This window comes from Macrobrachium rosenbergii, chromosome 6, assembly GCF_040412425.1.
Source record: "Macrobrachium rosenbergii isolate ZJJX-2024 chromosome 6, ASM4041242v1, whole genome shotgun sequence".
NCBI lineage: Eukaryota > Metazoa > Arthropoda > Malacostraca > Decapoda > Palaemonidae > Macrobrachium > Macrobrachium rosenbergii.
Window position 1 is genome coordinate 58,126,512 of NC_089746.1, and position 220,000 is coordinate 58,346,511.

At 35.9% G+C, this 220,000-nt stretch overlaps 3 protein-coding genes across 42 annotated transcripts in view; all 3 read right to left on the reverse strand.

Annotated features, from left to right (window-relative positions):
- Positions 1 to 44,027, reverse strand: part of PMCA (plasma membrane calcium-transporting ATPase 3) — a 476,515-nt gene extending 432,488 nt beyond the window's left edge. For 14 of the 38 annotated variants that reach the window (XR_010853416.1, XR_010853400.1, XR_010853408.1 and 11 more), the window contains exon 1: positions 43,497 to 43,648. The gene's annotated coding sequence lies outside the window, so the exon portion shown is untranslated. Of the gene's footprint in view, positions 1 to 6,734; positions 6,945 to 8,140; positions 8,347 to 9,014; positions 9,131 to 12,223; positions 12,273 to 43,313 lie in introns of those variants that run through there. The other 24 variants (XR_010853405.1, XR_010853403.1, XM_067105918.1 and 21 more) reach the window with 10 other exon arrangements.
- Positions 44,028 to 67,777: 23,750 nt separating this feature from the next.
- Positions 67,778 to 102,325, reverse strand: LOC136839623 (sorting nexin-17-like). 3 transcript variants are annotated; one of them, XM_067105935.1, is made up of 12 exons: positions 101,481 to 102,325; positions 97,240 to 97,432; positions 96,461 to 96,642; positions 91,410 to 91,497; positions 91,060 to 91,144; positions 89,964 to 90,126; positions 86,945 to 87,069; positions 85,516 to 85,597; positions 82,693 to 82,980; positions 81,352 to 81,450; positions 76,845 to 77,043; positions 67,778 to 68,932 (listed from the first exon to the last, which is right to left on the reverse strand). In XM_067105935.1, the coding sequence occupies exons 1-12, from the start codon at positions 101,538 to 101,540 to the stop codon at positions 68,907 to 68,909; spliced, it is 1,590 nt and encodes a 529-aa protein (XP_066962036.1). In that variant the 5' UTR covers positions 101,541 to 102,325; the 3' UTR covers positions 67,778 to 68,906. The 3 variants fall into 3 exon arrangements, with proteins under 3 accessions (XP_066962036.1, XP_066962039.1, XP_066962037.1); XM_067105938.1 differs by having other exon boundaries at positions 76,932 to 77,043; positions 101,481 to 101,704; XM_067105936.1 differs by having other exon boundaries at positions 76,816 to 77,043; positions 101,481 to 101,704.
- A 6,682-nt stretch (positions 102,326 to 109,007) lies between these two features.
- Positions 109,008 to 215,573, reverse strand: Rbcn-3A (Rabconnectin-3A). The gene is given in 62 exon segments (XM_067105939.1): positions 109,008 to 111,916; positions 114,944 to 115,027; positions 115,312 to 115,445; positions 116,107 to 116,251; positions 117,136 to 117,344; positions 118,003 to 118,063; positions 126,267 to 126,359; positions 130,598 to 130,689; positions 132,015 to 132,097; positions 133,078 to 133,202; positions 133,404 to 133,600; positions 133,919 to 134,058; positions 135,344 to 135,542; positions 138,816 to 138,945; positions 140,432 to 140,542; positions 141,639 to 141,863; positions 142,057 to 142,298; positions 144,353 to 144,492; positions 146,048 to 146,220; positions 146,758 to 146,990; positions 148,900 to 149,067; positions 155,810 to 155,842; positions 166,970 to 167,185; positions 168,250 to 168,408; positions 168,634 to 168,786; positions 169,370 to 169,557; positions 170,035 to 170,143; positions 170,411 to 170,612; positions 170,724 to 170,831; positions 171,078 to 171,341; positions 171,488 to 171,574; positions 171,857 to 172,044; positions 172,633 to 172,831; positions 174,536 to 174,682; positions 175,118 to 175,279; positions 175,579 to 175,711; positions 177,139 to 177,322; positions 177,805 to 177,990; positions 180,042 to 180,184; positions 181,087 to 181,226; positions 183,331 to 183,488; positions 186,123 to 186,335; positions 186,769 to 186,921; positions 188,227 to 188,476; positions 190,194 to 190,358; positions 190,678 to 190,796; positions 191,130 to 191,295; positions 191,745 to 191,946; positions 192,552 to 192,712; positions 194,035 to 194,211; positions 194,488 to 194,662; positions 195,913 to 196,478; positions 197,169 to 197,338; positions 199,536 to 199,693; positions 201,711 to 201,896; positions 202,858 to 203,002; positions 204,870 to 204,918; positions 204,920 to 205,059; positions 208,066 to 208,219; positions 210,030 to 210,227; positions 211,154 to 211,270; positions 215,473 to 215,573. Coding segments are annotated over 61 exon segments (9,975 nt in total). The 5' UTR covers positions 211,241 to 211,270; positions 215,473 to 215,573; the 3' UTR covers positions 109,008 to 111,718.
- Between the last annotated feature and the right edge of the window lie 4,427 nt (positions 215,574 to 220,000).

A 220,000-nucleotide genomic window follows, 5' to 3' on the forward strand; every position in this document is an offset into this window, starting at 1 on the left:
AGAGGATGTTCCGTGGAGCCCAGAGATTTCAAAAGGACAAAAATAAAAATAGAAATGGGAAAAAAAAAGCGCAAAATAGCAGGCGAGAGACATTTTTAAACCCGAAAACATCCCAGGGTTCAAAGACTTTTCCAAAAAGGGATGAGAGAGAGAGAGAGAGAGAGAGAGAGAGAGAGAGAGAGAGAGAGAGAGAGAAGAATTCTACTTAGGGCATCCGGTGACCTACATCAGGCACTAACCAACGACCGAATCCCCAATTCCCACCCACGCCCATTCTCTCTCTCTCTCTCTCTCTCTCTCTCTCTCTCTCTCTCTCTCTCTCTCTCTCTCTTCCGCCACCTATTCATAAGTCCTCCTCCTACTCCTCCTCCACCTATTCATAACCACCTCCTCCTCCTCCTCCCAAACATTTCCCTCAAGATCTAACCGTGCCTCCCCCTGACAAAAGCAATAAGGCTCTTAGTGCTTCGGACAACCCTTTAAGATGAAACAATCCCGTTTTTCCCACACTCGCCGAAGAGGAAGAGAGAGAGAGAGAGAGAGAGAGAGAGAGAGAGAGAGAGAGAGAGAGAGAGAGAGAGAGAGAGAGAGAGAGAGAGAGAGAGAGAGAGAGAGAGAGAGAAAGCAAAACGTATATTCTCATTGTGAATTATTATGGATGTACATTTCACATTTATTAAAAATAATAAATTCATTATTACTCCTGATATAACTACTGAAACGGAAGTATACGCGGTGTCAATTTTCAATACTTTCCACACCAGGGGTGCACGTTTTAGGACTTCTATGGAGTGGCAAAGGGGGTGAGGGAAGACCTGAATCCTAGGTCGTACTCACCGAATTATTTACTTTTTTAGCTTCAGGGCAAACGTCATCTGAAATGTGGCTCGAACCCAGAAAATAAGCTGGAGATTTTATGCAAAAAGACACAACTACCTAATGAAAGACGTTCGTGGTATATGCCCACGATTCTCGGACGACAGATATTAAACACAAGAAGTAAATGATGCGATCTTTCATGACGACTGTTGTCGCCACTTTAGTCAAGTGAGCCATGGAGCAGTTTAACTTTTAAGAAATAAAATTTCTAGTTTTAAGAAATAAAATTTCGAGTTTTAAGAAATAAAATGACTTCGATAACATCATCACCAAGAAGAAACAAGTAATGATGCGCCGACGTTTCTTCGGCACAATCGAGTTTTCTGTACAGCGTACAGAAAAGGCCACCGAAAATAGATCTGTCTTTCGGCGGTCTCGGTATAATGCTGTATGAGCCGAGGTCCATGAATCTTTAACCACGGCCTTGTGGTGGCCTGTCCTATATCGTTGCTAGATGCACGATTAGGGCTAACTTGAACCTTAAAATAAAAACTGCTGAAGCTAGAGGGCTGCTATTTGGTAAGTTTGATGATTGGAGGGTGGATGATAAACATACCAACTTGCAGCCCTCTGGCCTCAATACTTTTTAAGATCTGAGGGCGGACGGACAGACAAAGCCGGCAAAATAGTTTTCGTTTACAGAACACTAAAAAAAAATCGGGGGAATTTTACAGAAGAAAGCTACAGGAATGATAAACTGTTTACATCTTATATTAACAGCTTAATCACGGCCGAAGCCAAAATGATAAAGAGGCTTCGAGGGCACGAACAAATAGTTAAAGGATGCACATTCACGAAATAAACCTTAACTCATTTATTCTCAACCGGCCAAGACATCATCGCTCCAAATAAGGAAATAATAAAGGCGCCAATAGGAAGCCAATGGGAGCAACGGCGTATTCGACCAATCCAACTAAGTACAGAGAGAACTGCGGATCCCTCACGACAGAAGGGAGTCGGGTTAACCCACACCCAAAACTACAAGTCTAAACCGTAACACACAACCAAACCACCAGGCAAAGAATTCATATATAAAAAAAAAAGAATTAATACAAAGAAAATTATTGCCAAAGCTAAAAGCTGCAGGAACCACATTTCCGGACGCCATGAACCCTTCATTAGGCATTCAGCAACAGCACATGATGCCGTTCTCCGAAGAGAAGAGGAGAACTCTTTAATCAAGACTAATCAACCGTTACTTAATCTCAATTGCCATTTCTCTTGGTCTGCATATTAACCTGATCCTCTTGCCGTTCAGCAGAGGGTTAAGATCGCGGTATATAAAATAAATATTTTACGCATTGGCCTAATCTCCCGTCAGATATATAATATATACGTAACAAACTTACATATACATACACACACATTTTACATACTCATATATATATGTATATACATTAGTATACATTTATATATATATATATATATATATATATATATATATATATATATATATATATATATATATATACACATATCAAAAATATATGTATAATAACCTGATCTCCCATCAGATATATACTATATACATAACATACTTACACATACATACACACACATTATATATATACATATATATATACATTTGTATACACTTATATATAAATGTACACATACATAAACATATAAAAAAATATATGTATACAGTATACAAAAACACACGCTTATATATATCCTTCAACATACATTAACATCAGTCATTAAAAGGAAATTGTTTAAAAACGAACAAAAGGTCGAATGCAGAAAAAAAAAAAAAAAACATGAAACATTTGACCTTTGTCAATGAACAATAAGGCCGAAAGTTAAAAACAAACACTTCAACCGTACCGGCCTATATCACCGTGACAAGGGAATTGAAATAAAATAGAAAAATTGGTCCAAATCGAGGAACACAGTCCATCACAAAAAAAAATAATAATAAAACATTATTGTTATTATTATTATTATTATTATTATTATTATTATTATTATTATTAAGTCACAAAATAGAAAAACTGGTTCAATTCGAGGATCACAGTCCATCACAAAAGACTAGGAATACATGGCATTATTATTATTATTATTATTATTATTATTATTATTATTATTATTATTATTATTATTATTATTATTACAAAGTTACAAAATACAAAAACTGGTTCAATTCGAGGATCACAGTCCATCACAAAAGACTAGGAATACATGGCATCATTATTATTATTATTATTATTATTATTATTATTATTATTATTATTATTATTATTATTATTATTATGAACTTACACAAAATGAAGAAATTCGTTCAAACCGACGAACGCAGTCCATCACAATGAAAAAATATTAAAACATGACATTACCATCATCATCATCATTATTATTATTATTATTATTATTATTATTATTATTATTATTATTATTATTACACAGTGGCACAAAATAGACAATCTGGTTCAAATCGAGGAACAAAGTCCACCACAACATAAAAATAATATTAAAAGCCCATCACACATAAAAATATTAAAACATGGCGTTGTTATTATTATTATTATATAAAATTATTACTACTAGTAGTAGTAGTAGTAGTAGTAGTAGTAGTAGTAGTAGTAGTAGTATTCAAAAGGCGAAAACATTTATATGAGACATACAGCAAAAGAATACAACGCTTGCAAAGCATGCTTCCACAAAATCCGATGGCCCATGCAGAGACAGGGTGAAGAAGAAGCATATGAATAAACAATTATAGGTAAACTTTTTGCATAAATAACACATCCAAACCCTAAGAGCCATCAACAGTGTCCAGTAATGTGACATTAAAACGAACGAAAAACCCTACATGAAAAAGAGGCCGATCTGAAGAAAAAATACTCTGACGACAGGGTTAAAAAAAAAAAGCCTGTTTATAGTGGCGAAGTGAACGTAAGAAAAAAAGAAAAACGTACGTATAAAGTCAATGCGTACCATATCAGAAACCCCTTAAAAATAAAAAAAAAAAAGCCTAACCACTACAGTCACCCGTTTAACACCATTATTACTACTAATACTATTATTATTATTATTATTATTATTATTATTATTATTATTACGACTTCGTCAAGGATAACTGCTACTGTTACTGATACCACTACTACTAAAGTTAAGGGCATTAAAATCACCCATATATATATATATACACACACATACATACATACATGCATACATACATATATGTATGTAAGAGAAACATACATATAAGTCATCCTAGATGAGGAGTCATAACATCATTTCCTCACGGTGTTGGTCTTTATCATGAATTCTTCTATTTTCTTGATCATCGACATCATTATAATTATTATTTCATATTATCAAGACCAAGCGTACGAGATGGGGGAAAACATGGAGGAGGAGGAGGAGGAGGAGGAGCCCCATGAATCATTATTAAAACAAATATTAAAATTTTCAATATATTTAGAGAACAGACACAACAGTTATTTTGCCTTTCATGACTATTATCATTACAGAGTGGGCGATGAAGAGGGGGAGAGGGAGAGGGAGGGGAGGGGGGGGGGGAGAGAGATCTCCCGGAGGTTGGGGGGGGAGGAGGAGGGGAGGAGGGGGGGTATTGGTAGGTGCATGCGAGGAGGCAGGGCCTATGAGAAGCTATGCACTTTGATGGAGATAGAAAAGGCGCGAGAGAGGGAGAGGGGGAGGGATGGAGGGGGGGAGGGAGAGAGGGGGGGGAAGGAGGAATGGGAGGGCAGCCGGCCAGCCAATCAATATTTGTTTCGTTACTTTCCTCCAGTGTTCTGGATTGTTCACAGAATCAGGTGAAGGATACTTCTGAAATCAATATACACCCCCCCACCCCTCACCCACATCCAGCCACCCCAACCCCCCTCCCCCCTTGCCAAAGCTCCTTCTCCCCCCGCCCCCAACCTGTAAAATGAAGACGACACAAGACCGGCCAAGAATGACTTCTGACTTCTGGCCTCCACAAATAATTATTCTCAACCTTTTTCATTTTCCCTTCTCTCTTCCTTCCACTCGCTCTCTCGCTTTCGTTGCCAGGGGGAGCGAAAAATGAAATGAAGGCTCAACGAAGACGTGGAAAAACATGAACAATTAAAAAAAGAAGCGAGTGTTTACGGGAACAAACTACGAACGGGAAAGGGCCTACATTCGACATCACTTTCACAGAAAAAAAAAAACTAATTTCCCAGCGATGGATTTTCCCAATGTCCCCTTTCCCTTCGCCGAGATCACATACAGCGGATGAGCCTGAGCAAAAAAAAAAAAAAAAAAAAAAAAACTAATGGCGAGATGACTAAAAAAAAAAAAAAAAAAAGGCAAAACCTTCCCTCTTGCACTAAAATCCCCTTCCTTCAAGCAGATGGTACGGCGATATCGGGAAGTGCAGCCTTCGGATAATCCAAGCAATTTATCTGAAACAAGAACCCCTGGATTATCACCATCAACTTACCAAAAAATGTTTTCCATAGCCTATGTTACTCCTATTGTTCACAACCTGCAACGAAGCGATAACACTTCCCCAATGCCTTACTTCTTCATCTGTGAATGAACGGCGACCCTGAAACGGGAGAATAACACGGAACGGGAAAACGAATCCGGTAAATAATAAACAAGAAATATCCGCGTTCGATTTTCACGGTGACGTACAAGACGACGACGGGTGTACCCGACAGCGCTCATGCAGTTAGCAAAATATTATTAATATCGTATAAAATTCGCCAACATTCATACGAAACATTTCTAACGCGCCTGAGGAACTTCCAAAGCGGGCTTCCACGGAACGTAACGTCCAGATGGGGAAGAAGAGGAAGCAGAGGTGAATACAAAAAAAAAAAAAAGTAACAAAGAGTGAAGGAAAAGAGATTGGAGAAGAGTAGCAAATGAATACCGCTGAATATATACTAAGCAACTGTCTTCTTAAAGCTGTGTTGCCATTCATCCAGCACCACACGGCAAAATCTATACCAAAAGCTTCCCCTAACGCTTGAGAGAGAGAGAGAGAGAGAGAGAGAGAGAGAGAGAGAGAGAGAGAGAGAGAGAGAGAGAGAGAGAGCAGAGAGAAACTCAAGCATAAGACATATTTTACTGAGAGAGAGAGAGAGAGAGAGAGAGAGAGAGAGAGAGAGAGAGAGAGAGAGAGAGAGACTCATTACACACATATGGCGAGAAAGAGAGAGAGAGAAATGCTCGCAATACTAACATTTCTTAGAGAGAGAGAGAGAGAGAGAGAGAGAGAGAGAGAGAGAGAGAGAGAGAGAGAGAGAGAGAGAGACTCATTACACACACATAACGAGAGAGAGAGAGAGAGAGAGAGAGAGAGAGAGAGAGAGAGAGAGACTCATTACACACACATAACGAGAGAGAGAGAGAGAGAGAGAGAAAAGTTAAGTATATCTTAGTTTAACCAGACCACTGGAGAGAGAGAGAGAGAGAGAGAGAGAGAGAGAGAGAGAGAGAGAGAGAGAGAGAGAGAGAGAGAGAGAAAATGCTCGCAATACTAACATTTCTTAGAGAAAGACTCATTACACACACATAGAGAGAGAGAGAGAGAGAGAGAGAGAGAGAGAGAGAGAGAGAGAGAGAGAGAGAGAGAGACTCATTACACACACATAAGAGAGAGAGAGGAGAGGCTGATTAGAGAGAGAGAGAGAGAGAAAGAGAGAGAGAGAGAGAGAGTTAAGTATATATTAGTTTAACCAGACCACTGAGAGAGAGAGAGAGAGAGAGAGAGAGAGAGAGAGAGAGAGAGAGAGAGAGAGAGAGAGAGAGAGAGAGACTCATTACAGACACAGAGCGAGAGAGAGGCCACAATCCTCACATTTCATCGATGTGAGGAAGAGTGAAAAAAAACAGCGAGAAAGAATACTCACATTTTGCCGAGACAGAGAGCGGGGACCTACTCCAAATTTTCCCGAAGGCTGCTTTCGAACTTGGCAGGACTACCACTCAGCAATGATTTCTCATCAGTCTGGCGACGGTTGCAACATACAACAACAGTTCTGTTCCCAATAGGGTCTGATTTTCGATTTTTCTTTGGCAGTGAAAATGACTCACAGTTCAGTTAATATGAAAACCTGACACTGATTTTACATCAAATATAGTATATACATGTGTGTGTGTGTGTGTGTGTGTGTGTGTGTGTGTGTGTGTATATGTGTGTGCATGTCCGTGAGTGTGGGTATTACAATAATTGCATGCAGACATGTTCTTCATAAATGTACGACTGTTTCATACTATTAATTCGAAAGAATTTATTTACTGTTAACATTATATATATATATATATATATATATATATATATATATATATATATATATATATATATATATATATATATATATATATATATATATATATATATATATATATATATATACTGTATATATATATATATATATTCACATATATATGTGTTTGTGTATTTGTATATGTATATATATATATATATATATATATATATATATATATATATATATATATATATATATATATATATATATATATATATATATATATATATATATATATATATATATATATATATATATATATATATATATATTGGGACAACCAGGGCACCACTTATAAAACCCCAAATATCACAGATTCATAGACAAAAATTCATCAGATCATCATCTCCTGGTCTTCAAAACCACACTTCACAGCCCAAAGGTGAAACGTTTCTGGGGGGAAAAAAACATGTTTTCGGGGGCAAGTTAAATTCTGACTAGCCATCCGAACGAACAACGAATATGGGTCCATCAACACAGTCATGTACCTCAAATGGTGCCCTACTGGTCAATAACAACTGGGACACAAACTCGTTAAAGGCGCGTTTAACCTTATTGGTAATAAGATCAGTGAGCCGTCACTTCCTCATTTTAGTTCAGCCAAAACCCTTTTAGCAGTGTTCTTCGACGGATCATCTGGTTTCAGGAAGGCTTTCACTGTAATCTACAGAGCACGAATCATGCACGAGCCAGTATACACCTGGGATACAAACTTGGGGAGATCCCCCCCCCGGGATCCCTTTATGGTACATTTTAGAAAAAATTACTTCTGTCATAAGACCCCCCGAAACAAAATCCACTAGGGGGATGGTTACTGGCAGATATCCACTTGGAGATACACTGGAGGCAATCCACCGACGGATTCACACGCACATTCAAGAAATCCACCTGGGCGGGGGGGGGGGCTATGCACTAGGAAAAAAACCCACAGGGTATACACACAGTCGAAAAAATCCACCTGGGATTACACACACTTGGGATACTACCGTCCCGGAGAAAATCCCAAATCCCTGGCACTCGGGACGATCGGCGGTCGTTCGCTTTTCCCTTCCTTGCATATATGATCCACACTCGACTGACAGCCAGTCAATATCAAGCTGTTAGCTAAGGAGGGAGCAGCGTGCTCGCTCGCTAGCTCGCTCGCTCGCTTGCTCGCCCGCCTGCCTGCCTGCCTGCCTCGCCTGCTGCTGCTGCCGCTGCTGCCTGCCGCTGCTGCCTGCCGCTGCTGCTGCTGCTGCTGCTGCCCCTACCCCTAAGGGTCCCTTCCTGCTGCCGCTTCTTACGTATTCGGATCCTCAACACGAATGTATAGATGTGGAGTTAACACAACATCCTCATTAGCCACCGCTCAGGAGGAGGAGGAGGAGGAGGAGGAGGAGGAGGAGGAGGAGGAGGAGGAGGAGGAGGAGGAGGAGGAGGAGGAAGAGGAGGAGGAGGAGGAAGGAGAAAACTGTTTAAAAGAAAAAGGGGGGGAGGGAGGAGAGAGAGGATCTCGGCCGCCCCTTAAAACAGCCCATTATGATTCCGTTTCCCCAAGAGGGGCGTGGTTCGCTCAGCACACTACATTAACTACAACAGCACAGGAACATGAAAGAGAGAAGAGAGAGAGAGAGAGAGAGAGAGAGAGAGTGAGAGTGTGAGTGAAAGAGAAAGAGGAAGAGAGAGATACCGGCCGACTGCGATGATGATGATGATGATGATGATGATGATGATGATGATGATGATGATGACGGCGACCAAGATGAGGGACGATTTGTGAGAAAGTCAGTTCACCTCGCGAAACAGTATCGGTGTGTGTGTGTGTTTGTGTGTTTGTGTCTGCGCTTGTAGATGAAAGATGCGAAACAAAATAGCAGCTACTGCTTTTGATGCTGTTGCTGCTCCTACTGCTCCTACTGCTGCTGCTGACACAGTCAGAAGAAGGAGGAGGAGGAGGAGGAGGCGGTGGTTGATGATAACGTGTGCACACGGCTCTTGGTGACTTTACCTGCGGCCCGGCTGGCCGGCGAGCGGCCTTCGGAGACCCGCCCCCTCCGATGCCATCGTTTTCCCGTCCGGCGAATTTCTCGATCTTCCTCAGCCGAAAGTCTGCGCCCCTCGGAGAAATACTCAAACCCTGAGACTCTTCCACGATGGACCAGACTGTCGAGGATGTTAGATCTCGTTGCATTTGCTCAGCGAGGAAAAACGAAGGCCTGAGATGATCGAAAAGCATATTTTTCACTCTCGCGTTGGACCCAAGCGGCAACGACACACGGCAACCGGGAGTGACGTCATTACATGTCATCATTACGTCATCTCACCAACTCCCATTTCCACCAACCTCAAGAGATATCCATCCAATTGTTGTGTCATGTATCTTGGTGAAGAGTCGTCGCTTCGTGATGACACGACTTCACACGTACTGACAAACTCGAAACAATGAATAAGGGTTAGACCTTCAATAACGCAATTAGGTCAAAATTCCCAAAAATATATCAACACACTGATGACCTTGCACTGCCAAGGTTGGATGGAATGGGCAAGCATCTACAAGGATAAAGAACCCTCACATACGAGACTCATTTAGCAGAGGGCAAACTTAGGGTCACCCAATTGCAACGCCTAAATCACAACTCTCCTCAGAGCTCTCCAGAAGAAGGGACAAAGGGCTTTACGAAGAGCTCCTGCTGCCATAGAATTCATCATACGAGTGGCAGTCGGTTGTAAACACACCCGAGTGAAAAAAAAAAAAACAGGCACAATTAAATTCGTCACATTCATCCGAATAATTAGCCTTGCGGTTCTCTTCATTATTACTGAGGAAACAGGCAGGCGCGCGCGCGCACACACACACACACATACCAACCCTCTTTATCATCACTATAGATACATATAACTCTACTACAATCGTGTTTTGTTTTTTTATTATTATTAAGGCCTGCACGACTCCACGTATGAGACTCTGACATTCATATTCTACGTTACGATCAGAGACATGAATTTTCCATCGACTACTCTTGTTTTTTTTTATTTATTTGTATTTAAAAAGGTTTGTGACATCAGTATGCAGTCTGCAAACTCGAGGCCTCCCTAGAAGAATTGGTTTCCAAGATACTGATACATGAATCATTTATATTTATCCGTTACCTCAGACTTACACAATTCCTTTTATGTCAATCTAAAGACATTCAAGTATTGAGTTATGCCTTTATCATCATCACAGGCGTACGAATTCTCACTTAAAGGGATCTTCGACAATCGTGATTGTTCTTCTTTCAAAAAGTACTGTATTCTTTGAAAGCTTGATTTGTTTTTTAAATAAACGTACTTCTGGTTAGTTCCACTGAAGAACTACTACTACTACTACTACTACTACTACTACTACTACTACTAATAATAATAATAATAATAATAATAATAATAATAATAATAATGAACTATCAAAAAACCGCATCCTATCGAAATGTATATATATAAAAAAATTGTCCTAAATAAAACAATTAAAAATCAATTGCGATGCATCTCAAAAACCTAAAAAAATCGGTCCCTCTCACCATGAAAAAAAAAAAAAAGTTCAAGTTTCCTTCTCAGGCAAAACATGATTACCTCAAGGCCAGCAACAAGAATAGCCAAAATGAAAACAGCATGACACTGCTTCTTTCTATTAGGGGAAACCCAACAGGAAGCTTCTGACGAAAACTAATTACTGACTTTCAACTTCAAATATATTTACTAGACCCTCTGTTCAGACATCTAGATGATGTGACAAATCGCCTTCATTCAGCTCTTAGAAGAACGTCTAGGACAACTCCCCCTTAACAAGTGTCGACGACTATTATAAACAACACTGAGAATTCTTCATGGATGTGGTCTTCACATCTTAAAAGGACGAAGAAAAGACAAAACGTGGAAACTCTACGGAGAAATCTAGTCGGGTTTTGGTAGACTAAGTTTACTACTACTACTACTACTACTACTACTACTACTACTACTAACTACTACTAATAATAATAATAATAATAATAATAATAATAATAATAATAATAACGAGTAAAAAATGCGCCGAAGTTTCTTCAGCGCAATCGATTTTTCTGTACAGCGTACAGTCAAGGCCACCGAAAAAAGATCTATCTTTCGGTGGTCTCGGTATAATGCTGTTTGAGCCGCGGTCCATGAATCTTTAACCACGACCCGGTGGTGTCCTGTCCTATATCGTTGCCAGATGCACAATTATGGCTAACTTTAACCTTAAAAAAAAAAAAACTGCTGGGGCTAGAGGGCTGCAATTGGGTATGTTTGATGATTGGAGAGTGGATGGTCAGCATGCCAATTTGCAGCCCTCTAGCCTCAGTAGTTCCTAAGATCACAGGGTGGACGGACAGACAAAGCCGGCTCAACAGTTTTCTTTTACAGAAAACTAAAAAAATCGAAATAGTGGCCCAAGGGCACTAAGCTCAATTCAAGGCATACTAACAAAAGCATACACGCAAGATTATTAATATTATATTTCAGTAGACGAAACCTGCTCACATGGAACAAGAACACAGGGGCCACTGACATGAAATCCAAACTTCCAAAGAATGTTGGTTTCAACCTCCCACTGCAGACCCCACCCTGCATCAGTAACTGATCATGATACAGAGCAAGTGGTTTTTCATCGCCCTGGGGGAGACGCGAACCCGCGACATCTGAGCGGCATGCCACGACACTAACCACTATACCAGCGGACCAGGTTACTAGGTTACTTTTGCTCGAGCATATTGTTGAAACGCCATAACTACTGTTTTCGCTTCCCTTGCTGCCGTGGTAGCACCAGCAGCTTCAGAACTTCATTCCCCCATCACGGCGCTTTTGTGCTACGTATTTCGTTGCTCTTATCTTCGAAATGGTCGACGTAATTCAAGGTTTAATTCCGGAAAAGAACAAGAATGCGACAATTAACAACCTACAGAACAGAACTCTAACAAAAACAACAACTGTAAGAGCAGCCGTCGAGGACAGAAGAGCACCAATACACCATTAAAAAAAACCCATGTCCTAAATAAATTCCACTGCCAACGCGGCCCCCACCCACCCCCAAAACATACCTGCAGGCGCTAAGCGCACGTCATTCCACTCTTACAATAAATCTGTATCCGGATAAAAAAAAAATTTGTTTTGTTCTCCCTGCGTTCCTCCACGACAAAATACCAAGCACCCGAAGGCGACAAGACGCTCTCTCCAGAGCTCAACCGCGGCCACGGCTCAACTGTTCGTGAAAGGACGTTTGCTACTTCTGGGCTACAGGTTATTCGGCGTGATCGTCATAATCACTGCGGGTTTGGCAGACTCATTACACTTTGCGGTTTGACGACGGGGGATCGCGGAGATGAGCATACGCACAGGTACCCACACTGATAAGGAAAAGCCTGCCTAAAGGGGCCACTGGATATTCAAGCAGGCTCCCACAAAATTAAAGTGTGGAAAGGAAACACGAGCCAGTGAGGTATATATCAAGACTCACATGAAAATATACCAATAAATTAAGTTCAATAATAACGTAGCACGATAACAAAACCAATTTCTCAGAGTTACTGGATCTGAATTTCACATTTATCTCACACTGTATCGACAAAACATTTACCTTTTCGAATCATCAAAGAAACTTAAAAACTAAAATATATCACCCAACGAACATTTTCTGTGTGGAAATAATGTTATCATCATCATTATTATTACCCAGAAAGTGATAATTCATATGGTGAGTGAAATTAACCATCATTACCTATGTCATGGAGAACAGCATAGAATAGAATAGGAAATTTTGGTCAAAGGCCAAGTGCTGGGACCTAGGAGGTCATTCAGCGCTGAAACGGAAATTGACAGTAAAAATGTTTGAAAAGTATAACGGGAGTAAAACCTCGCAGCTGCACTATGAATCAATTGTTACGAACGGGTGGAGAGTAAGATGGAAGAAAGGGAATATGAACGGAGGTACACTAAAAGGAAAGAGGGGCGAGTTGTTTAGTTCTTCATTGAAGGGTGGGTAGAGCTTTCGGCTAGCACGCTGTTGGCCCAGCGTTCGACTCTCCGACCGGCCAATGAAGAATTAGAGGAATTTATTTCTGGTGATAGAAATTCATTTCTCGTCAGAATGTGGTTCGGATTCCACAATAAGCTGTAGGTTCCGTTGCTAGGTAACCAGTTGGTTCTTAGCCACGTAAAATAAATCTGATCCTTCGGGCCAGCCCTAGGAGAGCTGTTAACCAGCTCAGTGGTCTGGTTAAACTAAGATATACTTAACTTTTTTTTTTTGCAGCTAGGGGCCGAAGGGACGCTGCAACGAACCGTAAGTAACGCCTACAGTGCACCGCATGAGGTGCACTGACGGCACTAACCCCCAACGGGGTATGTCATGGAGAAGGTCATGTTATTGCTTCAATTCGCTTGGTTAGTTGTTTGTCAACCTGTAAGTTTGTCTGTTTATCATAAAAGCCTACGCCATGGTTTAAGAGTGGCTTTTTTCCTTCGAAAACTTTACCAAAAGGCGAGTCACATGTGAATTACTTGGCCCTGGCTGAGGTTTGTGGCCTCCGAATGTATCACTACTGTTACTGTAAATTACTTGAGATGAGATCTCAGTCACACTTCTCATTCTCGTCGGCCTCGCCCGAAGAATTCACTCGTAAATGAGAGCTGAAAATGAGCAATGACGTCAAGCAGCAGCAGATCAGCATCATTCAAGAAGCATTTAAAGAAGGTCAAGAGTGTGAACTGCAAAACGGTACGGATAGAAGTTCAAAGAGCAGACTCTCTTCAAAATAAGTGAGACCGAACTCGGGATTGTTTAGAGAGAGAGAGAGAGAGAGAGAGAGAGAGAGAGAGAGAGAGAGAGAGAGAGAGAGAGAGAGAGAGAGAGACTTACTAGGCAGCAGGAATAACCAGAGTTTCGCCATAACCATAAAAAAAACTCCTGCAGCCTCCCCGAAATACGCAACACAAACACCTAAATTTGCGAATCAAATTTCCACCTTGTAATTCCACGTACTTCTTGCACAATAATTATTGTTATTACTGTATTATTCATCAGATGAACACTATCCATATGGAACAAGCCCACCAAAGGGGCCACTGACTTGAAATTCAAGCTACCAAACCAGACTCTAACCTTCTATAACCGAAGTCCCTGGCAGTAAAACCAGTATACCGTCATCTAAATGTAAGATGAAATCAACACTCTAGCGACTGGCAGTGAAATAAAAAGAAGTTAAATACGGATTTGCTTATAAGAGAGTTCAAAAAACTTGAGCAAAACCAAACCGTCTTGGTCAATATTCTAAAGTTGGGCAGCAGGGTAGGAATAAAAAAAAAAAAAACATTTCAAGTTAAAAAGCTGAAACTAATAGCGTGTAAATAGAATGGGGTTAAAACATGGAAATAAAGCATGCTGTATAAGAATTAGCATCAGATTAGATAAACTGTTCCGCCCCAATTTGCGTCGACAGTTATATTGTTCGTTATCAGAAACTACGAGAGTAAAAATAAGAATGTTTCATTATGTAAGGCGATATCCCGCGTATTTATATCGACTGGCGATAAGAGTTTCAGTCAATGAACAAAGACTTGGTTAATAAAATCACTTACACAACAATGACATACAAGTGGCACAAAAGTTCACGAAAAACATCATGAACTGCTTATGCAAGTTTTTAAAGAACCATAAATTATTAAGTCTGAATAACATAGCGCGGATCGGCCTGTCGTTATTATTCTGATTCAAAATGAGTACTCGTTCAAATGAAGCATGCCTGAAAGGATATTAACTGGTAAATGAAGCTTACACAGAATAAAATATATATATAAATGTACATATAAATATATAAATATATATATATATATATATATATATATATATATATATATAGAGAGAGAGAGAGAGAGAGAGAGAGAGAGAGAGAGAGAGAGAGAGAGAGAGAGAGAGAGAGATGCTTTATCGAAAAAACAGGACAGCTCAAGTTTTAGCTGGAGAGCCCAACCACCCCCCACCCCCAACCTCCGGGCACCTCTACCTGAATCCTCTCTTTCTTCAAAAAAAAAAAAAAAAAAAAAAAAATATAGCATGTTCATTTTTGGACCTCCAAAAATTAACATGTACGATGATAATGCTGGCTAAAAAGACCATTTTCTTTTTCCTTTTAACATTTACAATGCTGAAAGGGGTTATTATCAATTTCCTTTTCCTTTAACACTTATATATGGTAAACGAATGTGGACAGATTCACATAAAATCACACACAAGAAGACTGCGCACATACCTCGCCGCGAGAGAGAGAGAGAGAGAGAGAGAGAGAGAGAGAGAGAGAGAGAGAGAGAGAGAGAGAATCACATATACTTTGGAAAGAATCAACGTCTTCACTAAACTCAATACCTCAGAAGGTTAGACTGAGGTAAACAATCAACAGAAAACACTGGGTACTGGACTTCCACCCAAGGACAAGAATTTACCACGAGGAAAACCGTGAAACAGCAAAGAAACGAATAAATATGTGGGCACTGGTTCTGAAATAAATAAATGGGCACTGGTTCTCAAATAAATAAATGGGCATTGCTTCTCAAATAAATAAATGGACACTGCTTCTCAAATATATAAATGGGCACTGCTTCTCAATTAAATAAATGGGCATTGCTTAAATCAAATAAATAAATGGGCACTGCTTCTCAAATAAATAAATTGTCACTGCTTCTCAAACAAATAGGCATTGCTTCTCACGTAAATAAATAGGCATTGCTTTTCAAATAAATAGGCATTGCTTCTCACGTAAATAAATAGGCATTGCTTCTCACGTAAATAAACAGGCATTGCTTCTCAAATAAGTAAATGGGCATTGTTCTCAAAAAACTAATTGGGCACTGCTTCTCACGTAAATAAATAGGCATTGCTTTTCAAATAAACAGGCATTGCTTCTCACGTAAATAAACAGGCATTGCTTCTCAAATAAATAAATGGGCATTGCTCTCAAAAAACTAATTGGGCACTGTTTCCAAATATATAAATGGACATTGCCTCTAAGCGCATCCTAATGCCATGTAACCTCTATACCAGCCAGGCTACACAATCCGCAATTCCAGAGGAAATCACCAACTCAAGGATCAGCTTCACCACTTAAGTGACGAAATCCATCATCACTTTCTTGCTGGACAGGACTTTTTCCGGTGGCCATGCTTATCCCGGTCTCTCCACCGAGAATAACTGAACGTGAACTGGCGTCGCGAGTACAGTGGTCACTGAAGCTATTCTCGTTGCATTTTAACACATTTTTATCTACTTTTTTATCTATTTATTAAGTTATTGATTTTGTTTAATAAGTGAGAGCTCTTCTTTCTATATTTCCCTCTGCCTTCTCTTATTTCCTAATGAGCACCACATTCTCTGGAAGCTTGAATTTCCAGTCAATGGCCCCTGTGGCCTTGTTCCATATGAATGGGGCTCATGTTCTGAATCTATACAATAAAATCCGAGCGGATCTTTCTTGTTTGTCCGCCCCGGGTGGGGGCGGGGCAGGTATGGGATCGGGAGGGTAGGGGAGACATGACACATCCACCCTCCTTCTGCAAACCTGTTTGTCAGCCCCGGGTAGGGGCGTAGGTAGGGAAGGTAGAGGAGACATGACACATCCACCCTCCTCCTGTAAACCTGTTTGTCAGCCCCGGGTAGGGGTGTGGTGCGTAGGGGAGACATGAGAGGCAGCACCGGGTTCCATCGCAGCGTAGCGCACGCCATCAAGCTCGCAATAATAATAACACCCCACATAAAATGCTTCTCCTATATACGCCAACTATTAAAAAGATGAAAAACTAATATTTCGAGAAGACGCACGAACAACACACGAACAAACAAACAGGACTGAACGAGGACCGTCAGGGAAGGCCTTCAAATATAAAAACGGACGCGATGATGATGATGATGAAAATCGTATACTTTATTACTCTCCTTCCCTCTTATCGGTGAATGAGATCGTGGCTCCAGTCCCTGGCATTTTCGCACTTTTTTTTCTTCTTTGAGGAGAGTACTTGAAAAAAAAATCTGAGTTTATTACCTCTCTTCTTTTGACCTCTCTCGTCTGCGGGCCTCTTCCTCTCTTTCCGTAATTATGTATATATTTATGTGCGAATTGCCATTTAAATGCTATTTGCTTCTCCGATTTTCCTTGTTCACATATGAGCCCTATATTGTCAAAATTTGCTTTCTTGGGGCGGACATTTGGCTTGCTCCAACAATGTCATTCAGGCTTGCTCCGACAGTGTCATTCAGGCTCGCTTCAACAATATCATTCAGGCTTGCTCCAACAATGTCATTCCGGCTTGCTCCAACAATGTCACAACATCATTCGGCTTGCTCCAACAATATCATTTTCCGCTTCTACAGTATCTTGCCGGCTTGCTCCAACAATATCATTTCGACTTGCTTACAATATCATTTCGGCTTGCTCCAACAATATCATTTGCTCCAACGTCACTTGCTTCTACAATATCATTTCGGCTTGCTCCAACAATATCATTTCGACTGGCTTCTACAATATCATTTCGGCTTGCTCCAACAATATCATTTCGGCTTGCTTTACAATACTTGCTCCAACAATATCATTCAGGCTTGCTCCAACAATGTCATTTCGGCTTGCTCCAACAATATCATTTCGACTTGCTTCTACAATATCAACTCCAACAATATCATTTCGACTTGCTTCTACAATATCATTTCGGCTCCAACAATATCATTTCGGCTTGCTCCAACAATGTCATTTCGACTGGCTCCAACAATGTCATTTCGACTTGCTTCTACAATATCATTTCGGCTTGCTCAACAATGTCATTTCGACTTGCTTCTACAATATCATTCCAACAATATCAGGGCTTGCAATGTTGCGGCTTGCTCCAACAATGTCATTTCGGCTTGCTTCTACAATATCATTTCGGCTTGCTCCAACAATATCATTTCGACTTGCTTCTACAATATCATTTCGGCTTGCTCCAACAATATCATTTCGACTTGCTTCTACAATATCATTTCGGCTTGCTCCAACAATATCATTTCGACTTGCTTCTACAATATCATTTCGGCTTGCTCCAACAATATCATTTCGACTTGCTTCTACAATATCATTTCAGGCTTGCTCCAACAATATCATTTCGCTTGCTCCAACAATGTCATTTCTGTTCGGCTTGCTCCAACAATGTCATTTCGACTTGCTTCTACAATATCATTTCGGCTTGCTCCAACAATATCATTTCGACTTGCTTCTACAATATCATTTCGGCTTGCTCCAACAATATCATTTCGGCTTGCTCCAACAATGTCATTTCGGCTTGCTCCAACAATGTCATTTCGGCTTGCTTCTACAATATCATTTCGGCTTGCTCCAACAATATCATTTCGGCTTGCTCCAACAATGTCATTTCGGCTTGCTTCTACAATATCATTTCGGCTTGCTCCAACAATATCATTTCGACTTGCTTCTACAATATCATTTCGGCTTGCTCCAACAATATCATTTCGACTGGCTTCTACAATATCATTTCGGCTTGCTCAACAATATCATTTCGACAATGTCCAACAATATCATTTCGGCTTGTTTCTACAATATCGGCTTGCTCCAACAATATCAATATCAATGTCAGGCTTGCTCCAACAATATCATTTGACTTGCTTCTACAATATCATTTCGGCTTGCTCCAACAATATCATTTCGACTTGCTTCTACAATATCATTTCGCTTGCTCCAACAATGTCATTTCGACTTGCTTCTACAATATCATTTCTCCAACAATGGCTTCTTCTACAATATCATTTCGCTTGCTCCAACAATAATGCTCCAACAATGTCATTTCGGCTTGCTTGCTACAATATCATTCAGGCTTGCTCCAACAATTTCGACTTGCTTCTACAATATCATTTCGGCTTGCTCCAACAATATCATTTCGACTTGCTTCTACAATATCATTTCGGCTTGCTCCAACAATATCATTTCGGCTTGCTTCTACAATCATTTCATTGCTCAACAATATCATTTGGCTTCTACAATATCATTTCGGCTTGCTCCAACAATGTCATTTCGGCTTGCTTCTACAATATCATTCAGGCTTGCTCCAACAATTTCGGCTTGCTTCTACAATATCATTTCGGCTTGCTCCAACAATATCATTTCGACATTTTGCTTCTACAGTACAATGTCATTTCGGCTTGCTTCTACAATATCATTTCGACTGGCTTCTACAATATCATTTCGGCTTGCTCCAACAATGTCATTTCGGCTTGCTTCTACAATATCATTCAGGCTTGCTCCAACAATTTCGGCTTGCTTCTACAATATCATTTCGGCTTGCTCCAACAATATCATTTCGACTTGCTTCTACAGTATCATTTCGGCTTGCTTCTACAATATCATTTCGACTGGCTTCTACAATATCATTTCGGCTTGCTCCAACAATGTCATTTCGGCTTGCTTCTACAATATCATTCAGGCTTGCTCCAACAATTTCGGCTTGCTTCTACAATATCATTTCGGCTTGCTCCAACAATATCATTTCGACTTGCTTCAACAATATCATTTCGGCTTGCTCCAACAATATCATTTCGACTTGCTTCTACAATATCATTTCGGCTTGCTCCAACAATATCATTTCGGCTTGCTCCAACAATATCATTTCGACTTGCTTCTACAATGTCATTCAGGCTTGCTCCAACAATGTCATTTCGGCTTGCTTCAACAAATATCATTTACAATATCATTTCGCTTGCTCCAACAATATCATTTACGATCATTTGCTTCTCCAACAATATCATTTCGACTTGCTTCTACAATATCATTTCGCTTGCTCCAACAATATCGACTGGCTTCTACAATGTCATTTCGGCTTGCTCCAACAATGTCATTTCGACTTGCTTCTACAATATCATTCAGGCTTGCTCCAACAATTTCGGCTTGCTTCTACAATATCATTTCAGCTTGCTCCAACAATATCATTTCGACTTGCTCCAACAATATCATTTCGGCTTGCTCCAACAATGTCATTTCGGCTTGCTCCAACAATATCATTCAGGCTTGCTCCAACAGTATCATTCAGGCTTGCTCCAACAATATCATTCAGGCTTGCTCCAACAATATCATTTCAGCTTGCTCCAACAATATCATTTCGCTTGCTCCAACAATGTCATTTCGGCTTGTTTTCTACAATATCATTTCGCTTGCTCCAACAATATCATTTTGACTTGCTTCAACAATATCATTCAGGCTTTCCAACAATTTGACGGCTTTCAACAATATCATTTCAGGTTTCGACTTGCTCCAACAATATCATTTCGACTTGCTCCAACAATATCAACGGCTTGCTCCAACAATATCATTTCGACTTGCTCCAACAATATCATTTCGGCTTGCTCCAACAATCATTTCGGCTTGCTCCAACAATATCATTTCAGGCTTGCTCCAACAGTATCATTCAGGCTTGCTTCAACAGTATCATTCAGGCTTGCTCCAACAATATCATTTCAGCTTGCTCCAACAATATCATTTCGGCTTGCTTCTACAATATCATTTCGGCTTGCTCCAACAAAATCATTTCGGCTTGCTCCAACAATATCATTCAGGCTTGCTCCAACAATATCATTCAGGTTTGCTTCTACAATATCATTTCGGCTTCCTCCAACAACGTAAACGGCTTACTCCAACAATATCATTTCGGCTCGCTCCAACCACATAATTTCGGCTTGCTCCAACATCATTTCGGCTTGCCAATATCCAACAACAATATCAAACGGCTTACTCCAACAATATTTCGGCTTGCTCCAACAATATAATGTCAACTTGCTCCAACAATATCATTTCGGCTTGCTCCAACAATATCATTTCGGCTTGCTCCAACAATATCATTTCGGCTTGCCCCAACAACAGCGGTCAAAAAAACTATCTTCAACAACGTAAACTCCATCTTCGCAATATCAGTTACTTTCCATTCAAGATCATTTCGACGGATGGACAGCGTAAAAAAAAAAAAAAAACTATCTTCACTGGACTCCATCTTCGCCCTTTCCAGTTACTTTCCATTCTAGATCGACTGACGGATGGATGAGGAAATTAAAATAATCAAAATTATATCAAATGTGAAGACGAAGGGGTGGGTGAGCGAAATAAGTGATTTTCAAACACTGAAAGGTTATATGGTGGGTAACATAAGATACAAACGCCTAACATTGGGGAAAATTAGATTTGGGGGAGTTTTCAATATCAAGATCATGACAGCATTAATCTCAACCTCAACCCCTAATTAATTTAGCCCTTACAAGACATTTCATTTCCCCAATCCAACTACTTCCACTGTTCCCCTCCATGAGAGCAAGGATAATTGTTTACTCATCTTTCAATATGATTAAAAACAGGACGTGATGTCACGCATTTTGGTAAAAAACATTACTGCATTCCAGATTACAGGACAATCACGAGAGAGAGAGAGAGAGAGAGAGAGAGAGAGAGAGAGAGAGAGAGAGAGAGAGAGAGAGAGAATAATGCATTAAATACCGCTCATGTGCAGCCATGGAGGCAAAAATTCCCTTAAACAAATTTCTGACCTGTCAAAAAATAAGTAAGACGACATTTTCCTCGTTAAACATTGATCTCAAAGCAATATTACAACACTTGTAGCCGTTTGGTCTCTGGACAAAATACAAATCATAAATGCAATTTCCAAATCATGCTTAGAGAGTATATATAGGAATAATTTCCGGAACAAAAATTCTTCTCGTGGACTGCTTAAATATTCAGAATACAGTGGAGGACATAGGCTCTCGGTAAGCATTCGGCTGGCAACGTCATCCCAAAGATCGTGCGTCAAAACTTGAAACAGACCTAATGAGTCTGGGGTCAACAGTAATGCAATAGAAACACTTCTGCAAAAGAAAAACTTCGAACAAAAACATACCCAAAGTATAACCAGCCGTACTCAGAGAAGAAGGAAGCATTAACAAAAACGAAAAAACCGCTAAGTTTGCCCACCGACACTCACAACGGAATGGCAGAGAAGCACAAAAATCTACTGACTTCTTAATTACTGACAAACCTCCCTCTACATTTGCGTCAGGAAAAAACGAAAGAAACAAAGAGCCCAAATTGCAGGACAGAAATGAGTTGCAATAAGATCCTCCCCGCCCTTAACATGTTACAATTTAGCTACTTCTCAGCCCAGACCGTTGAAGAGAGATTGTGTTTCCGAGAGAGAGAGAGAGAGAGAGAGAGAGAGAGAGAGAGAGAGAGAGAGAGAGAGAGAGAGAGAGAGAGAGAGAGTGCTTAAAAAACTTCTTGCAGCATCGCTTTGGCTCAAGAAATACTTTCTCTTTTATTTTTCTCCTGTTCTTCCCGGTTTCTTCGAACGCGGCTATCCAACCTCTTTAACAGCATTTGTTCTGATTTTTAATTCTCATTTAAACATCTTCCAACAACCCCATGTCAGGATATGCAAAGGATTACAATAAGTAAATAATTCAAAATTTTAAAATAAATAAAAGAATTTGTTACGCCCAAAACAAGACCAATGCAAAACTTTGCACGTCAGCATTGAAAACACACATTGCTTGGGAAGCTTAAAACGTGGCTAATTCTGAGGAACATGTCCTTATATAGCATCCTAAAAATATTTTGGCGAACAGATAGCTACTTTATAAATCAAAAGGGGTAAAAAAAAAAGTCTTCGCTAACCACTGAGAATGCTGTTTGACTTTGCTTAAACAGGTGTTTACCGTATTCAGCATGTACTGTTTACACCGAACACAAATAAGCCCAAGTTTTGTTTTAAACCCATTCCTTAACATCACACATAGAGAGAGAGAGAGAGAGAGAGAGAGAGAGAGAGAGAGAGAGAGAGAGAGAGAGAGAGAGAGATGGGTTTCGCTTGTTTATTAAAACGTTGTACAAACAGAGATCGTGCATACTGAACCCCTTCGATCTCTTCAGTATTTTGGCACCAGGAGTTAACAGCACTGTGTTTTAAAGGGTTAACATTCTGAAGAGTCAAGTGAGTCTGTGTTCCTTGCCTCTTCATAATAAAATAATACCCACCGTATACAGTTTAGCATGAGGAATATACCCGTTCAATTCTCTGCAATACAAAACATACAAAAACTCACCATAAAAAAATGTGCTGATCAAATTCAACATATAAGACATACACAAAATATATCAAATTCTAGGAAAATTTAATATGAAATAGGAGGAGAAAGGAAAAAGCACTGGGTAGTTGGCTGAAAAAAAGTGTTACCCCAAAAAGCCTTGATATCAAGGAAATTAGAAAAATGCGTGTGAGATAAGCATAATGGACACATTTTGTACTGGGAATGGTCGACAAGCTGTTGATAAGCATTCTGCTTGGGTATATAAACTGGACCTGCGGAAGTTTTGTGTGCAGGGTAACAACACTGGTGTACACGTTACGTGACAAATTATTTTTTTTTTTTCAACATTTAGTCTTCCCTCATAAAAGGACAGCTCCAGAACAATGTGATCACAACATTTCCTAAGCCATCCTCCTCATCCTTCTGGGAAAATTTCCCAATAATGCACTTTTCACAAACCTATCATCTCCGGTTCTTTCCGCATAAGTGAACCATCTAAACACATTTGCCACTGTTTCACCAAGGATAACTCTTTTTTATCGCTTCTACGCACATCCAAATTTCTCACATTTTCAATTTTGCTTCCGCCACATTAACTATACATTCTCAAGTCTCAATAATTATTGCCACTCAACATACAAACCTCACTTCGATAAAGACACACCTCACTTCGAGAAAGGAAGAGTTGGCTCAACAACATCTTCATATCTTGGCTTACAAACACACAAAAATTACTCTTACGCCCCATCCACTGTAAACACTTTACCTCAACAGCTGCAATTTTTTTTTTTTTACTTCATTGGCCTAAATAACCCCAAATCACATCCATAAGACAAAATTGGCCAAACAATCCCTTTATAAATTGAGGCTTGTTTTTCCTTGGTCATTCAATTTCTCCTCCCTCATGCACCGACACTTTTCTTGTAAAACCATGTCTTTCACTCGCCTCTTTTCTTGTCCAACAATTATCCGTTACATATCTTAAGCAATATCTTCACCGGTCACATCTGGTTTTCACTTCCAGTTTTTTATTTAAATTTGCATATTATATACTGTGTATATAATATATATATATATATATATATATATATATATATATATATATATATATATATATATATATATACATATATACAGTTCCATATATATATTTATTATACAGTATATATAACTGTATACATATATAATTATATAATATATATACACATATATATTGTATTTATTTATAATTATATAATGTATATATAAATATATTTTATTTATTTATATATATATATATATATATATATATATATATATATATATATATATATATATATATATATATATATATATATATATATATATATATATATAAACGAGAGAGAGAGAGAGAGAGAGAGAGAGAGAGAGAGAGAGAGAGAGAGAGAGAGAGAGAGAGAGAGAGAGAGGCGTCCGCTAGCATAATATATGTAGTCCACGTCAGTATCAACAATTAACACAACGAGCCATCAGCCGCACCCCAAAACCCATCAAATCTACGTAAATAATACCGAATACCATCAAGCTATCATTCCTACATAATTATAGAAAAATAAACTGATGCGCCTAAGCCGAATATAAAAAAAAAGGGGGCAGATCCCCCATTTTTTTTCCTTTCTAGCGCACGGGAAAAATCTTGCAGCGTGATCAACAAACGTTAATTAGATCCGTGTTGCTTAAAATGTCAAGAGCATCTGCCTGAGTACTTCTGACATTTGCCACATTTACCGTTTTCAAACAAATGCCACAAATGGGAACATTTTCATCACAAAATCCTTTAGCGCAACGTGAAATGCTCTCCGAACGCCAGGCCAAGGACGATCCCTAACCATCACACAATACCTAAATATATTTCTCTCTCTCTCTCTCTCTCTCTCTCTCTCTCTCTCTCTCTCTCTCTCTCTCTCTCTCTGCTTTTGAATACAAACACATTATATATATATATATATATATATATATATATATATATATATATATATATATATATATATATATATATATATATATATATATATATATATATATATATATATATATATATATATATATATATATGTAAAACTGCGTCCATGTGTATCTGTAACGATTTGGTTACGCTTATCACTAAAAATGAAAAACGAAGAAACAAATGAAAAAACTCCCGCTATCTCAGATTAAGGTTCCTCTTATCACTGAAAGCGTTTCTTCAATGGATCTAAGGCTTTGCAGTGACAAGAGTATTAAAAAAACAGTGAAGAAAAAACAGTAAAGTAAATTATAAATAATATATATATATATATATATATATATATATATATATATATATATATATATATATATAGTTAGCGTTTGTTTTGCATACTATTCCATAACACTCAAAAACCTGAATGTGACGAAAGCTATCAAACAATATGCAAATGCCTTTCTCTCCCCTCCCAGGAAAAATAGTTGATATTTTGTCCCAAGCATCCAACACATACGAACTACATCAGAATCGTAAGAGAATCTTTCTCGCTCTCTAAAATAACCCTGAAATTCCTCCAGAGATCCTGATGCTTATCTAAATTACAAGCGCAAATTGTACACTTTTGTTCATTCCGATTTGTCTCCCACCAGAAAAATTACTGGAGTTTAGGATAACTTCCTTCTGATTCATCGCGGATTCCGAATACGCAGGGATCCAAACGCCAAATCACAACCACGTTACACAGGGAAGAGCGAAAATTGTATATAAAAAACAAACAATGTTAGAGGTCTACTCAGGGCAGCCGATCGCGACTGCAGAAGTCTACCCCAAAGCCAAATCAAAGTCCTTCAAAAGAAGGCATCGTGTTTACCCCAATACAAATGGGGGAAAAAAAGCACGTTAAAAGAAGAAGTAACAACTTTTGAAATCACGGGAACAGTAGTGTATCATATATATAAAAAAATAAATAAATAAAACAGACCAAAATACAAATACTTGCTGGGAAATCTTCCACAGAAGAGAATCAGAGCTAAATCGTCTGACAAATTCGATACTGGCGGAGTGACTGACAAGGTCTTCAAATCCTGGATATTATTAATGTCCCTGCCTTATGGTCTCTGTCGCTTCCAAACCTATTTACTTCTCTCTCCGTGATATCATATATATACATATATGTATAATGTGTCAAAATATATATATACATATACATACATTTATATATGCATATGTAAATGTATATTATTTTACTTTATAAAGTCAGCTTGCAAACAAGGGTCCATACTCACATGGGTTTCTTCTTGATCAAAAACCAGTACTCCCCATGAATTCAAACAGCACATACAGTACCTGAAGGTAAAGAAAATAATAATAATAATAATAATAATAATAATAATAATAATAATAATAGCTACTGTTTTTCTAAACCATTACAACTACTATAACATTACATCAACAGCAATACGAATTATGGCAAGCCAATTGCAAATACCATTCACAACAAATGTACTTGACCATATTAAGAAAGTTAATGCATTTCTCAGATAAATGCTCAGGAAAAAAGTTATAAGAAAATGCTATCTACGAAAAAAAAAATAAACAAATAAATAAAAACGGCAGCACAACAGGAAGTCAGTTCCCACCGACCAATCACTGGAACGTCCACAGGCGGTTCCAAAAATATACTAAAGGGAGATAGAGGAGGGTAGCTTGGAACATTGAAAATACTGGAAGACATGATAACGAAGCCGGGAATAAGACAAAATGAATAGCACCACGATAGGACTCAGACTGTCCAATCACCAATCATAGGAATGTGCAGAGAGCTTCCACGAACACTGGGAATTATTGTACATCACACACATACACCATACATATTTATATATATATATATATATATATATATATATATATATATATATATATATATATATATATATAGAGAGAGAGAGAGAGAGAGAGAGAGAGAGAGAGAGAGAGAGAGAGAGAGAGAGAGAGAGAGAATTACTACACATAGAGAGAGAGAGAGAGAGAGAGAGAGAGAGAGAGAGAGAGAGGAAGCTAAAACTGGGAAGCAAACCAAATAGCAGGGCAACACAAAACACAAACACACACATACCACCAACCACAAAGACGCGACCGCGCGCACCTACGAAATAAACGCGTACGAATATACACAAGGAGGGGGGAAGAGAATGTGGGGAGGGGAGGGTTGAGGGGAAGAGGTGGCAATCGGGTGGGGACTTGTGGAAGAAAGGTGAGAAAGAGGCACTGGTAGGTGGTGAGGGGTATAGGGGAAGAGAGAGAGAGAGAGAGAGAGAGAGAGAGAGAGAGAGAGAGAGAGAGAGAGAGAGAGAGAGAGAGAGAGAGAGGGTAGGAGGTGGTGGTTATGGGAAGGCGGGCCCCAGTTCATCCCATGACCTCTGACCTTCGGCTTCACACACACACACATACACATACACACACACACACACATACACACAAACACACACGCATCCAACAACCCAACACTCTGGGAAACTCAACATCAATAACCCTTAAACAAATGGAGATGCGACTTCCAAATAATGCCACAAGGCAATTATCCACGTCCAAGGAAGAAGAGCAATTAGCAGAGAGAGAGAGAGAGAGAGAGAGAGAGAGAGAGAGAGAGAGAGAGAGAGAGAGAGAGAGAGAGAGAGAGAGAAATTACATCATTTACTTCGGAAATCAGCGTCTCTTTTCATTAAGCATATATTTTTAAATTATCAGGTTCTGCTAAAACACTTAACATACTAGTTACCCAAACGCACATACAAACATACATTTTACATATATTATATGTATGTATGTATATATATATATATAGTGTGTGTATATATATACTGTATTCAGAGAGAGAGAGAGAGAGAGAGAGAGAGAGAGAGAGAGAGAGAGAGAGAGAGAGAGAATCACCGAGACGTGCGCGCGTTGTGAGAGAGAGAAGAAAATGATGCCTTCTCGTATCGAGCTGGATTATGCTGAATAAAGTTGATACTCCATTAGGTGACCGCCTCAACGCTATCCTCCCTTCCCCCTCCCCCCCAAAGGGGTACAAACACCCCCCCCCCTCCACCACCCTCCCCCACGCCCCGTCACCTCAACCCAAAACAAAATTCTAAATCAGTCGGGCAAATCGTTTGGATTCGCTGTATGGCCTCTCCCAGTTTTTTGAGGATGGCTCATTTGTTGCAGGGCACAAACGAAAAAGAAGATTCGCAGATGTTACTCAGAGAAATGAGGTCTAAAGCAAACGGTTGTCGAGCTTTCAACTGAGGTACTTTTCAAAATAATAACAGTATTCTAAACGACACTCTTCCACGCTTGGCAGTATCCAACACTGATAAGGGACACAAGAATAAACGCTCCAGAGATGACTTTTTTTTTTTTTTTTTTTTTAGAAACTCTGAAAATTACTACAATTATTATTGCTCAAAATGAGCAACTGCTCATCTGCGGAAAGCCTAACTAGCCATATCTCGTAAGGCAATCTTCCAAATATTAGATTGCCGGCGCGCCTAATTGAAAATATAAAACAAAGGAGAAGAATAAAAATCAATTAATGAGCAAATATTCACCACTGGAACACAACTGTCCTTCCCGAATGAGCTCTTTTGCACGAAGCTTGCCAGTTGGCTTCCAACATCAAGAGGCGACAAAAAAATTAGGTATCGAATTGTTAAGCAATTATCTTCGTTCAACTCAAGACAAGTTTACATCTGAATGACCAGTAACTTGATACATACATGAGAGAGAGAGAGAGAGAGAGAGAGAGAGAGAGAGAGAGAGAGAGAGAGAGAGAGAGAGAGAGAGAGAGAGAGCTCGCGTTGCGTTTAAACACCGACAACGAGCAAAAACAAATCACAACAAAAAGTGTTGCGTTTATTCAAGAGTACAAGTGTTGCGTTCTCAACAATGCAAAGGAGATAAGGATAAAGTCCCAATTGAGAGAGAGAGAGAGAGAGAGAGAGAGAGAGAGAGAGAGAGAGAGAGAGAGAGCATGTTTAATCAACAACATCAATGTGAGAAAAGGAAAGAATTGCAATACTGTTGCAATCTTACTCAACATTACAAATGAGAGAGAGAGAGAGAGAGAGAGAGAGAGAGAGAGAGAGAGAGAGAGAGAGAGAGAATCATGTTTAATCAACAACATCAATGTGAGAAAAGGAAAGAATTGCAATACTGTTGCAATCTAACTCAACATTACAAATGAGAGAGAGAGAGAGAGAGAGAGAGAGAGAGAGAGAGAGAGAGAGAGAGAGAGAGAGAGAGAGAGAGAAGAGAATCATGTTTAATCAACAACATCAATGTGAGAAAAAGGAAAGAATTGCAATACTGTTGCAATCTAACTCAACATTACAAATGAGAGAGAGAGAGAGAGAGAGAGAGAGAGAGAGAGAGAGAGAGAGAGAGAGAGAGAGAGAGAGAAATATCTATTTGTACTTGGGGGTTGCAGTCGGCATCCTGGGAAGGTCAACAGTATACGGGACTGAAGGAAAATTAAAGTTCACAGTGTAATCATTAAATTCGTTCGCTCGAGCACAGCAAGTGGGTGTTACACTGACAACCACTCGAAATGTAAACGTGTAGGCTGAAATAATAAAAGACGATCCTAACATAGAAGGAAGAACCACAGCGTAGACTTTAAGCTATTGTATATACACACACTAGTAATATATATATATATATATATATATATATATATATATATATATATATATATATATATATATATATATATATATAGTTCAATATATTATTTGCATATATTAAAAGCTTAATAGACGAGAAATTCATTTCATTATGAAAACCACACCACTGCCGTAAATCATATCGTAGAAAAAATACGAAACTCTTGTATTCAGTCCTATTTCAGCAAACATGGGCACAAGTATATATGAAGTTATTATCGTTCTGCGTATTTTAAGCGGTGTATGAAAAATGGAAAAACATGGAATTACGGGGGAAGAGATCAGCTAGATGAAAGGAAGGTCCAGTGTGTTTCGAGATGATTTGATCATGTAAAACAGAGGACTGTAGTTGGTGAAAAGCGTAAGTGTTAGGTTCAGAAGACCTGGGACTGGGCAGAGAGGTGACAGAGGTACTGAAAAGGAGAGGCCTAAATATTTAGAAAGCTTGATTTTATGCACATACGAAGTGAATGACAATGTATGTGTATGGTACTTCAACATGTTGCTGGTGCGCCTTCTGTGTAGTTGTTTGTGTATACAGATACATATATACATGTGTTAATAAACATACATATTATATATTATATGCATACATATATATTTATACTGTATACACAAGTGTACATTTGTAATATATTTGACTTGAAAATCCTTCATATAGAAAAACCTGAGTCAAATACAGTTGCATGAGCTTTCACTGCAAAAACGAACAAACTGCACTGCGTTGCAAACTAGGTAAGAAAATTTGATCACTTCAATACCAAGCAGGCATCCTGCCACAATACGTCGTCACTGCAAGGTTGATAAACAGGCTGAACAGACCTGCATGTTAATCCTTAAAGGGAAAAACACAACATTTACAAGGCTGTACGACTCCTCCTTGATGGCAAAGGTAATTGCATGTTCCGTCCAGTAGACTAGGCTAGAAAATGTCATAACCCTATTATCATGTGATTAGGGAGTCCCAAAATGACGTCGTAAAGAGACTTTTAAGCAAGATAACGTAGCCCTTTAAACTGCTGCAGGTTCTAAAATTTAACAACACATCAAAATAGCAGAGGAACTTTAGGGAGTTCTTAACGACATTATTGTGACAGCCCATAAAAACCCATGCAAGATTGTAATCTTTTAAGTCAAAGGCCTACAAGCCATAGACGTTGCATAACACATCATAGAAAGATACAGAGTGCTGGATGATTCTACTGGCTCATTATTTTGGGATTAGGAAGTCAGTGTGACATCACTGCTGACAGAATCATACAAAACTGACCAACACTGTAACCCTTGGTTAAAACTGGTTGTATAACCCTTCATTATACAACCCAAAACATAAAATTACAGGTAACTTCATGCGTCTACGATACAAAGTAAGGAAACCTCACCAGCAAAGCCCTCCAACCTTCTCTTACGAAAACGATCAAACTCCTTCACCAGCCTCTGCAACTTCTCTTGAGAATCCTCAGCCAACAATGTATCATCAAACATCAGCAACTTCACATTCTATATCCACAATGTTTTCTTATCCCACTAACTTATACCTACAAACAAGTCTTTCTCTGACTTGAATTTTGACATAAACATTGAACAATCTCACGTTACATTGTCTTCTACACATTATCAGTCAACCTTGGGCTAAATTTTTCTTAAAACATCTTTCCTCTTGTCCCTTTATTGTACTGTAATATCCACTGCCTAACTCCCCTCTACACATTCACCTCAAAAGCAGCTACCACTAATCTATAAAGCACGAACTGCACTTGCCCAGACTCACTCCCGTATTTCAACTACCTATGAATCTTTTGTTGACTTTTACCTCTTGCATTTAGTGACAAGGTCATCTTTTATGACCTACAACTGCACTTCAAACGACATTCTTTTTTTCTTCACTAATCCTCTCATTTCATTATATAGTACCAGTACAGTGTTTAATTTCATCCCTTCCTTCGTGTGTACATGCGTGTGTGTAAGTGCCATCAGCTTACATATTGAGAGGAAAAAGTAAACCTTAGTTTAACCAGACCACTGAGCTGTACATATTGAGAGAACCAGTTCGATTCTCAAATTAGAAAGGGAGGAACAAACTGGACATGGTCTCCAAAATCCGCCATGCCTCTGTTGACCTAAGCAGTGAATCAGGCACCTAGCTGTTAGCTGACCATCATGCATCACAGCTTTGGTGGAGAGAAAGTGACGAGGAAGAAACACCTGATATGAGTACACTCAATGCTGTCATAACGCTTACCAAAACAGGAAACCATTTGTAAAATAAACTTAAAATGCAGGCGAGAACCAGTGTTTGAAATCTTGGAGAAGCATATATTTCAATCGTCATGTTAAACCTCACTGTTTACCTGTTGACTTAAGCCTTTAATTATGTCTCTGGTATTTAGATGATTTAGATCAGGGCATACTCCAGCAACATCATTATTCCAGTAAGGGGGAAAAGGATGTACAGTATAATATAGTGATGGCAAAAAATATCCTGAGCTTGGTTAAAATAGCATCCTTCCTTTATCCAGGTACAGTACTTCAATTTTTGCGAAATATGCTTCCTGATCTACTGTATATATAATTTGGCAATTTTAGAATTTCTTTAAATCCTATCTACACCCAAAGAGGATACTGGCATACAACCAAGGTCATATATATCCAATGTAAAATTCCAGTCAACTTCATTTCCATAGTATCTATGGCTATGCCAATAAAGATACAAATACTCTATTTCTCTTCCAATATATTTTCTTGTTATTAACTTCAGCACAATGGTATGTGTAATGGCCTTGTTCATAAACTGGTTAGAATGCTAACACTGGGCATGTGCATGATTGTCATTGCCATTGTCTACAATTCCTGCAGTTCAAGGGTTGCCCACAATCCAGTCAGTTCCATCAGTTGGCAGCTCACTGTGGCAGAGGAAGGATAAGCATTTGAGATTTGCACATGCGTTTAATGTGGGTCTTACTTCAGCTGTATGAAAACCTAGTAACAATGATGAAGAGTTGTGTACCACCCAATCTTAGTGTTTACATTACTCATATGGCACTAAAACTTGTGTGTTCCCAATGTTGTCTTTGCATGGTTCCTAGTCCATTGGCTGCCCTTGCTCCAGTAGCCTCAGTTTGCATTTAATCACAGTAGAGGAAAGATGTGCCGTCCCACTCTGCACATAGGTCTCTGCTACAGGCTTTGGGTTAGTGTAGTGATAATCATTCAGGTCAACACTGGTTATGTACCACCCAAGATTAGTGTTTGTGTGTTACTAAAAAATATTATTTCCTCTTAAAGACAGAGATTAATGTTGTCAACCATGGCTCATGGCAGGAAAAGTATTCTCAAAACAAAATTAATTACATTTTGTGATGTGACAGCATGGAAAGTGACAACTGAGGCTGAGTAGCTGAACTACTTGTGAAAGCAGTAAAGCATGACTGCTTTGACTGTCAACAGGGACAGTTAGCTGGCAAACAGTCAAATTGACCATATTTGTAGCTACAGAAGGCACAGACATTGCCTGTTGTTTTGATGTCAGATTTCACAGTGGATGCAAAAAAAGTTGAGTACAGTCTTTTTTTTATCATCTTTGCTGTTGGTGAAGGAAGATTGTTCTTTAAATTTCTGATGGCGTTTCATTTTTTAAGATGTCTTCAAAATTAATATATTTCTCAAAAACACTAATGCTTATTGTTATCATACTGCACTACCCCAGCTCCTTACTGCTAACTTGCTAACCACCTGCAGTTCTGCCATATGGACAACACCCCAGGCATGGTATGCAGAGTTTGCATAGCAAGGGCACAGCTCACAGACACAGCTCACAGACACAGCTCAACCGTGTACAGCAGATGCGACATGAGAGTAGTAACTGATATAAAATACATCCAAGGAAAGGCATAAGATAGAAAGTGAATGCTAGTCATTTCTCCCTAACTTTGTTGCTAACCTTGTTACTAGGTCTGATGCTGCCTCCAGTTACTGCTATATTTGTTGCTAGCCTTATTACTTTTCCATGTGCTAGACTGATGATGTCCCTGATGCTCAATATAGATGATACAGTAGTTTACCTGAGCAGAATGTTGAGAAGCTGATTGCAAGTTTAGCATCAGTAATGAACGTACATGAAGTGAGGCTTTTGATGCAACTTCTCCAAGTTCAGAAGAGCTCTAGAATGACCAATCAGAGGATGTGTCAACATCAATGAAGTTGTGCATGATGATCGACAACTGGTTCACCTATGCCCCTCAATTGTCAAGGATCTTCAACACAATGCTGCAAGACAAATGAAACAACAGCAGTCATGAAAGACAATTTCCTGTTCTCCAGGGAGATGATTTCCCATGTGCCAAACACCTTCACCTCTGAGACAATTGTCCTCCTCCCCTTGCCTAAAATGCATGAAGCCAATCCCTGGTCAGCAGCATGAAGCTGGCCATAACTGAAGACTACAAGATGAAAAGGGAAGTGGATACTTCCCATGATGTGTCTAGCCAATAAATGTACATCAAGATGACCAGTGTGTGTGTTTTTAGGTATACTGGACCCTTGGACCATAAATTCTTGTACAGTATTATAAACATAAAAACAAGTCAAAGAGTGGCGTAATACATCGCTGGGAAAAATTTGTAGAGTTGACAATTTATCTCATCAAGGCCTAGGAAGTGCACTGGCTTGCAGCTCATAGTCTGTAATGGCTGCTCAGGGATGTCACCTGTGGCATGTGTAACCTTCCTGCCCTCACTTAACTTCTGGGGCTAGACCACCTGTAGCAGAGATGTGGGAGTACCTGTTGTGCTGTTTTCAGTGCCTCTCAAGGGCAGAACATGCTTCCAGTGTGTTGCCTGTCAATGAACTGTGTCACAGCCACAACTTTACAGATGTGCATGTGAATGAGGCTGAGTCAAGTTTTAAGTTCCAGCTATTTACATAAAACATTAATTGTGAATATTGAGTACATCTACTTAGTACTTACTAATGTTTTGTTTTTAGTATTCTTTTGTTTGCCAGTTTAAGGTATGACATACCAATAATTACAGTGGCTGTTAATACAACAGATGGTTAGCAGTCTATGGCTGAAAAAAAAGTCTTAAGATATCTATGGAATCTCACCCTTCTTCCATGAATGATTATCTACATAATTAATCACTAAAGTAATTACCATTATGCATTGCAAACCATACCCAGTTATGAAACTTCAAGAAAATCCTTTCCACAATCAAAGGCCAAGATAAAAGAAAAAAAAGTTTACACCATACAAAGCCAAAAATAAAACAGAAGTTTACACTGTCAAAAGACCATCATGAAGAAATCTTAAATTTTCCTTCATTCCTTTACAATATCTACCTCCCCCTTTATCCTTATCAGCTAATGACAGGAGAATGCTAACCAAACTTAAGAACAAAGCAGAACTACAAAGATAAGGCAACTGTCTGATCCTCAAGACACCTGCTTTCCTGAACCACTGCGCCTGAAACATTTTTCATTCCAAGTCTTGCATAAACCAGACACCCAATGCAAAAGGACAAAAAATGAAAATTGGTGGGAAGACCAAGAAATCTTGAAAAAGGGCACAGGCGAACAACTGACGCTGATGGGAGTTTAGATAGAAAGTGCACAGGTCAGAGGAGAGAACAAGAGAGAGGAGAGAATGAAATGTATGTCCAACACCCACGGGGAAAAACCGATGCAAAAACGTGATAACATTTTACAAAAAAGATTATGATTTTTCCTCTGTTTTCCAAGATATGTGGACCCTTCCTCTAAATCTTTGTACATTTTACCATCTGATTCACTTTTCCAGATGAGTGGTTATTATGCAATATAGTTCCTCCTTCAAGCTTCTATATATACTAACTGGAAATATTACGCTGAATCTTAATTCTTCTATGACTTTCTAAGGTCTTTGAAAAGTTGGTCCTTCAGCAATTATATGAGCAGAGTACCGTTAATATGGCCATTTCCTGAAAAATACACTACCTATAAGTAGCAATTAATTGCTGAACTTCTGAAGACCTCTTGGCTCTTACTACTGTACTTATATTCAAGACAACTTTGATAAGTGATTTGAGCTCAGACCTGTTCAAACTGATTTAGGTGCTCCTTATCAATTAGGCATTTATATAACATTTTAACACAAGAGTCAGCATTTAGATAACTGACCTCGTTCACAAAAGACCAACAGATAGACAGAAAAAGTAATTATTAAAGGTACTTTCAGTGACAAAGAACCAATCCTGTCTGGTGTTTTCAAGGACAGTGTTCTAGGGATCCCAGCTATTTTTTAATTTTTACCAATGACATGACTGTTAGGCTAGAAAATATGAAAGCACATTTTGCAAACGGTACTGCAAATGATGCAACACTTTTTGCAGTTACCCAACAGCTCCAAAAGTGAAATGAAGTTGATGACAGCTTTAGTTAAGATCAGGAACAGAAGATTATAGCACTGGTAAAAGATACCATTGAAGTATGTAGCATAATCCAGCAAAGTTAAATCCAAACTGATATGCTGATGCATATGCTTATGTCAAACACCACTCCCATTCAATGGTTCACTTTGATTATTTCAGGTGTCAAATGTAACACTACCCAGTACCAGGGGCCGTTCAGGTATCACAGCACCACATAACCCTACCTGAACCCACAACACAATACCCAGTTCCAAGGCTGTTTGTGGTGTCACATCACACTACCCAGTTCTCGAGACTTGAGGTGTCATGTCACAGTGCCCAGCAGTTATCCATCATCTAGCCATCATCAAACTTTGTTAACTAAACAGGCCTCTGATACCTGACACCCCAGTGACCATCTCTCAGAATGTTATGTGCATCCTCAACCATATCTACTATGATTCTCAGCTAACAATCGCATTACCTCAAAACCTGCAAATGTTTAGGCTAACAGTTCTTGCTATGACGTTCAAAGTACTCAAGCATCCAACGTTGTCACTTGCAGGTTAGCATCAATTGCCCAAGTGCTACCTAACATCAACTGTACATTAAGCTTTGATGAGCAGTAATCATCGGTGGCTTAATGAACATAAGCCACTAATGACTACTGCTCATCATGCCTCTATCAGTCCTAATTAATTATCCGTTACCTAGAAATCTCAACCTGTAGGCCATCAGATCATGGCAATAACTTTGTTTTACACAAGAAATCATAACAGACACAAATTACAGCACTTAAAACAGCAAATAATACACAGATGACGTACAATGAATTGAAGGTAGAGTAGCATCTACTGACGAAAACTCCAAGCTAACACATGTCACTGGATATGGGATGTATTACATCATGCAAACTTGGGTGTGATACAGGATTTACCTGGATGAGAGCCAAAAATCATTGCTATTTATCAGTGCATGATAGATCAATCTTAGAGTGGAAGCCAGTCATATGTAAGAGGAGTTAATAGGGTTTAATTAGTATCAAATATGGAGTGAAGGTTATACAGTCACATAGAGGCATTAACTGACCAACGGTGACCTATTTAATAGTCTTCAGCTTACAACTTAGCATCATGGACTATCTGCAAAAATCTTTCTTGTGTGCCCTTTCTAATCATTTGTCTAAAGTGGTAACTGCAACACATGATGGAATATTTGACAACACTACAGGAAAAACATGGAAAAGTGGAAATGAAGGGGAAATGCTGATGGTCCAGGTCTCATGCCCCACTTAACAATCACTAAAAAAAATTATCTTGCAGATCTACCAGTTACCTTTGTAAATTGCATATTTGACTTTTCCTTTGTGCCAAAAGTACAAAACATCTACAGTAAAGTGTCTCATATCATTCTTAATGCTCCAAAAAATGACAAACTTTAAAATAGTCATTTGTATTTTTCCTAGGCAGATACAAACCGTAGCCCTTCATACCTCGAGTCCTAGTGAACATGCGCTGAGCAGTCATGCTGACTGAGAATGCAAATGAAAAATGTATGTGGGCCCCAGGTATGATGCCCTCGCTCTCTCTGTAAGTCACTTGCTCCATTGTTTTCCCAGCAACATTTGAGTGGGGTTGCACTGTTTCATGCATATTATGGCTATGTACTGGCAACCTTGTGCATTCAAATTGCCTTGGGCCACGTTAATCATTGGGTGCTTAATGGGGCGAGATTCAAGCACTTTGTACCTATGTGAGGTCTTTAGTGAGAAAACAAAGAGTGCTCTTCACTGTTCCTTAGTGTAAAACTTGCTTGCCTTTTGTTAGTGCAGCAGTATAGGGTTTGTAACAAGTTTCTGTTACCCATCAGCATCAACCCTCATACCTTTGAAAGTAGAAAGCTGGATGGGATGTTTAAAGAGATCGGGTGGGTAACAGCACATGAAACTTCACACGTCATTGCAAAATTTCTGCGTAGTGCCAGAATTATTTATACTGCTTGTACTTTGTTGAAACTGATGGCTTCCAAGTTCATCCAACCTTTTCATGATACTGATTCATGTACATCATCTGACTACGGATGTGGTGCCTAAAACAAAATAGTACTGCAGAAATGTACATGCTCCAGTTAGAACTGGTTGAACAATAAGCTTTTCTGTTGTTAACTTCATAAAATTATGGATAAGGGCTCGATGTGCAACATTTTTTAACACTGCTGCCCAAAAAACATACAGGGGACCAATGGTACAGCCAATCTATCCAACCTAGGCACAAAGGAACATGAAAAGGGCTAGAAAAGAAAATAAAATGTGAAATTAGCCCTGAGCCTCTTGGCAGCTAAACTATCACTACATGGAACAGGACAGCAGGAGAAAAATCCGAAGTTAGGCACCAAAGGGAAAGAAACTTCCATACAAAATGTGAGAATAAAGTGGCCTAATGGGTGTTAACAGGTTGCTGAGAGTAAAATGAAATACTTTGCTGAAAATCAACAACTTTCATAAGAAAGAAATAACAACTTGCTAAACATATATCAGACATAAATCATTTTGTATCAAGTGAAAAACTCTCAATTCCAAACTGCATAACTAACAAGTCTACGAGTGAAATGAAAATAATTTTAAGTTAAGGCTCAAAATCTTGTAGTTCCCCATAAAAAAAGCCTAACAAATAAGCCTAACAAATCTACCTACGCAGTTAACATTTTATGCAATTCAGGTTGCTAAAAAATTTTTCTGTAAGGTGCTCCCAATTTTTCACAATCAATAATGGACTACACACCCTTTCCAAGAGGTACAGCCACACAGACCATTAACAATGTTTTGCAATGTTTTAACTTCAAAAGAATCAATCAAGAATATGTAACCCACACAAATGATATAGTTTTCCCACAGCATAGAGCTGGAAAGTTGTACAGTGCTAATTATGCCACTAATGGATAATGTGAATAATGGTAAAATTACCAATTCCACTGACCTGCTGTATACTATTCGCTGCCTGTACAGCTCCCAACAATTGTATAAGAGACATCGTCTCACTGACAGGTACATTAGCAGATGGTGCGAATACCAATACCTGTTATTTAACTAAAAGCCCATCGGTGCAGACAGGATAGACAAGTTTAGTAAAAATGACAAACAAATTCTATTTGGTTTCAGGATAAATATGCACAATAAAATCTCCAAATGGGATTTCTACTGAAATTTTTACATGGCACAACTTTAAAATGCACGTCTGTTAGGGTTTAAACAGGGGCTTCCACCTGCAATGGCACTGAAGGCCCACCAAATTCCAACCAAACTCAAACTTCAAGTTCAGCAACAAGCTGTCTCTATGTTTTTTATTAATGGAGTAGATCCTGCTTCATTAATTACTGCTGCAGTGAACAATCTCTATTTTTGTGCATATATCCTTACAATTTACACTTTTCTATTACAGTATATCAGTGTAACCCATCCTTCATAATTCTTTTATACTGTTCAACTGGGAAGGTCCACCTATTCCGTTATCAGCTGCAAAGTTTAAGGTATGTTGTACAGGACTGTACTTGGTTCATTAAACAAAACTGTTACAAATGTTGACAAGAGGCATACAGAGCATGCAACAATTAGTTTGTTTTAAAAATATGCTTATCCTTGAAATTAAGGATTGCAAAGTAATGTACGTGGTAAACCTGCTTCCCTCAGCTTCAAAAAGCAAATGTGGTCTGCAATTTCAAATTCTAAATCAGTTTGTTTTCTTTTCTTTTTATAGGAGTAAAAAAGGAATGCTGAAAAACTCTTTGAGAGCAACTCTTCCTAATAAAATAAACTTATTCTAGACTCAAAGGAGTGAGCTATGTGCAGTAAGCAGCTTCCCTTAAGGTTAATTTTAACAATTGTAATAATGTTGAAATGAGGTTGTTTGCCCAAGTGGGAGGGTGGAAATAGTGTCATTGGAGCTAGTGTGTTTTTAGAAAAGCTTTGAGAAAGGCTATGAAATTTTTTAAAGTTTACTCAATTTTGTTCATGACTATTTGTACAAGAGCTTCTCATGTTTTTATTAAACTGAATTTGGCCCCCTAACCTCCCATTCTATTTGGGACTTGGCAGAGCAAGTTTTTGCAGGGAAATCATAATTAAACTGTGCCTAATAAAAAGGGCAAAACTGGTGGCCATTGTATGACTGTCAAAATTTGTCAATAAATTTGGAAAAAAAGAAATATTATATTGTGAGGTTTGTGGAATTTTGGTGATGTGCTGATAAACTCAATACTGTTTTAACTGAAAGTAGACAAAGAAAATTATTACAAATTGGATAGTCTCAGGTACTACTGTAATACCAGCCTACTGGTGGGGTACGTTTGTTTTCCAATTATCAGTTATATTAATCTTACTGTTAATCATTATAAAAGTTTTGTGGGCCCAAACACAAAAACCCTTCCAGATTCAGTACGGTACTTTGAAATGACTTTAGATGAAAGAAAGGGCAAAGTTTCTCTCTAAGGACAAAATAAAAAAAATTTTTGACCCAAATAAGAGACTGCACAACTTCCTGTTAGGGAACACTTCACTTATACAACCGAAATAAGTTAATTGTAGTTAACCTTCATCTGTGTCGCAGAATGAAATTCCCTAGAATAAGATGGACAAGGTAATGTTAGATTAGCCAGTGTCCAAGATTCCTGTATACATCACTACCGTACCTCCTTTTTTTATAAATTAGGATGGGGTCCAGGGGGCCTGCACAACAGGTAAAGTTACAAAGTATCCCTGTAACTACCACCATAAAATATTAATCTTTTATGTTTCGATTTTTTCTTTTAATAATTACAGTACACTTGATCCATTTAAATGATGTCTCATCTCTGGAGCTTATCTTGCAATTGCAGTTGGTTCCACACACAAAATTAATAGGGAGAGAATACAAGCCCCAAAAAACTGTGGCATATTAATTGTACCGCACATAAAAAAACACCAACCAAACTTTTAGATATAGGGTGAGGTTAGATTAAATTAAAGGGTATGTGATGTCTACAAATAATGTTTGCCAATAGGAATAACAAAGAAACATTACGTAAAGCATTAAAATACCTGAAAAATACGCAGTAAGCTTGGAGGCAATTCTCTACGTTTCTAACAATTTCAAGAATATGGCACTCCTTACATATACCAAGATTTAGGTATATGGTAGCCTAATCAAAACATTTGTCTATGTGCAAAATTTTTCATGCTTCAAACAATTATGATGGTTTTTTTAACACCTGTTAAAAGGCATCTGGCTTCCCTCTCATTTTTTTTTACCTAACATGGCCAAGGACATCTTCGGGGTACCAAATAATTTTACTGTTTCATCAAATTATAAAATATTAAACTAAGTTAGATGGTACATTATTATAAAGTCCAGAATTATGCTGTTTCCACAGTTATCTTATGTCATCCTGTCAGATTTGAACAAATTTCCTTCTACATCACATTCATCAGTAAAGCTGGTGTAAAGATACTACAACACTTTACTAGCCATTCATGCAATAATTGTACTTTGTTTACATATGGCATTGCATTTAGTCATTAATTAAAAATGGAGCCATCTTTGTAAGAACAATCAACTATGAGCAAATATCCATAAAATTATCATGTATGATAAATTACACTGGAAATATTTTGATAACTTTATAAAAAAAATAATGCATAACTTAAAATTTTATAGGTTAGGTTATCTGTAATCAATCAATATAATACACAAGGAATTTTGCAGGTGTTTCTATAGTTTTATGAACAATTTTGATATAGTTTTCAACTATATCAATGAACAGGAATTTTACAGGGACACATACCCACCTACCCTTCTTTGACCTAACCTAACGTAAGGACCCACGTAAGATACTACCTGACCAGGGGGTAAAGTTGCAGTTACACGATAGACAAATAAAAATAAACGACCAGCCAAAAATATAGGCCAGCTTTTATCAATAGATATAAAGGCATCAACAGGCAGGTCAAAATTTCTAAATTATATTTGAATCACTGCACCAAAGCCCAAAGGCCAATTCATTTCCAACAGACATGGTATACAAAAGTTATTCAGACAGCCAAAAAGACAAAACAACAGAGAAATAACAGGAATGATTATGGGCTTTTTGTAAAAGAAAACTGGTTAGGAATATGGAAAATAAACTAAATGCTAAAAAGCATCAACTGAAATTTACCCAAGTCAAACTGACCACTAAATTTTGCAACTGCACCTAGCCTATGTTTCCGGTGACCCTTTGCACTAACATGACAGCTGAGGCTGACCTAAGTGATATTATTATTACCAGGCCTATTTTTATTCAGATGAACCCTAATCATATGGAACTAGCCCACAGGGGCCACTGACTTGAAATTCAAGCTTCCCAAAAATATGGTCTTCATTTGAAAGAAGTAACAGAAGGTGATGAGAAATATAAAAAAGATGAGATCAGTTAGCACGAGTCGAAAAAATATTTTAATGAAAATTTAAGATGATGGCAATTTTTAATGTTGATGATAAATTCCAGGCTATTATGACCTAGGGCACATCTCTTTAAGGTATTAACTCGCCTACTTACGGAACCAAAACCACCATTCAGAAACTGGAATCTTCACTGGGTCAACCTCCCAGCACTGCCCTTGGTTGGCCCTTAAAAAAGCCTTGGGGGTCGGTACGCCTACTCGGTGACAGCCTTGACCACCACAGAATGGCAGCAGAGTTAAAACACGTCAATGCAAAATCCGCTCAGAAATGACGCAACTCCGGCGAAAAAAAACCAAGTCGCTCGCCCTGATCAGAGCGTAAATAGAGCAGAGCCGAGCTGGGGCGTCAAACTAAGCCTCCTAAGCTCAGCTGAAATTGATTTCGTGTGTACAACAGCCATCGCCCTAATAAAACCAGCGAAGCCGCTGGTTAACCAAGGCCCCCAAAGCACCGTGCAACAAGGAATAACAGACGCGATTCCGCCGACACATCCCTCCGGACATATTATTACCTCTGAAAGCGAGGCCTCCTCATCGAGGCTCGAACGAAACCTCCAAGAACGAAGTCTCGCCTGGCAGCAGCAGCATCAGCAGCAGTAGAAGACACACAGCAGCAGACGACTTCTTCTTCTCCTCCTCCTCCTGCACAGCTTTTCGGGGGAGATACACAATGAAACTCCGCACTACTAACTTACCTTCTAAGTCACAACCGATCAAAGAGTTCGATCTCTGATATCTAGTCGGGCGATATTTCAACCACTCGAGTTTATAGCGCTGAAATGTTACAAACGACGAGAGCGATCTTTAACCACAAGTGTCAATTTGAGGTCCGTTCCAGGACTCCTTCATCGAAGTCGCCCCCTGTTCACCGGCCTCGGGCTTTCATCTCACAAATAAAGCTGTTATGAGAAAATCGTACTGTTGTTTTCAATGGCATAATTTAGTACGTTAAAACTGTGTCATTTTCATTGTCTGCCAATATAAGGATCGAAAAAGGTATTTCATCATAGGAAGGAAAACCTTTTAGAAGACTTAAAATCAGTGGGAGTTTCTTATTTTAGATATTTGCTTAGAATTAGTTTTTCTCCATTAAAATATCTTTAAATTTCATGTAATATTATTAATAATATCAAAATATCCTAATACTTCAATCACTAATCAAATAGACGACAATCACAAAAAACAAAATTCCATTCGTTGCCATGACTACCATTGACGTCATGCCCGCTTAGCGGCTAGATCCATAGACTTGAGTGGTAAACTTTGTGACGAACAATACTCGTGTATGTCAACACTGCCGCCATGATGCAAAGAGACAAAGTTCGTTTTGGTTCATTAAAAATAACAAAATCTTAGTGAATAAAACTTTAACCAATGAAACATACGAAGCGTTTTAGATAAAAAAATTCTAATGGCTTCTGAGAGAACCAAAAAAACTAGCAGAAAGAAAAGAAAATTGTATTTTCACAAAAAATACAGATATTTGTGCAAGTGCACCCGCAGTCGATTACTCTTATTATTCAGCAAAAAGGAATCCAGGAGCACTCCAAACAGGCCACCACCTTGCAAAACAAGCCTCCTAAGAACTGAATACGTATTATAAATCGAAAAGAAAAGACATAACAAAGAGTAAAAGTAACATACAGAACATACAGATAAAGATAAATAAAAACAGACATAACAAAAGATATGCAGGCTTGAACTTGGTGATAGAAAAAAAAGTGACACCACTGCTTGTCACTCACAAAAAAAAAGACTTCCAGAGCTTTGCAGCTGTTAAATAAAACACACGTGCTGCTGGGTAGTACAGTAGTAATAAATATAACTTATGAAACATATAAAAAAGGATGCCACCTAACGATGGTCTATTGGTTAGTTGTTTTAGATCGAGCACTGGCCCTTGCTTAAAGGCGGCCCGTAAATGTTGCATTAAAGGGTATAATAGACCTGATGTGGACTTGCGGGCTCCGGGCAAGCAACGTCGTTGGGAAGAATGTAACCACAACTTCCAGGAAATTTTGTCTCGAAGAATTAGATCCTGGGAAGTTGTTCATTTCTAAACCTATTAGGCTATTACTCAGTGAGGTCTTAGTGTTGCCGAGGTCAGCGTCATTTACCTAACACCCTCCTCATTTCACAAACAGTTAGACAAAAGAGTAACAAGAGTTACATCATCAACATATAGTGGACCTACTGTTTTATTATCAAGGACAACAGTGATATCACTGGTAAAGATGATGATGATGACTATTATTATTATCCATAAAGAGCATCCATTTTTACAGAGCATTAATAGTCATGAACTTGCACAAGAAAAAGGTAAAGAGCAAATGGAGTAAAAAATTAGTAAGAAGCTGTTAATAAATTTAAATGTATACAATTGATATCAAGTAACTACTATTAAATTTGTATGCTGTCAATAATAATTAACATTTATGTAAGCATAACTATATGAATATACGTAATTGAAGACAGTTAACATTAAATAAATAAATATAGGGACTCAAAGCTAAAGAGTGTTAGTCCAAGATACCAAGTCTAAGGCACAGACTAGGATTCAAGAACATTGACTGGAATGATCACTTACTACCCAGCCCAAGGCAACTGAAAATGGCACTTGACATAACTCAGCAGTCGAAAGCAAAGGCAAATATACTCTAATCAACTATAAGTATGATGGAATGGGGTGGGTATTGTGTGCCTCGAAGTACCCAACAAGACTAATACACTAACCTTACCACAACTCCATTTGTGAATGTAATCGGGTACACTGCCACCAACACCTAAGTTCCAAAGTTTAGATACTAGAGACTTATGGAAAACCAAGTCGAAGGCAGCGTTATAGTATCCAAACTCCAATGAAACATGTCATAAACACATCAGTAGCTTATCGCATGCACATAACAAACATGCTGACAAAGTGTCAGTGACTTATTGGTAATCCTGACCTAACAAGCGTTTCGTGCAATCATAATATTTAGCATTTGACAAAAACTCGTTCCGCACACACGGTCGTTGACTTGTATTCAACCTATTTGTGATATGTATGCGATAACTTGCCAACGTGTGTTTATGACAAGCTGTAGCCTACTGTTGTGAGGACGCACGCTTAGAGGTAATTTGAACAAGTCCAGACCAATAACCGTTGTCAAGTCTGTCTTGGATATGACGCGTTAGGCCTAAAACAGCATCATCACAAGTTGGCAACTGCTTCCTCTGAAAATACTGGTAGTCAGGATTAAAGAATATTTTCGAGATACTTTTACTTGGATTTCAAGATCTAGTATGGAGATTGTCTGTAACTGTTGCATTCCACACTTACGCAACCTTTTAGAAAGAGCTGAATTGCATAACTTCTGCTCTTCGAGGAAAAACAATAATTAATAAAAATAAATCGACAAAAATTACTTCGGAGGAATTACTCTAAACATTTCATAAGGTAATTGTAAAGTTAACGCACTACTAATATTCTAAGAACAGATGTTAGGTGCGCCTAATACAAAATCGCGTTATGAACTTTAGGATTTTTAGAAAAACTTGAGGAATGAGAAGCTGATATTATTATTATTATTATTATATTATTATTATTATTATTATTATTATTATTATTATTATTATTATTATTATTATTATGCCAGCCAATTAACTCGTTAATCAACCTTTCCAAGAACAGGTGTTAATATATGAAAAGGGAGAATAGAGCAAAACAGAGTGTAATGCAAATTCAAATAAATAACTTAACAAATAAATTAATGCATCAGCAGTAAAGATCGAATATAGTAGACATGACAGATGAGTATTCACATCAGCCGGTGAACCGCGCTAGCCTAGAAATAAACGATATACTGTACATTTGCCATTTAAGATGAGTGACGAAGGAACCTCTAGGCAACTTAAATGAAATTCTGATTACTATGCTTACTTCGTGGAACTGACGCCGCCAAGCGCACCTGTGAGAAATTTTATTGAAAAACTCAAAAGGCTTCACTTTTATGACGCACACAGGCGCGCTTGTAGTATATATATATATATATATATATATATATATATATATATATATATATAGGCGCGCTTATATATATATATATATATATATATATATATATATATATATATAAATGTATTATGCATATATGTGTGTGTGTAAGAAAGCGCGAAGGACAACGACCATAATTTACCTATAAGTGTTAGGAAATTTGACTATTATGAAATTAGTAGTAATATTAGTGAACTGGTGAGGATAGAACAAATTCGACAAGCTCTCTTGTGACTCTAATGACAATCATAGAGAAAAATCACTGAAAAAAATAATGACATACAATGAGATGAATGAGATGATTATTCTCTCTCTCTCTCTCTCTCTCTCTCTCTCTCTCTCTCTCTCTCTCACACACACACACACACACACACACCACTGTCTATCTCTCCCTTCTTTGATCAAAGATTCAAAAATCATTCAGTGAATAAAAAGACCCCCAAAGGAATGAACAGAGCCTAATCATATTGTGCGTCATAGGCCTATATCTCTGTCTTGATCCATTTCTTTTGAGTCTATCCGGTTTACATCAAACACCTCCTTGTACAACCAGGGTTCTCTTGGTCTCTTCAAGTCCTCCTTGCTTTTGAGGTATCAGCTCACGATATCTCAGACATAGGGACACTCTTGCAGTCACATCTGCAATGTATTAATCATCATTATTATACCTTTCGCGTTCATATTTGGAGGGTTCTCCGAAAGCCCTCAACTAGGTTCATCAAGTGGGGTTCATTTTTGTTTGGGAGTTAAGTTGCTAGTTCTCAAAAAAAAATGGCCAACAATTGAATTACCATGTTTTTAAAAAACAAAATATGCCTTTCTTTCTGAATAACTCTTGATTATCACAACCTTTGATATCTGTGATATTTCATCAGATAACCTGATGGCCAACGTTTTCCGCTAAGGTCAGAATCTGTTCCTTCAAACTGGAATTAAAGCGCCTAAAATCATCATTGAAGTTGCTCACTGAACATAATCTTTAAAGGATGGGAGTCCAGAGAAGTGTTAGGCACTAAAAGAAACATATTTACAACGCGCTCACACACATACAGAAAAAACAGAGAATGCCACAGGCTTGCAAACTTGGCTTAGTAAGCCATGCTGTAAGTTGTAACAAAGTCCTGAGAGACAAGACATTTTGGTACATCTACTGTATACTGTACGGGACTGACGGAATTTCTCTAGCAGTATCAAGAATTGAAAAGTTACGAGGATTTGAAAATAACGCATAAAAGAAATACCATGGCCTAGTCGTAGACGTACAAAGAAAGGATGGAGAACTACGGAAGACAATCCAAAACGCTATCTGGAAGAGCCTAACCTGAATGTGGGAGGAGTAGAGGCAATCCCAAAAGTAGAAATAACAGTCAAGACAAGACTATGAGATACAAATAAAGGGAAATAAGGTTCAGAATAAAGGGAGGTACATAGAAGTTGGGAGAGTTATTCCAAAATAAAATTATATTGCAACTGCTATCAGTGGTAGTACTCTGCGTGAGAACAAATACCTGACAGGTGAATAGTGGACTTACAAGTGGGAGAGCTGGTTGTCGATTTTGTGGAAGTGTGATATATGCACACACACATATATGCATACAGATATATATACATTATACATATACATTATACATATATATATATAATATATATATATGTATATATATATATATATATATATATATATATATATATATATATATATATATATATATATATATATTGCCAACAGACTGCAAGAAAGTGGGGAGTGAAATACCGAGATCAAAGTCGATGGGAAATTATGGGAAGAAAAAAACAAACACTCTATCTACCAATTGCAGCATAGCCTACATATAACAAAAGAAGACCAACGGTTTGAACCAAACACTTGAGCAGACCAAGTGCACATGCACAGTATATCATTTCCTTTTACGATGAAGCATTAGCCAATTTCACGGTTGCTCTTTTCAAATTGTCGAAAGAGTAAAAAAGTGGTACTATACCAAAATTCAAATAAATGAAATTTCGGGTGACACCTTTACAGCGGTAGGTCTCTTATTTTAAGAATCCCAAGAACTGGTCAATCCCTGGTATTGTCGATTGATCCAAGGACATTAAAGGATTCAACTCTGGCAATTAATCTAACTGCTAAATGGGTTATTACTCTCTGTCTCCATCACTTCACTTTTGCTGTAATTAATACTTTCTTTACATTGCAAGTCTGCCATTACCGTCCAAACAAAGCTCCCATAAAAATGTTTACAAATCGAGCTCTATTTTATGGCTTTGGAATTCATCATATCTGACTAGCATGACGCACAGAAATAATAGTAATAACGCAACCAGTTCATCATTACTACAGTATTCCCCTCTCAAATTTGTTTTTAATTGGGACTGTCAGCGCAATAAAATTCATAGACATTTAAACGAACTAAAGTCATTCCCTTCTTATTTTTCCTATTATGTTATTTCTATTAAAGCATTTCGGGAAATTCCACTGAACAAACAAAATCTCGCCCATCTGTCGGTATGAAATGGAAAAGAAATATCCGCCTAGCATCTCGCTTTCTCTTTTTGACATTTGCCATTAGAGAATAATACACATGTCGGAGAAAGGTTTCCGAAAGGAGATGGCTGAATACACGTACGTATGCGGACATACATGCTGTACGTGCATGCGAGGTATCTTTGCATGCACATTCACACGTAGTTAACTTGGGAAAATTGTAACATGTAAACAAACATATAAACAAGAAAATATGTACATCTGCTTTCGTTTCAATATTCGTAAATAAAAAAAAAATCGACAAAGAATTGTAGATGGTATGATGCTTTCCTTCTCTCGCTGTAAACTTGAACAGTCTAAGTTCCAAAACCTAGAGTATTTTAAATATACACAGACACGCACACACATATATACAGTATATATATATATATATATATATATATATATATATATATATATATATATATATATATATATATATATATATATATATATATATATATATATATATATATATATATATATATATATATATAAGAACAGCTGAATTGCGTTAAAAATATCCTTTCTAAGCCCCTTCTTGTACTATTCCATACACATCGTCAGAGGAATGATGCAGAACATTACCAGAGACAAAAAAAAAAAAAAAAACTTGTACTATTTAAGTAAAAAGCACAAAAAACAAGTAAAAAAATTTGAAAATGGACCTAAAATGTCAACAACACTATTGCCGTCACATCCAGCAGTCTAACTGCACACAAATGTTTATAATCATAATGATGTAACAACATTCAAAAACACGAGTATTTACAAAACTGGGAGGCAGATTAAAATTATGACAAATGAATGTGGACAAAATAAGCACACACTCACATACATACATACATACATACATACATACATACATACAATACACACACATATACATATACCATTCAAGCAGTTCAGCTGAACAGCTTCAGCCTTTCCCTTGCACTCGCATTCAACATCTAGAATTCGCTTCCATGAAGGAAAATTGGCTTAACAGTCCCTCCGTAGACACTCGAAACTTCTTCCTGATCTGTTGCGCATCCTGCTTCCTTTTTTGCTTCAAATATTCCATGACTCACCTCTCCTTTCATCCTACCATCATCTGCTACATCCACATCTTAATACCCGCACAAATTAACTGCTTCCTTTGTTCTACCATCCAACTAGGATTCATTGCTCTATTTTTGTTTTCAATTTACTGTGATAACTTTATTCTTGTTCACATTTACTTGCAATTTACGACCCTTGCATACGCAAACTCTTTCCCCGGTTTCTGCAGTTCATTTTAATTCCTAATCACTAATGTATCATCTGCAAACATCGGCCTTTCCGTAACTCATTTTCTTATCTTACACCTTTCCAACTACATCTAATTTCCTTTCAATGGCTTCTCACATAATTTCATTCATAAAGACAGGTAATAGCTATGGATACAAAACAGTAGCTCGTCTCACGATATTTTTACAACAAACCAGTCATTCTTTCGTATACACATTCCAAACTCGAGCTTTGCTTTCAGCATGAAATTATAAGTTTTGATTGCTATCATAAACTTAAATACATATACCTTAAAAACATCCCCTTCATTACTCTGTCGATTCTATTATACTATAAGCTTTTTCTAGGCCCATGTATGCCACATACGGCATCTTCCTTTTATTTCGAAACGCCTCACATCCCTGTTTCATACAAACACTTGATCCGCATACCTTCCTCCTTTTCAAAACCCATTCTGGTCATCCCCTATCAACCCTTCTGTCTCCTATCTTAATTTTCCAATCAAAGTCCCATCATGCGCCTTTCCTGGTAAATCAAGTTATGTTATGCCCCTATAAGTCTTACAGTAGCCTCAATTACCTTTACCATCATATGGTGGAACAACTATTCCTCTCATCCATTCCTTTGGAGCCTTTCCCTCATCAGACATACTTTTCAAACTCTGGTCAAGCACTCAATCATACCACCACCATCATTCTATAGTTTCCCTAATTATCTCCTCAACAGTCACTTCCACAAGTTGTCTCAAGCTAATACCAAGCCTTTCTTTCCTCGTGTCATTCACATCTACCGCTCTTTTTTCTTTCAGTTTTAACTGGTATTCAAAATATTCACTTCATCGGCCAAGGAATGCATTCACTTCAGACTTCACTCGATTTGCCTACTTGCTCTGAGATTTATTTTGTTCACTAAGCTGTCTATCTGCATTTACTTCTCTGCAGGACGAGTGAGCCTACTTGTTCTCCGTAAAATTCTTGTTCTTCCTCTGTTTTCACGGTTGCTTTCTTTTTCTCCCTCACTTTCTTATCGAATACCCTAGCCATCTTCGTATATACCCGTACGTGATCCCACCTGTAATGGTTTTACACCTAAAATATATATATTTTTTTCATTATGCTTCTCATTCTCTTATTCATCCACCTTACTGTTTCTTTTCCCTATAACAAAAACACTCCTTGCTGTCATCATGGCCCCATCATGGAATATTACATACGCTTTGCCTACTCATAGTTCCATGCTTTGAACCTTCCTCTATAATTGATCCAGTTTTTTCTTATAGCCTATGCTCTTCTCATATCATTATCAGATTCAGTTGTTTGAATTACATCTACATCCACATTTTCACCTCTTTCTCTACAAGTTGATCTACCCTCACTTTCGTCAGTCAAAAGGGCGTTGGATATACCTTCAGTCACTCCTCTTCAAACCATTTAATCCATCAACTTACTTTTCCATTTGTTCGGTACTAACTCACAACTACTAAATTTTTCTTCGCCATTTTATCTTCCCCATTTATCCTGATGGATATTCTTCGGGAAATGGGTTTTAACGGCTAAGTCTCTCTGATTTCATATACTACACGAACTTTTACTTATCAACAATGCAATCTTTCTCTGTCGCCTGTCTTCACGTTTAATTTACAAAGCACAGTCTCATTTGCTTATTCTCAAAAACCAGACAGGCACAAATTGAGTGTCTCCCAGAAACATTCTCTTTCACAATATTCTTTCAACCCTGGACCACACACACTCACTATGACAACTTTTCTCTTGTTACACTGCATCTTAACCATGCAATCCACCGGCCAACAATTTACTGTATACTCTTTCGCTCAACCTCAAAGTCTTCTCGACACCACAAGCATTTGCCTACCTCATCCGCTACACCTTTCGGATACTCCACACATTTCAACTGTTACATTTCATTTTTTTTCTTCTGCACTGCATCCGTACATATTCAAAACACCACATACACGTGTATTTATATTTATATATATATATATATATATATATATATATATATATATATATATATATATATATATATATATATATATATTCAACTTATCATGCAGCTGAAGATGTTCTGAATATTTGTTTTGGATTTGCATACACACACACACAAATTTTGCTTGACCTTATAATTTTTACTGATCTATTCCTTCTCACTCACACACACATTATATATATATATATATATATATATATATATATATATATATATATATATATATATATATATATATATATATATATATATATATATATATATATATAATCTCACATCAAAGCCCCGTGAGCTTTATGATAACTTGAAATTATAACATTCTATTTTTGTATAACCATTACTCATCATGATGGCCGTGTTATCATGCTTGTACCTTCAATATGCATAATTAGAGCGCTTGATAAATTACCAGCGCTAACGCAACACCTGCGTTGTTTATTGGGACTCGATACTTACTCATTCTTAAAAGAATAGTGACTTCCAAGAGTGAAATGTGAAAATCTAAATCTGAAATCAAGAAACTAAACAGAACCTAACAATCTTTTTAACAGCTTTTTCCATACAGATGCTTTCAGTTTTTATACATAGTGCTTGTTTACAGAAGTCGAGCTAGTGTGGGGCCCTCGGGAGGGAAGATTTGGGGGTCGGGGGAGTCCAATCAAGTGTCCTGAAAGTGCTGTTATCTAGGAACTTGGCATTGCCATTAATGTTTCAACAACTCTGACATCCCGATGCACTCATTGTTAAAAGGCTGCACCAGCAAATTTCTTTTGTGGTGGAAGAAGGCCTGTTTCGAGTATATATTATAATGTTTCTCTGTTCTTCAGAAGGTAAACAAGGCAGGCACTGGCTTGGATTGTATTCCATCACATCTCAAGGATATTGCATACGAATAGGCGTCTTTCCTTCGTTTACACTTCTTAATTGTTAATTCCTGCACTTACCTTTTTCCCAATTTGCACTGGCCAAGCCAACCCTGAGTAAATACAACACTCCTCACTCTTCAAAGATCGGTCCTATTGCTTGCACCTGTTACTTGAAAACTATCGGAAACTTCTTTCAGAACACAACTATGCCTTCGGTATTTGTAGATCCATTTATATTTTTTGTATTTTCAGACTTTTGACAGTCTTATTAGTTACACTTCCCACTCAGTTTAATTTCACTCTTAAAAAATATACTTCTACCTTGTTATATTACATACTTGTATTTTTTTTTTTTTTTTTTTTTGTTATTGGTTCAAAATCTGTTCCCACCTTCCAGTGCTGTTTCTGAGAACATTGTCTCATACCTGAACTTCCTCCCAACCTCACTCCCACCGGCTTAGTGCTAATATTCTTAAGTCTTCTTCTATCTTCTTGCTTATCTCTCAGCTATCCTTTTTCATTGGCAATCATTCATTAAATGCCTATCCTGGAGATCTTTAAGAGAGGAATAACCCATTTCCAATGGGTGACCTATATTGTGAGCGATTGCAAATGGATATGATGAAATCAATAATCTAATTCAAGTCATCCCATGCAGTATATACAGTACAGACTGACTGGTAATAATACCACGATTCCATGGGGTCTTGTTATAATACTATGGCTCTTAATTGTCGAGTCAGAGGTCTTGCATCCCCTTGTCTGCCCTAAAAGAATTATGAATCTTATTTCAGTGGTCTAGTTAAGCTATTTGTCACTGATAATAAAACTCTTTTACTTTAAAATAGTGGAAATCCTCCATTAGTGTTGTCAGAGGGATGTTTGTAAATTTAAGAAAGACTGTAGTCGTACTTTCAGATTTCTTAATTGTTTACATAAATATTAACTTCTTTACTGTGTTTTATTCATTTGCACCAGCGTCATATTAACACAATACTTCTCTTTGCTGTGTTTTCACTGAAAAATTCTATACAGTGGAAAAGTACTGTACTCAGGCAGAAATACAAATTTTTTGGGCTTGTTCCACATGAAGACATGCACATTTTGAATAAGTCAGATGTTACTGACTCAACAAGATTAAAAATGAAGGAATGCATCAAACAAGATGGTTGCTATTGGCCTTTCTTGCTTACCTTCATTCTGCAGCCAAAAATGGTACCTTGTTGGTAACCTTCATCACTGAAAATGGCCCTTCTCATTGGGAAGATATGTAAAATGGTACGATTATCTCAGAGTGCACACATTCGTTAAGAGCTCCAGCACAATTTTATATCAGCATTTTACCAATCCACTGATAAATCCTTCCTCCAACTTGCTGACACAGTAATCACTGCTTTTCGTATTGAAACATGTTGAAGAAAGTATGAATAGTTTTTAACCTGTATCTGCCACTGTGATGGGACAATAGTCTGATCCATTTTTACCTGGTCATCTTACCTATAGTAGGGAAGTGCAGAGCAATGAAACTTTTGCAAGTGGGTTTCTTTTCAAATAACCTGTTATGTCCTCCTCTACTTGTAGTTCAATACTTAAAAGACTAAAGAACTTCTGGCTTTGTCACCTATACTTCACAATGACTTTATGTAAAACAGCCTCTGAGAACGTTTCACAGAAACAAGGTTGATTTTTATGATAACTTTAATGTTTGGATTCTAATTACCTGTAACTTTTTTCTACATATCTATTGAATATTTGAATTCTACGTATCTATTGAATGTTTTTCCTGTTGTTTTGTCTCTAATTGTATTCATAAATTATGTTACCTGTGGAAACTTGAATTCATTGATATCCTTAGACTTTTACTCTTTCTCTTTGGCAGTTACCGCTGTTGTCTCTTCCTTTTATTTTTTGTTTTTTGTTTTTAGTAATTACTCTATCCTCTATTCTTATGATGCTAGAGGCATGGAAAACTATAATTCTTAAACAGAATGTATCCTAATCCCTGCACTAATGTATTTAATGACAATGTCACCAGCTTTGGTAACCATGATTTGCATTTATGGTTTGAAGTCCTGAGACAATAATGTAGCATAATTAATTAATATTCTCTTCCACTGTATTATCATGGTTCTGTTTTCATAATAAATTCAAGTCTAAATGGATGCTGTACTCAACAAGGAAACCAACACCTGTTTGGGGCTCTTAGTCCTCTAATAGTTTAATTTACTATTGTCATGTTCTGGTAAAACTTATTAGTTAGTTTACTTTAAAGAAACCTCTTTATAGTTCATTACCACAGTATTTCCATAATCTTCTTTACACTGTATTGGTTAGCACTGTACTCTATAAATTCTCACACTGAACTTCATAGACCATATCCTCTGTTGTGATATGTAAATGAAAAACAGAAAATGAAATGCCACAAATTCTTTGAACAATTTTTGTTTCCAGACACAAACTACTGCCTTAATAATGATATACAGTGAAACCCCCGTATTCGTGGGGATGCGTCCCACACCCCGCGAATAGGTCAAATCCGCGAATGCTTAAAACCCCTCTAAAAACACTTAGAACTGCCCATTTTGATAGCTTAAACCAAGAAAAACGTTGTAAAAATGCTTATACCTGAGCATTTTAATAGTTTTATCACAAAAAGTGCATTTATTCATGAAAATTATATGAAAATACAGTAATTAGTGAATATTTCTCAGTGAAAAATACCGCGAATGGGTAAATTTTCCGAGAATGATGGCTAGATATGTTCCACAGAGAAACCCGCGAATGCACGAGTCCGCGAACCATGAGAACACGAATACGGGGGGTTTACTGTACTTGACAGTTAATGTTAGAGAAAGGTGTTATTCAGATCTACTAATATAATAATCTCCCTTCTTACTTCAACTTCATTACCTATACCATTACAGCCATATTTCTCTTCGATATGTATGAAAATACTGAGGGATTCATTTTGACCAACTGTATCCAACCTTCATCATTTGGACATCAAAAAGTTCTTACTGTTAGTTAAAAACAAGGTTTAACCAAAGTTTCTACTATAATAATGTATCAAGATGATTTACTACTTACTTCATTGCTGCAATTTCTATTTAACTAGAATCCTCTTTATTCAGGGATACACCTTGAACTTGCAGATAAGAATGAAAAAATGCTGAAGGCAATGCATTGGTAGAAGATACAGTCCAAATTGGACCCAGTAATCCCTAAAAATGACCTGGTGTACACATAGAGCTTTATGTTAGTGTTTGCAACCCTCTAGGTGTTCCCTGGAAAGATGTCCAGATCCTTTAAACTTATGTTTTCTGTAATAACTATAAAGCTGGAATAATTGGTTTGAATAATCTTAATACACAGAAAAATTCAGTTTCCAAGTTTGAAATGATTCAGACTCCCTTGAGTAGTGCACTAGCCAATATAAAATTCCTGATGTCTGATTCTTATTTAATCATTGTTCTTGAAAACACCATTATGTTTCACAATAGTGAACTTCAATGTAGTCCTTACACGGCACCTCATAAATACTTGCACTGCCATCTACATTATTTTGTTTCCAAAATAAAAACACTAATAGATACTCCAACATTACTACAAATCACTGTAAACGTAAAGTTACAATACCTAACAGCTTTAACTAGTGCTATGCTAATCAAATGATTTGCCTATAGTTAATAAAAGCATAAAAAACTCCTGAATGATCACAGACAAACACAACTATTCTTAATCAGAACACTCAGCACATTCACAAACACTTAATTTGATGAACTTCCTAATCAGATTTAGCTAAAATGAAGCTGCCTGCTAATTATGGGGAATGAAGCTGACACCTAAAGTATAACTGTCAGCAATCTAGGGCCATTCCATGCCCTACCCTCATCCAGATCATTTCTGTTTTCTTTTTAACTAAATGCATAAAATTCTAGGTGTTATTAATTACAGTATTGCAAATTTACTTTTAGAACACACCTAGTCTCACTCTTTAACTGCTCAAATTAGTGCACAGCACTAATCTCTGATTTCTGAGGAAGTGCTTTTACTCTTTATTTAATCTGGGCATATTTTGAATATTGTTTCCTGATTTCATCTTCAGTAGGTGACATATGGTTGGATATAAATTTGAAATCTACAAAGTTTCTCAATCCAGACCTTAGTATCAATCTTTGGCAATGTTGCTAAATTAGCTCACTGTAATTCTAGTGACCATTTGCATTTTTGTTCTTCCCAAACTATGCTGTCCATCATGTGGAACTATGTATGTAGTTACTGTAATTCTAACATTCTGCTTCTTCCTTTGTGACGCTCAATACCACTTATGGAAAGATGCAAGTCATGCATTTGAATCACTGAACTTCAGAAGTTCAAATTGGTTGCAAATACTTTTTGCTGAGCAAGCTCACATAAGCTTTTTCATCATAATTGGTTTTCTCTGAGATTTCTTTTATGTAGTCTAGTTTATTATTAACTTCTGTTACTTTTTCTGCATTGGGTTGTTTTCTGTTTTGTTATAATAATAATAATAATAATAATAATAATAATAATAATAACAAATGGACATGAGAAGAAAATAAGGAAATATGGAGATGCTACATCAGAAGCAACCAAAGAAAGTGGATACAGAAGAAGACTGGTCAACATCTCGATTGAGAGAAATAACACCCCTCAAACAAAACAGAGGCTGGCAGACCAAGTAAGAAACACAAAGATAAAGAATTGGCTCTCCACAACAGAAAGAGAAGAATTGGAGAGAGAAATAACACCCAGCAATGAAGGACAAGACAAACAAAGAGAAGATACCACTGAAGACGACAGGGATGATGAGCTACCAAACAAGAAAATTATCATAACTGTTATAACATACTCTTAAATACAAGTAAGGCCTGGTATTCACGATCAGGTTTCCCTGTTAGTTCACACGCGAACATTCAACAGATGAGTGTCCCCAAGAAGAGAGTTGACAGTGCAACTGACTATCAACTCGAAGTCATTACACTCAGTTCTCGCCTAGCCTTCGTTGCGTAACACTACATGGCAACGATGAAAACTCTGCTGGCTGATGAGGAGGTGGAGCTGCATAGACTAGCTGCTGCGGCAATTCACTTAAAAATAGGAAAGAAGCAAAAAAGCATAACAGAGTTTGGTCTAAATATTGCCTATTAAAGAGAGATGTCAATGAGTATTCTCATATAATATGAATGAATAAGGTTAAATTAGAAGTGGGGGTTGGTTCAGTTATTTATGAAATGGGCCATGAAGCCTACTTTCACTAGTAACACCTTTTATAAAATAGCAGGACACTGGTCTAGGCCTATACCAAATTGTCTGTATCACATGAAAATACTTTATTTTCTATTATATGACTTGGACTTACAACAGTCCACAAATAGTGCTGCAGGGTCTAATAATGAAATGAATTAGGCCTATACAGTTTATTCATATTCTGGTCCGAGCGGCTGAGATCCTTCTCAGGCGAAATCCAGTGCTAACTGTAATAAAATCATTGCTTACCCGTCTACACATGCAATCACCTTTCAGTCAGTTGGAAGAACTTCAGGTAATGCCATCAGTTCTGGTGAGTGGACTACCCTGCCCACAAACTGTCATCTACACGTAAGTTTTAACGCCAGGTTTGATGAATGACAAGTGTACTGACAGGTAAACCTGATCGTGAATACCTGGCCTAAGCCTTGGGTAAATGACCCAACGTATGAATTTAACCATGAGGATTACCTAATCCATATCTCAAAAATACTGAGAACTCAGATTTGAATGCCTTCCAATTCATGTTTTTCCAGATTTGGAGCTACAAGAAAACCTTTCACAGGTACAAATGGTAAGCAAATCTGACATCAGGTTCTAAAATGCCCAACAGGGTGATTGGGGAAAATGATAACACCAGGTACTATTTACAAGTTAACTTGATTATATTATTTTCTCTTTACAAAAATATTGAAAATTTCATATAATTGATTGACAGAATAACACTTGGAATGGTAAATAATAGCCTTAATACATTTTCTCAGTGAAATGATTATATAGACCAAAAGAGCTACATTAAAGACAACATTAATATGAAATACAAGGAAGCAATATATACCATAATATAACAAACAACATAACACAATAACTATTGTATAAGAATATTTCACAATAACAGGAACAAAATTCATGTACCTTAAACTATAGAATTAAAAGTACAGCACAAAATTCTAGCATAATCTTCCACGTGCAGATAACGCAATAAAGTAATTTGGTGTGCATCACTCAAAATAAAATGATGAACACATTCCATATGGAAATAAACTCAACAAACCAATTTTCAATTTGCTTGTTCTTTTCAAGCAAAATTAATTCTTGTGTACAAGCTATCATTTGTATCACTGCTTCACTAATGAGTCTTCACAAATCCTACATATCCCATTCCTGACTGACAAATAGAAGAGGGTCATCTGCTGACTGGATGGCAGCAGGTCATATGTGCACCTTCACACCTATGGTTCCATGTAAGAAAGAACCTCAACTCTTGTGTAATATAGGTAAGGCTGTGAGAAATGAGTGGAGTTAGGGCTCAAGCATCATATATAAATGATGGGTTTGGATGGAAAAAAAAAAAAAAAAAAAAAAAAAAAAAAATTTTAAGAGATTACTTTTGTTTGTAGTGCAAATCCATTACTGTATTTGCATCACTGGCTGAACTTCAATTGAGGAGGATGGCTCAAACTGATGAAGACAAATTCCCAGGTAGCAGAAGGATTCAACTGAGAACTCGTGCACTTGAGATTAGTGAAATATGCAATACTCTGAATGGAAATTAGTTATGGTTGTAGAAGTAGGAAGTTGAAAAAAAAAAAAAAAAAAAAAGAAAGAAAGAAGAGTGCACTTACAGATCATGAAGATTGGCAGTAATGACCAAATCCTGAAAGTTGCCAACTCAGAGGCCAAACACCAGCAACAAAAAAAGCATGACCAAACTCAAGGATCACTCCAAAAGGCTGAGTATGGGTGAAGTTTGTAACAAGTGCCATTGGTACAAGGCTCCTACTGCCAAACTCGCCCAGACAATCATGAAGACTGACACTTTGGGCATCAAAAAGTGTAGGAATGTTGAACTACTTAATACTGCCTACTGACAACTTTGCTGTCCTACCAAGAGGTTTGATGAGGATACAGAAATAGACACTTAGTTAAGCTTTCTCAGAGCAACCTACGGAAAAGGCAGTCTGTACCTGCAACTTCAGTCAACACAGCTCTACCCCTAAAAGGATCTCATAGCTGAAAGAAAAAATTTTCTCAGGGCGAATCTCATATTTTTTGGAAACCTAAATATCACAAACTGAAGATGCTGACAGGTATAACAAATGGTTGGCTGAAAGCCAGCTGAGTCACTTCAAATTGAAAAAACAAGTCTTCTCCACAATGCAGAGTTGCTGAAGGGTAAAGACAGGTAAAACATCTCCTTCACAGAAGTTTTGGAGGGACATTTTCACCGCTGGCAGAAGGTCTGGTCATTCTCCTTGTAAATAGAGCAACAATAAAGGAAGAGTTATGCACAAAGCAGGGAAGTGAGATGTCAAGAGGCTGTAGTAATTAGTCACAGCCATCTTAATCCTGCAGGTTGCCTTGGGCTTGGAACACAGTATACTGCTCCATCCTTAATGGAAAATACCCCTGGAGGGCAGCCAGAACACAGTTTGCTCCAATTCCTGAAGAGGTATCTTGACTGAACAACCTCCTGTCTGCCCACCAAACAACTGTGAAGAGGGTAGGCTGAAGAAGAGTCACTGGCCTCCTGTCCAAACCACTGACCTTCTCTAAGTCAAGGGAATGCTGAAAACTAATCACTGATCACCTCTAAGAAGAGAGAGGGCTGAAGACCTGGGAAGGGCATAGTTTGATGAAGAAAAGTCACTGGTCTGTCCAAACCACTGACCATGTCTGCAAAGAGGAAAGGTTGAAGATGTGTAAGGGCATCTGCTGCTGATGAAGAACTGCAGCTCTCCTTGAAGCAGGGCTCGTCTCAAAGATTAAGAAACAGGCTCGTCTCAAAGATTAAGAAACTAAGTCGATCAAGTTAAAAGCTGTTGGGAATAACTAAATGTCCATGTGGCTCCTACCTGGATGTCTAAAGCTAGATGCTCTTGGTTATACACGTAGCTGCTGTTCCAGACAATGACAGGATAACTGTCTGGGAAAGAAACTGCCTGACCATCAATCTAAACTGTTTAATTCTCCTAATGGAGAGAATCCTCCATTCATATCTTTTACTGCACTGCTAGTAGAGGTGATGACCAAAGACAAGGAAATCCCAGCGCTCAGGATGCAAAATGGTGTCATGGTGGTTGTGCTGGTAAGAACTCACTAAACTATTCCTTTGTCAGATGCCCAACTAGGAAGAGTAAGGAGGGGAGAAACACCCCTCAGTGAGGAAATACTGATTGCCAGAAAAATGTAATGAAACAGAAGAAAACATCTGAAATCATTTACTATTAATAAATTTGACTTCTTATACGTGCAGAACCTAAAGTACATCAGCAGATAAGAAAATGAGGTTTCAACAATTAGTATGAAATAAAGGGGACAAAAACAACAATTAGTATGAAATAATGGGGACAAAAATTAAAGTTAAAATCACCTGCAAGTCTAAGAGATTTGATGACAGCAAGGTAAACATGAGAAATGAGGTTCTTCCTAAAAGGAACTAGAGGTCCAAGGGCATGCATGCACCAAGCTAACAACCACCCAGCAAATGTCCTTCTAAATTTTAATCAAGAATGGGATGTCCAAGATTTATGAAGGCTAATGGTTGAGGCAATAATACACATGATGGGTTTGTACAGAAAACTCTGCATCTTGGTATACATAAGACTAGTCATACAAAAAAGGACTAGAGATGTACTGATCACACTTTCCAATACTTGATGCACACAAATACCTTCCTAAATGTCTACTCACTCATATATGAAGGAAAAGAAGTTTCATGTACTAAGTATGAGAAAGTCTATCATATGAGAGGCAAGCAAATGCATAAACGATGGCAAGTCCTCTTCCTTTACATCATGAGATACATTACAACTACAATCATAGTTTCACCACCTGGGGATACAGATGCTTTGTAAAAGGCAGTTCAGTCTTTCAAAAACCCATACCTGTTTCCTTCTCAACCTGGTAACCTCAAACCAAACAACAAGAGCTGAAAATTGTCTAAGATTAAAATTTGCTAAAATGAGAGTTCTGTGCATTTACAGCACTTCAATCCCTCTTAAAAATGGTGGCTTAGTATCTGCATTTTACCTCAGATATTAAAAATATATGCATAAAGTAGTTAGTTACATAAACACATTAAGGAAACAATGAAGGTAAATTCCCAGAAATTCAAGCACAACTTGTATTACTGTACTTTTCATCATATCTTAGTGCTATTCCATGAGCAGTAAAGTATTGGCACTAAAATGCTAACTACTCTTGGCACCAATTCCATAGCCCACACACTGCTTTGTTTAATGCACCACAGTAATTCTGCAGACACCAACCAAAACCAAGGACTGTTCTATAAAAGTTCCACTGAAACATTGTTCCTTCACTTATACCTCTAGTTATTTTGCCTTTTCAAAAGGTCTTTATAACATTTATATCTTGCACTTTTAAATAACTACTGTATTGACCAAGAAATTATTTCTAGTTTCCCGCCTTTGACATAAAACTATGCCCTACAAAATATCCTTGTCTTCTGTCTGTATACATATTTTTTGCACAACAGCTTGTGCACAGGCTCATTGGACTTTTCCAAAAAAAAATCCTTTTCAGTTCCTTTTACCTACTATATCACCATTAATGAACACTGCCTAACAATGCCAAGATAAAGCTACCAATAGAGAGAGACCTGTTTCATGTCGAAATATTTTTTGCCCAACAATCAATGACTTATTTGCCCACCCTTGTTTGTTTTAGAAGAATCAGTGATATGTATTGTAGAAAAAGTATAAAATTCAGACACCTTTAAGGAAGTCCCTGATCTAACATCACCCAAGGGATTGTCATTTGCTAAAAACTTAGACAGCTTCCAGAAGGTAATTTGAAGATTACAATGGTTACAGAAAGAATCCACTAACACACTGTATTCTTAATGTTGGGAAAGGTAAAATGTTTTCTTAGCTTCTCCAACATATTGCAAAACATTTCCCTAACACAGTGATCATGTTGTGGCAATACACCTTGATCATATTTTACCAAAATATTGATAAAATTTCACCACAACAATGTATGAACCTTATGATCTCTTTTTGTGTACTCGCTTCCCAGTTCAATACCTCAACTTTTGCATATAATGAAGCGGCTGCATATCTAAATGCCTACCTCAGTTGCAAAAAGTCTATTCTTCCAATTCTGGCCATCAAAAGCATACACAAAGCAAATCCAGATAGAAAGTGCAATAACAAGCTAAAATTCTGTCCGAAGAACTTATAAAACCTGCCTACTTAAAAGTTATGTCCAGTATTAGGATTGAAAACAATACAGAGGGAGATTAACCATTAATCTTAACCATGAAAAAGTATAATTCTATCACGCGCAAGTACTGAATCCATTTCTCATTTCTTGGCAGGCAAACAAAACTTAGTGCAAGGCAAAAGTTACTCCTGTTGTTGCATTTGTCACTCTATTATATGTGCCTCTATGTCACATAAATTTATTCTTCCTACTCCTTAGCCATTACTCTCAAGATTGCATGCTTCCTATTGTATACAACCTGCAAGCAAAAACACTGGAACTACAAACTTAAGGGTCAACTTGTTTCATCAAACTTTCCTATCCTTACTTCAAAAATTTGGAAAACTCAGCCTTACTCTGTATTTCCTACGTAATTAACTTGACTGCACTTGTTTTTCCAGCAAGGACCAAGATTAGTTTAGATTGCAAAATGCCATCCTAGTCTCTTCATCATTAAAACCTAGGAAGTCTATCCTTTTTACTATTCATTTGATACAATTCCTATACAATAGGAAGCCACCCTTTTTGAATGTTTACTTTTTATGATGATATGTCTCCTCTCCTGGTCACTCCAGTAACACTGTATTGCTAGGATAATTTTTGCTATTACAGTACTTACTTTTCATTTCATAACTAATCCCAGAAATGCTTATGTTGCACTTTCTCATTCTTCCAATGAAAACTCTCACCCTCTTCAATATTTTTATTCCTGCAATCTTAAAATTTACTGACAAAATGGGAACTTCACCTAACAGAACAGAGCACATTACCTTCTCTTCTCATTAAAGGTAAAACTAGCCATCTTATGAATAAAAACAAATTATATACATAAACATAACTATAAAATATGGCATCAACTAAGAATAACAGCATACTAATTAACAAAACTATAAATACTTTTCTACTTTTCTAAATAACATGACAAGAGCTTTAACTGATTGTCATCCTATTCTAAAATATCGGAAAACAAGTCCAGCCAAGCCAACTATTTCCACACGACATTAAATTATCTTACGTGTCTTAAGCAAAATAAATTTCAGTGAAGATTAAATACAATTCTCAAAACTGAAAATAAATGAAACACAAAATGACTTCTTTAGAAGGAATAGAACATTAAAATGAAGGTATTTTAATGGAAAATACACTGCAGGATTTACTATTACAAGATTCCTGCTCTCATGAGTCACATGAGCTAAGCAAGCATAAAGTGACTACAAGTATTTCCTAATCATTAGCAGACTCCTCATTTAAACCATCCATACAGGTAATCAACATGAAGGATTATATAAACAGTGGCAATCAGAGGGGAGGCTGCCAACAGCATTAACAAAACCAATGAAAAGTGCCTCTGCTGGACTTAATAAATGGAATTATCTCTTAAGAACCAATAGGTAGACAATTTGCAAAAAATTAATCTTGATGCAACGCATATCTCCAAGGGCAGTATTTTACAAATCCCAAGTACTTTCATACAATACCTCTTGTACTTTTACACTCATTTCAAGTTCCTCTTACTGCTCAGCAACTGAACTAATTCCAAACTGTTTATAAGCAATGGTCAAAAACAACTGAGCAACATCACTCACAGATCTGAGTTCATGCAAATTTACCTAGTGTTGGCACTTGTCGGAATGCTTCCATTGAATGAAAGTTCAAAAACCCTGCATTATGTCTAACCATAATTGTAATTTTCAGTGCATTATAATGCCTAAGCTTACCAAAAATGGTAACCTTTCACGTGCATCCAAAATTTGCTATATATTCTAAAGACCCCTAAAAAAAGCTTAAATACAACAGAGCACCCATTTTCCTAAGTGCACTACTTAATGATTACTAATTCCCTTAAAACCTCTTACTTGCAAAAATATCTGAGCATGATCAATCACAATATTACAAATATTTTGTAATATTTTATAAGGAACCTAAAATAAATATCAAATATCAATACATAAAATCCAGTCCTCAAAACAAAATAAATATGGAATCAAAGCACAAAAAACTAATTGTAACTATTGAACCCATCAAAGGTTGTAATAACTCTTCAATGATCTATTGGTCACCTGGCTGCAATGTTTTTTTGACTTATCTTCGTTTGTTCCCTTTGGTCTCTTCTTGCCTACAGTACCTATTCAACTTCTTCAACTTTCCCTAGCTCAAATTTTCCACTTTCTTTTTAGAGTACATCTTTTGGGTCAGCCCAGTGAGGGCCTAGTAATGAAACTAATTAACAGGTAGAGAACCCCAAGAAATGGACCCAAATTATCATCATTACATGTCATCCAAAATATTGGTATAAGATTTCCATATGGAAGGAATAGACACATGCCTTTGAATGGTTACCGTACAGATGGGTTCCATTGTTAGACTGATGGAATTTTTTTTAATCTCTTTCCATATGAATCTTGCAATACACTTTGTGTCCTTTGGTAATGAAACATGATTGTAGCATTATTCTTTATCACGAGGATAGAAAAGGACTTGAAGAAACTCCAAAGGTTACAAAAGTTATATCATAAGTCTCTTGTGCAACTTGAACTTTGACTTGGTTAAAAATGAATCAATCCCCTAAATATGCTTACCTATATGCGAGATTCAATCAAATCAGGCATACTATTAACATTTAATAAACTGTGTACTAGTCTGAGTGAATGTTAGTGGAATAATGAAGTTTAAAATTATTGATAATATTATGTAGTTAATGTAAACTAATAAATATAGTGAATACAGGTATATAAGTGGATGAATAAGTGAAATTATCCAACATTAATCCTGAAATCAGTCAGGAATATTAAAAGCAATATTAAAGTTAATAAATAATAAAATCATATAATTTTGGCACTACCATCATGTGGGAACCAGTATACTGTACTCCAGTTCCTACTTTTCAGGCTATTTATAATGTTAGATATTACTAAAGACCTGACAATGATGGACTTGGATCACCTGCCCAGGAACTCTACTTGGTCTGTACCTCATAGGATGAATGAACTGTCACTGATGCTCCCTCTTGTAAATAACCCATGACCTCCATGCCCTCAAATGACTTGTACCCTTTCTCCTGTATGCACTTACTTCATGTCCAATTTCAAGTAATATCTCATTAATGTACAATAATAAAAACATCATTTTTAGAAGTACTCATACAAAAAATATGTTCTTACTTTGGTTAACAAAAGACCTTCCCTAAACTTGAAATTCACATTGCTTATGCTTTCATCTTGATTCATCACGGCTTACATTTCCAGTTGAATATTTATGTAAGGTTTCTCCAGCACAGCTGGTTATTTTTTTCTTTAATATAAGGTCAATAACATATGAACTCTTCAAGCCACAAGCTGAGAAAGGATGAAGGTCAACTTAAGCTGGATATGACAACCTTTCCCTAGAAGAAGCATCAGTCATAATTCAGGATGCCCATGAGATTCATGCAATCTAGTAACTATTAAATAAGATCTAATCTTGTTCCTAAGAACAAACCCTTTGGGCCAGCCCTATGGGAGTTGTAAATTTTTTGACTCGGTGGTCTAGATAAAATAATTGTAATACTACAAAGCTGTCTGGTCTACCCCATCACTTGTTAGATCAAGAATACTATCTATTAAAGTAATCAGTTTAGTGAAAGGAATCAATATATACTTGTTTTCTTCCATAAACTGACTGACACCTCATAAAAGAGATCCAGTATTCTAGGACTCAAGTGCAATGTTTATTTAACTCAAGCTAAAATTTTACTGAATGTTTTTTTTGTCTGCTTTTGCCTTGCTTTATGCATTTACCTTTTCTTTTTTTTTTAACTTTTCACTTTAACCATAGTGACAAGTTTTATTATTTATATTACTTAATTTTATTGTTATTTTATTCTTGGTATTCATTAATTACACTGCATTAAGCTGCTCCCATCAATTTCTGCTGATTTCAAATTATGCCATCTATTGTTGACCTAGGCTTTTACTTTCTTTTAAATTGTTTATTTTTATTTTCTTTCATTTTTCATTATCTTTCTTATCTTCTCTAATGAAAAGGTTTACACTCATAAACTTTCTAAAAAATAAAACTATAATTTATACACTCTAAAGCAGGAATAACTGTCTACGGTATGTGGAATTTGCTATGTACAACCCCATTTGAAAAAGAATCTGACTTCTTCCATTTCTGTAATAAAAATGCAATTAATGCACATATAAATAATCATTTTACCGTTGATGTACGTACGAATATACATAATCAATAAGGTGCTCAGATCGTGAATCAGTCATCATAAGAGTGATTATAGCACTTGAGATGGAAATTACTTAAAAGGACATTTCTCTACTTTTCCCTTTAAAAAATAAAAAAATCAACCACAAATCCTATTCATGATTTTTAATACAAGAATTTGTCTTACTCCAACTAAGATACTCATCCCTATTTATACCAATTTTCTTTTCTTCAGCCACAATAAGAATTACATATAGCAAGGCTAAGCATAATGGTTCCATTCCAAATATTTTAATCCCATGCTGCTTATTCATCTGCATGAAGTAGCCCTAGAATCTTGGCATGATGTACAACATGTTAAGCATTAGTGATACATACTGCATATTATGTGTCTCAAAAATGGCTTAGTGTCTTCTGTTACCCAAGGAGCAATTTCATTTTTGGCATTTGCAATTATTTGCCTCAGAAAGATAGACATAAAAGAATTAAGAAAATCATCTCATAAATCAACACCATCCCTATTGCTACAAGGCTATGCAAAATATAACCACTTTGTTGACCCTTAATCAAATAAAGTCTGTAGATACTCTACATTTCCATTTTTTGTGTTTCATCTTAAATTTATACAAACTCTCGATACAAAGGTTCTCGTCATTTGGCGAATCATTTACATACTGCATATGTTACAACTCCTTACCTTTACGCAGTTCTAGCAGTCTCTCACTTGCAAGACACCTATAAAAAAAAAGGGTCTTCAAAGAAATCTGTAATAACTTTATCAACTGCATGATACTATAACATAACTTATGACTGGGAATCAATTAGGTAAAAGAAAAAATTAAGAGTAATGTAACAGAATAATGTATCCTCAAGAAAAAGCAAAATTCTAATATAAAAAAAGGGGTCTTCAAAGAAATCTGAAAAAACTTTACTAACTGCATGATACTACAACGTAACTTATGACAGGAGAGTAATGTAACAGAATAATGTATCCTCAAAATAAATCAAAAGTCTAAAATAAATTACATTAAGGAAATAACAACAAAAAAAGAAATAAAATGTTTTTGATACAAAAATGTTTTTTATACAAAGATATTAATTAATCATAAAATGTCTTACTTAGTGTAGGACTAATCTCACTTTCACCATCATCCTAAAAAGAATGAACCAATTCATTCTAATCACCTGAGCTCCTACCGCCACTCTGCACCTATGCTCAATTATCGTACCCTACTAGGAACTGAATGAGTTAGGGGATGGAAGGAAACATACCCTGTGATTAATAGGTTTGTTTGAAAAACATTTTTTTCTGTTATAAAAACATTACCTATTTGCAACCCATTAATCATTCTATCATTGAATTCATAATTAGGTGCAGTCTCCTCATTCTGCGAGTTTTCTTCAAGACGTTTGGCCTCAACAGGGGCATTTCAGTACAGGCTTCAAGATGGCCAGGCCAAAGAGTAGAGCAATGGTTTGTATTCAGCAGAAAGGTTAGGATCCTTGAGCCAGAGTACTCACCTTGACATCATGTGTTAACTGCTTCCTGAGCCCTTGAAGGTGCTGGAGAAAAGGATGCGAAGAAGGAATGTAGTAGACCTTTCTCTATTATCTGTCCTGTTAGTTACATCTCTGAAGTAGAATTGTGAGAAAGTGGACTGACATCTCCACATACCTAAGAGCAAGTCGGCGAATGAAGTAGGTAATTCTCAAGTTCCTGAATTTCATCAGGACTTGACTGGTCAGGCTGAAGGGAGGAATAGAATAGACTTCCATTCCAGGCCATCCCATACTTGGAATATCACATCTGTAGCCCAAACCACTGGGTTGGGCTGCAGTATATCATATACTAAAGACCCTTGTACTGACAAGATAACTGAAGACTTTGATTAGCCTTCAGCTTTCCTGCACAGAGAATGACATAAAACTGTCAATAAAGGAAGCCCTTTCCCCCTGCAATGGTGCAACTCATATTAGTTCAATATGGAATAAGTCATCTTATGATTAACAGGCTGTAATGAATAAATGATAATGATAGTTTTCGTGATAAAATTAATTATTTGGATACTTACCTACCGTTAAAGTTAGCTTTATCTTTGTGCCTTTTGGAGCAATCGGCATTAAAAAAAATCAAAATACGCTTGGCTACCCCGCTCGGACTGTCACTGTATTCATGTTTCCCACCAGATGGTATTGAAATGCTTACGTTCTTGTCATATTTCTTCATGGCCACCCACTAAGATGTGGGGAGGCTGGGTGGGTTTCCACCTTAACAGTAGGTAAGTATCCAAATAATGAATTTTATCATGAAAATTATCATTACTGTATTTGGAATGAATCTTACCTACTGTTAAAGTCAGCTGACTACCACATTGAATGAGGATGGTGGGTTAGTGCAGCCACATAAACAGAGTTCAGCCAAACAAATCAACAGCTTTTTAAAAGGGGAAAAAACTTCTCAACATTCCTGCCTGATGTGTGATCCTTACTGGTAAGTACTGTTGCCAGACGTTGGAACCACAGTAGGGTGTAAGGTCCTCATAGCGAGACTTGTCAGAGGATCCTTACAGGGGAAAAAAAGGACTGCATCTCGTACAGTACTGGTGACTCCTGTGCCTGAGTTGAAAGCTCATAACTGACAGTTCAAAAATGACAAATTTTTAGAGTAATTTCTAATTTTCCTAACATACCAACTTGAGGTCTTTACATATGGGGGATTAACTTTCAGCAAGCTGGAAAACCGGCCGTTAAACTTTTGCAAGGTGGTTATGGTAATAGCTACTGATGGTAGAGGAAGAAGCACCACCCACAAAGTCAGTGCGCATTCAATTCTATGCAGTTTGCCTTTTGATCCAGGTAAGAGAATGAGGGGTGGTAAGAGGTGGGCCCTTTATGTAAAGACCTCAGGTTTGTATGTTAGGAAAAATACAAATTACTTAAAAAATTTGTCATTTGTCCTCACACAAATACAAAGCCTCGGTCTTTAATTATGGAAGACTTACTTTTGGAGGAAGGATTCTGAGTAAATCTCTGAAATGACTGGTAGTTTGGCTCACCTGGGTACCCTCTTCCTGGTCACGAAAGAGCAAAGGAAGGAGACCATACCTCTGCTCTACTGAACAAGAGAGATAGTCAACTGTCAGTCTTCTGGGCATTTTGAATTAAAGGAATGTAATATCTTTAATTCACAAAGGTTTGGATGAACCCACAGTGTCGGAGACTATGAAGCTAAGAATAACCAACTGGTTTACTCATAGTCCCTCTCTCCCCTCGCTTGAGAGAAGGAAGGATTTGCAACTACTAATCCAAATGGAGCTAGTAGATTATAGATAGGATACTCAGTCATCTAGATCACCTGCATGCACACCCATCCAGCATGTGATGGCTCATTCACTGTTCCTCTGCCCGCTGGAAGAGGAAGGAAGACAGGAGAAAGGGAGGAGGCCAGTCCCACACACACCTTCTCCTTGCAGCTGCACACCCTAGGTGAGGTGCAACCTGTCCCTCAAGAGCTGGACGTGACACCCCTTCATCAGAGAAATGGCCGCAAGCTGGAGCAGGAGAACCACAGCCGTGGTCAGACAAAGATGGAAGAGAAGAGACACAGATGGTTCTAGGTCTTCTTAAGCAAGGAGCAGGGACGAAATCTCTAATCCTCCAACGTCTAACGGGGGAGGACCTGACAGGAAAAGATAAAGACGACGAAGATGCAGACAGAGACCTGCGAAGCTTCTTCTTCACAACACAGCCAAACTTCTCTTGAAAAATTATGTCGACTCAGTTAACCACTGCTTTCATGAGCATCAGAAGAGAGAGCAGGAGTAGAGGTCATCACTGCAGTAGAGGGTCCAAAGATCTCAGAGGTATACGCTGTTGATGGAGCAGGAGAAGCCACCACCGAGAAAGGGGTTCCATAGCTCTAATAGGGATAAGTTGCTGACAGAGTTGGGGGTAGAAGCACCACCACGGAAGGGGGTCCAAAGCTCTGAGAGGGATACACTGCTAATAGATCTGAAACTGTAAGTCTACATGGAAACTGTCAAGGCGGATGAGATTTGAACATGAACGGATTAGCCGCTGCAGCTGCCGACTCAAAACGCTGGTCAGGATACACCAAAGGCTGATGTGGCAACACCGGAACTGAAGATCCTGGTACAGCTAAGGATAGAGCAGCAGGGTTGGCAACTGACGAGGCATACGACACAGGAACGCGAGAGGGCAAGAAATGAAACAAAAGGCCATTGAAGGTTGGTACTCCTGGAAGGTCTAGAGAATCCCAGATGCCAGCCATCTTCCGAGACTCCCATCCTGAAATAGAACAATATGGAGCTGCCTCTTTGCTCATAGGGGGGAGAATACCCCACCCCTCTGAGACAGCAGGGGCAGCAAGAGAAATAGTACAGTGCGTCACAGACTTATGGTGCCTTATAAGCGCTGTAACTTGATGTTGCATCAAGTTACGACACTGCAAGTACCATAGTCAGCGCTAACAGCAAGAATAGGCATAAAGTTACTGGTGCTTACTGTGCTATAACTTGATGCAGCATCAAGTTACGGTGCCCAGCAACAAGTTATAGTGCCAAGCATCAAGTTACAGTGCTGTAAGCACCGTTAAACTGGTGACACACTATACCTCCTGACCCCTCTTCCGAAACTTCCAAAGTTGAAGCTATGGAAGAATGGGAAGGGGTAAAATCTTCCAAAGAAGAAGAAGCAACTGGAGAAAGACTGGGCATAGGAGGAGGCTGAGAAGTGGCCATCGAAGGAGGAGAAAACTCCTTCCAAGATGGTGCCTCCTTCCTCCTCTGACGCTTCTTCTTGGCAAAAATCCTCCACTGCTCAGGAGGCCATGAACAACATTCAGAGAGGGGAACACCCCGGCCGCCCACGAAGACGGAGCAAGAAACAAGAAAGGAACAGTAGACAGGAACTCCCACTGGTCCTGGAGGGCAATCCAGGACCATACACACTGTCAAAGATCTTGTGACCTCAACCTCCGTGTTGAGGGAGAGGGGGAAAACTTGCTAGCTTTAGGCAAGAGGTATCCTCGTACCACTGAATATGAAACCCTAGCTTGGAAACACGAAAAACCCGCCTTGTCTCAATCCTCTCGAAATACACAACATCTGAAAGACTAATACATTACAACATTCCAAGAAATTGTGTAGTTGAAAACAAAAACACTGTTTGTTCATGACAAAGCATATTAGAACAAGGAGGAAAAGAACATCAAAGAGGGAAGTTCTTGAAAACGAGGTTGAGAGATGTCTAAAAATAGAACATTTGGCAGTTGAGAGTTGGATATTCCCTCCAACTCTCCACAGTTATGTGAAATAAAAGAAAAGGCAACAAAACAGTAAGTAAAATGATATATAAGGAGAAAGGCTCCAAAACTTAAATAGGATAAAATGAGTCAATATGGCTACATAGCAAGAATAAGTGAATATATCATTAGTGAGACATAGCAAAACATGTTGAAATGTTTCAATATACCAATATGTGTATAAACAAGAAAATATAAACAATATACAGTATTATAAAAACAAATATATTCAAACACAGAGGGGAAAGTTGAATGGCAGGTCACAGACAGAAACGCACGTCCAGATGAGATGGCGGCTAAAAGAAAACTGCATAGAACTGAATGCGAACTGATTTGGTGGGCGCTGCTTCCGCCCCTACCATCGTTAGCCATTACCATAACCACCCTGAAAAAGTTTAACGGCTAGTTTTCCAGCTCGCTGAAAGTTAATCCCCTATATGTAAAGACCAAAGGTTTGTATTTGTGTAGGAACAACTAAAGACAACTATTACCATCAGTGTACCTATATGCTTCCAAATTCAATAGCAGGATTTCTAACAACTAACGATAAGATAGAAAGCAAGGTTACTATCATATTTGGTTCAGGAGAAAGAGTCCCCGCCACAACAAAAGGACTAAGGGCTTAATACCTCATGCTAAAATTGAACATTCACATATAATGAGGCAAAAAACAGTTATAATTCCCTTAAGCTGTAGGACAACCCTCTCCAAAAAGGATTTAAAGGAAATAAAGACATTTATAGTACAGAAGCCATGAGGATTATTTCCAAAAATGGTAAAAACTCAGGAATCAACTCAATGTGCATAGACTTTAGCCATCTTGGACACAGGAGTGTTTGGCCTTCTAACACCGCAGATAAATTCTTAACTTTTCCTCTTTCAGGTTTATGACTGTCCAGGTAAACCCTTAAGAGTTCTAATTGGACATAAGACAGCCATTATTGTATTGCTACCTAAGCCGTTAAATTAGACACTGTCACAAATCTGGGAAGGGTTTACAATTCTAAGTCTTTCTTCTAAGCAACGAAGGAAAAGAGAGGTTGTCCCTAGAGCAAAGCCACAGAACAAAATAGGGCTTGAAGCTCACTACTATAACATTTTACTAGGTCTAATCTGGACATAAAGACAGCCACTTCTTCACTGTCTATCAAAGCAGTTAAAATGACAAATTTTAATCAGTTTGTATTTTACATAACAAACCAACCTGCGCCTGATGGAGTTGTTATTAATAGCACAAGGAATTTGGTGGCAATGGAAGATAGCCAATGGGGATGAAGCAGATGGGCAAAGCCTGGCACGGTTAACCCCATCCCGCTGTTACGTATCAGTTCTCTCTAAACCGCCTTCCTAGCAAGGAGGCGCTGCCTTTCTTGCCAAGAAGCCAGTCGTTTTAGCACTGTAACACAATTGGGGAGGGCTTCCTCCTCTAATCTTGTCTCTGAGGCAAAGAAAGAAAAGAGAGTGGTAGCCACTAGAACAAGACCCCCATACAAGAAAAGGCTTGAAGCTCACTAATACATTAGCCACAAAAGAGCTAAATGAAAAGTGTCTTCAAAGTTCTTAAGTGATGCCTTATCAAAGGGCTTAACTGAGGTTATGTTAACATCTGAAGGCTTACGTCTAATTTCATTATAAAACATGACTGGAAGATGAAATTCCTAGCACAAAAGACTGAAAACCTCTACAAACCTTATATCATGAGCAATATTCCAGTCAGCACAATGCAGAACTGAAAGAAATGTAAAGAGGTATCCTTGACCACTGTGACAGAAACTGCTTTGCGTATCTGAGATACTGGTGGGCTTAAATTAAGATATCTAGTGGAACAGGTGCTGGATATCACTCAGGACAAGCACCAAGATCAAAAACTAAGCACTGTTATTGATACACAAGTCTAACAGTGGAGGGCCTTCTAGATTTAAGGATTGCTAACTTGGCCATACCAGAAATGCTCTTAGCATATAACAGGCAATTGACAATCTTCACGCGGTCAGATTTTAAGTGGAGGTTGACGGAATCTTCTTGAATAAGACTGTCTGAAAAGATCCTTCCTGGATGAAAGAAGATGAGGAACATCTACCGCCAGGAAAGAAAATTGGGAGAACCATTTCCTTGGGGCCATGAATACACTAACAAAATCATCCTTGTGATCTACAAAGTTCTCAACTTGTCAAGTATTTCCTAAAAAATAGCCAACAGAGGAAAAACCTGAAGGACTAAATTAACTTTTGAAACCTATAACAAAAAACCTGTGCATATAAAAATTAATGAAAAATACTCACTTTACAAAATGGACTGTTTAATAAATTTTGAAAATTTAATATGCTGTAAAATTATCATAAAAATAACCCTGGGTCTGATATTTGAAGCCTTACACAAAAGTTGGAAGACAGTACAGTATAAGTGATTAATATGTAAGGAAGTTGGAAGATAGTATAGTATAAGTGATTAATATTTCAAGTATATAAAGTGATGAAAAAAGAAATGTCCATCTTAACCCAATTCATAACAAGACAACGCCCCATGTAAACATAAAACAACCTCCATCAAAAATCCAGAGTTCTACACTTTTTTACCTTGTGGATCACTTACAACTCACTAATGTGTCACCCACACTCCAACCAAGGAGTCACTAATGACAATGCACTGAGAAGTCATTTTTGGCAATATCTTAACTGATCATTTGGACCCTTTGTTTTGTTGTATGGCAAAAAAGAAAAAAATAAATAAATAAAAACTGCTGTTATTCTGCTTGAAAATTACACAAAAAATGAGCATCATAACCTAAATAGTAACTATGAAAGACATTATATACAGCAAAGTATTGCATATCACAGCTCTGACTCTAGGACAGACAGGATTTGTACAGGTCAAGTGACTGAGAGAGTTAAATATAACTGAATACATAAAAATCCAAGATACTTAATGATAAAATCAATGGATGAAAACAGGTGAAGAAAGTCTATGTAAAGCTAGATGAAAAGCACTCAAACATGGTTTGCAATGAATTACTGATCTAAATCTGTCAACTCACAGCAACAGTTGTACAAAAGTCAAATTAAACAAACAAAATATCTTGTACCACTCAGATACAAAATTTTAAAAAATGAGTGACTTCAGCATGTAAAACATCTGGCGCCAATAAACAGGGATGTTTCATGTACCTTTGAACTCACAGCACTGCCTTCTTAGAAATAAGCAGAAATATGAAATAATTGCCCTAGTGCCTTTTCAAGTGTACTACCACTAACAAAGTAATATGTTTGCAATTTTTATGTACACAATGATTACCTACATATCTTAAAATGCAGCATTAGAATATACCATTTCTGTACTCCAATTGGCATTCTGAATTGTCTTCTCCCATCATATCAAAGGCATCATTTTCCACAGTACTTGGCTCGGTTTTACCATTAGTATTGGCGGCTGTGGATGGACGGTTATCAAGGATGTTGCAATCACTCTGGCGTTCACTCAGGCGACGCAGCGACAAAAGACCTATGGGAGACTGAGAGGATCCGTCCTGAAAAGAACAAAATTTTTTATCATACATGTACTGCTTATATATATATATATGCATATTATATATAAATATATATATTCTTTGTTCCATAATATATATATATATATTAAGAAGGAACAAATCAGCGGATAATGCAATAGTTAATTAATTTTAAAAAAGTAAATTAACAACACTAACTCAAGTATCAAAGTAACAAAACAAACAAGCCATTAATGATGTATATAGACCTGAACTTTAGATCACTGGATGTATTTTGTATGTTTTTTTAAAGAAATGATGAAAAGTAAAACAAAAAGCAAAAAAAAAAAAAAAGCACAGAGGATTAAAACCAAGTGAAAGTGAAGTTACTGAGCACCAAAAATGTAGAAGAGGAGCATGTATACAGTATTTATATATTTCTTGCACTATCCTTCATTAAGTTCATTTTTAATATCCACAGAGTACATAGCAGGTAGGAGTCCTCAACTGCTTACTGTACCTGTAATACATAAGTACCACGTAAATAAAAAACCTGTATACTGTACACCATAAAATAATAGATACACCTAATTAATAAATTAAAATTTTTCATATATGTATCCACAATTAACTATCAATTTCATATCTGCTACTATACTGTACTTCTTCATGATACATATTGTACATTCATAATATATATACAGTAAGTTACTATAGTTAAGGTAGTTATGGAGATATGAATATTCACAGTAACATATATCCAAAACATATATAAGAGCACAATAATTATTGGGAATGAGGAAGTTAACTTATCAGGAATGAACTTATCTAATTGTTAACAACAAATTTTTTCAATACTAACCCATTATTTGCACTACAGCCTAATTTTGTGGTCCAAGAAATTCCAGATGTCAGTCCACAGTCCACTATAGAACAAAAGACCAGTGGTAGAAAGCAGCACTGCAATTGTGCTCCTGGATATTCAGGTTCTCAGTAGACAATCTGCTTTAGTTTTTGTATATTCTGGCCAATTCACTGTCATAAATCAGTGGGGTTGGGAATTGTAAAGAGAATGAGTTTAACCATCTGAGTGTCATAACCGTTGGACTATGATACTACACATTACGTGAATCAACTTAGTCAAAACATTATACATGATACCCATGTAAGTGCGTATAAATCCACTTACAAAAAATCAATGTAGAATAGAGTACAGAATTTCGGTCAAAGGTCAAGCACTGGGACCTATGAAGTCATACTATGAATCAATTATCGGGAGAGGATTGAAAATAAGATGGAAGAAAGACAGTATGAACGAAGGTATAGTAAAAAGAGTGAAAGGGCTTGCAGCTAGGGGCTGGAGGGACACTGCAAAGAATCTTACATAATGCCTACAAAGCACCGCATGAGGTGCAATGACGGCACTAACCCCCTACCAGGGCTTACAAAAACAGGCTGCACAACTAAAATGATTGAAGGCTACTAAATAACAAAAGTGCCAAATATAATGAACTATTACTACGCCAGCTCGTGAACATTAATGAAAAAGTAAAACTGAAAACAAATTTATAAACCTGTGAAAATGATAGCAAGAGAAAGCAAAAACCTACTCCATCCAAAAAAAATTGAACTAGAAAACCCAGCATGAATTACAGTTAACAAAAGACTACACACATAATAACTTGCAACTGACTAACTAACCAGCCATACAATAATCAGTTAGAAATTGCCAGCTGAAAAGTCATACCATCACAGAAACAAACTTTCAATTATGCTGAAGTAAGTAATCCTTGCCTTTGTGTAATCAAAAGGTACTTAAGAGTATTTTCTTTGCTAAATATCTTCCTTAATGTTAGTGAAGACTATTACTGATTACAAAAAGTCTTTTACTCAACAGTGAAAATCCTCAATCTAAACTGATGAAAGTTCCAGGAAACACAGAGAATTACAGCAGAACCCTAGAACTTGACGCTAATCCATTCTAGAAGAAGAGTGAGATGTGATTCAGTCGAGATCCAAATAAATTTTTTTCATAAGAAATAACTGAAAACGGATTAATCCGTTCTCGACCACCAAGTTATTACCCTAACCTTGCCTTTTTGTACAAAACATTACACATAAATTACAATTAAATAAGTTCCGAGTTAAATAACATACCGTATTAGACGCACTTTTTTTTATTTTTAAATGTATACTGTATAAAAAAACTGCCCTACGTCCAAAGCGGCCGTATTACCAATGGGAAACCAAGCGCCATAGGCTAGGCTAGGTACTGGGTTTGCACAAAAATTGTTGCTAACAATAATACACTGAAAAAGAAGCCTAATTATTACAGTAAATTAATAAAATACTGAAAACGGGCCAAATTATGTCTGTTATCACAAACTTACGAAAAATTGCTTACGATATGTCAGCATCTAGCCTTTCAGTCATTTGCCATGAGTGGATGTAAACAAATCATAGCGCCATCCTGGTGGCCTGTCACGGTGACAGTATTTATGGTAAATTTCAAAGAAAGTCTTCTGGAATATCAGCACTCGCTGCCTACCCATGCCTTACAACACTGTGAATGTCAGTTCTTTTATTAAAGCTATCAAACCATCTCCTGCTAGCCATAAACTCATACTTGGTACTTCTACTTGATCTGTTTTTCATAACATCAGCATGCAAACTGCATGCCTTAGCACAAATTGTAGCCTCCGAAATGCTATCACCAGCAATTTGTTTTTCATTTATCCATACTAATAACAATTTTTCTATTTCATGTATTATGGGAGGCCTCTGTTTTGTCAAACTCATAACCTCTTCAGTATTACTAGCACTTTTTATTGCCTCTATATAATCTAAAAATGTACTTATGGTGGATTTCAGTAGCTTAAACTGAGACACTAAATCAGTCACAGGAAGACCTCTTTCAAACTTTTCAATAATCTCTTTTAAGTTCAATTGTGGTTCCTACCATTTTCTTTTTCTGCTTGTCCACAATGGCTATCTTGGGACCCATGTTTTTATCAAGATATACAGTACAAAAAGCCACAAAACTAAGAAAATATATCAAAACACTTGAAGCACAGCTGAGCATGGTTTAAACAACACATAGGAACAACATCAACTAGTGCTGACTGACTGAAACATGAAACACTTTGTTTACAAAAATCACATAGTTCATCGGGTCGGATTCAGGTTTTATGTTCGAGCTCCGATACAAAATTTGCTCGACATATCACATCAAAATCTAATTATGTCGAGTTCTGATACGGTCAAGGACCGGGGTTCAACTACAGTATATTTCATTATTGTAGCACATTACAAAAAAATACCTGTGATAAATGCTAATACAAGGAAAATGTTCACTAAAATTATAGCAACATTTGCAAATACAAAAGCTAACTCTGCCTAGGCACACAAATACAAAAAAAGAGGACCTGAATGAATTAATGAAATTTTTGCCATGTGGCCTAGAGCTGGGCCGCAAAGGTCATTCAGCACCACAGAACTGAGAGTCCTGGAGTGCAATAGTGTTGATGCTGCAGTCTGCCACTGGGCTTGTCATTTTTCAACAGCGGGCTGTGCCAGTGATTTGCTGGACCACAAAATAGGCTATGTTATAAATATTGGGTTAGTTGTGGAACAAACTTCCATTTGACATATTCAAGATCTACTGAAATTAAAATTCCCACAAATTAGCACTCTCATAAGTTCAAATTAAACAATTAAACACCAGTTGAAAACTTATTTTTATATAAATAAGGGAAAAGCAAATACAGTATACATAAAGTGTAGATAAGTTTTTCCTGGTTTTATTTAAAGAAAATAAACTTAACCTCTGTCATCCCGAGTTACTTTTAAAAAACAGTGGGGAGAGAGAGAGAGAGAGAGAGAGAGAGAGAGAGAGAGAGAGAGAGAGAGAGTATGTTAATATGTTACTGTAACCCGTTTTTGAGCATTTTATGAATTACAAACATATATAAAACCATACAAAAATAAATTCAGTACTAAACTTATCAGTAATTATGATTCAAACTCTCTACAGCAAAGGTGCTGATCAAACTTTCACCAAATCATCGAAATTTCAATGAAAAATGAAGTTGATATGCCACACCACATACATTCAAAACACACTGGTAATACTTGGAAGTTGGAAGAGGCAGCTTCTGCTGTTAAAACAGCATCTGAGCTAGCATACCACACACACAAACACATCCTGCTCTTCATCATTCATTACTATGCACAATACAAAAAGTCCAACAATGCAGTCAAAATGTCTGTGCTTACTAGAGGAAAAACAGCCATAAAGAAAAAAGAGAAAATATTATCTCGCCCTCTCTAAAGAGAATACTATAAACTTACAGTTGGCAAACTTTCACCGGTATGATTCAAAGTGACTTGCATACTGCTACCATCTCGTCGCATATATGACAGACTTCCTTTCCGAACACGATCACTTGGCTGAAAGAAAAGAAATTCAATAAATCAAATCTGATTGTAAACTGTTCTCAAGAATACTACAATATGATATATGAAGCTTACATGAAGAATATAAGTTTGAATAAAATAGCAATATAAAGCAAATGATTTACAAATGTATATGAAAATAGTTAACAGTAATTAAAGATGGACTTCTACCAATGAAAAAGAAAATTATTGCTACTGTGCATACATATAAATTATGCATATAACACAAGAAATTAAGAAATTAAAGCTACACTGGAAACAAAATAATTAAAGGAAAACATACTCAGGTATCAGAAACATTCTGGACAAAAGATAAAATAATTGTTAAACCATACCAATTCACAACTTTAAATTTTTAAATAATCTTTATGGTTCAATAATGCGAACTTCTTAATTTTATTCAAGCTTCAAGGATTAGTTAGGACAGAAAAACTACGTGAGGAACACCTGGTAACTAATATTACCAGGTAGTCTGAATAAATGTTGAAATGAGTGGCATGTTGCTTAGGCAATAAGGAAGTCCAACACCTTAGCCTCAAATAAACTTTTAGTACTTGGTTAACTGTCCCAAAGAGAGCCTTTAAATCTAAGAGGATGTATAATTTTCATGAACAAACAACACAACTCCTATTGATGATTTTACAACAGTATCTATTTAGGATATAACAAAATTAATTTGACAAAATCATGATGTTGCACTACTTTAACAGAATTAAGATGGAATCATAATAATATACAGAGGTTCCTCTACTTACAAACTTTTAAAGATACGAACAAGCATGATTGTCAGTTAAAGCAACTGTACTCTATTATAATCTGTATTATAATCATAATGAATTTGCTTAATGTATTAAGTTTTCATGTATCCCTCATATTAGTGAAGTGCTCTATAAATTGTACTATTATCATCAGAATTTAGTACTTTATCCATGTACTGTACAGTATTTAAGTTTTATATATTATTCATGTTAGTAAAGTGTTCTGTATATTGTACTTTTATCATCACAATTTAGTAGAGTAATTACTGAATTTGGGTTTTATATATCATTCGTATTAATGAAATGCTCTATAAAATACAGTATATTGCTAGTATTGAGTTTTAGTATGAAAAAACATAAATAGTACACTGTACTTATTGACTCTGAGTACACCAAGTTGAACTCGCGAACAAATTCGGAAAGTAACTCATTCATAAGTAGAGGATTGTCTGTCTATGCAATAAACTGCTCCACTTACCCTTTTCATACGGTGCCCTCTTTTATGTGAAAGAAGTTCATGAACCATTCCTTGCAGACACATAGACATGAGGACAGTCTGTGGACTGATGACAGTAATCCATCTCATTTCATCTCTACTCATCAAATATTCAAAAGAGAGCTCTAAATTAACACGGTGGGTTGCTTCATGACTGCTGCTGTTACTTCTCCCGCTACTGCTGAGGTTACTGTAACTACTGATGCTACTGCTGCTGCGACTGCTGCTGCTATTGCTACTGTTACTACTCGTACTATAGCCTTCCACTGGCTGAAAAGGGGAGATAGAGAATTTGCACATGAATTATTTGTTTGCCAATATCACAGGATAGTAAAAATAATTCAGTAAAATCACAAGGAGTACACTTCAAAACACGATACCCTTTTACATTCACACACCAAAGTTAATCCTAGCTCCATTTTTTCCTACTGTCCCCTCTACCTATTTTAGTATTCTTTATTGGTATGCACTGCTTTCACCAACCACATTATGTTCTGTGAAACCAGATATTAATGGGACACTGTCCAAACATTACCAGAGCCAGTTTTGGCTACTCTACCATATTATAAGACACCTTTGGTTATTAAAAAATACTTTGCACATAACATTGTACTCTGTAATATGGACTGTTACAACAATATGAATACATCCAGTATGGTACAGAGAGAGCAAGGACCTGGTAATAAGTGCATCTGCATATTCATATAATTAAACCAAAATATATATTCATTATGAAAAATATGAAAAAAAGTAATTGAAATTCAAAGAAATAAAGAACAAGTAAATGATTCCATACAAGTAAATGATTGCATACACATAAAGAAAAACCTATACTCAAAAGAAAATTACATAATGAAAAATAGGTGAAAAAGTAATCTAAATACAAGGAATAAATAAAGAAGAGAGAGAGAGAGAGAGAGAGAGAGAGAGAGAGAGAGAGAGAGAGAGAGAGAGAGAGAGACTAATTATTTCTCCAAGGCTGATTAGAAAGTTAGTACTGTATACAAAATTGAGTACTTTATATCAGTAAAATTTCATCCAAATATAGCACTGTAAAATAGCATGGAGAAATGTGTCTGAAAAAAAAAAACAAAAGCCCAGAATTTCATTTGCTTGAAGATTTGTTATTTTTTAGGTTAAATTTTACGCTAAGACACAAGGTAAAAATTTTATGGAATTTTCTGACTTTCTTATTTGGTGAAGTAAAATCTCACTCTGGAGTTACACTCTCATGGTCCCCCCAGGGCTCTACAAGACAGGCCATCCAATTACAGAGTTCTCTTATGGTTGGTCTCGGCCAGTATAGGGCTGTTGGCACAGTGACAGAATATATGAAGGAAAAGGGGGTTCTGTCTCCTGTCCTACAATGACTGCCTTGGTTTTCTCTACACCCCATTCGCACAAACGTTACAACTGCAAGCATGTCGTCTATCTTCCTCGTCACACACCAAGTCTGTGCAAGATAAATGCTCACCAAGGTTCCATACCTTTTCGTCAGGGAAAGTGGGTGGGTTATCATTAATTTGCTTTTTTTTCATAAAGCAACACTGTGTATTCACTAATTACTGTATTTTTTCATTAAAGGATATGTATACAGAGAGAGAGAGAGAGAGAGAGAGAGAGAGAGAGAGAGAGAGAGTGAGTGTGTGTGTGTGTGTGTGTGTGTGCATACATCAAAGTCTAAGCACAGTATAAATGGATTCTGTAAGTGAAATACCATTTTATTGATATTTTGCTGTTTTCTCATTAAAGGATATGTATACTGAGAGAGAGAGAGAGAGAGAGAGAGAGAGAGAGAGAGAGAGAGAGAGAGAGAGAGAGAGAGAGAGAGAGAGAGAAACCGAAAAAGGTCGAAAACTGGGGGGGGACAATCTTGGCCCTAATAATTTTGATCACAATCTTAACTAATGAATGAATATATGTTAATTATTTTTCTCCTGAATCACACAGGGAGCAAAAGAAGTCAGAGCAAAATGAGTGAGAGAGGAATTAACCAAGGATATCAGGTAGGTTAATGGAGAGGAGAAGCAACGCTGGAAGACAAAAGGAAAGACTGAGTAGACTCCTAGTGTGCCCTAACTACTGTATTGTCTAGGTAAATTATCAGCCTCTAACATCTTCCGATACTACACAAAACTTTCATCCTCTCATCAGATCACTAAAAATCTACATAAAGTAGCAGCTAGCTTAACACAGGCTATATAGTCATTTTGCAAAACCTAAACATACGGTTTTCACAAACTCTTTCCTGTACAGCCTAATGCTTTCATCTCTTCTTGTTGTAGATGACATTAAGCAAAAACAAAAACAAGCACAATACCATACAGGAGAAAATTAGCCAGAAATCATCAAAATATTACTACATTGATCAGACCTTCTGTATGATAGGTCGGCATGAAGAAATATGACAAGAACGTAAACATTCCAGAACCATCTGGTGGGTAACAGATGACTACAGAGACTGTCCGAGCAGGTTAGCCAAGCGTATTTTGATATTTTTTAAAATGCTGATTGCACAAACGTGAAGATAAAGCTAACTTTAACAGTAGGTAAGATTCATTCCAAATAATTGTTTATAGCAAAGTAAGGTGAGCAGTGACCAACAACAATTCTGAAGGAGGAATTGGGCTATCCATGATGATAAGTCTCACTTAATGTGGTCACAGTAGTGCTCTTGTCTAAAGGCTATCACCATTCACCTCCTTTGTAACAATTGGTATTAAGATTAATGTAAGAGGTGTGTTTGCTGCATGGACACTACCTGTATGACATCTGTAATTGCAAAGTAAATAAACAATACATTACCTGCTGTACTGTTATTCTCCAGCATCTCATACGTGTTACCTTAAAATTTCCTTCTTTTACAGATCCATCATCACATTCAATTCTGAAAAAGAAAGAGCTCTCTAGAATTGCTGAAAATAGTGCAAATACAATTACTGCATTCGTTAGCCTATCATAGAGTCCTAGCCATCCCCTCCATCACCCCCCTCTCCAATATTATAAAAAAATCAACCTGCATTCCATGAATTTCTCATTGATGAGAGGTCGAGCACAATGACTGGAGGCTTGGAGCTAAGATGTAGAACTGTTGCAAAAGCAAAATAATACTGCTATGGGAATGTGTGGTTAACTGTGTTCCATCTAACACAAATTTTCAATTTGCACTATTAGTAACACCTCAACTTAATTCACCTTAGCTTAGCCGACTTCTATACTTATCAGCTGCCATATTATGATTATTTTTTCATATGCTGCCATTTTAGATGTGACACATTTTTAGATACCTCTCATAAACTGAATGTTAAACTCTAAAGTATTGCTTGGTTTAATTTAGTAACTATGTGGAATTCCTGCTGGCTGTAAGATAGCTTGAAAATATTCAAGCATACGCTATAATATAGGTTCTTCGTTACTAAACAGACTTTGTTATATATCAGAAAGGCTGGACCCCAAAAGAATCTGTTTAGTTGAGGTGTTACTGTACTATAATACATGGCAATTTATATCAGGCAAAATCATATCAAATCTCTAGCAGAGTTACTGAAGACATATAATGGCTAGGCTTAAGACTACAGATGAATGAATCTCAGTACATTTCAGAATATAGTACCTCATTTCCCCCAACATATGTAAACTACAAGATAATGGTATATTTTGTGTTAAACTCACTCCTCACCTAATAACCATCTTTTTATAATACTGTATTTATGAAAATGAAGAAAATGGAAAAACTTTGCATATACCTGACAGTTAGGACACAATAAATATGTGCAAAGTTAACCAAAGTAACAATAAACACAGCAATCATGAACAATATATCTCACAACTATGAACATTAAAATTTTAACATAAAGATATAAACAATTCTTCAGAAACTTGAAAACAGATGAAAATGTAAAAAATGTAAAAAACAGACAGGTATAGAAGCCTAAGAAGTGTATCAGCTGAGACCAAAACCAGATATAAATCCAATAATAACCTCCAAAATAGGTTTATCCATGGCTAACTCCTTACAGTTAACATCTGTGTCAGACAAGCAACGTCTCCATAAAAAAGGCCTATATAAAATGTTATGAGTCCTATTAGTGTAGGAACAATTACATTTATGACATGCTTTCTTTATTATGTTATATGTGATGATAAATGCCTCATCTAAACTCCTGAGGCTTGAAAGGAAAAAAAAAAAGCTATTGCAGGTGAAGGTACAAAAAACCAAATCTAGACCACCTACCTGAAATTAAGCTCTTTGTTACCAGCACTTATTAGAACAGGTGTATTTGGCTTAGGAAAGTCACAAACACATTGCTGAAACTGCAAATACCCATAATATTTGAGAGTTCTTGCCAAATCCAAGTACTGGAAAAAAGAATGCCGGAAGATAGGTGTTATTACTGGGTTAATCATGAATTTTAGTCTGCATTTACTAAAGTTTTAAGATTTTAAAAGTGATTTTTAGACTTCCACTTTATGAAGATGAACACTAAGACTTCCCCACTATACTGCTCAGTAAGCATTATTGGTAATTTTCAACATGCTAGATTTACCACAAGCAAAACCTATTTATGTAAGAAAAACATACAGATCCAGCTTTACACAATAAACCTTTAAAGCAATTTTTGATTCATACGTACAAAATTACACTTTCACTGATACAATTATATCTGGTCAAAGGCAATAGTATACCACAAGATGAATACTGTCAGTTACAATGACCAAAGAGTATAAAACATTCCAAAAACAGAGCAGAATAAAAATCCTGTTAAGAGGCACACTGATAAGGCCCAATATAATGTACATTGGGCTCTTACCTCAAAGTCAAAGGGATGTGCTTCAAATTTTCCCATAATTATTCAACCAGCACTTCATTATGAAATAAACAAAAAATTAATTCTCTCAGTTTATGAACCAGTAACTTACGTTACGAAAAACTCATATAATTTTTCAAAATTAAAGTAAAAAAAAGTTTCACACCAAAATATTTTTCATAATAACTAATTTAATTTCAATAGTTACAATCCAAATGTTAAAAATTTCACTGAATTTCATGAAAGTCATGTCTGAGATATGAATATTTATTATTAAGTAATAATTTCAAAATGGTGATAGGAAACAGCTGATCTTTTCCATTAAAGTACATCCTCATTTCAGAAACTGACCCCAGTATATAGTTATCCTTAGAGTAAGTTATTACCAAGACAAAGTGATCTTAAATTTTAATTGTACAGGCAGTCCCCGGTTATTGGCAGGGGTTCCATTCCGATGGCATAACGATAAGCAAAAATCGCCGATAACCGAAAATCTGTGATTTTCGGTTATCAGCGCCTCTCTTAGGTATGTATCGGCACCAATACCCAATTATTGGCACCAATAAGTGGAAATCGGTGCATACTGGCGTCGAAAATTGCTGATTTTCGTCGCTAAACAAGCGCTGAAAAACCGGATCGCCAATAACAGATTATTGCAAAACATCAAATCATCACTTGTAGTTGAAAGTTTTAATTTTTTTTTTTAGTCACCCTACAATGATAAAAGGATTTTCTAACTTCCATTTTCAAACTAGGAAAATAACAGTGATTGTAAGTAAAATTACCAACGTCCAACTAAAAGGGAGTACAAGATCATACAGTTTTGCAATGTCACTAAATGAAAGCTGAATAAAATTGTCTATAAAACCTGAGACTTTTTTTAATTAAAAATACTATAGGATGTTTAATTGGAAATCAACTATTTTAAAACGCCAATAACTCATTTTCAATAATTTCTTAAAACTCAGCCATAACTGCCATCCATATATGGGGTGAATAAAATTTTTCCATAAATCTCATTGAAATATTTTTTTGAGCAATAATACTCCAGGATATGTTTATTTGTATGTTAAGCTGTCCAAAGATTTTAATTAATTTTTGCTTGTTAATGCCAATCATAATGGGGGTGACACAAATTGCTGATAAAGCTCTATGAAATGTTTTGAGCAATAACACTTTAGGATGTGTTTAGTTGATCATTATACTGTGAAAAGTTCAGTAACAAATTTTTCATCGTTCTGGAGAATTACACATTTCATTTAAATGTGTTACTGTTATCACTGATTATTTGCAATTTGGAGCTGAGGAAAATAACACATAGTACACTTTGCCTGGATTGTCACCAGGGCACTACTGGTGCTTATAGCTACACTAGTTTCTACAGAACCTATCAGGATGCCTTTTCTGGAAACTCATTTATACCCTGAAATTTTACTGTTCTAATCTCTCTTTTACCAATTTAAATGTCCTCCATAATCACTCTAGATTGTGGGTCATTACAGATAATTCAGTCACCAGTAACTGTGAGGTTTCTTACCAATAACAAGGATAACGAGTGATAATGGAAAAACACACTGTCACGGTTGCAAGCGATGCAAATAAATAGAGTTCCTATCATACAGCAAAGTTCCTATCTTTTAACAACCACTTCAAGTTGTTACAGCCAGCAATTCATCTCTCAGTCTATTGCCTTCAGCCAGCCATAATGGCATGAAAAAAATTGTACATCATATGAATGTAATAAGCATTAAATGAACAATAACAGGGCCAAATAAGGACTTTCACAAAGCATTTCAGAATTACAATACATTATTACTTATTGCAGCATCATGTCCAAGTTAATTATCACTGGCATGTTAGAACCTTAACAATGGAAATAAAGCAATTACAGATTATTCATTCCATAAAGTAACAAAGAATATTAAGCCCTTATTTACTTTAAAAAAGTTAAAAATATTTCATGTGTATACAAGGGAGACAGACATGAAAGCAGAATTAGATGGATGTGAGTATGGAAGTCGGGAATCCCTTGAGAGGTAGTCATACTTATGCCTTTTATATTATCTATTTTATACAGTGCTGTATTTCCATATCTCAACCCTTTGAGTTATGGAAATACAGTAATATGTTCTATTAAGACAGCAGTTTGTAATATTGTATGAAACCCCTCAAAATTAAAATGTTCTCTGGTTAAAAGTCCAGGAAAATGGAATTTCAAAAAACCTTTTTTTTTTTTTTTTTGTGCAGAAGCTGTGCATATGTGCGCTGAAGATAATACATGGGATATTGCGGTTATGAGACAGTTTCATGAAGGATTTCTGGCACATCAGATGGATGTTTATAATGCAGCTTAAAGGTAAGACCTAAATGAGGCTGAAACAAAACTTGGTATAAGAAAATTTGTTAAAAATGTATACTATACAGTAATTAGAGATAAACACAAACCTCTTTCTTGGCTCCTTTAGCCTGGAGTGCCGCCAACTGTCTCTGGATCTCACGATTTGTTAGAACCCACCCTCTTTCCACATCTTGTACTGTTTGAGCATAGAGCAAGTTTAAACCAACTCGATCATTCATTATGAGCTGGTCTATGCTGGGGTCCCAATAGCTGACAGTGAATGTAAGAAAAACATTATTTCAGCAAATACCAGAAATTTTAGCAATTATTTTAGTGTTTCACAGTATCCCCAATTTGTTTTATCAGCCATCAATCTGAAATCTTCAAAAGTTCTCACATAATTGACAACACACAAATCCACTGCTATTGTCCTATTTTACTTCCAAAACCATCATAATAAAGACTCAAATAACTCCCCCCACCATTCTCATTCAATTTTTTTATAGCACAGAATACTGGAGTTACTCATTAAATCTGTTTATACTATTTTCACTGGAAGAAAACTATGTTTACTCCTTACAAAACCAGAAGGTATAAGAGAACTGCTATTTTCCGTAGCAACAGTTGCTACTGTCTAAAGCAATATAACTGAAAGATATTTTTCATTTTTACTGACTGTGCACTTCAAGAGTTGAAAAAATTACCTTCTCATTCACCTTGTTTACCAGTTATCACATATGTTAGTCCTTTGACCCTCCAGTGTTAGATCACTATGCCCATCTGTTACTCCCTCCATCATGCAGTCTTGCATATACTGCAGTTATGCCATTTATCCCAAGCTTACAGGTTTTTATATTAATGTTTAAATTTTTATATGTATCCCATGTCCCTTCCTCATTTGCAAATAGAATCAACCAGTTTTAAAATGAATAAGTATGGGTTTCTTCTATGTGTAAACAAATTCAGAACAGCATTACCTGACATCTTTGGCATTATCAGAACATTCATCATTTTTGCTAAAGAAACATAATGGTCACCTTCACTTTTCTCTTTAAGACATTTCAAAAACTTTCCCTGTCCTAGTTAAAAGATATCTGAAAATATTTCTGTTACAAAATCACAATTCTTTAAACTAGGAAGCGCCAAGTATTTAACCATTCTGAATGACATCACTGGTATACAGTACTGTATAGTAATGCTTACTTTTTCCTTAAAACTATTCTGTGTAGTCCTTTCATGCATCTCTGAGAGATGTAAGGGCTTTCAAAGTCCTGCAATCGCTTCACAACTGCAAATAAAAAACAAATACATGTATTACTCTTCCTCATCATTATCCAAATAACGTGAACAACACATTACAATGTCTACGAAAACGACTGTCTCTACATAATCATGATGATATCAAAAGTTATATTCCTTTTATTTCATTTTTAAGTAATGGCATGAGATGAATGAATTAATCTTAAGGCTACAAGTAATGACAATACGAGAGAGAGAGAGAGATCAACATAATGCTCAACACCTTATACACAATATTTTTAGTTAATACTTACCAATTAGATCATTTTCTTCTTTTTTCACCAGGAAAAGGGCAAAGTAGTAGACCAATTCATTAGGAAGATGAATCTGGGTGCATAATTTCTGAAAGAACATTAATGCATGATGAATTTTTCAAACTAATAAAAACTACTTTCCATAATTTTTACTTCACAAATACAAAACTTATTACTTTTATTTTTTATATCCCCAGGCAATGTGGAATGACCAAGCATCAAGTCATCATAGATGGGGCAGACATTCCAATTAGGGGTTATCTCTGTTGCAATGTCTCATCTGAAGATGATCTCAGAATATGGATATGTTAACCTTTCTGTGCATGACCAATGCACTTGTGCATTAGAGCCCCCTTTTCTATGTGTGCAACTGACGTGCTTGAGCATCCATAGAAGATATTTTTTTAAAGAAAATAAGCAAAAATAAGAAAAGCACATCATAACATAGAGATCTGAATATGACATCATGAGATGTATGTATATTTATGTGTTTTTACGTATTTTTTATGCAATGCATTCTTTTATGGTAATATATTTTTTATGGTGTATGTTTTTATTTTCTTGTGCTTTTTGTGTAATTTCAGTTTTTGGCAAAAAAATTTTATGATTAAGAATGCAATTTATCATGCATTTTACTAACATTACCAATATAAATATTACCAATTATGTATACACATTTTATGGTTAATATTTAATTGATTGCACATAACTTATAACACTTTATCGTAGGTATAAGTTCTCCCTGGCTCCTCAAGTGAGTAAGTTTGTTTACTATTTTGAGTGGGGGATTGTGTCATACCTAACAAATAATATGTTGAATTATGTATCACTGGAAACACAAATTACTTTACTTTCTCACAGAGTAAAGAAAAACAAGATATCTCAATTTACCTACTTTTGGAAAATTTTTAGATGCAAGTGGCTTGTGAAATATCCCCTGATGTGTCAGTTCTCCCTAGCTCTCACACGATTAAGTTTGTTTACTTTTTGGGAGGGAGGTGTTGTGTTATATGTAAAACACATAGTAATGGATTATATATCATATGAAATGTAAATTATGGTACTTCCTCAGTGTGTAATGAAAAATTATTTATCTCACTTTTCCTATTTTTAACAAATTTTTAAATGCAAGTAACTTGTGAAATACCATTATGCGTAAGTTCTCCCTGGCTGCTCACATGGGTAAGTTTGTTTACCTTTTTTGGGGGTGTGCTGTGTCATATGTAACACAAATAGTAATGCATTATAATGCACATCACAGGAAACGTGAATTATAGTACATTTCTTTCCAAGTGTGTAAAAAAAATTGTATACTATATCTCAATTTACCTATTTTTGATAGCGTAGTCGCTTGTTTGTCCTCAAGGAGTTACCTTCCATGGGTCTGTCAGAGCTCCATGGTGACCATACTAATATCAAAGAGTTCTTTTAGTCAGTCTCTTGGCCAAGTATTGTGTCATAATGATAAACACTATAACATGTGATGGAGTAAGTAATGGACTCAAAGATAAGAGGGCTCTTTCCCTTGTCTTACAGCGAAGCTGTACCCAGGTTATTTCCTTCACCAAAACTGCTAGAAGAGGAAGTGATTATATCGCATGTGCAGTCTGCCATACTGTCGACAAACAGACTGGCAAGAGACCAAGGAAGCCATTACCTTTCGTTGGTCCATTTGGAACTGATTAAATGTTCGTCACCGCTCCAAATTCAACAATTATTGAAACACCTACAGGGGAAAAGCCAAAAGAAGCAAGTTAAGTGCTTAGTTTTAGGTTCCAGTTAAAGTTTTAAACTTTGTAATTGGCAGTTAATTTATGTGAAAGCCGAAAACTCGGCTGTTCTTGCTAACATATGGCCAGCGTTAAATTGTAATCGCAAATTGTTAGTTGTGAAAGGTGCACATTGTTTTAAAAATCTGTCATTTCAATTATATGTTTTATCTAAAGGCAATGTTTCACAACTTATCATTAATATAGAAAATCCTTTCAGATTCTACGATGTCTATAATAATCTAGGCAGTAGCCTAGATCAGACTGAGAATAATTTAGACTGGATAAATAGTGGATGTGTGTTAAAGCTACATATTAGAGTAAATTTTTTTTATGTAACCCATACCTTTAAGTGTGAATTCAATAACCTGGATAGGCAGTAGCCTAGATTAGAGTAAGAACCCTTTAAGAAATATCCTATCATGGGCTAAGTAGTACCTTACACCAGGTAGCCTGGGATTAGATTTAAAAACAATAATCTGGGCTACACAAAATGGTAGCCTAGCTATAAGGTTACATACTAGTGAATTTCTGTTTTATATAGGCAATACCCTATACCGAGTTAAGTGAGAACATTTTAAGAAATATCTTATTATTTGCCTAAGTAGTATCTTAGGCAAGGTAGCCTGGGATTAGATAAAACAATAACCTGGCCTAGGCAAAATAGTAGCCTAGCTATAAGGCTACATAGTTTCTGTTTTATACAGCCTATATATTTAAGGGAGATCTAAATAATCTGGATTAGGCAATACCCTATTCTACTAGGTTAAGTGGGAACATTTTAAGAAATATCCTATTACAGGCAGTTCCCGGTTATCGGTGGCCAAGGTTATTGGCAATCCGGTTTTACAGCGCTTGTCTAGCAATGACAACATCTGGATTTTCAGTGCCGACATGTGCTAATATCTGCTTATTGGTGCCAATAACCAAAGAACAGCACCAATCCCCGCTTATCGGCGGCAATAAGCGCCGATATTCGTCGATTTCCAGTTATCGGTTATTGTCACCCCGTCGGGAATGGAACCCCCACTGATAACCGGGACCTGTATTGGCCTAAGTAGTAGTTCAGACCAAATAGCCTAGGATTAGATATAACCAGTAACCTAGGCTAGATTAAATGTAACCTAAATTTACATCTCAGTAGCCTATTTGTAAGGCTACATACTGGTGGGGTTCTTATGTAGTCTGAATCCTTAAAGGTGATATAAACCTAGACCAAGCAGTAGCCTAACTAGATTAAATAGGAATCCCTTTAGGGAATATCCTATTATTAGCCTAAAAGTAGTTTAGATTAAATAAAGCAGCGGCTAAATATCGGATAAAAGTGTAACCTTGGCCAGATAAAATAGTAAACTACATTATAGGAGGGTTTTTTCCTGTATAGTTTATATCCATAAGTATGATTTATATATGACAAATTTTTAATCATGTATTTTTCATTGCTAACAAACTTACAGTCTTAGCGTTAGGATAAATCTTCTAGCGCCAGCTGGTAACCAGTAAAAAACATAAAATTGTAGAACAAGGTATTGGGGCAATGGGGTTTGGCTACTCAGGTGAGATAGGGGTAAACAATCAACCTACCTTCACCCAAGAATGCCGTGACATCTCAGTTTCTTCCAGCCTAGGGAATCCATTGAGGGGTGGCAAGAGGTGGGCAATATAAGTTAACACCGTAGGTTTGTTAAATATGAAAAATACAAATTAACTAAGAATTTGTCCTTTGTTCATACGTGGAACAAACCTAGGTCTTAACATTAGGATAGACTCACTTTTGGTGGGCGGAAAGGAAGTCTCAAACCAACTGGAGGTTCAGCACACCTGGGCTCAATTCTCGGTTAAGTAAAAGCAGAGAAAAGAAACAAAAGCCTCTGGGATAGTCTAATAAAGGATATTAAATCGTCAGATTACTGGGCTAATATACTGTACATTTGTATAGGAACAATGTATAAATGGAAATTAAGGAGCTGTATCTGTTAAGACAACAAACTTACGTTAGCCACCAATTCGTTTGTTATTATTCCTCTCTCCCCTTGTTAGAGAGAGGAGGGACTAGCTTCTGCAAGGAAAGATTAGTGTATTAAAAAATTTTTCTCAAACAGAAAGGTGCTCACTCACCTGTATCTAACCAGTTCCAGCTCATGATGGATCAATCTTCCTACTGCCCACAGGTAGAGAAGAAGGAGAAAATAGAAAGGAAAAAGGCCAGTCATCTTATTCACTCTCTCACTTTCATACCATCATCTTAAGTGAGATACAAACTGTCCCACTTGGGGCACTGGATGAGCTACACAACTTGCTGAGCAGCCACCAACGGACCCAAGGAAAAAAAAGTCCAAGGACATGTGGGCAACATCCCTTAGATAGTAGGATGTGAAGGTGGTTTGACAAAGCCAAGTACAGTACTCACTTTTGTCACATTTGTAAGAGTGGGATGCAGAGAAAACCAAGGCAGTCATTGTACAATAGGGAATAGAGCCCTCCTGTGTCCTGAGTCTTTTATATTCTATCACTGTGCCAACAGCACTATTCTTCTGGCCGAGACCAACTATTAGAAAATTCTTGGTTGGTCTGTCTTATGGAGCTCTGGGGGGACCATAAATGTGTAAATCCCTTTGACGTCTCACAGTGGCAACCAAAATAGGTTTTTCCTGCGTAAAAACCTGTTTTTTTTATGTGTACAATTTTACTCACTTATTTTCATTTCTTCCCTTTTCTTTTTGCATGTGCAAATTTTATTCTGAGGAAGCTTGCCCTGCTAGCTCATGGATGGAATAAGTTTATATATAAATTACCATCATTTACATTTTATATTAGGTCTCCCCTGTATGTGATTAGAAGTCCTATAAATTATCTCCACTTTTTAAGCACAGTTTGCCTGAATTCTCAACTAAGCCTAGTTAAAAATTGTAAATTGAAAAGTTGAACTATATTGCTGATCTTCACTCAAGGTCACAGTGACATACAGGAAGGATTGTTTATCAATGGTATTCTAATCATGACAGATACCATGAAAGTGTGATGGTCTTACTTAATAAGCTTTAAGTTATTAAAAACTTGAACAACTTTAAAATGCCATCCATTAATGTTGATAATCCCAAGAGTATCATAAAAACTCTCCAGACACTTGTTCTAACAGAGCTACAAATGGGCCTGCATTAATTTACTGTTCTACTTAACACTGGTGCTTAAACTATATGAAACAGCCAACGGTCAAGATGTTTAACAAACTTCTGAACACCTTCAACATTAAGTGAACTCAATAAAAAGTGCTTTACATACCTCAAGAAGATCATCAGTTTGTAAGGTGGCTGGGATGCTAAGTGTGACCTTTTGTCCACTCATCATGTAGATATCAATCTGAACTTCATCTTGCCCCCCTCCTGCTCTCTGAGTTTCATTTTGAGCAGAAACAAGAAACCCATTGAAGACATCATTATTCAAAACTCTCGGATCTTGACTCACTAAAAAATCAAAGATAAGACCTTGTTAATAATTGTTCCTCATGAGGTCTTAATCGTGAACTGCAGGCATTCAAGAGAGTACACAAAATGAGAATATTATCTTCCAGTAAATTATTTCCCAGCGAATAGATTCATGAACAGAAGTACTACCTGTACATTTTTTTAAGTGCAGTAGTACCTAAATTTATGAAAAACAGAAATTTGTCAAAAAAGTGGTGACCTTGGTAAAAATCCTAACCCAACTCTAATACAGAAAAGCTTATTTTGAAATACATAGCATACATAAATATTTTGCAATTCATGAGGTAAATACATTTTCTCATATGGATTATTTAAAAAATAATTCAAGGTAACCAATACATTACATTTCCAAGCAAACAGACCTCACCCGAAGGATCTGAGCTTAAATGAAGGCAAGCATCTGAATTTGGCAGGGTTGCATAAAAGCCCTACCTTTCTTCAAAGAGGTATCATTGTTACAAGTGTATCAAGATCTTTAGCAAGTGGTTAAATTTCCCAACTCATATACACCTACTTAACAGAATGAAATGGTTCCCAAATTGTATATCTAAATACAGTACTGAATTTGTTACGTACACTGAAGTATATATTTTTCCAAAGCAATTCTCCGTTCTTCGGTCTGTGTTGGCGACAGTGGAAGCAGCTTCTTTGGTGGAAATGAAGGTAGAGTGGAGCTCCCTAAATCTCTCTTCAGCTGTTCATGTAAACTATGCAGCTGTCGGTACCGAACAGTGCAATGAAATACGCCATTGATGTGAACATTGTAGGCCTGAAACAAAAATTGTAAGATTCTTTATTTCTGTAAAGTAAATAAATCCTTACCTTAACTTTACTTAAGTCTACATAGTTCAAACAGGCAAAAAGATTAATCAATAACCCTTAAAAAGTAAACAAAGTAGTAGTCTTATGATAGGTGAGATCTGCTGCAATATGGGAAATCCTTCTATTGAACCTATCAAAACACACACTTGGTATGACTACTTGAATCAATTAGGATTTACCAATGGAAAGCACACTAAGTAAGATGTTTGTGACGTTCATTATTCTGACCTGGAAATTTGTTGGATAACAATTTAATTTCTGTTTTGCATTAACCTGTGCCATATTGATTTTAAGGCAAAAGTAATCAGCTACCTTCTATATACATACAGGGTAATGTTAAGTCAATAAATATTGAGAACTAAAAAGAAAAATTATTTAAAACAGGGATGGTACCAAGTGCATAGGCATTCTGAGTTGAGAACAAAAAGGACTGTTTCAGTCAACGTTCCAGGACACTTGGGATTTTATGGGTTTTAAAAAAAAAAAAAAAAAAAAAAAAAAAAAAAAAAAAAATGAGATCAATGCTGCAAAAATAATCATAAGAATAAGAAAAATCCTGTGAGGAATACAATCTACTAATCAAATATGGAATCCCTAAAAGCATTAGCAACACAACCTGCTGATCATGCATAGCGTCCTCTGTGCTTAATAAAAGATGCACTAAACTGGATAATATTTGTTATTTCTCCTGGTATTATAACTGGTACCAACACTATCAATATCTAGGCTGTGTGTGCATGAGCACTCAGTAAAGTAGTTGTTGGCATGAATTCATTTATACAATTGGTGCAGAAAAGAATGCCCTTCATGATACACTTTAATGTTACATTGTTTGATAATTTCTGCTCATATACTTTATCTTGTTAACTTAAAAAATTGTAATTTTCAATGTTCAATGTCCTCTAATACAGTTATATGCTTGCATACATTCTAGCTTAAATACACTGGTTTTTGTCTAATTCAAACCTGATTAAGGTTTATCAGTACTATTTCATATCATAGTGAAAAGAATTTAACGGATCACAATGAAAAGTAATTACACAGTGCATGTGTGTATGCAAAGAAAGTAAGTTAACAAGAATACTACTGCCAAGTATAAACATTCATATACAGTACACATAGTAGTACTACGGGATTTTTGAGGTACCCATTCGACCACAAGGCTGGCTAACATTGCATTCAAATTACTGTATTTAGTACTAGTAATTGCTTTCTTTCACTTATGCCATTCATTTTATGTGTTACCATATTCTAACTCCTAAAAATGCTTGTCAAAATCTTGGCTATTTCGGATAATAATTTTTTTACAAACATAAACAATTCCTTATACCTTTCCTTGTTTCTTTATCCTGTCCTTCTGGTTCAAGTGGAATGACCTTGCAAGAAATATATACATACATAACTAAGGGGACTTAAAATGACCATGGTCCATACAGTACAAGTATGTACTCATCTTCATGGGTAAATATTCACACTACTTATATGTAATAAACATCTGAAGGGTTAAATAATAATTTTCCTTAAAAATCAATAAATCACACAGCTGGTGAAGTATAAAACTATGCCATAACCACCATTTTAACTATCAATCACATACTATATGATTAAATTTATAATGGCTACTGTAGTTTTGTACGGCATTTTAGAAAAACAAAGGAAAATTTATGGTACTGTAATTCCTTGAAAGTTTACAGGCAATTACATATGTATAACTACAAAACAGCATTTTAAAAAACAAATGAAAATGTATGATACTGTAATTCCTTGGAAGTTTACAGGCAATTACGTAAGTATAACTAACAGAAATATTCTCAACAAAAGTTTCTCCATATTGAGGTTTAAAATCTTGAAAGTCAATGTTCATAGACTTGTATAATAAAAATGACAATTTAGCAATGTTACCAAGTGTATCCTACTTGCTTAGAGCTTTGTCTTCTTACTGGAATGGATGTTTTGCAAGTTTCACAAAAATAACAAATTGTTTCTATATAGAAATGATACAGGATAGCCTAACTCTCCCAAAAGTAGGCTAAGACAACATTTAATGATCTAGGCATAATGTAAAAAACTTCAAATACTTTATGTCTCATCCATGAAAAAGAATGTTCACCTGTGCACTAGTCAAGGCAGCATATTTACCTCAACATCAAACTCATTTGCTTGCAAATAGAAAAAGACTTAACTGAACTGAGTGTAGGGGCTCTGGATCTACTGTGTAGAGGTGAGTACCTACTGCTGTTACTCCCATTATTAGCCGACTTCAACAAATGGGCCTACCTATTTTAAAGTCATTTAGCGTATGTGTGGCTATAGTCAACAATGTTTATATGCTGTACCTGATTGTACAGTATATAAACATTGTTGACTGTAGCCACACATACGCTTACCCTAAATAAAATATGTTAATACTTTGTGACCCCATACGTAGGGCTTCCTCTTAAGGCTGGTTTTGCATGCCTTTCTCCACACACAGAATAAAAGTTAACTATTTTATAATTATTACCAAGGTTACCAAATTAAACTCTACCCCTTGGAAACCTGAAAAGCCTTTTCTAGCGAAATTACCTAATCTAATTACAGTATGGGCATATAGTCATGGGGTAAAACTGAAGACTACGACCACAGCCTGACTCCTTATGTTGCCAACAGGAATATGTACCTTCTTTCGTTAATGTCTTTTGTTAACCCTTAAAGGACAGGCTAAATATATATCAAGCACACCCCAGACCGGGCAAACTTTAAGGTTGGTCAATTTAAGAAAAAAACACATCACTGGAAAGAGAAAGATATGCAAAAATTCTAAAAATTTTTCCCTACCTTCCATGGGAAAGTTCAAAGTGACTGTTTACAATCTTATGTGGGGCCTCTTTTATAAGACACTTGTAAAAATATGTTAATTTTAACAAGTTATGCATGTTTTTTTCTAACTATTTATTTTATTTTATTTTGCAAAATTATATTTAGAGCTCACACAATATCATAACAGATAAGAACCAAAATCAGTAACAAATTCTGAGTATATTTGTTGTCAAATATTTATGAGATTTACTAAGGTGGGGAGATGCAGTAGCTTTTTGAGAGGTATATAGGTTTTATCTAATATTTCTTTGCAAAATTACAATTATAGCTGACATACTATCATTAATGATAAGAACTAAAATCAACAGCAATCCCTGGGTATATTTATGAGCAAATAAATAAAAAGACGCCCTGGGGCGGCAGAGAGGCAGTACATTCCCCTCTGAACTCTCAAGGCATACTGATCGATGTCTCTCCCATGCTGAGCTAAATAGTCACCAAAAGTCATTTATAGCCCATTGAAGCTCTAGGAACAATTCTGCCACTAAATTCATCCAACCCGAATGGTGCGTAATATTAATACTCATGTGAAGACTCCCGCCCATCACTCAAAACCTGTTATAGATTCTCATGTGAGGATTCCCGTCCATTAAGGGTTAATCTTGATGATATTTGCCATCTTTTGCTAATGTTTTGACAATCATCCCCAAGGGGCTGGTACCACACATGGTGCCAGTTTGCATGTATATTGTTAGTCACGAAAACCAGAGGAGTGCGATAGCAGTCTTCAGTCTTACCCATTCACGGCCAAGGCCTAGGCTATCCAACTCCTCGGAATCAGCCTACCAAGGTTATCATAAAAAATGTGGAAGAAAGAAACCTATTTTGGAAACCAGCCTGGGCAATGATTTTCCAACGTTAGGGCCCAACCCCTCCATAGCTATACGTCAAGGAAATTTAAAACGCTTTTCTTGCTTGAGGTTATGTTCTTCTTGCCTATTTTTAGCCTCAGTCTAACTGGGTACATCGTTAGCAGAAATATGTTCTTCATCTTATTTACGAGCAGGATGGCCTACAAGCACACGGTAACCTGCAGCACAGTCAATACGGCCTTCCCTAACGTAAGCTGGACCTCTCAGATGGGAAGTCCAACCTTCGCAGCCAACGACATCGCTGGACTACCCTGGGGTACTTACTACATATGTGCCTCCGTTATCTTCTCTACACTCCTGGGTATCCGGTATTGAGAAGTGCATCTTCAGTCTTATTCCTGGCTGTGAGCATCTGCAACGGCTGGGGGACGTGATACGGGGCAGGCTGATAATTTCGACAGTTGAGCAATTGCCCTTACAGGCACAGGCAGGGGTTTGTTGACATCTGACGGGGTGCCATCTAGTGCCACCAGAAGGAACTAACTGCCAACCACGTTTCAGCGAGCTCGCGAGCCTCCCCCCCCCCTCTCCATTCGATTAGGAGACACTTAACATTTATCGATGAAGGCTGACTTGGCTGGAAAGGCAATGCTGGGTAAAAGTCAAGAGATGACTGCAGGGTTGATAACCTCACTTTTGTGAAATAAAGCCAACGATTAATGACCAGAAGTAACTGCCAACCACGTTTCAGCGAGCTCGCGAGCCTCCCCGCCCCCCGGGGCGACACTTAAAATTTATCTATGGAAGGCCGAATTGGCTGGAAAGGTAATGCCGGGTAAAAATCAAGAGATGAATGCAGGGTTAACGACCTCGCTTTTGTGAAATAAAGCCAACGATTAATGACCAGAAGTAACTGTAAACACTTCGGTTCAGCGAGCTCGCGAGCCTCCCTCACCCCAATTCGATTAGCTTCGGCCAGGGACGACACTTAAAATTTATCTATGAAAGCTGAATTGGCTGGAAAGGCAGTAGTGGGTAAAAATCAAGAGATGAATGCAGGGTTAACAACCTGTCTTTCGTGAAATAAAGCCAACGATTAATTTACAGTAACTGTAAACACCTCGTTTTAGCGAGCTCGCGAGCCTTTCACCACTCGAGAGGAAGTCTGTGATTACGTTTGGGCGACTTAAAGTTTATATCTATGAAAGCTCAGTTGGTTTGTAAGACAATGCTGGACAAAAATCGAGGAAAGAATACGAGGTTAGCAACCTCAAATTTGTAAAATAAAGCAAACGGTTTATGAAACATGCAATAAACTTAAAGTTAGGGCAGGGTCTCAGAGTGATATTTTTGGGCCATTTTTTATCAATTTCTGTTTTAATGCTAAAAGTGTTCCCTTGCACTAGTGGAACATCGAGGCACTTGTCAAAGTCACCCCCGCCCACCACTAAACCCCCAGGAACCCCCCCCCCCACCGACAACTCGGTAACCAGATATCGCTCTGAGATCGGATTTTTTGTGCTCAGATTGTTATTTTCCATCGTCGAATTATGTTAGGACTCCGAAATAACAGAAAAAAATACACCCCTCCCCTTCGCCCCCATGCAAATAACAAAAAAAAAAAAAATCACCCTCGTCCCCATGCATAAATTAGCACAGATGGTCATAATTTGCTAAAAATTCAGATGACTATGAGCTGAAACCTTCCTAATATTTCTGAAAACTTTCAGAATACGTGTGGCAACTCCTGCCCGCCCCTCAGTAGCAGTAGGATCCCCCAAGCCAAGGACACCAATCCACCTTAACAACTCACCAGATATCGCTCAAATATAGTATTTTTTGTGCTCAGGTTGTTATTTAGCATCATAGAATTATTTTAGGGGTCCGAAATAACAAAGAAAAAACACCTTTTGCTTTCCCAATTCACCCACCACACTCCCTCAAGCATAATTTAGCACAAACAAGTACGTAGCAACTTGACTGTTACCAGCTATGTCAGTGCCTACACTCCAGCCATTTTGTTAATTTAGCGATTTTGTAGCTAAATCTAAAGACTTTTGAGGTCATTTAGCAACACCTGTGACAATTACCGACAATAATATACGCAAATTTAGCGAGTTTTTAGCAATTTTGCCAGGTGAATCTAGCGACATTTACAATTATAGGAGTTGGCAACACGCTCCCGCGCTCTCACTGAGACTGGTCACTGGGCAGTCGGCCATTCTTACACAGATTGCTTGTTGAACAACTCATGCCAATTGATGTTCCTTACTTTCCTATACATTTCTCTTCGCCTAGAGACCTTCATTTCTCATTGACTGAAACTGAACCCTGAGGGCAGTGCCACGAAAGGGTAGCCATAGGACGGGCTATAGGGACAGTCGGGAAATAAAGTGGCAACGGGTAGGGGTAGGAGTTAGGCGGCTGGTCTTCTATAACAGCCTGTCAGCATGCCTCGTTCATTCGCACGCAAGCAGAAGGAGAAGATGAAGGAGATGTGAAGACGTAAAGTAGAGAAGAAGGTTGAGCGACAACGAGCCGAGGAACAGTCAAGGGAAGAAGAGGAACAGACAAGACAGGATGAACAACAACAGCAACATGCTGTAGCAGAAGACGACGACCCACAGCCCGGTCCTTCTGGTCAGCAGCCAAGTACACCACAAAAAAAGAAGAGCCTGAGTGCTCTCCTGCTATTCTAAAAAGATATCTTCGTTCTCACTTTCGCAAAACACCTGATGTTCAAGCAGCTAGGCCCACCTACATGCTTGTTGAGAGTAGTATTGAGGGCCATTATTCTAACAGGTGCCATAAATGTTGGAAGATGACTTCTACTTGGAATAAAGTGCAAAGCAGGTATTGTACGGCTCATTCTCTCAATGTTACCTGTGTCAGGTGTAAGCAAAATATCAACGCCTGGACTTCACCCAGAGACCCACCGAGGGGTAAATTTGATGTAAATATGAGAATCGTAGATTTCGCCTTGCGAAATCAAGGCTACAAAACAATCCAGGACTTTGAGATGGTGTTCAACACAAAGGTCATGTCATCGTCAAGGTTCTTTGAACTCGCCAAGGTCATTGAAGAGAGGGGCGTTGCAGAGTGCGAGGAGTCCCTACAAAGAGCCAGGCAACATCTACACAGAATCTTGGCAGAAGACAATCTAGGTGTAGAAGACATAAAGAACATTACCGTCACCTGTGATGGTACCTGGTCTCATCGCGGTTTCGTTTGAAGGTAACTCTCCTGCCATGGAATTGGAGGGTTGGAAACGCTTGTTTCGTCGTTCTGAAGAGAAGTGTGGGTTCAGGTATGTCAACATCATATCTGATGGGGACTCAAAGTCATTTACTGCAGTGAGGGACGAAAACATTTATGGAGATGAGATTGAGATAAACAAGAAGGAATGTCTCAATCATATAGCAAAACGTATTGGAAAATACCTGAGAGACCAAGTCCAGGGAAAAAGAAAGGAGAAACCGTAGGAGGAAAAAAAGCTGATGCATTGACAGGTGAAGTCATCACAGCATTACAAAATTATTTTCGCACTGCCATTGACCACAACATTGGGGACGTCGAGGCAATGATAAAAGAAATTTTTGTAACGCTTGATCACTTTGCCAGCACTGACAGAAACCCCAACCATCAGTCCTGCCCAGTTCGCTGGTATTTCTACCAGAAGATGCTACGAGATGGGAAAGACGTGTCAACAGTAAAACACAAAGACTTTGTGCATCACCCCATTCGTGAGGACATAAAGAACGACCTCGTGAAGTTGCACAAACGAGTGGCAACACCTCAACTTCTGGAGAGATGTACTGGGAAAACACAAAATGCCAGTGAAAGTCTGAACAAAGTTATCTGGTCTAAGGCCTCGAAAAATATTTCTTTACCAGAAGACCAGGCTGCATTACCTGGTAGCAAAAGCCATCATCCAGTTCAATGAAGGTGTGCTGTCAGACACATCATATCACCCTATGGGAGCCACCGCTGCGGAGGTAGCATTGAGAGTCGACAAGAAAAGGCATTCCAGGATGTTGGTACTTACAGGGAAGAAAGAAGAAAAACGAAAGAAAACGATGAGATTAGCCACAGAAGAAGACAGGAAGGCACAACGTATGAAGCTGGTGGTTTCTAGCCCTTCAGTAACGTGTAAATAAAATAATAAATGCCTTTTGTAGTGTGTAAATAAAGTAATAAACCCTTTTCCTAAAAAAAATATCTCATTTATCGAGCGTAAAGTACCCCTAAACTTGTCAGAAGCAGTTTTCTACGATTAACTCATACACAGAAAACGTTGACGATTCATAGGAAACAAAACTAAATCGTATAACTGGCTATATAATTATGTTTATATCGCCGTAAACTTCAAGCAGCGATGTTTTCAACATATTTTTGTGGGGTTTCAAAGGCTCGTCATCCGAAAATAATTATTTTATTACAAAACATATTTGATTTTGATAATTTTCCACGAAGAATCACGTTCACGTTCGAGGACACCAAAATATGAACATCGTTATTTTTAACTGTGGGATCATGAAAATTACACAGAATATACGTCATTATGGTGCAAATAAGCCCCAAAAATTTCATGGGCCTACGTTGATTAGTTGATTTAAGTGACCCGGCCTTAGCCTGTAATGTCTCTGCTGAGCGAGTTTTCTATGGTGACGTCCCATTTTCTTTGCCTCTACAATTCGTCACACCTGGCGTGTCGGGTCACGCCGATCCAATCATTTAAATTATGTATATAATTATTTTCCTGTCTCCAATTTGTATATCATGTATTCTTCTTTCGCAGGCATCAGATTGTATTCAACTCCGTTTCTGTCCATTTGTATGATTCAAAGTGTATTCGTTCATTGTATTTATTGTTAATTATCATCGACCTCAGGTCACCTTTGTTCTCATTGTGTTCCGCGGCGTGACGTCAGTCTGCCGCTATATAAACCGCCTGGGTCACCAATAAATCAGCAGTAAATTTTTCCTGCTCGTTTCTTTTGCACCTCTTATAAGCCATAGTGGGTCAATTACAAGGTCCAATAGCCAAGATCTTATGTCATAAACAAAAGTGCAAATTGCTGTTGACTTATTTATAACTTCACCATATTCCTTTGAAGAAAGTGAAGTTTATGTTAATCTAATGTAATCCCAAGTAGATTATGGGTTCAGGGAAAACCAGGAGACTGCGATAAAAGAAAATCAAGGCACGTTGAACAACAAATCATTATACAATAACATCAGCTTCATAGCCGCACAGACAAGGTTAAGTATGACAAACGAACTTTGAGTTCAGGCAAGGATTCCATTGAATTTAGACAGGCCTATGGACAAATAAGACAGCAATAGATAATGACATTTTGTCCGTCAATCTAAGTAGGTCACACCAGTGTAACCGTAATGGCAAAAGCAAATCACTCCGCTGTCTTTGGAACATCTTTATCTTCCATCTTCACAGCCACCTGTTTACCCTCATTTAGTCTGACACAGCAGCCCTCTTTATTTGACAAATATAATTATTTTCTTGAATAATTTTTTTATTTATTCGAACATCCAAATTTCTGTTTAATTAATGCATGTAGCCTACTGTATGGAGAGCACCCAGAGCATGGTCTATGTAAACACTCTCAAGACTGTTTCTGCTTCCAATCCTGAAACTGCCTATAACGGTAATGAGTACGACCACTTTGGTCAATGTGACAGTAAATGAGCCTCCCGCCCCTCTCCCTTCTACCATCCCCACCACCCTCCCCCTTTTGTGTCAATATAATTTGAGATTCTCACCACTCAGCTTCATTGCTTAACACCATGTAGTATGTTAAGAAGTGGCAGTTACGCTCACAGTTAAAGTGCTAAAAAGAAATTACAAGAAGTATTATCGTATGTTACAATTCTCACTGTAACCCTCTTTCAAATTACTTTTCTTGAAAATAACATGTTTGAACGACATCCTACATTATCAAGTTAGCTAATGCGACTATCAATAGGAAAGCCTCTAAAACTAAAAATGCATTTTTCTTTTTCTGATCTACCCAACCATAACTTCATAAGTGACAAAAATATAGCATTTGGTTTGATTTTAGTGACCAGGGATTCACCTGTGATTTCTCTTGGAATCTGCACACATAAAAACGCTTGAATGGAATGAACAATACAACTACGAACGGAAAGATGATGGCCGAGTTGGTTTGCACGCACATTAAGTAGTATGGTGTTGTTTCTACTATATGACCCTCATTAATCCACTTTTTCATTTATTGTGTGAAAAACTTATATAACTAATGAAAAATGAATACTTGAACGGCTACAAGATTGGCAAAAGGTACAGTGGTTACCTTTCTCGTAAATCCCTAACATAATATACATTTCATATTCAGTGAACCTGAGACCATGGTGGATTTTTTCATGATTGCACTAGTCATTTACAGTTATGAAATGTAATAACGCCCTGACAGCATAACACAGCTATGCCTAACTGGTTTGTGGATGAAACATGCTGTAAGCGACAGCCATGTTGTTTCTGATGTTGTTAATGGTTCCAAATCCTAAATGTTCTGCATCAGGCCACCACCGTAACGTTAATTCTAAATTTTGTTACGTAGTAGTGTTACGTAGATAACAAGGGGATTTCTTAATGACCCATGGTCTTTCAAATATTTCCATAACTAAGAGTAAACACTCATAATGTACAAAGATCTCAGTGATATGAAATTACAGGTCTACGGTAGGCTCCTATTAATAATCTGTTTTCCCGGTTCCAGTGTGATAAGGCCTATGGTGTTCTGATTAGCCTACCATGTAGTGGTACTTAATCAGATCACACACATATATTTATTGACAAGAACGATATGATACCCTAATTTAGTATGATACCTAATTTAGTATGGTTAAATCCTACTATAAAAAAAAAAAAGTTAATTCACCGTTTCACAGCTCAGTGTTACAAAAAGAGGAATACTATAGTATTCAGGCCAAAGGCCAAGCTATGGGACCTATGAGGTCATTCACCGCTGGAAAGGAAAATGACAGTAAAAAGATTTGAAAGGCATAACAGGAGGATATACTGCCCTCTTTAGGTGTTAGAATATTTTTAGCTGTAGGCATTCTCGAAGTCACCGAAACATTGCATTTTCCATTCTAATTCAACTGTTTTTGATCATCCTGCAATTTTACCTTCCATTAACTGTGTTTTAAGGTACAGATCATACAACCACACACACCCAGCATGGCTACCAAAATTTGTAAAGTCGAGCTGAATGCTGACTCACTTTAAGGGTAATTTTACTTTCAGAGAATTTAATTTTGACAAAAATAATTTTGGTTTTTAAGGCCAGACTTGAATGATTGGTTTTGAGCAAATCATTTCGATGTTTCTCATTTTAATTCCATCTGTTGGAATCTGTGGAGGCTTTACCTTGCCTAGCATCTATCGTACAATTAAATTCTAGATGTAAATGTGTCTTTCAAGAAGAAGCAAAGACAGTATTTCTGTCAACTAGTTTGGTTTATTATCAGTAACATTAGCATTCCCCATATGCCATTCATAACACTGTGCTTTGTAAAACATCTTCGGTTTTCACTTTAATAACTTTAAGTAGTTATTAGTCTAGACTTTTCCTTTTCATAGTTTCAATGCATATTTTTGTATACTGTATTCAGTACTACAAACCTTGACCATTTCCAAGGAAGAAGAATGAACATGGCTTTCTTTTCTTGTCTTTGACTGTTTCAAACCATACGGCTTCCCCGCAATGTGTGTCCACATCTACCATGAGACAACAGATTAGGTGACCTGTATCAAGAAGAGTTTGGGGTAAGGCTAATACCAATCATAGGATATAAGAAAAAAAAGTACAGGTTACTTGTATTTATTTACAAAACCTTTCTTCACTGAAATAAAACTTGCTCACTGAAGAAAGATGTTATGGAATGTGTAACATAAGCCAAACGTTACTGTTAAAATTAGTTTATGTGCAGTACCATATGTTTAAACAATAACAAAAGAGCAAATGCACGGCAATTGTGTGCTTTTATGTTCCATTATCAATTATATACTGTATAAAGGCATATTTCAAAATCCATCCTCACTACATAGTCTCATGTATTAAACACACACCTTAACATGTAACTGCATTTGAAATGGACAAATAAAACTGAATCTCCCTTTCACACAAAGTACTGTACCTGAAGACATTCCTTTCCATGATGAAATGGATAATGTCCATTTCATCATACAGCTAATGTCCATGGCAACAATTACATCCAAAAGGGAATAAGCTGTAAAATATACCACTCAAAAACATTTGGTAAAAGGACATTCAAAGTAATGTACTGTGTATCATAACACTTCATTTGGTGTCAGTTAATCTCTAAACATTTCAAAATTCAAAACTTTTCCACTATCAATGAGCATCAATAAGAGGGGTAAAGAGGTTAAAAAAATAACACACAAGTAGGATCAAAGCATCAACAGTATATTACAAGAATTCTTAAAAAAGAATACAAGGTATACATAAAGAGAATAAAATATCTATGGTTGGCATTTATATACAATATGAATAAAAAATATATTAATCTACAAGGTAGGAAAACACTTGAACCTACAAGTAAATATACAAAGAATATACAGTATTGTTACTAAATCTACAAAACACAAAAGGAAATAAATAAATATATTTATCTTGTTCACTTAAAAGTACCTAATACATTACAAGCTTCTAGACTGCACAGAAAAAAAAACTTTCAAAAGAAAAATAAAAAATATCCAGATATATACAATTACTGAATGCAACTCTGGCACATGGATATCACTGTTAGCACTTTACCCTGGAAGGTACTTCATGTACTCTGCCAAACTACTGTACCTCATTTTGTTTTTGAACATAAAACTCAACAGAAAAATTTGACTCATATAAATCTGCACATAAACAAAGAAAACTGTTAAACTTCCTTATCTCAGTCTGTATTACTAAGCAAAACCACTTGCTAAAATACTGAACATATGACTCAGGCAGGCAATGAAATTTACCTTTTATTTTCCTGTGCGCTACAAAACTGGTTCTAGTGATAATGGTTCTAACACCATACTACAACAGAAACTAATTTCAATATCACATTAACTTCATTTCAATAAGCCCTAATCTCACATATAACAATATACTGAAACATCACTCTAACAAACTATTCAAATACCTAAAATATCTAACAATGCAGAACAATGCACTTCACTGAAACTTGTGTACCAGCTAAACGATATACAGTAGTACTTTACTTCTATATTCTATATACATTTCATTTTAAATGTCATCCACTACACAATGGATAAAATAAAAGATGCAGTTAGTAATATAAAAAATAAAATTTGCAAAACCACGAGAGTACAAGAATTACAGGCTTTACAAGGATTTTAATAATAGCTATCAACTTACAAGCCATGGAATAATCATGGTTAATCTTAATGCATATCAACTCAGTCAACTACCATACTTCTTATTAGTATACTATTACACCCTTTAATTAAAGTTCTAAACTTTCATAAAGATGGCTGAAGGATTCCTTCTTAAATAAGGACTGAGAACTGGGCAAAAATCAAGTGTATGTTGGAAGAAAACATGAAAATAAGAGACAGGATGCAATGCAGCTGGGAGAAAAAGTATTACAGCCATGAACCTTTGAACTGGGGTTATTCTGTCATTATCATCAGTATTTTCAAATAAAGTTTTCCTTTAAAGAACTAAATGTTGTTTCATTAGTATACTATATCCTCTCAAATTTCATTTTTAATCTACAACCTCTATACTTTAAGTTCTCAGCAACACCAGATTGTTCCAGATTGATTACTGTACTATTAGTTAGAAAAAAATCAAACAACTGCATTTTGCTGAATTTTTCTTAGCTACACTATATTATACTAAATGCAAAATGTTGTCTTGTACATAACTGCAATACACTGGTATCTGGCTTAATGAGAATCTATGCTCTGACATGCTTTTCAGCATTTTGAACTTAATGTTACAATAATTAGGCATTGCTTTAAGATTGGCTTATATCAGCAAGTATCTATCATACAGTCTCAATTGCTTTACAAAACTGAGCGAAAGTCCTTCATTACAGTTCTAAAAGAAGCAGCAATTTTAACTGAATAACAGAAATCATTCTTTCATGGTGGAAGTGACAACAACTGTTACGAAATTAGCTTTTCCTATTTAACAAACAAAAGCCAATGACTTTATACACTGTGAAGTAATTATAATAAACAATAAACATTCCAATTGTTACTACTCATTACTACCTGCTAAATCTGTTGAATAGAATATTAAAAATTTCTTCAAGTCAAACATATATCACAATTTCAATTAACCTACATAACTGGCAATATATGATTAAGAATTTAATACATAACTTTTCTCTGTTGAAAAGTTAAAATACTTTTTACTCTATAATGATTTTCGTACATTCTCACCACAGATAGACCCAGCAGACTGCTAACCCTTACAAGTAAAAGAAATATATAAGAAACAATAGGGTACTACTGGTAAGTGTTAACAATGCTGTACCTTATACATTTACAGAAGACTAACATTGAGATCCCTTTCTGGAAGCTGTCGAAGTTTAATGGACCCATCAGCTCCACATGAGAACAACCGATTACTGCCATCAAGATGAAGCTGAGTTACACCCTGACTCAGATTTTTAAACAGAGATGAACGTGAATGTTCACCTGGTAAATTATATATCAGGTTATGAATAGACAAGCCCCATACCTGAAAAGTAATGAAAAATACAATTAATAGGCAGTAAAAGTGTTGTTTTTGTTTATCACATATTATATAGGCAAGCAGAATGAAGAACAGTGTTTCTCTCAAAACACAGAACTGACTTCCATAAACTAATTCCTCATGATTCATCAAAGATGTATATAGTAATAACTGAGCCTCACATTTCCTTATACTTTTACCTTTCAGTTAACTAATGTCTGGATTATAATTTACATAATTTTTAAGCTATTGGATAACAATCCATATTATTTTTAGGTTACTACTTAAAGCCTGTAGTAATCTATACAGCACAGATATGAGCATTTGTCATTTGTGTGCAAGTTTGGTCCCTAGGAATTCAACTGTTCCTTGTCAAATTTTAAGAGTCATGAAATAGTGCTTCATGATAATTATATTAAAATTAAGGAAGTTGGCAAGAGATGTTGCATCTAAAGGATAGAAAACAGATTGAAATACCAAAACTGAGAAGGCTGGGTAACTGATGAGAAGAGAAGAGATGTTAGTCAAAAAAGTTACATTTATGGAAATAGCATGATGAGTACTGTTGTGAACAACTGAACATCCATGAAGAAAGGAAATAAATGAAGATCTGAACCTGTAAGAATTCAGGCAGAAAGTGCACAAGATGGAAGTGTATGCAGAGCTCATTTCACATTTATCCTATTAAGGGGAAGCTGATGTATACATTCATGCTCAAATCTGATGTGACATGATTCTTTTTGTACCATCCAAAATCTCAGACTAAACGTAATGTTGTCAAGTAGTGTTAAACTTTTTTTTTTATTTCCAATGTCATACATGTCAACAAGTTTCCAAATTCACAGCTAGCACTATTTTCCCTATTGATTCCTTTTAAGCATTGGTATAATTCGTAACCTGTGTGATTTTATTTTATTTTTTTTTTTTTTTACATTGCTTAGCTCAAAGCATGTGGTGTATTAAGATTAGCAGTGCTGTCAACGACAGCACGCTTAAGATGCTCCTCGGGCTGGTCAACGTAACTACATCTACAGCATTATAACAGTAGACCTAATAGGATTAACAGTCATAATAACATTTTCAAAATAGGAATATGAATTACAAGTTTTCTTTGAATGTTGAAGTTTTAGGCTGTGTTCTAGTTGACTGTATAATGCAAAATTATTTACAGGCCTGAAAAAATAATCTAAGCCTTCTGAGATGCAATCTCTGTTACTAAAGAATTTATTTGTAGAGATTACCTGTTCTATGAAGAATAAAAGATGATGATGGTTTTAATTATATGGAGAAGATGGCTATTAATTGAAATATCTATTAGTATTAATATCAAGATTAACAGGCTTAAAATATTATTTTCTTAAAAGTCCTGCTTGCTTTTGATGTATAATTTATTAATTCTTGAGGTAACTCAAAAGTGCAAGAATGTGTGTATAACTTCATAATTTTTCTGGCCAGAAATCGTTAATATAGAGATGTGAATGCTAAGTTTAATGTACAGGCAGTTCTCGATTTACGACGGGTCCGGCTTACGATGTTCCGAGGTTACGACGCTTTTCAAATATATTCATCAGAAATTATTTCCCAGTTTACGACGCATGTTCCGGGGTTATGATGTGTCGTACGCTGATCCGACGGAAGAAATATGGCTCCAAAACAGCAGAATAATAAAAATTTGGAGGTTTTTTGATGAAAATTCAATAAAAATGTACAGTAGTTTACATCGTTTTCAATACACCCAAAGCATTAAAAGTAAGGTTTTCTAAGGATTTTTGACGATTTTCAATGATTTTTCGGTTTTATGACAAGGCGTAAAAACGGAACCCCTGTCGAAAACCGGGGACTGCCTGTATTTATAAGTAAAAAAATCTAACACACCTAGGCCTAGGAACAAAATCTTGGCTTTAAGAAAAGAATAATTGCATAGGTGAATATTTGCTAGTAAGCCATAATTTCTGAAGTGGTTAAGAAATAAAACTTAAATAATCTTATTTTTATGAAAATTCAAATACTGTATTCCTCCAAAAAATATAAAATAAATGTTTTCAAGATAATTTCATTGTCTCTACTTAATGTAGACTTATGTTCCAGATGGTTCATGTTGCTAATGGTTGCATCAAACAAGCTCCGCCCACCCACTGATATTGGTGGATGCGTTCTAGCTACGGTAATACTTTCGTACTTACTTATTTACATTTGTTCAGTGCTGAAGTGTAAAAATAATCAAATATGACTATTTCAAATTTTTATGATTGCATTGGAAGCAATATTAATATTATGACAAATTTTTTTTTTTATTCTCACATTTGAACTGAGGTTTGATATGACATTTTTTTTATCAAATGCATTGACGATGAGTGAACAAAAGTTTTGAAAATGTTTCATAGCTGTTTTTCCAAAATTTAGCTACACATGATATTTTCTTACAGCTTTGAATTGTAGGATAGATTTCATTCTTATGAAACATATTATGGCTTTATTGTACGAAATATTCGTGTTTTCGCATTGAAACAAGAGATAAACATGGGTTATGTTAGGTTGCCATAACCCATATTTATCTCTTATTAGGTTGCCAGTTCGTGAATTTTGAACAAAATCCTATGCAATCATGTCATATCACTTATGAGCATAGCTGTACAGTACAAACATTAATAATGGTGATGACAACAGTTCTTTACCCACTCAGCTCAGCCCCTCTCTTTCTTTGTCATGTTTTTATATATTCTGGATAGATCACCATGTCTCATTCTTTTGATGCTTTTATTTAATTCCTTGTGATTCCTGATGGTTGGTCCCGCATTTAAGTAAAAACCCCTGGTTTACATTATCACTCGGTATATTTTGAAAGTAATGCTTCCATTGTTTCATTTGTTTCAACTTAATTTCCACCATTTCCAGTTTATTTAATATTGCCATTACACACACTCTCTCTCTCTCTCTCTCTCTCTCTCTCATTTATACTTTCCATTTTCTTATGACACAAAGCACAGCAACTTTACTATACTTCAAATATTTGTGTTTAGGCTTAGGTCATACCTTGATATCTCCATCAGCAGAGCCTGTACAGAAAAATTCTTCACTCTGATCAAGAGCCATGCATTTGATGGCAGCATCATGAGCCTGTAATTAACAAATATATCTAAATATAAGCCACCTAGTTTATTTTATTATATATATGTAGCCAATTACATTCTTAGAACAAGGGTTACTAACAGTGTTTAATGAAAACTTTATCAAACTGTAAAAATACTAAAAGGCATGTCAATTAATGTACATGAAATTTTTTACTCTTTCTAAATGTAAGAAAGCTATTGTTATAGATGTGTAATCACGGAGCAAAAGTTACTAACACTTTTTGGTGAAAACTTGATCAAACTACAGAAACACAAATGAGTAATACATACATGAAATTTTTGACGTAGAGTTCTCTGCCTCACATCAAATATACATACTCCACCCTTTTTACCAGCAGATAAAATCACCTGATGCTGTGGAGCATACAGAAGTGCTGATGCCCCATTGTCATGGCAAGTCCAAGCTGAAACCATTAAAACAAGTTTTCCATATCACTACTACTGATAAGCACTAACATGTTATCTGTTCCACTGGTTGAACTAAAAATACACACTACAGAATAACTGCAGTCTTAAGTGTAAAGCTCTGAGGAATCTACATGATCTTGCTTAGTTATTTGAGCTATTTTTCAACGAAATAAACACTATTGGGGAATCAATTTCCTTAAATGAAATAATGGCCCAAATGTAACTTTGTTCTTCATACCTGTAAGATTTTAGGGTCACCTCCTATGAGTAAACATGTTTACAAAAGTGAGTTTTACTTTCCCAATGTTTTTTTTTTTATTAGAAAAGTTGAAAATATCTATACTGTACTTCCTTCAAATATGTCCATAAGGACATTATAAAAGGAGATATGAGAACAAGATAAATTCATCAAAGTATGCAATGGGAAAGAACAAAGAAAGAAAGGCAAAGAAAGACAAAAGTAGCAAGGGGTTGGCAGTGTCAAAACTGTTAAGAAATACATGTAGCCTGTATGCCCAGTGCTCAGGACCAGATTGTAGGTTAAGGCCTTTATGAATGATCACCTTCACATCACATATAAACAACATTATGTCAGTTTCTTTGATGCAGATAAAACTAGGACATTAAAATACATACAGAATATATTACAGTACTCACATACAACATTGGCTTTCCTTTGAGGCATTAAAGTATCCCAAAGCCCAACATTACGATGTTCAGATGACTGACCAGCTGTGGCAAGAAGGCTAGAAGACCCCACGAAAATGAAGTCACTTCCATGTTTGTTATGGCACTGATGGGTCTACAAGAGAGCATAAAACCTGTCACTTGACGTTCAATTATGCTGTCACTTGAAGTTCAAAACTTTTCTATACATAACTTACAATAAAAAGAAGAATATTAGCTTACATTTAGATGATGAGGAGAGTCTGAGAGAAAATTTAGAATACAATAAAAATTTATAGTTATCACAGATTGTCTATCAGATACAGCACTTATAGCTTTCCTCCAAACAACTGAATAATCTTTTTAGTATGTATTAGGGAAACTAGGAATTCAAGAGTTGGTGAAAACTATACAGTAGATACATCCAAGAATGACAACTCGGAGACTGCTTCTTTTGCTTCTGTATTTGAAAGTTGGTAAGCATGAACAAACGTAACTTAGGAAGGCCATCCAGACTTACTACAGTACTGTATATCATTTCAAAAGTTTAAAATTTGTATTTGTCTTAAGTATTTTGACATAGAAAATACTTTTCTTGAACTTACAAATCATATATGATGTGAATTAGCACATAAAAATTTGCTTTCAAACTAGTTTCCTGATTTTTACTAACATTTTCTTATGTTTCCCTTTGATAATATTATGGATGACCTGAGCTTTACATAGCTATCTAACTGCCAAGTTCAGCTACTCTCAACTAACAAAAATATTCCTAAATTTATGCAGGTAAAAATCTATGCATTTTTTTATAAATGAATTACAAAAATGATTGCATCCTGCAAAATTCTTATGGACTGAATAGTAGCATTTCTAATATTTTAGAAATAATTTGCAGTTTACCTGTACAGTATATGAAAGCATGGTCTTGATTTTAAATCATCAACTTTCATAAAATTTACAGGTAGTTTCATACATTTAAATTTCCATCCCAGCAGAACAATTTTTGTTCTTTGTACTTACATAATACGGTTTGCTGGCCTGTGATGCAAGACCCAACTGGTAGAGAGAGAGATTTCCATCGCCATCTATAACTCCAAACTTGTTTCCTTGCTGGTTGAAGCGAACTCGTGCTACCTTGGCAAATGTGCCACCTGGCCTTGGCCTAGCTACAACAGCACTGTGATGCCATTCTCTCACTACCACTGAACCATCCTGGCATCCCAAAAGATCTGAAATAAATGGATAAAAAACATTAATCATATGTTTTCTTTCCTCCATGCAACAGATCTCAGTTGAACCAATTTGTGCCCATCAAGATCCAAAAGCCTTCTCTGCTTATGTCCAGACCTATGATACCGCAATTACTCCTTATTCTTGAAGTTAGCTTTTGTGAATCAAGATAGAATGATCTTAAATCTCCCTTATTCAAGTAACAACTATCTAGTTAAACTGGGAAAAATAAAAAAGTTTATTACAATATGTACTTGTTTGTTAGAGAAAAGGATACAAAATTAACAGTAACGCAGTCTGTACTAAGAGTGATTTGAAGAGCTCATTACTGCACAGACAGGCTACCTTAAATGAGTAAGGAAGTACGTAAGGAAGATCCAGCACATGCAGGTATTGATATGAATATAGTTGGTTCATTGTCTCCATATGCCTAAACCATGAATACTCAGTTTAACATCTGGCAAATATTGCAGTCTAATTTCTCAACAACTTGAACTTTTTCAGTATTTTTTACAATTTTTTTTTAAAACTATTAAAAATTAAGTTTCTTTTTTCATTTTAGTACTATGAATCAACACATGAATCAACACAGCCACAATAAACCCAAACATTTTAAATCTGTAACTAATCAAAATATTAAAGTACTACTATACTCACATAATGGTAAAACAGGATGAGAAGCCATACGGCGAGTCCCCTCAATTCGGTGGCTAAGAACCTGTTGAGATAAAAATGGGAAAAGCAGATATAAAAAGAGAGCAATGAAGAGAATTTTACGCAACTATTATTTAGTCTGCAGTTGAAAATATGAAGTGATAGAAAATAGAACTAAAAGGATGACAAATTTGTAGTCTGTCTCTACAGGTATTTCCAGCACATAGAACCACTGGTTAACAGATAACAGCTTTTTTCTCATGAGATGGTAAAAAGTAAAATAGGCAAAAAATCGACACAATTCCATCTCAAGTCTTACAAAGACCAATGGAGGGTATCACGTCTGTTTTAAATCATTCTTAAATGTACTTATTTTCAAAAATATTTTTAGCCCATCTGTAAAAGATTTTTTCTCACTTCATCACGTAACCTCTTGATAGCTATGTACACTCTGTACTGTATTATAATTATAATTTTTATACCTGTAAAAGGTAGTTCAATCAATCTGCCGAGTCATATATTTTGGACAAGTGGCATAAGTCACATTTTGACAGTATGTATAAATTTAACAATATACAAATGGATTAACACTGTCTTTTATTCCCTTGTATTATGTTAGCAGCAATTTGGATTCCAGGTATGTTTTCATCCTTTGGTATTTAATTCATGTTCTTGTACATATTCTGATGAAAATTAAGGATATGAAAAATAGTTTTGATGTGTTATGCAGTGCAATGAATTAAACTGCAAACTTCTTATAGTAGCCTTATGGTTTTAAATTTATTATACAACATTACGTGCCTCCTCTAGCACCTTAATATTACTACATTTCAACCAGTTTGCTAGCGCAGTAAAACAACTTAACATATTTCAAGGAAACTGTTGTTTGCTGTGAAATCTATACTATTCACGATACAACAGCAAACATGCAATCTACCCAACATACAAGGGATAAGTGATGGTAAATATTGCTAATACAGTACCTACTTGGTAGATGACACCTTACTTTACATTACTCATGCATATGATACAGGTTGAAAGACTTTTCAATGGTAAACCTTTACCTGTAAAACTGCATTCCAAATCAAGTTTTGTAACTGCCTTGATGCCCACACAGTATCCATGACAGCTATAAATTTGATTTCATGAAGGAATTTTAGGTACCACAAGAGTCATGCATTCAAGGTGCCACTCTGATGAACGGTACAGTACAGTATACTGTTCCTTACCACAGAGCAATAATTTTAAAGTTTCAACTCCATGTAATACAAAGCAACATAAAATTAAGGCTTCAATAATTTAATCTTTTCAACTTAGAATCTGAGATTGTTGTTTACTTTTCTACGCCAGCATCATCTACACTATGTTATTTTCTTTGTATATATGTATGTCATGCCCAGTGAAAAAAAGTAAAGTTCACATAGATTTTCAAAAACCCCCACTTTAGTATGGTACTTTATATCTTAAGAAACCAATGGCAAATCATTGCCACCTGTCATTGTCATAATACCCAAAACCAAAAAGTTCCACGACTTTCTCAGCTGTCAAAACTGCTTACTTCAAACCATCAAAGATCTGAAATTGGGAAGCAAGGGGGGCTGTTTGGATCTTTGAAAAATATGGACCTTTGCAAAGTTTCATTACAGGCTAGCCAAGGCCTACTACCCTATTAAGTAATCAAACGACCAAACACTACTTTTGCTTGGTTGTCTTCCTTTGAAGTTACTGAAAATGGTGGAATGAATATAACGGTAATAAAAGTAATGAGAGAGAGAGAGAGAGAGAGAGAGAGAGAGAGAGAGAGAGAGAGAGAGAGAGAGAGAGAGAGAGAGTGTGTGTGTGTGTGAGTGTGTGTGTGTGTGTGTGTGTGTGTGTGTGTGTGTGTGTGTGTGTGTGTGTGTGTGTGTGTGTGTGTGTGTGTGTGTGTGTGTGTGTGTGTGTGTGTGTCACTGAAAAAGGTAACTAAACAGCAGTTATAAGTCGGTTTATCAACACCCTCCAAATCAGATGTTTTTTTTTACTTTCACAGGGTTGGAAACTTGGAGCAAAGTTAAGTTAAAAGAAATATAGAACCATGTGAATATAGGAAAAGTATTAAGCAAAAAATAAAACCATATGAATAAAAATTAAGGGACACAGTAAAGAACAGAAGTGAACATTAACTTATGGCTTGAATAAAATACGATTTAATTTTGCTGATAGGTCAGGTTTTAAAACTAATACTGAAAATCTGTAAGAAACTTCTAACATCAACAATAATGGAAATTTAAAACTTACTTTTACGTATAGTATTAGAAATGAGTACTTGGAATAAAATATAATGTTTGAATTAAAACTTAAAACATGAATTATAAATCCATGTAAAAAAAAATAAATTTATAATGAACTGAATTGGACATTTCCTTCACACCACTCATGGGAGAATAATAAGTGACAGTGTCAACCTGGACTCCTTTTGGGCCCCAGAAGAATTGGAAGACACAGATCCACTTGGGTTATATCTACTAGACGGGAGGCTGGAGATTAGTGGATGTTTTTAAAGGTATTAAAAAAACATGAGTGTCAGAATCTTTACAGAGGCTCTTTGCATCTAATGATAATGATGCGTAGGGCACTGAAAATGACTCAAAATTTACTAGTCAGACCGCATATCAAGCTAAGATAAATTCAGCGATGAAAAGTAAAAAAAAAAAAAAAAAAAAGTGTAAAAAACACATACTACATTACAAGTAGAATTTTGTGATAATCTTGCTTTCTTTAAGGAATTGGTGTGCCACCCTACTCCACTGATTGGAGTTAGGTGGAGAAAAGGTAAAATTGATCAAAATTGATAACTATAACATTCCATACAGCATAAAATAAAAAAAAAAAAAACTTTAGTACACATCATGATTTAAAAAATATGACTTATTTACAAAACAAAACACAGTAAAGATGATACAAAACTAACAAACCATTCTGACAGCTACATAACCTCCAATGGTCTTAAGATCCATAAGAAAAAGGTCAACATCAAATCTACCACTACAAGTAACGGAGTACTATAGTTAACTTGATAGCCACATTTCAACTGCTGAGTCTTTATTCTGTAAAAGCACTTCACCAAGTTTCAAAATAAGCCACTATGGAAGAAGCACAAGTAAACTATAATCTGTACCTATTTATTCATCAACAGTTTTCAATACATGATAAGGCTAAAGGCCTTTACAGTATCTGAGAATTTAAAAATAAAAAATCTTTTCAGTTATAGTTCACAGACAATAATGTTGCTATACAAGTAATAACTTCTGTAATAGTTGGCTCTGCTAACCATAATGTAGGATCAGATTCACTAATCTCTACCATGTTCCATATAGAAATGAATCTTGTTTTTGTAAGTGTTATTTTTTTATTTTACATTTAGTCTTTAGATATCGATCATAATAATGAACATTTGAGATACTCAAATTAACTAATTACTTGACCTTAATATTTGTGACTTAGACTTGCATTTCAGGTCACAGACCTTCTTATAAGCTGAAATGCTAATTAATTTATTTGCTATATAAAAACCTTGACAAAAAATCATGCTGTTGATGCTCTAAAAAGGACCAAACAATTTTGAGAATTTGTTGATGAAAATGCTGCTTTTCTGATACACCATAATCTATGTTAGCATGGTTTGTGAAAAGGTATGACATACCCTTTCACACGTATGAAAGTTGTGATTTTGAGATAATCCTAGAGGTTTAAACTGATCGATTTTCAGTTACTATTATTATCACGGAATTTAATTATCTGTATTTGAAAAAGTGAAGATAACTTTTCTGATGTGAAAACATTCATACTCATAATGTTTTTTGTATTTCCAATTATGCTCTAAATCCTTTTTACAGTAATTATGTGTCATAATTATTGTGAATGATCATCATATTCAGTTATATAACTTTAAATATCCTGTGTATGTCAAACTAGTTCTTAATGACCTATCATTGCAGAAAATACAGTACTGTAATGTGTAAGCCTCAGATTTCTTTGCTGTTTTATTGTACTTGTTTTTGCATTAATAATAATAATAATAATAATAATAATAATAATAATAATAATAATAATAATAATAATAATAATAATAATAAAATACTGTAAGTAATCTATATGGTAGTGACATGAAATCAGGAACTGCAAAAAAAAGTTATGAGAGTTTCTGGGGGTGTTGACTGTGTTGACACAGGAAGCCTGCAAAGGTATATCATGACACATAAACATTTTACTGAAAGATATACTGTCACATAAGCCATTCTGACATTCCAACAAGAGCTGGATCAGTAATAGAACAAAATTTTACAGTAAACTATCTGCTGAAAAATAGTAAAATATTGCTCAGTGACTCCTCACAACAAAAACTGTGTGTTCAGGGAGTCTTCTTCTGGCCTATGTTTGACAATTTTGTCTGATTTAAATGTACAGACTGGGTACGAACCTGCATAAAATGATGACGTATAGTACTTTTCTAATTCTCACATTTGTAACACAAAACGTAATACTGTACATGTACTAAATAAGCACATTTTTGCCATAAATACAAACTCAGATGCTCATTTTGTATCTATAAGGCTACACTAATTGGCACTTAGTGTTTTCCCTACCTATAAGGGTGGTACACTTGCGATCTTACTTCTACCAAGATTTAAATGTTGTACATTCATGGTCACAAAACAATAATAAAGCATAGGTTTACAGTCTGAAAAACTGCAAAGGAACTTAGTCTGAGCTTGGTGATTCAAATTAGTAAAAGGTTGGATTTCTTAAATAAAAAAACCAACTACAGGCAATCCCCAGTTATTGGTGGGGGTTCTGTTCCGACGGCATGATGATAAGCAAAATTGCCGATAACTGAAAATCAGCGGTTTTCGGGACTTATTGGCACCAATAACCGGGGTATCGGTGCCAATATCCAATTACTGGTGCCGATAAGCAGAAATTGGTAGCGAAAATTGCTGATTTTCATCGCCCATAAAACCGGATGGTCGATAACCAGGGACTGCCTGTATTTGAAAGTCTATTAATGTGAGGTACAATGGTACTGTTTTATGCAAACTGAGGAAAAGGCTCCAGGATCACAAGAGGACTGTGACTAAAATTCTATAATCAAATCAAGTGAAATGTAATATTATACATTAGATCAGGAACAAAACATCATAAAACATGAAAACCATCAAGAATGACATATGGGTAAATGAGAGCTTTGTTTTCAGCAACAGTCATTTACAATGTGAAGTTATTCATAGCCATTAGGTGGACTCATTCCTTTTTGTTGATTGAAGGTTAAGGGTTCTAGCCTTGCACAGTCCAAAGAAGCAAGATTATGTTTTCTCAGTGTGTTTTATTTAAATCAAGAAATTGACAAGACAAAAAACAAAGACTATTCAAAAAGAAAAGTAGCAAAGAGAGAGTTGGTTTTCCATAACAGGCAGTTTATAGAAACATAAGCACGTCATAGCCAAGAGGTGGACTCATTCCATCTTAGTTCACTGTAAGTAAATTAGTATAATTAATTCAAGCATCCCTCTTTCTATGCATTTTAAGCAGCCAAAGGAACTTCTCCTCAACATAATAAAGGGGAAAATCCATTTACAAAGTAAATGTGGTATCCAACATCAATGTTGTTTTATGCTAATCAGATGAAGTTGGTTACAAATTAACTGCTGTTATATCTAATAAACAAGAGTAAACTAAAATAAAAGAATAAAATACTGTCATCACCAATAACATGGATAATTTTGTCTTACGAAAGATGTATCATGAAATTAAATAAAAGTAATAATCTAAATTTTAATATCCAGTTCTAAACACAATATTTTTAACCATACTTACATGAACTCTAATTGCTTCACAAATAATTTCTTAGTGATGAAACTACTCTGTTCAGAATTCAATTTCATCAAATTAAATTTAGTTATCTTCAGACAAAAAGAATGGCTACACAAGTCAACTAATGACTCAACATATTAAAATTCTCTTAACTGAATATTTATATATATACAGTATATATATATACATCAATCTTACTTTCAAAGCAATGGAAACAAAGCTGATCATACTAGATATTAGAAAAATTTTATACAATAAAAGCACTAAACTAAACACATATGCACTGGTATAAAAACTAATTAACATTCAAACGGGCCAATACTCTAATAATTATAAAACAAATAAACAGTATAAGAATTACTTCATGTTCCTGCAATTCAAATGTATTACTTTCAATATAATCATAATGTTTGGCTGGGCAGTCATACCAAGGCCACAATCACTGGTTAAAATGAGCCAAGTTAGGGGAAAACTAAATGCTGAATTCTCCTGGATCCAATATCTTGAAGGCATTAAAGTAAATAAGGATGCTGATAAAACAGCCAAGTCCTCAGCATCATGACATATCAAACACAGCAACTGCAATACAAGATAGCAATATTTCAAAAGTCCATAGCAGTAAATCAATGGAAAGTTTTATGCAATGATGAAAATATTGATAAAATAGGCAGACTAAACAAAATGTTGGATTGCAGCAATCATCATATAAAGAGAAAGACACGCTGAAGCATTATTATTCCATATGATAATAATAACAGCCATTTTGATTGGGTGATCCAGTTAAATTACCTAATAACAACTGGAAAGCTACACCTATTACCTCTAAAGAATGCATTAAGACATTAAATATAAAATGGCTTTGTGTGAATGCTGTAATAACAATTAACAGGAAACAAGTACAGTTGAAACATATCCCTATATGAAATATTGTCCATATTTTCAATATTTTATGTCTATTCATAAATAAACGTTTTGATGCAAGTGTAGTTTATACTGGAGAGTTTAGACGTAGGAAACTCCAACCACCCATACGTATGCATTAAAAACATTTAAAAGAAAATATTCCTCTAAATGCTGAATAGCTCCTTAAGGAGGAGGTTTATTCAATAGGAGATCACTATCATGTTGAGTGTTTGAGAGTTCCTACTCCTCTGCATCTTGGCTTAATCCCCAGTTGGGGCCACTATTTTTGACAAGCCATTTTCTGGGTGTTTCTAAAACTCATTGAATAGCTCATTTCATGATTTATTTGGCAGATGTTTTATGAACGGATGCACTTCCTGACTTCAACCCTCCCTATCCGGGTATTTCTAAAACTCACTGAATGGCTCATTTCATGATCTGTTTTGGCAGAGGTTTTATGAATGGATGCCCTTCCTGACTCAATCCCCCCCACCATTTGGGTGTTTCTAAAACACAATGAATGACTATTTCATGATTTCTTTTGTCACATGTTTCACAAATGGATGCCCTTCCTGACTCCAACCCTCCATATCTGTTTTTTCTAGAAATCACTGAATGGCTATCCTGACCCCAATCCTCCCTATTTGGGTGTTTCTAAAACTCACTGAATGGCTCATTTCATGGTTTGTTTTGGTAGATGCTTTATGAACAGGTGACCTTCCTGACTCCAAACCTCCCTGTCTGGGTGTGGGAAAGATAAAAACCTTAATTCACTGCCAAGAACAGCAATGCAAAATTATAAACCATATTCCTGATTTGCCTACCTATCAAAACAATAAATTTCTAAATAATTTTGAAATATAAGACTTTCTAAATAATTTTTAAATATAAGACATGTGCATAATAACCAGCATATGCTGAAGGAAATGAGCAAACAGTAAATCTGCATTTAATAAAAATAGAGACATGTAAAATAATAGGCTAGTTTATTAAACTAAGATCAAACAAATGCCTACACACACTCTTCATTAACACACACCAATATATTCAAAACAATTTCTATGAAAATGCTGAGTACTATATAAAAAAATAAAAACCATATGCTGAATTTAAAAGAATTATCAAAGTGAGGAAAGATGAATTAGTCATGAAAAGGCAGTCACCATAAACATCTCTATGTAAACAAACTGAAAAACAAAATGGTTTTTTTATTGCCATTTCCAAACTGAGGCCTGGGAAAACAACACAAAGGATAAGGTTTCAAGACATCTAAATACAGTATTGTTACTGTGAACTCATTTTAACCAGCAATTTGACATCTGGGCGGTCCATCCAACTGAACATTATGCCTTTATAAAAAGTAACAAGTTTGTCATTCACATGAACACAATTTCTTATTCAAATCCAATAATGAGACAAAAACATAAATGCATACTAAAAACAAGGTACTGGGTAGATAAACTCAATACACCAGATAATTTAATGTTAAAAGGGTACACACAGGCATTCCTCACCGGTTTCAGATAATGACGGCTGCGTTCCCACACGAAGCGACAGAAACGAGGGTTGTTGGAACCAGGGAAATTAGCTCCCTTTAACTCCTTCAACTGAGCCGCATTAATGAGACAACAATAGCTCAGTACAGAAAATAATACGAGTACAGTATTGGCAAGTGTTACAAAATTCCAGATACAGTATATTGATTACAATAATACAGCATCAAAATAACATAAGACAGTTGTACACGACATGCATGTATCATATAATCAATTTTCCCATTTTCCTTCTTTATATGTATTGAGTACCTCGAGTTCTAAAGAACTACAGTCAACTTTAAGATAGTTTCTAAAATCGAGGTTAAAAATATAATGAATTCAAACCTTCCAACTGTTCAACGGAGACATACAGACAGTGACAAGCACACAAACGATAGAAGAACACATCAAACAACAAAAATCTGATTACTTAAAACTGTGTTACAAGACAATTAATTTGCTCAGGATTACACATCCAACTCATAACGACATAATGTGACTTTTATGACATACATGAGGTTTCTAGTCAATACAATCATACATAACTGATGTGCAATGATTTATACACAGATGAAAATTTGCCAAAGTAAGAAATATAAAAACTATATAGGGGTACTACTAATTTGTATGTTTTATGATAATAACTACATTGCTCATGTATAATAATCATGTGGGAATTTAATTACAGTGTATGAGGAATTTAGATCAAACAACTATCACTTTTCCATAATTTATCAAAGCTATACAATATATTATGCCTACAAACCAAGGAGTAAGAAATATAAGCAAATCTAAACTGTGAAAGAATCTTGGCCACTGATGAATGAAATTAAAACCAGAAACAGAATCCAGTGAAATAGTAGAGCTCTTGCAAAAATGTATCAGTCAGCTTCTTTAGAGAATGAAGTTAAATTCTGCTTTGCATTTGCAAGCTGAATATCTTATCTGAACTTACTACAGATCTAAGAAAAATTTGATGATAACTATTACAATGGTAATCATATTTAAAAGGAGAGTTCAGGATAATCTTGAATGTGATGTGTTATCCTGGCTCCTCTGACCATGCCCGATTCCTACCCTGTCTTAGATCAGAGATAGGAGGATTAAACAGCAATGCGAATGAAACAATAATACCTAAAAGAAGAGGGGGTTTAAGAGTGCTACTCAAGGGAAATATGAGGCAACAAAGAGAAGACAGGTCTTTAAATTTCTAATGAGTTGACTGATGCCTTGCAAGAAATCTACTGGGTCTTAAAAGTCTCAGCATTCAGGGGAAATACATACATCCCATAAAAGTTGCTTTTCATATGATTAAAAAACTATTTTGGAGTTTTAGTACTGTTTTCATTGAAGGGTAAATGCACTCTTTGGAACATAGGTGGAACATGGCGTAAATGTATCCATCTCTGTCCCTGCTTTTGCTTTTTCCTAACCCTTAATCCTCTACAAATGTAACAGTATGACACTGGTGGTACAGTTCCTTATATATTCATAAAATTTTTGTCAAATTGGCCCATATTTTACTTGCTTTTGTATTATTCAAAAGTACAATTTTTGCATAAATCAATCATGCTACAGCATTGTACTGCTCCATTCTTCTATTTATCTTGTCGTCTAGTGTCCCTATACTCGTTTTACTTTGCTTTCCATAACACAGAAGTGATGTGACTAAAAGGAGCACACACAAAAAAGGATCACATATGGCCTTTAGAATGATACATATATTCATGATGAAATACTGTCTGACCACTGGTATGACTATGATCAAAGGAGTGTGGACGAAAAAAATATCACCTCAAAATGATCATGATTTTAGGGTGAAAGAAGCATCTCCTGTTGTGCTTAGCTCACTTCTGAAAGATCAAAATTTCTACATATGCACAGAGAACTGGAAACTCAAAAGATGTTTTGTTAAAGAAGAGTTACATCTGACTACGCTTCTTTGGAAATTTACACTGCCTGTATTTCCCAATGTTAAATTATCTCAGAAAGGCTATCCATGTGGATGAAAAGAAGAGTAGTTCAGAAACTGTCTTTGCTCATATAAACCATACTCAGGGTGGTCTTGACAGGACAGAGAAGTGAAATATCAAGTGGCAGTTGGCTGGACTGCAATTCTGTTACATCCTAATTAAAGATCAAGAACCCACAGTAGTTTGGTCAAGCAAACTGAGTCTAGCCCTTAACAGAGTAGTTAACAAACTGATCTGTCCTGGTGTTGCAAAACAATGAAGGCTTTTTTTCTGTAGGACAAGGAAAGAACCTGGTAAATGCTGTCCATGTGTAAGGTTTTGAAAATCTCAATGTAACTCAACATCCTCAACTTGAAAAAAAAAAATGCAGCCTCAGAAATGCTATCAACATTTTCTCCAGCATGTGGTGCAAAATAGATGAAGAATATAGTGGTGAAGCAATCCATAAAGGCTAATATTCCATCTCCAGTTAAAATGTATGAAAAATACCAGTGCCAACATTTAGTATCAGGAGAACCTGACTGAAAAGCAGAGTTAACAAATCTTCACTAGATTTTCAAAGTACAGTACTGATTCCACTGCTCCCATACTCCTTTCTTTTATTATGTACTTTTAAATCCATTTTCATCTTAATATCTTTTCCATTTTCTACATAACTTCAGTCTTTCCTCATCCATTCTGCTATCATGAACATATTCTTAACTGCTTCTCGAAAGTTGAAACTATTTCATTCCCCTTAATGTTCCCCTTTGCTCTTTCCTCTTGTTTCTTAGCATTCCCATGTACTGCAGAGTAAACTGCCTTTTATTCATGAAATATCAATTTTTATGGATTTTATGGTTGGCTTTAAAAGTTCAACTACCTAATGAAATAGAATGTATATGACATAGATTAAAATATGGCTGGACATAATCCAATAAGATTCCATGAAACAATGGACGCTAATGAGCTCAAAAACATAATCATGCACTTAACAGTATTTCTGGCCTGGTGATTACCTTTACAGTTTACAAAAATTACATAAAAAGCTAATCCACAAACTCAAACACACTAAAAAATATTCTTTTTCTTCGAATCATCAAAACTGAAACCAAGGAAAATAAAACATTTGAGAATATCCTTTCCCATGACTGTTCTCCACCTGAGCTTTAGGGATGTTCTTTTCTCTCTTAATAGATCCCTCCCATTTCTTTTTAAATTTTAAATTTACTGTCTGCTTTCCTATATAATCCCTTTCAACATTAATATGGCAAATTTTTAAAGTATTTTGTATTTTTCCTAACATACAAACCTTCAGTCTTTACTTATGGGATTTACTTCCAGCTTGCGCTGAGTAAATCCCATATGTAAAGAGCGAAGGTTTGTATACGTGTAGGAACAGTTATAGTTTCTAAGACAACTAAACACTCATTTCTCAGCTTCGAATGATTAACCTCACTACTAACAAAATTCAAGAGTTGAATAACATGCATTTTATAAAAATTTGTGAAACACTAAAGGAGTAATCTCATTTGTTATTTTCTGATTTATAATTTGCAAAGGCCATAATGTAATACAGAGTACTGTACTACAATTTTAAACAGTGACACACTCAACTATGAAGATAATCTTGGTACCATCTCCTGTATGATTCTCTTCCAAATTGCATTTACTAGCTAGGAATGAGCCAAAAGTGTCATTATGTTGCTAACCAAATTTCCATTAGAACGAAACCATTAGGTTATAGCAAAAACCCAACCAACAAAAAAAATAAACTCAGTAAAACACATGATATTATTAATACAATAATAAAAATAAATATGCACATCATCAGCAGCTATGAAATTAGTCAAATAAACTATATAAAAAGGACCATGGCACTTTTTGATACCATTACAACCTCCAAAATTTAATAGTATCCACATCCGCAGCACTGCCTGAAAGGCTATTCCATAATCTACAGTAAAGGGGATTAAAGACATTGGGTACTAGGCTGGGTTGTGTTGTACTGCCTTACCAATATCATGAAGCTATGCTAACAGTCTTTGAAATAAGCAACGTGAAATTATTAAAAAAAAATAAGAAATTCACCTTGTTTTAATTACAACCTTTACATTTCTAATCCCTATACAAAATAAAAATGCACTTACAACTGCCTATCTTAGTAACACTAGACAATAGGAAACAATATTCCTAAACACATAATGTATGGTATTGAATATCCTTTGCTTCTCAAACTTTTGCCTATTCCTATTTGCTGAAAATAATCAAATAACACTGTGACATACTGTACTGAGTTGTAAAAAAAAAAACATGAAAAACAAAACACTCATCCTAAGAACTGTAAAATGGACTTACCACATTAGTACCACGACCTGTTTGACTCATTGGACCAGTACTCATTGCAGGGAAATTGATGCTTGATGATGAAGAAAGATTGCCATCTACACCTAAGAAATATCGATCAATGTCAGTGTTTTAAAAATATTCACAAATACATCACCAGAAATCATTGCATACATAAAAATTCCATGGAATTTTAGTGAATTTACATTAAATGAATTAAGTATCACAGAACTGTTTGTGACATGATTGTGTATTCATTATGTAGCAGTATTTCAGCCTATCTTGGAGATTTTTTAACCTGATTTTCAGAATACTGTATTTGCTACCTAACAGTGAACAAAAATGAACTCTCACTGTTGTATAGTATTGTATTCAATAAAGGGCTTCTATTGTCCTCTAAAAATTGAGAAACTGAACAAGGGAAAATGTCATCAACCTTTTCTATCCATACGATGAAGAATTTTCATTTGATCAGGTCTTCCACCAAATCCTCTAAACCACATTTTTTTTCCATTAAAAACCCATAAAATCCTAATGATCTCCATGAACCCTAAGCAGATACTTACTACAAATGCCCTGGGTCTAATTTAGTCAAGTTTTGTGTTTTCAGAAAAACATCTTAAATCTTAGTTATCCTTAGCTTTGGAGGTTTCTTGATTGCTATATTGCATGGGACCTTAAGGATTCTAATAGTTTATTTATATGGCAAAGTGTCTGAAATGGTATTTAATTAAAATGACCTCAAAGGCAAGCCGACTAGGGTTACCCAACGTGCAATTCCCACACAATGTATTGTACACAATTTTTAGTTATCCATGAAGAGAGTTGGCTCTAGTCACAAATTTACTTTTCACCTCATGCATATTAAGAGCCAGTAATGCTTCACAGTCTTTTAAGAAACTATTGATACAGTAGGCAACAATAAAAACCTATTTCACCAACTTGTTTGGAACTGTTCTTGTGTTTCCTTCAACATTTTAACATTGTCAGAATAGCAAAAATAAAATTAAAAATGGACTTTTTGGAGTTCTGGCATGGAACACCAAGATATTATATCCCTGTAGAAAGTATTATTATAACCAAACAGTTTCATTAGAACACTGAACCACATTCACAGACTTTCATAATGATTAGGTCAAGGGATTTGTTCCTGAAAGGCTGGTGAAAGCTGAAGCAAGATATGGATAATGCTAAGTAAGAGAAAGTAAGGGGTTAATTAGATGATAAATATAAGAAAAGAAAACATATCATAAATGTCTTACTAATAAATTAAGTACCTTAATATAGATATCAACACTCCATTTATAATTATTCTGATATTACAACAGTGATTACAAGCTTTATATAGAAAGAGAATCACAAAAAGCTCAATAATTTAAAAAATAATGAAACAATGTATCAAATCAACTTAAAAATAACAGGACATTACCTCCTCTTCCAGGATCTAAAACATTCTTGTCCATTGGAGTCTGTACAACAAGGAAATTAGAAGATGGAACAGCATCTGGCTCCCTGTAAAAGTATTTAAATTTCTTTCTTTATAATAACATAAAAACATACAGAAAGTTATAAAGACATTCTAAAAGCATTTGCGCAACTACAGTACATGACCATAAGAATAAGAAAGATACTATATTAGATATTAAAACACTTTTTATAAATGGAAATGCTCAAAAGCTAGGTTGTTCTGTACCCCATAAAAGATATTTAATCTCTAATAAAGCACAATACACATCTTAGTAGAATTATAAAAATTGCAAGGCTGACTTTGAGACCCCGTAGCTGAGAGGGCAACCCTGCCACGGACATGAGGCTCCAAATCTTAGTAGTGTGTGTACCACTATGCATAAAAGTTGGTGATAAAAACTCAAGTAAATGTTACACTCAAGGTGAAAAAGTACACATCTGTAAGGTTATATAATAATTATACTAAAACTGTAAATACAGATAGCGGTCCCGGTTTAAAACTGTAAAAAGAACATCGTCGAAAATCGTCAAAAATCATAAGAAAACCTTACTTTTAATGTTCTGGGTGCATTGAAAACGATGTAAACTGCATTATTATTAAGTTTTACATCAAAAAAACCTTCAAATTATGATTATTCTGCCATTTTGGGGCCATATTTCTTCCGTCGGATCGGCGCACGCCAGCGTTGTAACCGGAACACTAAGCCAGGAAATAATTTCTGATGAATATATTTGAAAAGCGTCGTAACCTCTCGAACGGCGTGGCCGGAATAAACCGGGGACTGCCTGTATAAGTCACCTAGCATAAGTTTATACTTAAGAAAATTCCATAAATAACAATAAAAAAAAGCCAAACTACAAATTTCACATTAATTCTATTAAAAAAGACGTCTGTGAAAATCAATGCCCATGTTGAAGATAAATGCCTATGAGAATAAAATTCCTATATGAATAAAAAATAAGACTGATATCTACATGTGAAAATTTGAATGTTGGTTTTCAGCATAATTTAACATTATACTCACTGGTTAAGGGCTAAAACATCAAGTTCACATTCATTAGTAAGCCACCCTGGGTGATCCAACAGTAGTGACACATCTAATTCCTGAACTTCTCGGACTGTGGCCACAGCCATCAAACCAGCATTCACCTGCAGATTGAATTAAAGAGATTAATGAAAGATACTTCACAAAAACATAATGATATATGTCACAGAATAACTATTTAAATATAAATTAAATTCAAAATTGAAATAAAATTCATAAAGAAAATAAAATTCATAAAGCACAACACAGTACATAAAATACATGTCTCAAAAACAGCAATCACTGCCAGAATAATTTTCCCTTACCTTATTGATACAGAAAGAGGTTATAGAGTCTTGTTCTTTATGTATAATGCGAACAGGCTCGAGGGACTGCACAGCAGTCTCTGATGATGGTCCACCATGTTCTGAGGGCTCATGATGACTCTCTCCTCCCATCTCTGACCCACCCTCTCCAGTTCCAGAACCATCTAGGCCATCTACATCACTCATTGCATCATCAACTGGGAAAAGGGATTCCGTCATCTCAAATATATGCAAAGGTAGAACTTGTTTCTTGATTTGAAATACAATTAGTTCATTATAAGCTGAGAATTTCATTCACAGAAAAATGAATATCACTTATGCATGATGATGGGTTTTATGTGTGAAGGTCACTTAAAGTGTACATTTTATCAATTACAAATACCGTACATAGACAAATGTTAAGTACACAATCCTCATTAACAATAAGTAGTGCTAGAGTAGGATGACTTGGAAAATAAACAAAACTATAGAATATGAAAAAATATTACTCTGGCTCTTGTCAATGCTATACTCACCATGATCTGAATACTGTACAGGCTCAGGTGCTGGTCTTTTACGTCCAAAGATATACCTCACAAATATGTCCTGAACTTCTTCCTGTCTTACTAAGTAATTCCATAGCCGCTGCACAGGTTTTACTCCTCTTTTATTATGACTGATGACAGAAAATAAAGCTTTTACGGCACATAATCACTTTTACACTAAATAATTATAATTTTTCTTCGTTAAAATTAAAAATCCTGTACCAGCATGGGTAAAAAATTACAGTTTCCTATTGTTTATGAAAGAAATTATAAATGACACCCTATCTGGGTACCTAAGGTAACTGCTTGACTACTGTACCTCACTTTAGAGTGGCTATGTGGAGGTAGGCTTTCTAAAGAGTGCCATGATGTTTGTTATAGGAAAACTTCAAAGATGTGGACTAACATACAGTGGAATCCTGGCCAGATCTTTGCAAAGTTCTTTAAGAGGCTAGCCTTTGGCTTTTCAGACTAAGATGTAATCATAATGTATCACACTATTTTATCATGAGTACATCACAATAGCATGATTAATGATGATAAAATTTTATATATAATCAATTACTGTATGTCGATTTCCATTAAAATTAACTTTTCAAAATTATATATATATATATATATGAGAGAGAGAGAGAGAGAGAGAGAGAGAGAGAGAGAGAGAGAGAGAGAGAGAGAGAGAGAGAGAGAGAGAGAGAGTCTAAGATACAAACATTTGGCAAAAATATTTATTTCCTGAATATAAATCAGTACAATAGCAATGTTATGACACAGGAAGCAAATAGTATGAGAGAGAGAGAGAGAGAGAGAGAGAGAGAGAGAGAGAGAGAGAGAGAGAGAGAGAGAGAGAGAGAGAGAGAGAGAGAGAGTCAGTACAATAGCAACTTTATGACATGGAAAGCAAATAATATGAGAGAGAGAGAGAGAGAGAGAGAGAGAGAGAGAGAGAGAGAGAGAGAGAGAGAGAGAGAGAGAGAGAGAGAGAGAGAGACTTTTAATTTAAACTTTTGATGAAATCGACTTCCTGTCATTTCAGAACTCTTCACTTTCTTTGCAAATTATATTTTACTATAAATCTAAAATGACTTATCAAGTTACTATTCTCACATACAAAAATTTTCTTCACCTCATATTTATTATGTTTAGCACTAATACTTAAATCTTTCTACTGAACATAAAGAAACAAATCTATTTAGAACATTGTTGATAAAAAGTTTCATATCTGTCAGTAACTTGTCACTGAGTCTTTTTATCTATTGTTAACAAAAAAAAAAAAATCAAAATGTGCCTACATTTTCAGAAGCTGCTTAGCATAACCTTCCCCTTTTAGATACAATTTAAAATAATTTGGTAATCAAATAATTAATGGTTACTGGTACGACACAAGATGCTAAGCCATTATCACCTAGATATACTTACGCAAAAGGTGTATTGTGAGTTTCAAGGAGTCCTCTGTACTTCAGAATAGCTGGCCCTGCAACTGCACTCTCTGCAAAGCAGCCAGGAATGTACTCTGGTGGTGGCCCTTTCTTGTCTTCTATGTGGTCTACCAGTGCAGATAACCACTGATTCATTGTCCTCAAAATGGAATGCAGTAATGGACTCTGCATGGGTAATTCTGTGGAAACAATGGCAGTTACAGGAAAAGCAAATGCAATAAAAATACTATCTATAATAATAATGGCAAATAATATTAACAGCTTAAACCATATTTCTGCATCTTAAATTTGTATAAAACTTCAAAACCATACAGACTGTAAATTAAAGTAATAACAATTCTAAACCAATTATAAATTAACTCCTCCAGGAATAATGGATTAATTAAAGAAAGCATTAATTTTCACAGAAAATTACACTTCCACCAGCAAAATGCCATATGTCTTTACAGGGAGAGAGGAATGGGGTAGGATGATCCTAAGGAAAACAATGCTGTACAGCAATCAACATCACTTTTACCTCCTGAAGTTAATAAAAAATCTTTCACACCCTTGTAGCTGTTTCATAAACCTATGACAGACCCTAACCAACTACATTTGCATGTAATGAATCATTTTCTTTAAATCCGAACAAATTAGTTGCAAGGATAATAAGGCCTCTTTGTACTTTCACTGTTGTCACTTTATTTAACCTAGTAATTTCTTGGGCTGTTTGTCCCATTAAAGTTTTCTAATGATACAGATCTAACGACCTTTACTCTCTCACTCTTTCCATATCATAAAAAATCCTCAATAGTCTCTACATTTCCATCCATAACCAACACTTTAAATACCTCTACAATTTTGACAAGTTCATCTTTGCTTTCTCCACAAAGCAGTAGAGTAATCATATCTAATGATTTTCCAATGTTTGTCTTTCATTCATTTTTAATTAATATACTTTAATTACATAAAGAGAAGTTGGTCCAACCTCCCATCATATGGTCCAACTTCTATTATCCTACACAATCTTCCAATCTATAAACTTTGCAGACTTCCTGTTCTCTTTCTTACCCCACCTCTTTCATTTTTATCCGTAACAAGTACTATTTACTCGCAAATACGTATGTAAGCCACCCTCTTCCCTTTATCTAAAATTCATTCTGAAATCAATCACTCTGTCTTTCTGATTTCCACTTACTCTTTTATCATATAACCAGTAGCATAAAAATGTATCACCTCATGCACACTTCTGGTCTTCCACAAATCTCAAATTTTTTTCATTTCCATATGCTCCTGCATTATATGCAATAAAAATCAGCCCATTTTTTCTTTGTACAGTATAACTATTTTTTCCCAAAACACTAGCACCTATTTCACCTCTTTAATTCTCACATAACTCCATCAGCAAAATTGCTGAACAGCAACAAAGACATCACATAACCTTGTGTAGATCTACTTGTACATGCTGTGCATTAATGATGATTGTGAGTTGGAAACTAGGATGTGCAAGTTATGTCTGCTGATGGATGAGTTCCACAGAGTGTGGAGTGTCAGAATAATAGGATACAAACAATATTAAGGTGCATAAATAGGTGCTGATTACCAAAGAAAAAAAAAGCAGATGACATTATCACAATTGCCCACTGAACACTTTCATCATGGCAATCAAATTATGAATCACAGCTCTGTAAGGTATGATGATCTACTGGATATTTTCTACACCATAATTTATTTTCTTGAAGTTTTGCCATGTTTTCAGATGAACTTTTATCGTTATTTCACAAGGTGTTATCTTCCCTCATCATTTCTTTTCTTTCTCCTATTTGCCAGTGATCACCTTCAGTGTAAATTTTTTCCTAAAACCTTCACAAATCTACTTTCACCTCTTGACCACTTTGTGCTAATCATTTTTGTCTGTCATTGTTCTTCCTTTTATCAACCATGATTCCAAGTGAATAGCTAATTCAGAAGCTTATAATTTAACAATATTCAAAACATCAAAGGCATTTTGTTACTATCTAACTCAGCTTCCCCCACACCTCTGGTTGTCACTATCTCACTCAGCTCCCCCCTCCAATTCTTCTTTTCAGTTTAATGAGAGACGCATTCTACGCAGCAAATACATAGGCAATAAAAATGTAAGTGGGGGAGATTTGGAAATGGCATGAACATAGTGTTAAGATTTATGGCTGAAGTACAGCCATATTCATAAGTGATGCTACATAAATGCATGTGAGTTTGTTCATAATTCACTAACTGGCAACCTAACACAAGGCCAAAGTATTTTTCATATAAGTAAAATCAATCATATTTACCAAAATTTTCAGAAAATATCATGTATAGCCAAATTTCCGAAAAACTAGGACGAAACATTTTCAAAACTTTCGCTCACTCAGCATCGATGCTTTCAACAAAAAACACCTTCTTCATATCTAGATTTAACTGTAAAAATCATCAGAAAAAATAAAGTTTTCATAATATAATATTGCTTGAATTGCAACCATAAATTTTAAACAGTCCTATTTGATTATTTTGGCACTTCAGTGCTGAAAAAATAAACTGAAAAAATAAATACATGAATCCAAGATGAAATCTTTATACAGTATTTTACGAATTAACTGAAGATAAACTGTAGGTAGTTGCTCATACAGTATTTCTTCCTCTGAAACAACTTTAACATACTTACTGAGCACTTGAAAAGCTTGACATCCATGATCAGAAGAATCATTTTATCATGATAAACTGAATCCTTATCCCATGTTAATGTATTCTATACCCATACCAAACATTTCTTCACAAGGAAACATTTAAAACATCTGAAGATATTTATCCTTCAGTGGTAGCTTTTAACCTCTAATGTCAGTAAATAATTCTTTAGATAATCCACCTAAAGCACTGTAAATAGTTAATATTTCAAATTATATGAAGCAGGACAACTACAATATACCCATAACAAAACAATATCTGTTAGGCATATTAAAATCATGTTCATACTAAAAAAATTATTTCTAGTTTGGTGTATAATTCTAAAAGCAATAAAGACACACCATTACCAGCTATTTACCATGCTTTTGCCATGCTTAAAACTATATTAATAAAGCCCTACATGCTTCAACCATGGTAAAACCTTTGAGAAATGCCATTAAGTCTAGTGGCTGAAGTATGATTACACTGGACTCTACCATATGCCTACACAAAAAGACCACACCAAACAAAGCTGAAAGTGACAAAATTTGTGCAAACAAATGACGAAGATTTGAAGGGAAAAATGAAATTGACATTGTATTTCATTTACATAAGACAAAGGTGAAAACATTAACTCAAGAACAATATTAAGGAACAGTCATTTGTTTTCTTTAAACACAAAACAATACAACAAATAAATAGGTCTTACCAAACGTGAAGCCCTGCTACTAGTTATAAACATGAATTGCGCACACAAAAAGTGTGTATGGGTATACCTTTGCCCTTACCCTGAAACTCGACTCCTGCTATTTCCAAAAACCGACTGACCACATTTCTTGCTGCACGCACTGTGGCCAGTCGTAGCAAGCACCATGAATAGGAGTCAGGGTCACTGTGTTCTGTATTATCTGCAATAACCTTGGAAAAACAAATGCAGAATTCAGATAGTGCAGGAGATTTTTCTTTGGCTGATAAAAATTTGTGCTGTACATAACAAACATTTCATTTTTACTCTAGAATATAAATAACATATCAAGATTGAATTAATGTACTGTAAGTATTAGTTTACATGTCCTAATTTCTATTGGAAATTGTTTGCTTTACTTCAGTGAAAGTTTAGGTCCCTCATGGTAGGCAATGAGGTTTCAATGCTACTGACGTATGCCGTTATAAAAGAATACTACTCAGTACAACAAATCTTAAAACATGATGATATAAAATGAATCAAATGCATATCTACTGCAATCAAAAGGTACCATTTATATAAAAAATCATCCAGACACTTGAAGGTCTAATTGTTTTTATCAATAACTCAGTAAATGTGAATGTTCTTGTAAAAACGGTAGCCAATTTGGTCATAAAACTAAACATTTTGTGAAATTATCTTGTTACAGAGTAATGAAACACTTGATATCCCAACCCTATGACAAAAATAAGGAATGAATCTTAGGAACATCAAGGTTTCTCTAAATGGCAAAACATTGAGCCAAATTAAATAAGTAGAGGTAAACCAAATTGGAATTCTGAGTACTGGCAAACAGTACATTCACTGAACTGTCTCAATTAGAAATTAGTTACGGATATACACTTTGACACAAAATCTCCACATGTCAGTCTTAGAGGCCTAAATCTAAAATCACTGGATACAACCATAATTTCAATCTGGCTATGACTGGTGGGTAGTAATGTGTTTAAGCGTCACATTTCAGTAACGATTAGCCCTGAATAAAGTTCATGCCTAATTCTCAATCTTTCTCAGCATCAGAAAATCTCAAGGTGACTGTGATGGTAGATTAACACTACATGACTAAGCAACGTCACAGTATTAAAAAACCTGAATAAGGTCTAGTGAGTTCCCAAAGGAAGATGACAGGATGTTTAATTCACAAATTTGCTATTTCATTAGACCTTAAAGTCCTATTTAGGATATTTGAAGGGTCAAGAAAATATAAGATGGGCATAAAGCACGATTGAAGGATAATCACGTATGAGAGACCTTTAGAGGTAAAGAACGCCTAATGACTTCATGGAGACCTGTTCATATTGTTATTGAACATACCTGAAAGATGCTCATTTTGGAAAACATTTCTTGCATCTTTACAGTGTTACTGACCTCTCCTTTAAATACTTTAAGAGACAAGTTTGCAGACACTCAAAGAATGTCTTTTATTTATTATTACTTTTTTTAATTCACTGTGCTTACCATTTACTTTCTTTAAGAAACAGCATTATTTCAATGTGTTCAAAAGAATCTAGACTTGGTATCCTCAGTTCTTTTTTTCTTGGTTCTCAAATAATAAAATTAAATATCACCTGTGAAACCACACATCCACTTAATGAATATAACTGAAGACAATCAATGATCTCTTTTATTTAATATTTTACATTCATTAAGCTGAAATACCTTGGGCTCTTTGAAAACATCTTCATCCTCCTCGTAATCTATGTCTTCTTGTTCATCATCACTTGCACTTGAATCATAGTCAATATTTTCTTGTTCAGGAGGAAGAACAGGCTGAAAGATGAACAGATCCAAAATTGCAACTTCTATAGGTTTGACAAAAAATCTACAAAAAATGCAATTACTAATGATAAAATATAGGTTCTAATATATAAACAGCAAATCACAATGCAATGGCCATAAACAAAATGATAGGATAAATCTTACAAATATTGTATAATAATAAAAATCTTGCTTGTGGAAGATCAGAGCCATCCTTTTCTTATCCCTATGTTTGAATGTAAATAATTTACATAAAATTCTCCATTAAATCTTTATGATAATGAGGAAAAAAGTGACATAAACATAAGCATGGGTAATAATGAAATTTAAAAATTCAGAACTTCCTCAAATTTTTCTCTATCCCTAAACTGAATTTTGTTTTTAATGCTATTACTCCATTTTATTCTGCTACGATTTCAACAAGCTTATGAGATCTCAATTTTCATTTAAATTTCCATATAATTTTCCCTTTTGTATTTGATCAGAATCTATCTTGCAATCTACATAAACATTTTGAAATCAAATAAAGCATTCTTCAGTTTACTTACAATAATCAGAAATACAAGTTAAGTACATAAAAGTTTGACGACCATGCTAAATCCATTAATACATTGGTGGTCCTTAGGAATTACAGGCAATACAGCCCCAAAGTAAATGTAAATTTTAATATTAGGTAGCATCAATGAGTAGAATCAGGCTGCATAACTACTTTTGTTTTACTATTATAAAATGAAGTGTAGGTCAAGGACAAATTATCTTTATTTTCTTTTCATTTTCAAGAAATTGTTTTCATTACAGATATCCACCCCATCTTTTCCATTTACAATTTTCTCTTATTTCCATTTTCTCCTATTTTAAAAAGTATCCTTCAAACAGACTTTATTAGTCTGGACATGTAACTTTGTGCTTTTATTAAAACTATAATGCCAATTATAATAAAATAAAAAAAAATTATGCAAGTATAACTTATTTCCATTTATGACGTGCCTATTTTTACCAATAAGCTAAACTTCCTCCCCATTAGACTGCATTGTTACCTTATAACATACCCAGCAATATTCTTATCATAAATAATCTGTATTAATCTCAAGTTAAATATTTATCTTACCTTCCTCATCAGAAGTGTAACAATTGACATTTCAGGGGGAAGGAACTGCTCTCTATATGCTGGTTTTGCTTCACCATCACTAGAGGAACCTCGTGGGTCCTGAAAACCTAACTGGCCTAAAAGTTTCATATTGAACTTCATGCGTGTCTTCTGAAGGCTTGAAATGGTAGACAGGATCCTTTCACCACTAACAGGTCCTGCCTCTTTTTCTAAAGAAGTTTGGTTCTAAGGGATGGGAAAATGAAAAACTCTATTACAGTGAACTAAGATAATAAACTGGATATATCAATGTTTCTGAAAGAATTGTTACATTGGAAAAATATTATTTTACATCTAATGATCAGAAGAAACATCTACAAAAGTAATTGTAAATCAGTCATTACTACATTAACATCAGTAACTGCACATGAATACTCACCGGTAAGACATTCGTTATAACTTTTAGAAGCTTTTTGACTCCACCTCCAAATACAACAGCCCATTCTTTTTCATTAAGTGGCTGGGCTACAAGACGATATAAAACATACGCATCACTGGCGGATATTCCATGGACTAGAAGACTTAAGTATACAGCAACAAATGCTTCACACAAGAGGACATTTAACTTGGGTGTGTCCTCATCACGTTCTCTGGCAACCAGTGCTAAGAGAGATGTCACTCCTAAAAAAAAAGCATATTTTATTGTAGTTATACATGTACACACTTGAATTCTCTATTTACAATTCCGTTTAATAAAGCCTCATAATTTTTAATGTACAGAAGCTTTTCAATCTCTTCTCTTTCCCAAATCCTGGGGTTAAAATGGTGTCAGGTAGTGGTTCTAAATACTTAAAACAAAAAACAGCCCAAAAATCTTTCCTACTCAAACATATAGTGTTAAAATCAAGTTTTGCATTTCTTGCCATAAAATTATCAAACAAAGATCATTCTGCTTGACTAGGTAAAGAGGCTATCCAAAGTAAGAAAAGGATGCTAGATGTTAATTGTCATGCTATCTGGCAATCCAGGGGTGACAGTTGTGTCAATAATGCAAATCACTGGACGATGGAGTATGCATTCTATTCTGCAAAAGCTAGCTGGACCAGTTTCTTTCTTATTTTCATTTGTTCCACAAAAATGCAAGAACAAAATGTCTTTCTGGTCTTGTTCTTTGTCACTCTGAGATGGAGTAGGAGGGGATGTGTCAAAACCTCCCCTGCTACCTTTACAAGTGCTGAACTAGGAAGTTGACTATTGTACTTCTGGTCCTCTGACCATCCTGATGCTGGTTTTGTTGGAAAGGTTGTTTCTTATTTAAATACTTCAGTTCAACTTCATGTATGGTGCATGAGGTGATCAAAGGGCTAAAGAAAGGAGGTGAATTAAAAAGTTAAGTATACCTTAGTTTTACCAGACCACTGAGCTGATTAACAGCTCTCCTAGGGCTGGCCCGAAGGATTAGACTTATTTTACATGGCTAAGAACCAATTGGTTACTTAGCAACAGGACCTACAGCTTATTGTGTAATCTGAACCACATTATAGCGAGAAATGAATTTCTATCACCAGAAATAAATTTCTCTAACTCTTCATCAGCTGGCTGGGGAATTGAACTAACAGACCCAAAGGCAACAGAGCAAGACCAACTATTACAATATGACATCTTGTTAAGGGGGTGCACCAGTGCCATAAGGTCCCATTATAAACTAGGTGGACATTGCTATCTCATGATTGAAGGATTTGCTTGAAATTTTACCACTTATTAAACAACTAATACTGAAAATACATGCAAAAGGAAATCACAAAATTCAACCTCTAAGTTTACAAATTCCACCATTGCAAAAATCATTTTCCATCCTGGCCAAGTGCTGATATCCGAAAGTTGCAGATAATTATGGTAATAAATACTGTTTACGATGTTGTAAGCACCAATAAACCACTTATCGGTGCCATTAACCACTTATCAGTGCCGATAAACTGCTTGCTGACACTGATAAACCCCTTGCTGACACTAATAAACTGCTTACTGACGCCGAAAATCACTTAAAGTCGCCGAAAATAGGGTTAACAACGTCGTTAGATAAGCACCGTAAAACCGAACTGCCAATAATTGACACAGCCAATAACTGGGGACTGCCTATAATTACTGATATTTAAAAGCAACCTTCAATTGCTTAAAATACTACAGAATAGTGCTTTACACTGTACAGGCAGTCCACGGTTTACAGCACTTGGCTAGTGACGAAAATTGGCAATTTTTGTTGCTGAAAATCGCCGATTTCCGTTTATCGGTGCTGATAATTGGGTATTGGCACCGATACATACCTAACAAAGGCGCCGATAACCAAAATCGGCGCTTTTCGGCGCCGATAAGCCGCGAAAATCACCAGAAATTGCCGATTTTCGGTTAGTGGAGATTTTCGGTTATCATCACACACCCAGAACGGAACCCCCGCCGATAACCAAGGACTGCTTGTACAGGCAGTCCCCGGTGAATGGCGGTTCTGTTTTACGGGGGCTTGTCTAGCGACGAAAATTGGCAATTTTACCGATACATACCTAACAGAGGTGCCGATAACTGAAAATCGCGGAAAAAGCGCTGCAAATCGCCGATTTTGTTAGAGGCGATTTTCGGTTATCATCACACCCCTAGAACGGAACCCCCGCCAATAACCAAGGCTGTATCTACAAATTACATATAACATGGAAATATATTTAAACCAAATATAACCATACCTGGCCATTTGGCTGGGGCTGTGCATACTTGCAATGGCTCCTCATCATGTGAGTGTCCATTTCGAAAGTCACGGCCAACTAAGTGAGATTCACGATGAGCTACTGTTACATGTTGAATGTCAACTCCTAACGCAGCCACTCTGTAACAATACAAGATCTTTTATATCAACCAGATATTAACAGGGAAGACTTAAGACCTAACATGTCTAAAGAGATGGGTATTACGACAGTAGTAAAGGATTTGGTGAATTACAGAATTAGCAAACATTCATTTGTCACTATGGGATCATGAGAAAAAAGGTATGCAAGGAATGTTTATTAACTGCTTTCAACAAGTAACTAATATAAAGGCTATGTTAAAGCTCAATGTATCCAATCAGGAACTAATATTAAGGCTTTGTTGTGACTGCAGTAATGAAATAAAAAACTTCTCCACATAATGAAGTTTTTAATATATTGTAGGAAAATGGGTTTAAGATAAAGCTACTTTCATTATCCTAACTTGTAATGTATTTCAAGGAAAGTGTTTGAGGATAAAAAGTGACTCTGTGATGTGCATCTGTAACTATAAAACAGTTTAACCAGGCCACCGGTTTTCACCTATATTAGAACATATACCCCAAAAATTCTTGTAAACCTACAAATTATTAACCTTGCAAGTGTATGGAGCTGGAAAATACTTTACACAGCATCAGTGTATTTACAGCTGGAACAATATTTCCCATGCTTAGCAAAAATAGTCTTGGTGAAGTTTCATGAATATTAGCTTTGTTATCTATATATTTTCTATAGCTTATCACAATTAAGTACTCATAGTTTTCTTTATCAATAAATCCAAGAAATCAGTAAGCCAGGGTTGCCAGATGTTTGATGTAATAATTACACACCTGGATGATGAGAGTGGCTACTTGTTAAATTGCTGTGATGGTCAGGTTGTTTATGCATCAACCTACTTTTATGTACCAATGGGCTGAATCAGGATAAGAAATAATCTCCTAATCAAACATAATCTTAATGAGAGAGAAAGTATGAGAATGCCACTACATACTGGTGTGCATTATCTTAAAACTCAATTAAGTGAAAAATTCAACAATATAAGAATAAAAAAACTGTTATTATTAAATCTTATGATAAATACATTTCTTCAAGCACTCTGTGAGAGTATGAGAAAATGAACACAGAAGAGAATAACAAAAGCAACTAAGCTCTTCATATGAATTTAAGAATGATAACTACAAACAAATCTGAAGGCAGAAAAAGAAAGATAGATGTCCGTTCACTGAGGATTAAACTAATGTTTGAACCAGTAAGTCAGGAAGGAATCCATCACTGTATCACCCTGTGCTAACAAGGTAACATGAATCAGGTGAAGTTCCATCCACAAACATTGGTGGAGTAAATGTACATTCTGAAACAAAAGCTTGGAACTCCATACAAAAATATCAACAAAAAAGACCTGTATACTTATATTACAAGAGCTTTAAATGTTGGCAACTGAAATATATGTAGTCACATGGAAATGGAAGAACTAAAAAAATCTCTCTCCACATACTCTAAATCAGATAAGGCTTCTTTACTGCTTGGATAGCAAAGAAAGGTGGTTTATTCAGAGCACAAAAAGAAACTAAACAATTAATAAACTGCCATAACTTATACCAGTTACAGATCTTCTTGAAACTTTTATAGATAAACTACCTGTGTTGAGCCTTGACAGTGAAAGTTTCTGAATCACAAAGAGACTGGTAGATACAAGCTGACAAGGCTGCTGCCAAGTTCCTTAGCACATTAGCCTGACACATAAGCAGAGAATCTGGATGAGCCACTCCTGATAGTTCCAACAAAGACTGTAAGAGTTCATGGGTGCCAGCCTGCAGAAAAATAGGATTGATACATTATGGTGAACATTAGTTAAAAAAAAATATGTACATTATTTCTAAAGTAAGGTGATTCATATGTACAAAAATAAAAATGTTCAACCAGATGTTACACAGGAATTTCAGGCAAGTTAGTATTCAAAACGACAGTGACGTTATGGTGTATAAAGAAAAGCTGTTAGTTCAATGCACAATCCTCCTCTTATCTGGGATTTGGATCAATATGAGTGTATAAACTCTCATGACAGAATCCAATTTCTTGATCACCTTGTAAAGTAGCAAAGCATAATATAATAAAGATAATACTCATAGGATCACTAAAATTATTATCCCAGGATGCAAGCTCATATGGTATGCACAAATGAGGCAAACAAAATTTCATCCTTCCATTTTTATATTTGTCATTAATCCCAAATTTTACACAAAATTGGAAGTCCTTAATTCAACAAGTATAATAATCACAGCAAATTTACAGTTATGTTTAAAATGAGATGTCAGCTGCACCTGTTTATGACAATAAAATCTACATACCTGCAAGTGACGAACAGGATCTGATACCACTGTCTTGTTGGAGGCAATGGAAGCTGATAATAAAGGAAGTGTTGTAGGAAAAGGCAAAGGAGATAACAACTGCTGTTTACTACTTTCTTGCTGAAGTTCCTGCAATAGCAAAATCAACTCCATTCTGACAGATGCTAGTCCACCTCCACTTGACCCATGTAGTGAACAGTAACTAAGTAGTGTTCTTAAAAGTTGTTGGTTGGCTGAAAGGTCAAGATAAATAATCAGTTAAAAAATTAGTAACGCTATTACACAATCAATTAAAACACGACAAACTCTTTTACACTGACAAACTTCATCTGATTACACAGATAGAAGGTTAATGCAATGGCTTTCATCTTTGGCAATGTCTTTCTTTCATTTATGAATATCAAAATGTGGTGTTTAATGAAGCACCTAACTTATAAAAAAGAGTGAATGGTAAAAATTTTAATATAACTCAGCTCATATATACAAAAATGAAAACAATAATATGATAACCAAATTAAATTATCAGTGAACTTTGGTAGGAAAGCAAATAAATAAGTGTCCACCTAGACTAGTCTCTCACATCAGAAAATATCATAGATCTCAAATGACAAGCTGCCATTAGCTCAGTCATAAGCATATTGAATTTGAACACAAAATTCTATTTCAAGAGTTCCTGTCAAGGATTATGCAGCCTAAAATGGCCTGACCCTCACTGCCTTACTGTAAGCAAGAAGATCATTCATCTGCTGTATATGACCAAAGTATAGGCCTATAATATTTTTGGAGGGACAAGGAATGATGATAACAGGAATAAGAATACAAAACTAAGGAGCAGTCAGGATGGTGGGTGTCCTAGAAAGACTGGCTAATATTTCAAGCAACAAACACAGTACTGTTTCAGCATGGGATTTCTTTTCATGACACTTGATCAGTCACCATCAACACCAACAAAAGACAACATAGAAGAGCAAAAACAAATCTTAACAATAAAGTAATGAGTTTCATCTTCAAAATTCCATATAAATACTACTTATAGCATAACCACTATAAACATTTGTTAGTTGTGGAGTAGATTCTTTAAGGGGGATTCACTTAGCCAAAGTCAAAGCAAGGAGATAAGTGATAGGGAGATGGTTCCTACGCATACACTAACTCTTCAAACCCCATTCATGATGAAGCAGTTTTAAACAGTTTTCTGATGCTCGTCAAGGCCTCTAGGGCACCTATCTTCCAAATGATATGGCAGAAGCACTACCTTGCATTGATCTTCTTTAGTTATGAAGGAAATTTTCATGAGCACATCATCAATTTTTAGTCAGATCTTCCTTCAATATGAATTTGCAAACATAGGGCTGTGTGACATGGCCCTCCAGTCATTTGCCACATCCAAAATGCTCTTAACCCTAAGAAGACTTGGGGGAATTTAAATTCTTGAAGGTTCTACTCCCCACGAGTGGTGAGCTAATTTTCTAAAGGAAGATCACCTATGTCGTCCACACACCTTCATAATCATCTAACAGAAGGAAAGTGTGGTTTTTATTTAAATTTCTTTGACGCCCCAATCACAAGAAAATTTTAAAGTTAAGGTTTAATAATGGTCTCTAACTGCACTGATAATAGTAAGCCTAAACTTCAGCTAGAAACACGACTCTTCCCTGCTAGTCATGTATTGAGGGGCCTGATTGTGTGGACTTTCTTCTTTTTCATGTGCTACAAACTGGGAATTTCCCATGCAATTTCATGTGCTATGAATAAACTTCACCTGTTAAAAAACATTAATCACCATTACTTGTATTCCACTACTTTGATACCAATTTTTACCAGATATAAAATGATGCGTCATCTGCTTTCTGGGGACTGTTTTTACTGGGAATGAACTTTTCAAAGTATTTAAGGCACCGCTTTAGTATGGCCACTGCCATAAAATTAAAAATTTTTAGTTTCTAAATTGCATCTCTGTACATGCAACTTCAAAAACATTATTCTCATTTTATTCATATTATTTTAAGTTGAGTAACTTAACTCAGTGGTTTACCTCAGCTATTTATTAATAATAAACTTTTAGTCCTTAAGAAGGATTGAAACATTTGATGCAAGACTTGGTTGCTATTTTAGTAATGGAAAGTTGACACTGACACTTACCCATCAACCATCGCTTCCGTTTTGCTGCTCTTTCTAATTTTTCTTCAAATTCTAGCTTTTCCTGCTGCAAAATCTCATGTAGTGTAGATGGTTCATTAACATTGATTGGGGAAGGAACTGGAACTTGTTCCACCTCATCAGCAGGGAGTGACTTAATGAGATCTGAGCCTGGGAATGACATAAAAAGAAAATAATTATCACAAACCTGAATCTCACAATGCATTAGCATTATTTATGGCTTACACAAAAATTTTTTCATAAGAATCATGACATTCAAAAAGAGAACCTGACAGCACATGCTTTAATATTACCAGAAGTTTATCTACAACCAATAAATAGCTAAAAACACGAAAAAAAAACTTATCGCCTGTATTTTCCTATAACACCCTAAACGCTTGAAAATGCTAATTCACCTGTATTACCATACTTCTTTAAATAGTTATTTGCATGATGATTAAAATAAAACAAAGAGAAGTTATTTCAAACAAATATGAGGACAAACATAGACCATCAACAACATTATTAGTTGCTTTTTTGATTATCACAGAGGAAGTGATAATTAACAGATTACAGGATGACATGTAAAACATGAAAAGCTACAAATATTTCACTAAACACAAAAAGGAAACTGACAAATCTAGAGAAGGATAAGTTGAACAAGGAATGGGCATACAAGGGTGGCATGGGCTGCCATATGTGGCAACAGTATCAGCAAAATGAGAAGAGTGGTGCCACCCTTCACTACAAAAAAAGAAAACTTATCAAAGGTGTGTACAATTTCTAACAATTTACGGCCTTTCATTCAATCCTGTAAAAAGGCACAATAAGAATACTGTATTTGCTGGCATATAAGATGCACCCCAATGTTGTCAAGTCTAGACAAAATAAAAATATCTATACTTCCCTAATCAGTAATCTTTTTCATTATAGGTTATTTACAAGTTTCTCAAATACGAGTGTTCAACACTGTAAAGAAACAATAAAACCTGTACTTACAGAGGTGTTAGGGGTCTGCCCTTCACAAAATATGCATTTTTTTCAATTGTAGTACTAATGGCCCTGCCTACTGCAGTGATTAGCACAAGCCTAGCCTACAATCCATTAGCTTCTTCTCTCTCTATTTAAATCTATTACAATGGATTACATTATCATTATTTTCATACAGTATGGCATAAGAAAAATTCATCGCTACACTGTTAAACACATTTTAGGTACCAATACTTGAAATTAACATTATGTACAACATGGACAAACTTGAATAATTGTGAGACTGTCTTACTAGTCTAAAAATATCTTTCTTTCTCTTTCCTTATCTCCCTCCCCAACACAAAAGTACATTACTGATAATTCTAAGAATATCAAAGATATAACACTTTATTTGTGTAGTATACAAAAAAGTAATCCCTAAAGCATCAAAATGCACCACAGTTGCTTGAACTTGTGTCATGGTACAAAGGAACTTAATCAAAAATGTTTCCATCTGTTTAACTAGTCAAAAAACTTTATTTCTTTCCTCTATCTTTCACATGAAATTATACTACTGATACTGTAATACATATAAGACTTTATGTCTTATAGCCTAAAATCTTCCTCTCTTAGAATATATAATACTGATGCTGTACTTTTAAATATGCTAAGATAATAAAACAAAGTCAAATAAAATGTACAGTAATACGTTATAAACACTTAAATTCAGGTACTGAACATCTAATGTTGTTGAACACTGTGCTGTGAGGAGAATGAGGTAGCAGCATATGCTAACAAAACGCAATGCCCAATAGAGAAAAAATAGTCGTGCATAATGATTATGTTTTACAAATGCTGAAGCTAGTTGTTTATTTTGTATTTAACATTTAAAACTTATGAAATGACATTTGCATGAAGCAAACACAACTGATATTTACAGGTACTGTCACATTAGATAATATTTATGGATATCTAAACATAGCCAGTGAAACACAACTACCAGTACAACCATAATGGCTGATGCTTAATGACAAAGGTATGAAACTGTTGATGCTAACTGCTTGCCCTATAAGTGATATGTGAAAACCATCTATGTTTAGATAACTGTATAAAGAAAAGACAAGTTGACTGTATTCAATTCTGTATATTATCTGAGTAATGGGAAATAGAAAGTTTTAAACTGCCAAATACCTGTAATATCATTCACTGCATCCCTCTTACATCTGCTGAATCTTACCTCTGTTATAAGACCATACTGGTTTTTGTTTATGCCTGAGGATGGAATTTCTTATTTTCCACTTACAGGATACACTATCAATTTTCCTGATCTTGTTTTAGATGAAAAACTTCTCATATGCCAGCAGATATGGTATCCAAGTCTATAGGTTAAAATTAATTTCTCATTTTCTATATATAAATAGTACAGTAAACCCCCCGTATTCGCGTTCTCATGGTTCGCAGACTCACACATTCGCGGGTTTCTCTGTGGAACATATCTAGCCATCATTCGCGGAAAATTCGCCCAACCGCAGTATTTTTCACTGAGAAATATTCACTAATTACTGTATTTTCATATAATTTTCATGAATAAATGCACTTTTTGTGATAAAACTTAAAATACTCAGGTATAAGCATTTTTACAGGGTTTTTCTTGGTTTAAGCTATCAAAATGGGCAGTTCTAAGTGTTTTTAGAGGGGTTTTAAGCCTTCGCGGATTTGACCTATTCGCGGGGGGGTATGGGATGCATCCCCCGCGAATAAGGGGGGTTCACTGCACATACGAACACAGAGAAAGACAGGGTTCTGAAGTTAAAAAACCAAAGGGAAAAAATTACCAAAATCAAACAGTTCACAGCTTACATATACTGTATTACCTCTTTCAGATCACCTCTCAGATTACATCCTGAGAGGTACTATACAAAAACAAAGAAGTTAAGGCAAAAGCTGTAACACCTCTTCAGAGTAGTTAAAAAGGTGTACTGTATAAGGACAAAAGGAGTTAACATATCAGCAGAACAAACACAAGTTAGTATTGGAAGTTAACAAGAAGATATGATTTTTGCATTTATATTTGTCAAGCATGATAGCTGTGGGATAGCTCCATTCACAAAAATGAAATACAAAATTACATATAACACCAAGTTACAAAGGAAAGCTATTCACAACTGGATATTATGATCCAACCAACCCCCAACATTTTAGAAGTTTAATCGGCTAGGCCTAAAATAGGATAAATGGTTACAGATATGTTCACAGGTCACTGTGAGAGTTAATATTCTATGAGATACTCCATAAATCTGAAGTAGTAACATTCAAATAAACAAAAGGAAGGTTTTACTTACAAATTGTGGCAAACTAATGTTGCCATCCCTAGTTTTATAAAATTCCCAAACCAACCCTTAATACAACCTAGTCTTTGGTAAATATGTGACTGGTAAAAGATGATATCTGGAAAAGTTATAAGGAAAGTTCTCTTACACCAGTAAACATGCTTTTCATTTCTGATATTATAAATAACCTCTTTGTTCCCTGAAAAACAACTTAATATCACACCAACTGCCATGCTGAATGATAATTCCCCCTTCAAGAGAAAACCTGGCAGGAATTGCACACAACCATGATTGTTAGAAGCCAGATATGGATACATGAAGATAAGAGGTTCATGAAAACAGGACACAATGTGGGGACAGTAGGGGGTCAGGAAAGAAAAAGCAAGCTAACCATCTTGCATATTTCAGTGCCATCACAATAAGGAAAAATTGAGCAAAATGTATGCTCATACAAGTACAGCACAGCAGGATAATAAAGAATGAACAATAATATTTCACTTCTTGTATAATTACAGTATAACTTGACAGTACCAACATATATTAAACTGGAGAAAGGTTACTTCTATGGCTTTCATTAATATGGTTGCTTCTATTTGGCTTTCATTGCTATATTATTAGGCAGAATAACTCTCCTTCAATGGTTTCTGAATTCCTCTGAAGAGGGTACCAAGCACCATTCAGTACGTATTCATTAATGAGGCATTTCCATCTGGTGAATTGTGGCACATTGAGGTGTCTCACCGACAGTTATCAGTACCATTCTTTAGGGTAAATATTGGTGACCATACTACATTCTGATTTGTGGTTTTATTGTCCAACCTGGTCTTATTATTGTTACCAGTCAAAGCTCTGGGAAAGAGTAGGCTGTCTCTTATTATCCATTCTGAATTCAACAGGGATCTAGACAACTGATTCAACTTCTTTTTGGGCTTGGATCTTTTATTACCCTGTTCCTGTGACCTAAGATTTTTGGTGAGAAACCTATCTCTGTTTGGGCAGACTGTGTAGCCTCTCAATCTTCTAGTCTAAAGAGTGAGAAATTTTTGCATATCACACCCAATTCCATACCCAGGAAAGACCTGCATTTCTTTTGGGAATCATGGATAGCATCTCTAAGCAGATGCGCAGTAGCAGTTAAGTCCTCAAAAGAGTTACACTTTCATAGGGTCATCCTTGATACTGTTCATGATTTCCTTCCAGAATTCTGAAAGTACTGCAAGCAGAATTTTCCTGTCAGGGAAGCCTCCATGAACTGATTGAGCCAAGGCAGTTGTATCACCACTGACTGACAGTACAGCAAGTACAGCAAGCTGAATTTCTTATTAGGGAGATGATACTACAAAGACCTTAATTAAAAATACAAATGAAAAGCACAAAATCTGAAGCTGCATTTAATACACAGCATTTCAATAATAAAACAATGAACTGTTAAAATTCTACAATCACATTTTTTCTAAATGTGAAAATGTACAAGAGGAGCTGCTATTTTTCAGCTTTGGATTATACACAATACATTGGGTCCCTGCTTGATTGCAGATCAGCAATCATGCCTTCAGTTAATTGCTGGTTTTTCTGTGGAACTTATCTCCCAATGTATCGCGGAAAATTCACTAATTTGAGAATTTTTTCATAGAGCAATATTCACTAACTGTTGTACCGTATTTTCATTTTATTTCCATGACTAAATACATTTTTTATGATAAAAAATTATTTAATAATTTTCAAATATTAATATTAATATAAACAGCAAAATATCGATAAAATGCTAAATTAAAATGAAGCAATATCGCAAAACAGCTTACCAATGTATGTACATAAACATATCTCTCTCTCTCTCTCTCTCAGTATACATATCCTTTAATAAGAAAACAGCAAAATATCAATACAACGTTATTTCACTTGCAGAATCCATTTATACCTTATTATATTGATCTATTATCATTGTAATATGTATAAAAAACCTATCGTCTCGACATTCGTAACTGTTTACCTGTAGGTATGTGTTACCATATTTTTTTCTTTCTCTGATTTGTTGAACCGTACTTCATTACAAGTTTAGTTGACTCCGTGATTATCATACATGTTATAACACTGTACAAGAGAATATTTTATCACTGTTGATGTTTCATCTCTAATCACCGTAAAAATTTTAAAGTCTGAATTTCATACATAAGCAACACAAGGTTATACTCTTCTCCCCAGCCTGTCAAGTTCAGTCTCGTCCCCAGTTACTGTGCTAAGACTTCAATTGTAAACACCAGTTCTCTCTCTCTCTCTCTCTCTCTCTCTCTCTCTCTCTCTCTCTCTCTCTCTCTCTCTCTCTCTCTCTCTCTCTCTTAATGAAATATGAATTACTGTATCATCAAATTTGTGTACATAATTAAAAATAATAATTCCATTAATACATTCATTTCTTTTATCAACAAAAAATTATTTTCCTAATTCTTTCTGCTGATTCTCAGAATGTAAACACAACAAATGTCAGGATGTTAATTTTTTTTATAAATATTATGGTGATAAGAGATCATTATAATACAGTATAAATGGATTCTGTAAGTGAAATAATATTTTATCAATATTTTGCTGTTTATATTAATTTGAAAATTAGTAAATCATTGTAATACAGTATGTACATACACGAGAATATTTTATCATTGTTGATTGCATTTATAATTTGATATTTTTTCAATTTCATATTTATATATTTAAGTACTGTACAGTATTTAACTCTACTTGTGAATTCCCAGTGGTTCCCCTATCTGAAAAAAGAAAACTGCACAACTTCAATACTATATGAGAGAAAATGGCCATGCTTGAATGCAGGGGGGACTTGAGTTTTTAGTTTTCACACCTAGCTGTAAGCCATACATTTTTATAGGTAACACTGTAAGATAACTTTGAAATTATATCAATGAGTTTTAGGATGATAGGTTAAGGTATATTTGGTTTTGAACTATTCAAATGGGCAGTTATAAGCATTTTTAGAGGGGGATACCAATTTAACGCAGATTTTCACTTAATGCAGGTGGTTGTGGTCCCAAACTCCCGCAATTACGGGGGACATATTGTACCTGATTAATGGAGACCTTTTAAGTTTTTATGCTAAATGAATTCTGCAGACAAAAAAATTTCGATAGTACTACAATCTCAAAAGGAATAAAGTCGTTCTCAATAACCTTGTGAAATTATTGATTCCCTATATACTTTTGATCAAAACAAATTTATTTGTACTCAGTGTTATTAAACAATTGTACTAATGAGAGAAACCAACTTTCAACACAACTTAAAGACTTTACCCGAGAATACAAGAATTTACACAGGATCTCTTTGCTGTTTTACTTAGATGGTCAACACTCAAAATACAGACTGAAGGAGGTATGTAATTTAGGCACTAAACCATTAACAAGAATGACATTCATCACTCAAGAGGATTGAAAATGAATAAATGCACTGAAATTGGATGGTAGCACACTATGTACACAATGCTGGTAAACAAATATTTCATAGAAGAAGACATAACAATCCACCACCTGAAAGCACCTTTGCATATATCAACAAAGCTACACACACAACACCTGCTTTCCCAACTTGGCAAGTTGTCTAACAATACTTACCCCAGTCTAAGTCCTGCAACAGGCTGTAGTTAGCTGTGGTATAACCAAATAAAAGTTTAAAAACAAATAGGATAATTAACAAAAGACCCTCACCATATGATTTTCATATTACCTAATTTGTTGACTGACAAAAGAATATTTTTCAGACACTTCATATCATCTTTGGCCAAGAGCCAAAAGGATGAAGGAATACTATAAGATTACAATGCACTCAGATATATACGAAAATATCCTTAGGCAAACATTTACCTTGAGTGATAAACTTTTTACAGAAAGCACTAAGAAAATTACAGACTGCCATACATACTAGATGCAATGTGTGGCACAAAGTACAGGACTGAGAAGATTTACAAACAAAGAAACAATAAATCAGTAGTTTACAATGCTTTAATCTTCCACATATTCTTAGTGGCAACATCCTCAAGGATACAAATGAACACATTTCTGGTGGATTGAAGTTATTGGCAGCATCAAGTTACTGCAACTTATTCCACACCTAATAGCTCCATTCAGAATCATTCGGGGACTTCTAAATTTCATAACTAGTTGTCATAATTACTAAGCAGAAGGAGTAAAGAATATAAACTCAATGGTCTGGTTAAATTGTCTACTAATAATAACTAAACTGAATTCATGCATGTTATAAAAGACCTAAGAACTCTTTCCAAAGTAACGTAATTCCAGACTGGCCGACCAATATTAAAAAATTTCTGGAAAATACACATTCTAAGTCACAAGTTCATCTCAATCTGGAAAATTCCATGCAATACACTTACACCAAGATACATTTCCTCGCTCCATATTTCCCCATGCTTAAACTATAGTAATTTTTCCAATTTACTGTACTGACAAGCTGCTTTTATGGGATTCCTGAAGTAATTCAAATCTGAGGTATCAATTTCCATACATAAACACAGCTGAACTTTACAATTATACTATACAACTGATGTGACATACCTAAAAAGCTACACTTAGAACTCCTAATCTAAGAGACAACTACTACTATTATTATTACAATATTATTATTATTATCATTAGCCAGATCATTGAATAACATTCCTATATTCTCACAAGAACTAAAGAATTTGTTTTTACACAAGAGCTGAAAACGTAAAAAAATTAAGAAGTGAAAAGAATATCAGGAATAAAAGAAAGAGGCAGAAATAATGCATCCAGGGATGATGAGAATACAGTATGTGAAGAAATATCCTGTTCATGGCATTATATGTAGATGACAAGTTTGACACAAACTACGTTCATAAATTATCTACTATTGGGAACCAACAAAAGAATCAATGTTATGATAAGCATCTACTGTACTTATTTTTATTTTTAACTTGACCACAAGATTTAGTATAATACTCTGAACTCTTTTAACTGCCTTCTTATTTCAAGAATGCCTCACTGGTTGCCACTAAAATTATACATCTTAATAAATACCTCTCCTTTAATGGAAAGCAACCTTATAACTGATTCTGATGGAAGTATTACAGCATGATATGTTACGTATTTGACCTCCTTAAATTAGGTCTACAGTACTAATAACTTTGCAAATGTTTACAGTATTTTATCTATCCATGGAATCTTCAAAGAGAAAAATACTTATTCCACTGCACAAGAAACCAGCTGATCCAGATTCATCTTCATTAAGCTTCAGTATGACCATCAGTAAGGGTCTAAGATATGCCTACACAGTATATGAAAAACAAAAGCAATGGGGGGATCCATGTGGGGATATTAGGCCACTGGACCCTCACATTGGCATTCTCTGAAGTTTGTCAATTTCTGAGCACAGTATAAGTTCTAAGATTCTTCAGTATGCAGAGATTAACTATACCACCAGTGCTGAAATATGTTATTTTTATGATAAAATTAAGCCTCATATATACAGTACTTACCAAGTAATTACTTAGCTATAGTTTCCACTTGCCCGGCAGCTTAAATTTTAAAAATCGTGGTAGCGCTTCAATAGTTTAGTGTGGACGACAAGCCCTGCCCACCAATGGGAGTAATGGAAATGACTTGGCAGAAAACCTCATTCTGTTTATGCCCTTATGCCCAAGAGAGGGGGGGGGGAGGGAAGGCTCCAATCCATAATTACTTAGTAAGTATATATAAAACTTAATTTTATCAAGAAAATAACATTTTCATATAAGTAACTTACCAAGTAATTACATAGCTGAATCCCACATTGACAGGATGTGGGATGCATGGACATATTCTACTCCAAAACATTAAGTTATGGTAATGACTTGAAATAGAAGAGTTGCTAGCATTCAAAACAATATTTATTGTTTCCTTATTTGGTAAGAGAACTACTGCAGGTAATTACTGCCTCTGGTTGGTGATCATCTTAACCTGTAGTGGTGTGGCAGTATACCCGTGGAGTGTCTCTACTTAGGTGGGAGCTTTGCAGCCAAGGATATGTTCAATGGCTAGCAAAGCATCAATAAGTGCCCTTCCCCTGGGTGCAGTAACACAATAAAAACAAGCAGACAACGCTTTCGTCTACACTGAAAACACCACAACCCATCCACTGAGACTGGTGGATACTCCAGTACCCCCTGGCTCCCAAAAATTCGACACCCTACTTTAAGGCAGAGAGATAGTAGGGGAAAAGAGAGATTCCTATGCTTCCTCCCCCAATACCATGTCAGCCACTGATAATGGCCCCAAGGTACTGCAAACACTGTTTCAACTTCTTTCAAATAGTGAGACGCAAAGATCGGTTCGCACTCCCAGTAGGCTGACTGCAGAATGGAAGTGAGTGACATATGTGTCTAAAAGCTAAAAAGGAGGAGACTGTCCTGATGTCATGAGCTTTCACTTTAAAGTAGGCAAAATGCCCTCCTGAAACTGACGGTGCACCTCAGAAATGAAGTCTCTGACAAAGAAGGGCAATGCTTTCTTAGTCTGAGGGCGAGACGGGTTCTTGGCAGAGCACCAGAGGTTACTGGATGGTCCTCTGATCTTCTCGGTCCTGCTCAGGTAATACCTAAAAGCCCTAGCAGGACACAAAAACTCTTTCTTCTTCCTCAGAGCCAAGTTATCCGTTAAGGTCTTAATGGAGAAACAATGGGGCCAGGGCTTGGAAGGTTCCTCTCCTTATGAAAAAATTTTCCCTTTATCAATGTCTTGGAACTTGCTAATATGTTAGCAGTAGCCAAGGCCATGAGGAAGAGAGTCTTCCAAGTAAGGTTTCTCCGAGAAGAAGAGGAATGAACGGGTTGAAAAGCAGGACTTGTTAGCCACTTCAACACTATGTCCAGGTCCCAGGAGACCGGATCTTCCTTTCCTGCTTTGGCGTATCAAAAAGCTTGATGAGGTTGTTAAGATTTGGGTGGGCTTGACGTAAGATTCAGGACCCGTGTTTAAACACTGAACTAAACACAGCTCGACACCCTCGACACCCCTTAATGGTGGAGGACGAGAGATTCCTAGATCTCCACGGATAAAGAAGGAAATCCACAGTTGGGTCACAGACATCTCTGAAGAAGAGATGTTGAGTCTGAGGCACCAGTTTTGGAAATTTGCCAACTTAGCCTGAAAGATGTGGCAAGGAAATCAATGCCTTCATCTTCCAATAGCCTCTGCAGTGCACCTAGGAAACTCTTATGCTCTGACAAGCTTCTGGACAGTCTGAAACCTGTCAGGGCAAGAATGGACAACCCTTTAGTATCTCTTAAAGTGAGGTTGTCTGAGTACAGACGGTTTTTTGGGAAAGGAGTCTTGGAAGGCCCACCCACCACTGTAGCAGGCACTGGAACCAATCTTTCATGGCCCAGAACGAGGGTATGAGAGTCACTGTAACGTTGCGATGCGCCTAAGACTTGTTTGGCACTTCCCAGACCATGTTGAAGGGTGGAATGGCTAGCCCAAGAGGACTCCTCAACCTAGAACCAAGGGGTCTAAATAGAAGTCTAAGTCTGGGCTCAGAGGATGAAGGGCTTTCCTTTTAAAAGTCTACATTCGGACCACCACCATGCCGGTCCAACTTGATTACTGGGTTTATGGGAAACACATAGGTGTGCAGCTGTGTTTTCCTGTCCCAGTTGGCCTAGAGGAAGAATTGCGAAACTCTCATGAGAAGCTTGCCTAATTTGATGAACGTCTTGATGGATGACAAAGTCCCCAGTAGGCTCATCCACTGCTGGGCTGAGCAAGACGAAGGGACTAGAAACTTGTGGACTGTTTGAAAGCTGTCCGAGAGTTGAGACTCATTCCCAAACAGAGGAACTTTGCGATGGGGCCAACTGGGACTTCTGAAGGTAGATGATAATTCCCAGTTCCTGAGAGAGGGGATGTACAAAACCTTTGTGCACTTTTCCTCGAAGGGGATTGAAGAGGCAAGTCATCCAGATATAGACTGACGTTAATACCTACTAAATCAAGTCATTTGCTAGAGGAGCGAGGACTCGAGTGAACACTTGAGGTGTCATAGAGAGGCTGAAGCAAAGAGCCCAAAACTGGAAATTTAGTTGGCACTGGGCACCTGGGAGCTGGCGCCAGGCACTCGGGTAGCGCCAGGTGCTTGGGTGGCTCTGAGTGATTGGGTGGCGCTGGGGGCCTGGGTGGCACTCGGGTGATGCCTGGGGGATTGGACAGCGGCGGGGGCTCGGGTGGCGCCAGGCACTCCGATAGGAGACAGGCATTTAGACACTGATGTGGGGCGCCTGAGAAAGTCTCCTGGAAGACAAACCTTAGACACTTCCTGGAGTCCAGATGGAAGGGAAAATAGAAGCACGTGTCCCGCATATCCAAGGTTATCATCCAATCGCACTAAAGAATGCCTGAAAGGACTGACTGGTTTGTCTACATCTGAACTTTGTCTGCTGGATGAAGAGAATGAGGCTGCTTACGTTGAGGACTGGTCTCCAAACCCCGATGATTTGGGGACCACAAACAGACAGTAGAAGAAGCCCTCTGAGTTGATGTCCTCAATTTCTTCTATGACTCTCTTTCAAAAGAAAGAGGAGACCTCCTCTGAAAGGGCCGAAAGTTTTCCCGAGCCTCTTGAGTATGCCGTCAAAATGATGGAGAAGGGACCAAAGGAACCTTGACAATTCACTGTTCTGTTCTTCTGATACTCCACTTCTCCCAAGATAACCAAGAAGACTGGCTCCCATTTGTGCAAGGAGGACTTTGTGCTCATTTTTTGGACAATGACTTGAGCTCCTTTGATAATTCTTGTTCTAAGTGGGACCAATCTGCCGCATGGCATCTGTTGTTCATGCTAGAGAGTCCAGGGCCTGAGAACAAAAAAGAGGAAGGCGATGGTTCCTAGAGGTGGCAAACAGGCCCAATGTTTACCTGCCCCATAGTATCGCAGATTCTGATAGACCAGGGGATCTAATGTCCACTCGGTGGGAAGGACTTACTATTCTACGGCTCAGATCGTCTGTCAGGATATTTAGTTTGCCGTGAAAAAATCGAGTGACTAGACTCACTTGATTTGATCTGAATCAGTGAACTCGAATCTGACACAATAACAACCAAAGATCTAGAAAAATGATCCTGAAAGCTATTAAAGCTTTAAGTGTACTCAAAAAAGCGATAATACTTCAGCAAAATCCAGCCATACAACCAAAAATCAGAAAACAAAAGCTACAGCAAACCACTGATGTTACTCGAGAGCCAGCAGAAACAGAATGAGGTTTTTTGCTAAGTCATTTCCAGTACTCCTGTTGGTGGGTGGGGCTTGTCACCTACACTAAACTATCGAAGCGCTACCGCAATTTTCAAAATTTAAGCTGCTGAGTGAGTGGAAACTACAGCTATGTAATTGCTTGGTAAGATACTTATGTGGAAAGAGTAATTCTCTCTATGTTTAACCTAATTCATCTTTGTATAATGAGAGTATGATACATTCCAAATATTAAAGAATTTCACAATTCACATCTGCTACACGATCTGCAACATTATATATAATGTGCATAACCATACCCCGACTATAGTGCTTAAACACATTTATGTACATCATAGTCACATCAAAACCAAATTTAAAACACAATCATTATACACTAAATAACGTACAGTACATGGTCGTCAAACCAAAAATAAGTGTTATGTAACAAACATGCATGGTTGAGGGTACATAACCCTAACCCTAAAACAAATATTAAACGATTTATTAATCCCCCATGTTATTATGACTATGATACATGGTAAAAAAAAATGTACAAAGTGTGATGCACTGAATAAAGAGAGAGAGAGAGAGAGAGAGAGAGAGAGAGAGAGAGAGAGAGAGAGAGAGAGAGAGAGAGAGAGAGAGAGAGAGAGAGAGAGAGAGAGAGAGAGAGAGAGAGAGAGAGAGAGAGGTGCTTACTTCTTAATGTATTCCTATTTTAACTCAAATCATATTCTCTTTCTTGTTCAGGTACAAACTAAAAACAATGCATTTACTATTTCCTCTGCAATGCCTTTGAAGCTATTCCCTAGCACCCCAATTTGAATTGCATTTTCTTTGTCACCCACTGTTATCTAATTACTGTCAGCTAATAAATGGATTTAAATCCAACTTGTGTACTTTGAAGTACTCCCCTCCAAATCTGATACACGATTCTCAATATTTTTGCTAGGTTTGGAGCTCATCTTAGCAATTTTAATCCCCAAATTTGGAAAATTAAATACTACTTTTACTTTTCACATAATTTCTATTAGGATATAATCATATAGCCTCTATAAGCGTAAGTTAATTATTATTAAAACTATTAAATATATGCCCAAAGCTATTCTTTCTGAGCAAGTTAACAAAGACTGGTGCTTATCATATGGACATGCATAATCTTCCTTCACACCACCATTTTGGGTCAGGACAATTCGAAGCAGCTTTAAAAAAAACAATAGCAGCCATTTCTTTAACACCTAAATATCAATATGGCAAGGGTCTACAAAAGCAAATATAAAAACTTAACTAAAGGGATGCAACTTAAAAGGTAAGCTTAAAAAAACTGGTTCTTCACTTTAAATAAAATAGTTAAATTATGCAGTTCTTAAACTAAGGTATTAGTTTAATACTTTTGTACTAAATTAGCCAGTTTTTAAGGGAAAAGTATATAAAAGCTACCTTCATAACTAAAGATTATGAACTTTAACTGATGGTAATTTTCAATTCTATAATTGAGAGATAAAGTAAAACCATCAGCTTAGCAAATGATATGATATTTTTGAACTTAATATCTTTTTTTTTTTGTACCATAAACCCATTACTTTGCATGTTTACATGTCCCTAAACCTGCAGTCAGCAGGTCTCTGGACACAAAAGGGGGGAAAAGAAGAACCTTTACTTGACCACGTATCCCTCTGCGCAGTGCCTCTGGAGTACTAATAGTGGTAATTAAAGTCACTCTGTGTTGTCCAAATGAAATATGAGAACAAGAAGTGAGAACTTTTTACTGTGTAAAGTGATAGGTTTAAATAAGAAAATAAATTCTAGTATGACTCATTAGTTTACATATGACAGAGTAGCTATTTGTGAGGAAAGACCTTCCTGCTGAAGTAAGAAAACTAATCGCCAGACCATGAGGTAGGCAACCTGAGTGAATCAGGCCAGGAAAACAAAAAATATTTGTACTGAAAGGAGGTAAAAAGCTTGGCTGAGACTGTAGTATGGCCATAAAATATCTCTGATAAAAAATGAAACAAGTCATAAAGATGCCATCAACCATGTAAGGATTGCATACGATCTTGAGGTAAATGAAATAAGAGTCATGTGAAGAGGACAAAACTAACATGTTTACCCCCATTCCCAATTTTGGTCTGACACAATCAGAGGCTCGAGAATTAGTGTATGTTTAGCAATTACTGAAATAAAATCATGTGATGTAAGCTTGTGGCCAGAAGGTGTGTGCTGTATACCCAAACTTTGTAATCTCCAAAAACAGTTAGGATGCTCATACTATCCTCCAGAGATGACCATTTCATCCTAGAAGGGACAAAACTTCATGGTCAAAATTAGTTAAATAAGACAAGAACTTGAATATCCTGTTATTTAACAGCGCGGAATACTTTCAAGAGTGAGCATATTGTAATTAGCACATCTTACCATGGTCAGAGGGAATTAGAAACTTAAACAGTTCCATGCTGCTCAAAGGAGCTTAATCCTGAGCACCAGAAGCTGAGGTAAGTTGAGGTCTAAGGACCAGCAATGTATGCAGAGAGAAGGCATCAGTAGTCACTGCTGAACCCTATTTCAAAATCGTGGAAGATCCATCACAATTCCCTATTTTAAACTGGATAATTGTTTCTGCTCTTAAAACTTGTACTTTACAGTTTTGTGCTGATACAGGCAACCTTCTTGACATCAGGAAATAGTTGAAATCTTTTCATTTCTACTGAAAATACAGGAAATAGTTGAAATCTTTTCATTTCTACTGAAAATACAATGTCTTTGTAGAGATTTCTCTGTTACTGTAATGAGACATTACCCACCCATCCAATCTTCATTAAACTGGACAAGGATGTTCATAATTATATCATATGATTTGAATGATCATCCAGCACAAGCTCCAACTTTACAGAAAGATCGAGGCATGTCCATTAGCAGGAATCTCATCTGACAAAATCAAAAGGAATAACCAACACTGAATCAGCTGTGAAAAATGTTGAACCTGACTGCAGGCTAGCTGTAAGACTGAGATCAGAAAGGCATACCTGACCAAGGGGTCTTCAAAGCTAAGAATGCATGACGCACTCCAAGAGCTCTACCTTAGGATTTATGGAGCATTAGTTAGCAAACCACACTGAGTTATGGGTTCCATAGAAAGGCAACCATTAGTAGGTACAGAGTGTTCCGGCTTGCTGGGGGGATTTACCCATTCAACTCTGAATACCTGACACACACCTGGGTATCAGCATTATATTATGTCTTTGGCAATCCTTGAAACTCTACCAAAGGAGGTACAGTACACCCCAAGGAAATTTGTGTCTTTTTGTCAATGGAGTACATCTTTCACAGAGGGACTGTTCATCACAGTTCCCACTTAGACAACCATTTATCAGAAAAATGGCCTGCGATGGATCAAGTAACAAAATGTTGCCCTAAGTTCCAACTGGTTTGTATGAAACTTGCCCTTTATCTGAGCCTATAAACTCAATCCCTTGAGATCCTAGTGAACCACCAACACTGCTGCATGGAACCAGCTCCTCTAGAAAGTGAGATGGCCTGAAAAGCGAGACCAAAATTTTAAGCAGTCTTGAAGGAACCCCTGCACAAGAGGCCAAATCTGTTAACTCTATGGCTGAGTGAAAGTTGTTGTCCTTTCTTTTATGTGTCAGAGGAGCTGCTGACTGCAGGATTATACAAATGCAACCAGATAGATTTGGGTTGGCAAACTCCATTTAGCAAGAGGTCATACAGCTTATCAAACTAGTCTGATTTCAGTCTCTCTTATAAGTTAACAGCATTTATTAACAATCATTCATTTCCTGAACTTAGAGTTGTGTCCACCTTGTTCACAATTTGCTCATGTGACTGATCTCTTGATGATAATAACTGAATTCCTTACTCTGTAAAATCTTACAATAAAATCAGACATCATCATCAACATTAACACTTTTACATCAAGTTGTATCTTTAATGGGTTTAAACATTCAATGACTTTTCTTTACTCTTCTGTCTTTAGCATTTTTTGCTTAAATCCCATTTGGCTCATGTCTTTATGCCCACTCTCCTTGATTTTCTGTACCATTCTACAGTTTCTTTGCCCTACTATTTTCATTTTTAATATTCTCCGATTCATTGCTCTACTTCACTTGATATTACACACCTAAACTGTCTCATCCACTGGCTAAGATTATGTAAATAAAAATGATATGAATGACCCTTAAGCTGGTTCCAAGCCTGGACAAATGGGAAGGGTCGAGTTAGTAGACAACATGAGAAAAAAACAAAGATAATGACGATGATTCTCCTAATTTTCATTTACAGTCCAAGGCAACATTTTCACTAGGGAAAGGACCAAGGAGAAGGCATAAAAAAACTCTCCTTTGCACAAATTTTACCAAATTACAGTACAAACAAATATGAAATGAATATAACAAGTTAAACAAAGAGACGCTGAAAAATTTCAGTGCATAGTACAGGCAGTCCCCGTGTTATGTCAGGTTTGGGTTAGGTCATTCCAGACTTAGGTACTTGCCTCACGGCACTGTTAACCCTGATTTTTTGGTGCTGTAAGTGGATTTATGGCGCTGTTGCCCGCTTTACAGAGCTGTTACCCGAACTTATGGGGCTTATGGTGCCATAACAGTGCTTATGGCACTATTAATGGTGTTGTAAGTGCTTTTTATTTCCATTATAATTATGGTGCTTCGGGTTACGGCAATTTTTGGCTTACGGAGTGCCGCTGGGGATGGAACCCCTGCTGTAAATAGGGGACTGCCTGTATGTGCAAAACGCCTAACTTGGGGGAAAGGACAAGTTAACAGCTGACCTAAAAATGTCATTGCAGAAATGGATACTAACAGAAGCCATGAGAAAATTGTAAAAAGATTGTTCTTGTTCTAAGAGAATGAAAACAAAACAATCTAATGAAGGGCATCAGTGGGCAGGAAATGGGCAAATAAGTGATGGGAGGAAAAAAACAAAGTTCATGTCAGGTGAGTTATAAAACACCATATCTGAGAATGGTTTGATATATCACAGTGTCCTAAGAGTCACTGTCTAAACCAAACAACTTGAGCAGATCTTCCACTTCAGAATTTTTAGATCTACGTAGCATCTACCAACAGAACTGGCTACCACACAACTAAGGTTTAAAATTTTTTCCACTAAAAGATAAAATGGGATATAAAAATAAGGGTTTACTCTTCTGTAAGAAAACACTAACTATGCAACAACACCTAAACTATTTAACTCAAGAAATGCTAAAAATAATCTAAAAAATACTGTACATAGCAAACACAAACTCCTCCAAGTCTAAAATGCTTACCACTGACCTTACATTTAAAAAGCTTAGCTACTTCTAAAATTTAATCCTTCTGAAATGTAATTCGCCTTTTCAAATTGTTATTCAAGTACGTATAATCAGATTTATATATATGATACATACAATAACACGAAACAGAACTACTGTTATAACCAACTACTGTGAACATTCTACAAACATCAACTAAAGCTAGGTGAATCAACATGCAAGTATTTTCCCAAGCAAAACTCACCACCAACATGAAGTGTGCTGCAGTAATTACAAACTTCCTTCAAGGCTTCAACCTCTCTCTCAATCCAAACATATAACTGATAACGAAGTTGTCCACCATCTACTTCACAACCAGTTGCCAGCGTAGCTAGTTCTTCCATCATCATTTTCAGGCAAGACACAAATTTCAGTTGCTGTGCCATTATATCCAAATTTCTCTGGCTGGAATCTGATGAACCTGTACATAACATTACAATATAATGGGAATCAACACACAAAAAGTACAAAATACAATATAAAAATAAAGTTATCTTTCTATGAATTACCTGAGGAACATTTTTCTAAGCCATGAGTTTGTTGTATGAAAAAATTTATGTTATGTCAGGGAGCTGAGCAGCATAAGCAACACTCTTACAGTCTGCAACAGCCCTGTGAAAGAAACTTTTTAACTTAGGTGCTTTAATTAAATTATTTTTCGGAACACCAAGTCAGTATTGGCTGTGCTGTAAGCAATAAAAGAAAGTTTAGGTGAAATGCCCTTCTTTTATAAAATTCCAGGAAGAGGCTAACAGATCTATTATGTCTGCCTTGTTCATTTACACAGTTCTTTCTAAAAACAAGAAACCAAAGTAACCGTTTATAAATTCCTACCTCACATTGGCTATGAATCCATGACCTCTAAATAGAGAGGTGAGGGCTCTTCTCACCAGGCTACAGAGGTCATAAAGAAAGTTAGATTATTATTGTTAAGTAGATTAATCAGACCACCAGAGAGAGTTGGAACTGAAGTACAATACTTATTGCATGTAAGCAGTTATGAAGGCAGGCTACATATAAAATTTGGAGACCAGCACCTTTACCCACACTTCCCCACCAACCAGGGACTCAAGCAATAGCATCTATGGTATCTCTTGCCACTGGTTGGTTGGGAAGTTAGGTAAAAATAACTAGTATGCAAGCTGTGTAGCTTGTTTAAGTAAGTCTTTATATACTGAAAGTATTTCAGTTCTAACTTATTTCATAACTGCTGTGGCATGGCTGACAGTGCCCTTACTTCTCCTCTTACCTGAGAGGTCCTAGGTTCAATCCTAACATGAGGTAAAAATTAATGTATAAATAAACAAATGTTCTGTAAAGCTCTTGCTGATGTTTTGCAGAAGACAAGCATCTTACCACAACTTTCTTCTATTATGTACCAACTGTGCTGCAAATAATCTTTTATATATAACAAATAGTTTAACCATAACACCAAGTTCAAAATCTTAAGCCTCACAGGGCTCACCAATGGTAAAACATGCACACCTTCATCATATTCAGTAACAGATGGCTTTCTGTCTTTTTCAGGAGGAACTGTTTCTTCTTCTTCTTCCTCCTCTTCTTCATCGCCTCCAAGTGAGAAATCAAGATCAAGATCATCATCCTTTTTAGACACTGACAATGGCGTAGACCAGTCAAGTCCACCTGGTGAAGCAAAATTACATTACAGTAAGATATATAAGGGAATAAACATATTCCACCTTCTCAATGAAAAATGCTAGATAATATGATCTATAGTATGAGCCTGCTTATACGTTAGTTGCTGAAAAATATTTCTCATTATTTTTACAAGAGCATATAAAGAAGCAAATAACAAAGACAACCTTCTTTTAACTCTAGCCTTCTAATCACTGTATAAACCTAACTTACCACCAGAATCAGAGGCAAATAAGTCAGCAGCTCTGCCACCACCCTGTTCTCCTGCTCCTGTACCTTTACTGAAGAGATCACCACCATCTAATGTTCCCGTGTGTATCAACCCTAGTGCTGGTTTCTGTTCCTTAGATGGACTCCCCAAGAGATCTGAAGGAGAAATAGTGGATCATAGGTTCATTTCAATATTCTAGAGTGTTATCAAATAATTTTAATATTGTACGTATCAAAATTAAAGTTGTGTATTTAGATCTATAGTCTTGTAAATGGTTGTAGAGAGTTCTTAGGTCTCTCCAGTATGACATATTCCTGGTTTCAAACATTGTCAAAAATTGTTTATTTTTTGAATCAATAAAAGTGCAATACTCATCAAAAACCCTTATGATGGTAAATTAACCTAACATTTGAAAAAATTAACAGTTTAATACCAATACAATTTAGCTTTAAAATCTTACATTACTTTCAGTTTCCTAAAAGCACAGTATCAACATCCCTGTCTACAGAAATACTGTATTTCAAAAGCTAAGACTAATCTATCTTATACTGAAAAGCTAATTCTAATTATTTAAGTTGCTCAGTCTTTCAGTTGAAAAAAATATACAACAGATTTCAGCTTATTTCTACTTAGGTGAAACGTACTGCACCTTGAGAAAGGGAAACTAGTGTAACCATCAGTTTAAAAAACTACTGAGTAATTTACATCTACAGCACTGTATATGCACTGGTATCCTACCTCCCGTCTCTGGGTTATCTGGATCGATTACATTATCGGGCAGCTTAGAAAGAACTTCCAATGCCAATGTTGGGCAACCAGAACGCAAATGAGCATGAGCAGTTGTGAAGTAAAGTTGTCTTTCCAAAGGCGTCATGCTGCTTTCATAGACACTCTTCTTGTCTAAAGTATCCTGGCCTGATCCAAAGCTGAAAATAAAAGGCATATATTTGTAAAAATACTAAATTTTCATTGGCAAATGCTTAGGTCTACTTCACAAAATCTAACAGAGTATCTTAATGATCATATAAAAAATAAAGGAAAGATCTACAGCTGAAGAGAATAAAATTTTGTTATAATACTAACTTTTCACTGGAAAAAATTTAGGCCTGTTGTACTAAGCCTAGGAAAAATTTTAGGCCTGTTGTACTAAGCCTAACATATTAATATAAAAAAAAAGGAGAAAACAAACAATAGACACCAGATACTATGAAGAAACATTTAACTAAAATCTGAATAAGAACAACTTTATCGGGAATTAATTATGAGCAACTGACAATTGGTTTATTCACAAAGCATCAGTGACACAGCATAAAAAATAAAGGTCAGCAGAGGAAGACTTTGTAAGGATTTCTTTCTGTGAACAATGAACAAACACAGTATAACCTCACTGTCTCAGCACTCACCGAGATGCCATAAAGGACCCAGTATCCTTTGCACTATTGGCTATGCACTGGCGAATAAGCAGAGGGTGAGTTCTCAAGTAAATGTAGAAATTGAAGACACTAGGATCAGCTGAAATGAAAATGTAAAACCAAGGTGACAGAATTAAAACATACAAGTTCAAGTTGTGACTACCTTAAGATAATCTCTTCTGAATGTCCATGAAAAAACCAATTAAAACAAGTTCACAAATGTATACACACTTATCTAAATCTGAATGTTCAAAAATCTCTAATACATGTTTAATTTTGGCCAGTACATAGAAGCTCTAAGTTAAAAATATTATGGCTGAAGAGCAAGACTACACACAAGGAAACAATGACAAGAAAATAAAATTACCTGCACTAACACCTCTTGATGAAGTCTTCTTGCTCGTGTAATCAGCATGATGAATACCTAGAGTTGGATCTGTTTGCAGAAGTGTGTTCAAAGAATTGCCATAATCCTTCATCATCCAATAAGCTGCAGAGCGAATGAAGGGGTCAGGGTGAACTTTCATTACATTCATATTTTCACCTTCCTCATCTCTTCCCAAAACTCTCTGGAAAAGGAGAGGCCAATGGTTGTTGAACACTACAGTGCTCAAAAATTAACAGAAAAATATACTTTACCATCAGTGTACTAAAAAAGATAAAAACTCATATGAACTTACAGTATATAGGAGCTTGCACAGAGTCGGAGGGACTGCCTCAAGCTCTCCTTCATAAAGACGAATAATGACAAGAGCTAGTTGTTCATCCTGAAGCTTATTAAGCACAACCTATAGGGTAAAAATGATAAAAGGAATAAAAATCTCCTTCAAACTTTCCAAATAAAATACTGTAATGTATTATATCTGGCCAACACTTTTTTGGTTGGGAATATCAAAGACATCACATTGCTGCAAAACAGCAGGCAAACAAATACTACATTTACTGTACTTAATAGTTTAAGACGACCTCTAATCAATGATAAACATTAATGAGTAAATTACTAATTGTCATGAAGATATTACAACATAACATACCTCAAGAGCATCTTTTAAAGCCCCAGCCAAGAGAAAGAATGCTGCAGCATGTTCAAATCGCTGTTTGCCCAACAGAGCAAAAGCATTTTTTAACGCTGCTTTACGCCATCGTTCTTCAGAAAAGTTATTTGAGAAGAATGCAGTCATTCGTCTGTCGTCTATTGACCGGAATAAACCCCATACTAAACTCTTCTTTTTCATTGCAAGATAATATATTGCTGCATCTAATGGGTCATTCTTCAGCTGGAAAGCAGCCTTGGCAACCTGTAGCATAATAAATACTTAGGCATGTGAAAATATTTTTTGTGTCAAGGTGAATGTGCAAAAATATTCATGTTATAAAAAATACAAATTGATAGCATTTACTTCATATATAAGGCATCTTTAATGAAATCCACACCTAGACTTACCTTGCTGATAATTCGTGACAGTAATGTATTATTTCGAACCCACCATCCAAAGCCTAGTTCCCGAAGTTCAGACCACCTGGGATTTCCCTGTATAAGTGAAAAATTTACTTAGTAACAATTTTCATTTGCATTCACACTTGCAACAAATAATATTACTAATGTTATAATAATGCTTTTTAACTATTTACAATGCTCTGTTGGCATGGCTCGTAAATTTCAAACAAATTTTAAACTGGGAAGTAAATCAAAATCATCCGATACCAAACACCCAATATTTTAATGCGAAAAAAAGTGACTAGACTTTGTTTCATCTTAAACCACACCATATGCTTCATATAAAGCAGTAACTTGCATTTACTAAGAACTTACATGCCTAACAGAAGGTATGAAGTCCAAAATTTCTTCCTGACTTTCTGAATGGAAAGCCCATACAAAATTGTGACTTCCAATTCCACCTTTCTGCAAGGCAGCACGCTGAGCAATTGGGAGGCACCTAAGTAAATAAGTGTGATGGCGTACAGCTAAAAGAAACCGAAGACCACAGTCATCTAGGGCATCTGTAATGAAAGGAAAAGTATGAAGAAACATTATTTGGTTCTAATGCAGCTTTTCTACTTTATGTTCGCCAAACTATGAACAAAATAAGGAAAGGTCTTGGAAAAAATTTATGACAATTATATCGTTTCTTTCATTACAGCTTCAAGCTGTTGTCAAAAAAACTTGTTCTATTTTCCAAAGCAGGTCTCTGTGAGTGGAATTGTAGAACTTTAAAAAAAATGTATTTTAGGCTCCCAAGTCAAGCAAGGAGCCAAAAACTGGCTAAAATGTATATCAACTCAATCCTCTTGCAAATATTCCAATGATGTCTTGTTATATTTTATTTTGGGCTAATACTGTAGGAGGAATTTACCAGACATAAAGATACTATCTGAACAATACAGATAATGATTTTTGTTTATCTAATGTTTGTGTTCTCACATCACAGTGAAAATTCTCATGAAAGGTTGTGACTTAGGATATAAAAAATTGACTAAGTGGGATAGAAGAGTGGTTAAACTTCAATAAAATCAATGATGATTTAAGTATATGAAAAAAACACTGATGGCATTTCCATGCTATACAATAGTAATATATTTAAAACATACCCATTGAAGGTTCATCAGTGGCACTTCTGGAATATGTTTCCTTTGCTAGAGCCTCCTTTGCTAAATTAATGTCGAAACGATCAGCGAAGTCCACATTGCAAGATGCAACAGTATCAGCTAAAGCCAATAAATGCATCTGATCCAAGCTAGAAAGTCCTGGTAAGTGTGTGTGAGTCAGCAGGGCAGCTAAAATCTGAGCCTAAAAAGAAAGAGAATTTGTACAGTTATTTACAGCTGAAAAATTTATCTGGCAAAGAATTGTTATAATAATCATAAAACTGTGTGATCTTCAAGTTAACTGAAACTGCCAAGTCACATGTCTAGTACAAAGTTTTTAATTTGGGTGAGAGGTGAAAACTGAAGAAAGAAAGTTGAACAGCTAGGTGGAAACAGACTAAAAGGAAACAGTCAAAAGTAAAAGTCTGAAAATGAAGCAACTTGGACTGAAGGGATACTGCTAAGAAGCTGCTAATATTGTCTAATGTGTGTCGTGCAAGGCACACTACTTGACCATTCATGTGATACATGTGGCAAAACCAAACAACCAAATTTCAGCAGGGAGCCATCAAATTCCAACTGTAATACTGTATACTGTATTGCTTTATCTTTATCACATACAGAGTAATGGGTTGAAGCAATGCAAGACAATCACTCAAGAGGAATGGTTACACTAATACCCTAATACTGCAGATGCAACTTTGGATGCATTATCAGCAACCTCACCTCTTTTAATTCTTAAATGAGCAATGAACAGATATACTCCAGCATTCATATTGCTTCCACATCACCTAGACATACATAATTAATCTGTTGTGCAATAAAATATATAGGACAACAGCATTTGTACTTACTAAATATGAGAAAATTGCACCTTCAAGCTTCTAGTAATCTTAAAAGCTAATCAACAGTACTGCAGGTAATGATAACTGAATTTTTTACTAGATTTGGCCCCACATCGGAGGGTGCTTTGTGTCACAGTGCAAACAGCACAAAAGGTTCTTTGCAGTGTCCTTTCAGCCCCTGTTACATTAATTTCTGCATTCTACTTTTTATATGCTCCTACTGATCTCTCCCCACTTAAATAACCATCTTCAATACTTTAACTTCTTAAAATTTTCACCTTCCATCTATGAACAGATCCTTGAGGCATGCCCTAAGAGAATCTATGGGTGTGATTTAGTGGTCTTGTTAAGCTAACTTAAAACCATATAAGATTTAGAGCCAACTGCATAAAATGCATACAGTGGGCCTTTATGTTACATAAATGTGCTGATTAGCTTACTTAAACTGTGCAAAATGAAGAGTATTGTCCATGAAAATATCTCATCCATAAATTTTTTATGTTAAGGACCAAGCTTGTATTTTTACATTTACTGGTATCGTTATCATGATGTACTAACAAAGGTAATCTATTGGTATTAGCTTTTAAGAATTTATTCTGAAAGATTTAAGAAATACTAGTACAGATTATTATTTTTTCAAGTGAAATCTAAATAATGCTACTGATTCTGCTGATGATCTGAACAATAATCTTCCTTAAATTAATTAGACAAAATAGTTGCTTTATACACTAACAAAGTGGATTTACCAGAACCTGAAGTAAAAGGTGAAAGATTTTAAAACAACATCTAAAGAGTTGTCATTTCCCTCTTGAATATGATACACTGGATAAGCTTTCTAGTACAGGTGTGAATAAAAATTTAGGTTTAAAAATTTTACAGCATGGCTGATGGGTGTGCCCCATCTTTGTTCTGTAATATTGTTTCGCTTCCATACTTTACCTTAAGAAATGCCACTAAGTCAGTCCACATATCAACATTCATTATAACAAAAATAAGAATCCATTGGAAAAGTCAAATGTTTGGGCTGCAGGAAAAGAAATATAAAATATTTTCATTCTTACCTGACGTGGACCAAAAAAGGCAATGCTTTTAACTTCATGTGTAAGGGACTTCCGTCGTGCACCACCCACATCAACCTCATCATCGTCTAGCATTAAGTCATCATCTTCAACGGACATAGCAGGAGCTCCAAACAGTTCAGCGTAAGTCTGTAAGGTCAAATGAATGCTCCACATTTTGCCACAGATAACAATATACATAAAGATGTCTAAAATAATAATATGCAAACAAACTACTTTTTAGCCAACTGTTATTCTTATTAGAAATACTATAATGACTCTTAACAAACCAGCATGCTATATCAGGTTAAAGCAAAGAGATTACAGCCTTGTTGTAAGCTGATATCAGGAAGTTTTATTTGTTGTGACTGGGCATAATATATTTCAAGTGTGGGAGGAGGACTGCACTACCCAACAGCATTCACTGCATTAACTTGGTTATCCTATGTATCTCCTAGGTACATGGAAATATGTGTTTTATGACTACACCAGAAGGGATGTTCAGCTTGTTTCAGAAACACAAACTGAAAAACTCAAATTGTTTCAGGAGGATTTAGTACATTAGTCTCTCGCTAAAAAACTTACTTCCTCTTTATTGTCTGTCTTTTTTGTTTGGTGGGTCTGTGTATCTTTGTCAGCCTCAAGTAAGAGCCACAAAGGAAGGGGAGGTATGGAGGTAACTTCAATATAGTCTAGAGTTAGTTCTTCTGGTAATAAAGTTGGAGATCCTCGTCCATCTCTGCTACACTGAAAAGACAAGTCAGTAAAGCACTAAATATCTACAAATACATAAGATTAAATGTTTAAAGTGAGTTTTAATTAGAATACTATGTTTTCTATTCACCTCAAAAAACCACTGCACAATACTCTGACACTCCCTTTAATTCTTTACACCTTATCTACTGTATATGTACCTATCTTCTTCCAAAAGATTGCACAATTAAGCCTTATAATGTAAACTCGATACTCCATTACAAAAGTTACCTCTAACAGGCAACAAAAGAATCTACTTGAATAACAATGGCAAAGAAATATGAAACACTTACGGATCCTCCTTGATTCCCAGACATAGACAGAGTTCGTGATCGAGACCAACTACGTGTGCGATTATCATCACCGTCAGAAACGCTGGTGCGATTTACAACATCAACACTTCGTTGACCAAGTTGTGATAAACACCTGTCAAGAAGTCAAGAAGTATAGTACTCAAAATATCTTATCAGAAATATTAGCTAACAAGGACTCTTGCATTATCCTATTTTTTTTTACCTTCCTAGAAATATTACCTGGTACAGTATTTGTTTCTAGAAACTTTACTCCAAGCCTTGTTAATGAAGGAAGTAAACTAGCTATCAAAGCATGTCTTCACTTTGTTGCCTAACACAGTATCATTTGAGGGCCACTAGCATGAAAATTAAATTTGCTGAAATAAGTATTATATGAAATTGTTTTTAATGGTTAGGGGAAAATTATCCATACTCTAAGAACTATAAGCACTGTATTTTTACATGTTAACAAAAAACAAAGCAAAGGTTCACTGCCCTGTAAGTATGAAAAATGAATTTCACAAAATTTATATTGACATTGAAGTGAAGTGATTGCTATGATGTGCTTCATTTCCCTGTTAACTTGTAACAGTCAATTTACAAGTAGAGCACATGCTATAAAGAAATCTGTCAAACTACAATACTGAGCTGCCTACAGTCCTGACTACTTAACATTCGAAGTTTATAGGTTTAAAAAAATTTGTGATTGTTTTCAGGATGCTAACATATATACCATTGATAGACTATTGAAAACCAACGATTCCTTACTGGTGACCATGAAAATATAAAGAAAACACCAATAATTCATAAAAAACACATGGTGGTCAGAGACGGCAAACTTCTGCCAAAGCAATTACCATGATTGCCCCAATTCTATGCATCCTTCACATTTTCATTCAGACAACTAATATGCAATTATCAGTTACCAAAATACTATGCATAATTAACATTATTCATTAACAATAGGAATTAACCTTTTCTTTGCATACATAACTGGCAATAATTAATTCAATAATAAACCCTGGATCCATGCCAAATGTAACTGACTGTTCTTGGGGAATACTGAACTGTGAAAAATTTTGTAAAAATCCATTCTTTAGTTTCCCCCAGTCCTGATAATAAGCAGACACAAAAACATACAAAACTGAGCCACAAATAATCTTGGTAAATGCTACAGAAAGAGGTAATATTTCCCAAAGTTTATACATAAGCAAAAATCCATATAAAGACTACACATACTTTACCAAGGGAAAAGATGGACTTGAGCAGACTTCAAGGTAACTGTACTGTATTTGCAAGCTAAAATGTCTATGTAGCATAATAAAGTTGTGTCAAACACTTCCTTTGGGACACCTGGGTGCTATTTAGAGCTCTTTAATTCAGACACATTTTCTAGCACATATTTTATAACATATCAATTACTAAAGGTATATTTTCTCACCCATGTATTAAAAAATAATCTGGAAAATTTTCATTTATACATGAAGACCTCACACTAGAAATTTTTTAAGTTAGTATATTTATGTGCTTTATAATAAAAACTTAAGTCAATATCCTTACCTTACTAAATGAGCAAGAATGGCTTTGACACGACGGATTTTCCCAGAGTTCAACAGCTCCATCAACTGTCTTGGGTGATATTGTGGAAGCACTGGTGAAGCCATATGACTAGCTTCAAAGATTCCTGATACAAAATTTGCTGGGCCATCGACTTCATCTGGTGTGGCCATAACTTCACCTAAGCCTAAGAAACAAAATAACAAGTTAAGAAAGCAGTTTCAATCTTGTGGTACAATTACTATACAGTAATCAAAGTTGGCCACTGAAAACTACTCCTGTAACAACAATTTTCCCTACAGACGCAAAGCATTACAGACTTTTGCTCTACATCTACCAGAGGAAACAGAAATAGTTTCAACAGAAAGAGTTCAGAAGTGACTTTCAGCAGGTTTTAAACCTATATTATATAAAAAAATATAAGCTATCTAAAGAGAAACAACCTAATGCCAATATTTCCTCACTACTTTCTTCTTGCCAAAAGCTGTTAAAACAGACAATGATGTAACTCATCCATTGTCATCTTGCTGTCAAGAGCTGCCAGATCAGAATACAATACAACTTGCCCTTTTTCCTCTTGCTGTCAAAAGCTGTCAGATCAGAAAATCATGCAACTCACTCTTTCACACTGTCATCAAGAGCTGTTACAACATAAAACAAGCGACTCACCCTTTTTCATCTTGCTGTCAAGAGCTGCCAAAACAGAAAAAGATGCAACTCTTGACACAGAGGCACTTGTCTTTGCATTGTGAGTGGATTCATGTAGATAAGTCTTCAGGTCAGCCTCAGTCAAATCTCGGCTTCCTTCTCTTACACAGGGTCCATCCTGTACTTGGGATGACTCTTTCTGATCACCTATAAATCAGATATGAATTTTTAATGCAAAAAAAGTTTTCCATCTAATATGTAAGCTTGCACATGCAAAATTGACTCTGGAAAAGGACAGGCATGGAAGAAGATAAAATGGTAAACATGAAGAACAGGAGGGGAGGCAAGTGACAAGGGTAAAGGGGAAGATCTAGAAGGAATAGGATCAAAATAAGAAGAAATAAAATGTTTGGAAAAGTAAATACGATATGGAAAGATAGAAAAAATATGCATGGGGTAAAGTATAAAGACACGAAACCGCAGAAATTAATGCTGGAAAGAAATACATAACAGAATGAGGGAGGCAGTAATTTGCAAATCTCCTGAAAGATGAAAATGAGGGAGGCAGTAATTTGGAAATCTCCTGAATAATGAAAATTAATGTGTCAAGGATGCGGAGATGATTAAAATGGGAAAATTATAGAACCTCCAGAAATAACAAAAGATTTACTAAAAAGCAGCTGGAGAACTAGTCATCGATGAACTAACCAATATATGAAAATATAATGAAAAAATGAAACAAGGTTGTCAAATTGTATAATAAAATAATATATAAAGAAAACAGGATGCATTAAACAGTGCACAGTATAGAGGCATAAGATTACTGAAGCATGTCATGAAAGAACTGGATAGGGTGCTGGAGGAAGGAGGAAGGTTTAGGAAAATTGTTAAAATATATAATTTTCATTTCAAATTTAAGTAATGCAGTTCTTATGAGAATTTAACAAAGAAGATGAATATAAAGAAAAAAATGATATTAGGACATTTAACAGAGTAAAAGGAAGAGAAACAAAATAGACAATATGAAGGCAGATGGTACCAAAAAGACTACTAAGCAAGTGAGTGACTAACTGCTATATCATAACAAAAGGATTCGGAGGAAAATGTGTTTGCTGATTTTGGGAGAGTTTACAAGATGGAAGAGTGGAATGTAGATGAGAAGACTGAAAATCAGGGTAAAATGGACGTTACACAGACTAGAAAAGGTGAAAAGGAATTCTGCATGGATGAGGGGTACGGGTGACTGTATTACAGTATTATGAACTGAATATAACAGATGGTAGCAAGATTCGGAAAAATGAATGGTGTATGGGATTTCCAATTACTAAATGAAGAAGGTCAAATAGTGAAGACAAATTTGAGGAGCATGTTAAGGTGGAAGGGCAGATCTTCGAGCAAGTAAAATATCTGCGTTAATTTGGCAACATAATGCACTGTGAAAAGAGGACTAGAAGACAGTAAGAAAAAGTAAAATAACAGCATGGATAAAATGGACAGAGAAATGCTGGCTTATGGGTAAATATAAGTCTCTTTTGAACTGAGCAAAAATCTACAATGTGTGTAAAAAGCCTGTGCTTCTCCACACAGTGGAGATAAGAGCACTTACAAAGAAAATGGAATAGATTTTAAAGCAATTTGATAACATTTTGCTCAGATTCATTGTTGGAGTGAATTGGGAAAATCTTATTGCATGCATGGAAGACGCTAAGAAATGTGGTACCACAGATTTCATATATTGAGATGGGTTGGATTTATGATGAGGAGGGGAGAGGAGCAATAAAAGAGCAGAATAAGGACTAATAGGAAGGCATGTGACAACCTTGGGAAATGGGCAAAGACAAAGACCTGAACCAGATACGAATTCAAAGTGTACAAGCAAAAATGAGTGGAGACAACTATCACATGTCGAACCCGAGCTAAGGAAAAACCAGGAATAATAATGTGAATGATGAATATTGTGATGATCAACTAATTCTTCTACAGTATTGTTCAATGAGACACACCAAATGTCTAACTGTTAGCAAGTAGAATTTTGAATGTTTAGTTTCTTTTTCAGACTAGTTTTTTCACACACACAACTATAACAAAATACTATGATAAATATTCTTAAAACCTGGTAAAGTTTTATCAACAGTACTTTAAAATAACTTGCACTGTAAATTTAGCAAGAGAATTAGACAAACAGTATGTATGTATAAACAATAATGAGCTAAACTTTACAATGTAAAGACAGCTAATATCTGGCAGCATGTACTTACTATGTATATGCCACTGTGAATATACATGCATTTCATTGTCCATTCCAACAACAAGAATGCCATCCCGAACCCAAGAAACTTGCATGGGTAATGGTGCAAGTCCATCTGCAGTTGTTAAGGACAACTTTTCTAAACGCATCCACCTGGAATATTGAGACAGAATATCAAACTTTTTTCTGAACATCCTGCTGCACCTTGTTCATTTCCGCTTGAGCACTGTTTACAGCATTCCAAGTATAAGTGAAAAGCATGTCTGACTCGGATATTTCAAACATTCCACATCTTACTGAACTGAGCCCTGTATGGACGTAAATCTATTGCTTTACCTGCTAAATTCTAAATGGCAAGATATTAATCTTAATAAACCATATAAAAGTTTTTGATTACCATCTACAATTAACTCATTTTTCAATAGGACAGAGGCCCTAGCTCTCATCTACAATGATTTCCTCCACACCTAGTCAAGGGCATTTACCACTACCTATCTGTTCCAGTTCAAGGAAAACTACTTAGGGCTCTCTCTCTCTCTCTCTCTCTAAATGTTGTGAAGTGCCTGCTAAAAATAGGTGGTGTACAGAATGACAAAACAATTAGTGGCACACATATCTTTCTGGTGAGTTAAAAAATGAACTCTAATTATCAGACATGAGCTGAACTTGCTCTATTCTATCTTGAGCACATTCTACCTGAATTTCCATCTAGTCTAAATAGTCTTCTATGACCTTTCTGAACTCTAGTGCAAAAAGTTTCCAATACTTCTACCAGTCTCTCTCCTTCATCTTGAAAAAACTTTTCCAATTCCAGGACACTACTTCATTTTCATTCTGATACTCCAACTGTCCTATCAGCCCAATATTTTCTAAGTTTTCCTCTCCTGTGTTCTAGGGATTTCTCAATAAGAATCTGACAGAATTTATCTTCTAACATTCTCTTGAAATGACAATGAAAACAATCTATCATATCTGTAGGTTCCTTGTCCTTATTCCACGTTATGATATGCAGACAACAGCTCAAGTTATCTTACACACTTGGGAGGGTTACTTACCGTGGCAGGTTGATATCTGAAAAACTGTGGACAGACAGGGACTTTTGAAGTGAGGGTCTAGGTCTTGCATCCTTGTCTTTATTTCCTTCACTGTAACTCATCATTGCAACTTCATCCGCAACACTAGTATAAGCTAAGATCTGGAAAAAATAAGATACACACTTACAAAAACTATATTGTCTCAAAAGAATAACAAAAAGTACCTTATTTCATATTAAGATCCAAAACACACTTAACATTAAAATAGGACTTGAACTGCACTTAGTGCTATACTATAAAGTACATATTAATAAGTGATAAGCCACAGTAAGTGAACAATGACGATATATGAGAGGAACATGCTACTTACAATTTATGTTGAAAATACCCACATCAATTACCCAAACAAATGCAACAATTCTTTATGTCAAGACTAGGTTTCAGGTAAAAAAAAATCTGAGAAAACCCAATTACCATAAAAGTCAAACATCTACAGGGAGTGCTCAAGTTATGATAATTTGCCTTACAATAATTCGATTTTGCAGTAGGGTAAGCAATTAATACCGATACGACAATATTTAGAAAACATTTTTAAATTTCGTGTGGCGCAGGCAGCAGCGTACAATCAGGCAGCAAGAGAGACCAAACTACAATAGACCAACTTCTTTTCCTCCACCTCTTTATCCCATCTTCTAGTTAAAAAAGTAAAAGAGAATGATAAAAGTATTGTTAGTAACGTTATACTCTTGCGTAAATGCGTACAGCCATAAGCAACCAAACGAGAAACTGCTGTTTTGCTAATAACTGAATCAGATAACAACAGCTGTTTTGCTTGTATTTCAACCATCGTACGGTAGTAAACAATTACTGTATTAATGTTACAAATGACATTAAGTAGAATAGGACTGATATATTTTTATATTATTTATATTATTTTATATTATATTTTTATTTATTCGCTATGGAGAAAAGGTCGGCAAGGAAATATACCACTAAATTTAAGCTGCAAGTTGTAGCTGAAGCTGAGAAAACAATGCTCAAGCTGCTAATGACTATAAATTATCATGCACCGGCAACACTGACAAAACTCAACTGTAAATGAAATTGGAGAGAAAGTATTTTAATCAAAACTACTGGGCATGAAAGAACATATATTACTGCTGTTTTCACACCGATAAAAGAGCTAAATATGTAAAGCTTGTATTATGATGAAATCAAGTGAAAATGGCGAACGGAATCTTGATTTTTTACACAAAACAAACATGCCCCCAACAGCCAACATCATTTATTAACGAGAAAAATAACCATATTAATTTCACAACGAGGTATACTTAAGTTATATTTCGACTTAAAAACACTTCATATAACAAAAAATAACCTTGTCCCATATAAATAAAGTATCTTGAGATTCATTTACGCTAACTAGAAGCAAGAAAAGCTCTCTGAACTGAGTTAAATACTGCGAAATAAACTTACTGCATAATTTTTCCAAACCAAAACATTGGGTTTTATGATCGCAAATTATAATACAAAAGCAAAATGAGATTATATACACAATATTGTTGGATACAATGAAGTGAAGTATAACTTTTTAAAAGATTCATGGAAAAGATGCATAATCGTTATGTTGATGTTTGTATAATAAGATATTAATATGTGAATATAGCGTAAAGTATAATGTAGGCTAGGCTACTGTATATGTATATGATATACCATAGTGTATGCTAAGCTAATTCTTGTTGTTACTCAATTTCTCTTTGTATTGAATTATCGTAAGTCAATCTGCATGAACCTCCAGAATTAGCTGATAATAATTACTATACTGTATATGTATGGAGTATACTTTATAGTGTAGGCTTGGCTATCATATATGTATAAATGGTACTGAATACCCTAGTGTAGGCTAGGCTATATTTGAGATATTTTTTTTCCAACAAACGCTGGGTTTTTTGGAACCTAACCCCCATCGTAAGTAGGATAATACCTATATTATCTGTGAGACTTAGAGGAAATTTTATTTCTTCATGCATTATGATTAGATATGCTTATCTTATAACAGTCCGGACTAAATTATTAAGGAGCAAAATAAACCGAAATTTGACAATACAAAATGTGATACCAATGTTGAGATGCTACACAATGCTTGAGATATCATTAACACAGTTTAACGTAATACACAATAATATATGGGAAGATATACTTTACCATGTAATGAAGAGTAAGATGAAAAATTGAAGAAATAATGGAAGACCCATTTCAACATACCTTACTTCCTATGGCTACAGTTAGTAGGTGAGAACCATCTTCTTTGGACACCCAGTCAATCTGAACTGGGTGTTTCTGTTTGACACTAACACCTCGCTTATCAAATCGGTTGTTCCTTAGTGAATGCAGAGTACTAGGACTTGGCACCAATAACTGACCTATAAGACACAAAAAGATTACTAAAGTCATGCTTTATTGAAATCATCCTGATAAGAAAGAGGGTTCTAATATCGTAAGTGCTTTAGATGGCAATTACTTGGTAGCTTCATAGTCTTTATCTTTAAAAGAAGTAAGAGATAATAGGATGGAGGCGTAGGAATGGATACATTACTTGGAAACAAGCTTTACAATTATGCCTTCAATATGAAGGATAAATATGAGTATTTAAAATGAGGGCATAAAGATATTAAAATGACAAAATTTAATTAACTTGTATTTTTCATAGCTAACAAACCTACGGTCTTAACGTGAAGAAAAATCTCCTAGTATCAGCTGGAAACCAGTAAAAACATACAAAACTGCACAACAAGGTATTAGTAGCAAAGGGGTTCGGCCAATCAGGTGAGAGAGGAGGCACCAGCCGACCTCACTTCACCCGAGAGCGCTGTGATGCATCAGCCTCTTCCAACCCAGGGAATCACTATGAGGGGTGGAAATAGGTGGGCAATGTATGTTAAGACTGTAGGTTTGTTAGCTATAAAAAATACAAATTAATTAAAATTTGTCATTTCTTCATATGCGGAACAAACCTAGGTCTTAACGTGAGGATAGACTCACCTTTGGTGGGAGGAAAGGAAACTCCTGAACCGACTGGAGGTTCAGCACACCTGGTCTCATTTCCTGGTTAGGCTAAAGCAGAGGAAGGAGACGTATGCTTCTGACTTGTCAGATATAAAAGTTTACCAAACCGTCAGACTACTGGGCTAATACACAATGTGGAGGAACATTATATAAGTGGAAGTCAAAGAGCTATACAGTATCTGTTTATACAACAAACCTATGTTAGCCACCAATTTGTTTGTTATCATTTCTCTCTCCCCTTGTCAGACAGAGGAACGACTAGCTTCTGCAAGGAAAATATTTGTGTAAGAATATACTTTCTCAAACAGAAAGGCCACTGGGTAGAGGAAGAAGGGGAAAAGGGAAAGGAAAAAAAGCCAGTTAACTCATTCACTCTCACTTTCATTACCACCATCTTCAGTGAGATACAAACTGTCCTGCTAGGGGCACTGGATGAGCTACACAACTTGTTGAGCAACCACCACTGGACCCAAGTAAAAAGTGTCCAAGGAACTGTAGGCAACATCCTGAGGATAGAAGGTGCTTTGACGAAGCCAAGTACCAGCCTTCAAAATCCTATGAACAGACAAGTTCTTAAAAGCTAATGAAGGGCCTAAACCCCTAACATCATGTGCTCTTGCATGCACCGTGTTAGAATCCAAGGTTGTAGAAGAGCTATAAGGATGTCCAATAACCTCAAGGAGCCAGAAGGAGATAGTATTCTTGGACACTTCATGCTTGACCTGGCCTGTGCTTACAAAAAGTCGACACTCTGGTCTGAGGTGACAAGTCCTTTTTAGGTAAACATGCAGTGCCCTCAAAGGACACGAGCAATTCATCTGGGTGGTTATCAACAAATCTCCCAAGGAAGGGATGGAAAAGGATTCAAATCTGCATCATGAACTGAAGGATTCTGAGTCTTAGCTATGAATTCCGGGACAAACTTCGAGGCTATGGACTCCTAAACCCTCGTGTGTTTAACATTAAAAGAGACACCACAGAATTCTCCCATTCTCTTTGATGAAGCTAAAGCCAGTAAGAAGACTGTTTTAAGGGTCAAGTATGTGTAAGATGACTGTCATAATGGTTCATATGGGGCTCAAGTGAGACTACTTAGCACCAGAGTCAGATCCCAACTAGGAGATTTAAGTTCTCTAAGAGAAAAAGACTGCTCAAAGCTTTTGAGCAGCATTGAGATTTCCCGAGAAGAAGACATGTCCGCATCTTTTAGGCGCAAAACCAACCCCAAAGCAGCCCTGTAGCCTTTGATGGCAGACACAAAAAGACTTTTCTCCCTCCGGAGAAAAACTAGGAAATCTGCTATTTGCCGAACAGAAGTTCCGACTGGAGAGAGACCCCTTCGATGACACCAATCACAGTAGATGGCCATTTTCCCTAGAAAATGGCTGAGGAAGATCTTTGGAGATAGCCAGATGGATGCCATCAGGCTCTTAAGCATTTCATTGTTCCGAGATCTGGATACAACTGCAAAGTCAGACATTATAGAATGAAATGATGGAAAGCATGTTTAATTTTCAAAAAAGTTTAGCAAGGCTAGTTAGTAACATAATATATAAATCACTTTACTCTTTATCATTTCAGCAGGACTATTCTACCATTGGTAGTTAGGTGCTCCACTCTGATGACTCACTGCAATTGTCATGGCATTGTTAGTAAGAAAAAAAGGTTCCTCCTGATATGCCAACAACATGTAAAGCTAAGTATAACATAATGGTCTGCACTCAGACTGACTACATAACTTTTAGGCCTATTATTCCCATTATTAGGATTTCCTAGAGATTTACAAGAGACTGTTTCTTAAATGTTCCACTTTGTATCACCTCCTTTTCAAGCCCATATAATTAGTGCTGTGCCGATGTTTTCATACCTATTTTTTTAGGGTCCTTTTCATCTTCCATATATCTGAACATGATTATTCATACTTTATTACCAATACTATTAGGCAGACAAACTAGATCACTAAACTATCATACTTAGATGTCAGTACTGACTAGATATTGAATGGAGAGCATCAGATGAAACATGGTCACCATGGTATGGTTGCGACAAATCTTCCTGACTTAGTGCGGAAGTTAATCTTGTATTTGAGCGTCCTTGAGCCATCTTGGAAAGGTACGCTATATCAAAGTCAGCAGAACTGACATCTCCTTGGCTTGACACAATATCCTTAAGGTCAAACTTATCTTCCAAAACCCACTGAGAACCTGGAAGAATTTAAATCAAATCAAGAACTGCAAAATTCTTAAAAACTGCATCACATTTGAAAAACAGAAAAATCATTAATGAAATTAATATATATTTTCTATAGCAGGCAAAAATATTTCTAAACATCCAAATAATATGGAAAAGGAGCAAAAAAGGTCAGATATCTCACTGTATCAAGAAAATGGAATTCAGAATTTCTTACTCTAGTATGAAAACCAATTTACAAAATTCTCATGTAAAACATAGTTGTGAACATTACTTGTAAGACATACTTACAGTAAATCAAGTACAGAAGTTATTTAAAAATGCCTAATTAGTCTCTTCATATAAGAAATAAGTACATGAAAAATGAACCTGATACTGTTCAGCTTAGCATTAATAGCGTCATACCTATGAGAACATTTTCAATACTAATTTCAAATATAACCTTACCTCCTGTAGATTCACATTCATATATTGCCAAGGAACAGGAGAATGTAATGCATCCTTCATTTGCTGAGGATAAATCATCATGCAAGGGTACAGGTGTCTGGTATGCACATGCAATTCTCCCACTATATGCAGCTGACACATGAAGTGGCTTACCTGAAAGAAGATTGCAATGATTTTCAATCTATACTCTCATTTTAAATAGTAAACTGGTTACAGACAAAATATAATGTTTATCATACCAAGAACACAGCTTCGTAAATATTACTTTTTGTCCTAATAACTGGTAATGTAAAAGCAAAACAAAAAAATGGTGATTACTGATTCCTTTATCAGGATCACTATGCAAAGTGCAATTACTCTAATCCTACTTTCTTCGTGGTTCAGATGCTTCAACTTGTAGTCTATAGCCAGTTTGTGATACTTTACAATTCTTCTTAAAAGCCTGATGAACTCACATTCACAACTTATAATTTCCATAAAACCATATTATTTTTTCTAAACAAACCCATTATTATTAATGTGCCCCATTTGTGCATATTGTCCCAAGCCTACATGAGGGCTGATCTGCAGGACATAGGAAGCCATAAGTCAGAAAATACATGTCTGATCTATGAGCTATGAAAAGTAGCAAGGCTGTGATAAAATACACGTGAGAGCTCAAAATGAGAGAATGATTTGAATTACAAAATAAGTTTTGCATTATAAAATCTAATACAGTACTCCTCAACCTCTTAATGGTATCCTGCAAGAGATGAGGCCTTATCATAAATTCATAATGAAGTGAGGTGACATTTCTCCCTGTATACAGTGTGGAAACTGTAATGTTCGGGAAAAACCACATCCAAAGGATACAAAAACAGACAGTGAAGTATTAATAATAAGAAGACAAACAAACATCAAGTTTCTTTGTACTGCTATTCGTTAATAACCTAGTTCCCATTTCATTTAAGTTTATATGTTGAATTTCAGAACAGTGAAATACTGAATTTTAAAACTAATAACCCATCTTTTAAAGCAAACTCACCAATATAGACCCATTATTCGTGATCCACATACACAACAAATGAGAGTTCTTTATGATTCATGGGTCTGATATGAAACAAATAAATGACACTGTATATTTAGTGCATAAAATATAAAGAACATACAGTGTATAAATACTGTATATAAAGAATATAAAAAATAAAATAGTTTCAAAACTGCAACAAAGATAACTTTATTTTCATTTCTTAACTTAAGAAGCAAAAATTTTTCACATGATAAGGTTATGTTTCAAATAAATAAGTGATGTTAGTACACTAATATTATTTTTATGAGCAATCTAATCCTTAACACCACAAGTAGATATATGAGTGACTTTCTCCTTAAAAAATCTCCATTTTCATTTACAGTTCTAAACATTATTCACTTCCTACAGACAATTTACCCACAGTACAACACAACTAAAAACTAACATACCAGGAACAGTAATAGCACTCTTCCCATCTTTGCTGACCATGTACCACTCCTGCCACTGAATTTCCAAATTATCTCCTCTTCCTGTCATGCGGCATCTCCAGAACCGAACAGTGTTATCTGAACATGCCGTTACCAACAGATAAGGGGCATAACATGCTGGGTAAATAGATGCTGAACTTAGATGACCTGCAGCTGGAGATGCATGTACAACTTGCACTCCTGCAGGCAGAGGAAGAGGTTGTGCACAAATCTAAGAAGAGAAAAAAGATAAAGATGTCTCAGTTTCACAATTACTTTCATTCCTGATGGCATGAATAACTATAAAAGCAGTAAGGCAGATATATGGGGATATATTAGATAGACATATTTGGAAACTGTTCATTCACTGATCTCATACTAAATGTGCAATGTTCCATCAAGCAAGAGCACATCCCCTCTCTCTATAAAAACTGCTGACTTGCTACTGTGCAATGGTAATTTATAATAGGATGTTTGATGGATATTCATATTATTCAGCAACTCAACTATCTATAAGTTTAAATTGTGCTGAAGCACCTTGTGATGTAAAACTTATCAGTTCATGAATTTTGTAATATAATGAACAGCTTCCACTGCCAAGATTTAAGATTTGTTTAACTTCTTCCCAAGACGTATACAAATAGGTTAATGTTGAAGCTCTTTTTCTAAAGGTTACAAGACAGAGTGATTATCTGGCATGATATTTGACATTCAACGATGAAATATTATTCATAACCATGAAAATTTATAAAATACTTAATTTAAACTCACAGAATGAGCATGATACTTAACAATTACAAAATTTCTCAAAGCAAAGAGTCTTAATACAGAACCTTTACAGTCAGCAAGTAATACTTTAAATCCTTTTACATGCAAAAGATTGTGCAGAAAGGCACAAATGTTACTTCTTTGTAACAAGATGCAACTAAAAAATAGCATAATATTCCAGAAAAAAAGATGCTGTCACACAAACACAAGTCTCACTTCACAGTTTGTTATTTACAGATCTTATCTGGTTTTATTTGTTATTTCTCTTCCATATTTTATTTACTTATTTACCAATTTGCTTTTCAGTATGGCTACTTTCCCTTTATGGGCCCCCTGGCTTACAGCATTCTGCTTTTTCTACTAAGATTGCAGATTGTCTTGCAATCAAAATAACAATTTTATTTCTATTATCCATGCGACTGTATGTTAGTTATTGTCAATAATTAATAATAATAATAATAATAATAATAATAATAATAATAATAATAATAATAATAATAATTTAGTACCCCAACATCATCACATGCTTCTCAATTCTGGTTGTCTGATAAGTAAAAAAAATCATGTAAGTTACAAAGGTTCTATAGTTTACCCTAGACTTGAACATTTAAGATATCCCAATAGTAACATTAATACCATACAATTTCAAGCCTGAACTAAAGTGGAATGTACAGTTATCATTCGATTTATAGACATATCAGCAAAATATAAAATGTCAAAAAAGGTTGCCTACCCAACTGCTAAACTGTGGTTTGTTAAGTACAGGCAGTCCCGGGTTAATGGCAAAAGTTCCGTTCCTGGCCATGCCCCGATAACCAATAATCGTCGATAACCGGAACACCACAGTAATTATGGTAATAAATGGCGTTTACAATGCCGTAAGCACCGATCGGCGCCGGAAAACTGCTTATTGACACCGATAAACGGCTTACCAACGCCAATAAATTGCCTACCGACACCAATAAACCACCAATTGATGCCGATAAACTGCTTACCGGTGCCGAAAATCGCTTACTGGCACCAAAAATCTGGTTAACGAAGATTAGCCAAGCGTCATAAAACTGAAATGCTGTTAAATGATGCCGCTGATAAGCGGGGACTGCCTGTAAGAGGATTACTGAAATAAGAATAATAATCACTATATAGTATAAGCCATATGGAACTAGATTTATGAAACTAACCTTAGATGTTGTTATAACAATTGGAGATGCATCAATGTGCCCTTGACCAGCTGTATTATCTGCAACCGGAGTGCTATGGCCAGAGGCTCCTTGTCCAGCTTCATTCTCGCCAGTATTAACTGTGTGAGCCTCTGAAGCAATGACCAGACGCCACATGTGCATTACCTAAAAAGGTGTTTACAAACTATACCACAATTCTGATTCAAATTCACTAGTTTTACTTTAATTTAGAGCTCCCTTTAACCACACAAATTGCATATTCTTCTATATAAAGTAATTACAAAATGCACATAATTACAGTACTTCAAATAACATAAAGTCAGACTGCCAGTAAACTGTATACTTGTAAAATATTAATATTCACTAACTTCACCTTTCAGTCTGTCCAAGCCACTAAAGAAAAGGGATCACTGGCAAACTTTGTCTGAAACAATACACAAACAAAGAGATAATAGATTTTCTAGCATAAATAATTATCACATACCGATCCAGCGTTAGTCTTTTCAAGAAGTGTGATATAGAAGGGCTCCTCAAATACAGCTGATGAGTGTAAATCCACAATAGGTGCATTTGAAGGATCAAACATTGATGAAGTATCCTTGCCTGGAAAAGAAATAATAAATAGAATTTTGGTGTTATCAGCTGTGGAAAGCAACAAACATTAAAAAGATAAGTTTCCTTGGTACAAACCTAAGCTATGATACCTATTATGTCGTAATTCTAAAAAGAATACTTTTCCACAGTAAATACATATTAAGTACATATGTAAAAGAGAAATATATGCACCTACTATACATCATATCAGCACGTACTTTCTACCTGTGACTAAGAGATAAAGGATGGCACCATTATAACAACATCCAACAACGCTAGCCTCAATGTAAATTTATACTTTGCCCTCGTTACATTAAAAAGTTATAAATTCTTAACATATACCTGCATCAGAGCCTCTTTCCCCTTTAATGAGGCCTTCTTGAAAAACATGAAGGAACTGAGTATTTTGCCAATCATGTGTTGCATCTCCGATGGCATCTAATTCAATAATACATCCAGGTCGAGCTGTTGATTGTTCTGACACTATGTCAAATATATCGGACAAGTTCTGAAAAAAATGTATATACTGTACTACTGCAACAAAAATTGTGAAAAAAACACAATTAATCATCCAAGGACCCATCCGATTAACATACGTCATGAGGCACTGATTGTTAGCCTCGTGCTCTTGTAGATGTAATGTATATCTAAACTCAGTACAGTATATCAAAATTTATAAATTTACCTGAGATTCATACCAACATACACTAAGTTTCCAAATAACACTTGATCATTCAGCCACCGAGGTAAAGCAATTACTGTATAGCACACAGTATCCAATCTCTAGATTGGATACCAATCTAGTTAATAAGTTTGCAGATGCAACAACCCAGTGGAGGAGTATACATTTCTAAAGATGGAAGTGATCGACACTCTAAAAAAGTCATGATTCATAATTATTTAATCAATAAATTGAACAATACTTAGTTTAGATAGTTGATATTCCAAACATCTTACCACTTGTCCAACATGTTCTTGTAAAGAACTATCAGTTGAAAGACTCAATGTTGATTCCATCATCTGCTTCTTACGTTCAGCGGTGGATATTTCAGCTAAAAGTGCCCGTCCATCTATAACAGCCTGGTAAACACGTAGGCACTCACCGTCAGAAGCAACAAAGCACGCTGAAGGGGAGTTTGAGACGCTACCTAGAGTAGTGCTGAAATTGATAAAGAGCATTCGTCAAATGGCACAAACATCACAGGTTTACAGATAAATATGACAGTTTGATGAGCACCATAGTGGGACCGGAAGAAAGTTATAAAAAAAACTGCAGTCATAATTATCAAAGGCAAACTATCTACAAATAACTATAATGAAATAATGTACCACAGAACTCCAGGCGTACGTGATTACTGGTAATCAAAACATATTCTTAAGTTCCTAAATTAATTTTAATTATTTTGGTAGACAAAAGTCTTGTTATCAAACAAAGAGAGGTAAACCATTTACCTCACTAACAAAAATTGAATAATACACCTGTACTAATTGGCACGTAAACACTACACATTTTTGTTAAGACTGAATTTTATGAAACTGTAACTTGCTAATGCCTTTTTGGTGGTTTACAATAACAGTAAAAAACTAATCTATTGATATGTTTTTATTAATAGGGAGCCTACACAAAAGAAATAACCATGAGTTCATAACATGGAAAAAACTGATGCAAGAACCTATGCGAGTAAAAGATTGGGCAACCAATGAAGTCCTTTACAATAAATATATGATCCAAGAAACAGCTTCACTGACACACTTCATCCTTACCTGGGTAACAATGTAGGTATCCATGCTGCATTGGAGAAGGCTGAGACCTGAGGTGAATTAACCCGAGCCAATTCTGTAACACCTCCAGATTTACTTAATGGACCAACTGCATCTACGCGCCACAGAATAAGCTCGCTGCACCAGTCTTTGTAGGTTGTATCCTATGGTAAAGATTTTGGAAAAGATGAAATCAAGTAATCTTTTAATATAAGTTTAATTTTGTATTCTAAACTCAACACCTATTATTACCCAATTCTGTGATTTTAAAACCATCTTGGACACTAGAATGTCTTCAAACCAGAAAAAGACTTTGGTAGCCATCAGAGCACCTGTATGGGCAAATCCTAAGGTTCCTAACGACACTCACAATCAGAATTCATGCTGTCTGATCCAAGAACTGGGAGAAGAAACAAGGTTGTGAGGAGTGAACTCCGATTATAAGAAATGGGCTTGAATGAAACAATTAATTTTGTTTAAAAATATTATATTTGTTTCACAACAAACCCATTCCTATAACTAGTCCAAATTGAAGTTTCAATAGGAAGGATCTCATTATAAAAAATCCCTGCAGGATCTTTTTGAAAGTCCCTTGGGACTGATCTTTACATCTGAATCCATGTCCTTTAGTCTGAGTAACTATAGGAGGCTGGTATTCTAAATAACCTGAAACACCTTATTCACACTCCCTTTCATGAGTCCTGACCCTGGCTGGACCCAGATCTCTGCTTTGGTCCAAGTGGTATGCCCTCACAATCACCTCTCTCAGCCAGAAGGAGATGGTGTCCCTTGAAATCTCTCGCTTCTCCTAACCAGCAAAGCACAAGTTCACATACATGTCAGAATAAATAATTTCTTTTATAAACTATTTACTTTCTTATAAAACCCATCATTCTCATGATCTATTTCTCTTCTCCCAGACCTGCTGAGATCTCAATGCCACTTATGCCACTTACCTGAGGGTTTAAAAATTCATGGTCTGCATTACAGTATTACCAATTCCTCTTTTGTCTGTTAAGACAAAGTACATCATTGTCTCTACTTTTACTTTATGTAAAAAGAAAATGTTTTGCAAAGACATTATGACTGCATGTTGTGGCAAATGTTTAGTATACTTCAAATGCTTTAAGCTTAATACAGTACCCTGTCCTAAGACAGGGTCTGGATGCATTTTTAATGTTTTTGATTGCTTCACTTCTTTGTTCGTATTTTTCTAATGCTTAATACTCATTCAATATATCCAAAATTATTCTTCCTCATTTTCTTCTTTCCTTTATATTTTCTACTTTTCTCCTCTAACACATTAGTTTACACTAGATGCTACTCTGATGTAACAAACAATATTTTGTATGATATATATCATTACTTCACATATTCCTCTTTTATTCTACTTTACTACATTTACACATTAAGTGTACCATTTTCTTGGAAAAACAGCAAGACATTCAGGTAAACCAAATCATTAAGAAAACCCATACATACTTACCTGAATGCATATCAAAGGAGTGTCATCAGCTGTAGGCATTTGAGCCATGCTTGGCGACACTTCACGCTTGTTGTGATGCGAGGTTGAGAGCAATAGGGGAAGTACTGGATGGCACTTCATGTCATTTAGTTGGAATCGATGACCACATACTCTTGTAAAATGAGAAATATTCAGCACCTATAAGAAAAATGACAGCATTAAAATCAACCTCTGAGAAATTCTTGAACCTTGTTAGCTTATATGCAGAAAAAAACAGTGAATTATGTCCTGAGAGATTCCATAAGGAAATGAAAACAGTACTTGTGTAGAGAAGAGTATGACTGTTATCTGCTTTAAAATAGCTCTGCATTCCCTAGACCTATCTATAACAAAGACCAAATGTATTATCTTCAATAAACTGAATTCTCAAGGAATCTAAATGAGACATACAATGACTTTACTGTATTTCCCTACCTGAGTGAATCTTGAGCCTTCAGCAACTGTTAGGTGCCAAAGATTGAGAGAACCATTACTGTGTTTTGTAGTCATGGATATGATGGGTGAAGGATGACTACAGCTGCTATTCTTATCCCTGTCATCACTGCTAGTGAGTGTTAAATTGCTCTTGCTTTTGTTCTTGCCTCCACGCCTGTAAGTTACCCAAAAATGCTGAATAAAGTGTAGGAAATTCCAAACAAAATCAAGTATAGGATTGCAATAAAAAAACTGTTACATAATTGTAACAGCCAATATTCTAACTATACAAGTGGATTTATTATTTCAGGAGAATTACACTTGTGATATTTCCTAATACAGTTACTACCCGACTTATGAATGAGTAACGTTCCAGATGGCCGTTCATTTCTTGAATTGTTCCAGTCGGTTTTCAATATGCAGCGCATAATTTTTGTTGATGTTTACATTACTGATTTAACTTGGGAGTCATAGGTTATACTATTTTCACTGTATTTTTAAATCATGCAGTATTACAAAGAATTATTTTGGATGTTAGAAAGGTAGGAAGAAGAAAATACAATTTTGATTCATGCAACAAACAAAATTTAGTATTTTTACTTGGAGACAATTTCACAGGAGGAGCATCTGAGATTGGAATTTCACAAAGTAAACAATACACACTGCCATCTATTGACAAAAATACATATTAAACATTTCGTATGGGGGGAGGAAATATGGTACATTAAATGAGAATTCATCAAAAAACAAGTAAATCAGGAAGATAGAAATAAGTAGGAATATTTGACAAGTATGAACGAGTATTCTCATGATTGTAAGAAGAATATATGGTAGTTAATCATGAGAATACTAGGGACAATCAGGAAAGGGGTTAAAGGAACAGGTTCTTCTTCCTCATGTTCTTCTGTCCTTTGCAAAAATTCTCACAGAGCGCACAGAGCAGAATGTGAACTTATGGGTGGCAAACACAATTTTAACTTGTGACCCTGTCTGTTCATATCTGAATGTTCATAATGTGAATGTTTGTAAGCAGGGTGGTAACTGTATTCACTAGATTAAATTCATGTAATTTATCTGTACATATAATTTTACACCTTTACTAAATATTGTACAGAAGAAAAATAATAAAACTTTTAAATCTTTAAAAGCTTGTGACTTAACACTATTTTCAAATGATCTTTTCTGATATCAAAAAGTGATACTGTAAACAAATTTAACAGGTTTCTCTTGCTGAGGAGTTATAAAACATTTGGGAGGAGTCACTGCTACAATTACAAATAAATACCTCCCAGCCAAAGATGGGTTAAGTAACAAGGTAAAATGAAATGTTTTAAATAAGCTTTATATTTAAAGCCAAACTATATCACAGAAGTGCCCTTTGGTTATATTAATAAATTTAATATAAATACCCTGGTAATAACTTACATTTCTTCTTCGTGAGCTAATTCTAGTTTAAGAAGCTGTTTCAGGAAGGATGGAGTAGTTCCATTATAAATGGCAAGATTAGGAGACATAGTCATGGCATCTCCCAAAGGTAGAGCATTCGGTATCCGTGCACTGAATGAAACTTGAGCTTGTCGAAAAGATCCAGGATGATCGTCTAGAAAATCTACAATCCACACCAAGAGTGATCCATCCACAGGATGTATTGAGAACAAAACATCAGAGGTCTGATGCCAATCTCGTAACAATGTTTCAATTCTTCGATCCAGAGCGTCACCTAGGGCCGAGGTTGTTGCAGTGGTGACATCAGTTGCAATGGACGTAGTTGAGGTAGCTGCACTCAGAGGCTGGTGAGAACGCACTGAATGTTGACTTGGAGCATCATCCTCTTCCACACTTCGAGTTCGCACTGTCATGTGAGAGGGAGTTCTAGAACCAAGGCGCATGCCTGCGGCTGTTCTCTGTTTGTTATCATCTGGATCACTAACTTCACTTTGCCTATCATGATCTAGAGAAAGTGTTTCCTTTTCCAAAGCTCTTCGACTTATCTGCAGAAAAAAATGTTCAAAACCCTGTACATTCACAGAGAACTGCTATATTAAGAGAAATAATGCTTATGTGAATACTGTACATTATAAAATGAAAATGAAAAAAATTAATTAAAAACAATGCTGGCTTGGTGGAATATGATGATGAAAATGAAAAAATTATTTCAAAGACTGTCAAACTGATATTTGAGAGTTTCAAGAAATGGGTGTTGTCTCTAAGATCAAGTGAAATGTGATGGGAATGATGAAGGAGGTGGCCACTAACTAGGCAACCAAAATTATGAAATTAATCTAAGTACTAATGGCCAATGAAGAAAGGAAATTGTACACCATGGTTTGTAAAGCAATTACAGTACTACTTAATTTTTTATGCACCATTTACACAATACATAATGAAAGATATATGCATTTTTCCTGATAAAAAGGCTTTACATTTTACAATTTTTTTTTCATTTAAGAATGTCTAGATATTTGGTTTGCATATTTACTTCTGGTGAAAAAGGGAAATTTTATCAATTCATTAGAACATAACCATAGTTTTTCATGATTTGGAAAAAATATTTTCAAATAAATGCCTGTTGGGAGTCATGGGTTTCCAAATAAGCTTTATAGAACTGATATCACTGGGAACACCAACAAACAATTTCTCAATTGATTATATTAGAATAATCAAGCAGACTACAGGCTTACCTCAAGTAGAATATTTTCAGCCTCTGAGGTAAAGTGCATCTCTTTATTATTTAACCAGTGGATGACAAAGTTTTGTTCAGCATCTCCACAAGTTGTTATCCCACTGATGCTAGGAACTAGAGGGATGTCTGTTTCTGCATTGATTGAAGCTGCTAGATGAAACTGGAAACCTAATAAAAACAAAAATTGATACAAACATAGTTTCCTGAAACAACTGTCATGTGTAGTATTGTATGCTTAAAGTGGAAGCCAATTTCATGTATATTAGTCTTATACAAATTCAATTTGTATAGGAGTGATAGATTTTGATAGTGTAAAACGTCATGAAAATTTTATCCCTTGATATGATGTCTGGATGCTGTTTAACTTTAGTCTTACAACAGTAACAGTTGTTCAAATATAATCATAAATAAACAGGTTCTAAATAAAAACAATAAAAACTGTGCCTATTTTACCTTAGGTTTTTATGAGCAATAAGAGACATAAGTATACATAATTATTCAGATTATAAGATATAAATTCAAAGTGAGTAGTAAAATTATCACTACTATCTCAACAATGGTAAACTTGGACTGGGTACATTTTATCATGGACAAGGTTTGGACAGTTACCCCACCCCCTCAAAATCTCAAGAGTTAAAAGACAACACTGCAAATGTAGCATTTATCTCATAAGAACATATATAATTAAAATCTTACATATTTATACTTGTGTCTCCACTTCCAAAACATAACCACAGAGGGACAATAAGACAGAATAAAAGAAATGTGAATTATTTTTGTGGCAGTATCCCTATTCTTACAAAAAGTTACTTATTCAGTCATATTACAAGCTATCTTAATGTTGGAGTGTCCATAATATAACTGAGAAGAGGGAACAATAGAGAAAACCAATAAACAAATTTGAAAATGAGCAGTAGATGAGAATTAAAACTAAATTAAATCCCAAAAGCAGAGTGCTTTCAAGTAACCTTATATAGCCTCCTATCCTTATAAATATCAATACCCATAACAATGGCAAGAAACTGCACTACAACTTCACAGTAAAGAGAGTGAAATAAAACACTTCTAGCATTAGGCAATGTGACACATGAAATTACATCCGACACTCCTAGTATTAGGCAATGTGACACATGAAATTACATCAACACTCCTAGTATTGGGCAATGTGACACATGAAATTACATCCTGCAATATAATATTACCTTTACAAGCAAGAAAATACAAAATGAAAATAAAAATTCACAGCTAAAATAGTAAACTATTACGAAATGTAACACTAATAAGAAACAAATAAAAAACGCACATCATTTCAATCAATATAATGATACTGTAGTAAATTAAAAGATCAAAAGAAAACACTGATGACTACATACTAATGAATATACTAATGAAACAAAGATGGATCAAGGTAAAGAGCTCTCAATACACTACACTCTGCTCATGATGAAATATTCGAGAAATGAAAGTTTAGTCTTACGCATATTAGGTACTTGTTCAGCCTCTTTAAATGTTATTGTCTTTCTAGGCAACAAAAAGCTGCCTATCAAGTCCAAAAGGTACAATTTCGAACACTTAGTTATCAGCCCAGAAAGTAATACCTCTTCTTTACAATGGTCTTGTAATTGGTTCTATGAATACAGTAGTGTTGTCTAACAAAGAGTGGATCAGAAAGGGAGTTTACCTGGATGGTTAGTTGATTAAAGATGTTACCTTGGTTCTATTTTCTCCTTATATTTTTAAGCTCCTTGCCAAAATGAAAACAAATATCAATTTCTAAAATGTCTGTGTATAATTTTTTTCTTTACAGTGCACAAGGATAATCCATCTATGACCACTACCTAAGGAGACTATATAACTTTTATTACTGTTGCTTCAGCAAGATCCTTGGGTCCTTGGGAAACATTGGTAACACACACTGAAAATGTTGAGGTTCTGACTTGGGAAAATTCTTAGTTCATTTACACCCAAGTACAACTTAAAATACTCTGCTGGACAAGACATCATGAGAGATTGGTTGACAGCTGAAATTCAAAGCAAACACTGCAAGGATAAATACGTACACAAGGAGGGAGGAAAAATTTGGAAGACCTCTTTTGCAGTATTCTGAATCTAAGAGGTGAGACATATCAATGAGAAAAAAATAAATTATATAAATTAAGATGAAAGACCACAGGGTGAAAAAGGTCAGAGGGGGTTATGGTGCTGGTGAAGAGACGGTGAGGGAGGGATGAAGAAGATAGATGTGCTTGATGGCATAATGCATGCACACTGAGGGACAAAATGCTTGATAAAACCATTCACTTATGGTCTCAAGGATTATAAATGAGTGTTATACATACACAAACCAATTTTTTAAATACAGTACCTGGTGTTATTCCAGTAGCATGAATACCATACATGTGGAAATCATGTACTGAATATGATGAAGGTATGGTAGGTAGGGGCTCTGTACTTAACCCAGCCAAGTTTCCAAGCACATGCCCACCACCTTTGCCTGGAGGTCTTCTCATCTGGAAACAAGCCCTGAAAAATTACATAAGATTTAAATTTCCATTGTTCACCTCAAGACTGTTATACAAACCATTTGAGCATACAGTATTTGAAAGAGAGAGAGAGAGAGAGAGAGAGAGAGAGAGAGAGAGAGAGAGAGAGAGAGAGAGAGAGAGAGAGAGAGAGTCAAGACTGTTATACAAATCATTTGAGCATACAGTATTTGAGAGAGAGAGAGAGAGAGAGAGAGAGAGAGAGAGAGAGAGAGAGAGAGAGAGAGAGAGAGAGACTGTTGCTCTCGATCAGTATGAAAATGTTTCATGTTTTAGGAGAAGGACTAGGTGAAAATGATAAATACTTTGCCACAAGATGTGGAATTACACTATATTAACTCCTTTCCTCATGAACTTCTCCATCCCAACCATTACCCCTACGGTCAGGAGTCAGTTGCCTCACTTTATCACGCTATCATATCGTTTGCCTTCCTCTCAATGTTCTGCCCCTGATAGGTTCCATCCAAGCCCTCTTCACTCCTTCCTTGTCATTCATCTTTGCCACATGCCAAAACCATCTCAATCTCGACTCTCTTACCATATCAGTAATCTTCACTAATTTCTTCATTTTCCAGCCTCTTACAAAATGAGATCCCAAAAATCCACCTCAGCATTCTCCTCTTGACTCCTCAAGTCAATGTGACTGGGAACTTTAATTTCCCAGCTACTCCGGGCAGCCTAAGTAGGATGAGAATCTGGAAGTCTGGGTCATCAAAAGAAAGAAGTTTGTTCTTGAAAAGATATTGACTTCGAAGGCATCTCTAGAGGTCTGTAAGAATTAACACTTTAACACTTCATTAAACCCTAGTGGTTTCACAACTAAAATTTCAGTCAGTTAGGCAATGAACCCTATGGATTGTTCTACAACTCCAGGGAGGAAGGAGCTATCAGTATTTTTGCATTTTCACTATAGTCATGAGAACTAGATGGTCACAAGAGTGGCAAATATGTACAGTATTTGTGCCTAGATTATACAAGAGTGGCAAATATGTACAATACTTGTTCCTAGATTATACTATCTTATTTGAACAAGTTAATGTTTTTCAAACCTGACTGTTGTAAAACCGAAATTTTGGAGACTGACAAAGTTTCTTTAAAGAGCTTACTTCTACGAACTGTCCTTTGCTACTGGATGAAAATGAGGCACTCAGAAAAAATGGGTTTTACAGCTTACACTGAAAAGCATTCAGTACACTGAGAAATCAGGCCATTTGAAGTCCTAAAAGAATACCTGTTGGTCAAACAATCTGAAGAAGCGCAAGAATTAATTTATTATGAAATTCTAGGAAAGTAAAATGTCACTGATACTATGTGTGGTTAATGGTTTGAATTACAGCTGCCCAATTCATCCCACAACATCTGACATTTGTTTGATATATGAAATCACTTACAGGAATGGTTGCACTCTATGGAGTCTACCACTTATTCATAATAATCTAAACATAATATGTACTGTATCTGTAAAGCTACAAGAACAGTTATGTCCGGTTTACCCACAGTAGCCAGGTATAGTTCCATTGCATTAAAATTTTACTTGTACTGCAGTAAAGTGAGTCCAGAATGATAAATATGCTCATAATAATAGCATGAGCACAAAATAAAAATAAATACTAAATAAACAAATATTACAACACAATAAAAAAAGTAACAACTAAAAGATGACATTGTATGGTTATTAGAGGCAAGATATGAATGTCCTTTATAAATGCCCAGCCAACAATACAATTTTCAATCAAAATATTAACAAAAATATTACTGATTGACTTAAATTTCACTATCATACTGCAAACACTGACAATGATAAAGATATCCAAGCAGCTACTGTACTTTAACTGTTGCCTGTGTAACCAATCAATAGGATGGTGTTTATTTGGTAATATCCAGAGAAAAGCTCATTCCCTCTTAGCTATCACTCCAACATGGATGATTTGACATAATAAACTGGCAATTTAAGGGATGTGAAATGAGGCTCTTTGTGTAACAAAACAACATCTTACTTCATGTGTTTAAGTCTCTGCATGAAACGATGCTTGTGACGATGAGTTCGAAACCGAGGATTCTGAGCAGCTATTGGATCTAGATGGTGTAGAGACACTAGGCCATCATCAGGTAACACAGTTTCCACCCACACACGACTAATGTTGTCTCTACATGACGTCACAAGCATGTTGCTGACACTTCCTCTGAAAATAATAAACAGCTATAATTAATATCTTAAAGTACTTATGATGAGTTACCCAACAGGAATGGCAATGCCAGGTATATTTACTATATATGATTCTGGCATTTATCTATCCACCTGGAGCTGTCTTTGTCTACCATCAAAAATACATAGAGCATTACCAAGGAAATTCTAAATTTAGAGAACGAACTCCTTTACGTGTATGAACATTATTTCTAGTAAGGAACTCGATTTTAGAATGCTCTAATAAAAAGGAGTCTGAGAGAAATGCCAGATATTTCAAATCTTGATAACTTCACATCTCAAAGCAGCTACCTTTTTATAAGGAATGAATATTTTCTTTTAATACAAGTATGAATACGTTCTATAAGAAAAAATACAGCTTGTAACCATTCAGCATGTCTTGTTAGAGGAATACTCCGAATGTCTAATTAAAGGAGCTTAATTCAGGTAAAACACCAATTTTTTTTTTATTTTCCAAGGACCATAAACTACTATATATTCACACATTCAATTTGTCACTAAAAAGTGTCAAGGGAATTTGCAAAGACTTCAGAGGCTTCCAAAGAGTAAGTCAGTAATCTTATCATGATATAAGGTGTGAAATTAGTATAAAGTACATGCAAGCAATGATTAGCTCTTGACATGTCAAGGAGATAAGTCAGTATTTTGCTGAATGATGAGAATAATGTAATAAAAACTTGACAATGCAATGTGTCAGAAGTACTACATATCCTTCAAATCATACCATGAACATAATCTTGGCAGAGGGCTACTGAAGCAATGAGCCTCCTTTAATTAATTACTCTGGTCCTACACATAGCATTGCCATTGCAGAGTTGACTAAATAATAAAAACATCATCAAAATGACCTCTATTTGTATCAAAATGATCCTCTATTCAAAATAAATAGAAGATGATGTACTCAGGCAAAACAAATTACGAAAAAAGGAACCACTTACTTTGGCATATACTTGCTAGTAGCTCTCCAAGTGAAACCTTTTACAGCACTAGGATGAGGCAGATAAATGTAACTATAACTAACTGATGATCTTGTAAAGTCACTAGCGGAACCAGAACCTTCGGCAGGTCGAGTAGGTGCTAAAACTGTAGGTATAATACAATTTAAGTTAAATTCCATCATACTTATAATAATTTTATTTTACTACCGTATCACTGTATGACTCATGACTGCCGAGTAGGTATTGTAACTTCATATAGAATTTTCACAATTCTAATATTCCATAGCTACAAACCTATTTCAAATATAATTGCATCTTGTTACAATAAGTGGCAAAAGTCATGTTAGTCATTACAATAAACAGAATGTCGTAAAGAGATGAATAAGACATCTCTCTTTAGCCTGAAAATAGCAGACCTTTTATTCCTATATTTTTTCTGGGGCCTCATACTTAATCTATTTTACTGTGAGGGTTGGTGTGTGGTTACAGCCCACAAATTGCACTGTCATATATTCAAGTTCATGGTAGGCCTAGTTTAAATGAACAATATAAAATGTAAGGATGTTAAGCTTTTGTACCGATGTGAGGTACTCAAATTCTGAAACGTACTAAGAACCAAAGTATTTTCATTTTATTTTGGAGCTTTTCGGAGAAAAATCTTGGATTTCATTTATTATCTCAAGTCTGAAACAACCACAGTGAGGGTTATTAGTTCTAAATAAAAAGTGCAACTCTGTTGATGTATTACTTACCAGAAGGAAATTATATGAGAAACATTAGCATTATCACAGTGCTCAGACTTTTTACCCAAAACCAGCTCTAATTAGAAGACCTGGAGTTCCATACTGCCCACGAATGCTTATATTTGTCTGGACAAATCTTTTCAACTTTGCACAAAGGAAGTACTGAGGTGGGAGAGAACAACGTCAATGAAAACTACACCAATCTTGCATACTTGAAGCTTGAATTTCAAGTCAATGATCCCTACGGGGTTGTTCCATATGAAAAGGGTTTATCTTCTCAATGATGATGATAATAATAATTACTTCAAAGCTGAATCTTACAACCTGATGGATGCAATTTCTCTTCCTACTGACATATATGTGACATTTATTATATCTAGGTACAGTATTGCTGGTTCATCCTTTGTATTCCTGGAAATAGTTTGCCTTCAAAGAATACCGAACTAAGTTAAAAATTCATTTATTAATGCTTTATCTGTACAAGCCTTGAGTGTACTCAGTGAATCATTCATAGTATCCTGTACCCATAATTCTGTAAGAAATTACCAAGATCAGGCAGATTAGCAAGGTATGATGTTCTGTCTCCCGCTTCTGCCAGAATACCTTGATCAGGTGATAATCAGCATTTAAAAAAAATTGCCAATACTACCCTACATAAAGAAAGTGGTCTAATGCACTTAATAATGCATAGCCACAAAAATGGAAGACATAAAGCTGCAGTGCTATAACGAAAGCAGAAAGTATAGCATCAAGTACACATGTAAGCACATACAATTCACATAAAATGATTAGAAGAGTGATGCAATCAATAAGAACAAATGTCAGAACTATGCATGGACTTCTCCAGCAAAAGAAAAATTCTCACTGCTAGCAACAAATGCAATCATCCATATTTTGACAGTGATATAATCATTTTGACAGTGATATAATCAATCACATTATGCAAAGATACAGTAACAGCAATGAAAAAAATTTACCATGAAGAAACAGAGTAACGATGATACACAGAACGAACAAAAATTACATGGAAAGCTCCACTGAAAAGTCTACATCCAACATGAAACCACTAAATGAAGTCAGTTTGGTAGAAGACAGGTGAGACTGTTCTAAGCAGTCTCACCCACAGATACTTATCATTTCTCTAGTTATTACCAAGCAATTTTAATCACTCCATCCACAATGGTGAAATGATTCCATTAAAAAGTAATATGTCTGATACTTGCATGAACACATTTTCACGGCAAAACAAGTAAAATAAGCAATACTTACTATGTTTATTGTCATACCAAATCTTGACTAAACGATCATTAGCAGCAGCAGGTTGCAAAGAGTGTACCATCAGGAGAAAAGGTTAAAAATACTGTTGGTGCTGCTGTAACACATCGCCAAACACAACTCCACAGAGGTTCAGGGTCATCGCTACTGTCACATTCCAAATCAAATGTCACTGGTCCAGAGCCTGTAAAATAAAATGAAGAACACTCAGCATTATTGCTGAAAATGTCATAAGTGAAATATTTCCTACAGCTTAAAATATGTTCATGTGGTAACAACATTATCTACATAAAAATCAACCCATTAAGTGGAAAAAATGCTTTATGACTTTAAACCTTGGTATCCCATTAAAATGTGCTTGTACATAACTGAAGTTTTAGTCACTTTTTAATTATCAACTAAGCCATTTTCTGCCAAACTTTGCATAAAAAAAGCTTGATGGAATTACAGGAAACTGGTGTTTTTTCTTGTGGAAGACATCAACATCTTAATTTTTCCATCAACAGAATTAGTCTTTTGTATCATGGACTGTACTCAAAGTTCAAAGAATATATTCAAAGTACAGCATTTCCCGAAAGTATTGCTGATGATGGCAAATAAACACAAAAGTAACAAAAAATCCTGAAAAATAGGGCAAACTTCATAGCCATATATTAAATCCTTACCCCTTCCAAATGGTAACTGTAGCACCCACTTCTATTGCTAGATTCCTTTCCCATGTTTTTGTCTTTTCTGTTATTAAGAAGAAATAATTTTAACTACCTCTCAAGTTATTGACATGAACCCCATAGTAGGTTGCCATTAATAAGAGGTCTTGCCATTTTTCAGCCCTAGCTCCCTTCCTTTATGCCTTTAATACATCTGTTTCCTCTGGTTTCTGAAATTAGTTTTCCCATTTCATTAACCTTACTTGTTCCAATTTTACCTCTTAATTAAGACTGAATCTTTTGGGTGATCACCTGCCCAAACTAATTTATAAGAATAATAAACTGGCAGACATAAAGCACCTGCTTGTGATATTTGTCTAAGTTGTAACCTATCCAACACACAGGACTCAATACAATGAAAATAGACAATTTTAACCCTTTCGCTGTGCAGAACTGGTCTCTTCAGTCACTGAAAGTCTCATCCATGATGTGGGACTGATCTCCTCAACCATCATTCTTTTGATTCTAGTTAGGCGACTTGTAACAGATTTTGAGTTTCCCTTGTCAATGTAAGGAGCTTTTGTCTATATTCTAGCAAACAATGACAACATTTGATTTCCAACCAACAAGATAATCTTAGGACAAGGGCTAGACTGTTGTAACCATCAAAATGCTATGGAGGGATATGCTTTCACTTGATTAGGAAAAAGTACCAAGACTTTCATCTGGAAATTACGATGACAATAGAAGACCTGAACTATCAGATAGTGATAGCAGTGATTATGGTTATGTTTATTATACTGTAGTTATAGAAAAACCTACCTTAAATAATTTTTTGACTTAGGTCTTATTAGGAATGACCATGGATCAGAAGAATGACAGAGGAGGAAACAGAATTGTCAAGCACCACCAGTGGTGTGAGTAAACAAAGAAAACATGATAGAATTTGCAAGTGGAAGACATTGAAGACTCAGTTTGTAAAAAAATTGGTGCTCTGAAACTATTAGTGGCAACAGCAGGCTCACATACCAAAGATATGGCCAGTCCCATGATAGTTAATGTTTCAAGCTCAGTGGTTTGATTAAACTAACTCTTATAACTAACCAACCTACTCAAGACTTTGCTTCTCAGCTCTTACTCTGGAGAACTTACATAAACACTTTTTCAACTTCTGTTAATATTGTATGATTCAGTTATCACGAATTTTCAAGAAAACCTGATCTGATAGCGTGTCTAAGTTGAATGCTAAATGTAATTTTCCACTGAAATTTCATTAACTATCAAGGTTTTGTGACTTACTTCTGTTTTGAAGGATATTTAGGAAAAGGAAGAATTTTATTTAAGTTCATTTGCCCTTTTCACAAGTTAGGAGTTGATTTCACACAGAGGAGGAATTTTTTCAGGCGTTCATGCTGTTGTGGATGATATGTACAATCAATTTCACACATGCTTATGTTCTGACAGAAGAGATGAATTTACAAGCCAGGTTGTACATCTTAAGACTTGATATGCTCATTACTTTGAGCACATATCACAGATAACTCTCTAAAAAGATCAAACTAATTATGTAGCCATAACTTGAAACAGAAACCATCACATTCAGAAAGGGAAATGTTTGTGAGTAAAACCCTTCCCCTTTAACAAAGCTCATATTCAAGATGCCCTAGTTAGACTTGTTAGGTTGTAATTTTAATCTGAGCTTCCACCCTGTGCAGAGAACTAATGTCACAGGGATTAACCAGATCACCTCCAGGTAAAACAGTTTGTATCAATGGAACATCAAAATCTCTCAACTTTTTCTGTAGTTATAAGAATTTTAACCCTTTTGCTCTACTACTGAAATGAGCAATAGCTATTCAGAATGGGAATTACTTATCCATGAGCTCTAAAGCTGTGATTTTTTTCTAACTGGTACCTGGAACACAATGTAACTAGTTTCTATTAGTACATTTCTTAAGTAATCATCATGTTTGTGAAAATATCTTAAGGCTGTTAGTGTTAGAGTATCAGTGTATAAAACACCCTAAACCAAGTCTACTCATCCTCGAGTATTCCACAACTGCCAAGACTAAGCAGCTTACTTTTTAGATTACATGGAATCCTCAACAGGTAGATCCTTCACATCACAGCAAAATCATGTCAAGTGCTTGCATAGACATATGCAATTTTAAAAGACATAGTTCTGATGAGAACTGATGCTATTTTTGAAAATCTTTTCGAAGTATTGAAGACTACAGGTACAGACATGGTAAATGTTCTTCACAGAGATTACTACATGATGCTCCTTGACTTAGGAAAGAATTGAGGGTACTTTTCCCAGCCATGTTACTTTAATAAAACAAAAACGTATTACACTGCATGAGAATGGTTTGGCAGACCTCATCCTATCTTAGTGTCTGTAACACAGTTAGTGAAGCATTGGATACTTGAATACAACTACTGGTACCCTAACAAGATGTTACTTCAATCTGGAATAGTTTAGTTTCTCTGCTAGGGGCAGGTTTATATTATGCAGGTACCAAAGGCACCCCTAAAATACTTACCCTCTTCTCCAGTCAGTTTTGTAAGAGGAGACGCCCACATTTGTAAGACATCTCCGGCAGTCAAAAGGCGAGTACCTTCCAAATTCCACGACATGGTGTTGATGTAACTTTCTGCTTCAATTACACCAGTCTGAATCCACCGATAATCAAGTCTCTGAAAATTAAAAAAAAATGTAAAACACAGTAAGCAGGAACAAGACAGCTGCACAAATAATCATATTTATAAAGCAATTCTTTAGAGCAAAGGTTTATAAAACCCAATCAAAAGCAAATTACTGTTTATAGCAGTGAACTAGCATCTAAACTGCTGGAGGATACGTGAAACCTCCAATAACATAGGGAGACTTATATAACCAGCCAAAAGCTCTCATCTCTAGACTTTGTGAACCAGTGATGTTCTGCAATTAGAGTACGTGATTGTATTGTAGAAGGCACTCAAAATGAAATTATAAAGTCTGCACTTGTGAATACATGAAAATTGGTTAAAAAAAATTAGATGATTTCATACAAAATACAAAACCTCTTACTTTTACTTTAGTTAAATGGTCACTTTGAAGGAAGGAAAGTGGTTTCTATGATCTTCAGCTGTTATGTTCATACAGTATTATATTTTCTGTTTAGGAAAAAATGTCTTGCACAAAGAATCATTATTTATAATGTGTTTACTTCTATGCTAGGCCAAAAACTGATTTGCCCCAGTTGCAGTTAGTCCTCTGATTGTGTTGAATTGTGGGACCAACTCATATTTCTGATTATCTACTATATCAAATGAACTCTACTCTATTACAGAGTCCTGAAAAATATGAAAAAAGGGCAAAGAATACACACTGATATATCAGCAAACATACATGTACAGTACAAGCATGCAGTTAGCTAGTTTAAGATTAAGCCAACCTTGTGCTGGCACAGGCTCCTGCTCTAGGGAGGCCTGTGAATATAGACAGTAATGTAAGTCTGAAAAACAAAGGCAACAGTAACATTACAGCCTCTCTTGAAGTCATCTGGTCAAGATTACTAGAAGAATCAACAATTGACTCAAAAATGAAGACCAAGAGTTTCCTTCCCTACGTACATTTCTCTTTCCATGAGAAAAGAGAGACTTCTTCCAAACAGATGGGGAAGAGCTACTGTGAGAACAAAATCTCCAAGGGGACTGTGGGCACAGAAATGAGAGAAAGAGAGAGCTCACTGGTAAACCAATTACACAGAAGTAATAACTCCTCTCTGGGAAAAATAATGTAATTGAGCTAGATAGTGTCAACATCAGTTGGAGCCTGAGATCAAAACACAAACCAAACAAAGTGGTGAGAAAACCTTATACAGCCTTTGCAACCCTTAGGACTTTTGGGGGTGATAACAATGTGGGAAAAAAAAGGCACAAGAGTCTGCAGAAAACAAAGATATACTAAGTACCTTGCACTTCAGATTAGGGATAAGCAAAGAACCAGGAAATATAAATAACAACAGGACTGACAAAAAAAAAAGCAAGTAAGACATGGGAGATGAAAAAAGTGTAAAAAGTTATCCCAATAACAAGTTGGGGCAGAGAGGGGACTAGGTTAACAGAGAAATGAAATAAGCCTAGCCTGTAGAAAAAAATGCTGAACTTGACCTCCCTTGTGGCTGCAATTAACTGTACAAAAACCAATTAATTACAAAGGACAATAGAATAACAAAAGGAAACACACAATAAGCCCTAAAAAGAGATGGTGATTGACTATCAGCACACATAATTCTATTGTTAAAATTCAAAAATGGCATGTAGCGATAAGGGGCTCCTCTACCAGACGAAAAATACTCACCTGAGGGGACTGTTGAAGAATTCTTCCATGTAAAGAGTACTCTGATAAATTACATTTCTATACTACACCTAAACACTTGAAGGTACTAAGAATGGCATGAAGAAGAAAAAATATTAATTTCTGTGAAATAAGTAAAAACATTCTGGCACAATTCACACTTACATGTCCATTTGTTTGACTATTAAGTGGTGTTGGTTCAAATATGCAAACAAGTTTTCCATATGCAGCAGCAATCTTGCCAGTGTCTGTTGAACAATCCACACAAGATATCTGGATGTTGTCATGGCACACCCCAGGGATGACTTGTACACGCTCATAAGTGCTGGCTAAGATTACCATGTTGCAACCAGCTGCATATGCCTAGAAAAGAGAATTGGCATTATATTTTGCATGACAAATAAAATGAATCCATTGGCTAAAGTTTGCTCTTTCACAAATCACAATCTTGTTTGCTAATTTTCTTAATCAGACATTTTGGAAAAGTAAGTCTTACTGCTAAAAATTAGCTTTATCACAGTGATTACAATACTGTAATTGTTTATATTGTCCACTCATTACCATAACTATTATTAGTCAGAATATTCATAAAGAGCAATCTCAAATGACCAATAAAGTGCAAAGCCACTTCCTACAGAGTAAAATGCCCGTGTGAAAAGACTTAGTACTGATAAGTAAGGTTTGTACTACATGCAAATGTAACAAGGGCAATGATGAGGAAAATGGAAAGAGTTTGAAAAGGTATGACTAATTGTTAGGATCCACTGAAAGAGCAGAGTGGGAAGGCTGTATCATGAATATGGACATGGCAGAGAGATTTGTATCCAAATGTTTGAAAACACTGAGATGGTTTGGGCATATCATGAGGAACTGTTGGTTAAAAAAGCAGTAGATATAGAAGTAGCACATAAAAGACATGTAGGAAGGGTCAGGAAATCACAGAAAAATGCAGCAGATGAGGCTCTACACCTGGTGGAATTCAAGTAATAAGTGCACAGGACAGAGGAGAGTAAAGAGAACTCCCACAAAGGGAGATGCTGACATAAAATTCTGTATGATGATAGTGATATGTAAATAGACAAAAATGGTGAAAACTTCTGAGTAGTATTTGATCAATGATATGACAAGGATATATGGTCATTTTAATGAGATAAATCTCTACAGCAGATTAACAGGACTGCCTTGAAGAGTAAAATTTAACATATTACTGTATTGAAATGCATCTCAATCACTAATTGGAAATACAGTAATAGTTTTAAATACATAGCTTAACAGATTTTTGGACTTACCGTGAATGGGATTCCCTCTACACTCCCCACAGCAAAGCAGCGGTCACCTGCATTGCAGGCACCCGTAAGTATTTGATGACACTTCATATTGCCAGGTTGTTTTTAACTACCGCATGTCTGTAAACAAAACAAACACGAAATTTAGAATGAAAACTGCATAATGACTCAGAGTTACAAAGCAGTAATTCTGAGATTGAACATCTGGTTTCAAACTTGAAGAGATGAAATGGCAGAAACCCACCTTGTCAAAAACCCAAAAAGATTTGTCTATTACCTATAGCTGCATAACATATACGCATTGTATTACACAACAATTACCACATGGGCAAATATTTCACGAGAAGATTACAATAATCAATGCTTTTACACTTTTGCTTTAAAAGAATACTAAAATTACTAGAAACCAAAGTACAGGCAATAATAAAGGAATAACAGGATTTCAGGCATGACAAATTTAATGAACAGCGACAGAAAAAGAACAAATTTTCATTCTGCATACATTAGGGTATAAACCTTTAATCAAAAACTTAAATAAGAATGCCAAGTATGCTGATATCAGGTAACCACTTTGAGGTCCAAAAGACACACAGCATTTTCAAAAGTACAGTTTTGACTTCATGAGAGAGAGAGAGAGAGAGAGAGAGAGAGAGAGAGAGAGAGAGAGAGAGAGAGAGAGAGAGAGAGTGTGTGTGTGTGTGTGTGTGTGTGTGTGTGTGTGTGTGTGTGTGTGTGTGTGTGTGCAATACCATTGCCCTATGCATTGAAAAACAAAATAAATAACTTCAGTTCATAAATTAGTCTAGTAATTGTGTATTCATCCAACAATTAAATGTGAAAATAAAGAGGTATTGTTGATGATATAGCCAGCAACTGGAAAAGGGTTTCTAACACATTACAACTGGGTGAAACATACAGTTACTGTACTTTTATGTAGTTCAGTAAAGCAAAACAACAACATTTTGAAATAAAGTATATCTGTCACCAAATAAAAAAATGAAATATTCATATGATTTCTTTGTATCAGACACTTGATACAGTTGGTGAAATACTGTTATTCTGATGAAGATAAAATACACAAACCTAACCTATGTTGAGGTTGTTATGTTCTAAAACTGCTAAGGATGAAGAGTTGTCAAAAGTATAAAGAATAGCCTTATTTTTGAAATCCTACAGTAGCCATGAGCTACACTACAGCATTCATGTTCCCAAACCTTTGTGTGGTAGCCATTCAGTATACCCACTTGGCTGTTCGGGGGTAGTCACATCCATAATGAGGCCTAGAATCTCCACCAAACAAATAAGGAAACATTACTACTTTATAACTGAAACTTCTTGAGGCTAAACCATTACTTCACAAACAAAAGTATATGGAGGTAATATATTTTGAGAACGTGAGGAATATATCATAATAGTATCTTGTTGTATGCCAAGCCAATGTTATGGCATAATATAGAATACCACCCATACTCATATCCTTATATACCATCATTACTAATGGTAATAATGCACATTTAATAAGCTTTCCTCTAGAGTTTAGGAAATTTCTAAGTTTTCCCATAGAGTTCGGACAATTCTCTTCCACGTAAAATTTTCCAAAAATTACTAACACATGTGATCGTGTGGTGCTTTATAATCACTCTTACTCTTCTATACATTGTGAATCCACTTTCAGTAACTGCTCTTCTTGTTTGTGTATGATGTAATTAGTATATATTGTGGTCTTGAATATGCAAAACTGCATAATTTGTTTTATAACATTTATTTTTTTACTGTTTATTAAGTAATTCTGTTCGTTTATTTGTTATGCAGTGGCATCATGACACTTCCAAATTATTTTGAAATACAGTTACTCTTTAGTCAAGGTTGTGAATAGCTGTTACTATTTTTTCGGCCCCAAAGTTGACATGAAGTACCCCTATCCACTGTCACGAAGAGAGTTCTTTGGTAATGGGAAATATAGTTTTTCTCATAGTTTTAATAAGAATCTGATAAATTTAATATTCACTTCCATCATAAATTCCTGGTTAAGTATTACAACCTCCACATCCAACAGCATGGGAGGTCAGGGGCTGGGATGGGGAACCTCAATGTGAAGCCATACCTCAAGAGTCAAGTTATGTAAGGCAGGACCAGGCATCTTAAATGAGTTTATGTTAGGAATGTTTGCTTACTGCACATCCCTAATTTTTGCTTAGACCACTTTCAGTCATTCCCCTCCATCCCCACCAATCTAAAAATCCTGGTTTACCACTGGGACTCCATTATTGTTAGATATGGGGGAGGGGGGTTGTAGTAGGTTAATAAGTTATTAGCACAACCACTCCCATGGGTGCTATGTTTAGTATCAGCCCCATGGAAATGAATGTTAAAACATAAACAAAAGATGGAAATATCTCAGTAGAAGTAAATTTACAATATATTTTTGTTTGATTTCATTATTAGGCATAATAAAACCCTAATAAGAAGTTGTGGTATTAAAGTAAAATATCTATTAATCCATCATTCGCATGAAGATATTGTTAAACAACATTTTTTGACTAAACAATATAGAAAAGGGTCTATATAATGCAGTACAGGTGAGATAATTTGAGAAATTTATCGAGACAATTTCAGAAATTCAGTCTTTTGATTATGTTTTCATGTTACCGAAACTCCACAAGGCACCACATTTAATACCAGCCCTTCAGGGATGAATGTAAAATCAAACAAAATACAGTAAATTTCTCAAATGATCTCACATGTACTGCATTATATATGTACCTGCTTTTCTATATTATTCAGTAAAAAATTTTAATTAAAAACAATATCTCCATCCCTATAATTTAAAGAAAAATTACACTTGCGACCCTGAAAATCTTGCAGTCGTGGCACCTTTGGTTCAGCTGTGTCCTTGCTCCTGAAGCTGGATTTTTCAACAAACGCTCAATATTCCAAATCCTAGATAATTTCTGAAACTTATAAAATAACAACCAATCATGTTTCCGCATTTTATCTCAGACCCTCAGTTCCAAGAGGAAATGTTCCTGATACATAATCCATGCTTATTCACAAAGCACTCGCACAAACAAAATCTGATCGGGAGCTCCACTTCCATGACAGTACTAACATAATTTTTTAAATTCTTTGTTCACTTAAAAATTTCATGACCATCCTGACGAGATGCTTACTTTATTGTCAGTTTTCTTGATACTGATTAGTTTATCAAATTACCTCACCCTGTTCTGCATTATATATAACTTTCTCTATATTGTTTGATAATTCTAAGCCGTGGTTCCGCGGTGAGCTAGGCTATGGCAATTGACGTTTCCCTGTGTTATTTGACTTGGTTTACAAGAATATAAACTGATATTTTGTCAGCTGGCTGTAACTAAACTGTAATTGACCTTTGAAGACTAACCGACGGGGTAGATCTAAGCCAGCATTCCGTGGCGGGCCCCCCACCCCCCTCCACAGCTAATACGACAAAATTGTAACCAGTAAAGACCCCTAAAAATACCAACCTAACGTAACCTAGGGGTGTTTACTGGTTACAATTTTGCCGTATTAGCTATGGAGGGGGGTGGGGGGCTCATTGCGGAATGCCGGCTTTGATCCACCCCATCGTGTAGTCTTCAAAGGTCAATTACAATTTAGCTATGGCCGGCCGACAAAATATTACTTTAAATTCTTGTAAAGCAAGTAAAACAACACAGGAAAACACAAATTGCCATAGTCTAGCTCACTGCAGAACTACGGCTTAGAATTACCTATTGTTTGATTAAAATATTAATAAATATCTCCATACAGAACTCTCCCATAGAATTACAAAACATAGCCTAGGCTATTCTTTCAGTTTTAGAATAAGCGGTATCACAAAACCTACCAGATACACTAAATGTCTCTCAAAGATAGGGGCTTTGACTCCTATGACCACCAGTCACACACGTTCCCAGAAAATAGATGCAACCCTATCGGCTGGCCTAATCAGTACCGTATGCTATGGAATCTTGCAAACCACTGCCTATGCTAACTTAGGATAGGAAAAGCTTAGCAAATTGGCAAGAGACAAAGAAAATAATAACAAACTAATGTTTAACTTGCATCTCTCATAAAGGGAAACGCACACGGTCCGTAACTAGGTGCAAAAATCAGCCAGAAATTCGATGATTGCTTAACGGCCGTAGGAGTAGACAGGGGTACATCACCATTTTCTGTCACATGATTAACCATACGATTACGATCTGTAAAGGGATATTGTATTATACAACCAAAGAAATCCAATAATAAGTACTTTCAACACTTGAGAATGCCTAAGCAAACAAAATTCTGAGCATACATACTTCAATAGACACTTTGCGATCAATTTCTCCGTAATGACAACAAGACTGCAGTCGAAGCAGCAGGTCGATGTTTTCGTCTGTCAAACTGTTCGGAAAACAGCAGCATTTTCGGGTGATATACGTCTATATTTAGGATATTTTATATGACATAAACGCCTTATAAAGTTAATTTATATATAATATATCACAGATTATTAATTTATCCTCTAAAATTACCAGAATTAACGACATCAGTCTTACAAATAAGGAAACGAAGTCATGTGACTTTAAACGGACTTTTATTATGTTAGTGCCGTTTTCTTTACTACCTATCCTTGATTTATAATTTTACTTTTATATTAAGTACTGTATAACCAAACGAATAATTATCCATTTATGATTCCAGAGCTGGTTATCATGCGAGGAAGACTGCTTGCAAAAGAAATCTAATTATGAAAACAATAACAGAAGTACAGTACAGAACATTTTGACAACCACAAATGACACCGCAAAACTGACAATTGCAATAGAGTTGTGATTGGTATCGGTGGATCACCCGTAGTAAAACAATTACGGTTAGTCCACTGTTGTTAGCGTGACGACCTCGACTGGCACCACTGTTCAGATCAGTGGTCACAGGAATCCGGCTTTATTTGGGGAGAAAGATATTAAGGTTCCGTAGTGAATAGTGATTCTGTATACTATTAATTATAATATAGTATCTAGAGCCAAAACAGTGTTCTATGTGCACAACGAGTTTATCATGATTCACCAATCAGACGTCATCCATATGGATATTGGTATTATTGAAAAAATTTAAGTGATATAGCAACATAAAATGAAATGGAAATGATAATGCCAAAGGTTAAATGCCTGGAGATAGTGCCATTGCGTTGGTTGGAAAGTTAATTTTTTTCAATGGAATAAGATTGCCAAAATTATGTAGGCGTTCAAAAGCAGACAAGGTTGCCACGTGCCAGAGCTCGGATTACTCTGCATTATGATGTACTTTGAGCACGGTTTAGCAAAAAAAAAAAAAAAAAAAAAAAAAAAAAAAAAACAAGATAAAATAAAATAAAAAAAATAAATTGTAATAAGCTATGAACATGTGCTAGTTGGGGAGTCATGAGGTGTGAAAACTTGCATGGAAAACATGCTGTTGAATGATTTTATTTGGGACTGGTTACACTCTCGATTCTCGACCCCACTCCGTGAAAAAAGACGCTCGGTATGGCAAAACTTCAAAAGGAAATTCATGTTAATTTACTATGTAAGCATCACTAATCTTGTTTTTTGTTGGCGCAGCAATCGTTAAATATGAATGTTTTTAATGTCTTCTTAAAACCATCTTGGGACATTTTTCAAAGGCTCTGAAATAATACTGCAAAATCTATACTGAGTTGAACACCTGCATGGTACCTCGGACGCTGAGGTTCGACAGTAAATCGACAGCAAATACTGTTTTTGTTGTGTCTTTTACTACAGACAGGTACTATAGATTAGCACGATTTCAAAAAATCCTACTTCAAGACAGAAATTTGTAAAAATTCAAGGCATTATTTGACTATTCTGGATTGCAAGACATAGATTAAGAGCTGTACGCCTTGCCAATCATTAGTGCTCAAAAGTACTGTGTAACCCATTTCAGTAATATCACCAAACCATTACGGCCTTCACAAGAGAAAAAAATATTCCTCCACTTACTGATACCTGTCTATAGCACTGCTGCTTCCTCCATAAATGCGTGTCCAGATTTGGTTTGCCTCACTTTGTACTGTACATCTAGAAGAATTCTTTGGATTTCTTCACCCCAGGTCTAAAAAGGCAAATGTTACAAACAGGAAGGAAGGATTTGTGGTTCTTTAGGAATTGTGTCTTACTGCATGAAATCAGTTAACACGTTTGCCAGGGAATGCTCACAGACAGTGGGGAAAAGCACTCTGAACTGAGACCTGTTCAGTCGCCACAGCGCCCCTCCATGCATCCATAAGGATCTTCGAAATTGGTTGTATAATTCTGGTTCCGCAAGACTGCAGGCCAAATTTGACAGATGCTAGAGACTGTGTACGACAGAATAGGCATATACCTTGTAAAAAGCAGAGGAGTGAAATATGGCTACAGTTGCCCAGAGAAATACAAGACTTGGTTCTCTAGACCATGCGGAGCAAAGTCATCCAAGGGATACATCTTCAGAAAAAAGAAAACGTCAAAATTCCTAAGCCGAACGAGGAGAAAAAGAAATTCCTTGTGCATTACATCTTACTTTGTTGTAAAAGCTGTTTCAAAATGAAACGTTAAAATTATTAAGAAATGCGTTTCATATTGCGGCTGCTTTGTCATTGCACTTTCATAATTATCCTCCGCAATAAAGGGACAGCTTTATAGTGTACCATTAAAACCTGAGTTTATATCTCTATTAGCATAACCCTACCCTGCATCTTTGCGCAATTGCCATATTTTTTTTCTGACTTTAAATACCATTTGAGATTAGTAGCGACAGGTTGTCTTTTAATGATTTGCTGTTGTCCTGTTTATGTATTTTCAATCTGTACTCAATTTTCAAAGGAAGGCAGTACATTTTCGTTAATGGGTAACATTATTTTTCATATTGTCCAGGCGTTCATATATTCAACTACATATAACGTTTGTCAAAAGTTCCGTATCTGAATACTTTTTGTGCCACTTATACTGATTTTATTAACTAATCATGTTTTATGACATTCATTAGATTAATCTGATTTCTATGAGCCACCTAAACCTTTGATTAAGATCAGCACTGTCCTAGGTATCTGAAGACAGGGGGAGAAAGGTATCCTCTTCTGCTCACCTGAAACATCTGCATTGCGTGCTCAGAACTTCCCCTTCATATCATAATGATCCTTTGACATTTGAATTCTTCTGCCTTCAAAATCCTACTATTTTACAGGTTCCCCTCCTACTTCTTTATCTAGTTGCACTACAGTAGCGTTCCTAGGTTATGAAGGAGCATGTGTGTGTGCTTAAGGTCAAGGGGAAAAAAATCCTCAACAGTTAATCTTGTTTCCCCATTATAGAAGTCAATCAAATTTCTTTGCGGGGACGGATCCTTTATGGGAACGTGATAGAGATGCTGTGTAAAAAAAAAAAAAAAAAATAGAATGTATGAATATAAGACCTGATGGGATGCATTATTTGGAAAGTACACTTGGAGTAAAAAGGCACTAAAGGTTGAGCGTGTGGTAAAAAAGTCAGCATAAGTGAAAAGAGTGATCAGGGTGTCTCGTGGTGGGAAGAGAGGAGGATATTTTGGTGGAATTTTGTATAATTTAAAATCTCCAAGAGGAAAGAGGAGAATGAGACTCGGAAAGTCTTGACTCGGTAGACTGGAACAGTTGTTGCGAAGGAAGGGCCTGGTTATTCAGGCAAAGTAAGATCCCTATAGAGATGAGTGCCCTAGTGTAAAAAGGGGGCAGATGTGCTAATGGCGAGCATTTCTGGTAGGTATATTGAAACAGCTGAGGATGTGTAAAGGAGGGACCTTGGTATCTAAGAATAGCTAGGAAGTGCAGGATAGAGGTTAATAGGTTGTGGTCGTATTTTGTACAAGGTACTCATTTACGACTGGATGGTAGGCTGTAAATACGACTGGCACTGATCGTTATATTGTTCTTCTGTAGCTCTGATAGAAAAATGGTTGATATTGAAAAACCACATCTTGATAGAAAATATATATATATTGATATTGAAAACCACATACACACATATGTATATATATATATATATATATATATATATATATATATATATATATATATATATATATATATATATATATATATATATATATATATATATAGTGTGTGTGTTGTTTTGGTTTTTGAACAACCTTTTACAAAAGTTATAGCTGAAGAATATCGCCAAGGAAGTGAAATGAAGAAAACGAAAAAATATTTTAGGGGTATATAAACTAGTTGTATTCACTTCAGTTCTAACCTTCAAAGATATGGTTCGGTTTGTTTGTTTCTTATTCTGCCTGTCTATTAGCAAGATCTACGCAAAAAAAATTCTTTGTTGATTATTTTAGGAATTTTCATCAAAGGTCAGTATCGTGGCTGGCAGCAAGTAATTAGCTTAGATTTTGGGACCTCAGAAATACAACATCTAGAGAGAACGGCCCTTTTGGAGGTTGGATTATTCAGCCTTGATGTAGTTTTCCGGTCCCCATTGCTCTCATTAATGTTCTCTTCGTTTAATATAAATTTTAACGCATACACACACATCTGCAGAGAAGGCAAAGACTACTGTTTATTCTTAAAATGAATATGAAACAAAAGTACCGCAAAATGGGATAAAAGTATTAGATTAAGTACAAATAGAACCCAAATGCAAAACATCTCAAACAAGAACAAGGACACGAAAGATTTCATCAGACCACAGCTGTCGCCATCACCAGAGCTTCTGTTGCAAGTGTGGACACTTGTATTAATAAGGCATTAATGGTTCCGAAGACCTTGAAGCTAAATTAGGAAGTAAAAGGGAAATAGAGAAAAATTTTAATATTTGAATAAAG

Bases quoted from the DNA above. Each gene is read 5' to 3' on its own strand.
- LOC136839623 (XM_067105935.1), bottom strand. From the start codon at position 101,540: ATGCACTTCTCAATACCGGATACCCAGGAGTGTAGAGAAGATAACGGA. The intron at 85,598-86,944 runs GTAGGTGGTCTA...TTTCTTTTTCAG, and splicing joins AACAAAGAGCTTAATTTCAG to AATTGAATGTGATGATGGAT. The intron at 77,044-81,351 runs GTAAGTTTATAG...TGTTCTTTTCAG, and splicing joins CCGGTGAAAGTTTGCCAACT to GACGGATCCTCTCAGTCTCC.